Source organism: Mustelus asterias, chromosome 10 (assembly GCF_964213995.1).
Source record: "Mustelus asterias chromosome 10, sMusAst1.hap1.1, whole genome shotgun sequence".
Taxonomy (NCBI): Eukaryota; Metazoa; Chordata; class Chondrichthyes; order Carcharhiniformes; family Triakidae; genus Mustelus; species Mustelus asterias.
This window is the reverse complement of record NC_135810.1, coordinates 82,189,664-82,437,174: the sequence shown is the minus strand read 5'-3', so window position 1 is coordinate 82,437,174 and position 247,511 is coordinate 82,189,664. Positions and strand designations below refer to the sequence as shown.

Genomic DNA, 247,511 nt, shown 5'->3' with positions numbered 1-247,511 from the left:
TCGCGACACAATGCAGTGAGGGGAAACGTGCTTGATCCGCGCTGGCCCGGCCCCGCCCCGCCTCACGTCACAATGTGGGAAGGAAGCGCGAGTTCAGCCCTGGTCCCACCCCTCTTTCCCGCGCGCCCCCCCGCGTCACAAAGCAGTGAGGATGCGCGAGCTGAGCGGTGGCTTTGAGCATATGTCAGTGGGTGAAAGTAGTGGCACTGAGCAGCAGACTGCTGGTAACATTACCACAGAGCATCCTGATCAGAGAGGAACATAATTGTAACAGCTAATAGCAAATGACTGCGGAATCTGAAACTAAAACAGAAAGTGCTGGAAAATCTCAGCAGGTCTGACAGCATCTGTGGAGAGAAAACAGTTGGTTTCGAGTCAAACTAGAATTTGAACTGCATTGTTTTTTCCATTTAAAAAGGCAATTATGATTTAAGGGTTTAATCCCTTTAAGGATTAGAGTCATAAAGTTTTACAGCACTAAAAGAGGCCCTTCAGCCCATCGTGCCTGCACCAGCCATCAAACACCTATCTATTTTAATCTAATCTTCCAGCACTTGGTCTGTAGTTTTGTATACTATGGCATTTCAAGTGCTCATCTAAATGTTTCTTAAAAGGGCAACACAGTGGCATAGTGGTTGCCACTGCTCCGTCACAGTGCTAGGGACCCGGGTTCGATTTTGGGCTTGGGTGACCGTGTGGAGTTTGCACGTTCACCCTATGTCTGCGCGGGTTAGCTCAGTTGGCTGGATGGCTGGTTTGTGATGCATAGATGACACCAACAGCATGGGTTCAAATCCTGTATTGCTTGAAATTATTCATGAAGGTCTCACTTCTCAACCTTGCCCATTGCCGGAGATGTGGTAATTTTCAGAGTAAAATCACCACCAGTCAGCTGTCCTCAAAGGAAAAAGAAACCGATGGTCAACTGGGACTATGGCTACTTTATGTTTATAGTGTGGTGACCAGAACTGCACACAGTACTCTAGCTGAAGACTAATAAGATAATAGCTTCGTCATAAACTCTCTGCTTTTATTTTCTATGCCTTGGCTAATAAAGGGAAGTATCCCATATGCCTTCTTAAACACCTTATTACCTGTCCTGCTGCCTTCAGGGATCTTTGGACGTGCACCCTCAGGTCCCTCTGGTCCTCTGTACTTCCTGGTGTCCTACCATTCATCATGTATTTCCTTGCCTTGTAAGTCCTCCCAAATGTATCACCTCACACTTTCAGGGTTAAATTCCATTTGCTGCCCATCTGATCAGTCTGCCCATATCATCCTGTCATCTAAGAATTTCCTCCTTGCTATTTACCACACCACCATTTTTCGTGTCATCTGTGAACTTACTGATCATACCCCCCACATTCAAGTCTAGATCATTAATGTACACTACAAACAGCAAGGGACCCAACACTGATCCATGCGATAGACCACTAGACACAGGCTTCCAGTCACAAAAACAATATTCGACCATCACCCTCTGCCTCTGGCTACTAAGCCAATTTTGGATCCAATTTGCCAAATTGCTCTGGATTCCATGGGCTCGTACCTTCTTGATCAGTCTCCCAAGTGGGACCTCATCAAAAGCTTTATTGAAGTCCATTTGGTTGACATCAACTGCACTGCCCTCATCTAGACACCTCTTCTAAAAATTCAATCAAATTTGTTAGACATGATCTCCCTCTGACAGAGCCATGCTGACTATTCCTGAAAAATCCAAGTAAAGATTAATTCTGTCCCTCAGAATTGTTTTCAATAATTTCCCTACCGCTGATGTTAGATTCACTAGCCTGTAATTACCTGTTTTTCCTGTTAGATTTGTATTGGTAAACATTAGAAATAAGGTATAGTTTTAAGTGTGTTTAATGGTCCAGAAGCAGGAAATTGCTGGCAAACTGGCACACCGGCTGGTATCAGGAAATTGTGGGTTCATCCGCCTCCAATTCTACCTTTCCAGAGGTCAAAAAGTCAATCCTCAGAGTCAACTCTCACATGTATCCAGAAGACACTCTGCTCTACCTCATTGCTGTCTCTCCTAACTCCTCTGCTGACTCTGTACTGTCGAACTATTTGTTTGACATTTGGATGAGCCTCAATTTTTTTCTCCTGTTGGTCTTCATCCTCCATAAACTCAATCTCAGCCAGAACCCTGTTACCTTTATCCTATCCTGCACCAAGCACTGCTTGTCCATCACTCTAATCCTCCATTGGATCATTCTTCAATGTAACTGAAATTTGTGTTTGTAACACTCCAAACCTGACCTGGACAATATCCAGGCTTGGGCTGACAAGTGGAAAGTAACATTCGTGCCACACAAGTGTCAAGCATTTACCATCTCCAACAAGATATTTACAGCAGGATATAGATAGGCTGGAAAATTGGGTGGAGAAATGGCAGATGGAATTTAATCTGGATAAATGCGAAGTGATGTATTTTGGAAGAACTAATGTAGGGGGGAGTTATACAATAAATGGCAGAGCCATCAAGAGTATGGAAACACAGAGGGACCTAGGTCTGCAAGTCCACAAATCCTTGAAGTGGCAGCACAGGTGGAGAAGGTGGTGAAGAAGGCATATGGTATGCTTGCCTTTATAGGACGGGGTATAGAGTATAAAAGCTGGAGTCTGATGTTGCAGCTGTATAGAACGCTGGTTAGGCCACATTTGGAGTACTGCATCCAGTTCTGGTCGCCGCACTACCAGAAGGACGTGGAGGCGTTAGAGAGAGTGCAGAGAAGGTTAACCAGGATGTTGCCTGGTATGGAGGGTCTTAGCTATGAGGAGAGATTGGGTAAACTGGGCTTGTTCTCCCTGGAAAGACGGAGAATGAGGGGAGACCTAATAGAGGTGTACAAAATTATGAAGGGTATAGATAGGGTGAACAGTGGGAAGCTTTTTCCCAGGTCGGAGGTGACGATCACGAGGGGTCACGGGCTCAAGGTGAGAGGGGCGAGGTATAACTCAGATATCAGAGGGACGTTTTTTACACAGAGAGTGGTGGGGGCCTGGAATGCGCTGCCAAGTAGGGTGGTGGAGGCAGACACGCTGGCATTGTTTAAGACTTACCTGGATAGTCACATGAGCAGTCTGGGAATGGAGGGATACAAACGAATGGTCTAGTTGGACCAATGAGCGGCACAGGCTTGGAGGGCCGAAGGGCCTGTTTCCTGTGCTGTACTGTACTGTTCTTTGTTCTTAAGAGAAAATTTAACCATTGCTCTTTGACATCCAATGGCATTATCATTGCAGAATCCTCCACTATCAACATTCTGGGGGTTACTATTCATCAGAAATTGAGCTGGACTAGCCATTTACATTCAGTGGCTACAAGATCAGGTCAGAGGCCAGGAATCCTGCGGCAAGTAATTCACTTCCTGATTCCCCAAAGCCAGTCCACCATCTACAAGGCGTAAGTCAGGAGTGTGATGGAATACTTCCCACTTGCCTGGATGAGTGCAGCTCCAACAATACTCAAGAACTTGACACCATCCAAGACAAATCAGCCCACTTGATTGGCCCCACAAACATTCACTCCTTCCATGACCGATGCACAGTGGTAGCAGTGTGTACCATGTAAGAACCATGCAAGAACTCACCAAGGCACCTCAGGCAGCACCTTCCAAATCCATGACAGCTACCAACTAGAAGGACTAGGGCAGCAGACACATGGGAATGCTACCACCTAGAAGATCTCCTTCAGGTCACTCACCACCCTGGCTTGAAACTATTTTGCCATTCCTTCAGTGTCGCTGGATTAAAATCCTGGAACTCCCTCCCTAACAGCACTGTGGGTGTACCTGCACCAGATGGATTGCAGCAGTTCAAGAAGGCAGCTCACAACCACCTCAAGGGCAATTAGGGATGGCAATAAATGCTGGCTTAGCCAGCATCCCGTAAATATATTTTAATAAACCTGTCACCTGCAGACCTGTGTAAAAGTTATTTTAATGTTAATTCAACATTTTTTTAAATTTACGTCCTACTACACCTCATAGAATTCCTACAGTGCAGAAGAAGGCCATTCAGCCCATTGAGCCTGCACCAGCATCAATCCCACCCAGGCCTTATCCCTGTAATCCCACATTTACCCTGCTTATCCCTCTGACACCATGAGGCAATTTAGCACGGCCAGTCAACTGAACCCACACATCTTTGGAGTGTGGGAGGAAACCGGAGCACCTAGAGGAAACCCATGCAGACATGGAGAGAATGTGCAAATACCACACAGACAATGACCTAATGCCAGAATTGAACTTGGGTCTCTAGCACTGTGAGGCTGCAGTGCTAATCACTGTGCCACTGTGCCGCTTACGTGCTTTGGTCCTCAAGCTCCTAACCTCCTCCTTCATTCCCAGAACTGATCCTGCTCCAGACTGTATCCTTGCCTTCTCCCCATATTTTAAAACTACCTGCAACAATCTACCTCTCAGCTTCCATTCCCAACCACTCAGCCTCCCTTTCTTCTTTGAGCTTCAATCCAGTGAATTTTGCCAGTTCTCCTTCACTGTGATATATATTCATTAATTTACATCATTCACCATTTCCCTCTCCCATTTCACTTAACTGCACCAAATTCTGCTCCCCATTTTCATTTTCTTTCAAACTTCACAATGGCAGCTTTTCAAGAACATGTCTAAATCAAATGAACTGATGCTGAAATCCCAGCCTCGAAAACACTTACTTAAAACAATCACCAAACCATACTGCAGACTGTTGAATGGCCTCATTTTATTACTAAGACCAGAGCTGCAGCACGAACAAGCAAGTGACCTTTACAACCATTTGTATGGCTACAAACATTTATATTTTAATGACTTTCACAAGGCAAACCTGCTACATGAAGATACATATTTAAAACATCCCTACATTTCTGCTAAGCACGACACCTCCACAATCAAACGCTGTAAGAGCAATGGGTTCTGGTACCCTAACAAATATTTATGGGGGAACTAAATAAATTCTAAATCCCTTCACCTCATCTTCTCACTAAGGAACTATATGGACTTTACCTCCCAGTCTATGCCTGTGGTGAACTATGCCGAGGTCTGGTTTACTGAATTGCCTTATATCATGCAGTGTGGATTGAATTAACATTTTAATGTACCAACGCCCAATTAAAGATACCCATGAGCTACTGAGTGAATGAATTAACCTTTTCTTGACAAATCCAAGAAGAAGTTTTGCACTAACAATTGTTCATTAATTTCAAAATCATGAGTAGCAATATTTAAATGTCAGATTTGTAAACAGCTGAGATAGAAATAGTGGTAGGTAGGGTTAACTAACAAAATGTATGCGAGGGGGGATTATCAAATTACCATTAAGGTCAGCATATGATTGTCAGTGTACTTTGGTGAGATTAATGTAGATTTCAGCTCTCCAGATTGCTGACAACTTAAGAGGGTAGGTATCCAGTCTGTTGGACAGGTTATAGAGTTTATGGCCTGGATTTTACCGGCAGGAGGCAAGTCACAACATCGTGACCAAATGTGGGTCCTACGCCAGCAGCAATAACCCTGGCTTCTTACTTGGATGCCACTTGGCCAGCTATCCAGCTAAGGACAACAGGCTGATTCTCCTCCATTTTGAGGTGTCCCCAGGAGGAGAGTTGGAAATTTCTCTTCTTTTCGTCATGCTATACCTTTAGCCCTGCAAGATTATTTCCCTCAAGTGCCCATCCATTTCCTTTTGAAATTATTGATTGTCTCCGTTTCCACCACCCTCAAAGGCAGCAACTTCCAAGTCATTACTATTCATTGTGTTAAAATGTGTTTCCTCAGATCCCCTGTTTGACCACATTGTGAAGAAACCTTCCTTGGCCATGGAGTGACACTGGAACCCAGATCTTCTGGTCCAGAGGCAGGGACAATATTCAGTGTGCCACATGACCTCCACTTTCTTTGTCTATCTTAGACAAATCTGTCATCTTGTACACCTCAGTCAAATCTCCCCTTAATCTTCTTTGCTCCAAAGAGAACAATCCCAGCTTCTCCAGCTTAATCTTGCAGCAAAATCCCTGGAACCATTCTGGCAAAGTTCCTCTGCACCGTTTCAAGAACCCTCACATCCTCCCCAAAGTGTGATAAGCAGAACTGGACTCTCAGGGGCGAATTTTACCGTCCCGCCCGCCATGGGAATTGGAGCGGGCAAGGGGCGGACCATGGAAAGGTCCATTGACCTCGGGTGAGATTTTCCAGTTTGGGGCAAACGAGGCTGGAAAGAGACTTGAATTGTGAATGACCACAGCTTTTATAAAGGTTCAACATAACTTCCCTGCTTTTGGACTCAATACATCTATTTATGAAGCCCTATATTCCATATGCTTTGCTAACTACTCTTTTCAATATGACCTGTCACCTTCAAAAATATATGCATATGGACCCTGATGTATCCCTGCATACTCTTTAGAACAATAAGTCTGTATTGCCTCTCCCTATCCCTTCTACTAAAATGCATTACCTCACACTTATCTATATTAAATTCCATGCGCCACTTGTCCGCCCATTCTGCTAGCACATCTCTATCCTGTCACAATTGATTTATATCACCCTCACTGTTCATCATACCTACAATTTTGGTATAATCGATAAATTTTGAAATTGTACTCTGTATTCGAATATCCAAGTTCATTATATATAAAAAAAGTGATCCAAGCGCTAAACCTTGGGAACACTGGTGTCTACCATCTTCCATATTGAAAACAACCATTTACCACGCATTCCTGTTTTCTGCCGTTAACCCAACTCTTATCCAAACAGAAAATGCTGAAAATGCTCAGTAGGTCTGAGCATCTGTGGAGAGAGAATAGAACCAATGTCTTGAGTCTGGATGACCCTTCATTAGAGCTGAAGACGAGATTTATACTGTAAGGGTGAGGGTTTGTCTAATTGACTAAGGTGCCATAGACAGAAAGACAAAGGGAATGTAAATGGTGGTGATAAAGGCTCAGAAAGATGCTGATAGAGTCCATTAAGAGATTGGAATGTGTAAATGGCAGAACCAAAGTGAAGAGTGTCAAAGGTCAACCTGAGCCATGTGGCAGATGACCCTAGTGGAGTGGGGGGACGGTTGGGGGGGGCGGTGGGGTGGGAGGGGGGGGATCAGGGATGGAGGTGGGGTGGGGAACAAGATGGAAAGTGAGATTTAGAAGTGGGCAAATGAAACAAAGAAAGAAATTAAAATTAAAAATGTTAATAACAATGACTTTTTATTCCTCTTCCTTTCTCCCTTGTTGGAATGTACCTAGTTGCACCTGAAGCACTGCCTCCTTTAGATCACCCATTGTTCCATTATCATTTTCCTCTCAATCTTTGGTTCCATTTTACCCTGACTTATCCCATTGAAGTAGCCCTCTTCCAATTTATAAACTACTTTGGATTGTCCTTTGCTTCTTGTCCATTACTAACCTAAACATTATTATGTGATGATCACTTTTACCCAAGTGTTCTTCCACATGCACTTTTCATTTCATAGAACCAGATCAGCAATGCTTCTTAGTTGGCCTTGGGAAATCCTGGTCAAGGAATGTCTCCTGAACACAATAGAGAAATCTCTCCTCTTCCTTACCCTTTATTTTAACATGATCCCAATCGATACTTAATGTTTTAAAGTTTATTTTTAGTGACACTAATAGGCTTAGATTAACACTGTAATGAAGTTACTGTGAAAATCCCCTAGTCACTACAGTCCGGCACCTCTTCAGGTACACTGAGGGAGAATTTAGCATGGCCAATTAATCTAACCAGCACATCTTTCGGACTGTGGGAGGAAACCGGAGCACCCGGAGGAAACATATGCAGACACGGGGAGAACGTGCAGACTCCGCACAGACAGTGACCCAGCCGGCAATCAAACATAGGTCCCTGGCACTGAGGCAGCAGTGCTAACCACCGTGCCACCCTGCTCAAAAATTATCATTCCATAATTCTTACACATCTCTGATTTCCCTACAGATTTGCTCCTCCTATCTCTATCCTCATTTTTAGAGAACTGCAAAATACCTCCAGTAGCATATCATTCCCTTTTTCCTTCTCAACTCTAGCCCAATGACTTCTGACATTATAGTGTTCTCTTTCCAACACTACAATGTCTGTGCTAATCATTACTACCACCCACCTCCCTTTTTTCCTTCCCTAACTTTTCTGAATAGTTTGTAACCTGAAAACTAAACACCCTAGCCTCACAAACTTATGTCACATTTCCTAAAGACACTTCCTTCACACATTGTCCACCTAGATATAAGAAGGCACAGGTATTGCAAGGAATAGATTTCAGCTGCGCATCCATTAGTGTGCCCCAAGGCCTGTTGTGTGCTTCACCTACTGTTGTACTTACCCCAATTAATATTTCTATTTTCCCAGCTCCTAGTTTAATCAAGGCCCATAGTTTAGGCAGAGAAAAATTAGTCTTGCGAGATTTAGTGGCAATAATGGGATTTGCACCCATGGCGAACAGGGCCCGGGGAGTCTATTGGACTGAACATAAATGAGGCAATGACCAACAATTTGAGGGGGAATTTACGGCCACACTCGTTCTGAAACTGTAAAATCCCACCTAAGGTCAACAGACATTTCCATGGTCCGTCCTCGACTAATCCCATTCCCGTAATGGGCGGGCCAGTAAAATTCCGGTCTATGGCTCTAAATGGCAATGGAAAAGTCAAGATTGAAAGCTCCGGGATAATTTCAAGTTTCCTGGCTTGATGATAAACACCAAAATGACTTTGAAGAATGAAATCTAGGTTAGATTAGCTACATCAAGATGCATGACCAATAATTTAATGTCATACATTCACTAGTGTGGAGTGTTAACTCTATAGATGCAGGACTTGGACTCTGGAGAAAAAGGATGAGAGGATAAAAGCTTCTTAAATGTGAGTATGGCGGAGGATGCACAGAATCAGCTAGATGGACAGAAAGTCAAATGAATGGGTTGAATCAAGAGATGAAGTTCAGGAATAACAAGGATTGCTGTGTACAGTTAGAGAGAGGAAAATGGTGGAGCATAGACATGAAGACCCGACTGCCTTGTCCTCCTTGAAGGAGAAATTGAGGGTAAGGAGAAAAATTGGATGGGTGGATAACATTGGGCTTGTAAGGGGAAAATACAAGGAAAGCACACTTTAAAATGGCTGCCTGGCACATAAAGAGTTAACTGGGAAAGGAGCCAAAAAAGCAGACACCGGCTCCCACTTATCAGAAATCACTTTAAATCAAAACCTAACAGACAAGCCATTTCTAAATCACAAACAGTGACTCAGAGTAAACAAACACCTCAGGAAGCCAAGCCGAGGGTCAAGACATCTTTTAAGATAAGGAAAACCCGAAACAAAGGGAATAGATTAGCCATAGGAAGGGCGAGAAATTATGAATGCGAGGAAACCAATTAACACCTGAATGAGCTGAAACCAACCATTGATAGATACAGACATAAGGAAATGTACCCATTCATAAGAACAATACTATGTTAAATGTCTATATCTGTTTGTACCTGCCTAAACGATGTGATAATGTTCAAATCACCGGTCCATCCATTGTGTAAAAAGTATAAAGATGGACCGCTCCCGACATTTTACCGAGAGAAGGTCTACTACAGACATGTGCCTTGTCTCCACGGAGCTCCGTTAAATAAATCGTTTTTTCTGAATCTCGAAGTCTGACTACTAGTGGATTTTTCCCACAACAAATTGGCGTAGTCGGCAGGATCCTATTACTGGTGAGATCGATTGGCCACGATTGCAACCGGGGTAGAGATCGCGGAATCTGTGAGAGTCAGACTGGATCAGAAAATACAGTTTACAAGGGGGAAATATTTGTACTGTGTATTTGTTATAGTGATAAGTACTAACTGCTGATAGTAATAAGTAACTGTGATTTGTGCTGATCGACAAAAGGACAAGGTAGTGCCTTGTCTCAAAACCTCTGCCTTACACTGGCTATTAAGAGCAGAAATCTGCCACGTGAAGGTCAGGAATTGAAGTGAGTGAGAGACACCAAGGGCACTAAAGGATTGTGAAGCACAAAGGGGCAGAAGTCGGTTTAACATCAAACTCTGTAGTGGCGAACAGACGCAGAGTTGCCATCTGATTGCATGAAAGTTTGAAAAGTTGGGAACTGTACTGTCAATGTTGTGAAAAGCGGGGCGGAACAGGAGTTTGATCAACTCTGACCTAAACCGGACTCCGGTGGAGAAGCACATTGCCGAAGTGGTAATCGTGGAAGCCGTGAGTATAACTTGAAACCCTGTAAAGGCAGTGAAACACGGTGTGAGAATAGCAATAGTGGCCAGGGGTAGTGAAGTCCCTACAGTAGAGAGCACACTTTGCTTAGAATAGCAATAGTGGCTGGGGGTAGTGAAGTCCCTACGGTAGAGAGCACAGTTTACTAAAGAATAATCGTGGCCGGGGTTAGTGAAATCTGCGAAATGGCAGATAGTGGAGTTAAAAGGGGATCTGCAGGTTCCCTGATTGAAATGTACATGACAGACAGGAAGGAGTTAATAAAGAGAATGCAAAAAGATGGCTGGGATACTTCTCAAACCTTAGAGCAGCAGAGAGAGTGGATAGATAAAGAAAAAAACAAACAAAACAAAGAAAATAGGAGTAATGTTAACACATCAGTTAGCAGGTCTAATTGAACAAGTAGTTGCCTCTACTAAGAAATAGAGGGAAGATAAAGAAAGAATTAGAGAATTAGAATCCCGAGTGAGGGAACTGGAAAAGCAAAATCAGGTTTTAGAAAGGCAGTGGGGAGGGGAAACTGATCCTCTACCTTCTTATGAGTCTACCCAGCAAGGACCAACCGCTCCCTCAGAGGAATGGGAACAGCTGGAACACAACTTAGCGCCCATAACCCAAGGGGGAACAGCAGCGCGACCAAAAGCAAATTATAAACCCTTTACCCCAGGTGAGAGACAGCAGATAATGGCTTCCCTGGGCAAATTACAAACTAGAAGCGCGAACACTAAATTCTGGGAAGAATTAGACACGATCTGGGTTGGACACCAATTACACCTAAGAGACGTACACCAGCTGGTCAGGGCAGCCTGTCCAGCGGATAAGTGGAGGCAGGTAGTAGGTGGACCCGCTGCCCCTATAGCACAGGATTATAATGGGGGACGGTGGACACATGTAATCCCCCTAACAGCAGAGATAGATGCCCAACAGGCACCCTTCTTACAGTTTAAAGAAGAAATTCAGAGGGTCTTAGGGAATGCTCCCACTAACTGGAGCAGAATTACCACCACAAAGCAGCTAAAGGGAGAAGGAGCCTCTGAGTACGGGGAACGACTGTTCCGGATATACCAAGAGTGCTCAGGACAAGGGAATCCAGGGCGAGGAGATCGAGCGTTCATCCATGCTTTTAAGGACGGACTCTCTAGTTCTCACCAGGTCATCCTAAAAATGGGAGTGATTATGTCCCAAGATTACGATGAATTGGTAGAATGGGCTAGTGGCATACCTGGAGGTGGATAGGAGAGATCTTAGTTTTTGTATTTCAGTGTGTTTGTGAGATCTGGAAGCTTGTCGAATGTAGGTTGTTGTTGTATTAGATTGAGAGCAAGGAGCTGGAGAAGCCTGTTTGTTCCTGTGGAATGTTTGTTGCAGGCAGTGGGTGCAGTGCATTGCACCTTGGTTTAGCCTCAGGGGGGCTGGGGGAGTGTTAAAACTGTTAAAGATTAAAGTGATAAGATTTCTTGAATTTACTTCTGTTTTGAGTTAATTACAGTTTGGAAGAAAGGAGAATAAAAGCGATTGTCTTAACCAACGTTCTGTATTCTCTTTAAATGTTTTACTCTCATCCCAGTTTGAAATGTTAAGTTTGAATGAAAAAGGATGTGCTGTAGAATGACTTTTGGAAGCTTCCATGTGTGTCTGTGTGTGTTTAAACAAAGTGGTTGCGTGGATGTTTTGTTGTTGTTTGCTTTAATGTTTTAATGTTAAGAAAGGATTTGAACCTTGGAAGGAACCATGTGCTCTTTCCTTTGTCTTGAAGTAGAAATTATAAGAGTTAGTTGAGAAGTTAAGAGAAGAAAATAAGTAATTTTGTGGAAAGGTAGAAAAGCAGGAACAAAAGACTGAGGTAAATATATTGTCTATGAGTCAGTTTAAAGTATATCAAGTCAGTGAAATACAGTATTAATTGCAGAATATCGCGATTTACGAACGTCGGATAGTTTAGTATTCTGAACTGGTTAAAATTATGTACTGCTGTCGGAATTTCATGTGCCATCTATTGTTCAAGGTTTGCCAAATATAAAAACACTGCAAAGCTTAAAATCTAGCCAGTTAAGAAACCAAAATGTTCCTAATCAAATAACTGGTATGTATTGTACCTACTTTGATTTTGATTCGGCGCCTGTTATTTTTCCAAGAGTGCGGGGGTTTTGATCTGGAGCTCAGTTTAAAAATGGAAACGGCTTGAATTAAAAGGGTTTGGATATCACGGTTACGATGTGTAAAGTGGTATGATACAACTGCCGCTTGATTATTTTTATTATACAGTATAGCACTGCCATATAGACACAAGAATAACATCAAGGCTGGAAAGCCTTAACCAACTTTGTATGATATATTCATATACTATATATTGTGTATTGATAAAAACATAATTATTTTGTGAAGTACTGTGGTGCGGCGCTTGCACGCAAACAAATGATCAAATTAGAGATAATGTAAGAGTACATCATATAAAGATCGGAACTGTATGGCATGTGATTTTAATGGGAAAGTGATGTCTTTTGATAAGATTACATACAAATGAATGGATGTCCAACTGCAGCCAAAAAAGGCCAGTACAAAGTGCTATTTAATTCACACTAAGCTTTCTATGGAAGGGGGATATATAGTTAAAATGTATAATGCACTAGCTAAAGCCATGCAGACATCAGGGAAAAGGTGGACAGAGGTATTGCCCACTATACCAATGAAATTAAGAGCTACCACGAACCGGACAACCGGATTAACCCCTTATGAGCTAATGACAGGACGGGCGATGCAATTACCAGAAAGCATCATAACAGGTGGGACCGATGTCGGTCCACTAAAAGATAAAATCAAGAGATACGTTCTGGACCTGAGCACCCAGCTAAAAGGGATGTGCAAATTGGTAAAAGACAATCAGGAAATAAAAGATGCAGAGAGAGAGCTTGAAATGCTCCCTGACATCCCAACAGCGGGAAGTCGCGTCCTAGTGAAAACATTACCCGACAAACCAGGGTTTGCACCAAAGTGGAATGGGCCATATGAAGTTATAATTAGTGGGGACACCTGTGCCTGTATAGACATAAGAGGGAAAGGTGTCTGGAAGCACTGGACGCAGCTGAAATTATACAAAGGAGATAAATTGATGAACTAACAGAACTGCTTTCCTCAACACAGGTAAAGACTGCAAGCAAGAGCGGCCGGCGTGCGCGGGTTAATAAATAAAGTAACTTGTAAAGATTGAATTATAGTGTTAAGTTTGATATATGACTGTTGCGGATATGTATGTAATCGTGTATGTAACTGTATTATTTTGTGTTGTGGCAACTGTAAATTTAACTGGGCTGGAAGGTAACTTGTTTTACAAAGCTCACATACACTTACACGGGAATCGAACTGTATGTTACCCGTTAACACAATCTGTAGAAGCCCTATTTGTAGCCACCCCTGGGTGGACCCCTCAGGACTTATATACTGTAGATACATCAGATACACCCTGCATGGGACAAATTGGCAAATATAAAAAAGGTATACAGGGGAGATGTGTGGGACTTATAAACCCCACAGATCCTGCATGCGGGGGGTCCCAACAGGTGGGAGGAAAAGCTTGTTCAGATACTGCAAGCTATCCGCTTTGTTTCACGGGGCAGGGATGGGGATGTGCCTATGCCTTAGTCCCTAAGAATGATTCGTGTGTACAGACACAGTGTGTCCATCAACATTGTCGGATTAACAAGGGACAGATTACTTGTATTTGCGATGAACGGAAATGTTTAAATATAATCGTGGGAAGACAGCTTATTTGTGGGCAATGTAATGGAACTCACATAAGCTTAGCCAAATGGACATACCCCTTTGATACTTACCAGGTGGTGGAATCAAACGGGAAGCCAAATAAACTGAACAATTGGCAGTATGAGCAAACTCATAATCGGGACACTAAGTGTTACCGGGCTAAAAAGGGATATGTGTTCCTCTTCAATGGTACCTACATGACAGAAACACCAAACCTCCCAAACCGTTTTGCGGTAGGAACAATCGGACCACTGACTGTCCCATGTCATCAGAAGGGGTACATTTGGAGGAGAATAGTAACTCGGGCTATTAGCAGGGAATTCTGCGCTGACTGGGAAGCCCCGGGTACACTGGGATCCTCACTGGGGTATGGGTTCCTCGGAGCTTTATCTCTGGCGGGGGGGAGGGGGGGGGGGCGGTCAGCCGGGGTAATTGGAGCAAAGAATAGAAACCATATTGTTTGTGGACTAACAATCCTGGGAAACAGCACTTCAAAAGCACTGGAGGCTGTTAACCAAGAAATGGCTGAACTGAGATTGTATGCACAGCAGACACGATACGCAGTGGACTACCAGTTAGCACAACAAGGGGGAGTATGTGCAATCATAGGCAACAAATGCATAACCCATGTCACAGATGAGTCTTACATTACACAGGTCATCAATGACATCAGGAAACAACTTGATAACTTTAGACAGGGACCCAAGAGAGGAAGTAGTTAGCTGGCATGGCTGGTGGGGGAGTCCTGGGAGTCGTACCTGTTACATGGATTGGTCATACTCATTGTCATTATAATTGTCTGTTGTCTGACTGTTGGATGCCTTAAAGTCTGTTTTAAAATAATGTTGACAAGAATTGTGCCAGGAGCCAGTGTGAACATCGAAGAAGAGCCCCTAATGAAGATCCTTGAAGACATCAGAAGAAATGAAGATACTGGAAGGAATGAAGACATCGAAAGAAGCGAAGAAGGAGAGAAGAACGAAAATTTGTATATGTGAATGTATAATTGTTGGTCTGGGGATTGTGGAAGCTATAATCCGACCAAAAGGGGGGACTGTAAGGGGGAAATACAAGGAAAGCACACTTTAAAATGGCTGCCTGGCACATAAAGAGTTAACTGGGAAAGGAGCCAAAAAAGCAGACACCGGCTCCCACTTATCAGAAATCACTTTAAATCAAAACCTAACAGACAAGCCATTTCTAAATCACAGACAGTGACTCAGAGTAAACAAACACCTCAGGAAGCCAAGCCGAGGGTCAAGACATCTTTTAAGATAAGGAAAACCCGAAACAAAGGGAATAGATTAGCCATAGGAAGGGCGGGAAAATATGAATGTGAGGAAACCAATTAACACCTGAATGAGCCGAAACCAACCATTGATAGATACAGACATAAGGAAATGTACCCATTCATAAGAACAATACTATGTTAAATGTCTATATCTGTTTGTACCTGCCTAAACGATGTGATAATGTTCAAATCACCGGTCCATCCATTGTGTAAAAAGTATAAAGATGGACCGCTCCCGACATTTTACCGAGAGAAGGTCTACTACAGACATGTGCCTTGTCTCTACGGAGTTCCGTTAAATAAATCGTGTTTTCTGAATCTCGAAGTCTGACTACTAGTGGATTTTTCCCACAACAGGCTGAAGGAGAATTGAATACAGCCGAAGAAGAAGCAAAATGATGCCTAAGGTGAAAATGAACGAATGATGACCAACCTCTAGGTTACCTTCTATTTCTGGTATGTAACTTGTGTCTTCTACTGTGAAGGCAGAAACTAAATATTTATTCAATATCTCTGCTATTTTCTCATTCCCCATGATAATTTCTCTTGTCTCTGCTTCTAGGGAACAAACATTTAATTTAGCTAATCTCTTCCTTTTTGTATACATGTAAAAGCTCTTACAAGCTATTTTTACATTCTTGGTTTGTTCTCATATTCTATTTTTATCAATTTTGGCTGAGATGCAGTTACATTTTAATGGGTGCTCTGAGGTCATCATTGCTGTTGAACAGCCTCATGGCTCCTGAGAAACTATTTTATTGTGAAATGGCAAATTTCTCCATAACGATAAAACAAAATCACATCTTAAAGTAAAATACTATTAAGGAATTTTATTTGTGATTTTCAGCTGCTAAACAATCCCATGTGCATGTCCCAATCATTTGTTTCACTCTCTTTAAATTTGAATTAAAAGTGAACAACTTAGTGCCTTTTGCTGGCTGGTTTGAAGTATCTGAGAAGCCTTCAGTGCAATTGGCTGTTTTTCATGCTTGATAATGTTACTGATGCAGGACACCTGGATCCTCTTGACTTGACACCAGATTCAAACTGACATCAGGAAAACGGAAATGCACAATTCAGACATCACTGACCTTTGTGGCAGCTTTCTTCAGGTCATGGTTTGTGCCATTATTTCACTACTGACCCCAAAATTTGGCCATCAGGTAGGAAAAGAGTTATGGGGCAGGATTTTATGGCCTCGCTTGTGCGGGGAGACTGGAAAATCCCATCCAAGGACAACGAACATTTCCATAGACTGCCCCTCATCTGCTCTGTTTCTGTGGCAGCACAGAAACATGCCCTTTGGTCCACCATGTCTCTGCCGACCATCAAATACCAATCTATACTAATCCCATTCACCAGCATGTGGTCCATTGTCTACTATGCCTTGGTGATTTAAGTGCTCGTCCAGATGCTTCTTAAATGTTATGAGAGTACCTGGCTCCACCACCCTCTCAGGCAGCGCATTCTATATTTCCATCACTTCTCCAGCTGGTTGACTGCAACCACCCGCTCATTAGACTGCAGCTACCTCCTCTGTTTTATATAACACACACCAACACTGAAATTGACTAATTATATGGTAAATTCAGGACGTGGGTCGCATGTTTCATTGAAAACTCGAGAATTGTTGTAGTACCTGTTTCTCTTGGATGATGCTATGTAAGTAACTAAAATTTTAAAATTGACAATTGAAGATAATCATTAAATAATGCAGCAATTTCACCTTTGCATTCATTTTATTGTTCAAAGGTCTAACTTCCTCCAATATCCTTCATGTATAGCATCCAACAAGGAATGGGGAGTGAGCGATGGAGCAAAGGTAGACAAGAACATGGCTTGTGACTGAGGAGTTAGCTGAGTCCAGAGAAAGGCTTCATCTTGAGGGAAGTAGAATCTTGAAATAGTGACATTTTTCAGGGGCCTTTGTTGAGCACATAGTGTTGTCAAGAAAGAGGCAGCAATTTCAAGTAGAATTGTAGGGCAGACTTCTGAGATTTTTGAAGAATTTGCGGAGAATTTGCTGTGCAACTGGAATGAAAACATCAATTATTAAAATTCGGAAGTAAACTTCTTAAAACTTACTCGGGATTTCTTAAAATTCCTCTTTTCCTTTTGCATCTGTCGTACCTGTCTGCAATACTTTAAATTAGAGTGAAGCATTGTGTATCTTTAAAATTCCACTGAGACACATGAATTTAAGAGACCAAACCTGAGTAGCCAATCAAAAAGATTAATGCTTCAAAGGGATCCTTTACAATGTCATTCAATTAGATAGGTTTAAGTCCAAATTATGATTTCTAAATGCCAATACTTAAGCAATAACTTGATTCTTCACTTGTTACTAGGGTTAGTTCTTGAGGTGGAATATTTAGCCTTTGGTGCAGACATTTGAAATCATTGCAACTGCTTAGTCTTTCTGATCTAACACCCATTGAACGTTACTTGGGTCACTATTCATTACACTGAGGTGTCTTGTTCAAACCTGGGCAAACTCTGGGATGTATAAGTATTTTATTTGACATTCAGTTTTGTGGAATTCAAGTTATGTTTTTCAAAATGTCTGTGGCATGTTTTTAAATGGCCAACTATCCTACAACGTTGTCTAAAAAATTCTTGGAGAAAAATCCCATTTGATTTGGAAACAGAAGAACACAGGGGTATGCAAGAAACTATATCATAGAATCACCCAATTGTTAGAGTAGAAATGGGCCATTTGGCCCATCATGTATGCCACAGCCAACTGAACAATTTCACCAAATGCCATCCCTCTGCGTAGTCCCCGTAACATAGGATACTGTATGCTTTATTAACCATGTTCTCAACCTGTCCTACATCTTCAATGACTTCTGTACATTGACACCCAGGGCCCTCTGCTCCTGCACCCCCTGTACAGTTGTATGCTTTATTTTATGTTGTTTCTCCATGTTCTTCCTACCAAATGAATCAGTTTACATTTCTCTGTGTTGAACATTGTCTGCCACTTGTTAGTCCAATCACTAGCTTGTCTACATCCTTTTGAAGTTCTACAGTATCTTCCTAGCAGTTCATAATGCTTCCAAGTTTTGTATCTGCAATTTTTACAGGGAATCATTCTCCCTTCAGTTATTCTGAAAGAAGGAAAAGCAGGAAGTGTTCTTGAATGTCAGCTGAACAGCTAATCGCTGATTCGGGAGCGTTTGTTTGAGTTTTAAAGTGGTTGAATCCTACTTCCAGCACCATCAGGAAACAGACTGATTTTCCCGCTGGCAGCAGCACTTAGAATTCATTTGAAAGAATCGTGGTCAAAGTATTCATTCAATGCATCAGCGCTGCCCCCTACCTCCATTTGTAAAACCCCTATTTTCTCCCTGTACTATTTAAATGCCTATTGAAGACTTTGGGATTCCTTTTTATCATAGAACAGAATCATAGAATCCCTACAGTGCAGAAGGAGGCCATTCGGCCCATTGAGCCTGCACTGACAACAATCCCACCAAGCCCCTATCCCCATAGCCCCACATATTTACATAGTGCTACCCTGTATTGTTCTTTGTCCTTTTCCATAACCAACTTAAGGTTTATGATACAATGATCACTATCATTTAAATGTTCTCCTACAGACACCTGATCCACTTGGCCCATCTCATTTCCAAGCACCAGGTTGAGCAGCGTCTCCTTTCTCATTGGATTAGACACATACTGCCATAGAAAATTTCCTGAATACATGCTAAAATCTCTTGCTCCTCTCTGCCCTTTATAGTGCTACTATCCCAGTCTAGATTCACATAATTAAAGTCCCCCATTATAACTACTCAGCATGGCTTTGTCAAAGGCAGATCGTGCCTTACGAGCCTGGTGGAGTTCTTCGAAAATGTGACTAAACACATTGACGAAGGGAAAGCGGTAGATGTGGTTTATATGGATTTTAGCAAGGTGTTCGATAAGGTCCCCCATGCAAGGCTTCTAGAAAAAGTGAGAGGGCATGGGATCCAAGGGGCTGCTGCCCTGTGGATCCAGAACTGGCTTGCCCAAAGGAGGCAGAGAGTGGGTATAGATGGGTCTTTTTCTAAATGGAGGTCGGTCACCAGTGGTGTGCCCCAGGGATCTGTTCTGGGACCCTTGCTGTTTGTCATTTTCATAAATGATCTGGATGAGGAAGTGGGGGGATGGGTTGGTAAGTTTGCCGACGACACGAAGGTTGGTGGGGTTGTGGACAGTCTGGAGGGAGGTCAGAAGTTACAGAGGGACATAGATAGGATGCAAGACTGGGCGGAGAAGTGGCAGATGGACTTCAACCCAGATAAATGCATAGTGGTCCATTTTGGTAGGACAAATGGGATGAAGGAGTACAATGTAAAGGGAAAGACTCTTAGCACTGTAGAGGATCAGAAGGACCTTGGGGTCTGGGTCCACAGGACTCTAAACTCTGCCCCGCAGGTAGAGGAGATGGTTAAGAAGGCGTATGGTGTGCTGGCCTTTATCAATCGAGGGATTGAGTTTAGGAGTTTAGCAGCTATATAAGACCCTCGTCAGACCCCACTTGGAGTACTGTGCTCAGTTCTGGTCGCCTCATTACAGGAATGATGTGGAAAAGATTGAAAAGGTGCAGAGATTTACAAGGATGTTGCCTGGATTGAGTGGCATGCCTTATGAGGATAGGCTGAGGGAGCTCGGTCTTTTCTCCTTGGAGAGACGTAGGATGAGAGGAGACCTAATAGAGGTATATAAGATGTTGAGAGGCATAGATCGGGTGGACTCTCAGAGGCTTTTTCCCAGGGTGGAAATGGCTGCTATGAGAGGACACAGGTTTAAGGTGCTGGGGTGTAGGTACAGAGGAAATGTTAGGGGGAAGTTTTTCACACAGAGGGTGGAGGGCGAGTGGAATCGGCTTCCGTCAGTAGTGGTGGAAGCAAACTCAATAGGGTCTTTTAAGAGACTCTTGGATGAGTACATGGGACTTAATAGGATGGGGGGTTCTCGGTGGGCGTAAAAGGTAGGGATATGTTCGGCACAACTTGTGGGGCCAAAGGGCCTGTTTTGTGCTGTAGTTTTTCTATGTTTCTATTCTTGCACCTCTCTGTAATTTCCTTGCAGATTTGTTCCTCTACATCCTTCCCACTAGTTGGTGGCCTACAGACTACAGAGCATTGTAATTGCACTTTTTTTGGTCCCTCAGCTGCAGATTCTGGGAGGAATTTTCCCAAACTGCCTGCGATGGGTTTTTGATTTGATTTGATTTGATTTATTATTGTCGCATGTAGTAACATACAATGAAAGGTATTGTTTCTTGCGCGCTATACAGACAATGAATACTGTTCATAGAGAAGGAAACGAGAGAGTGCAGAATGTAGTGTTACAGTCATAGCTAGGGTTTGGTGGCAGGTGGGCGAGGAAAATCTGGCAAGAGCCAAAAAATCAGAAACCCACTGGTGTTAAATCATGTTGATTCTCCCAATGGCTGGTTAATGGTGGGCTGGTCTTCCCGCTGGCAAGTGGTGCAAACAGCATTTGAATTCAACAGCTGCCCACCAGAATCCCATTGGGCCTTCCAAGTTATGTTGGTATTAAACCTGATTGCTGAAGAATGGCATGCATAAGACGGTCCTCTGTTCGCCACAGACTTTGAGGAGAGTGCAACGTGCAAAGCCTACCTGCAATAGTGCTGTACTGCTCCTGATGTGCTGTACTCGTGCACACCATTTCCTGCCTTCCATCTTCACGCTGAGCTGGGCATAATGGGCAGCATGTTGCTGGAGCTAGGGACCTCCTGCGTCACCTAGTCAGATCAGTACAGTATCTAGGGTTGGGGAGTATAGGGATCCCCTTTCCTCCAGTGCCACACACCAGTGTCTATCAGGGCAGCACTGTGCTGTGGGACTCATGCAACCATTGCAGCAAAAGTCCAAAGTTCAACTGGAGGTGGGTTGAGAGGTGAGGGCAGAAGTTGGGTGTCGGCAGACAAAGACAAGGGGGCAATGTGGAAAGAGGACTCTGCGAGGAATGGTGTGAGGAAAGGGCAAAGACACAGGGCGGAATTTTATGAGAATGATTCTAAGTGCCCAGCGAGTGTGAAAATGGGAGAGTTCCTGATCCGTCTTTTGGGTGAGTTTTCATGCCCAATCTTACATACTTGGTCATTGAAAAAATGGTGTAGACTGTTTCTAGCTGCTGCAGACAGTGGGCTGGGCATAATTCGCAAGCCAGCCTGTCGAGAGAGCTACTGTGCATGTGCAGGCCTCTGAAGCTGCACATGCGCAATTTCAGCAGCAGGGGTCTGACAGACAAAGGGAGAGCTGTCAGGCCCCCCTGCTGCTGAAGCCAACCTGAACCAACCACCCCCCACCACAATTGCGGGGGCCTGTGGCCAATCGTGAGCCACACAACGCATGGACATCCAGCCCCCGCCCACCCTCCCTCCCCAACTGCCCAGATCGATTGCGATTCCCTTCCTCCGATATGATCCCATTGTAGAGTGTCAGTGGGCCCCCTCCCCCTGATCCAATCCCATTGCAGAGTGGCAGTGAGCCCCATCTCCCCTGATTGGGCTGCCCCCTTCAGGCCCTCCCCCTTCAGGCCCTGCTCCCATAGGCCTCGGCCCCTTCAGGTCCTGCCCTGCATATGCCCCACCCCCTGACACTGCCCAGTGGGCATTGCGTAGGTGCTAGGCTGTCAGTGCCATGGTGCAAGTTGGCACTGCCAGGCTGGCACTGTCCAAGGGGCAGCACCCTTGCCCTTGGCCTCCCTATGGGGTCTCAATGGCCTGCGGTTCTACCGATAGAAAGGCATCTGCATGCACAACTCCAGCAGGAGGCACAGTGTGTAAGACAGGACCAGTGCCTCAGAGAAGTCTAAATTGATCTCAGAAAGAGGATATCTGATCCATGGTTAAAATTTTAAAATTGCTGGTTCAGCTTCAAGAGGTTTTTGAAAATCCAAGATGACGCTGCCATATGCTTCTTCCCAAAAGGTTTTATCGAGCTTGCCAGTTTTGATGGGCTCTCACAGTAATGATGATGATGATGTCAGCATTTAATTTTTTCAATAATGGCTGCCTGGATCGACTGATCAGGCTTCCTCACTTTAGTGCAATCTTCTCAGGTCTTGGAAGGTTTGACATTTTAAGGCAGAGTTTTTAAAGCTGTCTATTCAGTCATGATTTTTTTTTCTTTGTTTGAGCGAGTTCAGCTGCCTCACCTCAGGCATAAACACTGGAATCAAGTTTCTTGAACTAAGATTTAAATAGTAATTTCTGCCCATTGCATAATTTAACTACTTTTAGGTCTTGGTCTTGTCCAGGAATTTAAATTTTTTAGCTGACCCCTGCTAGGTCTGCCAACTCTGCACACTCTGGGTTTTGAAGCTGGACTTTCATAGAATTCAATGGAATATTTTGCTGCACTGAGGAATTTTATTTCTGCTTTCAACTTCCAAGCCTTTCTTTGGAGCTTTTCTCTGGTGGTTCCCTTCTGCGCCTTTGCTTCTTGACCTTTTCTTTAGGTCAGATGCTTCTTGATTTTTTTCCTTCTGTTTTCTAGGATTTTAATTTTCTTCTGCAGTCTTTCTCAGCTTTTGAGTTGTTCCATTCACTGCCACTATGCAGTACAGTGTTGGATGTTGTTCGGTAGGTCTTATTTTTTTCTATTCATTTGTGGGACATGGGCATCGCTGGCTGGTCAACATTTGTTGCCCATCCCTAGTTGCCCTTGAGAAGGTGGTGATGAGCTGCCTTCTTGAATGGCTGCAGTCCACGTGCTGTGGGTTGACCCAAAATGCCGTGAGGGAGGGAATTCCAGGATTTTGACCCAGTGACTGGGAAGGAATGGCAATTTATTTCCAAGTCAGGGCGGTGAGTGGCTTGGAGGGGAACTTGCAGGTGGTGGTGTTCCCATGTATCTGCTGCCCTTGTCCTTCTAGATGGGAGTGGTCGTGGGTTTGGAAGGTGCTGTCTAAGGATCTTTGGTGAGTATCAAAGATAATCATAGTCATAGCTAGCTGAACAGTAAGTATTTATTAACTACTGGAAACTATATCCATAGGTACAGTAAAGCTCCAAACTAGACGCTTCCATGCTTGCTCCCACACACGCTTCTGTCCAATACTACACTGATCCCTCGGAGTAGGTCATGTATTCTCTTATATCACTTTGTCAGTGGTACGGTACTTGGTCCCACATTAACTCTTTATGTGCCTTATACTACACCATTTCCCCCAGTGCTGGTCCCAATATCCCAGGAATCTAAAGCCCTCCCTCCTGCACAATATTTTTAGCCACGCGTTCAAGTACTTTATCCTCCTATTTCTGTATTAACTTGCACCTGGTACTACTTTTGAGGTCCTGCATGCTAATTTCCTACCTAGCTCCCTATATTCTGACTATATGATCCATTCTTCTTTCTACCTATGTTCATATCAACATTGACCATGACTGCTGGCTGTTCACCTTCCCGCACTCAGGGTACTCTGCAGCCTTGTAGTTTCTACAGGTTAATATGGAAAGTAGGTTTATAGTACATAAAATGGTATATAATTCTACAGAACCATTTTAAATCCAGCCAGGAGTGATATTAAGATCCCAGCTGATGTTGCTACTGGTCAAGTCAGATCCCAGAGTGTCAAGTCAGATTGTAGAGTGGAACCCAATTTGATAGACTTTCATTTTTTTGCATAGAAATATGGAGAGCAGCAACTGAACAAAGCCACAGAGGTTGCTGGTATATTTTGAGCAAAAGAATAAAATATTTATTAAAGAAGAAAAGATTAACTATATTACACTTCTTCACTCCAGCTATACCTTTACAGATGTACAGATTTGTAAGGATAACACAAGTTATAAAATCTATCTTATATTCTAATGTTCAGAGTAAGCACACAGCCCATGGAAACAGTAGAACTGTGGTCAGATAGAGCACACTCTAAAACCACGTAGCAGACACCACCCAAAACAAATGCTATGGATTTCTCAGCGATTCTCCACAGATGCTTGTCACATTGTGAGCCAACTGGTCTCACTGGAACTCTGTCTACCACATGAGGGTTTCCAATCTCCGCACTCGAAGAACACGGCTTGGAATTTTCTCGCAAACAGCAGTTTCTCTCGGATATATACACCAGGGATCTAACTTTAGGGTTTCAATCTCTCCTTCTGATGTTCCTCTGCCCCGGATCACCACATGCAATCAAGCTTCGCCATCTACACAATCTTTCAGATACCCAGCCATGCCAACAGTACACCACTGCTTCAGAGGCCCACAGTAAGAGCCTTGGGACTCCTTGGATCTCTGACTTTCTCCCAAACAAACGTTATTTCAGGTCTGCACCTTGCAGCCCGATCTTTTAACTTGAAGTCTCTGCTCCTCACTCTTAACCTCACTTAACAGGGCATTTTTTTCAGATTCCTGATTTGACTAAAAGGTCTTCTTGGAACTTACTTTTGAACCTCTCCCTGATGTTGAGAGTTTTCTGTTCTTTAGTTTGGTACCTTCTCTCTGCAATTCCTTCTCCCAGTAGACTGTTAACACTTGGTATCTCTCTTGAGATCCAGAACTCACTTAACATGCACGGTTACTTTAACTCAAGATCGACTCATCTAAGATTCTTAGACTTACTTTGTTCAGCAATCTGCTAGCACATCCAACTAGAGAGAATTAAACTGCTCATTTCACCTTAGAGCATGATCACCAGCTGAACCTCAAACTTCTTTCAATTCCCAGGTGGCCTCTCTGCTGCTAGGCAACAATGTTGTAAAATCTCATTAACATGCAGGCATCTTCTAAAGTGAAACTAAAACTCCAGTTTCCTTAACACACAGCTAAAGAAATATAAATTAAGCTTAAACTTAAAGCTATAGCTTATTCTCAACAAATACAAATATAAGTTACTTAAACCTATCCCTGTTTCATAACAGTGATAGATATGAAACACACTGCACTGCAGGATTTGATAGTTAATACCTTTTATTCTGCTGATTATTGAATGCAAGATTTTCATAGGTTTTCAAGTTAAAAAATCAAATGTTGTTAAGGATTATTATATTGGAATTTATGGTAGCATTAAATTGAAGTACAGTGTGTGATTTTTAATTTTAGAAAACTGAGGTAGATTTGGGATGAAACAGGAAAACAGATGCAGAGACAGAAGGTCTTGGCTTACACTGACATGTTGCTCACCAGCCAGGAAGGCTAGTCAATCTCACAGTATCATTTCTCCTTGCTAAAGCTCCTCAAATAATTAAGCAGTTTGTCATGAGTAAACCTGGTATGCAGTATTGGATTTGGATTTCTGGCACACCAAGATGGCTGACAGATTGCAAGCTGCCTTGCATTGGTCTTTCCACCATACTGAAGGCAGCTATTAATCATTTTAATATTTTATACCATGTATTTTATACACTGTTGTTTAACCACTCATCTCTATGTGGTCAAATGTGGAACTTGGACCCACGACCCATGACCTTTTGACTTAAAGACAAGTATGTTACCACTGAGCTAAGGTTGGCAGCTTGCCAAATGTCAAAACACTGATCAAATGGTACCTCAGAAAATATACAGATCGCTAAATATATCCCGTATATTCAAAGCCAAAAATGTGTCACTGAACACTATTCCTTGCACTTTAGAAATTGCACATGGCTGAAAGTAGAGTTTGAAAAAAATAATGTACTGGAGCAGTAAGTAAGTATGATCAGGGTATTCAGTGGAAAACTGTCACTGTCTCTTTAACTGCATTAAAGTATTCTGGAGACTGGAATGGGACAGCATGCAGCTGCCAATATGGCTTAATGGACAGAAAATACAGCAGATTGAGTTAGAAAACAGTGAATTGAGTTGGAAAACAAGTGTTGACATTGCTTTATTAATGGTCCTAATAAATGGGATCAGGGAAGCATATTCTCTTCCACCTTCTTCCGTCGGGAAAAAGATACAAAAGCCTGAGCTCATGTAAAGTTTATTTATTAGTGTCACAAGTAAGGGTTACATTAACACTGAAATGAAGTTACTGTGAAAATCCCCTGGTCGCCACACTCCGGCGCCTGTTCGGGTACACTGAAGGAGAATTTAGCACGGCCAATGCACCTAACCCACACATCTTTGGACTGTGGGAGGAAACCGGAGCACCCGGAGGAATTCCATGCAGACACAGAGAGAACATGCAAAGTCCACACAGACAGTGACCCAACCCGGGAATCGAACCCCGGTCCCTGGCACTGGGAGACAGCAGTGCTAACCACGTACCAACCGACTCAAGAACAGCTTCTTCGCTGCTGCCATCAGACTTTTGAATGGACCTTCCTCGCACTAAGTTGATCTTTCTCTTCACCCCAGCTATGACTGTAATACTACATTCTGCACTCTATGCTTTCTTTCTCTATGAATGGTATGCTTTGTCTGTATAGAGCACAAGAAACAATACTTTTCACTGCATACTAATACACATTACAATAATAAATCAAATCAAAATCCAAAATGGTGTCAATGTTATACTATTTAGATATTAAATGGTCAGCACCAAAAATCCAAACCTCGTGGAATGTCCTTTTTCCACCTGACACTCTGTGTTGGGAAGTGCCTGATTATCTCTGTATTTTCTTTGTTTTGTCACTGATCCCTAATTACCTGTTAAGACTCGCATTCCAACCATTATCTTGTAATTGAGTCTGTGTCTGTATATGCCCTGTTTGTGAACCCAACTCTCCGCTCACCTGATGAAGGAGCGGCGTTCTGAAAGCTCCTGCTACCAAATAAGCATGTTGGACTTTAACCTGGTGTTGTGAGACTTCTTACTGATCTCTAATGGCTTGGTGTCCTCTTGTTAATTCCGATTTTCTTTTTACAGGGAAAGTTGGATCCTTTTGATCAAGTGGGTTTCCTGGGATTTGCAATTCTAATCCTAAATTCAAAATCAACAGCGAACCACGTAATGCAGTGTAGTTTTAATATTGACACTTTCCTTTAATCCAAATTGAAAGAGCTACCCAAATATAAACCGAAGCGTTATCGTTGTGTGCGCATTTGTAACCTTGAAGTATAACGCTGGTAATTACTATTTATCTGCCTTGCTGCACATACTCTCTTTTTTAAACGTCCCGATGCTGAGTAATGGCATCAGTTCCGATAGAAAATGCGATGTGACACGCCGCGGGGTAGCAATTTGTCTCCTGATGTGCGCCATTAATGTCAAGTGCAATTTACCAGTTTGCGTTGACGTGAGATTGCGCACAGTCCCGTGGCTTGTGCAGCCTCCAGAGGGAAAAAAAACTTTATTCCGCTTTTAAATATGCAGGAGCGCTATTACTTCATTGGTTAGTTGGATGTGCTTACTTTCAGCAGGCGGGATTTTTACACTCATTCGTTTCTGCCCCCAGGGCTGTGAATGTGCCTCACATCCATGGGTGCCTTGTTTGTAATATTGACCAATGTAAAAGGCATCTTTACTCGTGTATATCCACTTTTGACCACACTGGCCTTTTGGATCATTTCATCATCTTAACAAACTGGTCAAAAATGACTGAACTGTCATCTATGTTACTGATCCCTCGCTCGCCCTCGCTTCTTAAAAAAAGAACCTTATCACTTTGACCAAGCTGTTGTTCAAACTCTCTCCTAATATTTCCTTTTGGGGTTCGGTTTTGAATACTCTCCAGTGAAGCGCCCTGGAGGCGCTATATAATTGCAAATTGTAACTTGTTTCATTTTATGGATACGTTCTTTAACCCGATCCCCAAAGGACACTGGTGCAGTCCTCAGGTTAAGGGCTGCGACAAATTAAATGTAAGCAATTTATTTGGCAATTGGTTACGTAGCACAGATTGCAATTATAAAATATATAAATAACGAGGAATTAATCCTATTAATTTTCCGTTGCATGGTGGCATGGTGAGTTGTACTGTGATCCAGTTCTACAGAAAATTACAGTGCATACACCCAGCATCTCCCTCCTTTGAGGATTCATCCTGTCTCTTTAGATTAATTATTATTTTTCTTTACAAGTTATATGATATTGTTCTTTACAAGTAAGCTAAAATTTACCGGGCCATTTCCAATCACCATCATCCCACATGTGCTTTTTCAAACTCAGTGCATTGGACAAGGTACATTCATTCCTGTTGGATGTAGTAAGGTCCATGCAGGCTTTATATTTGGTCTTTCAGAACTAGCGTATTTTTGAAAAGAAAGGTGCGTATTTTGTGTTACAGCTCAGTCAGAAGAAAATTTAAGTAAGCATTGAAAAGCCATTTCGACAATTTTATGTTAATGCTTTCTCTCTCAATGTGGTAGAGAATAGCTGTAAATGGCAAATTCGTATAGGACGAGAAAGATTTTTAGTTTTCATTGAAATCTTAGAACATTATTCATTCTGACACGAGTTCCAAAAACTCTCCAATAATGCAGGAAAATATCGGGCCGAAATTTCCCCCAAAATAGCTAAACGTCATAACGGCGAGAACACTGGAGTGATCAGTACCTTTCTGTCAGGCACGGACCGGTTTGCAATCGCCCCACACTCAGTCATTTTTTAGGAGAGCGGTGAATTGTGCACCTGTTCTGGGTGGGAGAGGTATAGGGCGTAAACACGCTAGTGAGCCCGACTGCAAAGCACTCGGGTGCCGTTTTGGAAGGGCTCCCAAATCTCACAGCGCACTAGGAGACATCTCCTTCCCCCTATGGACATCGAGACCCCCGCTCCGCACCTCCCTGGTGGCATGTTTCCCCATCCCCTTCCCAACATAGATTACTGGCATTGGAGCTCTCCCAATGGGTCCTCCTTCATGACCCCCAGCTTGTCCTTCCTTCATAACCCCCGACATGTTCCCCCTTCATGCTCCACCCCTGCACGAACCCCCCCCCCCCCCGCCCCTGCACAGCCCTCCATCATTGCCCCCACTCAGGCGCTGCCCCAAATCAGGCCCCATCCCCACTCAGACCCCATCCCTTGGCCTTGACCTGCTGACACACTGACAGTCTCCAAATGGCACTGCCAAGGTGCTCAGTGACACTGCAATGGTGCCCTGAGGGCAATGTCAGTGTGCCGATTGGACCAATTGGACACTGTCCAACCATGTCCCCGACCATCCAGAGGCTTTAATGGGCTCCGAGCCACTTGGTGTGGCCATCGCGCCTGGTCTCTGCTCGTTGTCTGCCTGAAGGACAGAACGTCCTGGGAGCTGGGACAATCCGGTGTGGAACGGGCTCTGCATATTTAAATGCTACTTTAAATATGCAAATCGGCCTCACTCCTTTTATGGGCACGATCCAGTTTGTGCTATCAGAAAGGGAACAGGACAATTGCAAACTGTTTGGCACTGGGCACAAAGCCAATTTTTAGGTCCACAAACTTTTCTGGGATTGGTCATGATTTGCACCAGGCGTGGCACAGTCGGAAAATCATCCCCATTATGTTAATTATTATTATTGGGTACATTGAGCACCGTGTATATGTAATGAAAGAAAAGCAAAATACTATGGCTGCTGGAGCCACTAGCTCCAGTTGGGACTCGCAATGGCTCGTTGAATTGGACGAGAAGGTCAAATCAGATTCCTGCTGGATGTCAATTCCATTCCCAGTCTCCAAGCCTGCTGCGCCCACAAAAATCAGGTTCACAGCCAGAGTGGGAAAAAGCTGATGTCAGCTGTTTAACATAAACTTGAAGGTAGTTTGCAGACTGGAGGCCTGATTCAACCCCCTCCTGTTATGCTCCCAACCCCCTGCCAGAGGTCCCTCAGGTGCCAAACAGTCCAGGTCCTGACAAGTCTGGATCTGGTACCTTGGACTCCAATGTGCCCCTCTGCTGCTGCCAGGCTGCAGAGGGAGTGTCCCCCAAAGGACCTGGGGGTTGTGTAGACTTGGGCTGTGGGGGAAGGGGTTGACGTCTAGACTCTCCCCTGGCATGGGTGTCTCATGGCTGGACTTCCCCTTCTTGTTCTGGGAAACATGGAGATCACTGTCAGCATTGAGATTTCAGGTAACTTTCTCTTAAAAACCTTGTCTGTGTTGTGTAAAACCTTTGAAGTGGCCTGGTCACATTAATATCCATGCCCCTTGAACATCTGGAAGCCATTAAAATTACAGCAGCACTCCATTCTACAGGAGTGATTGCAGAAGCCTGGGGTGTGACCAGACCCTTCTGAAGTACTTTGATGACAAGAGATGTCAGTTTCACTAGGGGGATTTGCTTGTTTTTTCTTAGAAGACCTAGGCATGACCAAATTTCTTTGAAGTACTCTGATTGGCAGAAGGAAGATCAGATGGCGCCAGAGCGAGACGACTTCTTACAAGCTGTGCCCAGCATACCTTCTAAATCTTTTACTGTCGTTTTATGCTACTAAAACTTCATTCTAACTCTTTTAAACTCTCTAACAATGCTTAACACTACATTCTGCACTCTCTTGCTTTCTTCTCTGTGAACAGTATGTTTTGTCTGTAGAGCCTGCAAGAAACAATACTTTTCACTGTATGTTAATACATATAATAAATCAAATCAAATCAAAAATCAAAATCAATTGTTGATACAATCATACCTCATTAACCCTAACCTACTTCCTCTTTTCACCACATCTGTTGAGTATGGCCCCATTTTTGTAACTGTAGTTTCTTCCCAAGTCTCTGGCCATGCTGAGAAGCCAAAAAATGCTTTGTTTACATTCAATTTCATGCTCCAGTATCTTTAAGTAGCGTCCTGATTGATAGGTCCAGGCTGTTTCACAGCAGGCAGTAGGTTTGTTTTTGTTTTCTTTCACAGTTAATTAAATCTGAAGTGCTTCCTCTTTTCTAACCTGATTTTTTTTAAAAACAGGCTTTTGGTTTGACCTCAAGCGCATATTCCTGTCAGCAGCTGTGGTTCTAACCGCAGTTTTTAAAAACAGGCTTGTTCTTTGTTCTGAAGACCTTAGCTGATTTTCTTTTCACAGTGGGTCTTCTTCAACCTCTCATGCTGGAATAGCATGCCTGAACTGGGGTAGCTTTTCAGACATTGAAGAGGCTTCCCATGCCACTCTGGCAATGTCCTCCGTCACCCTGGCACTGACACCCTGGTACTGACACTACAATATCAGGGTCTGGTCACCTTAAGGGTCTGAAATCAGTGCCAGGATGGTAGTGTTAGGATGGCAGGGGCAATGCCAGGTTGGGGCCTGACAGATTGGGTCTGAAGGGGGGCCTGAGAGGGTGGATCCTCCCTAAGTGGCGGCACTTAGTTATTTTAATGGAGAATCACAGCCAAAACGAGAAAATGCTGGGAACATTCAGCAGACCTGATAGTATAGAATTATAGAATCCTGATACTGCAGAAGGAGGCCATTCAACCCATTGAGTCTGCACTGACTTTCCAACAGAGCATCTTACTCAGATCCACCCCCCACCCTATCCCTGTAACCCTGCAAATTTACCCCACTAATCCCCAAACCAACTCATCTTTGGACATAAAGGGGCAATTTAGCATGGCCAATCCACCTAACCTGTGCAAGTTTGGGGGCAAACTCCACACAGTCACCCTTGGCCGGAATTGAACCTGGGTCCCTGGTGCTGTGAGGCAGTTGAGCTAACCACTGTGCCACCCTTTCGCCCATCTGTGGGAGAGAAACATAGTTATTGTTTCCAGTCTGATGTAACTCTTGTGTCAATTGTGAAATCTCATCCTATTTCCAGTTGTCTTTAACTCTGCTGAAGAGTCATTCAGGCTCGAAACGTTAGCTCTATTCTCTCTCCATAGATGCTGTCAGACATGTTGAGATCTTCCAGCGTGTTCTGTTTGTTTTACCAATGTGACTCTTTTTTGGGAACATATGTCATGAATTCCATCTTAGTTTGCTAAATGCCTAGGTATGAGATAACCAAGATTATCCTGGTGGACAATAGGACCCTCAATTTGTCCCTGTGTCTGTAACATCACACTTCATGGATAACAGCCACTGAGTCACTATTATTCGCTGATATAAAACAATACCGGCAGAGTATATTGGCACTGACTACTCCACAACTCATTCAATGAAAATACAGTGACGTACATTACTATACGTACAGGAAGTAGATAAATATTGTTATTGGCTTCTTTCATATAAACGTAGTAACACAGAAATCTCTCTGTCTGTAGCTTCTTGATCGTTTGGGCTGTGCTGAGTCCTGTCTTAGTAAACCCATGGGTACATCTTTGTTCAAGTTAATAATCACAACACATCATATATGTGTTATGTTAGAATCTATAGTTCATGTCTCGTAGCTAACATTTTAAAAGTAAATCTTAAATTTCAACTCTCCAAAGAACTGCAGTGAGGTTTGTAAAAACACATTAACCTATGGTTTCGATGTTGACAGAGTTAATAGCCCAGTGGCCTCCAGATGATCGGGAGATAGGACTTACTGCTGAAGATGCGAATTGGGAACCTGTGGAAGTCTTGATGCGCTGAACTACGTGGAAATATTCCAGAAAGTTTTGACTTTTGATGGGAAATCCCTTTGTTCCCTGGGACCCTCCGCAAATGCGTCCGATTCTGAGTAGGAGATTTCGGCGAGCTGTGTGCTACTTACCTAGGCAGTCCCCCAGGAAATGTTAACATTAATATCTAGCTGAACTCTTGGGTAACTAATGAACTGACTCCTCAATCACTCACACTGGCTGCCCCCCTGACCCAACCGCAAGTATCCCCCAACCAGACCCACCCATCCGACTACCCACTGACCAGACCCAACCCGACACCCTGCGCCCCTCCCCGCAATCCAACCACACCCAACTACTCTCTAACCACCAGGCTACCGCCTTGACCTGGCTACTGATTCCTTATGTACCCCTAACCTGACCCAACTACACCCTCCAATCACCCAACTACCCTCACACCTGATCAACCGCTCACAGACCTGTTACCTACCCAACTACCCCTCACCAACCTGCCATACTACCCACGTACCCCCCACCCACCTGCCACCTAACCCCTCACTGACCTGCCAGCTACCCAACTACCCCTCACCGATCTGCCATTCTACCCACCTCCCCTCTCCCCCACTAGCTTTTTGCTAGTGCTGTGTTATTTAGTCTCACACCTGGCTTGTTCCCCATAACTCTGCAAATCAGTCCTCTTCAAATATGTGTTTATCTGAAATCTGATTCAACCACACTTAGAGGTGGTGCGTTTTTGATCTCAACAATATTTTGTGCGATGGAATTTAACTGCAATGCACCTCTAGTTCTTTTGCCAATTATTTTAAACCTATGCCATTTGGTGACCAATCCACTTGCTAGAGAAAATCGTTACTCCCTTCTTGCTCTATTACAACCCTTCAATTTTGAGCACCATTTTAAAATCTCCCATTAACTTTCTCTGATCTAAGGAGAACAACTGCATCCTCTTATAGCTTGTATAGTCTGAGCAAACCTTCACTGTACCCTCTAGAGGGCCTTAACACTCATCTTAAAGTGTGATGTCCAGTATTATCCACATACTCCAGCTGAAACTCAACCAGTGATTTGTAAAGCTTTAGAATGACTTCCATGTTTTTGCGTTCACAAAATTAAGTATCCCAAACATTTTCATAACTGGCTTAAAAACTTTTCCCATCACCTTTAAGGATCCATTGATATGCATTCCAGGTTCCTCTGCTCCTGCACTGCCCTCGAAATAGTACAATTCAGATTACATTGCTGCTCCATGTTGTCTCTTCCAAAGTGCATCATTTCACACATATTAAATTGCATCCGCCATGTATCTGTCCTCTTCAATAGTTTGTCTATACTTCTCAAGTTTAATCCTATCCTTCTCACTATTTACTATATTGCCAACTTTTGTATGATTTCCAAACTTGAAAACTATATTCCCAAATACCAAATCCACATTATATAGAACCAGAAATGTAATGGGCCTAATACTGGCTCTCAAAGGACTACATCTCTATAGTCAGAAAAACAGCAGTTCACCATTAACCTCTGCCTCCTATCCCTTAGCCAATTGGGCACACAAGCTACCACCACCCCTTTAAGGCTTTGTGCTTCTATCTTACAAATACATCTGTAACATGGTACTTTTATCAAATGCCTTTTCAAAGTCCATAGATCCATACATTTCATCAACCTTCCCTGTTGCTTTAAATAATTCAATCAGGTTAGTCAGATACAAATTATCTTTAACAAATCTGTGCTGAATGTTCTTTATTAACCCATGCTTCTACAAGCGAGAATTAATCTTGTCCTTGACAATGGTGTCCAGTAGTTTTGCTGTCACTGATGTGTCAATACCAGGGTTATCTCTCTCTTTCAGTCCAAAGATGTGCGGGTTAGGTTGACTGGCCATGATAAATTGCCCCTTATTGTCAGGGGGATGAGCAGGGTAAATATGTAAGGCTATGAGGATTGAGGTTGGGTGGGATTGTGGTCAGTGCAGACTCGATGGGCTGAATGGCCTACTTCTGCACTGTAGGGATTCTATTCTATGGATTCTATTCTATTCCCCTGTTTTGAAAAAAGGTGTCACATTTGCAATCCTCCAGTCCTCTGGCACACGTTATCATAAATAGAGGATTGAAAGATTGTCATCAGAGCTTCTTCTATCTCTACCTTAGCTTCCCTTGGCAACTTAAGATGCCTTCCTTTGAGGACACATTCCATTCTGTCAATTGACCTGTTTCCTTTGTCATCCGGGGGCTGCATACTTCCTTCTATGGATATATACTTGGTTTGTACCCAAAGTATCTCCACCTTGCTCATTTACTGTTTACCTGGTCACACTTTGTTCTTGTCCACCTTTGCTCACAAGTCCACCTTTTCTCAAGTCACTAAAATTGGTTTTCTTCCAATTGGGTATTTTCACTTTTTATCACATTCAATAACTACTTCAAATCTAATTTGATTATGATCACAATTACCCCCAAGGTATTATCCCACTGTGGCATTCCACTTGGCCTGTCTTCTTTACCAAAACTGGAACCAGCACGGCTTTCTCTCTCCCTGTTTAAGGAAGATTTTTAAAAACTAATCCTTCTCCCTGTTTATCTTATTCTGTTTTCTCTGTATTTGAATTTTAATAAATGTTTCAGGCTCAACAATGTGATCATTCTGCTTAGAATAATTTACATTAGGGGGAAAGAAACTCATAAAATCAGCATTGCTCCAAGCGAGGAATGAGACAAGTGAGACATAACTCATTTAGTGTTAGTAAGTCCGATTAACAGAGAGTTTAAAATTTCCCTCGGAGCTACACTACAGCAGAAGTGACTACACGCCAGAAATACGTCTTAAACTCATTGATATGAGGTCTCTTTAACAGTCTGTGTCCACTTCAACAAATAACATCTCACCAAGATAAAAAAGGTCAGTTTTTAAAGGGATTTGCAATGATTTATTGCTACCATCGCTTATTAATCTACCTGCTATCTGGACTTATGAATCTGAGGCAAGCCACATGGACTCCCACCGACTATGGCAAGACATAAGAGGCTACAAGATGAAGGCAGGTTTAATCGCTGGCTTCAAAGCACGCCTCCCCGATGAGCTCAACACATTCTTTGCCTGTTTTGAGCAGCAAGAGCGCACCCTCCATCCTGGAAGCCTCGGATGAACCTGTATCCGAGGTCACCATTGCTGACATCAGGGCAGCCTTCTCAAAAGTCAACCACAGAAAGCAATTGGCCCAGATGGGGTACCCAGATGAGCACTCAGGTCCTGTGAGGACCAGCTGGCGGGGCTATTCGCAGACATCTTCAGCCTCTCTTTACACCAATCTGAGGTACCTACTTGCTTCAAGAAGATGACCATCATCGTTTCGATCGCCTCAGGGGGTCGGAGAGGAATTTCCCAGATTTTTTTTTCCCCATATTGGCCCTGGGGTTTTTCACTCTGGGTTTTCGCCTCTCCCTGGAGATCACATGGTCTAAAAGGGAGGGGGTGGGGGTGAGTTAATAGGTTGTAATGAACAAAGCATCGTAGCTGTGGGGGACAGCTCGGTGGATAGGATATTGGTATGTAGATAGGCTGGAAAATTGGGCGGGGATCCTGGATTCAGGATTCAATCCTGGACCGGGGAGCGGCGCGGGCTTGGAGGGCCAAAGGGCCTGTTCCTGTGCTGTATTGTTCTTTGTTCTTTGGTACCAAAGAAAAACAAAACAGCTTGCCTCAATGACTATCGTCCGTTGGTTCTGACATCCATCATTATGAAGTGCTTTAAAAGGTTAGTCATGACACAAATCAATTCCTGCCTCCCTTATTGTCTGGATCCACTACAGTTCGCTTATGGTAGCAAATAGGTCCACAGCAGAACAAAGAACAATACAGCACAGGAACAGGCCCTTCGGCCCTCCAAGCCTGCGCCGCTCATGTGACCAACTAGACCATTTAGCCACGCGTTCAGCTGTACAATCTCCCTGTTCCTAACCTCACTAGCACGTGGCACTGGGAGTAGTCCAGAGATCGCTACCCTAGAGGCCCTGATTTTTAGCCTACTACCCAACTCCCTGAATTGCTCTCGCAGGACCTCCCTGCTCTTTCTTTCAGACACCATCTCCCTGGCCCTACACTCAACCCTGGAACACCTAGATAAAAAGACACCTATGTCAGACTCCTATTCATAGACTACAGCTCAGCCTTCGACACCATTTTTCCTACGAGACTCATCTCCAAACTTCGTGGCCTGGGGCTCGGCTCCTTCCTCTGCAACTGGACCCTAGACTTCCTAACCCACAGACCACAGTCAGTAAGGATTGGCAACAATATGTCCTCCACAATCATCCTCAACACCGGTGCCCCACAAGGCTGTGTCCTTAGCCCCTTACTAAACTCCCTATACACCTATGACTGTGTGGCCAAATTCCCCTCCGATTTTCAAGTTTGCTGATGACACCACCCTAGTGGGTCGGATCTCAAATGATGATGAGACACAGAACAGGAATGAGATAGAGAATCTGGTGAACTGGTGCGGCAACAATAACCTCTCCCTCAATGTCAACAAAACAAAGGAGATAGTCATTGATTTCAGGAAGCGTAGTGGAGGGCATGTCCTGTCTACATCAATTGGGACTATGTCGAATGGTCGAGAGCTTCAAGTTTTTAGGTGTCCAGATCATCAACAATCTGTCCTGGTCCCCCCATGCTGACACTATAGTTAGGAAAGCCCACCAACACCTCTACTTTCTCAGGAGAATAAGGAAATCTGGCATGTTAGCTATGACTCTCACCTACCTCTACAGGTGCACCATAGAAAGCATTCTTTCTGGTTGTATCACAGCTTGGTGTGGCTCCTGCTCTGTCCAAGACCGCAAGAAACTACAAAGGGTAGTGAATGAAGCCCAGTGCATCACTCAAACCAGCCTCCCATCCCATCCCATCTGTCTACACTTCCCCCTGCCTCGGAAAAGCAGCCAGCATAATCAAGGACCCCACACACCCCAGAGATTCTCCGTTGCTCCTTCTTCAGTCGGGGAAAAATATACAAAAGTCTGAGATCATGTACCCATTGACTCAATAACAGCTTCTTCCCTGCTGCCGTCAGACTTTTGAATGGACCTACCTCGCATTAAGTTGATCTCTCCCTACACTCTAGCTATGACTGTAACACTACATTCTGCACTCTCTCCTTTCCTTCTCTATGTACGACATGCTTTGTCTGAATAGCACGCATGAAACAACACTTTTCACTGTATACATGTTACAATAAAAAATCAAATCGAATGAGTTGCCATTGTATCTTTTGCTCTGCCTGTGTGAGATTTTATATCTAGTGCCCCCTCTCGTTCATAGTTATATGCGCGCTGCTCTTAAAGTGATCAGGCTGTGAAACTAAATTGCCTGTTTCCTCAAACTTACTGTGAAACATAATTCCTGCTCTGTATGAAGAGGTGCTGCTTTTACAGTGGAGTTGTCATTAGTGGTTTTGTGTGTGTTGGGGGAAAGCAGGGCTGTGGAAGGGGGAGGTGGTGGTGGGGAGTCCCTGTCAGGGGGGAATGTGTGTATGGAAATATTTCACACAGACCGCTTTAAGGACAATTTCGGGCGACATGAAAGACGTCTGGAAGCACGTGATCGCAAGGAGCTTGAGGTTTTGGAAACAGTTTGTTGTGGGGGGAGAAGCAGAGGGAGGGTTGTTGGGATTGGAGAGGGGTGAGCGCTGAAGTGAAGGGAAGGAGCGTTGCCGATGACTAATTTCCTGCGGCGGTCGCGGTTATAAAGCTCGGGGATGCGCTGGGCTGAGGGACACACCAGCACTTGGGGCTGCGGCGCCAGCTCGCACTAAATGTGCCAGCACTGAGTCAACAATGTCCGGCAGGAAGATCTCATCCGAATCCTTCAGCTCCGCCGGCTCGGATTACCCGGAGAGTCCCGAGGAGGGCGGGTGTCCCTTCTCCCGGGTGCTGAATGGGAAGAGCTCGGTCTCCGGAGCCGGCGGCAGTGGCAGCAGCAGGAAGGCTGCTCGCAGGCGGGTTAACCTGGACTGTCTGGGGGAGAGCATCCGGAAACTTGTCTTTCCAACGGTAAAGAGAAGCAGAACGGCACACTCACACTCACTCACTTCCACACTCCTCTCCCATCCCAGCCGCTTCACTCTCCCTGCTTTCCCCACCGCATCTCCATTCTCTCCACATTCACACACTTCCCCTGTGTGTGTCCAACCATCCCACTCAGCGCTCTGCTTGCTGCCTCACTGTACCGCTGTCTGTCTCCTGTCCCTGTTCAATTCCGCTTCATCGCAGTAATATGCTGGTGGAAAGTTTTAGGAAATGTTATTAATGATGATTGGGACAGCCCCGTATGCTGACTTTGTTATAGATCCAAGCTCTGCTCCCTCTGGCATTGATCAAAGTTCCCTGTTGGCAGTTTTTTGTGTTCTTTCTTTTCACAAATAGCAGGGATCCTTAAACTTCTCCTGCTAATGGAATGAATTGACGATTAATGACACACACAACACACCTACAATTCGGCGCAATCCTTGTATTGATCAGGCGGATGTTTAAGTTCATTCTGTCATGTTCTTTCAAAGTTGTGAGGGTGTCGATGTGAGGGGACATTCTAACTTTAAGCAGCGCCGCAGCTCGGCAAATGTTACCTGGCGTGTTTGGGTGCTCACTTATGGCGATTGGACTGATTTGACCCGATTGATTAAAACTAAACCCTGATGGTTGCCGTTTTTGCATTCATCTCACTGGCACACTGCTGTTACTGGAGGAAATCAGCAGAAGGAAGGGAAAAACAGTGCTTAAAATGATCATAGATATACCCTGAATAACATTGCTTACCTGACCATCTTTAAACCTCTTAGCTGCCGCCCAACTGGTGTACAGATTTTGTTTTAATTTATATTTCATTATTAGTGCATTTTGCTGCTGTGAAATGGATCGTGTTAAAAATGCAATAGATATAACTCTGTGTCGGTAAATATAACTTTGGGTGTATTATTAATAGCGAAACATATCTTTATACATCATTGTGTTCTGCCTTTTTGATTGTCTTCCACAGGCAATTTAATATCATTTGTTCCAAAGAATGCTTTATGAAGTACTTTGAAATGAACTATATTACTGTTACATTTTAGTTTATTCTTAATGATGCTTTGGTTACAAGTGTGAATGATTCTGCAGCTCCAATGCTTCCTTTTATAGTTTGGAAAGTTGTAGATATTGGAAATTGAAACCTGACGTTGCTGAGGAAAATTACTGTGAATACTGGGAATAAAAACAGAAAAATGCTGAAAATACTCGACAAGTCAGACATTTGTGGAGATAAAACAGTTAAGGGCTAGATTTTATGGGGCACTGTATTCTCCACCCAGCTCCTCAACTGACAAGCCAGTCGTCAGCCTGCCCACCTAAAGCCCCGCAGCAATTATTATTCAGTTGGGAGCAGCTTTAATTGTTCCAGAATGGCACTTTTGCTTTGGGTTCTGCTTTCTGTGTTGGGTCTGTGCTCAGTGCTGTCTGGTCTCCTCCTCTGTGTCTCAGTTTGCTCCCTCCCATGTTCTAGTCTTAATTTTTTTCTTTTGTCCTTCCTTCCAGGATCTCTTTTCTTGCCAGCCCTGCATCTTCTGTTTAAAGGTTCACTGGTTCTTTTACCCGCTGCCACCATGTTTTGTTGTGTAGTTGGGGTATTGACAAGTGTTTTGGGAATGGTCTATTCTCCCAAAGTTGGCTGCTCAACTCTGTAGTCTCTAAAAATCATTACTCTTTACTTACAGCAAGTATTGACACATTTGAACCTCCGACACAAGGTTGGAATTTCTCCTCCTTTCTGATCACTCTTACTTCTCAGTCATATGATCTGACATCATTACTACATTAGTATCGTGTGCCCTTCTGATGTTAACACTTCACTCTACTGAAGGGATTTCATAGAATCATAGAATCTCTATAGCGCAGAAAGAGGCCATTTGGCCTATCGAGTCTGCACTGACCACCATCCCACCCAAGCCCTATCCCCATTACCCCACGCATTTAGCCTAGCTCGTCCCCCTGACACTAAGGGGCAATTTAGCATGGTCAATCCACCTAACCTGCACATCTTTGGACTGTGGAAGGAAACCAAAGCACCCAGTTCAGTGCCTCACTGTCCAGATAGTGTGTAAGCAGAGACCGAGAGTCATACAGATCAATGACTGGTATCTTGGCACAGTTATGATGCCCTCATTCTAGGCAGTCGGCTGAGCTAATTGCATTTGAAGCACCATGACAAACCGAAGGGTGGTAACTGGGTAACAAGAGCATTTTGCTGACCAAATGACTGATGACCCTAATGCATATATGTACAGCATGTAATGAGAACAATGAAACGCCATGTTGTTACACAATTATGTTAGAAAGGGTTATTGGTGAGCTGAAACTGGATTATTGATGTGCTGAAACAATGTTTCTACCACCTGGATCACTCTGGGCGAGTCCTGCAGTACTTGGATATCAACATTTTTGAAGGTCTGCTGAATGCAAAGGAGGTGATGGCCTGGTGGTATTATTGCTAGATTATTAACCCAGAAACTCAGTTAATGTTCTGGGGACTTGGGTTCGAATCTCGTCACGGCAGATGGTGAAATTTGAATTCAATAAAAAATATCTGGAATTAACAATTTACTGATGACCATGAAACAATTTGTCGATTGTCGGAAAAACCCACCTGGTTCATTGATATCCTTTAGGGAAGGAAATCTGCCGTCCTTACCTGGTCTGGCCTACATGTGACTCCAGAGCCACAGCAATGTAGCTGACTCAACTGCCCTCGGGCAACTAGGGATGGGCAATAAATGCTGGCCAGCCAGTGATGCCCATGTCCCACAAATGAATAAAAGAAATGCTGCAGACACTTGCCTTCATGTGGGGACAGCCCTGGTCACTGATCATACAGCAAGCAGCTCAGAGAGAGGAACATGAGGCGGAAGAGAGGAGACAACGTAAACAACCACTTTCCATCTGGGCTGTCCAGAACAAACTCAGTTGAGTACGATATCAATAATTGCATTCACCACAGCTTAACTTCTCTCACTTACTGACCGTCACAGCATCCATCAGGCCACAATGCAAAAATATCAGCCACCACACCATAACAAGCTGAACTAAACTGATCAATGAAACTATTCTATATTCTCTTTGTAAAGCTGTAGCATAGCTTCTACCTCCTTCTATTGCAGTCTTCTCGATGCCAACAATCTGTTGCCTTTTTCATTATTTTCTGAACATGTTCATGCAATTTTAATGAGTTATGTACTTTGATCCCCAAGTTTTCATGGATCATCACCATTTCTAGCTTTTCACTATTCAGAAAGCACCCTGTTTTACCCTTTTTAGGTCCAAAGTGGATGAGCTCTACATTTATCTACATTGAATTCCATTTGTCATAGTTTGGTCCATTGATTTAATCTACTAACATCTGTTTGTAATTTTACCCATCTAAACCACTTACAGACCTGCCCATCTTTGTGTCATTGGAAAACGTGCAGATGTGGCTTTCTATCCCATCATCTAAGCTATGAATAAATAAGGTGAACATTGAGACCCCAATACAGATCCTTACGACACTCTGTTGTGGAACTGCTGGTCGTCAGCTGCTTACAGACTTTGTTCCCTTCAAGTGACCAGGTGAAGAATTTTGGTGTTTTAAAATCAGCCTTTTATTTATGAGCTAGAGCAAGAGCTCCAGCATGCCAGCTTGTGGTGTAGTCCAAAATACTGGTTGCAGAGTTAGACAAACAGATATACTTCCAAATTCGATTACAAATAATTAGCATATACCAATCAGAGGTCTAAGTTATCCATATCCACACACAATTAACAATTGGGATTACATGATGTATAACATAAGGGTATAGTTGTCCAATTACAACTTGTGCATGTCTACCTAATTATAATATCACCAAGCATGTATTTCTTTCTTTAATATCATCCACCCTCTGGACACATGTTTGATAGCTATCTGTCTGACCAATGGTATATCAACCTTCCATGTCCTCCCATGTCCATTGTTCCTTTTATAACTGATACTGACAAGCTGCAGCTACACATGATTCAATGGAAGTCTTATATGTGTATTGTCTGACTGAAGGCTTCTTTGTAATTGGGAGTTTTATGGTAATTGACTCTTATCTGGGTCTGCTTTAATCAAGACCTGTGGTTTTCTCATAATTTTCCTGTGTGACTGAGTCTAGCAGCTTGAAGCTTGTGTGATTTTAAAACCTGTGTGATTACTAACCCTTTCAGACACCATTCATCTCATCCTGCCATTAGAGCATTTTCCCAATATCCCTACTTTGTGCCTTAGCCATTGCCAAGTCAATAATTTGCCTTCAATTTCAGTCGCTTCAAATCTAACAAATAGTCTCTTATGAGGAGCTTTGTCAAATACCTTCTGGAGATCGACATAAATAACATCCATATACAAAAGATACAAAAAGACACAAAAGTCTGAGGACATGTACCAACTCAAGGACATCTGCTTCCCTGCTGCCATCAGACTTTTGAATGGACTTACCTCGCATTAATTTGATCTTTCTCTATAGCCTGGCTATGACTGTAACACTGCATTCTGCACTCTCTCTTTTCCTTCTCTATGAACAGTGTGCTTTGTCTGTATAGTACGCAAGAAACAATGCTTTTCATTGTACATATGTGACAATAAATCAAATCACATTACCCTGCCCAATACGTTAGTCACCTGTTCAAAAATTCTATTAGGTTTGTCAGGCTCATGATCTCCCTTTAAAAAGCCATGCTGGCTCTCTCGACAGTTTAAAATATTCAAGGTGTTCAGTCACTCTATCCTTAATTACAGACTCCAGTAATTTCCTGACAATCAGCTTTAGGCTAACTGGCCTATCATTCCTCGTTTTGCACTCTCTCCAATTTAAAATAACAGAGTGACATGCACAATTTTCAAATCTAAAGGAACACTTCCCCAATCCGGAGAATGTTAGAGAATTATACTTGATGTTGACGGTATATTAGTTAATACAGATGGTGGGCATTAACTGGGAATTCATTTGTGTTCCTATAACTAGGAACAGACTGAAATTGCAGTAGCTAGGTTAGTAGGTGTACATTTATAAATCTATTTTTGCTGAGATACACATTTCAAAAGGGTGTAAAAAAAAATTGACTCCCTCTCTACCTTTCATCACTCGCTTTCTGGAAAAGACCAGTGAAGGCATGTTCTCACTTCCTTCCTTTGAAACCTTGGAATGGAAACAATCTTGTCCTGGAGATTTACAGGGTGGGATTTTCTGGCCGTATTTGCCCCACCCAAGATCAACAGACCTTTGCATGGTCCGTGTCCTGCCCGCTACAATTCCCATGGCAGGTGGGACAGGAAAATTCTACCTACAGTGCTTTGTACGATTGGGTGGAACTTCCCACTCCCACCAGCAGTGGAAATCATGGCCGGCGGGGGGGAATTAAATTTCTGGGAAGCAAAACATGTTTCGTTATGGTGGGAAAAACTGTTGGAATTTTGTTCTTCTGACTTCCAAGGTGGGTCGAGCTTCCTGACAAGCAATGTCGGAAAACTCATTTGCATGTATTAGCATCTAACTCATGCTAATTAAAAGGCCATCTCATCAAAATTATTCACCCTCCAAATTAAGTTCCTCGCCAGCAAGAATTTATCATGTTCAGTTTATAATTGCCTCTATTTGGCATGCACCTTGCAAGCCTCATCTCTTCCACAACTTGCATAAATATTGCTTTCTCCTTCTTGGGACCTCACCTAACGTCACTCGCATGCCATTAACAAATTCTGCACCAAGACTGGACAAAGGAGGAAGCCAAAGCCTGGAGGGAGGGAGTGGGGGTGGGTGGGTGTTGGGAGTGGTTGGAAGGTTGGTGCGAAAGCTGAACATGGGGAGGCAGCCTTAGAGGGAAGTGGGGGTGGGGAGAGTGTCAGCGAGCCTGGTGGCAATGTCCGGTGGCGAGGGTGTCCGAGAAATGTGAGTTTGGGGTGGGGAATGTCTTAGAGGAGTCAATGATGTGGGGATCAGGGGGAGAACTCATGGTATTGGTGATAGGAGGGAACAGTCACAGATAGAGGGGGGAGCGGGATGCAGTAAGGTGGGCAGGTGCAGTTTGAGTGTCTGGTAGGTGAAGGTCTCATTGGAGGGGAGGTCATGGACTGGGACAAGACAGGTGGCTTGGATCATAGAATCATAGAATCCTACAGTGCAGGAAGAGGCCATTTGGCCCATTGAGTCTGCACTGACCACAATTCCACCAGCCCCTATTCCCATAACCCCTCTTATTTACCCTGCTAATCCCCCTGACACTAGGGTCAATTTAGCATGGCCAATCAACCTAACCTGCACATCTTTGGACTGTGGGAGGAAACCGGAGGAAACCCACGCAGACACGGGGAGAACATGCAAACTCCGCACAGACAGTGACCCAAGCCGGGAATTGAACCCGGGTCCCTGGTGCTGTGAGGCAGAAGTGCTAACCACTGTGCCACCGTGCTGCCCATAATGGATAACGGGAGGAGGCAGGGTCAGGGTGGGCATGGGATGGTAACGGGTGCTGGCTCTGAGGGGAGGGAAAGCATGTGGAGGTAGATGGTAATAGGGTCCAGGATAATGGGGGGAGGTTCAAAGGTGACAGACAGGAAATGATGATATTGGATGGGTCTATGGTGATGGGGAAAGTCATGGGTGACTGCAGGAGGGTATAATGTGGTGGAACAAGTTTAAAAGGTGAGGCATACCATTCTTCCAAACTGACCATGACCATGCAGTTTTAAGTTTAGTCAGTCAGTGAGGGCCACATTGCAGCAGCTTTGTTCCTGACTCAGGGTTCCATTACATAGAGGAAGGTGTGGAGCTGCTCTTCATTCTGTGTGATTTGCCATCTGCTACAGCCAGAGGAGGGAAGGAGATGGGTGCCTCCAAGGGGCATGGCTGATAGAGAGCAGCCAACCTGCGATTCCAAACTCTATCTTCCTGGGTGAACAGTCATGGCTAATAAAGGATCATGCAGTTAGTCATTCTCTGTTCCCAAGGCAATGGTCTCCCTATAGAGTCTCAAGGGTAGTGGAGACAAGCAGGAAAGAGTCCATGTGAGGCTTTGTGTATGTGGCTCCCATTCTTTTGGCCAAAGAGCAATTTATCCACATGCCTTCTTGTATGAACAGGAGGAACACCCATCTTTGGTCCTCCAGGATGCCCTTTGCCTGGATGGGATGGATGGGGAAGCCATGTTTAAATGGAGGCCAGATGAAGGGCTGCTGGCATTGAGACGGAGGGAAGCCTGTAAAGGACATACTCATTTAATGGATCATTTCAATTCATCACATGCTTACTGACGTGTCGATGAGGCAGGCCTGCTTTAGCAATGGCTCTCATCCAGAGGAGAAGGGGGGCATCACCGGGATGTGATTGCTCACCCCTGCGAACTTCTCCAGTATGAGCAGTGGCTGCAAGCACCCTGAAGGGGCAATGTTGAGCTTCTGGCCTGCAATGAGTGAAGGTGAGTCCTGGTGCCCTTTTGATCAATTCCCATGGGGTAACGATGGACTGGGTGACTTCCAGCCTGCTTCAGCACGAGGTTTGTTGAATTCCTCACTGATGCATTATTAATGAGCTGAAAATGTAAGATTGCGTGTGTTCCCCCGCTCTGCTGCCCAATGGAAATTATGCTAATTTTCCTGTCTGCCAACTGACTTAATCTCCAGAATGGATTTTCAGTCAGGCCTGTTGCCCCTGGAATGAGTGTGGAAGCTGTCAGGTGCAGAGGTGGGGTGGATTAACATGGAGGGGCTGGATGCGGGGGTTGATGGGTGAGGAGGCGAGCTGGGAGGAAGACTCTGTGCTCTGGCATTTTGTTGCATTAAATAACAAACATTTCTAAATAAAGCAGGCTGGAAGTCACTCAGTTCATCGTTACCCCATGGGAATTGATCAAAAGTGCACCAGGATACACTCCACTCATTGCAGGCCAGAAGCTCATCATTGCAGATGACACCAAGATTGGTGGCATAGTGGACAGTGAAGAAAGTATCTCCAATTGCAGCGGGATCTTGATCAATTGGGCCAGTGGGCTGACGAATGGCAGATGGAGTTTAATTTAGACAAATGCGAGGTGATGAATTTTGGTAGATTGAACCAGGGCAGGATTTACTCAGTTAATGGTAGGGCGTTGGGGAGAATTATAGAACAAAGAGATCTGGGGGTACAGGTTCATAGCTCCTTGAAAGTGGAGTCACAGGTGGACAGAGTGGTGAAGAAGGCATTCGGCATTCGGTCAGAACATTGAATACAGGAGTTGGGACGTCTTGTTGAAGTTGTACAAGACATTGGTAAGGCCACACTTGGAATACTGTGTGCAGTTCTGGTCACCCTATCATAGAAAGGATATCATTAAACTAGAAAGAGTGCAGAAAAGATTTACTAGGATGCTACCGGGACTTGATGGTTTGGGTTATAAGGAGAGGCTGGATAGACTAGGACTTTTTTGTCTGGAGCGTAGGAGGCTGAGGGGTGACCTTATAGAGGTCTATAAAATAATGAGGGGCACAGATCAGCTAGATAGTCAATATCTTTTCCCAAAGGTAGGGGAGTCTAAAACTAGAGGGCATAGGTTTAAGGTGAGAGGGGAGAGATACAATAGTATCCAGAGGGGCAATTGTTTCACACACAGGGTGGTGAGTGTCTGGAATAAGCTGCCAGAGATTGTAGTAGAGGCGGGTACAATGTTGTCTTTTAAAAAGCATTTAGACAGTTACATGGGTAAAATGAGTATAGAGGGATATGGGCCAAGTGCGGGCAATTGGGATTAGCTTAGGAGTTTAAAAAAAAAGGCTGGCATGGACAAGTTGATAAGAGTTTTAACAACACCAGGTTAAAGTCCAACGTTGGACTTTAACCTGGTGTTGTTAAAACTCTTACTGTGTTTACCCCAGTCCAACGCCGGCATCTCCACATCATGACTACCATCGACACTGCAAACCACCGGTTCCAAATGGAGAGGATCTCCAAGAAGATCGCGCATATCGACACATAAACCTGTTGGACTTTAACCTGGTGTTGTTAAAACTCTTACTGTGTTTACCCCAGTCCAACGCCGGCATCTCCACATCATAGACAAGTAGGGCCAAAGGGCCTGTTTCCACGCTGTAAACCTCCATGACTCTATTGCTCCTTTAGGGTCCTTGCAGTCGCTGCTCCGATAGAGAAAAATGTTGAGGGTGGAACTATGTTCCATAAGGAGAGTGCTGGGTTTTTTTCATGAAAAAATAAGTGTAAGAGAAGCTGACGTGGGGGCTGCAACTATCTAGTCCATTGTGTTTAACCAGAAAACTCAGTTTTGTAAGTTTAGAGAAGAAAAAAGGAAGTTCTAGAGAGTTGCACAGGACTAAGCAGCTATGTAAAGAGAGAAGTCCAGCTATGGAATTGACACCAAGGAAGTGTCTACTTGTGTCATGTAGGTAATGGCATGTGATGCCGATACTTGGGCCAAGAGATCTTATTGGTAAGAATACCATAATACCAGAACTGAGCTGTGACCTGTGCAGCAAGATCCAGTATAAAAGGAACTGCCTCTCAACATATGAACATGTTTAAAAGCTTATTGGAGTGAAAAGGGAGAGCAGCTTATGGTGATTTAAGACTGTGGTGACTTTACCTTTAATCTTCATCTATACTCGCATATATGTCCTCATGGGAAATATTGATGCTTGCATTACCTTTCATTCTGTATTTTGTTTTAGAACTTGTGTTAAGAAGGCAGAATGGGTGGTTAATATTTTGTATAGGAAATTCCCTGCTTCATCTTTGGATTATGGGAGGAAACCAGAGCACCCAGAGGAAACCCACACAGACACGGAGAGGACGTGCAAACTCCACACAAACAGTCACCCAAAGCCGGAACTGAACCCAGGTCCCTGGTGCTGTGAAGCAGCAGTGTTGCCGCTGTGCCACCATGCCACCCATGTCACCTTGTGAAAGTGACTGCATATCTGACCATCTCTTGAACCAGCAACCCACACGGTGGCACAATGGTTAGCACTGCTGCCTCACAGCGCCGGGGACCCGGGTTCAATTCTGGCCTTGGGTGACTGTGTGGAGTTTGCATATTCTCCCCATGTCTGTGTGGGTTTTCTCTGGGTGCTCCGCTTTCCTCCCATACTCCAAAGATGTGCGGATTAGGTTGATTGGCCATGCTAAATTGCCCCTTAGTTTCCGGGAGATTAGCACAGGGGTTGTGTGGGGTTGTGGGGATAGGGCCTAGGTGGTATTGTAGTCAATGTGGCCTCGATGAGCCAATTGGTCTCTTTCAGCACAGTAGGGATTCTATGATTCCCATCATGATCAGGGATGGTGAGCAGTGTGCTCTCTATTCATGATGTGAGTAACAGAATCAGGCAATGTCAGCTGGGCAACATTCTACAGAAAATGTCTGCTTACAAGTTGTCTCCAACCAATGTTGCTATAGTATAAAGCGTTGCTTTGAATAATTTTTTTCACAACTATTCCGAGAGTAGAGTTCCTTTTTCAATGACAAGAAGAGAGTTTTATTTAAAAAAAACAAGAGATTTTCCTGATGCCAGAAGCTAATAAACAACAGGTCTCATCACCATAACCGTTCCATCTCCAGAGTGAACCATTCAATATTAGATCTGTATGAAAATTCTGAGCAGCTGAAAATGTAAATTGAAGGCACCTGAGTAATATATTTCATATGCCTGATTTGTTGACCTACGTAAAGTGTTCGAAAGAAAGGTATTAAGATAGAAAAAAAACTTAAAGGCTTTGAGACAATGTGGTCTCCTGACATCTGGTTGCTGCTTCCTTGATCCTTAGCAGATTTACTTCCATATTGCTGTTTCTATCTGTGAGGTTTGTTGTAAATTCACACTGGGGAAGTTCATTATCAGGTGTATGAAATAAGCTGAACATTAATATTTTTCCTAGTGTTCCGTCGGTCCAGGGAGTCATCCTCTCATCAATATTTGTTTCCTTCTGAAGATGGCTTAGTTCAGGAGATCAAGATGTAGAATCAATTTGGTAGAAATAAGAAACAACAGAGGAAAGAAATCATTTGTGGAGTAATTTATAGGCCAGTAGGTTATACAGTAGCTACAGTGTAGTGTAGAGTATATGAAAAAGAAAAAAAAAAATAGGTGTGCAAGAAATGTATTGCAGTAATCGTGGGTGATTTTAATCTTCTTATAGATTGGATGATTCAGATAGGCAAAGATAGCCTGGAAGGTGAGTTCACAGAGTATATATAGAGCAGTATATTCTACTGCAAACCAGGAGCCAACTATTCTCAGACTTGGTAACGTACAGGAATAATTAATGGCCTCCTAGTATAGGAACCTCTAAGCAACAATGATCATAACATGTTGAATTTCATGTTTAGTTGTGGGTCTAAGGCTAAAATAAAAAACAATTGCAAGGGTATGAAGACACCGTTGGCTAAAGTAAACTGGGAAAACAGGTAAAAATAGGACAGTATAGAAGCAGTGACAAATATTTGACAAGATCTGACTTGTCATAGAAACATAGGAAATAGGAGTAGGCCATTTGGCACTTTGTGCCTGCTCCACCAATCATTATGATCATGGCTGCTCAGCCAACTCAATAACCATTCCCCCCCCCCCCCATATCCTTTGATCCTCTTGGCTCCAAGATCTATATCTAACTCCTCTTGAAATCATGCAATGTTTTGACCTCAACTGCTTTCAGTGGCAGTGAATTCCATAGACTCACCACTCTCTGGTTGAAGAAACTTCTCATCTCTGTCCTAAAATGTTTACCGTGTATCCTCAGACTCTGACCCCTAGTTTTGGACTCCCTCATCATCCAGAACACCCTTCCTGCATCAACACTGTTTGTTTAGTCCTGTTAGAATTTTATAAGTTTCTATGAGATCTCCCCTCATTCTCATGAACTTCAGCAAATATAATCCTAACCGATTCAATTTCTCCTCTTACGATAGTCCCGCCATCTCAGGAATCAGTCTAGTCAACCTTTGCTGCACCCCACGTCATAGCAAGAACACATCCTTTCTCAGATAAGGAGACCAAAACTGCACACAATATTCCAGGTGTGGCCTCACAAGGCCCTGAATAATTGTAGCAAGACATTCCTGCTGCTGTACTCGAATCCTCTTGCCATGAAGGCCAACATGCCATTTGTCTTCTTTACTGCCTGCTGCACCTCCATGCTTACCTTCAGCAACTGGAATACAAGGACACCCAGGTTTGGTTGCACATTCCCCTCTCTCAATTTATAGCCATTCAAATAATAACCTGCCTTCCTGTTTTTGCTAGCAAAGTGGATAACCTCACATCTATCCACATTATACTACATTGCCATGCACTTGCCCCCTCCCTCAACTTGTCCAGATCACACTGAAGCATCTCTGCATCCCTCCTCACAGCGCACCATCCCACCCAGCTTTGTGTCATCTGCAAATTTTAGAAATTATATTTAGTTCCCTCATTTAAATCATTAATATATATTGTGAATAACTAAGGTCCTAGCACTGATCCCGGCAGTACCCCACTAGTCACTGCCTGCCATTCGGAAAACGATCCCTTTATTCCCAGTCTTTGTTTCCTGTCTGCCAATCAGTTTTCTATCCATCTCAATACTCTGCCCCCAATCTCATGCACTTGAATTTTACACGCTAATCTCTTATGTGGGACTAAGTCAAAAGCTTTCTGAAAGTCCGAATAAACCGTATCCACTGGCTCCCCCTTGTTAACTCTACTAGTCCAGTAGTAACATCAGCTGAAATGGTAACAAAAGGACTCCATGTGAAGGATGCATCTTCTGCGGCAAATTAAGGACAGCATCAAACATCTCCGTTGATGTAGACAGGGGCATGTTCTCCACTGCGATTCCTGAAGTCGACTGATCACAAGATTGAAGAAATGATGAAGACAGAAAGCAGGATACTATAGGCAGTTTGGCCTAATAACTATCATTGGGAAAGTTTTAGAATCCATTATTAAGTTGGTAGTAGCAGTGGTAGCAGGATGAGGCCCTTAAGTGGGCATTGATTGTGGTAGGGCAAGAGGGCAGTTCATGAGTATTTCCATCACAGACTTAATAAGGGTAGAGGCTGGAGGGTGACGAGGTCCCTACCGGATTAAATGCCCACCTTGCCACCAAACATGCCATGGGGAAAGGCGTAAGATCCACCCAATGCATTGTCAAAATAATTTGATCTGGGGAATTGCTAGCATTGCCTTGATTCTCTGATGGTTAATTATCTTGTGGAGATGCTGGCGTTGGACTGGGGTAAACACAGTAAGAAGTTTGACAACACCAGGTTAAAGTCCAACAAGTTTATTTGGTAGCAAATGCCACTAGCTTTCGGAGCGCTGCCCCTTCGTCAGGTGGAGTGGAGAAATGCTCACAAACAGGGCATACAGAGACACAAACTCTGGAGGGAGTTTGTGTCTCCGGACAAAGGGGCAGCGCTCTGAAAGCTAGTGGCATTTGCTACCAAATAAACCTGTTGGACTTTAACCTGGTGATGTTAAACTTCTTACTGGGTTAATTATCTGTCAGTGTTAACCGCTCCTGTCGCTTCTTCAGAATATTCTTTTATCAATTTTATTTTTGAGTCAGGAAATTTTGTCAGAAGCTGTAGGTGTTTTGAGTGGGAGTTTGAATTGTGTTAGAGAGCTACACACTTTGATAACCTGTGTAGGTTTGTGTGAAAAGGTACAATCATTATTTATTATTAATCCGTCTGAAATGTTATCTGAAAAACTGTGTCACATATTAAAGCTATTTGCAAATTCAGATGTTTAATATGAGTGCTGGAGAACAAGTCACTTTGCATGAAATAGCGCAGAATGTGGGAGTATGAGTCTATGTAAGAGCACAGTTGGCACTGCATGGAACGTTTCACACATTTGTAGATCCCTGTGCACTGGCACAGTTCAATAATAATTATTGCTAAATGTCAACAGGTGTTATGGGACTTGACTTGACACTTCAATGCAGTGCTGAGGGAGTCCTGCACGAAATATTAAACTGAGAGTCCATTTGTAATCCCAGGTAGTCTCATGCCTAGTAAAGATATCATGTTCCTAACTCTCAAGACATGGGGTGGGCCTTTCCAGTCATGCCCGCACTGGGACCAAAAATGCCTGCCCAAGGTCAATGGACCTGTTTCCTGTTTCAAATTATCCGTCGTGCACGCGGTGATTTCCATGGCAGGCGGGACTGGAAGATTTGGGCCTTGAGCTTTATTCAAGGTGGACTTTTTGAAATTAACTTTAAAAAATGGACACTGTGCAGCAAAGTTGACCACCAAGGATCAGGTGACTTTTGTGACTTCTGCACTGACAGAGAATTAACTCCGGTCGCTGCAAAGTTCTTAAAATGTAAGTGAGTGGAATGCACTTCTTTGAAAATACATTCAAAATATAAAACCACTTTGAATTTACACCCCTACTGATTCAAAATCAATAGCCCCCCTACTCAGTGTCTGCGAGCTCGACACTTCGTAAAGAGAAGTAGAAGAATGAGTTCATCACAAGTAGGTGTGAACATTCACCTCCTCCCCAATGTATAACAATGGCTTCTAACTCCAAATCCTTTGCGCAGACAATAGAAATTGATCATATGATCACAAGATCAAAACTGATGTCAGTTAACAAATCTTATTTCTCTAGAGGTAAGGTGGGAGTGACTGTCCTTGGCATCAGGACAGCATTTGATTAAATATGGCATGAAGAGCCCTAACAAAACTGGAGTCAACGGGAATCAAGGGAAAGTTCTCTGCTGGCTGGAATCATATCTAGCACATAGGAAGATGGTTGTGATTTTTGAAGGTCAATCATCTCAGTTCCAGGACATCTCTGCAGGAGTTTTCAGGATAGTGTCCTAGCCCCAATCATATTCAGCTGCTTCATCAATGACCTTCCAGGGTAAGGTCAGAAATGGGGATGTTCGCTGATGATTGCACAATGTTCAGCACTAATCACAACTCCTCAGATACTGAAGCAGTCCATGTGCAAATGTAGCAAGACCTGAACAATATCTAGGCTCGTGCTGACAAGTGGCAAGTATCATTTGTGCCACACAAGTGTCAGGCAATGACCATCTCCAACAAGAGAGGATCTAACCATCGCCACCTGACATTCAAGGGCATTACAATCACTGAATCCTCCACTATCAACCACCTGGGGGGGGTTACCAATGACCAACAACTGAACTGGACTAGTCGTATCAATACTGTGGCTACAAGAGCAGGTCAGAGGCTGAAGATCTGTGGTGAGTAATTCACCTCCCGACTCCCCAAAGCCTGTCCACTATCTATGAGGCACAAGTCAGGAATGTGATGGAATACTCCACTTGCTAGGATGGGTATAGCTTCATTATAGCTCAAGAAGCTTGACACCATCCAGGACAAAACAGCGCACTTTGGATTAGGCGCATTGGCCATGCTAAATTCTCCCTCATTGTACCCGAACAGCTGCCGGGGTGTGGCGACTAGGGGATTTTCACAGTAACTTCATTGCAGTGTCAATGTAAGCCTAATTGTGACAATAATAAATAAACTTTAAAAATTACTTAGCATTGCATTCACAAACATTTACTCCCTCCATCAACAACAGAAAGTGGCAGTAGTGTGTACCATCAAAAGATACGCTGCGGGCAGTCACCAAGGCTCCTAATTCAGCACCATAAAAACCCACAGCTGCTACCACCTAGAAGGACAAGGGCAGCAGACGCATGGGAACACCACCACCTGAAAGTTCTCCCCCAAGCCACTCATCATGCTGACTTGGAAATATATTGCCATTCCTGAGTTGCTAGATCAAAATCCTGGAATTTTCCCCCCCTAACAGTGGGTGTACCTACACCAGATGGAGTGCAGCAGTTCAAGATGGCAGCCTCTGCACGGGAAATTAGGGATAGGCAACAAATGCTGGCCTAGCCCACATCCCGATTTAAATGTACTCAAAAATCTTCATGTTTATTACTAAAAGCCACAACACTAAAAGCGTTTTAAAACACTCCATCTAAAATATATATATTATTGTGGACAAAAGAGAGGTGGTGAGCAAGGGGAAAAGTTATCCCATCATCAATGGACCATGCAAAGATCCATTGACCTCGGGCTGGATTTTCCATCCTTGGGGCGAGCGTGGCCGGAAAATCCCACCCACAATATCCCACGGCACTATTTTGCAGAAGAGCGCAAGCGTTCTTCCTGATTCTTGGCCAATAATCCATCAATTCATGTCACTGAAACAGATTACCTGGTCATTTGTTTCATTGCTGTCTGTGGAACCTTGCTGTGCACAAATTGGTTCCAACATTTTGTACTTTGCAACAGTGACTATACTTCAAAAGCACCTCACTGGCTATAAAACACTTTGGGTCTTCCTAAGGTTATATAAAGGCGACATAAATACAAGTCTTTCTTTCTATCTCATTCTGGTTTCAGGAGTGGAATTATCCAACAGATGTGGATGCCCCATTGCTGAATACATGTGAGGCTGGGATCGACAGATGTTATGGATATGGGAGAAATGGGATAGGATGGTTCCCCCTTTCTTCCACCTCCCAACTAACTGCAACAACCTGGAGGTGATTCTCCCAGGCCACTGCGCTGCTTTTGTAGCACAGCGAGCTGGGAGACTCTAGCAGAGGCCATTTTGCAGGTTCCCTGTTGGGTGTCATGGCCTCCGCGTGTCTCTGGCAAGTGGATTTCTGGGCTGTCAACTCCGCACTAGAAATTGGCCTGGAATGGAATAAATTATTTAAAAGAGCATTTTAATATATTTGAAGACTCTGGGCCCGCTACCCTCCACCCCCCTCCTGCCCCCTCCCTCCTTCGCCCCTCCATCACGCGTGTTTAATTCCAGCAGGGTTTACAGTAGCTCTGCACTTGTGGGGAGCTGGTGGCCCGACCTCACTGGAGTGAAGGGGGGGCAATCGAGACCTCCCCAGAGGGTCGGGCGCTGGAGGGGTGTGCCCCCTGGGCATTGCCACCATGGCAGTGCCAGGCTAGGCCCCCTGGCACTGCCCAAGGGACAAAGTGCCAATGCCCAGGGGGTACCTTGGCACTGTCTAACAGGCATTGGTCAGTGCCAAGGGAGCGGGGCCTCATGGGGTCAGGGTCAGATGTGGTGGCAGAGCCTCTTGGGGGCGATCTGTCAGGGTGGCCATTCCCACTGCCATGCTGCACTTTGGACTGAGGGAGGGAGGCCAGCGATCGGGGTTGGCCATCGCTGCTGGGGGTGGGGGTGTGGTGGGGTGCAGCGAGGCTGGCCTGGACATGATTGCGGGGCCAGCGATCGGGCTGTGGGGGGAGGGGTCGTAAATCCAGCGATGTGGTTTGTGGGGCTGGCCAGCGATCGGGAGGCTGGCAGGCAAGGGCCGCTGTGCATGTGCTGATCTCGGCACTGATAGACCGGTGTGTGCGCGGTGGCCTGTTCAGCGCTATGCTGTCAGCCTCTCCAGCGGGAATAGGCCCCGCCCCTGGCTTTTTGGATTGATTCACGCTAGTGCACTCTGCAGTGCACAGAGTGTGGGAGATTCATTTTGAAAATCCCACTGAAAAAAAACAGCGGAAGTTTCTCCATTTTTTACGCGAATTCGACACTTGGAATTTTTTTTTAGGAGAATCCGCCCGCCCCCCCCCCCCCGCTCCGTGTGTTTTAGAGAAGAGATGCTCTTAACCTTGAGTGCTGCAACTCTCAAAAATAGACACCGGACAGGTTTTCTCCTTCATTTTTTCTGAGAAAAAGAAAGAATAAATGTTTATTTCTCAACACGCGAATGTGATCACGCACGACACGCACTCAAGAAAAAGTGAGGGTAAAAAAAGATAGCATACGCAATTTTACCAAAATTTGTCAGAGTGCCAGGTTCTGACTGAAAACCGATGTGTATCGCTCCAAGCGTACAGCCAATTTTTCAGACCAGATTTTCCGGTACTCTGTGCACAGGAAATCTGAGGGCATGATTTGTCTCTTCACCGTGGCAGGGCCCGATAGAGATGGCAAGGCCGCCGGCTCCATGGAATTCGGTGCCATCTTTTAAAGGGCGTCCCAATCTGAATGAAAAATAAACTCCTCCCCACCCACCACACAAGTATCAGTGGGGACACCTCCCCTCCCCCTCCCTCTGCCACAGAAGTACCGGGGAAACTCTTTACCTCCCCTACCCTCACCATGCTGGTGCACAGTGCCCACAAATGCCAGGCATCATTGCCATCTGATCTGGTAGACAGTCTCCTCACATCATCCCCATTTGTCTCCCTGCAGGATCAGCTCACTGACAATCACCACAAGTGAGCAAAGACTGGCGGTGGCATGGCGGAGTTGCAGTTCCTGACTCCTTTTGAGGAGAGTGCCCTGGGAGGAGTGGGAGCGGGCCGAGCAAGGTGGGCATGAGAGGGAAAAGTGAGGACCCTCAGAGCTTGCATCTAGCTGTCCCGACTCACATGCGTTCTGTGTCCCAGACCTTTGCCCTCGCCATGTATTGATACCAAGTCCCTCCTCTTGCAGGAAAATCACCCAAGCAGCCTGACCTGCCCACCAGCGGGGATCCTGTGCCAAGCCTCAACATCAGTTCAGAGGAGATGTCAGAGTTGGACACTGATGTGTCACAGCTGTCACCCGCATCCCCAGCGCAAAGACACACATATCGGTGGGCAATCGTAGCTGACAGGCGTCTGGGTCACTATCTGGAGAGCACCTAACTGCTGCTGATCCACATCAGGCAGAGGCAGCAATGTCCCAGGGATTGGACAGTCAGAGATCTGCTGGATTCCAGGACACGGCTGTGCTCCAACCAGGTGTTGTGCCTCTGGACACGTTCATCCCTCAGATGCTTGAGATACAAAGGCAGAGCCGGAATACCAGGAGGGGATGTCAGCAACTCTTGGAGGAGTCCCAAAGTGTTCCATTGCAGGAGATGGTGCTGGCAATGTGAGGCACCCAGGCCAATGCTGCAAGGACGGCGGCCACAGTGAGAGCCTTGGGCTTGACATCAGATCTATGGTGGGAGATGTCCAAAGCATGGCTCAGGGCATGAACTCCATGGCTAAGTCTATGAACTCAGTGGTGCAGGGCATCAACTGCATGGTGCAGACACTGGGCATTGATCAGTGCCAGAGGATGGTGAGGCTTCTGGATCTCACTCCAGTTGCCCCTCAATGCCATGTAGTGATCCAGGGGCCAACGAGTTCCCAAAAGGAGAATGATCCACTGGGCCTTTAACCCAGGAGACCCTCGGAGTGTCCAGTCCATCTGACTGCCTCCTTCCAGAGACTGGCACAGCTGATGCACAGCAGACAGAAGAGCGAGTAGGCCAGGGCCCTCCAGGTCCAAGCCCTCCAGAGGATGCCAGCCAAGGGCATCTCTGGCATCAGGGCGCGGTAGATAGCAGGCAGCCTTCTCCTCAGATGTGGATCCTGGGGGCACACCAAGACATAACAGGAATTTCTTAAAGTTAAGAAATTGTAGGTGCACAGTGTGGGCACAGGTAATGTTGGGCACAGGTAATGTTAGACACTTGTAGCTCTTGAACACTGATATTAGTCTCATTATGATCTATTGCTGTAATAAATCTTACTGATGCTCACCACTTTTAGACTGTGTAAGCTTAACTGAGTTTTAATGGAATGCTTTTCACCATCTTGATGCATTTGGTCTCGCAGTGGCTCAATGACCTCATCTCAATGCAACTGTTTCATTCGCAGTGACAGGACTCAGTTATGATGCAGGGAGTCCTCAACCCTCCCCAATCCCCCTGATACAGCATAAGGACAGATGAATGTCAGCGCCCACCATCACTCTGACATAAGCACAGGGAGTCTGCGAACTACCATTAGACAGAAAGGGGTCAGACATTAGCAGTATCTTTGAGGAACATCACAGATCTTTCCTCACTGCGATTGATCATCACCCTTCTGCATTGACTGCCAACTGGGACACGTGAACTCCCCATCCCAGCTCCCTGGTGTGCAGTGATGAGGGTGTCTCTAGTTCTCCTGCCTATGTACACTCTCACTCCTCCTTCCACCTTCTCTGCAGGCTCCTCATTGGCGCCCTCCTGCATTTCCTCTTCATCCAAGGACACATGCGACTCCTCTAGATCCTCGTCTGCAGTTCCTCACCCCGTTGCAGAGTTGTGGAGAATGCAGCAAACCATCACGGTGTGGGAAACCCTCTGGGGGCTTCAATGTAGGTCTCCAATGGATCTGCCAAGGCAGCAGAAGCGCACCTTCAGAAACGCTCTGCTCGATCACTGTGCGAGTCGCAGTGCGTTCCTCAGTGTAGCGAGTCTTCGCCACAGTTTGTGGTCGCTGCACTGGCGTCATCAGTCACGACCTAAGGTGATTTTGTTGTCTCCAAGGAACCATTCCTGTAGCCAGGGGTGTTCCAGGAATGATTCAAGGTCCTGGAACTGGCCACAGATGAAGCTGTCATGTATGCCTCCCGGAAAATGGACCCACACCTGTATTATGCACATCTTGTGGTCACAATGAAGCTGCACACTGAGGGAGTGGGATGCCATCCTGTTGATGAAGGAGACTCCCTGCTGCCAAGGGGCATGGAGAGCACATGGGTAAAGTCAATTGCTCTCTGCATCTGTGGAAAACCAGCTACCTGACTGAATCCCCGCTCACCATATTGACGCTCCAGCCTCAGTGCAGCCGCACATTGATGCTGGAGTCTCTCCTCCTCCACTGGCTCCATCTCATAATTGCCCATGACCCTGCGAGGGCATTGGCGAGAGGGAAAGATTAGTGTTCCATGCCCTGACCCATTGGCCATATTGATCTGGGAGCAACCAGTCCAGGAACATGACCCGCAATGCTTGCACACTAACTTAGATCAAGTCCCCTCCCATTTCCAGAACAGGGGGCCCCTTGAGTTTGCCCTCAACCACCCTGACTGGCAACGGGCCAGCAGTCTATGGCTCCCTTTTCTTGCACTTGAGATGCGTTTAATCATCGCACCTGGCTGTGGACATCTATACGGTGAGGTGTGTGTTGGTTAAGCGAGGTGGGGAGGGGGGGAGAAAAGGAACGGTACAGGCAGGTGATGAGGACCCTGGGGAGATGCGAACCCCTTGGCTCTTGTTCCTGAGGCACCAGTTGACAGCCCTGACACCTAAAGCTGAGTCTTAGCCTTCGACTTGAAACTGTGGGGAGCTGATGTTGCTAAGGGTTAACTTCTGAGGGCCAATTAGTGTAATGAACATGAACCTCAGGATACAAACTGAGCACAGTTGGTTCCTCCTTCAGATAGAAACAGTGCTAATAGGCACCCTGCTGATTCAAGTTTGAGACTTTAGGGAGCTCATTGCTGTCATCCCTTCATCCTTTACCTACTGGATAGTTAATCCTCAGGTGCAGCCAACCACCACCATTTTAAAAGAGCAGTAATAATTCGCACCAACATGACATCATGGCAGACGAGGTCAGAAGAATCGAGGTCTGGCCCAACAAGTACATGATAATGCATTCAAATCCATGCAAATTAGGTCCGAATCCTTCCTGGGAGTGAACCAGATCACGTCATCGGGCTGGGGAGGATCACATTGTGAGATTTTGCTGGTGAAAATCGCGTTTTAAGCCTCTTGTGAGATTCAGCAGCCATTACGGGATTTGCGCCCATGGCTAACATGGTGGCTGAATTGAGCCCTAGGTTTCTGGCTTTGCTCCAGTCAAAGTTGTAGTCGAGCTCCTGTAGTGAAGATACGACTTGGTTCTGCAGGTAAAAGTATTGCTCCGTTTCTCAGTCTGTTTGTGATTTTCTGGGTAGGTTCTCTCCCCTCTCTGGTCCCTTTGTCTCCGAGACTGACTGCCTTCAGGCTGCTGCTCTAGATGTAAACTAATAAATGTTTCTTATTATAAGCTGGCTTCTGTCAGGTGACCACAGTATCAGTGTTCACATTGTCTACACTGGTGGTCCCTGATGACATTAGCATTAACACACAATGGGGTTTGGATCTCCTTGTGATTCACACCCATTTTGTGTAGTTTCATTCTGCAGCCACTTATTTTGTTACTATGCAGATTCTCCTTCCACCATGTTGTTTTAGAAAACAATTAAGTCTTCATTTTTCCATACATTTGTGGGTGTGACACAAATTTCTGGTCTTTCAAGAAATCACAGGGCATCGGGGGCAAGTCGGAGAACAGAGCTGAGGTCTGATACCAACCATGATGATAATGAATAGCAGAGCAGGCCTTTGCTTCTATTTCTTGTGTTCATGTGTACTGTTTTTTTGTGGGTCCTTGCGAAGTACAAATTTGCTGTTGCATTTCATAGTTCACAACAGTAACTATACTTCAAAAGCACTTCATTAGCTTTAAAGTGTTTGAGGGTGTTCTGAGGTTGTGAAGGGTACTGTATGTTTTTCTTCATTTTAATGATAATTATCATACCAGTTTGAAAACTGTTCTTGTGTATGCAGTATGCCCATCCATTGTCTTTTTTATATGCCTGAAGGGCCCCAATGGTCACTATCCCCTTTGAAATGGGTGAGCTGCCAAAAATCCGAAGTAGCAAAAGTTAGGTTTTTAAGAAAGGCAAAAATAAAAAACATTTGGAAAGAATTATAAATGTAAACCAAATAAAATTATTAGGAGGAGAACTGTAACAGTAGAAATCCTAAACATACCAATGATCATAGAATCCCTACAGTGCAGAAGGAGGCTATTTGGCACATTGAGCCTGCACTGACAACAATCCCACCCAAACCCCATCCTGGTAATCCCAAGTATTTACCCTGCCGTTCCCCTAATATTAAGGGGTAATTTAGCATGGCCAATCAACATAACCCGCACACCTTTGGACTGTGGGAGGAAACCGGAGCACCCGGAGGATACCCACACAGACACGGGGAGAATGTGCAAACTCCACACGGACAGTGACCCAAGGTCAGAATTGATCCCGGTCCCTGGTGCTGCGAGGCAGTAGTGTTAACCATTGGGTCATTGCGCTACCCATCGTTATTCACTTGGATAATTTAAAACATGATTGAAGATCAATATTCAGATCATAGTACATCAAATTTGACATTTTCTAAAAGCTTTGACATGCATCTAAATAGGTTTTGAATTGAAGCCAATATATGTATTGTTGGATAACCTCAGAAATGTTTATCATTCATGAAAAGTGTTCCTGATGGGCCTATGCTAAGTGAAATCTCCACAGTGGCTCATTGACATCCGATAGTGTAGAAAGCCATTGGTCAAACTCACCATATCATTTATGAATGCATTGCACATGAAGGCAAGTAATGGACCATGTGCTCTAACGCCTTCTATTTGAAAATGAGCCCAAAGATCTGCAAATTCATATTAAGCAGGGGACATTCAGCATGTTTCAACCTGTGCCAGTTATCCCATCACCTTGCTCATTAACACCACCACATTCATTTCTGTATTATGCCCATCTCTGTGGCTGCTAACCTCTGCTGCAATCTCCATCCAACTTCCATTGGTCAGGTGGGAGGGCCTCCTGATGTAGTTGGTGAGGAAGGGCATCTCCCACTGTTCTGGGACAGGAGGACCTCTAGGGGAGGAATCGCTGAACTGAGGGGCCATAAATTGTCTGGTCTTTAACAGTTGAGTGTGGAGGTCAAGGTGATGTTCCTGGGGTCAGTAGTAAAGAGGAAGGCTGCGGTTGAGGTGATGCTCTTGGGGTCCTATCAGCCACTGTCACGCCAATTCTGCGGTAGGCACTGAGTGCATGTCCAGGTGCCGCCTAAAAATAGTGTTTGGACCTATAACTCCATCAACAACTTTCTGACCACTCCTGCTGCATCATTGGTTTTGCCCCACGTGTGGTTGGCTGCTGCATTATTGTGTTCAGTCAGCTGTTCCTGCTGCAAGTGGAAGTTCAGCCCATTTTCAGATTTGCCGTTGGGACCTGCACCAAGAGAACTAAATACCCCCCTCATCTCTCTCTATCTCTCTCTGTATGGGAAGGTGAGCTGTGTGGAGGATGCAGAGATGCTTCAATGTGATTTGGATAGGCTGAATGTGTGGGCATATGCATGGCAGACACAGTATAATGTGGATAAATGTGAGGTTATCCACTTTGGTAGCAATAATAGGAAGACAGATTATTACTTGAATGCATGTAAATTGAGAAAGGTGGATACTCAGCAAGACCTTGGTGTCCTTGTGCATCAGTCGCTGAAAGTAAGTGTCCAGGTACAGCAGGCAGTAAAGAAGGCAAATGGTATGTTGGCCTTCATAGCGAGAGGATTTGTGTATACGAATAGGGATGTTTTGCTGCAATTGTATAGGGTGTTGGTGAGGCCACACCTGGAGTATTGTGTGCAATTTTGGTCCTTATCTGAGGAAGGGTGTCCTTGCTATAGAGGGAGTGCAGCAAAGGAAGGCTGATTCCTGGGATGGCGGGCCTGTCATATTAGCAGAGACTAAGTCGGTTAGGATTATATTCACTGGAGTTTAGAAAAGTGAGAGGGGATCTCATAGAAATATATAAAATTCTAACAGGGTTAGACAGGATAGATTCAGAAAGAATATTCCCAATGGTGGGGGACTCCAGAACTGGGGGTCATAGTTTAAGGATAAGGGGTAAATCTTTTAGAACTGATGTGAGGAGAAATTTTTTCACCCAGAGGGTGGGTGAATGTGTGGAATTCACTACCACAGAAAGTAGTTGAGGCCAAAATGTTGTGCGAGTCAAAAAGAAATTAGATATAGCTTTTGGGGTTAAAGGGATAAGGGGGGGATCAGGATATTGATTTCGATGATCAGCCATGATCAAAATGAATGGCAGAGCAGGGTTGAAGGGCCGAATGGCCTCCTCCTATTTCTAGTTTCTATGTTTCTATCTCTCTATCTCCATCTCGCTCAAAACTGGAACCTTTCTGATCCCCTTGGTCTCGGATTGTGGAGCTACCTACTGGAACAGCTGCATTAATATTTTAAGGCATGCCGGGATGTCACATTAATTAGTGAATATTTGATACGTGTTTTGTATCTCAGCTGAATATGTTAACTAAACTATGAAAGTTGGGTCCAGCACAAACCTTAACCGTAATCACGCAAATCTTCATTCCCAAAGCAAGCCATTACTTGTTCTGCTTTGCAAATTGGTGCTGAAGCCAGTCATCTTCTTCTCTTTAATTAGCGAATAATTTTCTCTAGATGAAATTAGTCTTGGGTGTTAGTGTGAAGCAGGTAATAGCAAATTAGCTGTCCATTTTAAACTCGGAAGTGGCAAATTGCAGTGTAATGCACCAATTATGCTGTGTTACAAACAAAAATCATCTGAGAAGTGAAATATGTTATTTTGTTGAAATATACTCCAGAATCTCATTGATAAATACAAACGTAACCATTGCTTATCAGTGTTTCTGTTTTCTTGATGATGATAGCAATGTATAGTAGATCACAGTGATCAAATCATGTCATTTACCATAAAGTTCTTTAGTGGATTCAAATATGGGATATTAACAAAACTTTATTCGGAGGTAGTTCTGTTTTTTTTACAGTTTATAATTATTCTCCAGCCAGGCATATTGTCTGCATAATCAGTCTGTTGTAATTCCCTCTCTGATTGCGTGCCTTCAGTATATACCCCAGGCCCTTGTGATACACATAACTGACTTATAATCCTACAATTTACATGGTGCTCTGAGGAGCTTTTCACTGCAGGTTACTGAGGACTGCCGTTGGTGACGTATGAGGGAGTAGCACATTTGAAGCAATATTGTGAAGAGTAAAACAATTTACCTTCATCACATTTAAACCTGAGACCTATCACCTATTTGGAATAAACTGCAGTCTGACTGCTAATTATTTTGAGTTTGATTGCCAATGATGGGCAGATGGCAATATCAATCTACATGATTTGACAAGTAATAATATTTGGATTTATTTCACTAACTAATAAAGGAGAATCTTACAGTGTGCCATTTTATTCTAGATTGTCCATATTTCATGTCCAATTCACTTCAGCTTGTACAGCTATCTTAAGCGTGCTTAGTATTCATTCGTGGTGCTAAGATCAATTCACTTTTAGTAGTCAATTATTTCTGCGAAATGAGCCTATAATTTTATGTGAGCTACATGATGTAGATTGACAACGTACTGGGGTATATATCAAAAGGGACAAGTAAAGTTGTTGGCACCTGGAACTGGCCATAAGCTATTTATAGTTTTCATTATCTTGCCCTTTAAGATTCCTTGTGAAAATAAAGGTATTAGTAACTAAATTATTAGTTGTCTGCTAATATATCAATGGTTAAGATGTAGTATTTTGTAAAAACTTGTTTGGATTTCACATGGATCCAGTAGATTCTACATATTCAATATGACATTGACAGGATTGTTATGTATGTTTGTACAATGCTTCAGGAATGGGACAGTTAAAGCAATCGCCCCCAATGACAGGTATACAGGGCTATTCCACCTTTCCCTGGGGATCTTTTTGGATTGGTTAGTTTTGCTGTACAAATGGATGATAATGGTGATGTGCTCCCATTTTACAAACATGCAATGTCCCCAGACTTTTTTGTTCTGATTGAAAAGTATTTTCTTCTGACTGAATGATGTTTAGATAAGCACACCATTGGGTTTTCCTATTTAAGTAAGTTTATTTATTAGTTACAAATAGGCTTATATTGACACCGCGATGAAGTTAGTGTGAAAATCCCCTAGTCACCACACTCTGGCGCCTGTTCGGGTACACTGAGGGAGAATTTAGCATGACCAATGCACCTAACCAGCATGTCTTTCAGACTATGGGAGGAAACCAGAGCACTCAGAGGAAATCCACGCAGACACAGGGAGAATGTGCAAGCTCCACACAGACATTGATCCAAACCAGGAACTGCTGTGAGGCAGCAGAGTGGCATCACTGTGCCACTGTACTGGGAGCAAATTGTATTTAACAAAGTGAAAGTGTATTTTGCTGTCATACTAAATCATTGCACACACCCAGAGTGATATTTGGTTGTGGCTTTTGCATAGTATTGAGTATTAAGAAAAAAAAAGATAGTCTTGCATTTATATAACACCTTTCAGGCCTGCTGAATGTCTCAAAGCATCTTACAACCAATTTCTTTGAAGTCATGTCAGCGTAATTTAAATTTTTTTTTCATGGAATGTGAGCATCACTGGCAAGAACAGCATTTGTTTCCCATTTCTAAATGTGCTTGACAGAGTGGTGGTGAACTGCTGTCATCATTCGCTGCAGTCCATCTTGTGTAGGTACACCCATCGTGCTGTTAGGAAGAGACTTCCCAGATTCAGAGCCAGTTACATCCAAAGGTATGGCGATTATAATTCCATGTCAGGATGGTATGTGTCAACTACCCTTGTCCTTCTAGCTGGTAAGGATCACCAAAGGTGTTGCCAAAGGAGGTTTGGTGCGTTGCTACAGCTTATCTTGTAGATGATACATACTGCTGCCATTGTGCTTTGGTAATAGAGGGAGTGACTGATTATGGTGGTGAATGTAGTGTTGATCAAATGGGCTTCTTTTTCCTGGATGGTGTCAAGTGTTATTAGAGCTGCACTCATTTAGGCAAGTGGAGAGTGTTTCATCACACTCCTGACCTGTGCCTTGTAGATGGCTTTGAGGAGTCAAGAGGTGAGTTATTCAGCATAGAATATCCAGCCTCTAATCTGCTCTTTTAGTCACAGTATTGTCGGACAATACAGCAGGATATAGATAGGCTGGAAAATTGGGCAGAGAAATGGCAGATGAAATTTAATCCAGATAAATGCGAAGTGATGCATTTTGGAAGAACTAATGTAGGGGGGAGTTATACAATAAATGGCAGAGCCATCAAGAGTATAGAAACACAGAGGGACCTAGGTGTGCAAGTCCACAAATCCTTGAAGGTGGCAGCACAGGTGGAGAAGGTGGTGAAGAAGGCATATGGTATGCTTGCCTTTATCGGACGGGGTATAGAGTATAAAAGCTGGAGTCTGATGATGCAGCTGTATAGAATGCTGGTTTGGCCACATTTAGAGTACTGCATCCAGTTCTGGTCGCCGCACTACCAGAAGGACGTGGAGGCTTTAGAGAGAGTGCAGAGAAGGTTTACCAGGATGTTGCCTGGTATGGAGGGTCTTAGCTATGAGGAGAGATTGGGTAAACTGGGCTTGTTCTCCCTGGAAAGAGGGAGAATGAGGGGAGACCTAATAGAGGTGTACAAAATTATGAAGGGTATAGATAGGGTGAACAGTGGAAAGCTTTTTCCCAGGTCGGAGGTGATGATCACGAGGGGTCACAGGCTCACGGTGAGAGGGGCGAGGTATAACTCAGATATCAGAGGGACGTTTTTTACAGAGAGTGTGGTGGGGGCCTGGAATGCGCTGCCAAGTAGGGTGGTGGAGGCAGACACGCTGGCATCGTTTAAGACTTACCTGGATAGTCACATGAGCATTCTGGGAATGGAGGGATACAAACGAATGGTCCAGTTGGACTAATGAGCGGCACAGGCTTGGAGGGACGAAGGGCCTGTTTCCTGTGCTGTACTGTTCTTTGTTCTTTGTTCAGTATTTATATTTGTATCCCACTCCTGACACTTCCATTTTAGGGGTGGCACAGTGGTTAGCACTGCTGCCTCACAACGCCAGGAACCCGGGTTCGATTCCTGGCTTGGGTCACTGTGTGGAGTTTACACCTTCTCCCTATGTCTGCATGGGTTTCCCCTGGGTGCACCGGTTTCCTCCCACAGTCCGAAAGATGTGCTGATTAGGTGCATTGGCCATGCTAAATTCTCCTTCAGTGTACCCGCACAGGCGCAGGAGTGTGGCGACTAGAGGATTTTCACAGTAACTTCATTGCAGTGTTAATGTTAGTCTATTTGTGATACTAATAAATTAACTTTATGGCTGGCCCAGTTAACTTTCTGAATAGTAACCTCCTAGGATGTTGATGGTGGGTGATTCAGTGATGGTAATGCCAAGGGGAGATGGTCAGATTCTCTCTTGTTGGAGATGGTCATTGCCTGGCACTTGTGTGGCACAAATGTTTCTTGCCAGTTATCAGCCCAAGCCAAAATGTTGCCCAGTCTTGTTGCATATGGGCATGGACTCCTTCGGGATTTGAGTTTAAGTTTATTTATTCATGTCACAAGTAGGCTTACATTAACACTGCAATAAAGTTTCCATGAAAAGCCTCTAGTTGCCACACTTGATGCCTGTTCGGGTACACTGAGGGAGAATTTAGTATGGGCAATGCACCTAACCAGCATGTCTTTCGGACTATGGAAGGAAACCGGAGCACCCGGAGGGAACCCACACAGATACAGGGAGAACGTGCAGACTCTGCACAGACAGTGACCCAAGCCAGGAATCAAATCCAGGCCCCTGGCGCTGTGAGGCAGCAGTGCTAACCACTGTGCTAGTTGTGAATGATACTGAACACTGTTCAAACATCAGTGAACTTCCTCACTTCTTCTGACCTTATGCTGGAAGGAAGGTCGCTGATGAAGTGGCTGAAGATGGTTAGGCATAAGACACTAACCATAGGTGATGGTAATGCCATCTCCTGCAGCGATGTCCCAGGATTGGCCTTCAATAGCCACATGATCCTAATTTGTGCTCGGCATCACTCCAACCGGTGGGGAATTTTCCCTCTGATCCCCACTGTCCTCAATTTTCCTCTGACTTCTTCATGCCACACTTGTTCAAATGTTGCCTTGATGTCGAGGGTAGTCACTCTCACCTGATCTCTTTTGTCCAGTTTTGGACCAAGTTTGTAATGAGGTCAGGACTCTGCTAGAACCCAAACTGAGCATTGGAGAGCAGTTATTTCTCTGTAAGTTCAAGTTGTTGGAATTGTGGTGACAGATTCCATCTCTTTGCTGATGATCAAGAATAGGTTGATGGGGCAATAATTGGCCAGGTTAGATTTGTCTTGCTTTTTGTGGAGAGGATATATCTGGTAATTTTCCATACAGCCTAGTAGATACCAGTGTTGTAACTGCACTGGAATGGCTTGGTCATGGGCAAGGTGAGTTCTGGAGCACAGGTCTTCAGTACTATTGTCAGGATGTTGTCAGGGGCAGTCTTTGTTCTATTTAATGCTTTGAACTTTTTCTTGATATCATTTGGAGTAGATTGAATTGGCTGAAGACTGGCATCTGTGATACTAAGGACTTCAGCAGAAGGCTGAGGTGAATTTGGCACTTCTAGCTCAAGATGGTTTTGCATTGATGTGTTGAGTTCCCCCATCATTGTGGATGGGGATGTTTGTGGAGCTTTCTCCTCCGGCTAGCTGTTTAATTGTTGCACTGGATCTGGCAGGACTGCAGACCTTTGATCTGATTTGTTGTTTCTGGGATCACAGCTGTTTATCTCATACAGCTGTTACTCTTTAGTGTGCGTGAAACTCATTGTTGTAGCTTCTCGATTTTAAGTTAGCATCTCGAATTTAGGTATGTTGGGTGCTGCTCTTGGCATGCTCTCTTGCACGCCTCATTGAACATGGATTGAACCTCTGTCTTGATGGTAATGATAGAGTGGGGGAAATGCTGGGTCATGAGGTTGTCCACAATTCTGATGCTGCTATTGGCTCATGGTGCTTCATGGATGTCCAGTTTTGAGCTATTATATCGATTCTCAATCTATCCCATTTTAGTACAATTGTAGTGCTGCACAAAACAATGGAAGGTCTCCTCAGTGTAAAGATAGGACTTCATCTCCACAAGGCAGCCTGGATGTTCATCCTCCATATGGTGCCAGTGACAGATGCATCTGAGATAGGAAAAATGAGAAACACTGCAAGCTCCCATAAATAGCAGTGTGATATTGACCAGATAACCTGGTTTTGCAATGTTGATTGAGGGATACGTGTTGACCAGGAATAATTCCCCCTGCTCTTCTTGAAATGCGTCATAGGATCTTTTGCATCCAGCTCAAAGGCAAACAGGCCTGATGTCTCATCTGAAGGACAGCAATTGCCTCAGTACAGCACTGGTTTAATTTTTGTCCTTGAGTCCTGGAGTGGTTTGTGAATCCACAATCTTCTGAGCCCAAGGTAAGAGTGCCACCAACTGAGCCATGGCTGTCAAAGAAGACTTGTGTGAGGAGTCTGGCCAACAAAAGATGGTTGGGGAAAATAGAGGAATGTTTGACAATCCAACTCTCTTCCATGAAGCAGAAGTCAAACCTATAAAGTGCCAGCAGCTTGTACTCAACACAATATTTTTAAAATAGGTATTTTTAGAAGTCAATTAAAAAGAAAATCCTTGTCATTTTTTTCTCTTTCTCTCTTTGTCCAATCTTACTCTTCTCCTCCCCACCCTCCCCCCAACACCCCCATCTAATTTTGTCTCAAATTTACTGTACTTCCTTCTCCAGCATTCCTGTTTCTTTCTCTGTCCTTAATTCTGATTGGTTAAAAGATAGACTGTCCCATTGTTCACCAAATTCCTGGTGCACCATCCCCCTCACCGTGTTGCCATCAACCTGCACTTCCAGCAATTTACAGTGTAAAAGAGTTCGGAGCTGAGGGGTGAGGTGAACAGTGAAACTTGTGCAGTGAAAGGCCCCACTCAGGCAAATCCTTGGCCAAAAGAATCTCCATCTAGTGGCATTAGACAGGAGGGGGGAATTTGCCCTGGTGAGTGGTCTTTCCACATACATGAAGACAATAATCACATAGAACTGTGCAGAGAGCTAATACGACAGAGTGATTGTTGTTGAACTTTTCTGCTCCCTCTGTCAATGCATTTCATCACAGAAAATAGCACTATATTGTTTTTTAATTCAAAAACTGGAAAATCTCAGCAGGTCTGACAGCATCTGTGGAGAGAGAATAGAGGGAACGTTTTGAGTCAATATGACCCTTCATCAAAGCTGTTTTTTAATTGCCCATTCTTTTTCAAAACAATGAAGTATCTAAAATCTGTTTGTATTGGTTAAGTAGTTTATGCTGTAGATATTTGATGCTGATGACCTTTTATGCCATCTTGTTACTGCAGCCACAGACGTTACAGTGGGCACTGCAGAGGACGTTACAATACTTTGAGCAACAAGTGATTGGGTGAGTGTGATTAGCTTGGTAGCACCAGTGATCTTTGCAAGTAGATTCTGCAATAATGCTTTCTGTGCATCTTGGCAAAAATACACATCTTGCAAGTAGTACTGTGAACAGCACTATGGTTGTACATGACACTTAATGAAGGATCATAATTTATATTCAGAGGTATTTTATGCAAATATGCTAACTTAATTTAGACATACTGCTGTTGAATGTTCCAAAGTTGGCTTTGTCAAGATGATTTCCACGCAACTAACTTAAAAGCTCAAATGTCTGGTACCGTACATATTATTGCCACTTCTGGTGTTTAATTTCAATAGCAAATACTGAAATTTTAGAAGACTTCCAAATGACAATGAATGTTGTTTACGTTGAATCCATTGAATATGGGATTTTCTTTTCCCTCTTTTTTGTTGTATTTTTGCCTCCATGCTTTTCCCACCACTGGTCTCCTCCCCCAGTTGGATGAATTGGGCATTGTGAGGTCCTTACATTTTGCTTTGATGATGTGCCCTATCTTGTGTCTACTAAAAACAAATAAAGCTTATCCGACCAGCAGCAGGTTCATTTCAAGGACCAGCAATAAGGCCAGTGGATGTAAAGCTAATGTGGGTGTGGCTGATTCTGCCAATAGTGGCAACCGGCATTTTAGATCTGTTCGTGAGTTGGATCTTTTTGTTAAGTTTGTAAAGTTCCTATTGCAGCCAATTGCATTACAATATTGCCAAAGGATTGTGGGAGCCTTAGGAATGGGATAAAATGAGTAAAAATCTCATAGAAATGATAGAAAACCATACAATTCATCCTTGTTTCTGAATCATAGAATCCCTATAGTACAGAAGAGGCCATTCGGCCCATTGAGTCTGCACTGACTCTCTGACAGAGTATCTTACCCAGGCCCTAACCCTGTAGCCTCACACATTTACCATGCTTAATCCATCTAACCTACACATTTTTAGACACTAAGGGAGACCGGAGCACCCTGAGGAAATCCAAGCGGGCACGGGTAGAATGTGCAAACTCCGCACAGTCACCCAAGGCTGGAATTGAACTGAGGTCCCAGGAGCTGTGAGGCAGCAGTGCTAAATACTGTGCCATCGTGCCACCATTGAATCCTTAACGTTTGTTATTCTCTACTCATTAGATCTTATTCCTTCCTAGGTGCCAAAATAATTGGATGGTACTTGCTTCCCTTGTGGCGAGTTTGGTGACGGAAAGGGCATTTAATCAGATGGGTGGGGCTGTTGATTGACTCCGTGGTGGAAAGGCCCCTGGATGGCCTTCCTGCGCTGCCAACAATTGAGGTCCTTAAGTGGACATTTAAGGGCCACTTAAGGGCCTCATCCTACCCCTACTGGTATTAAACCTGCAGCAGGGGCGGGCTTGCCTCCACACAAGGAACACAACAAGCAAGCCTCTGCATGTTCCTTTGGTTTCCTGGGTGGGGTGGCCCTCTTTCAAAGGCACTCAACCCCTGATTGAGGGACCCAGCATCAGGAAGAGGCGGGGGCATCTGCTGAGAGCTACCCCCTGCTCTTGCTGCTGACCCCGTTACAGCCCCTTCTCCTGCAAAACTCTTCTCACCACTACCTCTGGCCTGGGTCGCTCTACGATTTTGGGCCTCTGGTGGGTGTATTTCCCGCAGCAGCCGGTGGTGCTGCTGAGGAAGAGTTGCCGGCCTCTGATCAGCTAACGGCGTGCAGGACCTTACACCCTCGGGTCTGACCGCCTGGAATGCTCACCCACAGCCTGTTAATTGCCCGCTAGGTTTGTTATTTGGCAGACGTTAACATGGCTATCTCATTGCTTCTCCAGCTGGTGGCTGTGACACCTGATGCCAAATTCCCCTCCATGTCACTCTGCTACAAATTGAGTTAAGAATTTATGAAGCTCCTTTTTGAAATGGCACTGTTACCATTCACACTGTGCATTACATAGCCGACTGCCATCAGATACCGCACCTGGGGAATAGCAACCACACAATGATCAGTTAGACATTGGAGTGAAATTTGCACTTAGAAATTGGGACAGCTGCCATGAAATCTGGTGTTATGACATCGGCTCACTAACCTAACATCATCGTGCCAGCCTCCAATAGTACAGAAGTTGGACATGCACCACAATCAGCTTGCCATTTTAAAAATAATTAATGACCTATTAAGCTTGTTAATGAAGCAATAGACGTGAATTTTACATTGCCCACAGTATGTTTTGGTGGGTGCATCCATATGAAAGACGTTCAGAGAGAGTCATGCTAGGCATCAGGATCTATTGCAAAGGCAGATTGGGTGCGATGTTACCTGCAGTTCTTGCCACGCTCCCGCTGCAACGAGGTTGGAGAATTTCGCAGCCAGCCAAATCTCCATTCACTGGGGCAGGATGGGAAAATCCCGCCGGCGTGAACAGTGGTAATATTTTGGCCACATGTGGGACGGTGGCTGTATTTAGCGAAATGTGGAGAGTTTCATCGTAATGTCATTATAATTTATCTAGTGCGAAGTCTGCATTGGGATGTTTTCCCAGAGAAAGGGGGCATACAGAAATTGCTACAATCAAGTTTGAGCACTCCAGTATTGGGCCTTTAGATCACTATTGCCGATGGGAATTGTTCATTCCGTAGGAGATTCCTCTTCCAGTGAGGAGGAGAGGAGGTGAAGGAAGAGGACAGCTGACCAGGGACAGGTGCATCATGTGATCCAGCAAGGTATGCAACCTGATGGTGTTCAAGGGCTGTGAAGGGAAGGCAGAGACAGAAAAAGGCATGACCCAGGGAAGTGGGTTGGTGGCAGCTGATGCCTCTGCTGTTAAAGGTGACTGGCCTTGAGGATCTTTGCCTTTGGCATCATGTGGAGACCGTAGTGGAATCTCGCAGCCTGCGGCCCATCATGCCATGTTCAGATGTGCTCATGAGTACATCGCATTTACCACTGACAACGCCAGTCAGGCACACAGAGGCAGAGCCTTGCTGCCACGGCTGGATTTCCGAAGGTGCAGAGGGTCACCGATTGCTCACATGTTGCGATAAAAGCACCATCTGATCAGGGACAGGTGCATCATGTGATCCAGCAAGGTATGCAACCTTTTTCAATAGAGAATGATATCACTTCATCTATATCCAGATTGTTATCATAGACATAGGATAATGCAGATATATGCATTAGGATCCAGGTAGCAGTCACAATGCTTTTATATTTCGGCTCTCCCAGGAACATTTGGATGTCGAGCTTCCAGGAGAAGTTGCTAATGGCCTCAATGAGAAATTCTTATACAGGGCTTGAGAGGAGGCATAATGATAGTCAGGATTCCACCAGGGCTACAACTGAGCAGACCATAATGCACTTTAGCTGTTTAGACTGACGAGAAGAAGCTCTGCAATTTGCTTTTATTAGAGTCTCACTCATGGTTGTGCTCTGCTGTGCCTTGCACAACCTGGATTCCTAGAGAGGAGAAACCTTGGCAGAGGAAGATCTGATGGAGACACATCCCCCTGAGATATAGGGTGGGATTTTTCGACTGCACTCGCCCCAAAACCGGAAAATCCCACCCTAGGCCGACAGACCTTTGCATGGTCCGTGTGCCTTGCCCGCTACCAATCCCATGGCAGGCAGGATGGGAAAATTCCCCTTCCATAATCATCTAAGGCACTGTCGTTCGGACATATGGAGGTTGGTCATCCTCACCCTGGCAGGGTCGTGCCTCTGTCTTCCTGATGTTGCTTCCTCTCCTCCACAGCCCTTGAACAGCAGCAGGTTGCACACCTTGCCGGACCACAGCACGTCCCTGGCCAGCTACTTTCTCTCCGCTCCTCCTCACTGGAGGAGAAATCTGTTACAGAATGAACCATTCCCATGGACGACAGCGACCTAAAGGCTGGAGTGCTCAAAATTGATTGTAGTACAGTCTGCTGAGGCGTGTAACATTCACACTATGCTATGGAATTCTGAAATACAGAAGATCAAAGGCAGGAGTATAAGTTTAAAAGGACTGACTTCAAAAAAGTGAGATATCAGTTTAAGCAAATTAACTGGTGGGATTTATTTAGTAATGGTTTAGCAGAGGACAGGTGAAACAGGATAAATCCTGTGCAGGATGAAAGTGCACCTCAGAGCAGGAAGCATGGGAGAGTGTTTCGCCTCTCAAGCTTATTTTGCCATTCAGTGATATCATAGCAGCCAGACCCTCTATATATCTGCCTTTGTCCCATATCCCTTAATATGTTAGTTAACAAAAATCTACCAATCATAGATTTAAAATCAGCATTGATGTGGCATTAATTGTCATTTGCGTTTTAACTTTCTACCACCCTCTGTGTGTAGAAGTCTTTTATAATTTCACTCCCAGAAAGTCTGATGCCCCAAAGGCAGCGGTGTGTACAATATACAACTGCAACAGCTCACGGAGGCTCCTTCAGATAGCGGCCTTCTAAACCCGCAACCTCTATCACCTAGAAGGACAAAGCCAGTAGCATAACAAACACCACCAATTGTGAGTTCCCCCCAAGCCAAACACCATCCTGACTTGGAACTTTATCATCATTTTTTTCATTGGCATTGGATCAAAATTGGTGACATAGTGGTATTGCCACTGGACTAGTAAGCCAGAGACCCAACGTAATGCTCTGCCCTCGCAGGTTCAAATCCCACCAAATCCCAAATGGTGAAATTTGAATTCAATAAAAATCTGGAATTTAAAAAGTCTCATGATGACCATGAAACCATTGTCGTTAAAACACATCTGGTTCACTAACGTGCTTTATGGAAGGAAATCTGCTGTCCTTACCTAGTCGGGCCTGCATGTGACACCGGATCCAAAGCAATGTGGTTGACTCTTAAATGCCCCTCAAGGGCAATTAGGGATGCTCAACAAATGCTGGCCCAGCCAGCAACGCCCACATCCCATGAACGAATAAAAACGTTTCCTGGAACTCCTTTCCTAACAGTTAGAACCATAGAAAATTACAGCTCAGAAACAGGCCTTTTGACCCTTCTTGTCTGTGCCGAACCATTTTATGCCTAGTCCCACTGACCTGCACTTGGACCATATCCCTCCACACCCCTCTCATCCATGAACCCGTCCAAGTTTTTCTTAAATGTTAAAAGTGACCCCGCATTTACCACTTTATCCGGCAGCTCATTCCACACTCCCACCACTCTCTGCGTGAAGAAGCCCCCCCTAATATTCCCTTTAAACTTTTCTCCTTTCACCCTTAACCCATGCCCTCTGGTTTTTTTCTCCCCTAGCCTCAGCGGAAAAAGCCTGCTTGCATTCACTCTATCTATACCCATCAAAATCTTATACACCTCTGGGGTGAACTTGTCCCAGCTGTACTGTAGCAGTTCAAGAAGCCAGCTGACTGCCACCTTCTTGAGGGCAATTAGGAATGAGTAACAAATTGCCTTGACAGGGACTCCCACATCCACAGAAATAATTAAAAAAAAACATCCCTTAACCCTAATAATTCCAGGGAATATAATCCTAGTTTGTGCAATCTCTCCTTGTAACCTAATCTTTGGAGTCCAGGTATAATTCTGGTAAATCTATGCTGTACTCCCTCTAAAGCCAATATATCTTTCAGCAAAAAGTACAGATACTGCTGATTATGAAAGTAGGAAATTAAAAAGAAAATACTCGATATACTCTGGGGTGAATTTTCCCATTGTGCGTTTTGGGGAGAACATCGCTGGAAAATCCCACCCAGCAAGTCTGTCAGCATCTGCGGAGAGAGGCAAAGAGTTAACAGACAGAAATTTCCCAAGCTGCTGGAGGCAGGTGCAGGGGTGAGCGGGGTGGGAAATTGACATTGGTTTGGGATCTCAACATGATTGTGCCCACTAGTTTTTTTACCCCGAGAAGGTATTGAAGGTGAATGCTCCTGGGATCTGGGGTAACTGATTAAGAAGTCGTTAAGAAGCCACTTATGAATTGCTTTAGCCTTGAACCCTGGATTTCTCAGCCTGTTTTCTGACCTGTCAACAACTCACCTAGGTCACCCGGGTAAGTGCTTCGCAGGGAAAAGGCTTCTTCAGTGAAACTGACAAACTAAAAGCTTTGATTTGTTACACTGAGGAGCTGCAGCAATGACCTTTAAGAGGCTGCTGTTCAAAGCATTTCTTCTCTCCGAGAGTGCTCTTGTTGCTTAGCAGGTGATTGCCAACTTCTTGGAAGCCACTTCTCTGATCTAACACTTCACTTAGCATCAGCTGCACTTCCCCGCTTGCAGCTTTCATGACATGGGAGCAGCATATGGCACTTTACCTTCACCTTTGCTGAGAGTCAAGAGCAGAGTCTACGTCGAACAACACTGACAGCGGCAGCCATACCACCAACAGCATCAGATACCTCCTCCCCAGCCACAGAACTTCAAGAGAGTCAGGGGGCAGCGGTAAATGTAGTGGCCATCACTAAAGAGAAGGTGCTAGAGAAGCTGAAAGGCCTGAAGGTGGATAAATCATCTGGACTGGATGGACTACACGCCAGGGTTCTGAAGGAGATAGCCGAGGAAATTGTGGAGGCATTGCTGGTGATCTTTCAAGAGTCACTGGAGTCAGGGAAGATCCCAGAAGTCTGGAAAAAGGCTAATGTAACACCCCTGTTTAAGAAGGGAGGGAGGCAGAAGATGGGAAGCTATAGGCCAGTTAGCCTGACCTCGGTTGGGTGGGTAAGATCTTGGAGTTCATTATTAAGGATGAAATTGCGGAGTACTTGGAAATGCATGGTAAAATAGGACTTCGTCAAAGGGAGGTCATGTCTGACAAATCTGTTCGAATTCTTTGAGGAGGTAATGAAGAAATTAGACAAAGGAGATCCAGTGGGCGTGATTTATTTGGATTTCCTTTGAGAAGATGTTTTACAGGAGGCTGCTAATAAGCTAAGAGCTAATGGTGTTAGGCAAGATATTGGCATGGATAGAAGATTGGCTGACAGACAGAAGGCAGAGAGTGGGGATAAGGGCGTCCTTTTTCAGGATGACAACTGGTGACAAGTGGTGTTCCACAGGGGTCAGTGTTGGACCACAACTTTTCACTATATACATGAATGATCTGGAAGATGGAACTGAGGGCATAGTTGCTAAATTTGTGGGTCCTACAAAGATATGTAGAGGGACAGGTAGTGTTGAGGAAGTGGGGAGGCTGCAGAATGACTTGGACAGGCTAGAAGAGTGGGCAAAGAAACGGCAGATGGAATACAATGTGGGAATGTGTGAGGTTATGCACTTTGGTAGGAAGAATAGAGGCGCAGATTATTTTCTAAATGGGGACAGAATTCATAAATCAGAAGTGCAAAGGGACTTGGGAGTCCTGCTTCAGGACTCTCTTAAGATTAACATGCAGGTTCAGTTGGCAGTTAGGAAGGCAAATTCAATGTTAGCATTTATTTCGAGAGGGCGAGAATACAAGAGCAGGGACGTGCTGCTGAGGCTGTATAAGGCTCTGGTCAGACCCCATTTAGAATATTGTGAGCAGTTTTGGGCCCCATACTTAAGGAAGGATGTACTGGCCTTGGAGGGGGTCCAGAGGAGGTTCACAAGAATGATCCCAGGAATGAAGGGTTTGTCATTTGAGGAGTCTGGGCCTGTACTCAATAGAGTTTAGAAGGATGAGGGGGGATCTAATTGAAATTTACAGAATACTAAGAGGCCTGAATAGAGTGGACATGGAGAGGATATTTCCACGAGTGGGAGAGACAAGAACTTGAGGACACAACCTCAGAGTGAAGGGATGTTCCTTTAAAACTGAGATGAGGAGAAATTTCTTCAGCCAGAGGGTGAAGAATCTGTGGAACTCATTGCCACAGAGGACTGTGGAGGCCAGGTCATTAAGTGTCTTTAAGACAGAGATAGATAGATTCTTGATCAATAAGGGGATCAATGGTTACGGGGAGAAGGTAGGAGAATGAGGATGAGAATCATATATCAGCCATGATTGAATGGTGGAGCAGACTCAATGGGCCGAATGGCCTAATTCTGCTCCTAATATCTTATGGTCCAAGTCCTTACACAGGTAAGATAAGATGGATCTAGATGCATGCAACACAGGGTCTACAGGCCTATCTGAGCACTAGTGCCTCAGGAGGCTCAGGACATCACAGCAGATCACTCCTGACACCTGCAGCCTCCTGGAACAAGACCTCATAGAATCATACAATCACTACAGTGCAGAAGGAGGCCATTTGGCCCATTGCACCTGCATCGACAATAATCCCATCCAGCCCCATCCCTGTAACCCCACGTAGTCACCCTGTTAGTCCCCGACACTAAGGGGCAATTCAGCATGGCCAATCAACCTAACCCGCACGTCTTTGGAGTGTGGGAGGAAATCAGAGCATGCAGAGGAAACCCACGCAGACACGGGGGGAATGTGCAAACTCCACACAGACAGTCACCCGAGGCCAGAATTGAACCAGGGTCCCTGGCGCTGTGAGGCAGCAGTGCTAACCATTGTGCCGGCCAACTTTTCCAGCAGAACAGGTGAGCTCAAATGGCAATGCCTAACAAAGTGTTAGTCATCTGAAGGGCTGACAGTCCCTTCATCCCTTGGCCCAGGGCTTCTGCTTTTCGCCTACATGGAGAGAAAGCAGAGAGGTGTCACAGTCTAAAATGGCTTGTCTGGAGTGGAGGGAAGGACACCATTTGTGGATGGTGACTTTGAGGCATGGGTGCAACAGGGCAATATGCAGAGGATGAGTGTGTAAAGTTTGCTGCGCAGATGGGTATGTGAGATGCCTGGAGAGATGGTGTTAAGGGTAAGATCCTGGCATGGATAGAGGATTGGCTGACTGGGAGAAAACAGAGAGTGAGGATAAAGGGGTCTTTTTCAGGATGGCAGCCAGTGACTAGTGGTGTGCTTCAGGGGTCAATGCTGGGCCCACAACTTTTCACAATATACATTAACGATTTGGAGGAAGGAACTGAAGGCACTGTTGCTAAGTTTGCAAATGATACAAAGATATGTAGACGGACAGGTAGTATTGAGGAAGCAGGGGGGCTGCAGAAGGACTTGGACAGGTTAGGAGAGTGGCAAAGAAGTGGTAGATGGAATACAATGTGGAAAAGTGTGATATGCATTTTGGAAGGAGTAATGGAGACATAGACTATTTTCGAAATGGGAAAATGCTTAGGAAATCAGAAATACAAAGGAACTTGTGAGTCATTGTTCAAGATTCTCTTAAGGTTAGCATGCAGGTTCAGTTGGCAGTTAGGAAGGCAAATGCAATGTTAGCATTCATGTCGAGAGGGCTAGAATACAAGAGCAGGGATGTACTTCTGAGGCTGTATAAGGCTCTGGTCAGACCCCATTCGGAGTATTGTGAGCAGTTTTGGGCCCCGTATCTAAGGAAGGATGCGCTGGCCTTGAAAAGGGTCCAGAGGAGGTTCACAAGAATGATCCCTGGAATGAAGGGCTTGTCGTATGAGGAGTGGTTGAGGACTCTGGGTTTGTACTCGTTGGAGTTTAGAAGGATGAGAGGAGATCTTATTCAAACTTACAGGATACTGCGAGGCCTGGATAGAGTGGATGTGGAGAGGATGTTTCCACTAGTAGGAAAAACTAGAACCAGAGGGCACAACCTCAGGCTAAAGGGACGATCCTTTAAAATGGAGATGAGGAGGAATTTCTTCAGCCAGTGGTGAATCTGTGGAACTCTTTACCGCAGAAGGCCGTGAAGGCCAGGTCATTGAGTGTCTTTAAGACAGAAATAGATAGATTCTTGATTAATAAGGGGATCAGGGGTTATGGGGAAAAGGCAGGAGAATGGGGATGAGAAAAATATCAGCCATGATTGAATGGTGGAGCAGACTCGATGGGCCGAGTGGCCTAATCCTGCTCCTCCGTCTTATGGTCTTATAGAGAGAGGGGAATAAGTTCAGTTGTATAGTGCATTGACCGGATGATTTCTCTGCAGCTGAATGCCGGACAAGTCAGAGTCTGGGGCTTTATGGTATTCTGCTTCTTATCTGTCATGCCCTCCTAAGGCCTTGAATCCTTGCTGTATTATCTCCTGCTGTTGACGTCCTTGGTCTCTCATTCACACCTGCTTGATTGAAGAGCCTTACTGCCCTTGGGAGATTTCACCTCACTGCTGCCCATCAGATCCCACAGCAGAACCTGTGGTCAGGAGTGAGAAATCTGGGGAGCAACCTGTCTATTTCTGTGCTTGCTGGAGCCTGAACATTCCAAGCGCTGCTCAGCTTCTCTTATCCATGCCACTGTCCGTTTAATTAGAAATACTTCCTTTGACAGAATGGGCAGATCGTTCTGTCATGCTCCCTAATTGGTAGAGGAGCTACGAGGCTCTGGTGAAGAGGCATTTGGAATCATGAGCCGTTCAGACAAGAGTAGATAGGGATAAACTATTCACATTGGTAAAAGGGCTGAGAATAACAAAAGGACCGAGGTGAGGTGAGGAGAATCTTTTTTACTCGGTGGGTGAACAGGATCTAGAATACATTGCCTGAGAATGCAGTGGATGCAGAGTCAATCATGGTTTTCAAAAGGGAAGAGAAAACCTGAAGAGAAAAATATTGCAGGGCTATGCAGTAAAGGTAGAGAGTAGGACTAGTTTAGTTCCTCTTTCAGAGAGGCGGCATCAACATGACGGGCCGAATACAGTCTGTATACTGTAACCATTCTATAATTCAATCGATAGCGTGTCATTTCGTTCTTCCATCTGCACTACTCACAATGTTGTCTATCTCTGTGTCGTCGGTAAATTTGGATAGATAGCTTTCTGTCCCATAATTCAAGTCGGTAATAAATATGGCGGAGGTCCCAGCAGAGGCCAGTGGGAGATACCACTGTCCAAGTCCTGTCAATTAGAGTCTTGTTCATCTTCGTCACAAGGAAGGCCGAGGTTGCGGCTGGAAGGACATGCATTATAGTCCCAGGATTGTGGGCCGACCCAGGTCACAGGTAAATGGTTAGGGGGGAGGAGGTGGTTTTTTGAGTGGGGGGGTCCATAGGGAGAGAAATATAGGGGGTCAGCAACAAGGACAGTGGAGTGGGCTCTCAGCAGACACACCCACTTTTCAAAGCCCAGTCCCTCAATCAGGCACTGAGTGCCTTTGATCAAGATCCCCCTCTCATGCCTACCAGGAAATGACAAACTGCCCGCGTGGTTTTAGCTGCCATGCATGCTGCATGGCAACAGGCCTGCCTACAGCTGGGTTTAAATCAATGGTGGTGGGGTGAGGCCTTTAAGTGGTTTGGGCCTTCCTGCCCAGGTTAATCCTGGCGGAGGTGGGAAGGTGGGGTGTAGAGGGGGTTCAGGAATGCCACCATCCCATCTAATTAAATACTCTTCCCACCTCCACGTTCGCCACCAGACAGAGCAGGATATTCTGCCCAACATTTCAGACATGTGACCTGCAGAGTGTCACCAGCCTCTTATGAGGAACTTTACCAACTGCTTTCTGGGAGTCCTTATAAATAACATCCATAGACATTCTCCTGCCAGCTACTTCGGGGAGCTCTTTAAAAATTCAATCAAATTCATCAGGCCTGACTGCCCCTTTGCAAATTTAAGCCATAGACTAATTAAGTGTTGTCTTAGGTAGATGAAGAAAACAGCAGAAGCCAAACAAGGAGGAAGAAGAACTTTATAATTCCTGTGGGTAGGAAGGTGCAGGATTTCAATTGGAATGAATATAGGAACTTGCAGAATTATTTAAAAATAGTGGTCTAAATGATTACTTCCTCCAAATATGAACATGATGTATGAGCAACATGTCTCCTTAAGTGTGATAAACTAATCAGGATTGATGACTTCAATATAAGTAAGAAACAAGTCCCAGAAAAGCAAAGGGGGGCTCAAAATGAGCGACGAATAAGGTAAACAAATTGGTCTTGAATGTATAATGCTGATTTAAACAAGGGAGAAGAATTGTGAAGCGTTGACAGTGATTGTGAGCAATGTTCCTGTTATGCTGCATGGCCGCACAGCAACCTGACAAGTACCCAGAGGACTTGTTCTGGGATAAATAGGGACTGCATACTTAAAACAAAAAGGTTGAAAGGTTGTACACAGCAACTGGATTTTAAAGGGAATAGTAATGATGAGAATCGTTAAATATAGGGGAAGGTACCAGAAGACTGAAAACAAGTTACTCAGAAAGGGGATAAAGCAGATAACTTACAAACCCATTAGTCCCCGAGGATTATCTGTACAATAATAACCTAGTAAACAGTGGTCAACATGGATTCAGAAGAGGATAATGCTATATAGAAACATAGAAGACAGGAGCAGGAGTAGGCCATTCGGCCCTTCAAGCCTGCTCCGTCATTCAATATGATCATGGTTGATCATCTATTTCAACTGCACACTCCCATGCTCTCTCCACACTCCTTGACGCCTTTAAAGTCTAGAAATCTATTTCCTCCTTAAATATATCCGTCCTCTGCTATTTCCTAGGGCTGCATGGTGGCACAGTGGTTAGCACTGCTGCCTCACAGCGCCAGGGACCCGGGTTCAATTCCTGGCTTGGGTCACTGTTTGTGCGGAGCTTGCACGTTCTCCCCATGTCTGCGTGGGTTTCGTCCGGGTGCTCTGGTTTCCTCCCACAGTCCAAAGATGTGCGGGTTAGGTGGATTGGCCATGCTAAATTGCCTCTTAGTACCAAGGGGACTAGCTAGGTGTAAATGCATGGATTATGGGAATAGGGCCTGGGTGGGATTGTGGTTGATGCAGACCCGATGGGCTGAATGGCTTCCTTCTGCACTGTAGGATTCTATGATTCTATGATACACAATAGCTTAGCCTCCTGTGCCTTCTGTGGTAAAACATTCCACAGGTTCATCACCCTCTGAGTGAAGACATTTCTCCTCATTTCAGTCCTAAGTGGCGTACCTGGTATGCTGAGAAAGTGACCTCTTATTAAAGATTTATATTTTGTAGACCTCAGAAAACTCTCTGTTGCATGACTTGCGACTCCCAAAAAAGCATTGAGCAAAGTTCCACGCTAGTTAAGCTTAATGCTGTGGACATTCAGGGTGAATCTGAGAAATAAAAAAAAAAAGACTTGAATTTGGGTTGTGTTTTTCATGGCCACCGGATGTCTCGAAGCACCTTACCACCAAAGAAGCACTTTTACAAGTGTAGTCATAGTTGCAATACTGTTTAGGAAATGGATAAGAAGTTGGTTGAAAGATAAAAAACAGTGTGTGCACTTATTAAAGGAGTTGTGTCAAAGTGCATGGAAGAATGATATATGGGTGCTCAGGGATTTGTATTAGAACCACATGTTTCTCATTTCTACCAACAACTTAGATTCAGAAAAAGATTAGTTAAACTTGCAGATAATATTAATTGATGGCTGTGCGGAGCTTGCACGTTCTCCCCATGTCTGCGTGGGTTTCGTCCGGGTGCTCTGGTTTCCTCCCACAGTCCAAAGATGTGCGGATTAGGTGGACAGACAAAGCACACCGTACATAGGGAAGGAAAGTCACTCCTGCTCCTGTCTTCTATGTTTCTATATAGCATTATCCTCTTCTGAATCCATGTTGACCACTGTTTACTAGGTTATTATTGTACCTTGTTCTCTCCTCCTACTCCATTGGTACTTCTCAACTTTGGAGCATCTCACTTGTCCTATAAAATCTCATCATCAACTGGCCCCCAAAATCCTCAGTGTCTTGCTGAGATATCCTCTCTCCTTTTCTCCCTCAGTATCTGCATTCAACTCATCCCCCTCATTTAAGTCTCCATCTTAACATACCATGCCCTCAGCTGTACGGTTGGTCAGTTGACTGCTAAAATCTGTGGCAAGTGGCGATTGGTCAGAATGAAATGCCACCCAGTAGGAGGCTGACTGTTGGCCTTGAAGCAATGGTCCCTGGCACTCGGGAAAGTCACGGAGATGGAGTTTCAGGAGTCTCTCATGATCCAGAATAAAGAAGCTTGAGGCATGGAGTCTAAACATTCCTGCTGGGGTTTGGAGCGTCACTACTGCTCCCCACAAAAAAGTTTCAAAAAACATACACCTTGGGATCGCATTTGGCCCTCTTCTCACTATTATCAGTTGGCAGGAAAGTCACAGTGGCTTCCCCGCTTCTGCTGCTAGTTTAAATGTGGAAGAGTAGATTGAAATTGCTAACTGTGGTAAAGTGAGAGGGAGAGCAATAGGTTTCTCACCCATCCCATTGTCATTGCCTGCTCACTCAGATTTGATTTGAGTTATTATTGTCACATGTATTGGGATACAGTGAAAAGTATTGTTTCTTGTGCGCTACACAGACAAAGCACACCGTACATAGGGAAGGAAAGGAGAGAGTGCAGAATGTTTCCACAATGCAGGATTAGTTGTACTTCCCCTATGCGCTTTGCTTTATATTGTAACACTGCTCAGACACTGGCATTTCTAGTTATCAAACTTTGCTAAAATAATTCATTATTGTTGGATTACTTTGACAAATGAGGGCAATGCAGGTCTCTGTCTGATTATGAAAAGTTCCTTTTCAAGCTATAAAATCGAGTGCCCCACCAGAATGATTGAATTACATAATACATCCTGTTCTGTTTACCATGCTGGTGTGAGAAATCTAGAGAGAGGCAACATTAGCCATCAGGAATAAGGAATTCCTGTCCAGTAAAATCACTCAAATTATTAAAGCGCAGATCATTAATTCACTCTCTTTTTCAAATTGGTTTGAGATGTCAGCTGGGATTCTTCCAAAAAAATTCTAAGTGTCGAATTTGCGTGAAAACTGGAGTTAATCATGCTGGTTTTTTTCAGCGGGAGCTCAGAGAGGAATCTCCCACGCTCTGTGCACTGCAGTGTGCACGAGCGAAAATCATGTTAAAAAATTACGGGGCCTATTCCCGCTGGAGATGCCGGCAGCATAGCCCTGAATAGGCCACTGCGCACGCGCCGATCTATCAATGCCAAGATTGGCACATACGCAGTGGCCCCTGTCTGCCTGCCTTCCAATTGCTGGCCTGCTCTGTCGCTAACCCCCCTTCCCAGCCTGCCCCGATCTCCGCACCGACCCCCTCACCACCCTGATCGCTGGCCTTCCTCCCTCCCCCACCGATCCCAACTGCAGGGTGGCAGCGGGACTCCCATCTCAACCAATCACCCCCACTAGGCCTTGCCCCCTTGGCACTGCCCCATGCCTGATGGGCAGTGCCCAAGATACCTCCTGGGTATTGGCACTTTTCCCCTTGGGCAGTGGCAAGGGGCCCAGGCTGGTGCTGCCTAGGTGCCAATGCCCAGGGGGCACTGCTCCCAGTGCCTGACCCTCTGGGGGTGCCCGATTGCCGCTCCTTCACTCTAGCAGGGTTCAGCCGCCAGCTCCCCGCAAGTGGGGAGCTACTGTAAACCCCGTTGGAGTGAAACACTCCTGGCGGGGGGAGAGGCTAATGGGCTCGGAGAGATAAGTCCCAGGCCCGTTAACTACATTCAAAATAGATTAAAATGATGTCCTGCATATGTAATGCAGCTCCACGCCTGTTTCCAGCCCGGAGCTGACGGCGCTGGAAATCCAGCACTGGGACACGCACTCAGGGCCAGACCAGCACAGATCGTGCTAATCCGGCCCCGCTGAAATCTCCCGGCCCACTGAAAAATCAGTGCAGCAGGACGGGAGAATCGCCCCCGTCATCTTTATTGAATTCACTATAACACATGTATAAGGGCCTATAATTCCCAGTGTTATATAATAGTGTACTCTCGAATTCACCCAGCACGGTGGTACAGTGGTTAGCACTGCTATCTCACAGCCCCAGGGATCCGGATTCGATTCCCGGCTTGGGTCACTGTCTGTGTGAAGTCTACACATTCTCCCCGTGTCTGCGTGGGTTTCCTCCGGATGTTTCCTCCCACAGTCTGAAAGACGTGTTGGTTAGGTGCATTGGCCATGCTAAATTCTCCCTCAGTGTAACCGAACAGGTGCCGGAGTGTGGCGACTAGGGGATTTTCACAGTAACTTCATTGCAGTGTTAATGTAAGCCTACTTGTGACACTATTAAATAAACTTAAAAAGGCTGTCCTTTGGCATAGATTGATTTCAATGCTGTGACTCCGAGGGACTGATATTGTTGTTTGGAAATGTGACCATGTAAATATGTGAATGTAAGGGGACTAACAGCATTTATATTATGACAAAATACATTCCATTATAATGATGTGTATAGATCGCTGTCTGTTGTTCCAGATACTTTATGTGCTCCTGTGTCAAAATAACAGCTAATTTCCACAATGTACTTAGAACTGTCATTTTGAACTGAAGGCCAGAACTTTCTCCTTATTCCCTGTCTCAACAATGGGATCATTCATTGGTTGAGAACCCATTGACCAATTAGGGAGGGCAGGTTGGATGATGTGCTGGATCTGTCAAATGAAAGGTTTCTAATAAAGGCACCCCACCCTGGGCTGGAATGGATCACCTGGACATGGATTGATGAGGCTGCAACAACCACAGGGTTGGAGGGGAGACCTGGGAAGGCCACTCTGCGGCTTTTTCATTCTTACCTGGAGATCCTGCTGCTGTACCTGAGGGGTTGCAGTGAAGTAAGCTCTCTCAGGGACAGAAGGGAGAGGACAAACTCTCCAACCAAGCAGAAGCGTCCAAGCAAGTTAGCAGCAGAGTATGCCAAATGATCAGGGCCTCGGGAGGATGGGAAAGGAGAGCAGTCTAACAATATCAGGTATTGTTCACTTTCCAACATTCTCCTGCACAGCACTCCTCAGAACAACACACCCTTACAGCTCCACCATGCATTTCTCCCTCCTCAGACACCTCCCATCCCATAGGAGCAGCCGATGCTCACACCCACCCTCATCCTTCCCCTTCTCACGTCCATGCCCTACAGTCATCCCAGTTCAGTGACAATACCACTACCGCCTCCTTATAGTGATTCGTGAAATGAGAGGGTTGACCGATGATGAGAGGCTGAATAAATTGGGATGATACACTGTAAGCGTCCGAGGTGATCTCATTAAAACATAGGAGTCTCTGAAGGGACTTGACAGAGTGCACACCAAGGGGATGTTTCACCTGGCTGAGCAATCTGGAACAGGGGAATACTGAATTAGAGTGAGGAATTGATCATTTAGGACTGAGATGAGATATTTCTTCACTTCACTAACACAGAATGTAGTTGAGGCCAAAACATCTGATTTCAAGAAGAAATAAGATATCGCTTTTGGGGCTCAAGGGATATGGGGGGATCAGGATATTGAATTTGATGATCAGCCATGATCAAAATGAATGGCGGAGCAGGTTCGAAGGGCCGAATGGCCTCCTCCTGCTTCTATTTTCTATGTTTTAAGAGGGCTGTAAATCTTTGGAACTCTGTACCTCAGAGGTCCGTGGCTGCATCAACATTGAATATATTTAAGGCTGAAACAGACCAAGTTTTGATCTCTCAGGAATCAATAGATGTAGGGAACGTGAAGTAGTGATAGAAATCAGCTGTGATCAGACGAAATGGCAGAGCTTGCTTGAGGGGCCATTTCGTCTACTCCTGCTCCTATTACTTACTTTCTCATCTGGCCATGGCTGCTGCTGCTCAGCTTCATCGGCGAAAGATTTCTCAGCCTGTTGGTTTCATTTGAAGCAGCGTCCCTGACTGTGTACCCACATCGCTAATCCTGGCAAGTTTCACACAGCTTGGGGAAAAGGTCTGCTGCCAGCTTAGTGCAGAATCCTTGGTTAGAAAATAAGCCATTTGTATTTGTAGATAGCTTATTGTACAGCTGCACAGGGGCTCCTGCCTGGATGGAAACCAAAAAAAAGGCTGGAATGATGTCAGGTTCCTGACTTTTAGCGGATTTAATTCCCGCACATGCCCAGACCCACATCTCCTTGCCTGGGCAAATTTCCTCAAGTTAGCGAATGATGCATTGGAGAAACATAAATTGTATGCTATTTAGTTACAGATCAGTGAAAAGAACAAGAATGTTGGTCAGGATTCTCCCAAAACAAAACTAAGTGCCCAACGGGCAGGAAAGTGGGAGTGTGCCCCACCTATTCTTTGGGCATACTTACCAGATTGAATCCCCGACACTCTGAGCATTGCAGAGTGCCGGTTAAGTAGGGGCCTACTCCTGCCCGAGAGGCCGGCAGCATAGTGCTGAGCGGGCCACTGCGCATACACTGATTTGTCAGAGCGAAGATCGGCACATGCGCAGTGGCCCCCATTGCCGGCCTCCCGATCGCTGACCTTCCCAATCGCTGGCCGTCCCCGCAACCCCCCTTGCCTCCGACCTCCCGGTGGGAGCTTCAAAGGCCTCTGTCCCCAGCAGTGGGGTGAGGATGCCTGTTCCCGTTGGTGGGGAACAGTTGTAAACCCCGTTGGATTTGCCCTGCTTTTTGTGAATGGGACATACCTGGGCAACCTTCCACATTGCCAGGTAAATGGTAGTGTTGTAGCTGTACTGGAACAGCTTAGCTAGTTAACTTTGCAAGACAATAAATTTCAGTACTTTAGTAGAACTCCTGGGATGGAATTTTCCCATCCCCCCCCACTACGGGAATTGTAGCGGGCGGGGATGGACCATGCAAAGGTCTTTTGACCTCGGGTGGGAATTTCCGGCCTTGGGGTGAGCCCGGCCGGAAAATCTCACCCCTGGTATGCAATGTATGATCTACTGGGAGCACCATAAAGGGCTACTGGCTGACTGAAGCAGCATTATATCTCCATTGAAGAGTAGGTTAGTGGTGCCATACAAGGGCAACCCTATATAGAGAGAGACATTTGGTTATATTGAATATTACCTAGGTAGCTGCAGTTGCATTGCCTAGCACATATTTTCTGATGTTTAAGTGAACCTTGGGTAGATCTGTATTCAGGATGCCAATACTCCAGTCACTGACCACTGCTTCGGTGCATTTTATTCCTTAATGGGATGTGGGCATGGTTGGCAATGCCAGCATTTGTCGCCCATGCCTGATTACCCTTGAACTGAGTGCTTGCTAGGCCATTTCAGAAGGAAGCTAAAAGACAACCACATTGCCGTGGGTCTGGAATCACAAGTAGGCCAGACCAGTTAAGGATGGCAGATTTCAAACAAAGAACAAAGAAAATTACAGCACTGGAACATGCCCTTCAGCCCTCCAAGCCTGCACCGACCATGCTGCCCCTCTGAACTAAAGCCCTCTACCCTTCTGGGGACTACATCCCTCTATTCCAATCCCATTCATGTATTTGTCAAGATGCCCCTTAAAAGTCACTATCATACCTGCTTCCACTACCACCTCCGGCAGCGAGTTCCAGGCACCCACCACCCTCTGTAAAAAAAAAAACTTGCATCGTACATCTCCTTTAAACCTTGCCCCTCATACCTTAAACCTATATCCCCTAGTAATTGACTCTTCCACCCTGGGAAAAAGCTTCTGACTATCCACTCTGTCCATGCTTCTCATAATCTTGTAGACTTCTATCTATTCCTTCCCTAAAGGACATTAGTGAATCAGATGGGTTTTTACAGCAATCAATGACAATTTCACTGTCACCATTATCACAACTAGCTTTCAATTCCAGAATTTATTAATTGAATTTAAACTCCACCAGCTATCGTGTTCAGATTTGAATCCATGTCCTCAGAGCATTAGCCCTGGGTTTCTGGATTACTCGCCCATTGACATTACCACAATGCCACCATCAGTTGTGAAGTTAGCCTCATCTTTGCAGTTGATAATAGGAGGAGCTAACACGTGGCGCGTCTGATAAATAGACAAGGCTGATGTTGCCAGGAACAGAAGGCTTTTATTCACTAAAAAGGAACGATGTGGAACAGACAATAAACAGAACAATACTGGGCATGAGGATCTCCTGACTGAGGCCGGAGGGGGAGGGCTGCAGCCTTTATACCCTGAGGGCGGAGCCTCCAGTTAAAGGTGCAGCCGAATTAAAGGTGTCAGGGAGTGTCTCATATACGAACAGTAGTGGCAACAATATATACAGCTCAACCGTGCCGAAGGCACGACAGTGGTTTACCACATAACACTTTCTGTATTTCAGCACAAGTCGCCTCAATAGGAAACATAATGTAAGATCAAGCGTGCAGAATCCAGATACCCAATTAACCTTTAACCTCTCACACTTGTGATAGGTCAATCATGGTGATGTTCAGGGTATTTTGCTGTAAATTTCTGGCTTTGACTTTGTTCATTAATGTATGTGTGTGGTATGTTTAAAAACTATAAATTCATATTTTGTTTCAGTTGCAGAGAATTAAAAAGAGACCCACGAGTGTCCAACAGATGCCCCTACGCAGATCACTCTGTCAGTGAGGAGATGGAAGATGTCTCAGGAATATTGCAATACTCAGCAAATGTTCTCGGTAGAGCTGTTTTGTTACACTATTTGTCACTTTAAGGGACTGTTTTAGCTTACTGTAAAATCCTTTAAGTCAGAAACTGCATGGGTGCCATTTTGGTTCTATTAAACAAGGTGACTGAAGCTTATGTTTGGTTTCTAGTAGTAACTATAGTTACGACCCCAGATCAGACTCCCAAATCGTGTTACAGTCCCAGAAACCCCCTCCCCAAATTTGTTACAATCTAGTTAGGGACCAGTAACTTTAAAAAAAAGATGAAATTGAAATCCCAGTTACTTACTAAGAGAATAAAACCACACGATTCCATGGTTTTAAACAAACAGAAGAACACTTACTGTACAAAACCAGCAAAGCAAACAGTCTACACAATCTATCCTATATGCTGCCATCCAGAATTAACATGAGGTAAACATGAATTAATAGGAATACACCACGACCTGAACATTAAATGGCAGGTACAACCAAGACATGTCCCCTAAATTTTCTCAGGAACCCAGACAGATGTCAGTGAATCACAAACATTTTTTAAAAACTCTGCCTCTTTCAGAGATACCCTCCGAGTTCCCTTAAAAGCCACTCCAGCTCAGACTGTCCTCACAACTAAGAAAAAGGTAAAATACTGCGGCTGATGCTGGAATCTGAAACATAAGCAGAAAAAAGCTGGAGAAACTCTACAGGGGCTGCCAGCATCTGTGGAGAGAGAATAGAGCCAATGTTTCGAATCAGGCTGACCCTTCGTCAGAGCTGACTCGAAATGTTGAATCTATTCTCTCTCTACAGATGTTGTCAAAGCTGCTAAGATTCTCCAGCTTTTGTTGTTTCTAGCCTTACCCACCCCCCCCTCACACACACACACACACACACAGGCTTTCCTTTGCCCCAACTTCTAGGTTCATGGAGCTAACTGCTGCTCTTCACTTCAGCTTCACTGCGTCAATAACTGTCCTGGCTTCATTTAACCCCTGTCTTCTCAGCGGCACAAAGCTAGCAACCTTCTGCTGCCTCTTCCAAATGCTCATCTGAGTGAGTATTGCTCACCATGGACAGCTGTTCACTCAGCAGCACGGGGCTAATGGCGGTATTTCAGCTGTATGGAGCTGACCCGTCCTCTTTGTCTGCTCCTTACATTGCTGTTTAATCTGCCCCCTATTCATATCTCCAAACAGGGTCCCACCTTTACTCTAAGGCAAGATCTGGTGTATCTATGTTAGGTATATTCTGTACCTTAAAATGTTACACCATCCAACAAAAGGGCGTATGGTGGCACAGTGGTTAGCACTGCTGCCTCACAAAGCCAGGGACCTGGGTTCGATTCATGGCCTGGGTCACTGTCTGGGTGCAGTTTTCACATTCTCCCCGTGTCTGCGTGGGTTTCCTCCCATCATCCGAAGATGTGTGGGTTAGGTTGATTGGCCATGCTAAATTGATCCTAGTTTCGTGGGGATTAACAGGGTAAATATGAGGGGTTACAGGGATAGGGTGAGATTGTTGTTGATGCAGCTCGATGGGTTGAATGACCTTCTTCTGTACTGTAGGGATTCTATTCTATGATTCCATGAATTCCACAGGACAAAATTACTTTTGCCTCACACCAAAAACACACACGCACAAAAATATAAATTTCCTCACACTCCTCTGATTGGAGAATTTTGAATGCAGCATTATAGAATAAGGACTTGGTTACTCTAATTTACTTCCCTATTAAAATCCTTTTGAAATAGCTCCTAATTCACAATGCCAATTTCTGTCTTAGTTATTCTCCATACACTTAAGCTCCTTTGAAAAGATTACCTGCTTTATATAATTCATTTTGTTTTCTTCATTCTTTCATGGGATGTGGGTGTTGCTGGCAAGACCAGCATTTGTTGCCCATCCCTAATTGTCCTTGAACTGAGTGGCTTGCAAGGCCATTGCAGAGGGCATATAAGAGTCAACCATATTGCTGTGCGCCTGGAATCACGTGTAGGTCAGACCAGGTAAGGATGACAGATTTCTTTCCTTAAAGGGCATTAATGAACCAGATGGCTTTTTGCAATAATCAATGACAGTTTCATGGTCGCCATCACTGAGACCATTTTAAATTCCAGATTTATTATTTAAATTTCACCAATTGCTGTGGTAGGATTTGAAACAGTGACCCTGGAGCATTAGCCTAGGTCTCTGGGTTATTAGTCCAGTGACATTGCCACTATGCCAGCATGAAGTGTAAGTTCCCTGTTTAGGCAGACTCGCAAACACAGGGAAAACCTCTTATGATCGCAGTCAACTTGTGGACCAACTAAGGTATCCTTAACTGAGAGAGGAGCAAAAAGGAAATTAAACTGAGGAAACTCAAGCAAACCTGTCTTTACTAAAAATGGTTGAGTAAAGAATTGACCAAGCTAATGCTAGGCTTGGTTTAACATCTCATTCGACCATTTCTGACGACGTGGCAATCTCTCAGTACTGCACTGGACTGTCAGCTGGGATCATGTGTGCAAGTTTCTGGAATGAGACTGGAACCTCTTGACTCAGAGGTGGGAGTGCTACCACTGAGCAATGGCTTACACTTCATTTACTGTGCAACAAGTGGAAAGGTGATGGCCTAGTGGTATTATCACTTGATTATTAATCCAGAAACTTACCTCATGTTCTGGGGACCCGGATTTGAATCCCACCATGGCAGATGGTGGAATTTGAATTCAATAAAAAATATCTGGAATTAAGAATCTACTGATGACCATGAAACCATTGTCAATAATTGGGAAAACCCATCTAGTTCACTAATATCCTTTGGGGAATGAAAACTGCCGTTCTTACTTGGCCTACATGTGATTCCAGAACCACAGCAATGTGGTTGACTCTCAACTGCCCTCCGGCAACTAGGAATGGGTAATAAATGCTGGCCAGCCAGTGACGCCCATGTCCCATGAATGAATAAATGAAAAGAAGCCATTCTGTTCATGTCTAGTGAGGCATTGTGCCAGAGGATTTCCAATGTTGTCTCAAAACTTCTAACAGTCCTCTCCGCAAAGAAAAATTTAATACTCTTCCTAACTCTCTTCTTGTCAACTTCATATTGATGGTTCTGCATTACTGGCTCCCCAAATAGAATGAAGAGGAAAAAACAATTTCCTCTCGCAATATATTTAAAATTTTAGAAACATCTACAGAATCTTAACATTCTCAGATTCTGAGAAGATAAAGCTAATGCCTCAAATCTTCTACATCTAATTATAATTTCTCATTTTTAGGCTAACCAGGATGATGCTGTGTGTTGTCAGCTATTTATGGCTTTATTGTTCTTTCAATAACAAGGAGCTCAAACTTGCACTCGATACTCTAAATGACATTTAGTTATTGTCTTAAATAAATCTCTCATTACTTCTTTACTCTTTTACTGTGCACTGGTTATAAAAACAAAATGATGGTTATTTCAATGGCTTAACCTACCAATGGATAAATACTTGAAAATAATAAAAAACAAAAGGTTATGAATAAGTGGCAGAGGAATGGGACTAAGTGGATAGCTTTTTTGACAGCCAACACAGGTACAATGGATGGAAGGATTTCCTTTTGTGTGAGGGTTCGCTAATTTTAATTGGACTTCCAAGGAACGATGGACAACATTTCCTCTTTACCATCTTGGTGCTATTAGCTGGTGGGTAGGATTGCGTGTGAAGGAACGGAACTGGCCCAGTTTTCATTCTATTCATTTAATGTTAGAAGAATTAAGCGAACTGTTTGGTCGTGTGATCTTTTTGTCCAATTTCCCTCTCTTGTTTGCTGCCCAGCCAATAAAGGCGTTCAGACTCTTACATTTCTGAGGGTGAAGCCCATTTGCAGATCAATGTGTATTGGTTGATAAGATAAATATTTGAAGAAAGTGTAGCATTAACTTACCTGGTGTAGTTTTATGTGAAACTGGATTTACAGGGTTTATGGGGTGGTTAATTTCGGTATTGACTGAATCAATCCCTAATCCAAGCTCCTAATCAAAGACTTGAAGTTGCTTAGATGACCCCCACAGTGCTAATTTTCTGGAGCATGCCTGAATTTACAGCACAGATTCACCGGAACGATACTGAGATTTTGAGAGTCAAATTATGAAGACATGTTGCAGAAACTTGGCCTTTCATATGAAAAATCGAGAGGTGATCTGATTGAGGTGTTTGAAATCTTCGAAGGCTTTGATAGGACATAAATGGAGAAAGTGTTATTTCTTGTGTGAAAATCAAGAAATAAGTATCTGAAACCTGCCTCTGAAATGTCCCCAGTGCTTGAACCTCTAATCTGAGTGTACACCGCTGTGTATCAGTGATCTGAAAACAATGTAGTACTCAAGGTGTGGTCACACTAAGAGTACTATATGGTTTGGGTATGACTTCCTTGGATTTGTACTCCATTGTTTTTGGTTATACAGTGAAATATTCTGTGTACTTTGTTGATTGCTATTTTGCAGTGATTAGACTTGCTAAGCACGGAATCTAATTAACCCACGGCCTGGAATTTTGCTCCCAAGACAGATGTGCAGAGTCAGGAAATTTCCCGACTCGTTGAAGTTGCCTCTGGAGAAACTGCCTCGAATGGCCGGACTTTTGCTCAGTGGTGGGGAGGGGCGGGGGCGGTGGGGCGACCCCTGAAGCAGTAGAGATGCATTGGGAACACATCTTGGGTGTGGTGTAAAAGATGAATCTGTCAGGAGTTCCTGCTGTGAGGCAGGAAATGAAAGGAAGTACAACTGGCCTTGGGAGGAGATGTCAATCAAGAGTCAGGTGAGCACTAACTTCAACTGTTTGTTGACACTGGAAGTGATGGCCCGTCATGGGCCATCCATAGTAAAATGTTAAGATTACTAAGATTACTACTGCTTATTCATTTTGAAATGGAGGGGCACAGTGTACCAAAATTAAGGCTGGGAAAGATTCACAAGACGCAGTGGTACCCAAGGTTACAGATATGGAGATGGCAGCATTTGGGCACCAGCACCCGCTCACAATATTCTGTATTGAATCAGAATACTATGATGCCTCAGGGAATGACTTTGACATGCACACCTCATTGGCCACCAACCTTTGCCCTTCCACCTACCCTCTCTCCACCCATTTCTCAGAACAGCACGGTGGCACAGTGGTTAGCACTGCAACCTCACAGCACCAGGGACCTGGGTTCGATTCCTGACTTGGGTGACTGTCATAGAAGGATAGGATAGAATAGAATGTGGAGTTTGCATGTTCTCCCTGTGTCTGCTTGGGTTTCCTCCAGGTGCTCTGGTATCCTTCCACAGTCCAAAAATGTGTGGGTTAGGTGCATTGGCCATGCTAAATTGCCCCTTAGTGTCCCCGGATGCTTGGTTAGAGGGATTAGCGGGGTAAATATGTGGGGTTACGGGGATAGAGCCTAGGTGGGATTGTTGTCAGTGCAGACTCAATGGGCTGAATGGCCTCCTTCTGCACTGTAGAGTTTCTATGATTCTATAATTCCATGATTGAACCTTACTCAGAACCCTCACAGCTGCACACTGCCATGGCACAACTGTGTATCTCCTGGGGATCAGACCATCAGGGTAGTTTGTGTTTGGGAGCACAACACATAATTGATGAGTGCCAGGAACAGATGCCAGGCCACTCTACATTCATGCAGCCCAATTTCCCACCCCCCCACTGACATCGACCTCCCCCCACCCCCTGAAACGTCTGGCATTGCTGAGCTCGAGAACATGGCTCATGTATGTAAGCAGACATGTGCTCAGTGTGAGAGCAATTAAAGCTGGAACCCTTACATTCCCAGGTTTCCTTTCATTGTCATCCCAGAATATCTCAAAGGAGGCCAAGTGGGAAAGGAGTGGGAGGAGTCACACCCAGCTTCAGTGGCAAGATCCTGGTCGGGCAGGTTCAGGGATGTCGAGAAACATTGTACCCAAGTGGCCAGCAGAACCCACCCACAGTCATCACAAGGGCAAAGCAGGAGACAGCCTCTGAGGTGAGTGCAGCAGGAGACCATTGGATACAATAAGAGGTTCCATGTCCTGCTGTGCTCCAGCAAAGTGCATTGTTGATCAGAAACATACAGGAGTCCAAGTGATGGCTCACATCTGAACAATACACTAGTGATGGGAGATTTGGCACATACCCCTCCTACAGCATGGAGGCCTGTATGCCCAAACCTCTCCTGTAGGCGCACACAGTGTTGCATAGAAATATGAATGGCCACTGTGAAGCCATGTTCAAGAGCTTTGTCCCTGGCAGCACTAAATAATAATCTAACATCACTCTGTATGTTGATTTTTGGACAAGGGGGTCCACAATGGCAGGGAGATGGCCTGGACTGGGGGTGGACATGTAATTACAAACATTGAGGAGCCAGCATGGAGGTAGCCAGGGTACCACCCCCCTCTCCCCCAGGATACACCTCCCCCATCCCCCAGATCATTGTCAGGGATGGAGAATTGTCTGAAACAGGTGCTTAAGGCAGTGGTGGAGGCACTTTGGAACATGGTAATAATGGTGGAAGTGACCCTGTTCATCAAAAAGGGATATTGTTATGAGAGGGAGTGGGAAGGTTGGGTTGCATGATAAGGGTAGTGCAATTATGGTTAAAGACAATGGTGTTTATCTGAGTGTGCTTCGCAATGTAAAGGGCTAAACCTCATTACCTCCTTTTGTGTTTCACACAGATCCCAGTGATTCTTGCTCACACCCCTGGCCTACCTCAGCTCTTGGGCATCAGAAAGAGGAAGTGATATCCAAGGAGCCAGTGTCACATCTGACTAGCCCACATTCTGCTAACACAGATACTAGCACATAGGAAGGATGTAGCATGAACTGTGCAGGAGGAGGTGTTTGTGTCAGAGACATCTTTGCACGGTGTCCCTCGGAGGAGGGAGGACAGTCTTGGTGATGCTGCAGTAGGCATGGAGGCAGGGCCTCAGGAGTCACCTTATGGGGCACAACATTTGGAACATGGCAGCAGATGGGTGGATATCTGGTTGAGTTCCCAGAGGCGATGTGAGCTCATGCACTGCGAGTAGAGAAGTCCACCGTGATGATGAGCTCTACCTTGTCTTGCGGGCTTGGTTGCATGAGCTCCAACCATGAGAGAATGGTCAATCTCATGGCGATGCACATGCAGCATCACTCGGAGTAGAGGCAACAGCAGCGTAACTCCCTGCAAAAGGGTACAAGACTCAGTCAGTAACCTGGAATAGTCTGCTCAGAGTATAAGCACCGACATTCATGGAATACATGAGGAGCTGCGTGCCCTTAACAGGATGTTTGCGCTGGTGGCACAATGCTTGTTGGAATGGATGACTAGTGCGTCCCAGCAGCCAGCACCTGAAAGACCACCTCGGGCTGTGGATGTTGGTGAGGAGGGTGAAGGTTCTGAGGGCATTGCAGCACCCTCATCTTCTAACTCCCAGCCCCTGTGCCAGAGCCCTCAGCAGTGCTACTTGCCCCACTACCCCTGCAGAAGTGAAGAGGCTGAAGGAGGTCGCCACTGGGTCCCTGCACAATGGGGCTGGCCACCATACCCCTCAATAGCATATAGCATGAGAAAGTGAGCAGCCTGCCTCCCTCTCCTCTGAGGTTACACGGAGGGGGCACTACGTAGGATTTGTGAATGCAGGGCACCAATTACTGATAAGTTCACTGTGGTTTTATTTCACATCACTGTTAATATCACAGTTAAGCATTATGTAAATACACATCACGGTTGTCAAAAATGTTGTGGTCTGTTTTTCTACACCTCAGTGAAAATATTTACAGAACGAATGAAGCTCTCACCTTTGGCACTGAAGGTGGCAAGTTAAGATCCATCTCTCACTGATGCCATCCGGACCAGAAGCACATGATAAAAATGTCAGGCCCGCATCCTCACATCATCATGTGCTCGCGCAATATTTTGGTGGCTGGGTGTGCGTGAGAGTTAGAATTGTGTCCACCAGCAATCCAGCAGACAACTTAGCCCATCAAAGAGCCAATTGACTTTAATTTATGTGGCCCGTATGCTTTTATAGTTAGCGGACAGGCCGATTGGTCAGGCGGCCTTTACATTCTAGCTGTAACCTCGATCCAGGGCGGGATGAAATGTCAGCGCTGAAATAACATTTCAAAAGGTGTCTGGGGACTGAGGCTTGTGTTTGAACGTGCTGCTTGGACACTTTCATTGCAAAGTTTTTCCATTGCAATTTACTTTAAACATGTCTGCAGCTTCCTGAGACATCTCTGCAGTGGCTGAACCCCTAAGGGAGCACATTAGAAGTGCCAGCCCACACATTCCCCTTTCTTGGCACCCACCCTCTCCCCAATCTCTTCCAACCCTTCCTGGCAGTGCTGAGCCTATCCCAGCATGCATTTCACACTGGCTGCCCACTAATTGGCCAGCTGGTGTGAAATCATGTTCCGGAGCCGCTTGTGGTTGGAGGCGCATTTCACACCCGCCAAATGCGTGTGCCCGATGGGTGAGAAATTCAGGCCCATAACTACAGCGCTGGTTTCCAAGCCCCCTGCTTGTAAACCCCTGTTCTGTGCCATTGCGATCCTCCAGAATGGTCAAGGCACCTAATGTGCGTCTTAAAGTTGCCTATAGGCTGCTCAATTGTGTCGCGGGTCAGAACATGGCTGTTGCTGTAGTGCCTTTTAAGCTCGGTTTGCAGCTGTTTAAACAAGGTCATCAGCCACCTCCTTGTCCCTCAAGCTTCAACTGCAGACCTATGTTGGGGTCTGAGGCAGCAATGAATTACTCAGTATAAAACAATCATGGCAACTTCCAGGATAACCTGCACATATACAGGAACACCTTGGTGTGATCACATACCACTGGCATGTTCAAGGATTAGAAGGATTTCCTGTTAATGAAGGTTGATTACTTGGTGCCATTATGCTAACGTGGGTGCAATTTATAGCTAGTAAAGTAGTAAAATAAAAGTAAAGTTTATTAGTCACAAGTAAGACATACATTAACACTGCAATGAAGTTACTGTGAAATTCCCCTAGTCGCCACAGTCTGGTGCCTGTTCGGGTCAATGCACCTAACCAGCACACCTTTCAGAATGTGGGAGGAAACCGGAGCACCCGGAGGAAACCCACGCAGACATGGGGAGAACGTGCAGACTCCATACAGACAGTGACCCAAGCCGGGAATCGAACCCGGGTCCCTGGCACTGTGAAGCAGCAGTGCTAACCACTGTGCTACTGTGCCGCCCCTGTGCTATTATAGCTCACTATATTTGAGAGAAGTTAGCTATTTCAGTGAAGCCCCTGGCCCTCTGCGTCTGTGCCGGCATATCCATTGGATAGTTTATGTGCTCTCCAGTAAAGAGGGCATCTGTAAATGCCTTGATGCACCGGTGTGCAACTGATTGTGAAATACCGCAGTGGTGAGGCTGACCTTTGGCAAGGCAAGGGGGGTCTGCAGACTGTGGTATCATATCTTCTTGTACCATGTATAACTATTCCTCAGGTTAATCTGAGCTGCCTTCTGCACTGGTTTTCTGTCATTGCCCAGATATTTTCTTCAGAGCCAGTATAACCTTGTCTCAGGGTAAAGCCATGTGGTTGGTGTTACTCCTCCTGCTGTGCTGTCCCCAACTCCTGGCCTTGTCCCCTTCCTCTCGTTACAAGGTGCTCCAGTCCTCATGTCTCTATGAAGTAAATATGCGATGGTGCCACCTGTATTCTGCAGCTTCTTTGGCACGCACCTTATCTTCTTATTTGGCACACTGTCCTTCCTCCCACCCAGAGCCAAAGAGGGAGCCAAAGAGATATGCTGTTGGGCGGCACGGTAGCACAGTGGTACCATTGCTTCACAGCGCCAGGGGCTCGGGTTTGATCCCTGGCTTGGGTCACTGTCTGTGTGGAGTTTGCACATTCTCCCTGTGTCTGCGTGGGTTTCCTCCGGGTGCTCCGGTTTCCTCCCACAGTCCAAAGATGTGCGTGTTAGGTTGATTGGCTATGCTAAATTGCACCTTAGATGCGTAGCTTAGAGGGATTAGCGGGTAAATATGTAGGGATATGGAGATAGGGCCTGGGTGGGATTGTGGTCGGTGTAGACTCGATGGGCTGAATGGCCTCTTTCTGCACTGTAGGGTTTCTATGATTCTAAGGTCACAGGTTCCATCCTCCAACTCCCTCGTGTGTCAGCCACACCCATTTGTGGCATTTCTTTAAACTTGTACTCTCCCTAGAGGTTCCTTTTGTTTATTTGTTCAGGGGATGTGGGCATTACTGGCAGAGCCAGCATGTATTGTCCATTCCTAATTGCCCTTGAACTGAGCAGTTTGCTAGGGTCTTGAGTCACATCTAGGCCAGACCAGGCAAGGGTGGCAGATTTCCTTCCCTAAAGGGCAGAAGGAAGAAAGGTTGAACAAACTTGAATTGTTTTCATTGGAGCATCGGGGGATGACGGGGACCTGATAGAGGTTTACAAGATTATGACAGGCTTGGATAGAGTGGATAGTCAGAGTCTTTTTTCAGAGTCAAAGGGTCAATTACTCAGGGGCGTAGGTTGAAAGCGAGAGGGGAAAAGTTTAAAAGAGATGTAAGGAGCAATTTTTTCACACAGAGGGTGGTGAATACCTGGGATGCGCTGCCGGAGGAGGTGGTGGAAGCAGATTATATAACAATGTCCAAGAGACATCTGGATAGATACATGAATAGGCAGCGAATAGAGGGAAATGGACCATGTAAAGGCAAGAAAATATTAGATTAGAGAGACATCTGTGTTGGCACAGACTTGGTGGGCCGAAGGACCTGTTCCTGTACTGTTCTTTAACATAAGTAAATCAGAATGGTTTCATGGTCATCATTAGACTTGTAATTCCAGATTTTTCTTGAATTCAAATTTCAACATCTGCCATGGTGGGATTTGAACCCAGGTCCCCTGGATTACTAGCCCAGTGACAATACCACTACGCCAATATTTACTTGCAGTCAGTTGCAATTTTAAATTTGCTACCACTTCCGTGAAATGCGTATGTGTGAAATCCATCCCATGCTTGTACACCCACCCACCTCACCAAATGAAAATAAATCGTGCCAGATCTGGGGGCAGGATTTCTGAGGTGCTCAGTTCTTTTAGGACATTTCACATTCTCAAGTTGACTTTGAACCCAGTTCAGAACAATTTACACTTCTATGTGAAATGAATTTGGTCAGTACAAATTTGAGGATACATCTAGTTTAATATCAATCAGGGTATTAATGGAGTATTTATTGATAGGAAGTGGAAAGAATCACCCTGATGAAGTATAGGCTGTTTTAGAGATAGGGGTTAATTAAGTCACATTGTTGGGCCAATACCCACGTCAGGCACTATGAGGTAAAGTACAGCTGGAGGTCTAGTGATGTTGCAAGTATCACCCCTGCCTCTAAGCCACTAGCTCTGGGTTTGAGTCTCACCCCAACCTGTCCCACAAAATTCTAGCTATGGGAACAGACATGAGGACATTATTATGTGCTCTGCCTGCCTCATGTCCACATAGGCACAGAAAAACTGATAGATGGATGGATAGCTGAGTATACTATACGTGAACTGGGAGTACTTGATACAGATATTGTTTCATGTAAGTTAGAACACTGCACTCTCCATTGCTGACACTTGATAAAAAATGAGATCTCTCCTTAAAACATATAGACAAAAATATATTTCTGCTGTAAAGACTGAAAAAGTGTGGCACTAATTGTTATGCTCATCAGTTTATATATTTTTCTGATATGTTAACTACAAAAATTGTATTATTTTGTATTTCTTGTCGTTATCTAAGCTGTTTGTCCTTTCAGGTTTGAAGTTTGAAGAATTGCAAGAAAGATTTGGTGAGGAGTTGTTCTGCATTTGCTTTGAAGAAAACGAAAGGGTCCTGCGGGCAGTGGGCAGTACGTTACAGGATTTCTTTGGTGGGTTTGGTGCTTTGCTGGAACATTCTAGAACATCCAATAATAAACATGATTGGTATGAGCCCCCTTCTTTCCTATGCAAAGATTTAACTGATGGTACTTTGATGCTTCATTACTTTTATCCGCAAAAGATTGTGGGATTTGCAATGCCCGGACTGATCAAAGCTGCAGCGCAGAAGATCTATCGGATGGAGGTTTCTGTAGAGCAAGTGTTCAACGTCCCTGAAAAGTTGTCCTCAGATGCCACAGACCAGAGTAACTGCCTTACCTTCATTATCAAAGTATATGATGGCGCAGCTAATACGAAGATACTTCCTCGGGGATTAACCCATTCTCCGTCGGATCTGAGGATAAGCATCTCCACTTTCTGCAGAACTTTCCCGTTCCACTTCATGTTTGACCCGAGCATGTTGATCCTGCAGCTGGGAGAAGGTCTCAGGAAACAACTGAAATCGGAAGCTCGCGCGGTTCTGAAATTTCAGAACTGCTTTGAGATAGTTTCTCCAAAGATTTGCTGCAGTTTCCAAAGGATTCTGTCAAAGTTGGCCGCCCCATTTGTCATTCGAGCCAAGCCGGATGGAAGTGGGCTAGAAAGTCATGACAAAGTAAGTGCAAGCTATTGGATTTCAGCCAAGGCTGTCAAAAGAGGACAACATTTCTGAATTTGGGAGTGAAGGAAAAAGCTAACTACTTGGCAATTGTGAAAATATCAGATGCATAGGCTGTGGGTTGGGTACTGGTGGGGGAATGAACAAGTTGGGCTCTCAAGATCAATCTCTTGGCAATCTTACCTTTCTTGTGTGCATTTGTTTTGTTTCATGGTCGTGTTATCTAAGTTAAAGTTTATTTATTGGTGTCACAAGTAGGCTTACATTAACACTGCAGTGAAGTTACTGTGAAAATCCCCTAGTTGCCACATTCTGGCCCCTGTTCAGGTACACTGAGGGAGTGTGGGAGGAAACAGGAGCACCCGGAGGGAACCCATGCAGACAAGAGGAGAACGTACAGACTCGACACTGGCAGTGACCCAAGCTAGGATCGAGCCCAGGTCCCTGGCGCTGTGAGGCAGCAGTGCTAACCACTGTGCCACCATGCTTGCCCCAATTTTATTCTTCTATCAGCTCAGAGCTTGCAGAGGAACACCACCATTTCTCTGTTAGTCACCCTAATGTACAGAGTTTGCAATTGAAATTCTTTGTTGCTGAGCCCTGGTCTGTGCAAAAGGCAATGAGAACAGGTCAAATTAGTCAGGTCTTCAATTTATAAACTGCATATATTCCTGTGCTATAGTAGTTTTACAATTTTATGTGGAATCTTTCTCATAATTAAGTGCATAGTTATTAGAATAGAAAATAAACCTTTTATTGACAGTTATTTACAAATTCTTAGGGACAGAAGAAGGCCGTTAGGCCCAATATTTTTCTCTGCCTTGTATTGTAGTGCTAAGTCAGTGACTTTAGCTAAACAATTCCCATAATTGGTTGTAAATTGACATAACAATGAGCTCTCTTCCCCAGATACTTCAAGACTTGTTTATGAATATTATTATCACGTACTCCCTTGCTTAGTTTGAACTTGCACAGGGGTGAGATTAAAAGGTTGTTCTAGAAGGTGAAAAGCGTGCAATCCTTAACATTTGAAGGATTTGGCTATTTAATATTAAATGGAAGCATTGAAAAAACCATTGCAGTTTTTTTCAAAGGGACAAATGGATTTTTGAAAAACTTTCAACTTCTTGAAAGATTTTATGGGGGAAAATCACACAGCGAACGAAAGGGCGGGAAAAGTAAACACCATCAAGGCAAGAAATAATAGATCAGTGATAGAGTAGCACCGACTTGGCCCCTTGTTAGATGTCTGGCCAAGTAGATATGGTTAAGGTGAATGTGAGAAAGATTGCCTTGTTTCGAACCCCAGGACCTGACCAAAGGCTGCAGTGTACCAAACCTGTCAGGTGTCAGTGGCTATACTGAATCCTGTCTTCTGTACTATGTTAGCAGTTACTGGGGAAAGATGGTGCATAAAGTATTTTTTTACTAGTGTCACAAATAGGCTTACTGCAACAAATTTACTGTGAATATCCCCTAGTCGCCACAGTCCGGCACCTGTTCGGGTACACTGAGGGAAAATTTAACATGGCCAATGCACCTAACCAGCACATTTTTCGGACTGTGGGAGGAAACTGGAGCACCCAGAGGAAATCCACGCAGACATGGGGAGAACGTGCAGACTGCGCACAGACAGTGACCCAAGCCAGGATCGAACCCAGGTCCCTCGCACTGTGAGGCAGCAGTGCTAACCACTGTGCCACCGTGCCTACATAAGCATTGCAAGGTAAATCAACTCAACAATACCACATGCTGGAATATGGACCAAAACTGCACACTATAAAGTATTGCCTGGAAATCTGTTTCATCTTTACTGCTTTTTCATGTGAACCTCTGAGATTACTGGACAAATGTGGATGAGGAAAACCATTCAGTCCATTTTAATACATCCACAGAGATTTTAGTCACTCAAATGTAGATGCTGTTATGAAATTTGACTCACCTCAAAGTTGCAAGCAGAGGTCGGGCACAACAAGTCCCAGAGACATCGTAGCGTGCACCGACTCAGCATTTTGAGTTTATCGGACTGCGGATGGGCCTAGCAAACCTGTGCAGAAAGGAGAAAAAGGCACAAAAACCCATGTCAGGTAACTGGGAGTGGCACACCATTGAAGGCAAGTCACAGGCAGGGTACAGGGCAAGGGGGCAGGGAGAGGTCTTAGAAAAAGAGTTCAAGACAGGACACAGGGACTGGAAGAGGTCCCAGTTAAGTCATAAAGAGAGGAGCAAAGAAAGAGACTCCAGCAGGACAAGGGGTGTGGTTAGCAGACTTCCAAGTGAAGAGGGCTCAGGAGGAGGCCTGACAATCCAAGAGGGTAGCAGAGAGTTGATAACTCTGTGCTGTGGACCACTGGGGCAAAGATATCCCTTTGAAGCAGTAGTGTTCTGATGGCGCGTCTGAAAAGCAGAAATTGTGCATGTGTGCATAATCAGGAACCCAGGGAACAGAATCGCGGGAGATCAGATTGAAACCCTGTGAGGTGGGACATCGTTGCTGCCACCCAGGCTGAAGTGAATTGTGGGGAGAATTCCAAGGCAAGATCTTTGAAGGTGAAGACTGGAAACCCTCGTGACAGAGACCAAGTTCCAACTCGGTTGACTCATAGGGCGGGATTTAACATTTACTGCACAGTTTGGCTGAGCTGAGAAAACTGCCTGCACAGCTAGGTTTCATTGCCAGATAATCAGTCCAGAAAAAAGCTGCAGGGGTGGCCCATGCCATCATGGTGGAGGGGTGTGGTCGGAAAAAATCAACAATCAAAAAGGGCGCCCTGATTTCTGATAGCAAACACAGGAACTCCCCCACAAGCACAGGAGAATCCCCACCTCCTATGGACATGGGGAATCCCCGAAGGACATGGGTCTCACTCCGAAGGACATAAGACCATAAGACCATAAGACATAGGAGCGGAAGTAAGGCCATTCGGCCCATCGAGTCCACTCCACCATTCAATCATGGTTGATTTCAACTCCATTTACCCGCTCTCTCCCCATAGCCCTTAATTCCTCGAGAAATCAAGAATTTATCAATTTCTGTCTTGAAGACGCTCAACGTCTCGGCCTCCACAGCCCTCTGTGGCAATGAATTCCACAGACCCACCACTCTCTGGCTGAAGAAATTTCTCCTCATCTCTGTTCTAAAGTGACTCCCTTTTATTCTAAGGCTGTGCCCCCGCGTCCTAGTCTCCCCTGTTAATGGAAACAACTTCCCTACGTCCATCCTATCTAAGCCGTTCATTATCTTGTAAGTTTCTATCAGATCTCCCCTCAACCTCCTAAACTCCAATGAATATAATCCCACGATCCTCAGACGTTCATCGTATGTCAGGCCTACCATTCCTGGGATCATCCGTGTGAATCTCCGCTGGACCCGCTCCAGTGCCAGTATGTCCTTCCTGAGGTGTGGGGCCCAAAATTGCTCACAGTACTCCAAATGGGGCCTAACCAGTGCTTTATAAAGCCTCAGAAGTACATCCCTGCTTTTGTATTCCAAGCCTCTTGAGATAAATGACAACATTACATTTGCTTTCTTAATTACGGACTCAACCTGCAAGTTTACCTTTAGAGAATCCTGGACTAGGACTCCCAAGTCCCTTTGCACTTTAGCATTATGAATTTTGTCACCGTTTAGAAAATAGTCCATGCCTCTATTCTTTTTTCCAAAGTGTACGACCTCGCACTTGCCCACGTTGAATTTCATCAGCCACTTCTTGGACCACTCTCCTAAACTGTCTAAATCTTTCTGCAGCCTCCCCACCTCCTCAATACTACCTGCCCCTCCACCTATCTTTGTATCATCGGCAAACTTGGCCAGAATGCTCCCAGTCCCGTCATCTAGATCGTTAATATATAAAGAGAACAGCTGTGGCCCCAACACTGAACCCTGCGGGACACCACTTGTCACCGGTTGCCATTCTGAGAAAGAACCTTTTATCCCAACTCTCTGCCTTCTGTCTGACAGCCAATCGTCAATCCATGTTAGTACCTTGCCTCGAATACCATGGGCCCTTATTTTACTCAGCAGTCTCCCGTGAGGCACCTTGTCAAAGGCCTTTTGGAAGTCAAGATAGATAACATCCATTGGCTCTCCTTGGGACCCCCACCCCCCAACACACACACACACACACAAGGGGAATCTCCCAATGGAGATCCCCAGAGGGGAACCCCTTCACACTGTCCCCTGGGGCAATATCAGGATGCTAGGGCAGTGCCAAAGGTGAGTGCCAGGGTGACAGGACAGTGGTAGGGGCGGTGCCAGGATGCTGGGGCAGGGCCAGGGAACATGTCACAGTACTGCCCAGATATGTCCCTCCCCCCTCACCTCCAGGGGGGGGGGTTACACATACCTTGGCACCCTCGGTAGTTTCCCTTCCCACCTGGTTTCCATTTTTAAAAGACAGGTGTAAACCTCACTGACGTGATGGGAAATTTCTAATGTGGGGATATGATACATGTGGGGAAGCCCATTATATTTATTTAAATATATTGAAATGAGGTTCCCAAACTTCCTGTGAGAATCAGAAAACGAGATATTATCAATCAGTGAGCTTCTTGTTTTCCAGTCTCAAGATATTTTGCACCCACATTGCCATTTACGCTCATGGTGAATGCAGATGCAAAATCACACCAATAGTGTTTATTGATGTCTGGGTGGATTATTGATAAATCTGTGGTATCTGGCTTGGTTGCATTTGTCATTTATTGTGCAGTGTGGTATGTTCAGTCGCAGGTTGCCCCTTAATTCACACATCCCTCATATTGACCCTGAATGCGAATGTATAAGATAGATATTGTCAATGGTTTTATCTTTCTGACCTGGTACAGCAAAATTTAGTTTTGTTTGTTCAAAACTCATGGAATCTTGTGGTTTTATTCTTTTTGCAAGCATCTTGAAACTCAAACTTTGTCTACCTTATACAAAACATTATTGGTCCCTAACAGGCTCACAAAAGGTTCTAAATACCCACTCAATTAGTTTCTTCAGCAGCACGGAAGATAAAAATCTATTAAACGTAACACAGTCCTTAGATGGACACGTTTCTCCTGATTTCTTAACCTCTTGGCCTTGCTGTCTCACTGTTGAATGGAACTTGAAAACTGATGAGATTATTGTCTGCTGTTCCATTATTGAATTCTTGTTTTTGACAGATCCTTTGAATTTAAAATGAAAAGCTGCAGTAAAGGAACACTTTTTAACTTTTAAAAATTCTATTAATATGAGAAGGTCAGCTAACAAAGCAAAATTACAGAGGAGGTTGCTTTTGGGGCTAGTACCAGGGGCGGCATGGTGGCACAGTGGTTAGCACTGCTGCCTCACAGCGCCACGGATGTGGGTTCGATTCCCGGCTTGGGTCTTTGTCTGTGTGGAGTTTGCACGTTCTCACCGTGTCTGCGTGGGTTTCCTCCGGGTGCTTCAGTTTCCTCCCACACACCAAAGATGTACAGGCTAGGTTGATTGGCTGTGCTAAATTGACCCTGAGTGTCAGTGGGATTAGCAGGGTAAATGCGTGGGGTTACGGGGATAGGGGCTGGGTGGGATTGTTGTTGGTGCAGGCTCGATGGGCTGAATGGCCTCCTTCTGTACTGTAGGGATTCTATGGACTCTTGAAGGGGAGTATTCTAAGCAACACAGATTCTAGATAATAAAATGCAGGTCAGCCATCCATTTTACATGAAAGGCAAATGTTGCTTGTTGTTCCATTGGCCTTCGCAAGACCAAGCGGCATTGGGATCATTTGTACCTGTGAAAAGACAGCACTATTACACAAGAATATCCATTTATACTTACAAAATGTTGCTCAATGTACAAAAGTCTCAACTTTTTGTGAGTCTGATGCTGCACCTCTCTCTTTTATATATTTCTGACTGTGCCTCAGGCGTGTTGCTTCATTGATTTGCTGAATTTAATCTACGGAGTAACTTTTGTACAACCCCAGCCTATCACACTAACAGCCTGTCCACTGTGGAGGTGAAGGGGTTAATGGTAAAAATATCTAAATCACTCTGAGTTCTGATTCAAATGGAATAAGTGAGCTGAGGGCACCCACATAGTATCCCAATGCAGCTCTCCACATCCAGAGGCCAAGGAATAATGGGTGGGGGGTGGATTGGGCAAGCGGGAAGTGTGGGGACAATGTGACTGAGATTGCAGAGGGAGAGGAAGTCTGGGACATCAATGACCTGAATTGTTTTTGCAGGACCACTTCTTTAGTAGCTGAAGAGTAAGTTGTGCTTAGCTTCAATCTCCTTGAACCTCAGATCTGCCCTCGGAGCTTCATATTACTCTAGCTTTCCTTTTGGGGTAAATGGATTTGGTGCTCAGCGATGGCCTACAATTTATAGTGGGACCTGTGCTCATGGATATCAGAAGCTAGCAGCAACAAGATCAACCATGTTCCCTTGATGTTCAACGTCAGTATCACCCACCTCAATACCTTCAGGGTTACCATCAATCAGAAGCTTATCTGAACCAGTCATATAAATACTGTTGCTACAAGACCAGGCCAGAGGCTGGGAATTGTGCAGCAAGTAACTCATCTCCTGACTCTCCAAAGCCTGTCCGCCATCTACAAGATAGAAGTCAGGAGTACTCTGGAATACTCTGGATGATTGCAGCTACAACAACACTCAAGAAGTGTGACACTATCTAGGACAAAGTAGCCCGCCTGATCAGCACCCCATCCATCACCTTAAGCATTCACTTCCTCCGCCACTGGTGCAGTGTCTGCAATCTACAGTGTGTACCATCTACAAGATGCACTACAGCAACTTGCTAACTGCATCCTCCAAACATGTAGACCTCTACCACCAAGAAGGACAAGGGCAGTAGATGTCTGGGAGCACCATCATCTGCAATTTTTCTTTCAGGTCAAACACTCCTCATTTGGAACTATAACGACATTCCGTCATTGTCACTGGGTCAAGAACCTGGAATTCCTTCCCTAACTGCACTGTAGGTGTACCTACACCAGATGGACTGCAGCAGTTCAAGAGAGTGGCTCACCACCATCTTCTTAAAGGCAATTTTGGATGGGTAACAAATGCTGGCCTTGCCAATGACACTCACATTCCGTAAATTTATATTAATAAATTTGTATTCCATAAATTTATATTAATAAACCTCGACTGTGATGCAATTTCACCAGCAGACAAGGGCTCAATGCAGTTTTTTTCAGTAACGTATAGATTAAACATATGCAATTTTTTTTTGGCTTCTTCTATTTCACTTGGGGCTGCCAGAATGCTGGTTGATCACCCGCCTCCATTTAATTCTGTCAGTCACCCATTCCAATCCCGCTGAATTTAAGTTTCTCGGCACTGCAGCTTTCTATCTGGTTTTAAAGTTTCCCCTTCTCTCTCTTCCCGGCTCTCGTACTCACCTCCCCACACTTCCTCACTCTCTCTGCAACAGGTGACCATAGCATTTCAGTCTGTTCTGAGCTACCTTTTTTTTGATCCTCCCACAATCTTCACCGATCCTTGGATGTATTAATTGCTGATTTTTCCTTTTTCATTAATCCACACATTTATCTCAGCAGCCGTATCTCATTAGTTTCCAATCATTTTTCTTCCCTCTTAGTGTTGCCCAATATTTTGGACTTTATACAAGGCTGGTCTCACAATTGTCTTATAGATTCTTTCTTGAAGTCTCAATTGTACATTTCTCTCACCTAACACTCCACTGTACCTCTTCCAATTACCCAAACCAGAGCTAATCTGTTGATTCCTCTCCATTTCCGTTCTTTCACCTTCAGCTATCACTGACTCCTGGTAAGTAAAACTACTCATCTTCTCCAGATTTTCACCCATAATTTTTACATCTTCACCCAGATCCTCTTCCCTTGGCTCAAACTGACTGTTCACACATTGAGGCTGTGATACACTCATCTTCATACCCCTGTTTTTCGGTGCTTTTCTCCAGATACAAAGTTATGTTCTCATCATCCTCACCAATGCTCAATATCATCTTCAAAAATCATCGACCATGGCACTTTCTGTTTCACTCGCTCAGTTGCAACATTCATGACAAGCAAGAAGAGGAAGGAACCCATTGGTGCAATCCAATTTTGCCTTCAAAGCTCTGACTCTTCCCCCTATACTGCTTCTTATTCTTCCCTGGCACTCCTTGTACATGTCCAGTAACGGTCATCATCAAGCAGTCAAAGAAATGAAGGAATTATCAAAGAAGGCACGGTGGTTAGCACTGCTGCCTCACAGCTCCAGGGATCTGGGTTCGATTCCCGGCTTGGGTCACTGTCTGTGTGGAGTTTGCACATTCTCCCTGTGTCTGCGTGGGTTTCCTCCGGGTGCTCCGGTTTCCTCCCACAGTCCAAAGATGTGCGGGTTAGGTTGATTGGCCATGCTAAATTGCCCCTTAGTGTCCTGGGATGCGTAGGTTAGATGGATTAGTGGGGTAAATATGTGGGGTCAGGGGGGGATAGGGCCTGGGTGGGATTGTTGTTGGTGCAGACTCGATGGTCCAAATGGCTTCCTTCTGCACTGTAGGGTTTCTATGATTCTCTATTAAGTGGAATCAGTCAGGGTTAATCAAATGTAGAAATGAGTGCAAATGGGAATGCAAAGACTTGATTGCTAGGGACAGATACCTGGGCCGGAATTCTGCCAAAAAAATTCTAAGTGTCGAGTTTGTGTGAAAACTGGAGTAATTCTTGCTATTTTTTTCAGTGGGAATTCAGAGAAGAATCTCCCACGCTCTGTGCACTGCAGAGGCCACCAGCGTGCATTTCATTAAAAATCAGAGGCCTACTCCCACTGGAGAGGCCGACAGCCTAGCGCTGAGCAGGCCACTGCACGTGCGCCGATCTGTCAGCGCCGAGATCGACGAATGCACAGTAACCCTGCGCTGCCGGCCCCCCGATCACTGGCCAGCGCTATCGCTGCCATCCCCGTGACCCCTGCATTGTCAGCCACCGGTCGCCCCCACAGCCCGATCGCTGGCCTCTCGATCATTCCTGGGCCAGCCCCGAACACCGCCCCCCGCCCCAATACCCCATCCCCCAAGCAGGCTAACCACCCCCACCCCTCCTCAGCGGGACCCCCCACCTCCATCGATTGGCCCACCTGGCCCCGCCCTTTTTGCACTGCCCTACACCTGATGGGCAGTGCCAAGGTACTTGGTGCTTTGCCCCTTGGGCAGTGCCAGGGGGCCCAATCTGGCACTGCCAAGGTGCCAATGCTGGGGGCACAACACTCGCCGCCCAAACCTCTGGGGGACTCCAATTGCCCCCCCCCCCCCTTTCACTCCAACGGGGTTGGGCTGCTAGTTCCCCTTTCGTGGAGAGCTACTGTGATCGCCGCTGGAGTGAACCACTCTGGCGGGTGGGAGGGGTGGGGGAGGTGCTAGCGGGCCTGGAGACTTAAGTCTCGGGCCCGCTAATCACATTTAAATGATATGAAAATGACCATTTAAATGGTCTTGGCACCTCCCCGCCGATTTCCGTCACAGAGCTGGCGCTGCCGGAAATCCAGCGCTGGGAGAAGCTATCGGTGCGAACCCCACGAATTGGGCGATGCGAGAATCTTCCGGCTCGCTGTGCTAAGTAATTAATTAGTAAGTAATTAGTGCAGCGGGATGGGAGTATCGCTCCCTCTGGTTCTGGAAGAAATGTATGAAAATCTGGACACCAGAAAGCGACAAAATGATAACTTGGGAACAGCAGCTGCTAGAGATAGATTAATAAAAGATATGGGAAGTGTACATCGGATCAAGGATAGGGTGGTGTGACCATAGTGAAGGCAATGAAATCAAAATTGTTTAGGAATGCGGTAAACCCAGGAGGAAGAGGTAGCAGCAAATAAAGAATGACAGCTAGAATCAATCTGGAGGAGGTCAGAACAGCACTAAAAGGAATGAAAACAGCAAAGCAGTAGGGCTGGATGAGATCCCAATGGAACTATGGACGTGCCGAGGTGAAATTGGAGTCCAGGTTCCTGAACAAGCTGCTCAGTTTTGTTACGATAAGAGAAAAAGTCCCCGGGGCTTGTAGGTGAAGCATTTTGATACCAATATTCAAAGGAAAAAGGTGGACATTCAAGATTGCAAAATCTACCAAGGAATTAAAGTCCTCCATTCATGCTTCAAGATATGGGAGAGAGCCACGGACCAGAGACTGAGAAAAATAGTGGAAATCCATGGAGGTGTGTTTGGATTGATGCCCGGAAGCAGTACCACCAATGCCGTTTTTGTTTTAAGACAAGTGATGGGGAAATATTAGGAAGGCCAATGCAGCAAGATAATTATATTGATTGATCTAGACTGGGTGCTGAGAGAGAAAGTCTGAAGATGTGCTAAAATTCGTGGAGTCCCTGAAAAATACCTATGATTATGGATAAATGTATGCAAAGCAGGCAGAAATAACGCTGATCTGATTTTTAGTTTACAGCTATAATAGAGAAATTGCAAATCACTTTGGACCACTCGTCTGGTTATTTTTGAGGTCTGTCCCTCTCATTTAATATCTTCAACTCAAGTGAGGCTTGTGTGCATGTAACTGGATGCTGACGAAGTGGTGTTTTTGTTCTTGTTCTTGAATGAAGAGAGCTTGCAGAGATGGAAACTGAACAGGAATGAGTTCCACGCTGCTAGAAATCTATTTTCAAGCCCATTGCTGTGAAACATGTGTTTTACTCCTGCTGCTGAATCACATGGACCGATTTTCACAGTCGGAACAAATAAAACATTTCCTTTTCATACTTTGTATTTCCCATTAACCAGGCTGTCTTTACTTTCACTCATGCAAGGGATAGAAGCTTCAAAACATCTCAGCTATTCCTGCATGGAGTTGCTATGGCACTGTCACTTTCTGTCTGATTTGCCTAAAGGAATTGTATCATGCTGGGCTTTAGATCCACTGGTGATGACAATTGGACACTCTCTAATGTTGAGGTGGGAAGAGGATTTTATACTTGCACAAGGAACTCACTGTTCAGTAGTTGCAGGATCAAGAACTCCAACTGGTTACTCCAGTGATGCTGAGGCCGGCTGTGGAACTCCCATTGCTGCTCAAGTTATGATCAGCTAATTCAACAGTGACCTGAGATTGAACCCGAGGCCTTTTATCCGTATAGTTCAGCAACACTGAGCAGTTAGGTAGTTCAAATTTAACATTTTTGATTGTTAAAAATATTATCGAACAATTTGAAAACTGAGCCTGCTGCTGATAAATGCGAAGGGTAAATCTTTCAACCATTATCATAATTATAAAAACTAAAGTTGTGCTTTGCATATGACTGTATATTTCTTACAAGGTAAGAATTCATTGAGATGATAGCGTATCCACTTCCATTGACACCATGCGCCCCTCATTTTACTCACATCTCCGAATAGAATTGGATCTGTGAAAATTCCTTCATGCTCTCTTCAAGAATTCTATTCGTTCATTTGTGGGACATGGGCGTCGCTGGTCGGCCAGCATTTATTGCCCATCCCTAGTTGCCCTTGTTCAGAGGGCCACTGAGAGCCAATCACATTGCTCTGGAGTCACATGTAGACCAGACCAGGTAAGAACGGCAGATTTCCCTTCCTAAAGGATATTGGTGAATCAGAACTCATGGTGGAGATTGATTTTATTTCCTAGGCACTTAGTGATATTTATGTAACGTGGAGTGAAACATGTGGAACTGAGTTGAAGAATTGTCCAAAGATTTTCCCTTTTCCATGCAGACACCTTGGAAAGCATGCCAACATTTCAATAAATGTGGAAATAATATTTATTTCATTGCTATTCTACCTCGGAGTCATAATAGAATGTTGCAGAAATGTTTTCTTAAAATTGGATAAAATTTACAGAATCCTGTTTGTTAGTATTGTGATTACATCATAGAATCCCGATAGTACAGAAGGAGGCCATTCGGCCCATCGAGCCTGCACTGACCACAATCCCACCCAGGCCCTATTCCTGTAACCCCCACACATTTACCATGCTAATCCCCCTGACACTAGGGTCAATTTAGCATGGCCAATCAACCTAACCCGCACATCTTTGGACTGTGGGAGGAAACTGGAGCACCCGGAGGAAACCCACGCAGACATGGGGAGAAAGTGCAAACTACGCACAGACAGTGACCCGAGATCGGAATTGAACCTGGGTCCCTGGCACTGTGAGGCAACAGTGCTAATCACTGTGCCACCGTGCCGCTCCTCGGGAAAGTTGCTATAGTCCCAGATGATCATAGGCTGTGACTGGGATGACTTAATCTGAGGATCACCACACCGCAGGCGAGGGGCAAGGTTGGGAAGGTGGGCCCTTCATGAATAACCTCAGACGCTACGGGAATTGATCCCACGCTGTTGGTCTCGCTCTGCATCACTAACCAGCCGTCCAGCTAACTGAGCTAAACCCACCACAGCACAGCATAATTACATAGCAAGAGGGTCAATGTAATAGAATTGAAAAGCTTAGCATTGATAGGGAGGAGGTATTAGTGTTTTTAGTGGGCTTAAAAGTGGATAAATCCCCAGGTGCCTGGTCCCTGGCTGTTTGCAGTGTACATTAATGATCGAGATGGGTAAGTGTGCAGATGGCACGAAAATTGGTGGAGTGGTAAATAATGAGGAGGAAAGACTTTGATTACAGGACACTATAGATGGACTGGTCAGATGGGCAGAACTGTGGCAGATGGAATTTAACCCTGAAAAGTGTGAGGTGATGCATTTTGGGAGGACTACAATGGCAAGGAAATGCACAATGATGCTGTCAGGCTCTGTAAATCATCCCCAGTTGTGACCTTAAGTACTTAAATCACCTGTCCATCTTCGTACAGCAGGCAGCTGAATCAGGTCACTGTCCACCAATTGTGCCGGAGGGTGAGTGGGGTGATGGGGGTGTTGTTGTTTTTGGTGGTTGTCACCTTGACAAAGCTCCCCATTTTATTGCCAGCTGCCCCAGCACTGGGATAATTCAGCCCACTGGGTCGAGTGGGGAACTCACATTTAACAAATCTCTTTGAAATAAGCAGTAATTAAGAATAAGAAAGGAAATTGGATTTAATGGAAGGCAACAGCATTAGGAAGGCTTCATGGTCAGATATAAACAAACCACCCACCGCATCCTGTAAATACTCAGGTTTATTTTAGATCCAACGCAAGTGCAGATAATGATTATGTCCAATAAGTTTCCATAGCACCAAGAGAAAGAACCTGTGAGATTTTTACAAGCTTATCTCAGCTGTATTTTTTTTTTCCTAATGATCTAATAAAAGGTTTAACCGTTAAATCTTAGGCGCGTGAATTTTGAGAATGGCATTAGATTTTTAATTTTAATTGTGAAAAATTATGGGCTGAATCACAACAAAAGTACTTCAAAATAGTAAGGGCTCGATCTCACCGACCGTTCACGCCACACTCCCGCTGCAGCGAGGTTGGAGAATTTGGCACCCAGCCAAATCTCCATTCACTGCAACGGGATGGGGAAATCCTGCCGGTGTGAATGGCTATAACGTTCCGGCCTACAGCTTTTGGAATGTGTGACTGTGAGGAATCCCAGCCTTGAGGTTAATTGGTTTCTACTCCATTCAGGGAAAGCACTGAAACAGGAATTATGATACATAGAACCATAGAGACATTACAGCACAGAAGGAGGCCATTCAGCCCATTTTGTCTGTGCCAGCCCGAGGACACCCAGGTGCCCTTTCTAATCCCACCTTCCGGCACCCGGCCCATTAGCCCTGTAGCTTACAGCACTTAAGGTTCAGATCCAGGTGCTTTTTAAAAGAGTTTAGGGTCTCTGCCTCCACCACCAACTCGAGCAGCAAATTCCAGACACCCACCACCCTCTGCGTAAAAATGTTCTTCCTCATGTGCCCTGCCACTTATTTTAAATCTATATCCCCTGGTTCTAGAATTCTCCACCAAGTGAAACAATTTTATCCTGTCCACTCTATCTCTTCTCCTCATCATCTTGTGCACCTCTATCAAGCCACCCTTCAGCCTTCTTTGTCCTCTAGGTAGCAACTTTTAAAAATTTTTTCACTCGACAGTGTAGTTGAAAAATATTGCCACAGTGGAAGCTAGAGAACCCAAGAATAGGGGGGGCAATTTTTTAGCGCAGCGGGCTGGCAGAATCCCGCGGCAGGTGATGCGCGGGATTTGCGCATACGTTCCTGCCGCGATAGCTTTTCCCAGTGCCGGATTTCCGGAAGCATCTTCTCCACGCCAGAAATTGGTGGGGAGCTGCATAATACATGCGCATAGTAATTTAAATATATTTAAATGACAATTAGCAGGCCTGGGACTGAAGTCTCCGGGCCCACTAGCCTCCCCCCCACCCCCCCAGGAGTATTTCACTCCAGCGGGGATTACAGTAGCTCCCCACTTTCATTGAGCTGGCAGCCACTCTGCACAGGGATTGGTGGGGGAAGCAGGGAGGCCAGCGATCGGGACAGGCTGGAGGGGGAGTGGGGTCAGCGTGCTGGGGGGGGTCGGCATTGTGGGGGGGGGGGCGGGGTTGGTCGGAACTGCGGGGGGGCTAATGTGGGGGGGTTGGAGATCAGGGCAGGCCATCGAGGGGGGGGGGGGGTCGGGCTGGGCCCGGGAATGGTCGGGGGGCCAGTGATCGGGCCATGGGGGCGGTGGGGGGGGGGGGGGGGCAGTGGGGGGGGCGGGGAGCCTGCGTTACGGGTGTCGCAGGACTGGCCAGCGATCGAGCTGGTCAGCAATCAGAGGGCCATCAGTGCGGGGTCACTGCGCATGCCCCGATCTCGGCACTGACAGATCTGCGCATGCGCAGTGGCCCCCTCAGTGCGCTGATTTCAGCCTCTCCAGCGGGGACAGGCCCCGCCCCCCTAGTTCTTAATGATATTCACACTGGAGGCCTCAGCGGGGCACAGAGTGTGGAAGATTCTTCTCCGAACTCCCACTGAAAAAAAAACAGCGTGAATTACTCCAGTCTTCACGCAAATTCGACATTTAGAATTTTTTTGGGAGAATTCCGGCCAAAGGTTCTACCTATTTTGCATCTTCACTATCAATAAATAGCAGAGGTGCCAACCTTTCCCTGTGCTAGCAGTCTACAGACTTGAGCATAAACCTGAGGTTGATGGAAGGTTCCAGTGTCGAGACAGTGCTGCACTATCGGAAGTGCATCTTTCGGATGAGATGTTAAATCCAGGCCTTGCTTGCCCCCTCAAGTGGATGTAAAGGATCCCATAATATTTATTTTTGAGGAAGAGCAGGAATCTTCTTCTGGTTTTCTTGCCAGTATTTATCTGTTTACCAACAATCCCTCTGTCGTGTTTACCGTATTACAATAGTAACTACACTTCAAACTTACTTCATTGGATGCAGGGCACCTTGTGAGATCCTATTGGTGAGAAAAGTGCTGTACATGAAGCCTATCTCTCTCTTCTTTCAGAATAATGAGCATCACCCTAAACCAAAGATGCAGGGTGGGATTCTTTGGGCAGGATTTTCCCACTCTTCCCACTGGCATGATCTTTCGGTCTCATCAACTGCTCACCCGCTCCGTGGGTTTCCCGATGGTGGAGAGTGGATTCAATGGGAAATCCCATTTAGAGTGGCTGGACCAGAAGATCCTGCCACTGACTAACAGCATGCCATCTCCTGCCACCAAGAAACATGCTGTGCCAGGGCGGGGAGGGGGGAGGTCAGAGAATCCTGCCGTCTGCTTTTGAGACAAAGAGTGCGGTTGTGGGCAGGCCTGATGGCATCTTCTCCGCTGGCCAGATCCCGCAGGATCCCACTCCAGATTCTGCACTTGGAACCTCATTAATTATGCGCAGGTGAGTTCCCCCTGACCGTCCAGGTAGGCCAGCAGTTGATTTGTTCCTCTGCTCTCAGCTGACGGGTTCAAAGTTCCCAGTGCCAGATTTAAACCCCAGTCCAGTACACTCACATCACTCCCTGCAACCCACCCATCCCCACCAGGCTGGCCTGGGTATCAGCAACCCAGAGGAAATAAGCTAGCAACCTCAAAAAGAAGTCTGTTCCTCAATTCAACCACCGTCCCCCCTGAGGTCAGCACCTGTGAGGCACCCATATCCCACTTGGACTGCTACCATTGCATCTGGAATCCTTGTGTATCCTTCCAGTAAACAATATGATATCCCTTTCACCCTCTTGTTCGTGAACTTTTCATGCAGCCTTGTCAGGTTCCCTCTCCTCGGTTTTCCCTCCACCTTCCACTGTTTGTCATCTTCATCCCCCTCCTTGTCCCACTGCCATTGTGAGTCCTCACCTTAACCCCCATCCTTGCACAGCCCTGCTTCCGCATTTTCTCCTTGTCTTCGTCAGATCCGCCCCCCCCAACCCCACCTCCTCCCCAACACCCCGCCCCCCCCCCCCCACCCCCGGCCTCACCTCACACTCCAACCCCGCGCCATGGGGAAGGAGACTCCTGTATTCTCCAATCCAAGGTACAATGCTGATCCAACGCAGTGACACAGGAGGGTCCATGGGTCCAGCAGCACGGTGCTGTTCATGAAGACTAGCTTGGGGTATAGATGGAGGGCTGGAACCTTTCTACCCTGGCAGAGCTGAAAACAGTGCATCAGGAGCGGCGCAGCACTATGACAGAACATTGTTGCCCTCACCTCGAAGTTTCTTGTGAACCTTGTGAATGCCACTCTTTATCAATCAGGTTTCAAACTGATGTAATTTCCTGCCGCGTGATGCAAGAGTGAAAAGCTTGATGGGATACTTGGAGAGTGGCAAATGTTGTGCCTTTGTTTAAAAAGGGCTGCAGGGAAAAGCCTGGGAACTACAGACCAGTGAGCCTCACATCTGTGGTGGGTAAATTGTTGGAAGGTATTTTGAGAGACATGATCTACAGGCAGTTCGAGATGCAAGGACTGATCAGGTCTCACAAATTTAATTGAATTTTTTGAAGGGGTAACCAAGAAGGTAGATGAGGGCAGTGCAGTTGATGTTGTCTACATGGACTTTAGCAAGGCCTTTGACAAGGTACCGCATGGTAGGTTGTTGCATAAAGTTAAATCTCACGGGATCCAGGGTGAGGTATCTAAATGGATACAAAATTGGCTTCTTGACAGAAGCCAGAGGGTGGTTGTAGAGAGTTGTTTTTCAAACTGGAGGCCTGTGACCAGCGGTGTGCCTCAGGGATCAGTGCTAGGCCCACTGTTATTTGTCATTTATATTGATGATTTGGATGAGAATATAGGGGGCATGGTTTGTAAGTTTGCAGATGACACCAAGATTGGTGGCATAGCGGACAGTGAATAAAGTTATCTCCAATTGCAACGGGATCTTGATCAATTGGGCCAGTGGGCTGACGAATGGCAGATGGAGTTTAATTTAGACAAATGCAAGGTGATGCATTTTGGCAGATTGAACCAGGGCAGGACTTACTCAGTTAATGGTAGGACGTTGGGGAAAGTTACAGAACAAAGAGATCTAGGGGTACATGTTCATAGCTCCTTGAAAGTGGAGTCACAGGTGGACAGAGTGGTGAAGAAGGCATTCAGCATTCTTGGTTTGATCGGTCAGAACATTGAATACAGGAGTTGGGACGTTTTGTTGAAGTTGTACAAGACATTGGTAAGGCCACACTTGGAATACTGTGTGCAATTCTGGTCACCCTATTATAGAAAGGATATTATTAAACTAGAAAGAGTGCAGAAAAGATTTACTAGGATGCTACCGGGACTTGATGGATTGAGTTATAAGGAAAGGCTGAATAGACTGGGACTTTTTTCTCTGGAGTGTAGGAGGCTGAGGGGTGACCTTATAGAGGTCTATAAAATAATGAGGGGCATAGACAAGGTAGATAGTCAATATCTTTTCCCAAAGGTAGGGGAGTCTAAAACTAGAGGGCATAGGTTTAAGGTGAGAGGGGAGAGATACAAATGGGCCAAATACGGGCAATTGGGATTAGCTTAGGGGTTTTTTTAAAAAAAGGGCAGCATGGACAAGTTGGGCCGAAGGGCCTGTTTCCATGCTGTAAACCTCTATGACTGTATGACTGTACTGGCGACCAGCTGTTTTAATGATCATTCATGAGATGCAAATGATGTTCATGCCACCAGTCAGCGGCAGGACCGACCCATCATTAATTTGCCATTTGGAGAATTTTAAAGGGTGTCCCAATCTCCGCCTTCAGAGAGAGGTCCCCTCTCACCCATCAAGGAAATGGTGACAGCCCCCCCTCCCTGACAAGGGGAGAAGCACCAATCCCTCAGGAAAGAGGGACATCCTCACCGCAACAATAGAATAATGGGTCTCCCCCTCACCTCTCCTGCCGCCACATCACACAGGCATGAAGCCCTACCAATCACCACCTCACCCGACACCCCCACCCTGCCCTTGTGCCCTCCCTCAGCTGGTGTCACAGTAGCAGGCAACTTCAAAAGCAGCTAAGGGCTTTCAGTTCCTCTGTGTAAACATTGCAATGAAGAACAATGGGAAGGGGGCACTTGAGATGCATTCAACCGTGAATCATAGACTCATGGGGCCCGATTCTCCCAAAAAAATTCTAAGTACTGAATTGGCGGGAAAATGGTATAAATCACGATTGTTTTTTCAGCGGGAGTTCAGACTCGAATCTTCCACACTCTATGCAATGCATAGGTCACAATCATCAACATCATTAAAAGCTTGGGGGGCAGGGTCTATTCATGCCGGGGAGGCAGACTCCCCCCTCGCATACCACCCCCACCCCCCACCAGCCTGCCCTGATCACTGGCCTCCCTCCAGCTCTGATCAAATCCCCATGCAGAGTGACAGTGGGACTCCCCACCCCCACCGATCACCCCTAAACCCTGCCCACAATAGGCCCCGCCCCCTTTGCACTGCCCCATGCCCAGTGGGCAGTGTCAAGATGCCCCCTGGGCATCGGCACTTTGCCCCTTGGGCAATGCTGGGGACACAGGCTGGCACTGCCAGGCTGTCCATGCCCAGGGGCACCACCCCCCGCCGCCTGACCTGCGGGGGGCTCCGATTGCCCCCTTCACTCCAGTAGGGTCTCCCGCTAGTTCCCCGAATGTGGGGAGCTACCCTAAACCCCGCTGGAGTGAAATACTCCTGGCTTGGTGGGAGATGCTATCGGACCCGGAGAATTCAGTCCCGGGCCCAATAATGACATTTAAATAACATAATAAATAGATTAAAATCATTTCCCTGTTCTTCCTGCCGGTTTGCAGCATCGTCTTGACCGTGCCTGCTCTCCGGCTGTGGGAGACACTCATGCGTTGGGAACGCATGCGCAAATCCCGCGAAATGGCCGACACACACATCTCCCAACCTGACGCACCAAAAAACTAGTGCGTCGTGATGGGAGAATCGGGCCCTTTGAATCCCTGCAGTGCAGAAGGAGGCCATTTTTCACATCAAATCTGCAACAGAGCATCTTTCCCAGGCCCAACCCACATCTCTGAAATCCCACGCATTTATCCCACTAATCTCCCTATCCTACACATTTGGGACACGAAGAGGCAAATTTAGCATGGCCAATCCACCTAACCTGCACATCTTTGAACTGTGGAAGGAAACCAGAGCACCCGGAGGAAACCCAGGCAGACACAGGTAGAATGTGCAAACTCCACACAGATAGCTACTCAAGGCTGGAATTGAACCCAGGTCCCTGGCACCATGAGGCACCAGTGCTAACCACTGTGCTACTGTGTTGTGTGAAGGGAAAGATAAGCAAACAAAAATGACTGCATGTTGTCCAAAAAACATTAAGCTGTCAATCAAAGGAGAGTTAAAAGGACTGGACTGAAATCCAATGGAAACATAGGTTTTCAAAGGATTTGAAGGAATTTCAAAGGCTTTGAGCTTTCTAAGGAGGCTTAGAAACTTGAAATAAATGCTGTATTAAAAGAATTGGGTTGAGTGAACAACTGTGGAGAAGGGAATCCCCCCTAGTGAAAGTGACTGACCTATATCAGTTACAGGACTTGAAAGGAGCCTTCTCACAACTGCTGTTTCTTAGAGAGAAAGAGAGAGGAATCCCTTCTGCTGAGTGGCATGCTGCTGAGATTTGGAAGCCTGCCAGGTGTCCAGGGGGCATAAAGATTAAAGTGACCAGGCCACCGCAAAATTCCTGTTTATCAACTTTGAAAATTAAAATTTTGATCAGTGAGATGCCTGAAATCACAATGCCAGGAGTGAAGTTCATGTTTCCCAGGGCTAAAAGAGGAAGTAAGAGTTTTAACAACACCAGGTTAAAGTCCAACAGGTTTATTTGGTAGCAAATACCGTTAGCTTTCGGAGCGCTGCTCCTTCGTCAGATGGAGTGGAAATGTGCTCTCAAACAAAGCACATTTCCACTCCATCTGACGAAGGAGCAGCGCTCCGAAAGCTAATGGTATTTGCTACCAAATAAACCTGCTGGACTTTAACCTGGTGTTGTTAAAACTCTTACTGTGTTCACCCTAGTCCAACGCTGGCATCTCCACATCATAAAAGAGGCAGTCCAGTCCACCATCCCAGGAGAGAGTTCAACACCTTGACCCCAGCCCTAGAAAACCCAACCCCCACAACCACTGGGGGACCCACCCTCTGCAGTGGCAGAGGGCACATGGGCATTGCATTTACCTCCTTGTCCACCTCCCTCCCCCTTTTATGCCTTTTGCATAATTATTGGGTGGGAATCTGATCGGAGCCGCGTGGCAGGCTGGGAGGTTTGTCACCTGGTGTAAAACCCCTTTTCTTGCCAATGCTCGATTCTCCGGGCCAAAGCAATTCCTGCCAGAGACTAACAAGCACAGAGTATCCCCCCTAAATTTAATTCCGAAAAATGTGAAGTGATTCATTATAGTAGGAAGAATGAATGAGAGACAATGGCCGGGATTTTCCAGCCTCTCCCACTGTTTGTTTTCCGATGGCAAAGGTGGCTTGCTGTTGGCTAAAGGTGGGATCTTCTTGTCCTACTGAAGTCAATGGCCATTTGCATTGCTTGCTGGTCTGGCCGCTGGGGTACTGTCCTGGGCACATTGTGTATAAGCCACAAGTTACAGTGAAACTATATAAAACACTGATTTGGCCTCCATTGGAATATTTGTGTCCATTTCTGGGCATCACACTTTACAAAGGATGTGTTATACAGTTGGAAAGAGCAGAGAGTGGAAGACAGGAAGAGCAATGAATTGTGGATTAGCTATGGTAAATTGCCACTGGTTCACCAGACTCTTTCATGGGTTTGAAGGAGGGAGAGTCTCTGGGAATTCTGTGCCAACAGGACTGGCAGGCCGCTAGCTCCCAACAAGTGGGGAGCTATACTAAATCCCGCTGGAGTGAACCACTCCTGGTGGGGGTGCGGCATGGGGGTTGGGGGTGGGGGGTGTCGCGGGGAGGCTAGCGGGCCTGGAGATTTCAGTCCTGGGCCTGCTAATGGGATTTAAATAGTATTAAAATTAGTGTTATCATAAATTATTCAGCTCCGCGCTGATATCTGTCATGGAACTGATGGCACCGGAAATCCGGCACTCGGAGACTCCTGGAGGCCGTGGCGCCCAGCGGGGAGCCTGCGAAACAGCCTCTGCTTGAGTCTCCCGGCCCGTTGTGCTACAAAAGCAGCGCAGTGGGCTGGGAGAATCGCTCCCCATAATCTTTCCTTAAATAGGGGATGAAAACTGCTCACAGTACTTCAGATGTGATCTTACCAGTATCTTGTGCAGTTGCAGCAAGACTTTCCTATTCTTATACTCCAACGCCCTTGAAATAAGGGCCAACATTCCATTTGTCTTCCTGTTTACCTGCGGCATCTGTGTGCTAGCTTTCTGTGTTTTGTGCACAAGTACTCCCAAGTCCCTTTGTGTTGCAGCTTTCTGCAGTTTTTCTCTATTTAAATAATAGTCTGTCCTTTTGTTCTCCCTTCCAAAATGAACCACTTCACATTTTCCCACATTATACTCCATTTACCAATTTTTTGCCCAGTTAATCTATCAATATCTCTTTGTAAACTGTTTGTATCTCGCTTGCAAGTTGCCTTTCCATCTATTTTTGTGTTTGCACATTTTCTACAGTACATTCACTTCCTCCCTCCAAATCATTAACGTATATTGTAAACAGTTGCGGTCCCAGCACTGATCCCTCTGGAACCCCACTGATTATAGGTCGCCAGCCTGAAAAAGAACCCCTTATCCCCATTTGCTGTTTCCTGCCCATTAACTAATTCTCTATCCGTGCCAATATACTACCTCCAACTCCATGGGCTCTTATGACTTAACCTTTTGTGAGGTATCTTGTCGAACACCCTCTGAAAGTCCAAACACAACACATCCACTGGTTTCCCTCAATCCACTCTGGTTGAGACTTCCTCAAAAAGCTCTAATGAATTGATCAGACATAATTTCCCATTCATGAAGCCATGCTGACTCTGCTTGATTAGATTATTATTTTCCAAATGTGTCGCTATTACTTTGTTAATAATTGATTCCAACATTTTTCTAACAATAGATGTTAGGCTAATCGGCCTAACATGACCGTGGGTGGCACGGTGGCACAGCGAGTTGCACTGCTGCCTCACAGCGCCAGGGACCCAGGTTCGATTTTGACATTGGGTGACTGTCTGTGTGGAGTTTGCATGTTCTCCCTGTGTCTGTGTGGGTTTCCTCCGGGTGCTCCAGTTTCCTCCCACACTCAAATGATTTGCGGGTTAGGTTGATTGGCCATGCTAAATTGCCCCTTAGTGTCAGGGTGTTTAGCAGGGTAAATGCATGGGATTATGGGGATAGGGTCTGGGTGGGATTGTTGTCAGTGCAGGCTCAATGAGCCGAATGGCCTCCTTCTACATTGTAGAGATTCTATGATTTGCCACCCTCCGTTTTTGAATAGAGGTGCCACATTGGCAGTTTTCCAATCTTCTGATACTTCTCCAGAATTCATGGAATTTTGGGAGATTACAACCAATACATTTGTTATCTCTGCAGTTACTTTTTTTAGGATCCTGGGATGTAAGCTTTCAGGGTCAGGGGCTTTATCTGCCCTTAGCCCCATTAGTTTGTCTAATACCACTTCTCTGGTGATGGTACTTAATTCCTCCCCTGTATTCTTTAGTATTCATGGGATGTTTGAAATATCTTCCATTGTAAAGACTGATGCAAAATATCTGTTTAACTCCTCTGCCATTTCCTTGTTCAGTAAGAAGCCTCACAACACCAGGCCAAAGTCCAATAGGTTTATTTGGCACTAGCTTTCGGAGTCTCAGGCTCCTTCATCAGGTGAGTGAGGACTTGTGTTCACAATCAGGTCATATACGGACACAAACTCAATTTACAAGATAATGATTGGAATGCGAGTCTTTACAGGTAATCAAGTCTTAAAGGTACAGACAATGTGAGTGGAGAGAACGTTAAGCACAGGTTAAAGAGATGTGTATTGTCTCCAGCCAGGACAGTTAGTGAGATTTTGCAAGCCCAGTCAAGTTGTGGGGGGTTACAGATAGTGTGACATGAACCCAAGATCCCGGTTGAGGCCGACCTCATGTGTGCGGAACTTGACTATCAATTTCTGCTCAGCGATTCTGCGTTGTCGTGTGTCGTGAAGGCCATCTTGGAGAACGCTTACCCGATGATCAGAGGCTGAATGCCCTTGATTGCTGAAGTGTTCCCCGACTGAAAGGGAGCACTCCTGCCTGGTGATTGTCGAGCGACGTTCATTCATCCGTTGTCGTAGTGTCTGTATGGTCTCCCCAATGTACCATCCCTTGCGACATCCTTTCCTGCAGCGTATCAGGTAGACAATGTTGGCCGAGTTGCAAGAGTATATACCGTGTACCTGGTGGATGCTGTTCTCACGTGAGATGATGGCATCCGTGTCGATGATCCGGCACGTCTTGCAGAGGTTGCTGTGGTAGGGTTGTGTGGTGTCGTGTCACTGTTCTCCTGAAGGCTGGGTAGTTTGCTGCGGACAATGGTCTGTTTGAGGTTGTGCGGTTGTTTGAAGGCAAGAAGTGGGGGTGTGGGGATAGCCTTGGCGAGATGTTTGGCTTCATCAATGACATGTTGAAGGCCCCGGAGAAGGTGTCATAGCTTCTCTGTTCCAGGGAAGTACTGGACGACGAAGGGTACTCTGTCCGCCATGTCCGGTGTTTGTCTTCTGAGGAGGTCGGTGCGGTCTTTCGCTGTGGCGCGTCGGAACTGTCGATCGATGAGTCGAGCGCCATATCCTGTTCTTATGAGGGCGTCTTTCAGCGTCTGGAGGTGCCTGTTGCGATCCTCCTCATCCGAGCAGATCCTGTGTATACGGAGGGCTTGTCCATAGGGGATGGCTTCTTTAACGTGTTTAGGGTGGAAGCTGGAGAAGTGGAGCATCGTGAGGTTACCCGTGGGCTTGCGGGAGGGTGAAGTGCTGAGGTGACCATCCTTGATGGAGATGCGCGTGTCTAAGAATGCAACCGATTCCGGAGAGTAGTCCATGGTGTGTCTGATGGTGGGATGGAACTTGTTGATGTCATCATATAGTTGTTTCAATGATTGTTCGCCATGAGTCCAAAGGAAGAAAATGTCATCGATGTATCTAGTGTATAGCATCGGTTGAAAGTACTGTGCGGTGAAAAGGTCTTGTTCGAACCTGTGCATGAAGATGTTGGCATATTGAGGTGCGAATTTGGTCCCCATGGCTGTTCCATGTGTCTGGATGAAGAACTGGTTATTGAAGGTGAAGATGCTGTGGTCCAGGATGAAGTGGATGAGTTGTAAAATTGCATCTGGAGATTGGCAGTTGTCGGCATTGAGTACAGAGGCAGCTGCAGCAATGCCGTTGTCGTGGGGATGCTGGTGTAGAGTGCCGAGACATCCATTGTGACGAGGAGTGCTCCTGGTTCAACTGCTCCATGTGTGTTGAGTTTCTGTAGGAAGTCTGTAGTGTCACAGCAGAAGCTGGGGGTTCTTTGTACAATGGGTTTCAGGATGCCCTCGACGTAGCCGGAGAGGTTCTCACACAGGGTCCCATTGCCCGATACGATGGGATGGCCGGGTGTGTTGGCCTTGTATATCTTCGGGAGGCAGTAGAGATCTCCAACACGGGGAGTATGTGGGATGAGAGCATGGAGGGCGCTCTGAAGGTCTGGATCAAAGATCTTGATCAGTCTGTTGAGTTGACGGTGTGTTCTTTGGTCGGATCTGCGGGTAACTGTCTGTAGTGTTCCTCGTTGTTTAGTTGTCGGTACACTTCTTTTCAGTAATCCGTTCTGTCCAGTATGTCGGTGGCCCCTCTTTTGTCTGCTGATTTGATGACAATGTTGCGGTTGGTCTTGAGAGCACGGATAGCGTTGCGTTGTGCTCGGGTGATGTTCGGGGCAGTCTTGTGAGTGCGGCTGATGAATCTGGCATTGACACACCTCCTGACTGCTTTGGCACACATGTCGAGTCGAGGGCAGCGGCCTTCCGGAGGAGTCCAATTCGACGCTTCCCTCTTCGGTTGCTGCACCGCGGACCTCTCTGTCGGCTGTTCCGGTTCATTGGCTGTCTCATTGTGTTTGCTGTTGGCCTCTTAGGGTTTGTGGAAGAACTCCCACAGCTTCATTCGCCTGATCAATTCCTCTGTGTCTGCTGCGAGACTGATGGGGTCTATTTTGGTGGTGGGGCAGAAATTGAGCCCTCAGCTGAGAACTTCGATTTCATCTGGTTGAAGTGTGTAGTCCGACAAGTTGACAATGGACTTCCCTGCAGTGGTACGGTTTTCTACTGTGGTACCGGGGAAGGCTTGGTTGCTGCTGGTGGTGATGCCGAGTTTCTCAAGTTTCCTGTTCTTGGTGTGCATGTAGATGGTGTAGTTCCTTTGTCTTGTCTGCTTGGCAATATTTCGCAGCTGGTCTGCGTCCTGAGCGCAAGTTGAGAATATGGATTCTACCTTGGTTTTCAGGATGCAGCGTTTGCTGTAGAGCTGGTGTATGAGGCGGTTGAGGAGTGTGAGAGAGGTGCGACGGCAAAGTCTCTCAGCGTAGTCTGTGTTATGTGTAGACTAATGGGACTGAAGGTGGACAAGTCCCCGGGTCCGGATGGAATGCATCCCAGGGTATTGAAAGAAATGTCAGAGGTAATAGTGGATGCGTTAGTGATTATTTATCAAAACTCGTTGCATTCTGGGGTAGTGCCGGTTGATTGGAAAACGGCTAATGTTACGCCGCTGTTTAAAAAAGGAAGGAGACAAAAGGCGGGTAACTATAGGCCGGTCAGCTTAACGTCTGTAGTAGGGAAAATGCTGGAATCCATTATTAAAGAGGAGATAGCAGGGCATCTGGATAGAAATGGTTCGATCAATCAGACGCAGCATGGATTCATGAGGGGAAAGTCGTGCTTGACGAACATGTTGGATTTTTATGAAGATGTGACTAGGGCGGTTGATGGAGGAGAACCGGTGGATGCGGTGTTTTTGGATTTCCAAAAGGCGTTTGATAAGGTGCCCCATAAAAGGCTGCTGAAGAAGATTAGGGCACACGGAGTTGGGGGTAGTGTGTTAAAGTGGATTGGGGACTGGCTATCCGACAGGAAGCAAAGAGTCGGAATAAATGGGTGTTTTTCCGGTTGGAGGAAGGTAACTAGTGGCGTGCCGCAGGGATCGGTACTCGGGCCGCAACTGTTTACCATTTATATAGATGATCTGGAGGAGGGGACGGAGTGTAGGGTAACGAAGTTTGCAGACGACACAAAGATAAGTGGAAAAGTGAATCGTGTGGAGGACGGAGAAGATCTGCAGGGAGATTTGGACAGGCTGAGTGAGTGGGCGAGGATATGGCAAATGGAGTATAACGTTGAGAAATGCGAGGTTATACACTTTGGAGGAAATAATAACAAATGGGATTACTATCTCAATGGAAACAAACTAAAACATGCTACCGTGCAAAGGGACCTGGGGGTCCTTGTGCATGAGACGCAAAAGCCCAGTCTGCAGGTACAACAGGTGATCAAGAAGGCAAATGGGATGTTGGCCTATATCGCGAGGGGGATAGAATATAAAAGCAGGGATGTCTTGATGCACCTGTACAGGGCATTGGTGAGGCCGCAGCTGGAATACTGTGTGCAGTATTGGTCCCCTTATATGAGGAAGGATATATTGGCATTGGAGGGAGTGCAGAGAAGGTTCACCAGGTTGATACCGGAGATGAGGGGTTTGGATTATGAGGAGAGGCTGAGGAGATTGGGTTTGTACTCGTTGGAGTTTAGAAGGATGAGGGGGGATCTTATGGAGACTTATAAGATAATGCGGGGGCTGGATAGGGTGGAGGCGGAGAGATTCTTTCCACTTAGTAAGGAAGTTAAAACTAGAGGACACAGCCTCAAAATAAAGGGGGGTCGGTTTAAGACAGAGTTGAGGAGGAACTTCTTCTCCCAGAGGGTGGTGAATCTCTGGAATTCTCTGCCCACTGAGGTGGTGGAGGCTACCTCGCTGAATATGTTTAAAGCGCGGATGGATGGATTCCTGATCGGTAAGGGAATTAAGGGTTATGGGGATCAGGCGGGTAAGTGGTACTGATCCACGTCAGATCAGCCATGATCTTATTGAATGGCGGGGCAGGCTCGAGGGGCTAGATGGCCTACTCCTGCTCCTATTTCTTATGTTCTTATGTTATAGGTTGACCTGAGTGGGTTCGTGATCTGTAGTCCTTTCGGTATCTTGTCTGCTTTCTTGCATCTTTGTAGAAACTTGATGTCTGTGTCGATATGCGCGATCTTCTTGGATCTATTGCGATCCAGATGAGGAGGATTGCAACAGACACCTACAGACGCTGAAAGATGCCCTCATAAGAACAGGATATGGCGCTTGACTCATCGATCGACAGTTCCGACGTGCCACAGCGAAAAACCGCACCGACCTCCTCAGAAGACAAACACGGGACATGGCGGACAGAGTACCCTTCGTCGTCCAGTACTTCCCTGGAGCAGAGAAGCTACGACATCTTCTCTGGAGCCTTCAACATGTCATCGATGAAGACGGACATCTTGCCAAGGCCATCCCCACACCCCCACTTCTTGCCTTCAAACAACCGCACAACCTCAAACAGACCATTGTCCGCAGTAAACTACCCAGCCTTCAGGAGAACAGTGACCATGACACCACACAACCCTGCCACAGCAACCTCTGCAAGACGTGCCAGATCATCGACACGGATGCCATCATCTCACGTGAGAACACCATCCACCAGGTACACGGTACATACTCTTGCGACTTGACCAACATTGTCTACCTGATACGCTGCAGGAAAGGATGTCCTGAGGCATGGTACATTGGGGAGACCATGCAGACAACGAATGAATGAACATCGCTCGACAATCACCAGGCAGGAGTGTTCCCTTCCAGTCGGGGAACACTTCAGCAGTCAAGGGCATTCAGCCTCTGATCTTCGGGTAAGTGTTCTCCAAGGCGGCCTTCACGACACACGACAACGCAGAATCGCTGAGCAGAAACTGACAGCCAAGTTCCGCACACATGAGGACGGCCTCAACCGGGATCTTAGAAACATAGACACATAGAAAAACTACAGCACTAAACAGGCCCTTCGGCCCCACAAGTTGTGCCGAACATATCCTTACCTTTTAGGACTACCTATAACCCTCCATCCTATTAAGTCCCATGTACTCATCCAGGAGTCTCTTAAAAGACCCTATTGAGTTTGCCTCCACCACCACAGATGGCAGCCGATTCCACTCGCCCACCACCCTCTGTGTGAAAAACTTCCCCCCCAACATTTCCCCTGTACCTACCTCCCAGCACCTTAAACCTGTGTCCTCTCGTAGCAGCCATTTCCACCCTGGGAAAAAGCCTCTGAGAGTCCACCCGATCTATGCCTCTCAATATCTTGTATACCTCTATTAGGTCTCCTCTCATCCTACGTCTCTCCAAGGAGAACAGACCGAGCTCCCTCAGCCTATCCTCATAAGGCATGCCACTCAATCCAGGCAACATCCTTGTAAATCTCCTCTGCACCCTTTCAATCTTTTCCACATCCTTCCTGTAATGATGCGACCAGAACTGAGCACAGTACTCCAAGTGGGGTCTGACGAAGGTCTTATATAGCTGCATCATTATTCCCGGTCTCCTAAACTCAATCCCTCGATTAATAAAGGCCAGCACACCATACGCCTTCTTAACCACCTCCTCCACCTGCGGGGCCGATTTTAGAGTCCTATGGACCCGGACCCCAAGGTCCTTCTGATCCTCTACAGTACTAAGAGTCTTTCCCTTTATATTGTACTCCTTCATCCCATTTGACCTGCCAAAATGGACCACTATGCATTTATCTGGGTTGAAGTCCATCTGCCACTTCTCCGCCCAGCCTTGCATCCTATCTATGTCCCTCTGTAACTTCTGACATCCCTCCAGACTATCCACAACCCCACCAACCTTCGCGTCGTCGGCAAACTTACCAACCCATCCCTCCACTTCCTCATCCAGGTCATTTATGAAAATGACAAACAGCAAGGGTCCCAGAACAGATCCCTGGGGCACACCACTGGTGACCGACCTCCATTTAGAAAAAGACCCATCTATACCCACTCTCTGCCTCCTTTGGGCAAGCCAGTTCTGGATCCACAGGGCAGCAGCCCCTTGGATCCCATGCCCTCTCACTTTTTCTAGAAGCCTCGCATGGGGGACCTTATCGAACGCCTTGCTAAAATCCATATAAACCACATCTACTGCTTTCCCTTCGTCAATGTGTTTAGTCACATTTTTGAAGAACTCCACCAGGCTCGTAAGGCACGATCTGCCTTTGGACAAAGCCATGCTGAGTATTCTTGAGCATACTAAACCTCGCTAAATGCTCATAAATCCTGTCTCTCAGGATCTTCTCCATCAGCTTACCAACCACTGAGGTTAGACTCACCGGTCGGTAATTTCCTGGGCTATCCCTATTCCCCTTCTTGAAAATAGGAACCACATCCGCAATCCTCCAATCCTCCGGCACCTCCCCCGTCTCCATCGACAATGCAAAGATCACCGTCAGAGGCTCTGCAATCTCTTCCCTCGTCTCCCACAGTAACCTGGGGTACATCCCATCCGGACCCGGCGACTTATCTATCTTGATGCCATTCAAAGATTCCAGCACAACCTCTTTGTTAAATTCCACATACTCAATCTTTTCAGTCCACCGCAAGCCCGCAGTACATCCACCCAGGTCCTTCTCCTCTGTGAAAACCGAGGCAAAATACTCATTAAGCACCTCTGCCATTTCTACTGGTTCCGTACAGATTTTCCCGCCTTTACGTCTCATCCTTTTACTCTTCACATATTTATAGAACGCCTTAGGGTTTTCCTTAATCCTACCTGCCAAGGCCTTCTCGTGACCCCTTCTGGCTCTCCTAATTTCCTTCTTTAGTCCCTTCCTACAAGCTTAATACTCATCTAGACCCCTATCTTTGCCAAGCTCTCTGAACCTTTTGTACGCTTTTCTTTTCTTCTCGACTATGTCCTGCACAGCTTTCGTGCACCACAGTTCCTTTAACTGACCAACTCCTCCCTGTCTGCTCGGAACGTTATCCTGTAGAACTCTAGACAGACATTCCTTGAAAAACTGCCACCTCTCTTCAGTACATTTCCCCAAGAATACCTCCTTCCAATTCACTCCTCTAATTTGCTGCCTTATGTCTTCATATTTCCCCTTACTCCATATAAACGCTTTCCTAGCTTGCCTGATCCTCTCTTTTTCCAGTGCAAGCATAAAGGAGATAGAGTTATGATCGCTATCCCCAAGATGCTCTCCCACTGAGAGATCTGACACCTGTCCAGGTTCATTGGTCAGTATCAGATCAAGTACAGCCTCTCCTCTTGTAGGCTTGTCCACATGCTGTGTCAGGAAACCCTCCTGAACACACCTAACGAACTCCCCCCCATCCAATCCCCTTACCCTAGGGATATTCCAATCTATGTTTGGGAAATTAAAGTCTCCCATCACAACAACTCTGCTATTACTGCAACTCTCCAGGATCTGTTTCCCTTTCTGCTCCTCCACCTCCCTGTTACTATTGGGCGGCCAATAGAAAACTCCCAGCAAAGTGATCGACCCCTTCCCACTCCGAACTTCCACCCACAGAGACTCTGTAGACAATCCCTCCACAGCATACACCTTCTCTACAGTTGAGACACTATCCCTGATCAGCAGTGCCACTTCACCCCCTCTCTTGCCTCCCTCCCTGTCCTTCCTGAAAGTATCCAGTCCTGTCCCTGAGACATCCAAGTCTCCGTAATGGCCACCACATCACACTTCCAGGCATCGATCCACGCTCTGAGCTCATCCCCTTTATTCACTATACTCCTGGCATTAAAGTAAACACATCTCAATCCTTTGGTCTGAGCTCTCCCCTTCTCTATCCCCCGTCCATCCTCCCTCTTGCACTGTCTATAACCCTTCTCTGTTTGCGAGCTAATTTCCTCACTCCCAGTCTACTCGTCTCGATCCCCTCTCCCCAACCTATCTAGTTTAAACTCTCCCCAGTAGCCTTAGCCAACCTTCCCGCCAGGATATTGGTCTCCCTGGGATTCAAGTGCCACCCGTTTTTTGTGTACAGGTCACACCTGCCCCTAAAGAGGTCCCAATGGTCCAGGAACCTGAATCCCTGCCCCCTGCACCAGTCCCTCAGCCACACATTCATCCTCCACCTCACTCCATTCCTGCCCTCACCCTCCCGTGGCACAGGCAGCAATCCCGAGATTACTACCTTTGCTTTCCTCCTTCTCAGCTGTCTCCCTAATTCCCTATACTCTCTTTTCATGACCCCCTTCCCCCTTCCTACCCACATCAGCGGTACCAATATGTACCGCTACCTTCGGCTCCTCTCCCTCCCCCCTCAGGATTTCTGGGACTCGATCAGCGACATCCTGGATCCCAGCCCCAGGGAGGCAGACCACCATTCGAGACTCCTGCCTGCCTCTGCAAAAACACCTGCCCGACCCCCTTACTGTCGAGTCCCCGATTAACACTGCCTTCCTCCTCTTTTCCTTAGCCTTTTGAGTTACAGGGCTGGACTCCACTCCGGAGACACGGCCACTGCTGCTTCCCCCAGGTGGGCTGTCCCCCCAGCAGTACTCAGTACTTGTTGTGTAGGGGCACATCCACCGGGGTGCTCTCAATCACCCGAGCTTTACCCTTCCTGGCCGTCACCCACTTGGCCTCCACCCGTGGCCCTGGTGTGACCACCTGATGATAGCTCTTGTCTATCACCTCCTCATTCTCCCTTAACAGCCTAAGATCCTCGTGCTGCAGTTCCAGCTCCTTAACACGGCCCCTCAGGAACCGCAGCTCGACACACCCCTCACAGATGTGGATGTCCGGGAGGCCAGGTGCCTCCAGGACCTCCCACATCCTACACTGGGAACAACACACTGGCTTCACACTCATATTTGACCCTTTATACCAAGGTACACAGAGAAAAGTAAATAAGAATTTAAAAAACTCACCCCTGCTCGCCTTGTCCCCCGAAGCCCTGTGAGCCAAAGCCCTTATAGCTCACACTCTGCTTCCCACTCACTCCTGTGAGCCAAAGCCCTTATAGCTCACACTCTGCTTCCCACTCACTCCTGTGAGCCAAAGCCCTTATAGCTCACACTCTGCTTCCCACTCACTCCACTGCCCGCTCCCGACGCTGCCCGCTGTATACTGCGGCCTCCCTTTTATACTTCACGTGCTTAAAAAACCCTTCCCAGACTCCTTAGCAGCCCACTTCCGGTTTTCAGTTTAAAATTAAGAAAGGAAAAATACTACTCGAAAAATAAAGGCAAAAAAACACACCAACTAAATAAATAAATCTTGGGTTCATGTCACACTATCTGTAACCCCCATGACTTGCCTGGGCTTGCAAAATCTCATTCACTGTCCTGGCTGGAGACAATACACACCTCTTTAACCTGTGCTTAACCCTCTCTCCACTCACATTGTCTGTACCTTTAAGACTTGATTACCTGTAAAGACTCGCATTCCAATCATTACCTTGTAAATTGAGTTTGTGTCTGTATATGCCCTGTTTGTGAACACAAGTCCTCACTCACCTGATGAAGGAGCTTGAGACTCCGAAAGCTAGTGCCAAATAAACCTGTTGGACTTTAACCTGGTATTGTGAGACTTCTTACTGTGCTTACCCCAGTCCAACGCCGGCATCTCCACATCATCATTTCCTTGTTCCCCATAACTATCTGCCCAGAGAGTTATGGGAAACAAGGGGCCTATATTCACTTTGATCTTTCTCTTCCTTATTATGTATTTAAACTCTCGGGCGGGGGGGCGGGGGGGGCGGGGGGGCGGGGGGGGGGCATCTTACCAGAATTTAGCAGAGTGTTGGTCCCAGCGAGAAAAGCGGTGAGTTTCTCTCTAGAGAAACAGTTCGGTTTCCTCTCCAGATTTTACCACACTGTCAAAAGAACCAGCTGGGCGAGTTTCACAAGGGTGCGGGGCCTAAACATGCCAGCAAAGCCCGGCTGCACTGAGATTGGCGAGACATGTTTAAAGAGTGCCCCCATTCAGAACATGAATGATCCACGCCCCCCTGCCCACCACGGAGGTCTCCGGGGTTTCTCCCCCACTGTTTGGAGTTGGCACTTCGCCCCCAAACCATCACCCCCCCCCCACAATAGTCAGGGCACCCCCCACTTCACCCTGAACATCAGACCCCTTCCCCACCCTCACAGTCACTGCTGACACCCAACTCTCCAGCCCCCCACCCCCTCAAATGACCATCACCGGTACTCCCATTAGGATCCACTCCGGAGCTTCTTCTTGGCACAGGTTGGCATGATGCCAATCTGTGCCGGGGGCAATGACAGTCAACTGCCTGACCCATGTCCCTCTTCCCCAGGGGCGTGGGAGGGGGGGCGGGGGGGGGGGCTATATTCACCTTTACGCCATCGGGGGCTCCCCATGACAGTCACATCCAGGTGAACCTGTTGTAAACGTCACATCGGCACGGTATGAATATATGGCGGGGGCTCACTATCTGGCAGGAGGGGAGGGCATGTTAATGATATTAAAATGTAGGCGCGAATCTGATTATGCCGCCGGTGAGGGGTGGCAAAATTTGGAAGTGGCGATCTCGCCAGTGAGATTCACGATTTCTGGGATTCCCCGCATCTTGAGCCCAGGCCAGGCAATCTCACGGATGGCGAGTGTGGGCTCAAGATCCCGCGCTCAGATACTGATTCTCACAGTCTATTTTGAAAGCTGCAGTGTAGCAATGTTCAGCAGTCGTCATTGACCTGAGCTGCTCTTCGTAGATTATTCATTAATGTGAGCTGCTCCTTTGCTCAAATTGATAGTCACAATGTATAATTAAGCAATTAATGCCACCGTGTGGATTTGCACCAGTTTGATTGTTGAACCGCCCAGAATGAATCAATAAATACCAAGCTTTGATGGACATGGGTAAAGGATTGTGGAGCTGGGTCATGAGTTCTATTGGAGGTTTGCAACTCATTCCATTCATTACAATGTGGTTGCTTTTGTATTTGTTTATTTGTTCCAGCTGCAGACTCATAAAGCTATGTTAAACTGGGTCAACAAGTTGGCTTCTGGGCATTGTCTTTCCCAGAATCTAAATTAAAACAAGAAAAATAGAAAAGCCTTATGTTTCAACCTTGCTGGTTTCCTACAGTATGGGGATAGGGCCTGGGCGGCACGGTAGCACAGTGGTTAGCACTGCTGCTTCACAGCTCCAGGGTCCCGGGTTCGATTCCCGGCTCGGGTCACTGTCTGTGTGGAGTTTGCACATTCTCCTCGTGTCTGCGTGGGTTTCCACCGGGAGCTCCGGTTTCCTCCCACAGTCCAAAGATGTGTGGGTTAGGTTGATTGGCCAGGTTAAAAATTGCCCCTTAGAGTCCTGGGATGTGTAGGTTAGAGGGATTAGTGGGTAAAATATGTGGGGGTAGGGCCTGGGTGGGATTGTGGTCGGAGCAGACTCGATGGGCCGAATGGCCTCCTTCTGCACTGTAGGGTTTCTATGATTCTATGAGTATGGGCAGCACAGTGGCACAGTGGTTAGCACTGCTGACTCACAGCGGCAGGTTCCTGGGTTCAAATCCCGGCTTGGGTCACTGTCTGTGTGGAGTTTGCACATTCTCCCTGTGTCTGTGTGGGTTTCCTCCGGGTGCACCAGTTTCCTCCCACAGTCCAAAGATGTGCGGGTTAGGTTGATTGGCCATGTTAAATTGCCCCTTAGTATCAGGGGGACGAGCTAGGGTAAATGCATGGGGTTATGGGGATAGGGCCTGGGTGGGATTGTGGTCGGTGCAGACTTGGTGGGCCGAATGAGGATTCTATGAGTATCGACCCAGGTTCTTTCCCAATTTGAAAAAGGAAGCTAAAGTATGGCTGGTGTTCGTACTATATTTTGATCGCTTTTCCTGTTCAATGACAGCTGAGCTATTAAAATTAGATTATAATGATCATTTTGTTGCTAACATGTGCCTCGTTTCAGCTGCTCCCCAGAAACAATGGAAATTCTAGAAAACAGAATGAACAAGTAATCTTGCGCAGAACTTGAAGTGCAAATTGACTGTTGACAAAAAGCAACATATTGTAGATGCTGGATCTGAAATATAATGCTGTAAACACTGTGAGCCAGCATTTGTCGAGACAATACAAATCCGCTCTGGATGTGGAACCTTTCCCCACAACTGAAAGATCAACATAGAAAACAGAATGGGAGCAGAGAAAGGGGGAAGAGTGGGGGTGGGAAGATAATGATCACACATGGGAAAATAAATAGAATGAGTGACCTTGGATGATGAACATAAGATATTGATCGATATTGCACAAAATAAAAGGGGCACACTGAGAGAAATCAAAGACACAGCAGACATTTAGAAGAGAAGGAATGCATGAATGCTGCAGAAGTGCTGGGTTCCCAAAGATTGGTGATGAAGGACTTAGAACAAATAATAGTTTATTCACTAGCTGGGCAGCTGTTACATATTTGTACTCTGCCCATGCTTTGTGGAGAACTCTCTCACTTCTGTCACGTGATCTCTTAAGTAACTGCATCATCACATGACCACTCGGTCTACACGCTCTCCATTTAAGTTGGGACAACTGGTGCACGCAAACATTAATTGTTTGCAAACCATTTTATAACATACAGACTGAACAGGCTAACAATACATAACTATTTACGTAAGGTGAAATATGGATTAAGCTATTAGAGCTGGTTTATAGTCCATCACGTCTCCTATCTCTCCCCCCACGCCCGGTCTGTTGTGTAAAGAGGAAGGACAAAGACCAGTTGTTGACTAGTTCGCTACATTACCCTGGAACTTTGTGTTTGGTTTGATCATACGCCCTGAGCATGTCATTGTGCCAGTTGATTGTGCTCTAGGTGTTTTCAGGCTGGTGTCCTCAGCACTGTGCTGACAAGGGCAGACCCTGCTGTGACATGTTTCACATGCTGAGGAGTACAGCATAGTAGTCTGTGTGATCTGGGCACACTTCCCTCGGAGATGCTTAGCTGAGCTTACTGCCCATTCCACCGGCCATTGGACTGTGGGTAAAGGGGACTGCTCTGAGTTTCACGTGTGTGCAAATTCAGTGGAGACTAATTGGCGAGTGTTCTGTCATGAGCCTCTGAGGGAAGCTGTGTGTGGCAAAGTGTCCCTTGGGCTTGATGCTGACTGTGTTACTCGTCATGTTTGATAGCTAGTCGAGTTCAAACCACCCAGAATATGAGTCAATTATTGTTTACCACTCGTTTAGAAATTGTCAGCTGCAGTGAATGGCCATGGCTGATCCAGGACTTCATGTAGATAGAACAGTTCTTTTGTTCCATGCGGTTTGAGTGCATTGCACTGTGCACTTCAGGAGACTTCCCTCTCCATTTTGACGTACATATCACAGAATCACACAATGCAGAAGGGACGCTTTGGCCCATTAAATCTGCACAGACAGTTGGGAAACACCTACCCTTCCTACATAATCCCATTTACCTGCACTGGCCCATAGCCTTGAATGTTATGACACGCCAAGTCATTATCCAGGTACTTTTTGAATGATGTGAGGCAACCCACCTCCACCAACCTCCCAGACAGTACATTCCAGATCGTCACCACCCTTTGGGTAAAAAGGTTTATCCTCACATCCCCCTAAACCTACTGCTCCTCACCTTGAACTTGTGTCCCCTCGTAACACCACGATCTACTTTTCTTATACACTCCCTTGCCTGGATGGATGGAGCTCCAAAAACACTTAAGAAGTTTGACACCATCCCAGAGAATGCAGCCCGCTTGATTGGCACCCCATCCACAAACATTCAGTCCCTTTACTACCAAAGCACAGTGGTAGCAGTGAACACCATTTACAAGATGAAACTCTCCTAGGATCCTTATACAGCACCTTCCAAACCCACGAGCACTACCATCTAAAAAGACAAGGACAGCAGTTACATGGGAACACCACAATCTGGAACTTCCCCTCCAAGACACTCACTATCCTGACTTGGAAATATATCACCGCTCCTTCACTGTCCCTGGGTGATAATCTTGGAACTCCCTCCCTAACAGGACTGTAGGTATACCTACACCTCATGGATGGCAGTGGTCCAAGGAGGCTGCTCACCACTACTTTCTCAAAGGCAATAAATGCTAGCCCAGCCAGTGAAGCCCATATCCTGTAAATGAATGAAAAGTCTAAAGACAACTGTTCACCCCTACTCTCTGTGTGCTGTCACTCAGCCGGTTCTGTATCCATGCTGCTGCTGCCTCTTTTATTCCACGGGCTTCAGCTTTGCTGGCAAGCCTATTATGTGGCTTGTTATCAAACACCTTTGGAAGTCGGTATATCATCAATCGCATTACTTTCATCAATCCACCTTGTAACCTCAACAAACAAAACTCAATCACAGTTTGATAACCTTTCATTAGAATATGATTTGCCTTTAATAAATCCATGCTGGCTTTCCTTGATTATTCTACTGCTGCTGTCTAAATAACTGTTCATTTTGTTCTGGATTATTGTTTCTACCAGGTTAAACTGACTGGTCTGTAATCACTGTATTTATTCTTGCACCCTTATTTGAACAAGGGTGTAACATTTGCAATTCTCCAGTCCACCACTAATCTAAGAGGGTTGAAAGATTATGGTCAGTACCTTCACAATTTCCACCTTTGTTTCCCTCAGCATGCTTGATGCACCTCACCCAGTCCTGGTGACTTGTGAACTTTAAGTACAGCGAGCCTTCCTAGTACCTCTTCTTTATCAATTTTAGACCATCTAGCATCTGAACGACCTAATTTCATTTTGACTTTGACAACATCTTTCTTGGTAAAGACAGATGCAAAATACTAATTTAACACCTCAACTATGGTCTTTGTCTGCATGTGTTTATTTCCTAATGGCATCCCATCTCATGCTACTGTTTTACTATTTATATGCCCATGGAACCCACTTTTGAATTAATTCCCTTTAATGTTAACTCACTGTCTCTTATACTCTCCATTTGCTCCATTTTCCTTTGTTGCTTCCCAGCTGATCATTTTATATTCAGCTTGGTTCTCATTTGTATTATCTAGCTGGCATACAGCAGATACACTCTTTTTCTGCCCTATCCTACTCTAGATCTCTTTTGCTGTCCAATCATGGGAATGCTATCCATCTGTACCCGAACCATCTCCTCTTTAAAAGGAGATAATTGTTCAATACAGTTTTGCCTGATTCAATCTACCTGGGACAGATATGTTCCAATTAAGTATTTTTACTCCAGATTGCACCTTGTTCTTTTCTGTAGCTAATTTGAGCCATATGATACTATGATCAGAAAGAGATAGAGAACACAGTGAAATGGTGCAATGACAATAACCTCTCTCTTAATGTCAGTAAAATGAAGGACATGGTAATTGACTTCAGGAAGTGTAGTGGTGGACATACCCCTGTCTACATCAACAGGATGAAGTGGAAATGGTCGAGCAGTTCAGGTTTTTAGGTGTCCAGATCACCAACAACTTGCCCTGGTCCCTCCATACTGACGCCATAGTTACAAAAGCCCACCAACGCGCCTACTTTGGCAGGAGGCTAAGGAAATTTGGCATGTCCACTACGACTCTCACCAATTTTTACAGATATACCATGGAAAGCATCCGACCAAGAATGCAAGAAACTACAAAAAGTTGTGAATGCAGCCCAGGCCATCACTAAAACCAGCCTCCCATCCATTGACTCTGTCTAAACTTCCTGTTGCCTCAGAAAAGTAGCCAGCATAATCAAGGACCCCACACACCCAAACATACTCTCTTCCATCTTCTTCCATCAGCAAAAAGATACAAAAGTCTGAGATCACATATCAATCAACTCAAGAACAGCTTCTTCCCTGCTGCCCCAGGCTTTTGAATGGACCAACTTGTATGAAGCTAATCTTTCTCTACATCCGAGCTACGACGGTAACACTGCATTCCGCACTCTCCCCTCTCCTTCTCCCCTATGTACTCTATGAATGGTATGCTTTGTCTGTATAGCACGCGCACGCAAGAAACAATACTTTTCACTGTATTCCAATACATGTGACAATAATAAATCAAATCAAATGATCACTGTTCCCTAAATATTCTCCTACTGACACTTGGTCCTATTTACCCACCTCATTCCCCAGGACCAGACCCAAAAATGCTTCCTTCCACTTGAGCGGGAAATATACTGATCAGGATAACTTTCCTGAACACACTTCAGAAGCTCTCTCCTCTCTCTACCCTTTACATGATTACTTTCCCAATCTATGTTAGGGTAAATTAAGCCCCCATTATGACTGCTCAATGGTTCTACACCTCTTTGTAATTTCCCTGCATAGATTCTTCTCTTTTATCATTCATGCAGCAGTGTTTCTATGTTGTTTCTTAACTCTAACCAAATAGGTCCTGCCCTTGACCTTCCCAGGCATTGTCTCTCTCCAGCACTGTAATATTTTCCTCGCACAATATTGTTACTCATTCTTCTTTCTTTCTATTCACATCTTTCCTCAACATCTTGTGTACAGAAATATTTATTTAGTACCCAGTCCTGTTCCTTTTTGAGCCAGGTCTTCGTTATCACCACAGCATCATATGCCCATGTGATTGATACTTACCATGCTTCATGAGTTTACATACTTTCACTGTAAACCTAATTTAAACTTTCTTGTATTTGCTCTTAGTTTGACCTCAGGAACTACCTTACTATTTCTTACTCAAGTTCCATCCATCTCTCCTAATTCTTTGTGTACCGTATTTTTCTTTTCCAATACAACATATTGGTTCCCATTCCATGCACAATCGGTTTAAACCTTTTCCGACAATATTAGCAAAACACTTTGCAAAGGCATTGGTCCTGGCTTGCGTTGAGGAGCAACTCATCCAGCCTGTACAGCTCCCCTAGTCCTGAGAATCCAGGCGAAAGCCATGTGGTGGTGAGCCAGCCAGTTTCAGTTCAGCAATTATTCATATAGGCACGTTTTTACAAGTTTAAAAGCACTAAAACAGTGATCAATTTGTGTATTTTGTGGCTTGCGCCTTTGCGTTCTTTGAGATTGAGGGTAGGCAGGGTTGGGAGTGGCATCACGTCACGGGGAGGGGAGCCGAAATGTAGGTAAGCATGGAGCCCCACAAAGTCTAAAGCCGTCTCTGGCTGGAATAGCTCTGACAGGCTGAATGGCCTCTGTGCTGTCTGATTCTGTGAGATTTTTAAGGCTGTGGGTGGATAAGAAGGAAGGAGGTGCTCGACCTTAGGGAGCACCCCCTGCAGAGCAAACCATCCCGCCCCCTCACCCCCCTTCCAACTCTTTAAAGAACTTGGGCTGCCCACACCAAACATTTTATTTCTGGGTAAACCAATTATACTAAATGAACAAATTAAGGGACAAATTAAAAAGACAGCCCCTTAAAGGGACATTGCAACAAAAGAAACAGAATTGTAAAGGAAATTTGAAACATCAAACCAAAATGTGATCAAAAGGGTCACTGAGGAACCCCATTCCCTGCGATGCCCACCGGGTACAGAATGTTTCGAGTAAACTGGCGGACGCCGCATGCTTCCTCTCTGGGGACACCCGCCCGCGAACATAGCTGCGAAAGATGGGCAGATAGTGAGGCTGGACTACCCCCGCGTTCACCTCCTGCCTGGACCTGTTCATGGTGAGATTGGTCAGGACCAGGAGCAGGTTCCCGAGGGAGGTCCTCTTCCCTCCCCACCCCTCTCTGTCCCAGTGGCCCCAAACATTTTAACTGGTGAGCAGGGTATTATCAGGGTCAGTTGGCTGAATAACAAACCCAATTGTCCCTTGATTATTTATTTGAATGTGATGGATGGGCTTCTGACATAGAGATATTTCTATACAGTTCTTTTAGAGTAAATGGAATATTTTATTATGGAATAATATTCATTTTTGCAACAAGTTTAAATTGAAATGTTAATTCTAGTTGTAGATCAAAGAATTATTTATATTTAAAGATGCTTTGAACATTCTGTCTAGTTAATAGCAAGGTCCACAGTCTCAGTTATGTATTATCCCTTTTCACCTGGTATTTAATTTTAGAGGACTCTGGTTGCCTCATCAGCTTACCTCTTTGTTCTTTTTCGAGGTATTATTTATTTAAGGTGATTTTTGACATGCCTATGAGTCTTAGCCATTCTGGGATACCGATTCAGCTACTGTCACTACTATCTTGTATTCCAGTCACCCCAGACTAGCTGAATTGCAACAATCTTTTGCAATCGTAGTTCTGATGCACACAATTTACTGTCAATTGGTGTGCCTCCTGCAGTCTGTATTAGCTATGCCGTTGTCACCTGCCTTATCTTAACAGTGGCTGTGATAACATCCATGATCTGAATCATGTTTTTTCCTAAATGAAAATGAATGTGTGGAGGCAGGTAGCAGAACGGGGGACACTCATTGTTGAAAAAAATCAGTGTTCAAACGTGTATTGTCTGTGTGCGCTTAGTTCTGGGGGCGGGGGGAGTGCAGCAGTAACGGCATTTTAAATTGTGTATTAATATGTATTTGTGTTAATTTTTATTTGAACTACAGTATAAGTGTGACAACGAATAAAAACCTTGTCCTATTTAAAGTGAGTAACATTGGAAATGTGATCTACTATTGTTTACATTTCTGCTACTTACTGATAAGACAACTTAATAATTAAATACTTAGCTTGCACAGGAGTAACATAAACCATTACAGAAAACACTGCTGGCTAACTAATAAATAATGACTGAGTTGGATTGTGTGAAGATTCTCTTTGTAATGTTATTCAGAGTGACAGGAGTATTTTGTTGACTGTAATTAGAGGTGATTTCCATTACAGTTTAGGGACCATATTAATATTCATAGTGGACGCTGTTCTACAGTCGTATATGTTTTATCAAGGTAACAAACATTTCAATCTTATTGATCATGTCTTGTCAGTCACCTAGGGTGTTAAGCTAGCTTACATAAATGGAATTTTAAAAGTAGCAAGCAATAAGCTTCTGGGATTTTAAATTTGTGTACAAAGTGTTAGTGTTAAACTGAAGACTCTTAAGGCATTAAACTAACATAAATACTGTTGATTTCTGACAGTGCTGCTAAGAGGAACACAAGTTGCACAAGAGCTTCACAACTCAAGGGAGCAACTTATTGATATGGGCATCCAGCTACAATAAGCACTTGTTACCATTGTTGATGGGCGATGTGAGGTTGTCTATCTCACTGTTAGGAATTTTGGAGTATATAACGCTCAAAAGTAAATGAGGAAAGTGTATGAAGGTCAGCCTTTGTCCAAATGCTTCTTTACCAGGTTAATACTTAAAATGTCACGGTGGCACAGTGGTTAGCAGTGCTGCCTCACAGCGCCAGGGACCTGGGTCGATTCCTGGCTTGGGTCACTGTCTGTGTGCAGTTTGCACATTCTCCCCATGTCCCTGTGTCGGTGTGGGTTTCCTCCGGGTGCTCCAGTTTCCTCCCACAGTCCAAAGAGGTGCGGGTTAGGTGGATTGGCCATGCTAAATTGCCTCTTGGTGTCAGGGGGACTAGCTAGGGCAAATGCATGGGGTTATGGGGATAGGGCCCGGGTGGGATTGTGGTTGGTGCAGACTCGATGGGCTGAATGGCTTCCTTCTGCACTGTAGGATTCTATGACTCCATGACTCTGTGTCTCTTAATATGTATAATCATTAATCATTAATTGCAAAAATTAACTGCGACACAGTGGTTAGCACTGTTGCCTCATAGCGCCAAAGACCCAGGTTCGATTCCGGCCTTGGGTGATTTGTCTGTGTAGTGTTTGCACATTCTCCCCGTGTCTGCTTGGGTTTCATCCGGGTGTTCTGGTTTCCTCCCACGCTCCAAAGATGTGGAAGTTAAGTGGATTGGCCATGCTAAAATTGCTTAATGTCAAGGGGATAAGCATATGTGGGGTTCTGAAATAGGGACTGGGTGGGATTGTTGTCGGTGCAGGCTCGATGGGCTGAATGGCCTCCTTCTGTACTGTAGGGATTCTATGATTCTATGAAAATAGCTTTCATTATCAAATGGATGATAGTACTTAACAGTATGTTGAACAAAGGTGTGGAAATTCTGATCTTCCACTGTAACTGGTAGAAGATTGACAGAGGAATCCCTGGAGAAAGGGGACTAGTGGCTGAAAAGGGCTATTTGGGGCTTTCACCAATCTCCCGCTAGAGTTATGGCAGCAAAGTTAGCAACCTGGAAGCATTTCAAGGCTAATTAACAGCTTGTTGAACAAAAGTGTGGAAATTCTGATCTTCCACTGTAACTGGTAAAAATGTTCCAAACTGCATTACGGAGGGACTGTTGCACCAGAGTACAGATAAAAGAAAACAGTTGGTGGAGATAACTGAGGACAAAGTCAAAAGGGATTTTCGAAGGGACTGATGAGAGGGCATGGCAAGGTGAGGTGTCATGGCAAAGGATTTCAGAAAATGAATCCAAAGAGCAAATGTGCATGAAGAGGATAATCCAGTGGTTTACTGGGCAGTCAAATGTATCAAAGTCAGAGCTTATGCACTGGGCAAGAGATTTGGAGAAAATTACAGAGGTCAGGGTGGAGTGAGTTTGTGGAAATGTTTCTAATGAGAATTTTGAATTCAAGGTGGGGATCAAGAAGGGAGAGCTTTGGGCAAATTGGAATTCATGTAGCATTGAATTCGAGAGGTAGATGTTATAGGGAAAGCTTTGAAAACTGGAAGGAGTTGGCAGTTTAAGGTTGGATGTGCCCTTTCAGTTTGAATTCAATTTCAGGTAAAGCTGTTTGTCGTTAATTGTGGCACCACATAGCATCCAAAGCCGATCAAACTCTGCTGCTTTCATTTTGGTATGTAACAATAATGCCTAATTTTGTGTAACATAAATAAAAAATAAAAATGCAGAATACATCAAAACATTTCAAAAATAGTTGATAGCCCAAACCTTAACAATTTTTCTCTTGTGCTGACAGATCTGGGTAGAAATTATTCTTGTTTCAGATTTACATCATTTATTTTTATAACATGCGTGTTTCTATCAAATCAAAAATAAAACAGTCTGGAATGATACGTTGTAGATGTTATTCCATTTTGAAATTTTTTCGATGTTGGTTATTACAACAGCAAATTGGTGAACTTTTAGATATTTTTTTGAATACAGTTATACTTTGTTTAGCATTTCTAATGGGTTCCTAACAAAACACGTGCTGAAGTAGAATGTGCTTAATGAAAATCACATTCCTGTTAGACAGCATGTAATGAGGTGCCTTATATTCCTGACCTCTTTTTTTTTAAGTTTAAAGTTTATTTAATAGTCACAATTAAGGCTTACATTAACACTGCAATGAAGTTACTGTAAAAATCCCCTAGTTGCCACACTCCAGCGCCTGTTTGGGTACACTGAGGGAGAATTTAGCATGGCCAATGCACCTAACCAGCATGTCTTTCTGACTGTGGGAGGAAACCAGAGCACCTGGAGGAAACACACGCAGACACAGGGAGAACGTGCAAACCTCACGTAGACAGTGACCCAAGCAGTTAAAAACTTAATGGCTGCCTTTGAACCTAATGGCCCAAAATTCCTCTTTGTACCTCTTTTTTAAATATATTCATTTGTGGGACATGGGCATCACTGGCTGGCCAGCATTTGCTGCCCATCCCTAGTTGCCTGAGGGCAGTTGAGAGTCAACTACATTGCTGGGGCTCTGGAGTCACATGTAGGCCAGACCAGGTAAGGATGGCAGATTTCCTCCCTTGGAGGACATTAGTGAATCAGATGGGCTTTTACGACAATTGGCAATAGTTTTATCGTTGTTAGTAAATTGTTAATTCCAGATATATTTATGGAATTCAAACTCCATCAGCTGCTGTGGTGGGATTTGAACCCAGGTCACCAGAACATGAGCTAAGATTCTGGATTAATAGTCTAGAAGATAATACCACTAGGCCATCGCCTCCCCAATTTAATAAATTACTAACTCTTAACGACTTGCAGTGCAACTCTTTCACCTTCCCTTTGATCACCACTTCTCTCCTCCAACTGGTCGCTTCTTTTCTGTAACCCTTCTCCAGTTATCCGTTATCCTGCTAGAAGTATATCATTCTTGCCCTTTAATGTTACCCAGCCCGTGGACCCAGCTTTTAGCATATAAGCGGCAATTCCCTTAACTCTCCACTTTGAAGTCGCCTATTCAACATACCATTGTTTTTCCCTTCGTCACACAGGTAAACATTTGTTTTTCCCGCTGGTATGTTAATTCACATATCAACGCACCCCTTCAGATAGCTGCACTTATCAGTCCCCTTGTATCGCCTTTCTTTATTTTATCCCAGATTCATTTTTAAAACTTACTTTTACTTACTTCTTACAGTGAGCATTAAGGTCAGAGAGTGAAGCAGCGAGAAAGGAGTGGGATGGTCAGGAAGGGAAACTGTGAGTCAGGAGTGTCGGTGAGTCGGAGGGTTGGAGGGGTGGAGGTCGGGAGGGTCTGGGGGGGGTTGAAGGTCAGGAAGGTTAAGGTGGAAGGTGAAGGGTGAGGGGGTTGAGGGGTGAAGGTTGGGAGGGTGAAATCTTGGGCAGGATTTCACGGCCTTGCTCGTCCTGAAACCGTAAAATCCCACCTGAGGTCAATGGAGCTTTCCATGGTCCACCCCTCGCCCGCTCCGATTCCCGTGGCGGGTGGGACGGTAAAACTCCGGCCCTTGAATTTTTAAAAAATGTCTGAGAAGGCTCAGTAACTGCGCTAAAATGAAGATGGCAGCAGCGTTATTGAGGAAGGTCCTTAATTTACGAACTGCATGAAAATGGATACTTGTTATGGAACGTTCAAAGACTATTTCCTCGGGTGAATGGAGCTATTACAAGGGGGCATAACTGTAGGGTTCATGGTGGGAGATATAGGAAGGATATCAGAGGTAGGTTCTTTACGCAGAGAGTGGTTGGGGTGTGGAATGGACTGCCTGCAGTCTTAGTGGAGTCAGACACTTTAGGAACATTTAAGCGGTTATTGGATAGGCACATGGAGCACACCAGGAAGATAGGGAGTGGGATAGCTTGATCTTGGTTTCAGATAAAGCTCGGCACAACATCGTGGGCCGAAGGGCCTGTTCTGTGCTGTACTGTTCTATGTTATTAGTACACAGTTTAAATGGGGACAACTGTATTGAATAATCCAGTCTCTGGCTGTAGCTTGACTATTAGTATCATAATCTCAAAAACCTGATGTCCTAATTTTATATTGTACTAAGCATTATGGTTCCTGATCTAGATTTCTGTTAATGTCCGGACCATTTGGCAGAAATACATATAAAACTGAAAAGACAGATTCCCCCAGTCCGCGGCGCTGCTTCTGTAGATTTCCAGCGCCGTCAGCTCCGTGCCAGAGATCGGCGCGGAGACGCATAAATTATTTAAATGCACATTTCAGTGTACTTTACGTCTTATTAGCAGGCCTGCGACTGAAGGCTCCGGGCCTGCTAGCCTCGCCTCCCCCCCCCTCCGACTTTGCCAGGAGTGTTTCACTACAGAGGGTCTCCAAAAGCTGATGGCCCAACCCCGTTGGAGTGAAGGAGGCAATCGAGGCCCTCCCCAAGGGTTTGGGGGTAAGGGGAATGCCCCCTGGGCATTGCAAGCTTGGCAGTGCCAGCCTGGTCCCCTGGCACTGCCCAAGGGGCAAAGTGCCAATGCCTAAGGGGGCACTGGGGCATTGGGCAGTGCCAATGGGGAGGGGCCTAATGGGGGAAGGGCCTTTGCAGATGATCAGTGAAGGTGGGGGGGTCCCGCTGCCACTCTGCATTGGGATTGCGGGCAGAGGGAGGGAGGCCAGCGATTGGGCTATGAGGGTTGGGGGGGGGGGTGTCGCACAGCCAGCAGTGAGGGGTCGAGGTGCTGGCCAGTGATCAAGGAGGATCAGGAGGCCGGCAGTACGGAGCTACTGCGCATGCGCTGATCTTGATGCTGACAGATCAGCACACCCGCAATGGCCTGCTCAGCGCTATGCTGCCGGCCCTCTCCAGCGGGAATAGGCCTCGCCCACTGATTTTTCATGTGATTCACACTAGTGCACTCTGCAGTGCACAGAGTGTGGGAGATTCATTTTGAAAATCCCGCTGAAAGAACCAGCGGGAGTTGCTCCAGCTTTTACGCAAATTCAACACTCAGAATGTTTTTGGGAGAATCGCTGTCAGAGATTTTACCAGCCCAGCCCAATGTGTTTGTGCTGTCAGGGGACACTCCCAGCGGTGGGAATGGGACTGGCTCGGCCAGAAGCAGCTGACCAATTTTCATACTCAGAAGGCCAATTGATGGACATTTTTAGCAGCTGCCTGCATTTTACTGGTAGCTGCATGGCAGTGGCCACCCGATGGCTTCTGGGAGGCAGTGGGGGCTGGGCGGGTGGCCGGCAACCCCGACACTACTACTGGAGGGAACACCTCTCGATATCTGGGGCCTGTCTGCCTGGCCTTAGCACAACAGAACAATTCCTTGGCTCTCCTTTGAGGTCACCTCAATATGGAGGTATAATTTCTCTCTCTTTGCAACCTCAGCAATGGCTGCCTCTATCACTGCCAAAGGCTGTAGAGCTCCCAACCCTCTGATTGGGGTGACAGCTCAGAGAGGCAGCCTACCATTCTCAGTTGGAACAGCAGTCCTGTCAGCGATCTCATAACTGGCTGTCACCAGAAGATTGCTTCAGTCCTCTTGTGCAGGCTGGAGACCCACATTGGGCTCCTTATTGCTGCTCCTTCGTCAGATGGAGTGGAAATGTGAGTGGTAATGGATTTCCACTCCATTTCCACTCCATCTGACGAAGGAGCAGCGCTCCAAAAGCTTATGGTATTTGCTACCAAATAAACCTGTTGGACTTTAACCTGGTGTTGTGAGACTTCTTACTCTATTCTCTCTCCACAGATGCTGTCAGACCTGCTGAGATTTTCCAGCATTTTCCTGTTTTTGCCTTTGAACAAATGTTTGGCCAGCCGATCTTCTTTGAGTGTCAATTGTTGTCTGATCAAGCCTCCCGTGTGGAACACCTTGGTGTGATCTAGTAAAAGTGCAAATGCAACTTATTGCTGAGTCCTACTTTTAAGAGGTGCCACAGAGCCTGAGGAGGTACTGCAGACCTGAGGTCAATGCGCTTGGGTTGGTTTCTAACATATCCCGCCCTTTCAACCCATGGAAAACCTGTGGATCCAGGCACAGCTTGAACGTCTGGCTCCTAACCTCCAAAGCATCACTGGCCCATGCATAATTGTCTTTGATACAAATTATATTTTGCTATCTGCGCACAGCAGCAAAGATATTAGTTTATTTTGTGAAGTGTTCTCCATGTTTGTGGATCTGTATAAGGAATCTGGCAAACTGCTGGATTCTGCATGACAAAATGCCAAGTGTTATCAGACATATTCTTCTGCCTCTTTAGATAACATTTGCACATTGATGATTTTGTTTTTGTCTGAAAAACAGTTTGAAGTTTGCTCAGCTATCAGCAGCACCTTTCCAGGCAGGTGCACAGTACAGCTATGACCAAGACGATGTTTTGCTCTTTAATTGCCACCCATCAGTCTGCAGATCTGTCTCTTGATTTTTAAGTTATACATAACGTGGGGTCTGGAATTAAGAATTATCTTTAATGTTGTGCATCTTTAGCCAGTGGTGCAGGAAATCCTTTCAGTGTCTTGTGCCATTAAAAAAGAGAAAGTAGATGATCTGTGAATTTTTAATGCATTGGAACTTCAAAGTCTTGAGACACAAATCCAGCTAATGGATCTACCAATTAATTTTGCAGCTGTAAAGCGCACAACACCTGCTGTGTGTTATTTCAACTTGAAAAGGTCGTTATCCACTTTACGCTGGAGTTTAGTTTTACTCTGCTCCCTTTGATAAAGTACTGATTGACATTTGGGAAAATGATGGTTTTTTTTGAAACAACTTTAAGTGGTTTGCAGGTCAGGCAGCATGTGTGGGGAGAGAAACAGGATGAAAATCTCAGGTTGGTGGCCTTTTATCGAATCTGAGGAAAGGTCGTTGAGCTGAAACCTTGGGTGGAATTTTCCAGTCCCTGGCAACCTGCACGTCACTCATGACTTGGAGCTACATTTGCCTATCTTCCTACACACCGCGCCTGTGGCTACTCCAACACCATGCCAGGCTGTGCAGTCAGGACTAGCGGGAGCTGAGGGGGGTTCAGAGGCAAGGCTCTCCATACTAGACCAACAGTGGGGAGAAGAGGGCGGAAAGGCTTGACTGGGGTAGGGGGTTGAAACAAGACAGAAGCAAGGGGCTGGAGGACAAAGGATTCACTGCTGGGGAATGTCTGGGAAGAGTGTGCACAGACACATAACTGGGGAGAAGATTGGGGAAGGGTGAACTCAGACACATAACTGGGGTGGGGGGAGACTGGGGACGGGTGTACACCAATACATAACTGGGCAGGGAGAGACTAGGGAAGGGTGCACACAGACACATGACTGGGGGAGACTGGGGAAGGGTGTACACAGACACATAACTGGGCGGTGGGAGACTAGGGAAGGGTGTACACAGATACATAACTGAGCGGGGGAGACTAGGGACGAGTGCACACAGACACATGACTGGTGGGAAACTAGGGAAGGGTGCATACAGACACATGACTTGTGGGGGGGGGGGAAAGGGTGTTATTTGGGATGGAAAACACAAACAGTCCTGGGCAAGAGCACAAGAGTGTCACAAGTAGACTTACATTCACACTGCAATGAAGTTACTGTGAAAATCGCCACACTCTGGCGCCTGTTCGGGTAAACTGAGGGAGAATTTAGCATGGCCGATGCACCTAACCAGCATGTCTTTCGGACTGTGGAAGGAAACTGGAGCATCTGGAGGAAACCCTCACAAACACAGGGAAAACATGCAGACTCCACACAAACAGTGACCCAAGCTGGGAATCGAACCCAGGTCCCTGGCGCTGTGAGGCAGCAGTGCTACTGTGCCACCGGTCTAGAATATACAGAGAGCCCTGTGGCTCAGTGCTGCAATTGACAGGACTATGCTTAGAATGACTGTCCTTGTCCCAGTACAGGGAGGGGTGGCACTGTCCATCCTGTGACAGTCGTGTCCAGCCTGGTGTGCGTAAGGCCTGGTCAGTCCCTCACAAATGGGGTTTCATATTGGGCCACAGATAGCACAGTCACAGTCAGGGGAGGTATTTACAGCCAGTAGATAGGAAAGAGGTAATGTAGGGATGGACACTTGATAGTTTCATTGTTGGCATGAGGGTGGGCGGGGGGGTATTCTGTAGGTCATAGTGCAATAGGCCTCAAGATGGGGAGGAGTCAGAGCTACATGGGGCATTGGTACATTTTGTATGGTCCTACCACATATTAAGCTGTTCTTTCTCTTCACCCTCTCTGTAACTGCAACATTTTATGCTCTGCACCCTTTCCTTTCCTTCTCCCCTGTGTACTCTGTGACTGATATGTTTGGCCTGTAACAGTTCGCAAGAAACAATGCTTTTCACTGTATTCCAGTACATGTGACAATGATAAATCAATTCTATTCAACATCAAATGGTTCGGGGGGAGGACAGGGATATCCACACCTGTAACGATTAGATCGAGGATTAGATGGGAGGAAGCAGAGTGATTGGAGGGAGGGAAATTTGAACATGATATTCCTCCAGCACAATGGAAGGAGTCTCCATGTCCCTGAGGGAGGGTTGAATTTGCCTACTTCTGCTCCTAATCCCTATGTCCCTATGTTCCCTGTGCCTGTAAATTCAAAACATCTGTTCCGCGGTCTTTTAACAAGCTCATCAAACAACTCCACAAGCATTTAACTGGAGATGAGTGGATTTGAGATTCCTTGCCCCTGTAAATTACATTGCGCTTGAGAGGCAGCAGGATCCAAGACAGACCTCCAGAGACACAGTTTTCAAACCATGCTCGCACTCATTCCCATACACATTGGCATTTGAAAATCCAGCCCAAATGTCCCCATATAAATCGTACACTGTGTATATGTGAAAAATCTAACAAGGGTTGCTGTTTCGACAGATAAAACACAACCTAAAATAACGTCTGGGGTAGAAAATTACACAATATAAATGTTAAAAGCTGCAGTGTAGTCAGGGATTTACAATCCTCCACTTGCTTGGATGAGTGCAGCTCCAACAACACTGAAAAAGCTCGACACCAACCAGGACAAAGCAGCCCACTAGATTGGTAACCCTTCCACCAACATTACTTCCCCACTTAGTCCCTGTTCAGCACTATTCCAATCTTCAGGATCACCTGAAGTGTCCCCACCTCCCAATCCCACCCCACCGACCCCTGATTCAATGACTGATTCAATGATACAGGGGCTTGAACTTGAGTTCTGCCAGACACTAGATGCCTTGGGCAGGGCACTCTCAGGGCACTGTATCCGTTAGTTTACACAGCAGCCAAATATGCAGTGGTAGAATGAGAGTTTGTGAGGGCGGGTTGGGTTCTCATAGCAGAACCACCAGCTTAAATGTCTTCTGGGCACTAGTGTCTGCATTTCAGCCTGGACCTCTTTTCTATCGGTTTCTTCTAATACTCTGGATTTCCTACGAGTTGAATAAAGGGTCGTTGCAAAGTAGTTGTACAATGGGCCAAATCGGAATTATGAATATGAATGTGCTATAGAATCATAGAATCCTTACTGTACAGAAGGAGGCCATTTGGCCCATCGAGTCTGTACCGACCACAATCCCACCCAGGTCCTATTCCCATAATTCTCATTTACCCTGCTAATCCCCCTGACACTAGGGTCAATTTAGCATGGCCAATCAACCTAACCCACACACCTTTGAACTGTGGGGGGAAACTGGAGCGTCCGGAGGAAACCCACACAGAAATGGGGAGAATATGCAAACTCCACATAGACAGTGACCCGAGGCCGGAATTGAACCTGGGTCCCTGGTGCTGTGGGGCAGCAGTGCTAACCACTGTGCCACCGTGCCGCCCTGGTGGCACAGTTAAGGTGTCAAATTTCCTAAATTTCCATTTGACTGCCCCTAGCAAGTCTCAGCTATACCTTCCTCTCCATCAGGGAAATCAGAATTTCACAGTTGGTGGGTTACATGTCATCAGGAAGGTCACAGATGCCCTATTCCGGATATGGCAAGGGGGAAAAAGAGGATGAAGAGGAGAATGAAGGTGTTGCTGCAGAGGAGTCGAGTGCACATGCATTGCAAGAAGACCGTCAAGGCTGTCCTAGACCTCATAATGATCGGCACACTGGCCTGGCCGCAAGGGCCATGCTAATTCAGCAACGTTTCAACATTGAGCACCTCTCAGGCCCATGGCAGATCATTCTGCAACTCACCTTCTATCAGAGAGAGAGGTTCTCCTGCGAACACAGACGTCTGCCAGCGATAGTCTGATCAGCACCCTCCTCTGACAAGTCCTCAACAAACGGCAAGCCCAGTCCTCAATGCTGTTTCAAAGGGTTCTCCAGATCTTGGTTCCGCCACCTCCACCTAGTGCCGCTGATTGGGCATCAGACGTGCCCCAGGGACAACTAGGTGTTTAACATTTGAAAATAATGTTGCTACACTGATGCTGATGCAACATGTTATCCAGGCATCAGATTCCTGAGCCCAAATGGAAAACCCAGCTCAAATTGTCACAGGGACTGGGCGCATGTTTTACTGCACATTGCATTCTATAATGCATGACTCCAGGAGGCCAAGGCCATACTCCAGGCATGTGAATTCATGAGAGGGCAGCAAATATAAGTGAAATAACACTAACTTTCTTTGATGTTTTGCCTGCACTTACTGCTCAGAACCTCCATTTATAGGCCTCTTCATCAGTGCTCGATCTAAGGTGCGCAGCTGTGCAACAATTGGGTGTGCGCCGTGCATGGAACACACTGGCCCTGCACAAGCAACGTTCCTTTAAGCTGCATGGCTGTGTGGCCGTACTGCTATTTTTAAAGGGTTGCGCAGGAGCTGCACGCCAAGCAGAAACTAGAGGGAACATTGTTGTCCACAGGTACCTGGAGGTACTTACACAGAAACCATGGCCCTGATCCAGATCTTGTCTGGTGCATCATTAAATAGCAGCTGGCTTAACTTGGAGACAGCTGCTCTGGCAAAGCAGAGGATCAAAGGCAGGCCTCCTGTGACATGTTGAGGTAGATCTAGTGGAACCTATAAATGCAGGTCATGGGTAGTGATGGATGTGGCCAAAACATCTCTGGTAATGTTGCACTTCATTGGTGGGACCTTCATGAACTCCTCTCCCATAGCTCAGTGATACAAAGTGTTGAGAAGTCACCAAAGATACCCAGCATTGACTCTTATTATAACGTGATTTAAACGTCAACAGCAACCAAGAATAACAAAACTACAAGTTGAAAAAGTACAAATTGAGGCCTTCCCGGCAAAATCAAATGAAGATATTGAGCAAAATGCAGCAAACATCCTATTCTGGGAAGAGTCAGCCCCAACCCAGACGTTGCCATTTTGATCAGAGCCAAGCAGCTGACTTTGTGCTGTGAGGGGAATAAACCTGCATCACAAACAGTGCCATGACCCTGGAGTTTGATGGAAGAAGCGATAGTGTTGTCAAGCAGGAAAATATAATTATGGGCTTCTATCTTTAGATGGATAGACGACCTTTTCTGCAGCAGTCATGACTCCTTCTGCCTTCCAGCTATCAGGGTAAAATCCCTAACAGAACAGAGAGGCACATCTTGGAAAACAGTGTAGTTCAAAGAAGGACGTTGCAAATGTTAAGATTCTGAAGCGGAGCAACAGGAGGATCCAGTGAATCCAATCCATTAATCTTCCCTGATGAGAGGAGAGCTAGAAAATGGGATTATGTATGGTTGAACATAAAAGCAAAACTGCAATTTTGAATTTGTATAAGTATCCATTCACAGATGGAGTATTATGTACAATCCGGAAGCATTAAGAGCCATTGAAAAGATATGGCAAATATACAATGGAATGATACCAGCTCGGAGAGGTTACATCCATGAAAAAGGCAAGAAAATTGGAGCTCTTTCGTTGGAACATAAACATTTAGTGGGACTGGAATAGAGATTTCCAAAGTTTTGGAAGACTTTGAGAGGATAAATAGTAAAAGATTGTTTTCACTCCTTGGTGATATGCAGACTCTGGATTATCTCTCGGAGAATGAAAGAAGTTAGAAGAATTAATTTTCCCCACACACAGGGATATTAAAATATGAAACGCTTTAACCACAAGTGGTTATTGAGGCAAAGACTAAAAACACCTTCAAAGAGTGAATGAGATAAATGTTTGAAAAATAAACTAAAAATTTAAAAGAAAACAAATTGCGCATTTGAGGAACTAGTACAAGCATGGTGGGCTGAATGGCCTTCAACTGTGCTGTTTTTCTATGATTCTCTCAGGATTTCATCCAGACCATCCAATATATAATAAAAACTGAAATGCTACAAAACTCAGTCTAATTAAATGCCGAATACTTTTGAATTGCCTTCCACTCTGAGCAAACTATGAATTGCTAATCACCTCTTATGCTCCAATATAACAGTGGTTTTGATCTCTTGCTCAGGAATAAAGCATCTCTCCACTAACACTTGTGCATTCTCATCTATCTCACCCTGTATCCTCATTATATTCTATTCAGAACTGATGTCTTTTGGTAAGGGCATTTAATTACACAGAGAGCAGGTTATGGATCAATATCTCAGCTTTTAAATTCAGAGTTAAAGCCCTTCCAAGTTGATAAAATTCACAGTTATCACATCTGAGCTGTGAGCTGTGCTCTTCACAATTTCAGTGATTGTGACAGGTCTGGCCATGGCTTAGCTGGAGAAGATGGGCCTGGTTGCTGAGGAACTAGAAGCCAGTAATTGGGAATAAACGGGCAAGGGACAGGCATTGTTCATTGCTGCGTATCAATCTTAAAAGAATTACGCAGTGCAACAAGATGGAAGTTGGAGACAACATTGGTCATGATCCAGGAACAGATAGGAAAGGGAGTCAGAGCACTAGTGTTCTTCATCGGTGGGTGCGGGGGAGGGTTGGTTCTTCATCAGTGGGACTGGAAGAACCCAACAGAGATGAGGATCAGAAAATCCCATCCAATGTTAAGGTTGGATCTGAGGGAATGGATGGCTGCAAATTCAGAGGGAGGTAACTCAGTGAGTGAGGGGCACAGGGAATTTGAAAGGGTTGAGGTGACACTGGCCGTTCCCAATGAAAATATCTAGAGATGGTCAGAAGACAATGGGAAGGGTCCAGATAGAAGGAAAATTCTGAAGGACAAAGGGCTCATTGTGCCAGGGGAGGATTCCTGGACATAGAGTGGGCACGGGGATGAGGGTAACAGAAGAATTGTGCTAAACTGGAACTCCATTGGGGTGGGGGCAGAAGGGGCTGAGCTGAGACTTTCGGTGCAAATTCAAACTCAGCAATGTATAATCTGCTCCTGGAATTCTGTCAGCTTTCCTCTGGGAGATGCTTGTCTGTAACAGAAGCAAAAATGATGATGTGAATGTTTGGACCATTTTGCTGCTCGAATGTCAGGAAAGGAAAATACAGAACAGCCTAAGTCCCAAGTGAATAATAATGTGAAGTCTGTTGCACTGGAGCAAGTGGCTTTCAGCTTAATTAGAAGTATTTCAAGTGGACCCTCATCAACAGCTCTTTGAAAGTGGAAGCTAATTATATTTTACACAATTTCACCATTTATAATATCCTCAAAGAAGTCAGGTAAGTAGGATCTTCCTTTTCTGAAACCTTATAGACTATTTTACACAAGTTATTACTACAAGATGCTCCTCTAACTTGACCTTTAGAACTGCTTCATTACTTAGCCTTACCTGGATTTGTCTCTCTTAAATACAGATACGTCCGAGGTGGTGCATTTTGGTTGAAAGATTAAGGAGGTGTCGCGGATACATAAAATCATAGAATCCTTGCAGTGCAGAAGGTGGCCATTCAGCCCATCGAGTTCGCACTGACAACAATCCCACCCATCCCCGTAACCCCACATATTTACCCTGTTAATCCCTCTGATACTAAGGGGCAATTTAGCATGGCCAATCCACCTAACCCGCATATCTTTGGACTGTGGGAGGAAACCGGAGCACCCGGAGGAAACCCACGCAGACACGGGGAGAATGTACAAACTCCACACAGTCACCCGAGGCTGGAATTGAACCTGGGTCTCTGGCACTGTGAGGCAGAAGTGCTAACCACTGTGCCACCGTGCCACCCTGGAGTAGTGAAACAAAGGAATCTGGGATAGTGATATGCAATTCGCTGTGCAAGTTAATATGGCAATAAGTAAGGTAAACCAAACACTGAGATTCATTTCTAGAGGGATAGAATTGAAAAGTGGAGAGTTGGTGCTGTATGTGCAGTGAGCCTGAATGGATTTGGCACTTGCACAAAATTCTGGTCTCCATAATATAAACTTATGTAACGGCACTGGAGAAGATGCAAAAGAGATTCACAAGGACGATACCAGAACCAGGGGGATATAATTATCAGGAAAGGTAGACCTGGCTGGGGCTCTTTTCTCAAAAAAAGAGATAACTGAGGGGTGACCTAATAGAGGTCTTTAAAATTCTGAAGGGGTTTGATAAAGTAGATTAAGATTTTTACACTTGCTAAGGAGGTCAAAACCAGAGGACATACATATTGTAGTCACTAAAAAAAAACCCAATAGGGAATTCAAGAAATCCCTCCTTACCCAATGTTGTATATTGTTGTATTACCTATAAATAGCTGTAATTAGCTAGGAACTGATTAGCTAGGAACTAATTGTTATGTGTAAATGTTCCAGGGGCCACTTTTCATGGCTGTACTGGAGACTCATGTGATGCGCAACAGAACCAGTTCATATCAGCCCTTTTTTTGTACAAGGCAGCATGGCAAATATTAAATATAAAGATCAAAGTTTCATTTTTCCAGGCTTAAAGTGTGATTATTTCAAACATCTGAGAAACAAGAAACAAGGATACATAGCACCCAAACAATGATAGGAATATGGTACTGCTGAAATTTATATAATGTGGGGAAAGATATGAAGACTAGTGAAGGATGTCCCAGACTCTTTTGTGATGATTTTAAATAAAATAAAAGTTTTTTACACAGTAAAACACACAACCAGAATTTCAATTCAAAATGCAGTTAACTACATTAATGGCTAGTTAAATTTGCCCAGTTCCGAATGTTCCATTTTCCTAAACTCAGAGCTAAACCTCCCCAAACAACATCCCATAGGTTTTAAACCAAAAGCAAAATCCAGCAATAGCTACCATACTAGGCACCCAGATTTGCTGGGGTTGCTTCCAATTTGGAAAAGAGACAACAGGTTTCTTAAATCAGGCTTTCTCCAAACAGAGCTTGTTGGTTCTGAGTGAACACAGCTTACTGCTGTGTGGGCTGTGATCTCAAGATCAGCATGTGGTGAATTTGTCTTTGATATACTGTCTTTCTTTTCAATCTTCCCTTATCTGAATTAACCTTCTCAGAAGTCAGAGTGGCATAATGCTCACTAGCCCAGTGCAAATAAGATGCTCTCACCTTGACCCTATGAACTCCAATGTGGAGTCAAGCTGGAGGATTGTGTTGCCAGGATTTTGAAAAATGTGCATGCCCAGAGAAAGTATGAACTGAGAGGGAGCTTTCTATTATTCAAGGTAATAAAAAAAAAGGAGAGGTGAAAAATATCTTGGGGGCGTTCTTACTGGATCATCATGGTGGCTAATCGGTGTTGGTGAGCTGGTAAGATCGCGAGAGAGGTGAAAAACCAGGTTTGGGCCTGGTTTCCCACCTCTCGTGATCATACCAGCACTGGATGGGCTGACTTAAATATTTAAATTCGAATTTTAATATGTTTAGTGAGCCCGGGATGCAATCATCCAGGCTCACTTGCCTTAATGGCCTCCCCGGTGGAGATCCTCACTGTATGGATCAGATATGGTTCCCAGCAACAGGGCTCAGATGTGATCATAGAATCATAGAAACCCTACAGTGCAGAAGGAGGCCATTCGGCCCATCGAGTCTGCACCGACCACAATCCCACCCAGGCCCTACCCCCACATATTTTTACCCACTAATCCCTCTAACCTACGCATCTCAGGACTCTAAGGGGCAATTTTTTTAACCTGGCCAATCAACCTAACCCGCACATCTTTGGACTGTGGGAAGAAACCGGAGCACCCGGAGGAAACCCACGCAGACACGAGGAAAATGTGCAAACTCCACACAGACAGTGACCCGAGCCGGGAATCGAACCCAGGACCCTGGAGCTGTGAAGCTGCAGTGCTAACCACTGTGCTACCGTGCCACCCGTGATGGTCTCACTCGTGGGACCGGAGGCTATTGAGGCCCTGCGGGTGGCCGGTGGCAGGTGTGGCAGTGCTCCCTGGGCAGTGGCAGCCTGGCACTGCCAGCCTAGGACCTTGGCAGTGGCAGCTTAGCATTGCCAGCCTAGGACCTTGGCAGTGCTAGCCTGGCACTCTGGTACTGCCCACTGGGCACCCTGACACTGCCCACCAGGTACTGGGCAGTGCCAAGTGGTGGGGCATAAGGGGAGGGGTGAGGCCTGAAGGGGAGGCTGCGTGTGGAGAGCTGTGCACTCTGCAATTGGGAATTGCTGGGGTGGCAATCAACTGGGGGGGTGTTAATGGGGGTCACAATTGGCCGTGGGGGTTGAATGGAGGCCGCAATTGGCCGGGCGTTAAAATGGGGGCCACAGTCAGCCAGGGGCTGGGGACCTGATCGGTCAGGGGGGAAATCGGGGGTGGACGGCGATCAGCCGGGGGGAGGCGTGATCAGGTTGGGGTAGGGGTGCGATCAAGGTGTGGGGGGAGTGTCAGATTCCCAGTGCACTAACTGTGTACACTTTACACATTGCACTGGGAGATCATGCGCCTGATCAATGGCATCCTCTAGCAGCCATCATCAGATTTCCCAGTGTAAATAGATTCCGTCCACTCCTCCTACTGGCATGAATCACACTTTGCACCAATGTTTTCTCTAAATGGCATAATATTTGAGTTTGTCTGAATTTCTACTGAAAATATTGGCACGATTCTCTCCCGTTTTCACGCTCGTTCAGCACTTAGAATGTTTTGGTAAGATCTCCTCAACAGGGTTCCTCTGGTTCATAGAATCATAGAAACCCTACAGTGCAGAAGGAGGCCATTCAGCCCATCGGGTCTGCACCAACAACAATCCCACCCATCCCTATCCCCGTAACCCCACATTGTTATCCCACTAACCTACGCATCCTGGGACACTAAGGGGCAGTTTAGCATGGCCAATGCGCGTAACCCACATATCCTTGGACTGTGGGAGGAAACCGGAGCACCCGGAGGAAAACCCATGTAGACACGGAGAGAATGTGCAAACTCCACACAGGCAGTAACCCAAGCTGGAATCGAACCACTGTGCTCCTGTGCTTCCTCCAGATTCTGCCTTTGATGTTTGTTCAGCAAATATGTGGAAGTTCATTTTATGCATGAATCCAGGGAAGATCTAAAACACTCCTGACTTTTTACCTTGGAAATAATAATCACCACCACATTGTGGAAGAAGAAACATGGAAGTACTTACGCATTTATATCTGAAGCTATAGTTGAAAGGGTGAACATGCGATTAGGAGAGGAAATTAAAACAGTTGTTCTAAACTCGAAAGCTAATTGGTAAAGGATAAAACTCAGCTAATCTTTACACACTTTTATAAACATGTTTTTGCAGAGTTAAACATTAGAACCAACAGCCACCATTTCAGTATGTGTTGGGTTATGGGAGCTGGAGTGAATCTCCAGTTAAGGCTTCACACAGTTAACCACAGTTAATAGATAATGACCAGTAACATTGAGATTGATGTACAACAGATGTTATAAAGGTGAAATTTCATGCAGAAGGAAATTTGGAGGCAAAATTGAAGAATATGGAACTTGTGCTAATAATGCCAAATTAGATCTTGCCAATCGGATCACACCCACTTTAAAGAAGCACTTAGTTTAAAAAAATAATTTTCCAAGGTTTTGTTTCCAATATGAAGCCTGTCTAGCTAGAAGTACAGATCAGAAATAGGATAATAATATACAAGGGGTTATTGTACAACCTGCTATTTGTCCTGTAATGCTTCAGATTAGGAGCAGAGTCTCATAAAATTCCCCAACCATTTCATTGTTCCCGACTGTAATTTTAATTCCACCCATTTAACATAAACAGTTGTGAAGCTACAGTTGTCTTTGTCTTTTTTCCCTTCATAGCAGCCTGTAGACCTTTTTCAGTATTTCCTACGGCACCTACCAATGTCATACTGACACCATTTAGGCAGTGATTAAAGCATTGGAGCTTTTCAATACACCGTCTGAGTATAAATACAGGTTTGCTTTCAGTTTAAAAAAAACAACTTACATAGTATGGAACAAATATTCCTTTAAAATTTCTTAATGTGTATGCGCTCTGAAAATTGAGAGGAAAAGGATATCACAATTGGATGCAGTGGCAAGATGTGTCCATCTAGAACCTCTGCTGCGGCTGCTATTGAATTACCTGAGGCTCGGAATGAAAAACACCCTGTTTTCTGGTGACAGTTGTGAACAACTGTGTCATTGTCCTTGTGTATATTTAAGGCTGAGATAAATAGATTTTTGATCAGTAAGGGAATCAAGGGATACGGGGAAAGGGCAGGAATGTGGATGTGAGGAATGTCGAGCAGCCATGATGGCCTACTCCTGCTCCTATTTCTTATGGTCTTATTAAGGGTGCATTTACAGCACTCATTCATCAAGCAGAGTGGGAAACCTCAGTAAGACTGATCTGTCAGTGCGGTTCATGGTTTCCCCAGAAACATCCAGAACCTGCCCACAGCAGCCCTTTTGTGAAAGGGTTGCAGGCTATAAAAAAAATTCTAAGCCTCCTTCAGGAATTAGTTTCAAGGTCATGAAAAGTACACAGTAAATGTATTTTAACTGCTACTTATATTTTTTTCTTTTGATTTGATTTTTGTTGGGGCTATGTAGCCTAGCTGTTCCGGCGTGGCTCCAACACTGACAGTTAGCTGGCAATGTGGAAACTTGCCCAGGTATGTTCTGTACACAAGAAACAGGACAAATCCAACGCGGCCAATTACCGCCCCATCAGTCTACTTTTAATCATCAGCAAAGTGATGAAAGGGTCATCAAGCGGCACTCATTCAGCAATAACCTGCTAAATGACATTCAGTTTGGGTTCCACCAGGGTCACTAGGTCCTGACCTCATTAGAGCCTTGCTTTAAACATGGACAAAAGAGCTGAATGCCAGAGGTGAGGTGAGATTGACTGCCTTTGACATCAAGACAGTATTTGACTCAAGTATGGTATCAAGGAGCCCTAACAAAACTGGAGTCAATGGGAATCAGGGGATAATCCTGCACTGGTTGATGTCTTACCTGGCACATAGGAAGATGGATCTGGTGATTGGAAGTCAATCATCTCAGCTCCGGAACATCTCTGCAGGAGTTCTTCAGGGTAGTGTTCTAGGCTCAACTATCTTCAGCTGCTTCATCAATGACCTTCCTTCCAACATAAGATCAGAAGTGGGGATGTTTCCTGATGATTGCACAATGTTCAGTATCACCTGTGACTCCTCAGATGCTGAAGCAGTCTATATACAAATGCAGCAAGACCTGGACAATATCCAGGCTTGGGCTGACAAGTGGCAACTAACATTCGCGCCAGACAAGTGCCAGGCAATGACGATCTCTAACAAGAGAGGATCTAACCATTGCCCCTTGACATTCAATGGCATTACCATTACTGAATCCCTCACTATCAACATCCTCGGGGTTACCATTGATCAGAAATTGAACTGGACTAGCCCCATAAATACTGTGGCTACCAGAGGAGGTTGAAAGTTAGGAATCCTGCGGCGAGTTATTTATTCGCCTCCTGACTCCCCAAAGCCAGTTCACCATCTATAAGGCACAAATCAGGTGTGTAATGGATACTCTCCACTTGCCTGAATAAGTGCAGCTTCAACAACACTCAAAAAACTTGACACCATCCAGAACAAAGCAACCCGCCTGATTACTACCCCCTCCACAAACATTCAATCCCTCCACCACCGATGAACAGTAGCAGCCTTGTGTGCCACCTACAAGATGCACTGCAGGAACTCACTAAGGTTCCTTATGCAGCATCTTCCAAACCCATGACCACTACCATCTAGAAGGACAAGAGCAGCAGATATCTGGAAATATTCCACCTGGAGATTCTCCTCCAAGTCACTCACCATCCTGACTTGTAAATGTGTAGCTGTTCCTTCACTGTCGCTGGGTCAAAATCCCTCCACAACATTGTGGATATACCTACACCTCAGGGACTGCAGCAGTTCAAGAAGGCAGCTCACCATCAACTTCTTAAGGGCAACTAGGGATGGGCAATAAATGCTGGCCTTGTCAGTGACACCCACATTCATAAATGAATAAAGAAAAAGTTTCTAAGTTTCTCCAAAAATTGTTCTTTATGCCAATAATATAATGGTTTAGTTTTATCCTCAGTAGCGCCACTGGAAGCAATAGATTTCCAAAACAGATTCCCCCTGTTTGACTTGTTTGGAAGATAATGATGGTCTACAGTAAGATACCAGGAAAATTAGGTTGCATGAAGAATGCTCTGTACCATCCGTCAGTTTGGTCTGCAATTGCAGACAGAGGTAAAAATACCAAACTTTGGCATTATGATGCTGATGGAGCCTGTTTACCCAAAAGAAGCTGGAGGGCAAACTAAACAATATCACTAAGATGGGTGAACACCTGACTATTATTGGACAGTCACCATATGACATGTTTTGTGTAATTGCATGCAAAAAGGCATGTCAGGATTATAAAGGGTATATCTTCGATCCAACAAATTACCACAAACCATTTCTATAAGCCCTGACACACCTTAGTGCCTCTTTTGTGGTCTAGATTGGTTGAAGTTACCACTGGGCTGGTACAGGGTAGAGCTCTCCAATAATAGCTCTTTTTTCCCAGTTGATGTTGATAGTTACTTGGCTCCACTTGCTTGCAAGTATTTTGCAATGCTGTCTATTTAGATGGTACATGGCATGGTACAAGGGATCGTGCATCTCACAAATACCTCATGTAGCATCATGTCAGCTTCAGCCATCAAGGAGGGGTGCTGGATTGGCCCTTTCTTGCCTGTAGATTCATGCCAACAGTTTAAGTTTCCTTTCCCTTCATTTTCCTGGTCAGCCTTGGCAAAGGCCAATGCCAAGTGTTTTCAGTATATTTGTCCTCCTATTGTGACAGTCTACTTTTGTGTTATCCATCCCTTTAAATTTGGTCTACATGCAGATTTTCCATTCCACTACTAGTCTGTTCTTTAGCTTTGTCTGGACATACATCTGTACTTATACGAATGAGCTAACCTATAAACATCAGGTGCGTTTGAATCTTTTGAACAATTTGCATCTTCTAAAATCCCCAAATGCCTGTTCTGGCAATCATGTTGATCTCCAACCGAAGGTAGTTGTGGAGCTGTTTACTTGTCTCATCTTTATTTGTTACTATTTCTTCTATTTAGCACCTTCTGGGTCACTTAAATTTCTGGATTTGGGAAAAAAGGAGCTTAGGGAGCGGAAGGTGATCTGACATTGCCTGTTTGCATTTGCTTGGGCTCTGTTTCTGACTTACTGTTGGGTAGTGAGTGTTATTGTTGCTGTTTGTGGATAAGTCTCAGGCCAAAGCATCCTACTTTTTCAGGGTGAATGACCCAGAGGGTGAAAAGTGGAAGAAAAAAAAAGGAAATGAAAACTGGGAAAACTCAATCAGTGTGGGCTTAGGTGTCAATAAATACATAATATTTATCAGGTATGTAGCTTATTTCAATCATGAAGCTTATGAAATTGTGAACACAGAATGGTGATGCATATTCAAAAACTATGATGCAGATAATTTTACTGGTGTCACAATTTTCTAAAGGACTCGATGCTTAGAAAATTAAAAAATATATTCCCTTTGTTGATCAAAATCGAGCTATTCCATTGTGTTTTCTCAATCTAACACTAGAACTCGTTTGATGCATTTTGGAGCTTATTGGTTTTTTTATGGGCTGTAGGCTTTGAATAGAGTGATAAATTGAGTTACTGATTGGGATAAGTTGGTGCACAGAGCAAAGATAAGCGATAGAGTATTGCTGCAGAATTAATTACTGTAATTTGTGCAGTGTCCTAACAGGAAATTAAAAACCTGATGTGAACTGGTTACTAAAGAGTCCTCTTCTAATATAGGCCTCCATTCTCCTGCAGAAGCAATTCTTTTGTATGTTGCAAGTCAAGGCTGGGTTGATTAATACCTTTACAAGAGAGTAGAATGAATATGTGGTTCAGAATGGAATCGAGGGTTAAAAAGATAAATAAAATAAAGATAATCAAATGCTTTGTACAATGAAATAGTTCTCAAGCTATTGTTTGATGACTGGTTAAAGATGAATAACATACGATGGAAGACAGGATATACATTTTGAAAGAAATCATATTGGACTCTAAACACTAACTCTGTTTTTCTCTCCACAGACTCTGCCAGACCTGCTGAGTCTTTCTAGTATTTTTCTGTTCTTATTTCAGATTTCCAGCGCCTGCAGTATTTTGCTTTTGTGATATGTTTTTGGAGTATTTTTCTTGATATAACTTTGGCATTGGGTTAAGATTGCCCTGAAACTGGGAAATCCCACCCGAGGTCAGCGGACCTTTCCTTGGTCCGTCCTTCGCCCGCTTCGATTCCCGTGGCGGGCGGAACGGGAAAATCCATCCCAGGATCTTTCCTTGGGATGAAATTCAGTGGATTGTGGGAAGCCAGAATAAAGAGATTGTACATATCACATGAAAGGAGTAGGAGTGGGCTTACTGGACTAAATAAAAGTATCGCCAAGCACTCATTGTTCTTAAATGGACTATCGGTACAGCTTCCAGCTGAGGCAGCTTTGAAACTGAACCTGAAGAATCTGGCTCCACACCCGTCACTGTGGGGTCAGGAAAATGAAGCCCTAAGATCCCCGGTGTTAACCTGGTGTTGTGAGACTTCTTACTATCCCCCTTAGTGCAGGGCGTTGCTCTAATTGATGCTTCCTCAGCAGGGTGTCTGCCATTTTTTGGATCGCTATGGGTATGAGCATCAGTCCGCAAGAGTTGAATAACTTAATTTCCAGGATTTAGGATGAGATCATCAGGATGACAAAGCCATTGAAGTCCAGTTCCATGGCATTCATAAGATATAGGAGCAGAATTCGGCCCATCAAGTCCGCCCTGCCATTCGATCATGGCTTATATGCACCTCATCCCCATTTTCCTATAAGTTCATAAGATATTCCTAACCCCTCAGAAAGATCTGCAGAAATCTAGCCTAAAAATATTCTAGCTCTTTCAGGCGTTCCACAGCGAAGGCAGTGCAAAGTACCTGGTTTCATTCTCTCTTTGTGTTATCATAGCTGATCCTAGTTGGGGCTGGAAAGTCAGCATGGCTTCCTGCTGCAACTGGGAAGCGCAGATGTTTGGATGTGTGGCAAGTGGGATGGTCAGGTTCAGCTGTGATATTTTCACACTTGCTTGGCCACCCAAAACATTGGCTCATAACTGAAGACCGGCCACTAAGAGGTAACAGAGGGCGACTAACATGAACGGAGCCAAAACACTTCATTAGAGGAGGAAATGGGTGGAAACACCACACCAATCTCCAAACCGAAAATTTATAATTCGAAGGAGAACTAAAGTTTATATTTTTAATGTGATCCTTCAGCAGGCTGTTGTGTTTTAGAATTTGGAAGGGCAGCTACTTATTATGTAGCCCCTGATGTCCACAGTGCCAGGATTTGTAAACTCATTAAGGTGTTTGGAGAGTTAGCTTTATGTTAAATTTGTTTGATAATTTTTCATTGTAATATTTAGCTTCTAGATGATATTTACTTCATTGTTATGCATGCAATACATCCCTAAAAGTATTCCCTTTCTGGGTGTTTTTGTTGTCTTTGCATTTCCAATTAGCATAGGATTTTTATTTTATCACCAAGTGTTTAAAATCTGTTTTCATAAAATGCATGGTCAATTTTATTGCCTTTTACTCTCATTAAGGGGTGGAAATTGCACAGTACTAAGTGGAAGAAACAATCCCCACACCTGAACAGGTAGATCAGAATTGGGCATCAGACCTCACTTAATTAGACCAATAAGCTGTAGATGCTTCTTGCATGACCCAGTCAGCCTGCCAAAAAGGCAGACTCCAATTTTGGGCTACCAGGATCGCCATGTTCTTCAGGTGGTTTCAGAAGAGGTGACTGCAAGAGTAGTGAGCCAGGGTTAGCAACAAGTTCCTGTACTTGATAATCCTACGTGTTATTATTATTAGTGATTAACTACTTTCTATGATCTATCATGACAATGGAGGGCTATAAATTCACTGTTTGATTGGCAGCTCAAAGAGGTTATTAAAAGGTGATCTCTCTTTAATTTGGGATGATGAACACAAATGTTTTTTTTTAAGTAAGGGATTAAGTACTTGAAAGGATTTAAATGTATTGAATGAATTTTAATGCATGAGATTTTTTTATGTAGTGAAATCTATAATAGACATTTAGAACATAATTTTATTTAATCTCACTATGGCCCCTGAGGTCTTTCCCTGGTGGATACTGAGTAAGACACTGTCTTAGGCTCTTCAGTTTAGAACACTTATTTAACTTGACCATATTATTGTAAGTTTTTAAAATCACATAACCTGTAAAGGTCAAGAATAGGTGGGGACGTGAGTTGCTATGAAATGGTACTAAATTGGATTAGGGCTAGAAGGAGCCATGAGATCACAAGTTGCCAAGTATAGGCATGGGGAGTGGGTGGGGTTGAAGGACTATGAGGGTGACAACTAGAGAGCCTAGTGTTTAAGAAAACAGTTTGGATGAAGCCCCAGAGGACCAAGGTAGGTCTTTTAAACGAGAGTGGGGAGTGCTGCGGGTGGAGGCAGAAAGCTTCTCAAATTATCCATCACAAGTACCGTGACCAACAGGGCTACTGCCAAGGGCTGAAAAATCAATCCCTTTCAGTCAGTAGACATCTGATGAGCTGAATGGCCACCTCCTATGCTACTATTTTCTATAAATTATAGCCAATCTCCTGACTTCATCCAATAAGAAACTCAGAGGGACAATTCATATTAGCTAAATAAGACATCAAAATAATTTTGCCATTGACATAAGGATGCAGAATCTTATTTGGTATTACACTAGATCTTCGAAGTGGCTACCTTGGATTTGAAATTGACCTGAGAGTTATGACAATACCACACTTCACAAACATTCCAGATCCTATATGTGAAAACTGTTAATTACAGCACCAGACGTTTCTATATAATTTTGCTTTCTCCTCATCAATGTTCACCTTCTTAAGAACTGTTAATAAAATTTTTGTGTAATTCATTGGCTCTCTGGGACATCATGAGGATGATAAGGTGCTATATAAGAATGCAACTCCTTTTCAGATGTTTTTTCCATCATTTTCAGCATCTATTAGTGAGATGAGGGGCAGCTGGTCACTAGCAGGTATGCAAGGGCTGGTATTGGGGTAACCCTCCCTCCCTGTGTGGGGAATGTTTGCCTTATAACATTAGATGAGATTGGAAACTCATGAGACATAGTGGGCGGGATTCTTTGGCTTCCCCGCCACATGTTTCTCATGGTGGGAGGCGGCGCGCTGCTCGCCGGTGGTGGGACCTCTGGTCTTGCTGCTGATTCCATACAGCAGATGTGGATGATTCAAGCTAGAAAAGGGAATCTCCCTAGTGAAACTGACAGGTCCTGTCCACCAAAGGAGTTCAAAGAGGCTTCAAAGCAGCTGGGGCTTATGAGAGAAAGCAAGGGGATCTCTATAGTGAAATTGAATGCTCCTGTCAATCAAAGCACTTCAAAGAGATCTAGTAACACATGGGGCTTCAGAAGTTAATTAAGAGCAATCATGATTGCAGAATGTAGTGCTGCTGTGACCTTGAAGGTTTCCAGATTTTCGGGGGCCATGGATTTTAATGTGACCAGGCTATTTGAACGTTTTTTTTTTAACAGAACACAGACAATAATAAAGGATATTATCAGAAAGGTGCTTGAAATTACCATCCTAAGAGTGATTTCCACATTTTTCAGGGCAACAACGAGAAGTCCAGCCCCGAGAGTCCCAGGTCCCTTGAAGGTCCCACCGCCACTGCAGCCTGGCAGTGACAGAGGAGCCCATGGCCACAGTTGGAGGCAGTACTCACCTCCTTGCCTCCCTTCAGAATCCACAGCGCCTGGTCCTTGCTTGTCAGGGCCAGTAGAGATTGGCACCTGCTGGACTTCCAGCAGAGGGGGCAAGAGCACATTAGGAGGCTGGTGCATCCGGCCTCAATCCCGGTTTAAATGCATTTAAATGAGCTCTGATAAGTTTCTCACCCTCTCTGAGTGAGAAGCTGATCTCTTCAGGCACAGCAGCCTGGGAGACCCACAATGGGCTTGATGCTCAGTGAGAATCCTGATTTAGCCCTCTCGCCCGATTCAATGGGCTAAATTGGGAATCACGACTGGGGCTATTGGCCCTGGAGAATCACCCCCAGTGTACTTAACCTATTCCTTCTAAATATTGCGAATTCATATTCACTTTCTTCTACTTTAACTCTTTGTTACGTAGGAATACTTGCCTTCTCATTCTCCACGGAAGCTTTGAAGTATGGAGTTGTTATGCTCCTTTTAAGGGAATTTGAAAATCAAAATCGAGAAGATAATACTCCTAGCAATAAGTAGGTAGATTGCTAAATAGTTGAAATTGTGATGAGTGCGGGCCAACTATGCAGTCTTGAAACTGGCTTAATTTCTTAGGCAGTTGAAAGGAATTCCCCAGAGTGTTTTCCAGAATTTGGTGTATGTTTTCTCTTTTACTTCCTGCAGGATACAGTGATGTTTGATGGATGGTGGGCAAAGGTGCACCCTCAATTGAACAGAGAAGACAGGTGGCCTTTTTAAAAAAATGTGTTTCCATTGAGTTATTTTGTTTCGACCACACAAAGCTCTTCAATTATCTATAAGAGCATTTTGTTCTATTGTTTAGACATTACACACTGAAGTTAATTATGCTGCTTGTTAATTACTTGACTAATTATCTCTACCTCCATTATCATAGAGATACTTCAAAGCTAAGAACCAGATCATACTCCGTGCCATATAATTCACTGGAACTGTGTGAGGAAATTGCTTTAGCAGTAAACTGCAAAGGTGCTGTAATCAAGTGTGAAGCATTTTCAGAGTAATCAGAAAATGTTGGAAACAATCAACAGATCATACAGCATCTCCGGAGAATTGGAGGTCGGGATGCTGCTTCAGATTGATGACTTTCCGTCAGGTTTTTGGCCAAAGCTCAGCATGAAACATCAACCTGACTTTTCATTTTCCAAAGGTCTGCCTGACTTACTGAAAGTTCCAGCATTTTCTGTTTTTATTCCAGTGCTCCAATTTTAACAGTTTGCTCAGTTGCAAACTCTATTAGAGAGAAAAAATCATGATGGCTGAAATAACTCCTCAGAGGCCAGTAGTGTCCCTTCACCAGATTCCCCCTTATTTACAAACTCTATTCCACTCCTAGAGTGCTTCAGGTACAAAGTGAGAATCCAGAGTGTCAGAAGACCTGACACTCCCATATTTATATACAGGTGAGGCTCCCTGATTGGGCAGGTAATTATGACCTCAGTCAGGGACCTCATACTCCAAGAGCCAACCTCATGGGTCTCGTTGAAGTCATTACAATGGTCAATATCCACAGGCCATGATCTTGGCAATTGCACTAATATTACACCTGCCATTGGGCGGCACGGTGGCACAGTGCTTAGCACTGCTGCCTCACAGCGTCAGGGACCCAGATTCGATTACGGCTTCAGGTCACTGTCTATGTAGAGTCTGCACATTCTCCTGTGTCTGCATGGGTTTCCTCAGGGTGCTCCGGTTTCCTCCCACAGTCCTAAAGATGTGCTGGTTAGGTGCATTGGCCATGCCAAATTCTCCCTCAGTGTACCCGAACGGGTGCCTGAGTGTGGCGAGTCAGGGATTTTCACGGTAACTTCATTGCAGTGTTAATGTAAGCCTACTTGTGACACTAATACGTGCATTAAATTAACCTGTAGTACTGCTGGAGTTTGTGAGGCCTGTGCCATATTGCTCGCAAATCTCCAGCCTGCCCACATCAGAATTATCTCTCTCTTCCCTCTCTCATCCTGAGACTTCAGTCATCTCCCCTTTGGATCCCTATGGAAGAGGGCTGATTTTATTCAAATGTTTGTTCTTTCGTCAGGAGTTCCATTCTGTCACTTTAACATCCCAGTAGGTCGCACTTTGAACTCATTTGAAGGCCAGTATATGTTATCCCGCTTGGAATAGTAGCAATATGCTTCACCCTAACCGGACTCACCACATATCATTAGCTTTGAAAGGGCCAAACAAATGTTTCACCACAAGGCCAACCAGAAAATCCTAGAATGGGTGGGGAACTGGTGAATTGGCTCCTTGCCATTTTTTAGTGGATTGTGTTTGCCAGACTCCTGCCAGAGTTACATCAGGAATCCAACGGAACCATAAAGGCATTGCATGATTGAACCGTATATGGGGAGATTAAATGGATTAGGGTGCATTGGCACACTGTGTGTATATTTCCAGTTCATATAGCATCATAATAAATCTCAGTATGTTCTTTATCGCGCTTTCAATATTCCCATTATAAAACAAGATTAAATTTGCATTTATATCAAACTTACTGAAAGTCAAAGTAATGTTAGATTTGATCATTTTGTTTTAAATTTGTTAATGAAAATTTGTGTAGAATATGATTCTGCTCAGATCAAAAAATACCATAGGCTGCGATTCTGATGTTTTCTCTATAGTTCAAAACATTGACAGAACTGTTTGAATCACAAAGAGGAGATTGAGTTATATTTAGGGAAACATACAAGGGGGGAGGCAATGGCCTAGTGGTATTTTCGCTAGACTATAAATACAGAAACTCAGCTAATGTTCTGGGGACCCGGGTTCAAATCCACGGCAGATGGTGGAATTTGAATTCAATTTTAAAAATCTGGAATTAAGAATCTACTGATGACCATGAAACCATTGTCGATCGTCAGAAAAAACCCATCTGACTCGCTAATGTCCTTTAGGGAAGGAAATCTGTCATCCATACCCGGTCTGGCCTACATGTGACTCCAGACCCACAACAATGTGGTTGGCTCTCAACTGCCCTCTGAACAAGGGCAACCAGGGATGGGCAATAAATGCTGGCCAGCCAGTGACACCCATGTCCCGCTAATGAATAAAAAATATATATAATCAAAATTAACCTTTACATGTGGTTGACTCTCAACTGCCTTCCAAGGGCAACTCGGGATGGGCAATAAATGCTGGCCGTGAGTGAATAAAAAAAGAAGCATTGATAGCTGTGAAATTCACTAATCTGTTCGATGTTTAATTGAGAAGCTGGATCCCTGATATTCAACTGTCTAAAGTTAAAGTGCCAATGTCTAATGATCCATTAGAAGTGAAACGCATGATTCCTTGATTTCTCGCAATTCAAAACAGGGCCCAAAATTCATGGGAAAATGACCCAGAAATAGGCCATTTGGCCCAACCAGACCATGCCAGCGAGCTCCACTCAAGCCTCCTCCCATTATTCCTCATCTAAATCTAACATTGTGAGCATCTGTTTTCTGCTTCCCCATACACTTGTGTAGCTTTCTGTGAAATGCATCTTTATTATTTGTTTTAACCATTCACGGTGATAATGCGGTTCACATTCTCACCACTCTTTGGATAAAGAGGTTTCCTCTGAATTCCCCCGTGGAATTCTTGTTGACTACTTTTATGAGTTTAAGTTTAAAGTTTATTTATTATAGTCACAGGTAGGCTTACACTAACACTGCAATGAAGTTACTGTGAAAATCCCCTATTGGCCACACTCTGGCACCTGCCAGGGACACTGATGGAGAACTTAATACGGCCAAAGAACCCAACCAGTACATCTTTCGGACTGTGGGAGGAAACCGGAACACCCGGAGAAAACCCATGCGGGCACAGGGAGAATGTGCTGACTCCACACAGACAGTGACCCAAGCCGGGAATCGAACCTGGGTTCCTAGCCCTGTGAGGCAGCAGTGCTAACCACTGTGCCACCGTGCTGCCCATTGAAGATCACTTCCCCATTTTTCAATTCTGCTTGTTTTATGGCCTTGCTTACTTGTGTTGCAACTTGTAGTGATTGAGGTATTTGTACTCAGCTCTAATCCAGCTGGAGTACCAGTATTAGGCACCACACTTTAGGGAGGAGGTCAAGGCCTTTGAGAGAGTGCAATGCATATTTGCTAGAATGGTAACCAGAGTGAATGGATTCAGTGTATAGAATAGAAAAAACTTGGATTTTCTCCAGAGGAGAGACAGTTAAGGAGAGATTTAATAGAGGTGTTGAAAACGTGGAAGGATTTTGAAAGCGTACATAAGGAGAAACTGTTTCCAGTGGAAGAATAGTTGGTAAGTAGAGTTCACTGATTTATGGTAATTTTCAAACGAATTAGGCGACATTTGGAAATCACTTTTAAAATTGCGAGTTATGCACTGCCTGAAAGGGTGGGGAAGCAGAAGGGAATTGAATAAATTCTTGGTGCATACATTGACAGGGTCCTGGGAACTGAAGATGAAAAAATAAATGATGCAAAGGCTTTGGGGCAGAGAAATACTGGATGAGATCATGTTTTACAGTCTTCTGTGTGGCTTGTTCCTCACCTCTTCATCATCGTCATTATCATTATAGTTGATCAGGTAGAATCCTTTTCCTTGCTGTTCTTCCTCTGTCCTTTTGAATTCAGCTGATATTTGAATGGATGAGCATAATTGCTTTGTGGTTAAGGAGAGAGCGAAAGGCGAGGATGCTAGTATTTGTATTCTTCTCCATAGAGTTGTCTTGTGACTGTCAAGCTGTCTACCAAGGAACCTGCAACCAGTACTATTTCACCTATTGTTTAATCAGGGAGGCTCTCTGTCAGAGTTATGGCCCGGGCTGCTAATTGTATATTAATTGAGTTCAACTGTATGTAGGTGGTAGATATTAACTGGGTTTTCACCTGTGCTCCTATAAATAGGAGCAAACTGTTGGGGTTTGAGATGCATATTTTTATCATGTAAGTAAAAGTTTAATAAACTTGCGTGCCGATTGGTTTCAGTTCCATATTTTATCACCAGGCTTTCTGGAATGTAACGTGGCAGCAGAAAATGTTTGCTTAAAGGTGAAGTTGGAAATTTAAGAAAATAAAAATCAAACATAAAACTAAAGTCCTCATGGCCATTGTGAAAAATGGAAGAAAGCAAATGTAAGTAGTTGGGATAAAATTATCCTCCAATGTTCTCAGAATCTGAACCACAAAACCAGTTGGAGAATGAAGTGAACATGTTGACATAGGTTATGACCCTATTAAAGAGAAAACAAGGTATTACCTTGACAATGTCGCTTCCTGCAAGATGTTCAATCAGAAATAAAGGAATTAGTGAGATGTTTACCCATCAGTTAGAAAACGATGAAAGTTTGGACATCTTGCTAGATCAAATCTGCAAGGAACATGATCTGTTAAGTGCCTCTAAGGCATGATCAGACTTTGATAACTTTTAGTAAACAACTGGTCATTCAGTAGTAGTATATATCATAGAGTTTTACAGACTGCATAAAAGATAGACAAAGTATAGTTTCTGGATCCCACAATTGGTATCATTGTATAAGTGACTGGATTGTGTCAAAGTCTTCCATATGGACAGGCTACTGATTCTAACTGGTGCTCAGTTTTCAGAGAAAAGGATTAGATGTCTGCTACCTTAAAAAATTCCTGGGGAAACAGTCATTTCTTTCAGAAGCCATGGAATAAAGGATATATCCCATGGTGCCACAGAGGTCAGAAAACTCAATAATTGTCAGATTTCAAAATGATCTAGGAACTAGATGGAGGTGTCAATAGAAGGATTAAAATAGGCAGGATGAAGATGAAAACGCCCTTAGTAGATCTGGCTGTTAAAACAGAAGACAATACAGGAACAATGATGATGGACAACTGAAACCCAGGAATGCCCAAGGAACATTTAAAAGCTGCTTCAGGTGTGCCTCAAAGTATCATTATGCAGTGAGCTGCCCAAAACAAAGAGACAAGGTCCTCAAGATGAACACATGCCAAAGAGAATTCTGAAGACGAGAATGAAGATAATAATAAATTTGGCCTAATCATACCGATCATAAGCAGTTTTAGTCCTGCAATGAATATGTTAGTTATGAACTCTTTAACTGTGCTGTACTAGAAGTTGCTTTTGTTTCAACAATATGTGTGACAGATTGGTTCAAATGTTACGTGGTTAATTGATGGAAGGTTAAGGAGTTGGGAAGCATTTTCTGATCAGGGCCAGTGTGATCTCCTGGACTCGTTTCGATCGCCTCAGGGGGTCGGAGAGGAATTTCCCAGATTTTTTTTCCCCATATTGGCCCTGGGGTTTTCACTCTGGGTTTTCGCCTCTCCCTGGAGATCACATGGTCTGGAATGGGGGGTGGGGGTGAGTTAATAGGTTGTGATGAACAAAGCATCGTAGCTGTGAGGGACAGCTCGGTGGATAGGATATTAGGATGTAGATAGGCTGGAAAATTGGGCGGGGATCCTGGATTCAGGATTCAATCCTGGACCGGGGAGCGGCGCGGGCTTGGAGGGCCGAAGGGCCTGTTCCTGTGCTGTATTGTTCTTTGTTCTTTGTTCTTTGAGTATAAAAGAATAGGGCTGCATGGTGGCACAATGGTTAGCACTGCTGTCTCACAGCGCCAGGGACCTGAGTTCAATTCTGGCCTTGGGTGACTGTCTGTGTGGAGTTTGTACATTCTCCCTGTGTCTGCATAGGTTTCCTCCGGGTGCTCTGGTTTCCTCCCACAGTCCAAACATACGAAGGTTAGCTGAATTGTCCTTGCTAAATTCTCCCTCAGTGTACAAGATGTGTTGGTTAGATGGATTATCCACGATAAATGCGTGGCGTTACTGGGATAAGGCAGGGAAGAGGGACTGGATAAGATACTGGGTCAGAGAGTTGGTGCGGATTCGATGAATATTTTATTCTTTTTTAAATTCATTTGTGGGACATGGGCATCACTAGCTGGCCAGCATTTATTGCCCATCCCTAGATGCCCAAGGGCAGTTGAAAGTCAACCACATTGCTGTGGCTCTGGCATTACACATAGGCCAGACCAGGTAAGGATGGCAGATTTCCTTCCCTAAAGAGTATTAGTGAACCAGAGGGGTTTTTACCACAATCACCAATGGTTTCATGGGTATCAGTAGGTTCATATTTCTGGATTTTTAAAATGAATTCAAATTCCACCATCTGCTGTGGCGGGATTTGAATCTAGGTCCCCAGAACATTAGCTAAGCTGCTGGATTAATAGTCTAGCGATAATACTGCTAGGCCATCGCCTCTCCTGTAATGGCCTCTTTTGCACTATAGAGATTCTATTCTAACTACTTGCTTTAGATTTGGTGATGGCAATACGTTGAGACCACGAAAAGGATTTGTTCTTCCATATAAAATAGCTGGAGTGAGCCATTTTATAAGCATTGATTTAGTCCCTGGTGTGCTACCTATGTTCAATGGGAAAGGCACAAATGAAACTTGACACTGAGCAAAATAAGCCAATTATTTTTGGAAAGTCAGTTGAGCTGCAGTTTACCCAGCCAGGATATTATTGTAGCCCTTTAACAAAACTTGATGTTTCTCATCAGAGTGTTGGACAAGTATTAATGGTATAAGATGATAAGAATCTGAAAACTGAGAAGTTACATAGGCAATTTGCTCACCCTGTTTCTCAAAGGTTAAACATCCTGCTAAAAGATATAGGTGTGAGTCGATGAAGAATATACAGAAGTAACAGAAGAGATTAGTGAGAAATGTGAAATCTGCAAAATGTATGGAAGGATGCTGCCAGATGCTATTGCAAACCTTTCATTGGCATGTGACTTGAACAAGGTAAGACTTCAATTCAGGAGACTTAGTATACTATAAAAGAGAGGATCGTGGGGAATGGAAAGATCCTGGTAAGGCAGTGAACTGTGTTGGTAATACAGTCCTTATCAGACGTGATAATCACACAGTTAAGATTCATTCCTCATGATTAATTAGAATGAATTACAAATTCTGAGCAGTTGTTAGAAATAAACAAGGCACCTTGTACCTCAAATGTTCATGTGCTTTGCGGTGAGGGTCTTGAGGAACAGAATGTGGTAGATTAAGAGTTTGATAGGGGTAATGGGAGTGATCACAAATGTCAGATCTGTCACATCCATAGGCCAATTGTCCAGAGTGGGTACTCGGGTGACACATATTACAGAGTCAGTGAAACCCTTAGCCATAGTTTAGGCCGAAGAATGACATGTACATTTTAGAGAGTGGGCTGTGTGTTGGTGCCCATGGTATGTAATGCGAGTCAGACTGGTCCAGCAGTTTATCAAGTGAGTGATTTTTTCTTTTCCTCTGGTACTCATCTGCAATTTTAGAGGGTGAAAAGTTGACACTCAATGCTCCTGACATCTTCCTCTAAAGACACGCAAGGTTTTTTCTGAGATTACCCACAGTCAACACCAAGCACCTGCCCTTTGGTGTTATTTCTCTACTCGTATCTGTAGATTGACTATATTAAAATGTTCTGCCCTTTTGCCAATTCCAAAGTTTTGCTTCCCTTGTTTGACTCCATTTGACTTCCATGCTTTACAAGCTCCATAAAATCTCAAATGATCCATCTATTGCAGCTACCTTGACTATCTATGTGGTCTTTCAAACCATATGAATATACGCTGCTGTGCAACTCCCCAGTCCCGTGCTGCATACCTTCAAACATTCTAAGCTTCCAAAAGCTGAATATGACAATTTCCAAATTCTCCTGTACCATAGTTCCATGTTACTTGGGTGTTGCATTTAGTTACATCAATGGATAGTTCAATGAATTGACCCTGGGGTAACTTTAGCCAAACCCACCTGACAAGTGGTGTCGGCACCAGAGGAGATTGGCAGGAAGTAGCAGTGGCTCAGCAATGCATTGCTGGGGCAAACGGCCCATATCGGGTTCATTAACTCTAATTTGATGCTATTGTAAACATATTTGACTTATGCAAATATGGAATGTAACAACTTGTATTTCTATAGAGACAAACTTGAAACAATCAAATTAATATTCGAATTTCTTGCTTTCACATAAAAGTGTTGGATATGTTAAAGTTTTTTATTTTAGTAGTGTCACAAGTAGGCTTACATTAACACTGTAATGAAGTTACTATGAATACCCTCTAGTCGCCACACTCCGGCACCTTTTCGGGTACACTAAGGGAGAATTTAGCATGGCCAGTGCACCTACCCAGCACGTCCTTTGGACTGTGGGAGGAAACTGGAGCACCCGGAGGAAATCCACACAGACACAGGGAGAATGTGCAGACTTCGCACAGACGGTGACCCAGGCTGGGAATCAAACCTGGGTTCCTGGCGCTGTGAGGCAGCAGTGCTGACCACTGGTGTCTTCAAGTTTGTTTTTTGATATTGGAGATCATCTCAGAAAGGAAATACAATGCAGCAATAGAAGCATTTAATTTTGAACATGATGGATGCTCCGAGGTACAACAGCAATCAGAGAGCATGCAAATCTGTCTGCATCATCCTGCATCAAGCCCCTTAAACCAAAATTAAATGACATTGTGCATTGTCTGCTTGTTTTATTGTTCCTTCGGTTGACTTTTGGTTTGAGGAGCTGTTTGAGGATTATTGTGCAAACTGTTAATAAAACCTTTTTCTTTCTTCTTAGGTGATGGAAATTAAGGGACAAATGATTCATGTAACTGAGTCAAACTCTATTCTGTTCCTGGGCTCACCGTGTGTTGACAAACTAGAGGAGTTAATGGGACGCGGTTTGCATCTTTCAGACATACCCATCCATGATGCGACTCGTGATGTTATTTTAGTGGGTGAACAGGCTAAGGCCCAGGATGGCCTAAAGAAACGCATGGACAAATTGAAAGCAACCCTTGAAAATGCACACCAAGCCTTGGAGGTAGAGAAGAAGAAGACAGTGGATTTACTTTATTCGATCTTCCCGGGTGACGTTGCCCAACAGCTTTGGCAGGGAAAATCAGTGCAGGCGAGGAAATTTGATGATGTTACCATGCTTTTCTCTGACATTGTTGGCTTCACGGCCATTTGTGCACAGTGCACCCCAATGCAAGTGATTAGCATGTTGAATGAACTGTATACCCGGTTTGACTACCAATGTGGAATCCTAGATGTATATAAGGTAATTGCACAACCCACTGATATTATGATAGTAATGGCTACTTGAAGATTGAATGACATAATAGGCCATTCATTTTTTAAAAAAGTCACTGTGGTATTAACTTAGTAATTGATTGGACTTGTAGTAAGGTTGTCAATCTTAATTCCAATGATCATATGTTGAGGAAAGAATGTGTCTGAAGCTTTGGGACAAATTTATTTCCAAGCCTGCAGAGTAAAAATACCGACTCTTCTAATTCCTCTTAATACCCAATATGAACACATTTTAATACTCTTTTAATGAAGCCCAGTACTTCCTCAATTGGACACTGCTTCTCTTAATTACCCAGGGGAGGTTCGCTGATGACTGCACAATGTTTAGCACCATTCGCGACACCTCAGATACTGAAGTAGTTCATGTCCAATGCAGCAAGATCTGGACAATATCCAGGTTTGGGCTAAGGAGTGGCAAATAACATTCACAGCACACAAGTACCAGGCAACGACCATCTCCAACAAGGGAGTTTTGAGCCATCGGCCTTTGACCTTCAACGGCATTAACATTGCTGATTCCCCCACCATCAACATCCTCGGGGGGTTTACCATTGACCAGAAACTGAACTGGACTAGCCATATAAATACTGTGGCTACCAGAGCAAGTTAAAAGCTAGGAATCCTGCAGAGTAACTCGCTCCCTGACTCCACAAAGCCTGTCTATCATCTACCTGGCACAAGTCAGGAGTGTGATGGAATACTCTCCAATTGCCTGGATGAGTGCAGCACCAACAACACTCAGGAAGCTTGACACCATCCAAGACAAATGGCATCCTTTCCACAAATGTTAATTCCCTCCACCGCCAATGCACAGTGGCAGCAGTGGATGCCATCTACAAGATGCACTGCAGGAGCTCACCAAGACCTGAGACCTTCCAAACCCACGGCCATGCACCTGGCATGCAGAGCTCCACATTGGGACTGCAAATTTTGAAAATCTACTCTCTTAAAGCTTACTGAAATATATTGTATGGACGAAATAATAAATTGTACCAAAATCTTCAAAATAGTATGTGGCATAGTTGAACTTATTTTGATGTGTTTAAAAGATCATTTGAATACAGCCCAGGAGGGAAATTGGCAAGTAATCAAATCTTTTTGTTCATTAAAATTTGGTTAGGCTCAGTTAGTCGCATGCAATCCTCGTCCGATTTTCCTTTACGTGTTGTGCCTAAGTGATCCTTTATCCCCAAAGGCAATGAGAGAAAAATCTGCCCTCATCTTTAAATGTTCAGAATGCATTTTGATGATCTCATCTAATGTGACTTACTCAAGAGTAACCTTGAAATTTTTGTTCATTTTCATTTTGTGTAGGATTTGGAAGATGTTACCAAAAGGGTTATTTGATGCTTCAGGGTGAATCCTTCAAATCCACACAAAATCACATTTTTAAATGCAGGAAATATTACTGGTCAGGTTACCTGCTGCATCCTGTGTGTGAAATTGTGTTTCATTTCAGAGCATCACCTCCTCTGTGGCAACTAAATGCTCGTTAAAGGCAGATTTCAGTCAAATCCTTCAAATTAAATGACAACATAATTGATGGAACAATCCTCTGGCTGCAGCTCAAAGTCAGTTACCTGACCATAATAATCTCCTTTCTACAATTTTGGGCTATTAAGGTTGTTAATGGTGTGGGCAATCTCAATTGTGAGATTGGATGGAATATATCACAGATTATTGCCTCAGCTCCTCCTCCCTTACATGTTGGATTTTGTTTTTGGAAAGTGGTAGCATAATGTCCCTGGGGCTCTGCTACTGAGGAAGGTAGACTGAAGCAACAGACCACAGAATCCCTAGAGTGCAGAAGGAGGCCATTCAGCCCATTGAGTTTGCACCAACTCTCCAAAAGAGCATCTTATCCAGGCCCCCCCCCCCCCACCCCTGCCCTATTCCCATAACTTTGCACATTTACCATGGCTAATCCACCTAACCTACACATTTTTGATAGGCAATTGATTTTGCGAAATGTTGTAGCTGCAATTACTCATTTCCTTTTTGTTATAATTTGTATTTTTTTTCTGAGCTGCCAGGGCTAGAAAAACATTGTATTAGCCACTGATTAAATGAGCTGTGCACTCAGCTTATCTACAGCCAGAAATGGCAGCTTGTCACTAGCTGATGAGTTCACACTCTTTGACAGTAGCGCTGGTGGTTCTTAGTCCCTGTCGAGACAGCAGTGTTGTCTCATTTACCATCCAGTGCTGTTACCTTTGTCCTAAACCAGTTTGGTTTAAGGCAGCAATTTAATTTACTTGCTGTCCTAAACCAATTGGTGCCAATGTCCTCACAGAAAGGTCAAGTAGAACACTGAGGGGAGATTTAGGATAGTAATGTAGTAAAACAGGCAAATATGAGAGAACTTAGGGAAACAACTGATAATGTGAAGGCGCAAGGCCATCTGAAGTATAGAATCCCTACAGTACAGAAGGAGGCCATTTGGCCTATCGAGTCTGCACTGACCACAATCCCACCCTGGCCCTATTCCCATAACCCTCATTTACCCTGTTAATCCCCCTGACATGGGTCAATTTGGCATGGCCAATCAACCTAACCTGCACATCTTTGGACTGTGGGAGGAAACTGGACAGAACCCATGCAGACATGGGGAGAAAGTGCAAACTCCACACAGACAGTGACTCAAGGCCAGAAATGAACTTGGGTCCCTGGCGCTGTGAGGCAGCAATGCTAACCACTGCGCCACCGTGCTGCCCTCTAAGTAGTAAGCTCAAAGAGTGGTTGGGCTACTGAGAGATGTATGGCAGATAGAAGAGAGGCTAAGGAGAAAGTGTGTAGGAAAAAAATGAAGGAAAATCGAAGAGAGAAGTGTACTGAGGCATATAAAGGGTTATAGTTGCAGTTATGCAAAGTATTAGAAATAACCTGACAGGACTAAGTCTGCAATTTAGAAAGGAAGGTGATGATTTTGTAGCTTTGACAGAAACTTGACTTTATTTGAAGTAATGCTAAGAATGGAATGTTCTTAGTTCTGAACATTTTCGGACAGAAAATAAGTCAAAGGGGAGGTGGCCAAAATTATTTAAGAACATGATTATAGTTGTGGAAAAGAAAGATTTTATTGATAGTGGTGCTTAATCAAAATCTGCTCAAAACAGCAAACAGTAAAGGATTCTGGAAATACATTATACGTGCGGCAAAAAGTAACATTTGTCAGCAATCTATGAGAGATTTGCAGAGGTAACAGGTGAAAGATGCTTTACAGCTTAGAAAATTGGTTTGCTGGTGCAATCTTGGTGCAAGGATTGATCCCTCATTGAACTGGTAGGTTTGAGTTTCTCCTGATAGTGGCCTTATTTACCTCAGATCAGTGAGTCACACATAGGTGTCCTCGGGTAACATGCCCTGAAGACAATTAGAATTTCAGTGCTGCCTTGTGGCAATGGCCCTGAGGTAGATGTCAATGAAGAACAGAGCAATGGAAGAGGAAGAACTAACTCTGAGAATGAGAAAAGTGACTAGGGACAGGGCTCAGCTGAGAGAGAAAGAAAAGACAAGGAGAGATCAAGGGTGTGATTATTGCTTTAATTCTTCCTTCCAATTGGAAGGGGGTATTGGAAGTAGCGATTAAAAGAGGGGGAAAGTGGTGTCAGCAGTGGCCTGTGGATTAATGTCGCACTGAGAGAAACAATCCCCATCTCTCGGCTCCACTTTCAACAATGTATTTTTTTTGCAAAATTGATCTTCTTGGTGGTGGCCTGGATCATCATATTTTCCTCTTGAATTTCTGCAGGTGGAAACAATAGGTGATGCGTACTGTGTTGCTGGTGGATTACACAGAAAGAGCAGCAATCACGCTAAACTCATAGCCCTAATGGCGCTGAAAATGATGGAACTATCTGAGGAGGTGCTGACACCCAATGAAAAACCCATTAAGGTGAGCAATAGCACTGGAAGCATAAATAATTCCAAAGCTTTTTGAGATAAACCGTTTTTCTTTTGAACTGATCGGCTTCTAACAATTTCATTTTGTGTATAAAGTATAGGATATCAATATTGGCTCTTCAGCTACTGCAAGACAGGATCATGCAAACTCATGTCTGCTCTAAGCTTAGACTAAAATTTCTCTTGCATTTTGTTAAAGTCGGTGACATTCTGTTTTGACATTCGAGCTAAGTGACACATTTGTTACGGTGGAGTTGAATGTTGAGAGTGGCATTGAGCTCTCTGAATAGAATTAAAATATATTGAAGGAAAAAAGATAATAAGAATATGCCACAGGAAACCACATAAGCAAAGTGGGGGGTGGGGTTGATGGCTGCTGTTATAGTTTTAGGAGATAAGTCAGATGAGTGCCAAGCTTTCAGTGGTAATACTGGAGGATGTCAATCTTCCTGATAATGGCTAGAATGCACAAGGAGCATATGCGCCAGAAGTTATTAACGTTGTGACGGTTTCATATAAAATGTCAAGGAGCTCACAAAGAGTAATGTAAAATTGGATTTAGCTCGAACAAAAGTGAGGAGGAAATAAGTAAGTGAGCATTTGGGATCCAGAAACCATAATGGTCAAACATTCCTTGTTAGTTCCCTAGTCACTTTTCTCTTTCTCAGAGTTAGTTCTTCCTCTTCCAATTGCTCTGTTCTCTGTTAAGATCTACCTGAGGGCCATTGTTGCAATGCAGCACTGAAATTCTAATTATTTTCAAGGCAAGTTACCTGAGGATACCTGTCTGTAACTCACTGATCTAAGATAAATAAAGCCATCATCAGGTGATAAACTCAAACCTACCAGTTCAATGAGGGATCGATCCTTGCACCAAGATTGCACCAGCAAACCATAGGGGGAGACGATGGCCTCGTGGTATTATTGCTGGACTATTAATCCAGAAACTCAGCTAATGTTCTGGGGATCCGGGTTCAAATCCCGCCATGGCAGATGGTGGAATTTGAATTCGATAAAAAGTATCTGGCCTACATGTGACTCCAGAGCCACAGCAGTGTGGTTGATTCTCAATTGCCCTCTGAAATGGCCTAGCAAGCCACTCAGTTGTATCAATTGCACGTGAACTGCTGCATTTCAAGTATTCAGCTCACCACCACCTTCTTAAGGGCAACTGGGGATGGGCAATAAATGCTGAATAAAAAGAAACAGGAGGGCAAAAATAAAACCAGCTGATGTTAAGGATATGAGAGAATGTGTAGGAATCGTAAAATAGGAAGAGATGTTGGAATGAAAAATTTTGAAGGGAAGCAAAATAATTTCAAAGGAGTTATTTCAAAGGGGTAACTAATCCCTGGAATTGATTAGATACAAAATAAAAAAGTACGACCAGTTTGCCTTAGTAACAAAACTGTGAAAGAGAAAGCATATAGACCTCTCTAATGTTTAGGAAGTGAAGAGGATGGAGAGAATCTATAGAGGCGGGCTGAGGAATGCCACAAAACTGATCAGTACTACAAAGAGAAAAAGCATAGTGAGGAACATGGGGAAGTGGTACCAACAGACAAACATGTTGAAGTATTTAACCATTATTTTTCACCAGTTCACAAAAGAAGAGGTGGAGAGCTGACTGAATTGGAGATTTAGTTTAAAGAGGTAAAAGGTTGCTATGGTTCAAAGTAGAAAATGTTCCAGTCTCAGAAAGCTTTCACCTCAGAGTTCTGACTCAAACAATTGCAAATCCTCTTATTGATATTTCTCAGGGCTCAGTGGACTGAAACCAAATTCCATAGAATTAAAAAAATAGCAAACGTGACTCTCATTTTCAAAAAAAAGGGGCAAGTACAGAGCCACCTTATTTCCACCATTGGGAAAGTGTTTGAAAATATCCTCTCAGATCCTAAAAGGGAGCATTTAATGGGGTTTTGAACCCTTGACCTTCTAACTCAGAGACAGGATTGCTACCACTGAGTGAAGGCTGACAACCAAAGGCACGTATTGTGATAGACAGGAGAGTGACAAACTGAACAGTTTTTACCTACTCTCCGTCTGTAAGCAGCGGTGTTTTGAAATATTTTTAAAGTAGGCTGAGGCGAGTTTCCCTCAAGCCTCTGTTTGTGCGACTCTTTTTATAATTAACTCAGAAGGGCAGTTTATTTCATATTGAAACTTGAGGGGGGAAGGGGAGACACACACGCGCGCACACACGCACACACATTAGGAAAGACATATACTTAGTTTTTGTGGGTATTAAGAGTGAGGTATATTTTTGAGTTTTAGCTTAATTTGTGTTAATGTACTTGTGTGTGAAGAAAGGGGGGAATCTTCAGTTTAGTTTCATTTTTAAAAGTTGCCTGCAAGTCTGTGGGCTTGTTTAAATGCCTGCACTTTTAATGAGGCTTTTATGACGCTAAAGCAAACACAGGGCATAAAAAAACTGACCGTTGCCTAGCAACCAGGGGCCCACAGAGATGATGAAAGCAGTTTGAGTTAATTTGGAACATGTTAACCCAGCGAAGGAGCTTTCTACAGAAACTGCCAGAAGGGGCATGGCAATACACAGAGATAGAAAGCAAGTCTCAGAAACTAAAGAAGAAAATCCGAGAAACCAGGTGGAGGGGCAGAAGAAAGGTCCAAGAAGAGCTTCCCGGTTAAAAGAAAAAAGAACAGGAATGTGGGAATAAGGTTCAATTCAGTGAAATGAAAAGTGAAGAGCAGAGAGAGACTCTAAAATGGCAAAGCCGTGGAAAGTAAATGGAAAGCCAAGTTGGCTTGTGAAAAGCCAGAGGACTAAGGAGACCCAAAGGTTGGAAACTCCTTACTATATGCCTGTGAAGCACTGATGTTCTGTTCGTATGGCTGGGTATCTGAGAGAGTGTGTCGAGGGCAAATCTTGAATGCATACCCTGATCCAGTCCAGAGGCACCAGAAGTGGAGGTTGAAATCCTGGAGGTGGATCCTTGGTGAAGCCATCTGAGAGAAAGCATTGTAAAATTCAGTCATATTGTGGTCTCTGCCACCTAGGAGTACCTTCGCTCTAAGTTCATTAATTAATCCTGTCACATTACACAATACCAAGTCTAATATAACCTTCAGTTGCTTCCAAAATGTGCTGCTGTAAAAAATATTTCAAAAGCCTTCTACAAACTTTTCTTCCAGGCTACTACTGCTAATCTGAGTTTTCCAGTTTATGTGGAGGTTAAAATCACCCATGATTACTACCACCACTTTATCACAAGCACCCAATATTTATTCTTGTACACTTTGACCTACATTAGGGGGCCTGTAGACCATTCCCACTAGTGAACTCTTTTCTCTATTCTCATCCCCACACAGACCAATTCTATATCCTAATCTCCAGAACCAAGATAATCTCTAACTATTGCACCAATGCCATCCTTGATTGGCACTGCTATCCACTGCTACCCCCCCCCCACCCCCCCCCCCCACCTTTACCTAGTTTCCTATTCTTCCTTAATGTCATATGTCCCTCAATATTCAGAACCTAACCTTAGTCGTCCTGTAGCCAAATCCCCGTAATGGATATCTGATCATATTTATTTACTTCAGTTTGCGCTACCAATTCATTTAATTTATGAATTTACCAGGACGTTGCCTGAATTAGAGGGTATGAGATCTAAAGAGAGGCTGGGCAAACTAGAGTTGTTTTCTCTGGAACACAGTAAGAAGTCTCACAATACCAGGTTAACGTCCAGCAGGTTTATTTGGAATCACGAGCTTTCAGAGTGCTGCTCTTCATCAGGAGTTTGTAGAATGCTTTTGACTCACCTGATGAAGGAGCAGTGCTCCAAAAGTTCATGATGCTAAGTAAACCTGTTGAACTTTAACCTGGTGTTGTGAGACTTCTCACTGTGCCCACCACAGTCCACATCACGGCTTCTGTGGAGCGGCAGAGACTGAGGGGAGACCTGATAGAAGTCTATAAAATTATGAGAGGCATAGATAGAGTTGACAGTCAGAATCTTTTCCTCAGAGTTGAAATGTCCAGTACTCGGGAACATGCACTTAAAGTGAGAGGGGGAAAGTTCAAAGGAGATTTGAGGAGCAAGTTTTTTACACAGAGTAGGAGTCTGGAAGGCGCTGCCAGGGGTGGTGGTGGAGGCAGGTATGATAGGGGTGTTTAAGGGGCTTTTAGATATGCACATGAATATGCAAGGATTAGAGGGCAGGAAGAAAGAATTAGTTTCATCTGGCATCATGTTCGGCACAACATTGTGGGCTGAAGGGCCTGTTCCTGTGCTGTACTGTTCAGCGTCCTATGAATGCTCTGTGCACTCAGATACAGAGCCTTTAATTTTGTCTTTCTGTTATCTTTGAACTAGATTGTTAGTGCATTGGGTTTATTTCTCTCTGTTCCTTCCTGCATTTTCTGAGCATCATTTCCTATATTAATATTTTCCTCTTTTACCTTGTCTCTACTCTTGGATACACCACATCTTTCCACATTTTATCCCTTTCCCCCATTATTTAGTTGAAAAACCTCTCTACTTCCCGAGTTAAACAGTTCACAAGAACACTGGTCCTAGCATGGTTCCAGTATAGACTGTCCCAACGGCACAGTCCTCACTTTCCCCAATACTGGCACCATTGCCTGACGAATGCACTTCTCCCACACCAGTCTTTGAGCCACATATTGATCTCCAATTTTATGTACCCTATGCCAATTTGCAAGTGGCTTGGGTATTAATCCAGAGATTATAATCTTTGAGGTTCTGCTTTTTAATTTAGTGCTCAGCTCTTCAAATTTTCTATGAAGAATCTCTTTCCTAGTTCCACCTATGTTGTCAGTACCTGTATAGACCGGGACAACTGGATCCTTCCCCTCCCACTGCAAATTCCTCTTTGGCCTTGAACAGAGGTCCCAAACCCTGTCACTGAACAGGCAATGATGTGGAGATGCCGGCGTTGGACTGGGGTAAACACAGTCCCATTGTTTTGTTTCTTAAAGACTGGATTAGTTGTAAGTATTCGCATTCCAACCATTATTCATGTAAATTGAGTCTGTGTCTTTATAAGTTCTGTTTGTGAACAGAATTCCCACTCACCTGAAGAAGGGGCTCAGAGCCTCGAAAGCTTGTGTGGCTTTTGCTACCAAATAAACCTGTTGGACTTTAACCTGGTGTTGTTAAACTTCTTACTGAACAGGCAACACAGCCAATAGGACTCTCACTCTTTACTGCTGAGAACAGTGTCAATCCCCCTTTCTATACTGTCACCTACTAGCATTACATTCATTTTTGCTCCCCCCTCTTGAATGGCTTCCTGTATCATTGTGCCATGGTCCCTTTGCTCACCTCATCCAAGCATGCTGCGAGAACCTCAAACCTATTGGACAATGCAGAGGTTGACACTCTTATCCTCTGTGTCTGCTAGCTGCTGCACTCTCAATCACATACCCCCCCCCCCCCCCCACACACCCCCCACCCACTGTCCTTGGTTACTGACCAAATCAGAGGACCTTATGCTAAATTGTGTGACTGCCTCCTGATGCAAAATATCTAGGTAACTTTCCCCTCCCTAATGTGTCATAGAGTCTGAAGCTCAGCCTCCGGCTCAGCTGATAGCTACCTGTCCCATGCAGCTGCCTTTGAGCCAAAATTACTTGAGTTGCAAACACCTGTTGCACATGTATTTGTTCTGGATCATTGTGATACCCAAGAACTCCCACATACTACAATCTTGACATATAACCTGTCCTGCCATCCCATCCTTAATGTATTTTAATTCATTACTTAATTATATTATTCACTTCCATATGTTGCTTTTTGTATATTTTATCAATTCATCCACTTACCTGGTGTCCGGGACTAGCTTTGGTATAAGAACTGATAATGTCCCAGTCATTAGATTTTGAAAGAGGTATCATCCATGTTGAGTGTCTTGTGTTGGGATACTCTTGTCTGGGCAGACCCACTGACTCTGCTAGAAGAGTAAGCTTATCAAGATGTCAATGATGTCCATTGTTCCCTCAATGGTCCTAATTTGAAATTGACCTGGACTGTTCCAAGCATGAGATGTGTCTGTTAAAGACTCTGCAATAGGCTTTGATCTGTGAGTCCCCTGGTTTCTTGATTATAATGTCCTTACAACTGGGTGTGAGATTCCATGATATGAGAAGGGGATTCTTTTGCTTTTGTAACTCCTGTTTGTACAAAGGGCTAATTCTGTTATCATGTGAGTTGTAGCAGCCATTGGATTCAGCAGCAAGCCTGTTTTAAAATAGCAAACCAAAGAAGTATTAAAGTCTGATGTACACCGTTCGGATTCCTTTCATGCCTTATTGACATCGCTGTCTGTTTGCATTTTTGATTTTAATAAATAATTGATTAACTATTTCAGGTATTCCTTATTCCTTGGTTTTTGAGCACTGAAAAGTGGAGAGTTCACAGCATTCTCTGGTGGAGGTGCAGTGATGACTTTCATTTTCTAACTGGATTTGCTGGATCAGTTGACAAATTTCTCAGTGATAGGACCAGAGGGGGTGATTCTCCTGGCCCACTGCGCTTCTCGAGTTTATTTTTGGGAGAATCACCCCCAAAATATTTTTTCTCCTTTTTACAATTGAGTTGAAGGTGTTCTGAAAGCTACCTTATTAATTCATGAGTTTGTGTTCGTTCCTCTTTATCCTTCCAGCAATCTATTACAATTCATAATCAATACTACAAATTCCTCTGTGTAATATTAATATTACATTGCACTGCAACAGTGACTACACTTCAAAGAAAGTACTTCAGTGAAGCACTGTAAAATGCTGTAAAGGAGGGAAAGGGGCTATTTAAAATTGATTCTTTCTCAAACAAAAATGGCTTGAAATGATTTAGAATTGCATTTGATGAACTTTGAAATGAATAAATACTAAATAAGCTAACCAAATGAACATGTCCCTTCCAAAACGTGGAAATGAGTTCTATTTCCTTTTTAATAGTACATATTTCTTCATGAATGTGCCTCTTAGGAGCAATAATCTGAACTTGATACTGAAGATCATGCTGTATCAGAGTCCTATCAAGGTGATATGCTACACAGGAGATTTTTCGTACCATCAATCGCAGTTTAGCAGCCACATAAAGATAAGAAACATGGAGATAATTTTTCACATGCACAGGCTGCAGATTTCCCAATAGAAAGCTTCAAAACAAATCATTTACCAGGCATCTTTTAGAAAACATGTCAGTCACTTAGTCATTGACCTTACTGTAACCATAACATTTTGATTGTGCTGCCAGCTTCAAAGAAACGGTGAACTTTGATTGATAGAATAAGAACATTGTAAATTACATATGCATTGAAGTTACGTGTAAAAGAGTGACAATTGGACTAAAAAGGAATTAAGTTCTTTTGGAAAAGAATATGGGAAGAAACGAATGGATCACTTTGGAGATGGATAAATGATTCTTCATCTTCTCCCATCCTGACTTCAGCTGCATATTTGTACTGGAGACACGAACACCAGCCAGTCAGGAAGCAAATGGTTAGCAGGGCATTTTGTTTCAAATAAGTGAGTTGTAACAGGAATAATGCTGGCATCAGGGGAAGGGCAGAATGTATGTGCTTAAAGGGGCAGACGTACCACTGTTGGAGGCACACACAGACTAGAAATTTGAATAAAAAACAGAGTCAATTCTTTGTGGAATGTTGCTTTTTAGAAAGTGTAAATCATTGAAATTTGAACAGGCCTTTGATTTGATTTGATTTATTACTGTCACATGTATTAGTATAGTGAAAAGTATTGTTTCTTGCACTATCCAGCCAAAGCATACTGTACATAGAGAAGGAAAGGAGAGGGTGCAGAATGTAGTGTACAGTCATAGCTAAGGTGTAGAGAAAGATCAACTTAATACGAGGTAGGTCCATTCAAAAGTCGGATGGCAGCAGGGAAGAAGCGGTTTTTGAGTCGGTTGGTATGTGACCTCAGACTTTTGTATCTTTTTCCCAATGGAAGAAGGTGGAAGAGGGAATGTTGGGGATGCGTGGGGTCCTTGATTATGCTGGCTGCTTTTACGAGGCACTGGGAAGTGTAGACAGAGTCAATGGATAGGAGGCTGGTTTGTGTGATGGACTGGGCTTCATTCATGACTCTTTGTAGTTTCTTGCAGTCTTGGGCAGAGCAGGAGCCATACCAGACTGTGGTACAACCAGAAAGAATGCTTTCTATGGTGCATCTATAGAAGTTGGTGTGTTGTAGTAGACATGCCAAATTTCCTTAGTCTCCTGAGAAAGTAGAGTTGTTAGTGGGCTTTCCTAACTATAGCATCGGCATGAGGGACCAGGACAGGCTGTTAGTGATCTGGACACCTAGAAACTTGAATCTCTTGACCATTTCTACTTCGTCTCCATTGATAAAGGCAAGAGCATGCCCTCCACTACGCTTCCTGAAGTCGATGACAATCTCCTTCATTTTGTTGACTTTGAGGGAGAGATTATTGTTGTCGCATCAGTTCACCAGATTCCCTATCTCTTTCCTGCACTGTGTCTTGTCATTGTTTGAGATCCGACCTACGGAGATGGTGTCATCAGCAAACTTGAAAATCGAGTTGGAGGTGAATTTGGCCACACAGTTAAAGGTGCATAAGGAGTACAGTAAGGGGCTGAGGACGCAGCCTGTGGGGCACTGGTGTTGAGGATAATCATGGAGGAGTTTTTGTTGCCTATCCTTACAGACTGCAGTCTGTGGGTAGGAAGTCTAGGATCCAGTTGCAGAGAGAGGAGCCAAGCCCTCGGCCATGAGGTTTGGAGATGAGTCTCATAGGAATAATGGTGTTAAAGGCTGAGCTGTAGTTTATGAATAGGAGTCTGACATAGGTGTCTTTATTGTCTAGGTCTTCCAGCGTTGAGTGTAGGGCCAGGGGGATGGCATCTGCTGTGGACCTGTTGCGGGGATAGGCGAACTGTAGTGGATCCAGGCAGTCTGGCAGGCAGGAATTGATTCATGCCATGACTAACCTTTCGAAGCACTTCATAACGATGGATGTCATAGCTACCGGATGATAGTTGTTAAGGCACGCTGCCTGGCTTTGCTTTGGTACTGAGATGATGGTCATCTTTTTGAAGCAGATAAGGACCTCAGTTTGGTGTAAAGAGAGGTTGAAGATGTCTGCAAATACCCCCGCCAGCTGGTCCGCACAGGACCTGAGTGCTCGTTCGGGTACTCCATCTGGGCCAGTTGCTTTCCGTGGTTGACTTTTGAGAAGCCTGCTCTGAAGTCGGCAATGGTGATCTCGGATACAGGTTCATCCGAGGCTTCCGGGATGGAGGGCGTGCTCTTGCTGACCTCTTGCTCAAAACGGGCATAGAATGAATTGAGCCCATCGGGGAGGGGTGCATTTGAGCCAGCGATTTTACCTGTCTTCATCTTGAGGACTTTCGGGATGTATTTCTGGTTGAAGAATTTAAAACTCGTATCCTTTTGGGAATAAGATCCCACCTAGGTGAATGTAAAGTTTGTGAAATAAAGGTTGCTATAGCAATGGCAGATGATTATGAACTGACTCACAAACATATTAGTAACAGGTCTAGTTTAGAAACTATGAAAGAAACTGGAGAGATCGGCATTTGTTAGTGAGAGGAAATTTGTTGTGAGAAAGGCAGCTAGGGTGAAAAGACTGAAGCTCCTCAGGTTCGTAAAGTATCCAAGGGATATGTTCAATTTGAGGAGGCCAACTTGTTATTTTTGTTATAAAAGATGACATGTAAATGTGGAACACTGGAAGAGGAAATGCAAAGCTGTAGCATTGAAGTGGTTGCACAGTATCCTTCCAGAGAATACCGTCATGGTGGATAAAGGTTTTGGCAAGCCTATCGGTTTTCCTGTGTTTTACTGATGGGGTAAATCAGGGTACAGGAAATTATAAAAGCTTTCTGCTAAGGGTGAGACAGACAAATCAATTGTCATTCTTAGAGATACAGGAGCAACACAGTCACTGATGGTTACGAAGTTCTGCAAAAAGCTTGCTGAAGATCAAGGTATCGATATCCGGTATTGATAGAAATCATTTACCTCTTTACTTTGTATTCTAAAATGTGACCACTTTAATGATCTGTTTGCTGTAGGGGGTCATTCCTAATTTATCTATGGATGGAGTGAATTTCTTGTGCTATGATCCCAGTTGCTGTTCATACTGGACAAGTCAGATCTCAGAGTGAAAGCTGGCTTGATAGATCCTAACTTTTGTTTTCTTTAAAAAACTGTTGAGGAAAGTACTGAGCAAATCCACAGGAGTCTGCTGATGAAATTTTAATACAGAGGATAAAATATTTCTTAAAACAAGAAAAGTGAACTAGATTACACCAGAGAGTGTAAAGATCTCGATACAAATGCGAAGAAAGTATTCAAATGCCCCCTGTTCCTTCATATCTTTGCAGACATATAAATTAGTGAAAAGTTAGCACTGTGACAACCCATGTGCTTTGGGAAGCATGTAATTTCTTTATGTGCAATGTGCCTTTGTTACAAAATGTGCTGCAGAGTATTTTAGCAGAAGATTAATTGGTTTCCTGATTATCACATCATTGGGTTCCCAGAAATGGTCTTGTGACCTCGGATTGCCTGGGGAATGAAGCTATGAAGTAAAGGATAAGAAAGCCAATTGCAATGGGAGCGATTAGCCTGTTTACTGATTGGCGGTTCAAAAGACAGGAAATTCATGTAAAGAGCTCACAAGCAAAATTCTCTCTGAATGGAACAGTTTTGTGTTTGGCAGTCTTTAACCAGGTCCTGGTGTTGAAGCAGGGCTCTGAGAATAGAGCTGAAATTGTGTGTTATCAAGACACTGAAGGCAGGGAGAACAAGAGATTGTGGATTGGATAATACCCATTGTTGTGACTGAAGTGGTACCAGATACCACCAGACTATTTAAACGGGTCGGAGAAGGGAATCTCTGGGGCTTTTGTGCCACCAGGAGCGTTGTGACCCGATTGAGAGAGGATTTGTAGAAGCGTGCCTTCTCAGTGGCAACTGTCCATTGACTTTGGATGGAATACGGTACTGGTCAATGCGACTCAAGGGCTGAATTGTTGGATGGGAGTGAAAGATCCAACAAAACAAAGGCCAAGTTGGAAAAACTGAGAGATTGCATGTAGTTCCACATTTGCTTGGGAACAATGAGCATGTTTGGAACTAAGTTTGGAACTATCTTTGTTGTTTGAATATTTAAAGCAAAATTTACCTTTTATTTGAAATATTCTTTACATGTTAACTAATGTTTGAGTTATGTTGATTTTAGTAAAAAATTTTTTTAAGTGTGATCTTGTCCAGCATTTTTCTTTCCATTGACATGTGGAGATTCCTTTTTGTTTACATTTTATCTGTCTCTAGAAGGATTGTAACACAAGGATATCTGTTAGATCAAATAAATGATTGGAAAACTTTAGGAATTCTGATCTGGATTTTTCCCTGATGGCAATGCAAATCAGGAGGGTCAGACTGGGGTTAAGGACTAACGTACCATGACTTTGCATTGCACCTAATATCCTACCAATGCTCCATGTGTGCTACTAACTTATTTCAAGCCAATACAACTTACATTTGTTTGAAAAGCCAGTGCATTTGATGGCAACTTATGGATTGGACATACATAATTTCCCAATATGTTTTCTTGACAGTTGAAGCTTTCTATCAGCTCTGCACATGGAGGACATTTACCCTTATGCTGCCTTTATTGAGCTGACATTGACCATGTCTGAAAATTCTTATTTTCTGAGATTTTTTCACTTTGATTGATGAATTTATTTTCCCTTGCTGTTGCTTTATTCTATGTCTTAATGGAGACCGTAATTACTATTTTTGTTAATGATTTGTTTAATTGTTCACTCTTATGTCAGACATTGTTTGGAATAATTGGAATCCAATTTAAACAGTGCAACACTCAGAATACTCCAGTCTTCTAACACAGCTAGTACCCTTGAGAGCAGGGAATCCAGTTTGACACCATAGTACTTGAAAGTGGTATTGACCTTGTTATTTTCCCTAATTTTACTGATGGAACTGTCATGCAAGTGGACCATTTATTACAATTGGCATCTTTTATAGTGCCTTTTGAGATGCTTGTGTGAAAGACTTACAAGCCTTCAACAAAAGAGGCTTAATAATTATTAATTTTGTTCTTGAACAGAAATTGCATTGTAAAATTGAATCTTTTAAAACTTATGATTAGACTATCTGCTGGCAAGAAGTGTCAAGCTGAAGGACTAGACTATTAAAGCTGAAATTGTGTGTCATTTTTATATTTAATTTGTTCTTCATTTGTGATTCACAGTGCAGTACAAATTGATTAATAATGCTCTACAGTGGGACTTTTCACTTCCCATATTCAGTAAAAATATTCAAGGTTAAAACAGTGATGAAATGCATTGAAAATGCTTGGGAGATGCAGTATCTTGTGTCATGATTACTCCAGTTGTAAAATGCTGAAGTTGATATTCCTTGGTTGACAATTCCGACGGCACGGTGGCACAATGGTTAGCACTGCTGCCTCACAGCGCCAGGGACCCGGGTTCAATTCCGGCATCAGGTGACTGTGTGGACTTTGCACTTTCGCCCCATGTCTGCGTGGGTTTCCTCCGGGTGCTCCGTTTTCCTCCCACAATCCAAAGATGTGTAAGTTAGGTTGATTGGTCCTGCTAAATGGACCCTTAGTGTCAGGGGATTAGCAGGGTAAATATGCGGTGTTCGGAGGATAGGGTCTGGGTGAATTGTTGTCGGTGCAGACTCGATGGGCCGAATGGCCTCCTTCTGCACTGCAGGGATTCTATGAATTCCCTTGGGATCAGTGGAAAAGAACAAATTATCATGGAGTGTGGGGGAGGGGGGGGCAAGCACTCAAAGCTGTACGGTGACCACCTCGCTGATACCTACCTGTCCCATGCAGCTGGAAGCTTTGTTGCCTGCCAATCATTGTTGTGGGGAAGAAGGTTACATGGGTTACATCCTGACCCTGGCTTTGACTTCTCCACCCCTCCAGTTTTAGGATGATCTGTAACTTTTATCAAAACTTTAGTGCATTTTCTGAGCCGACCCTATTTGTTGGGTCCACGTCTGCTTGTGTGAATGTCATTTTTTCTTAACTCGCTGGACACACCGGCTGCCACCCCTCCCCCCACCTCTTTTGGGAGACCAAATTAACAAGGGAGGAAAACAATTAGCAGATTACACTGCCAATGATCAGGCCAATTTTGCATCTTCAACTTCTCAAACTGTTGTAAAGTTGCAAATTGAATCAGATAGGCTAGGGGCCTCCTTCTTTGAATGGACACATCCAGACTGTATCACTCTGTGGATTTTGCACTTGTTATTGTCCATGGTATACTCCAAACACAATGGAGACACGCACATGTGCAATTGCAGCAGCAGAGGCCTTACACGTCTGAGAGAGATGCTGCTGCAGCCGGCCTCCACGAACCCCGCACTCCCCCCTCCACAGCCGACCGTGAGCCCCACAGAATCCGGAAATATCGCCCCCACCCCCCTGCCGCCCAGACCAATCGCACCCCCATTCCTCCCACCAAATTCCTGCAGAGTGGTAACGGGCCCCGTCCTTCCTCCACCGATCACAACTGCAAAGGGCACAGTGGGCCCCCCCTCCATACTGGACCGCTCAGGCCTGGCCCTGCCCAGGCCTGGCCCTGCCCAGGCCTGGCCCGGTCCAGACCTGGCCCTGTCCCTTCTGGTCCCACTCCCTTCAGGTCCCATCCCCATTCCAGCTCCACCCTTTATGGCTTGCCCCTTCCAACCCCACCCCCTCCAGGCCTCACCCCATTGGCAGTGCCCAATGGGCATTGCCAAGGTGTCTCATGGGCAGTGCCAAGGTGCCCGGTGGGCAGTGCCAATATGCCAGACTGGCACTTCCAGGCTGGCACTGCCCATGGGGTACCCTCCCTTGCCCCTGACCTCCCCAGGGGGCCTCAGTGGCCTCCAGTTCGGCCAGCGAGGGCAACAGGGGCTGTTCCCCGTTGCTGGAGACCAGGTGTCTTCCTCACCAAAGAGAACCACTCCGGCAAGACCATAAAGGCAACTGAGGCCGGATGATTGCATCCCAGGTTCGCTAATTACATGGAAATTAGAATTTAAATATATTTAAATAAATTATTCAGCCTCTTGCTGGAAATGGGTGAGAGGCTGAAAGGGCCTGGGTGGGATGCTCTTTCAGAGACTTGCTGGGCTGAATTGCCTCTTTCCACCCTGTAGGGATTTGATGATGTCATTGAACTTCCAAACCACTCTGCTTAGGCAACACCAGTATTGGGCAAGTGACTGAATTTTTTTTTTGTCCAGAGATCCAGCAAAAGCCTGGGCAGTCCGCAGAAGACCCTTACAAACCACAGTAACTGCGGAATGGCAGTGTCATCTTTGTCTTTTTAGAACCATGAGTCCGTAAAGTCTTTAAAAACCTCCCAGCCTGATTCCAAAACTTCAAGTTTATCAATAAAGTAATTTGAGCTCCTGATAGAAAAACCACGAATACCCAGCTTTATGATCTTCTGAAATAGAAACTGATGAAATAATCGTGTATATAATCATCGAGGTGCACAGCACACCTCCCACTTTCCTCATGCGTACCTTCCCCTTCTGTGTTTGTACTTTCAGATTGTCAATAATTGCTGCTGCGCAGCCTCTGCAGAAGAACTGGGGGAAGTAGAGGGTTCTCACAAAGAAGCACCACCACTTGACCTAACACTTGTGAACACCAGCTCACATACTAACTGTTCCAGGCTAGTTTAGAGTCAGAATCTCACATTTGGTGAGTCACTAGGCATGAGTGGGCTGCAAAAAGGACTTAGGATTTGGGTAGCATATGTGTGAAATCTCTGGATGTGAGGTTGAGAATCGGCTTTGCTGCTGGGGCTTAAATGAGGACACTACTGGGGCTGGCTATAGGAAATGCATCACAGTGGCACAGTGGTTAGCACTGCTGCCTCACAGCACCAAGGACCCGGGTTCGATTCCCGGCTTGGGTCACTGTCTGTGCGGAGGCTGCGATTCTCCCCGTGCGTGCGTGGGTTCCCTCCGGGTGCTCTGGTTTCCTCCCACAGTCTGAAAGATGTCTGGGTTTGATTGGTTGGCCATGCTACATTGACCCTGAGTGTCAGGGGGATCAGCAGGATAAATATGTGGGGTTACGGGGATAGGGCCAGGGTGGGATTGTGGTCAGTATAGACTCGATGGGCCGAGTGGCCTCTTTCTCCAATGTAGGGATTCTATGATTCTATGCTGATGAACATACATACCAAGATGCTTGTAGGTATGTTGGCAGGAGTACCAGGTGGTATGCAGCCAGTTGGCAAAGAGAATGGAGGAGTCTGTCTCCACAGGACAAAGTGCATCACAGTTTGCAAACCCCAGTTCCAAAATAGGAGTGGGGAGAACCTCAATGGCAGCTCTGCTAGACCCAGCCAGGATGCAATGTCTGTCAACCCTTGCAGTGCAACAGGGGTGTCCTGATGTAGGTGCTGCAGTGGGAGCTCAGACAGAAGTCACCAGGTCACAGAGAGCTGCTGTTCTGATCTGGATGCGAGTCTCATTGCTGTTTGAAACATGCAGGACCCCGCAGCAGTCCAACAACATGTGCTCCACCTTTGCTAAGCTGCCACCCATGGGAATGGCCATGGCACAATAAGCACAAAGCCATTGTCCCTTTTCGGGATGATAGGAGTCATACTTCAACAACTACCATTCTGCCAGTGGCTTTGCTGCCTCTCATCCAGCTAGCCCAGACTGCTGCCACCCTTACAGGGGTGATGCACTCTAAATAGGGGCCAACAAGTGCTACAGCTGCTCAAGGGCATTCTGTAAGGCCGTCTGCAATCTCTACCACTGTAAGTCAGCAGCCTTCCACCAGCCATGCTGCAGCCACAGGGATAGGAGCACTAGGTCAGGCGCTAGGGGGCTGCTAAAGGATGAATGTTTCTTGATTCCATGCATTATTGAGATATAAAATTATTGTGGGATAATTTTTACTATTTGCCTTTGTTGAGTGTTGGTGACCAAGGGGACATTGTCATGTTTGAACTGGATAAACTTCTCTGTGGGTTGATGTTGGAGTTGGGGAGGTTCCTTTCAATGAAAGCGAAGGCTCTCTATGAGGTTATTCTTGCACCATCCACTTGTACATGGTGCACACGGTCTCATCCCTTCCTTCTCCCCCTCCTCACCTTCCTGGGATCTGAGGATCCCAGAAGGTAGTCAGTCATTGGGTTCTCATAATTGCTAGGTTCTGGAGGTCACAGCACTGCCACAGTCATGGAGACTCCAATCTCACTGAAATCCTGTCTGTCTCACCAGGGTTTTCAATCTTCACCTTTGAAGATCTCGTCTCAGAATTCTCTCCAAAAGTCGCCCCAACTTGGATGGCTTTATCAACGGTCCACCTCATGGGATTTCAATCTCGCCTTCCGAGATTTCATTTCCCTGGATTGCTGAATATAACTCAAACATTAACTTACCAGCATGTACAGGATGTCTGCCCAGCAACAAGGGCTACCTCTTCCACACATGTCTCATGATTCCCTTCCACTACTTCACCATGCAAGCTCAGAGATATTCAATGAAAGGCATTGAGCCATCCACAACATTGGAGCAAACCATAAGGCTCCTAAAGCACAAAGTGGTTGACTCATGTTGTGACTAACGTCTGGCTCAGTTAATGAGAAATCAATGCAATCTGTTTAGGTCGCATTTGGCATTTACTGTGTAGTGTTATGTGTTCATTCTCACTGGGCTTGTTAATTCACACGCAGCTCATTCTTAACCTGAATGTTAGAATATAAGATAAATATTGCAAATTGTTTTACCTTTTTGACCTTTTTTAGTAATATTTAGTAATAATTATATCAGGCTCCTATTGATTGACTACAGCTCAGCCTTCAACACTATTATTCCAACAAAACTCATCTCCAAACTCCGTGGCCTAGGGCGTGCCTCCTCCCTCTGTGACTGGATCCTAGACTTCCTAACCCACAGACCCCAATCAGTAAGGATAGGCAACAACACCTCCTCCATGATTATCCTCAACACCAGTGCCCCACAAGGCTGTGTCCTCAGCCCCTTACTATACTCCTTATACACCTATGATTGTGTGGCCAAATCTCCCTCCAACTCGATTTTCAAGTTTGCTGATGACACTACTGTAGTGGATCAGATCTCAAACAATGATGAGATGGAGTACAGGAAAGAAATAGATGGGGGAATTTTCCCGTTCTGCCCGCCACGGGAATCATAGCAGGCGGGGGGGCCGGTGGGTGGGGGCTGGGAGGGCGGGGCGGTGGGTGGGGAGGGGGGTTGGGGGGGGCGGACCATGCAAAGTCCGTTGACCACTGGTGTGATTTTCCAGTTTTGGGGCGAGCGCGGCTGGAAAACCTCGCCCAAAGAATCTGGTGAATTGGTGCAATGACAATAATCTCTCCCTCAATGTCAGTAAAACGAAGGAGATAGTCATCGACTTCAGGAAGTGTAGTGGAGGACATGCCCCTGTCTACATCAACGGGGATGAAGCGGAAATGGCCGAGAGCTTCAAGTTTCTAGGTATCTAGATTACCAACAGCTTATCCTGGCCCCCCCTCGCCGATGCAATAGTTAAGAAAGCCCACCAACACTTTTCCTCTCCCAGGAGGCTAAGGAAATTTGGCATGTCCATTATGACTCTAACAAAAATTTACAGTTGCATCATAGAAAGCATCCTTTCTGGATGTATCACAGCTTGCTCTTACCAAGAAAGTACAAAGAGTCGTGAATGAAGCCCAGTCCATCACGCAAACCAGCCTCCCATCCATTGACTCTGTCTACACTTCCCACTGACTCGTAAAAGCAGCCAGCATAATTAAGGACCCGACGCACCCCGGACATTCTCTCTTCCACCTTCTTCCATTGCGAAAAAGATACAAAAGTCTGAGATCACGTACCAACCGATTCAAGAACAGCTTCTTCCCTGCCATCAGACTTTTGAGTGGACTTATCTTATATTAAGTTGATCTTTGTCTACACCCTAGCTGTAACTGTAACATTACTTTCAAAGAACAAAGAACAAAAAAATGTACAGCACAGGAGCAGGCCCTTCAGCCCTCCAAGCCTGCGCCGATCATGATGCCTGCCTAAACTAAAACCGTATGCACTTACGGAGTCCATATCCTTCCAATCCCATCCTATTCATGTATTCGTCTAGTTGCCCCTTAAATCCGCTATCGTACCTGCTCCCGCCACCTCTCCGGGCAGTGCGTTCCAGACCACCCTCTGTGTAAAAAACCTGCCTTGCACACCTCCTCTAAACTTTTCCCCATGCAGTATTATTAAATTATGATAAATTGGGAAACGTCAATGTACAAAGGGACCTGAGTGTCCTAGTACACCAGTCATTAAATGCAAGAATGCAGTTACAGCAAGTAATTAGGAATGGTACATTGGCCTTCATTGCAAGCGAACTTGAGTGCAGGAGCAAAGATGTCTTTCTGCAGCTGCGCAGGGCCTTGGTGAGACCATACCTGTAGCATTGTGCGCAGTTTTTGTCTCTTTATTTAAGAAAGGATATATTTGCCATAGACAGAGTGCAGTGGTCGATTCCTGCGATGGCGGGATTGTTGTACGAGGAGAGGTTGGGTTAACTGGGCCTGTATCCACCGTTCAACCAATAAAACATTTAAAAAATGCACTCTGACCTCTCCAGCCCAGAATGCTTGTGACCAAGTCATTTCTGGATTTCATAATTATCTGGATTATAAATGATGTTAGTATGACGAACCACAAGTGTATGAAACAGAAAACCCCATAGATATTTATCTGAAACATAAAACAGTGATAAAAATTGTTTTACTTGTCCAAATACTATGGGTGGGAATTTCTAGCCCTTCATGGCATGTTTTTGGCAGTGGAGGCAACTCACTATTGGCTGCCGGCAGGATCTTTGGTCTCACCAATTCTATGGTGTTTTGTGTGGCTCGCCTGTCCCACTACTGGGGAAATGGCCAAGGGGACTTGCCTTCAGCGGGACCAGGAAATCCTGCTGGCTTGAAGGGCTGGAAAATCCTGCCCTATATCTTCATGGTTCTGCTCCCAAGATACTGTGCTAAAGTAATGTCCAATGACATCAACAGAATACTTGAGTCTACTCAATAAAGTTCGAGGCACGTTTTCTCCGAACAATAAATTTCTGGACTGGAGAGGTTACAGTGAATAATTATCTCATGGAATTTCGTGATAAAATGCCACAAATTGAGCACAATATTGAAATATCAGACTCACAGCCAAATGAGTTAGAGAGAAATTCCGTTTCCACAACTGCTACAAAAATTATGTGCAGGAGGGCATTTGAAAAGCCAAAGTCCTTAGGTTCTGTGCTACAGATGAGAGTAATTTTATAATGGGACATGACAGATAGCCGCGCTGTTATTTCACCTTTGAACAATGGAATGAAAGCCTTTCTCTCTACTGACTGCAAAGGTTGAGCTGTCAGGTTAGAGCGGCAGAGTGCCTGATCAGCCATGTGCCCGGGGAAATGAGGGAACTGTGAGCTAGAGACAGCGAGGGCTAAATTCAGTAACTGGCAAACAGATCCAGGGATCGGGATGCATAGTTAAACTGCACCTGTTGATTATGATCCTGGCAACACAATACTTCATGCTGTCAGCTTATTTCAGTGTCTAATCGCCACCAACTAACCTGTTGATTGGCTGGGATCAATTGGTAGGAAAGCTATATCATAGATAGCTAAGATCACATAAAGCTAATCTGCACTGTTTAAAACTAACCTGATCCCTCAAAGGGTGGTGCATTGTGGCCAGAGCAGTTGTGCGGGAAGTGAATCTGACCTGGAAAAGAGTTTGGAATGGCACGACATGATGGAGGGTCGGCTGCATAGGTTTTGGATGCTGCACTGGAGGACTAGCTGGAGGAGGTCGGCAGGAGGAGAGGAGTTCTGTATTCACGAGGAACCACAAGACCCCCCAGATACACTTTCAGGAGTGAGTAGGAGCAGACAACTATGGAGGTGAATGCCAGGTGTCAAGACCCCCGGACCTGGATGCAGTGCAACAAGAAGTTGAATGACCTCACACACATGGTCAAGGTCAATGAATGCACCTTCAAATGCCTACTAACTGCAGTTTTAGCCTCTCGCTGCTCAAATATATTGTCTATCACAAGCTTCACCACTCCAGGACTGTAATCATCAAAGATGATGGTATCCTCAAACTTCATCCTCTTTCTCACATAGGAACTGGAGCAGGCCGTTTGGCCCTTCAAGCTGACTCCACCATTCAGTTAGATCATGGCTGCTCATCTACCTCAATGCCACTTTCCACACTATCTCCATGTGCCTTGATGTCATTAGTCTCCAGAAATGTATCAATTTCTGTCTTGAACGTGCTCAATGACTGAACTTCCACAGCCCTCAGAAGTAGAGAATTCCAAAAATTCACCGCCCTCAGTGAAAAAATTCCTCCTCTGCTCAGGCTTAAATAATCTACCCTTATCCAAAGATGTGCCCCTTAGTGTCCTGAGATGCGTAGGTTAGAGGGATTAGTGGGTAAATATGTAGGGATATGGGGGTAGGGCCTAGGTGGGATTGTGGTCGGTGCAGACTCGATGGGCCAAATGGCCTCTTTCTGCACTGTAGGGTTTCTATGATTCTGTGATCCTGAGATTACGTCCCCTGGTTTTAGACCCTGGGGAAACATCTGCAACCACTTTGTCACACACTGTAAGAATTTTGTAAGTTTCAATGAGGTCACCCCTCATTCTTCGAAATTCCAATCGCAGCTCCTCCTCATTCCACAATCTCTTCCGATTTACAAGCTGGAGATGATGTAAGCATACACCACTTGCTTTTCCCCTGACTTCTTGCACCACAACTTTATACTAGTAGCTTGCTCCATTCAGATATCCAAGAAGTGTAACTTGTTCAGGCAGTGGGGGAAGCAGCAAGAACATAGTGATGATAGCCTGTCATTTAACTTCCCAATCCCAGCCATCAAGTCAGATACTGTCCATCATTTAGAGGTTAACATGGAGGCAGGATCTGTACATAGTGAGGCGCCTGGTACAAGTGGTCTACATCTCGGCAAGGGGTAAGGATATCGCAGGTGCCAGTTCACTGGAGGGCAGGGTCACACTCGAGTTCTGCGGCAGTGGAGGACTTTGATGGGGCAATCTAATGAAAATGGCTGAACTGTATGCACAATGGAATGCTTGGTGCATTGGGAGTCTGTCAAAAAGCCTCGATGTCAATGTTCATGGAGAAACCTGGTGCCAATTTGTCACAGTCTTTGCACTGAGCTGGGAGCCCATTAATTCCAGCACCGGAATGAATAGTGACCCAAATATATCCATTTGCACACTTGTGGACCCAGTCATAATGTAATGGCTGATGGCCGATGTCTTATCTTCTATTATGGCACAAGCAACAGCCACCTGTAAGACTTCCTGGGGTTCAGGGACCACAAATACCTACATAAACCATCGATTAGTCATCAATAATTTTAAGCTGGTTCATTAAGAAACAGCAGTTTATATATGATGCAGCAACTAATTTGGCAGAAAAAGGTTTTGATCCGTAACAGTGGAAATCCCAGACGGTGGGCGGACAAATTCTTGACACAGTGTGGGTTGATCTCATCTTCCACCTCCTCCTCTTCCAACTGTGCGACGAGCACTGTCACCAGCCCCCCCCTCCACCCCCCCCCCCCCCCCCCCCCCCAGACCTCAGCAGCAGTCTATCACCCCCTGTACGTGAGCATTTGTTGATGTGCCCTTTCTCTGGGAGCTGGTATCTTATCCAGCATCAACTGCCTATTGAAACTATTCTGACCAATGCGCACCAGACAGGTACTCAAAACATCAGAATGGTTATCATCTCCCCTGTGTGTCACCCTGCTCGAGGTCAGAATTTTATTCTACATCATATTGAGGGTCATAACCTGGCTGTTTCTGAACACTTCCATAGATAAAGGGGCACAAAATGACATCCTAATAGCTTAGGAATGTCAACATGGCAGTCTGAACTATAGAAAAACCTATAAAGCATTCCAAATTATTGCAGAAAATACCTGTTTATTCAAGACCCCAATTTCTTAACCACCCAACATCTGAGTGCTGCAGTGCAAGCTCTGACTGCCACCAACATGGCAATGGATTACAGTGTGCCAAGGGTGTCACGCCATGCGAACAATTTAGCCTCCATCAGATTGCCAGGATTGTGGTGGTGCCACCCCAGGGGAATGTGTGTGGCTCCATGGAGTCTGAACCTGCTGTGCTATCGCAGGAAGACAGCACAAGTCCCCCAACCCTTGCTGCTCCACCAGGCACCTTGCTATTGCCTGTCAGCCAATCAAAGAAAACTGTCGCTGCCCATGCTGAGATGATGCAGGCTCCAGCCGGGGAGTCCAGACAGAGAACTGCTCAAGGTCATCCTCCAAGGTCAGTCTGCCATGTTCCCAGTCATAATGTAATGGCTGATGGCCGATGTCTTATCTTCTATTATGGCACAAGCAACAGCCACCTGTAAGACTTCCTGGGGTTCAGGGACCACAAATACCTACATAAACCGTCGATTAGTCATCAGTAATTTTAAGATGGTTCATTAAGAAACAGCAGTTTATATATGATGCAGCAACTAATTTGGCAGAAAAAGGTTTTGATCCGTAACAGTGGAAATCCCAGACGGTGGGCGGACAAGTTCTTGACACAGTGAATATTAGCACCCTGTCACCAGGCATTCTGCAGCCTCTGGTCTAGCACTGTGCAGGAACGTTGGGTCAGGCACAATCTAAGAGAGTGCACTGGGGTGATTATTGACTTTTGTATGCAGTATGGCATGGTTTCATTTACAAATTTGGTGTGGGAGTTTTGTTTGAGGAGCGCTCTGGACACCTCAGTTATAGTGAGAAGGTAAGGTTTAGGTCTAAGGTTGCAGTTACTGCTACCACATTCAGATGAGTCCCTATGGATAGCCTGATCAGAAAGGGGATTTATTAAATATTTATTAGTGTCACAAGTAGGTTTACATTAACACTGCAATGAAGTTACTGTGAAAATCCCTTAGTTGCCACACTCCGGCACCAGTTCCGGTACACTGAGGAAGAATTTAACATGGCCAATGCACCTAACCAACATGCCTTTGGACTGTGGGAGGAAACTGGAGCACCCAGAGAAAACCCAAAGAGATACAGGGAGAATGTGCGAACTCCATACAGGGGCCCGAGGCTGGAATCGAATCCAGATCCCTGGTGCTGTGAGGCAGCAGTGCTAACCACTGTGCCACTGTGCCACCCCTGATGTCTCAGTCGCCTCCTTCCTTCCTCTTCTTCCTCCTCCAGCTCATGCTCCTGCCAGCTGCTTGTCGTAAATCGGGTGGGAAGGGCTGTCCCTCATGATGGCAAGACTGTGGTGAGGTTTGACACTGCTCTGCTAAGAAGCATTACTGCAGCACACCTGTCCTGTTAGATATCACGTTGCAAGATGCCTCAAAAGCGGTATAGGAGTAACCACAAATGTTGGCCTTGCCACAAAATAAAAAAGATGACTACTTGGCAACAAAGGCTATTTGCTGATCAAATGGCTGATGACTCTGATGTGAAGCCCACAAGAATGTGTGCACCATGCATATAATGAAAGAGTGGATGGAACTGTGGCAAATGTCACATTTCATAATGTACTTTTTATAGTCTTTTACTGAATAATCTTTTCTAACATGTTTCTCCACAGTGCTACACCAGAGGTTGCAGCATGACTGGTGATTTCTAAATGATGTAAGGTATCAAACATACTTAAAGTGAGACTGATGCTGTTGGATGTGGCTGTGAGACATTGACTCAGACAGTGTATGCTGAAGCCAGACCTGTGAACACTAGTTTGCCATCACCCTTAAGAGAGGAGAAGCTTTGTGAAATTTCCCTTTGAACAACAGGGCATTGTCTGGTAATGTTACCAGATGTTTTATGGATTAGAAAATCTAAGACTGTTGACTTAAAAGGGGGTTTTAGCTCTGAGTTTATTTCAGATAATGTCTTATAGGAAATCATGGTAGAAGAACTATTAAGGTGGTTCTTGTGTCTTTAACTGTTACTTCGTTTTTACTTTATTTTAATAAGTGTTTAAATTTATTATTTAAAATCATCACAAGTAGTCCAAGGGCTACTTATCTTGACTTCAGATACCTCCTCATAAGATATAAATTGAAAACTGTTGTGGCAGCTTGTTTCGAGTTTCCTTTTGCAATTTGGGCAGCCGGGCACTTACCATCTGCTGTGTGACAATACCAGACAGGGTAACCATTACAAGGTCTTGGTGTACCAGCAGATTACCTCGATCCTTTAGTATCATAGAGATTCATCAGTTCTACACATATATGTAGTGGTAACTAGACAGGAACATGTATTGCAAATAGTTATTCTTCTTTGGGGGTGGAGCATCTTTTAAAAGAAAGTGGGTTGTTGTAATATGCCTTTAAGGGATGGCAGTATGATATCGTTAGAAAAGAAATGTCACGTGATCCTCAGTTTCACCTTCAGCCTGTGAGCAGAACGTATAGAGTCCTGCTGCTGATGTCTTCAAGTTTCCTATCCATGTATATATGGTCTTGAATACCTAGTTTAAATAAATGAACCCACAATGTTTTTACCTAATCCCTAATGTGTGACCGGTGCCTTCATATCACTGCAAAAAAACATTGATTGTTATTTTTAAATAGCGTTTGATGGGGTAAGGAGTCCTTCCTACTGCTGAATACGTGTTCAGCTGTAGGAGTTAAAAGAGGGTATAATTCCAAAATGGCACTCCCATCCTCAAATTAGCATCCTGACTGATGTCATTATTTGCCTGGTCTGCATACTTATGGGAACCACAATGCACCCACCAATGTGACCTCTGGCTTGATTCACTACAAAAGTGTACACTCATTGTGGTGCCGTTTTGGAGCTCTAATGACTCTCATAATACCCAAAAAACAGGTCAAACCCAATCCCAATTTCTCACCCAAAGTCTGGTGCTGTTGAAATCGGCTGATTTTCAATCAGTACGTAAGCTTTTCAATTCACAGCAAGCGATAAAATCTTCAACACAATGTTTTACCTGCCCAATAACAATTACTGGCATTCAGAGATGGCAAATTGCTACAGAGGAAGCCTGAGATTTTACAGGGAGGTTATAAAATTATAGCGTTGGACAAAGAGAACACAGACAGATGGGCAGATTGATGGATTTTGAATTTGAGACACATCTGATCCGAGAATAGAAAATAAAATGACTAATGACCAATAATTGGGTGAAAATATTTAAAACATAAAATTTTAAAACATAAAATAAAAGGGTTAATGTAAAAGAATCGAGGTTATTTGCACTTATTACTAACTGTTATTATTAATTTGTGCCCGTCGTGCGGTAAATGCCAATAACTATCTGGAGGGGGAGAAAGGAAAACAGACATTTCGCTAAATCTCTCAAAAATGATTGCACTTTATTTAGCTTTTAGCTGGAACAGCATTATGAAAATGTGCTCATTAGAGAAGACAAGGTAAGCGGTTCAGTTTTATTGAACTGGTAATTAAAGTCCAGCAAATGTGTTTACCAGCTTCGGAATGCATAAGATTGTCAAGTGTAGCAGCTGTATTGAAATGAACACACAATTATCTGCTTTCTATTTCTTTCAAAATAAATGTGAAGAGTTCATTAATTTTAATAACCTCACAATGAGCTGAACAAATGGAATGTAATGTTCAGCAGGTGTGTGTTAAAATATTTTCCCCAAACATGACTGCAGTGAATTAGATCAGTTATACATCGCCCTTATATATTCATGTTCAAATATCATTGCTGACATTGACTTTCACGGTGTGTGGTAGTTTTTGTTTAAGCAACAGCACTAATGATACAACTTAAAGTAAAAGGCAAGAAAATGCGAATTACAGAGCCCTCTCCTCGACATTTTCAAGTCATGCAACTTAGTACCAAAAATATATCTGACACTGGCTTTGAACCTGAGAAAACTTGGCCTTGTTGCCCCACTGTGTCATGTTCATCTCCTGTGCTTTTGGCCCTGGTGACGTATACAGGAGTTTGCTAAATAAGAACCAATACATGAGCAGTTTTACACTGCACGCATGTTCAATGGGAGTGCCAATTCACTCAGTGAAACTCATTTATCTAGCAGAAATGAAAGGTATTAACCCTATCTCATTCCTGGATTCAAGCTTATGGCGCAGTGATCAAATTTATAATCTTACATTAATTTTCTAATTCATAATACTTTTTGAAATGAATGAAACTACTGTCAGTGAAGCTATTAATCTGCTTATCATTGATTTACAGCTTTATTGTCTGTTATTCAAGTAACACCTTCCAAGAGTTTTTTCCACTTGGAATCAATGAGGTCTGGCCACAAGTCTGTTATATAATCTTGTTTTTCTTTCTGAATCTGCTGTACACTTAAAACATTTTCCATTTGTATTTTAGATTTCCAGCATTCTCTCTTGATCCTCTTAAAAAAAATCTGAGGTTGAGCAAAATGTGGTCAAGATAAAAAGTTTTACATCGTGTGATAAAGTGGACTAAATTTTCATACAGCATTGTCATTCATTTTTGGACATCTGTCCAATTAATTACAAATGAACACTGGCAAATATTTCAATAGTTTGCTTCTTACACTGTGTTTTGAGGTGAAATTTTATTTAGTTTGTACATATGTCAATTAGTCATGGTCCATGAAGAACCAAAGGTATCTCTATATCTGTGGGGGACAGACAAAAGGTTATATAGCTTGAGGGTCGCCACCTTGCATCAAGCATGGGGCAAGGCAAGGAAGTCGGCCTCCATGAGCTACCGCCATGGGTTTAAACTCATGCTATTGATATCATTCCGCACCACACTCCAGCCATTTCAGCCATCTGACCCCCACTATAAGTATGTATGTATGTATGGTTCATTTCCTTGCCTTCTGCCCTCTGAATATTATCTACGTTTTAGTTGACAGAAGCAGTTTTGCTGCCTCTAACAGAAAGAGCAGAGTGCTTCTCTCCATAAAGGATATGTGGAGAGTAGGCATGAAATTTCTATTTCAGTTTTTCTGACTAATCTTAGAAATGCTACCATGGTAACAGTGGTGCTTTGGCAGAACTGCATTATGGAGTTCAATATTTCTTTAAGGGAGATAGTCTTGTTTAGATGGCTCATCATTGGCAGATTAGGTGTATGGGGGGGAGGGGGGGCGGGGGTAGAAATTTGTTTTAGGCAGCAATGCAAAATGGAAGTTAGTATGGGTTGTCCATTATATTCACAGCCCCGTATTTGCTTCCATTGGTATCCGTGCAACTTATTATCGGGCTGCTATTATTGCTGTGCCAAGGGTTTTGCGCAGATGCCCAAGACAAATTTCCACCCCGAAATAAAAGAGGCCTGTTGGACCCCGATCAGGCCCAAAGCACTTGCAAGTGCTTTATTTTCACAGAAGAAATTTGAATATTACCATTTTAAATGCCTTTTTTTTCCCCCAGTGAAAACCCATCGATCTTAAACAAGTTTCTGAAGGCAGAGAAAGGTGGTCATTACTTTTAGGAACATGTCTTTAATTTATTCACTAGAATACAAAATTCAAGTTTATAAAAACAGCTTTATAGCTTGCCGTCTTATTCTTGTTCTAATGATGATTCTGAAAATGACTGGAGATTTGTCTCCCAATTCCCATTGAAAACTTAAATCCCACAAAGGGGGATATTAGAATATAAGAATCATCTACAATTAACAGATGTCAAAATGTTTATTCAGTAACATTCAAATTAAAGTTGGCTGTGAAGTTCTATATACGAGGGGGTTCTCCTTCATAGAAACCAATATGATGGGTGGTGCTCTTCCTGTCCACTATATTGGGAGCAGATGTAAGCCAAATACCAGGCAAATAAAAAGGTGCTACACGTTCAAGGGCAGAGTTTTACAGCCCCCTTTCAGGTGAGGATGTTCACAGAATGTCCTACCCTGCCACCTACCTGCCTGCACCCGATCCGAGTCCCAGGTAGGTGCCAGTCGAGGTGACAAACGCAGCTCTGCGTCAATGAAGCACTTAGGTAACTATTATCAGGACCTGCATGAATCCCTCACGGCCCCAGGGTGCCCGATAGGCACTGCCCAGCCATATCCCCAATCACCCGGGGGCTTCAATGCTCCGAGCTCCCCAGTGGCCATCACACCATCCACTAGCAGAGACCAATAGTGATTCTTGTCAGTCTCGCCTGAAGGTTGGAAGATCCCAAGGAGCTGGGAGAATCCGGCATCGAATGGACTATGCATATTTAAATACTACTTTAAATATGCTAATGGACCTCATGTCCTTTGTAGGCACCATTCAGTTTGCACCATTAGCAAGAGACATGGACGATTGCAAACCGTTTGGCACAGGGCGTGAAACTGATTTTTAGGCCCGCACGCTATTTTCTGGATTCAGCGTGATTCGCACCAGGCGCGGCGAGATTGGAAAATCACCCCCAGTATCTATACAACACAGATGCATGATGTTTGGCTGCTTTTACGTTCTTACTATTAATATGATGTAGAGGAAAACATTGCAAAGATGATTCCAGATAGGAGCGAAAGTAACAGGGTAGTTGTACTGGGGGACTTTAACTTTAAAAATATTGACTGGAAAAGCTATAGTTCGAGTACTTTAGAGGGGTCGGTTTTTGTCCAATGTGTGCAGGAAGGCTTCCTGACGCAGTATGTAAATAGACCAACAAGAGGCGAGGCCACATTGGATTTGGTACTGGGTAATGAACCAGGCCAGGTGTTAGATTTGGAGGTAAGTGAGCACTTTGGCGACAGTGACCACAATTCGATTACGTTTACCTTAGCAATGGAAAAGGATAGGTATATACCAAAGGGCAAGAGTTATAGCTGGGGGAGAGGAAATTATGATGCGATGAGGCGAGATTTAGCTGGCATAGGTTGGGGAAGGAAACTGCAGGGGATGGGCACAATTGTAATGTGGAACTTGTTCAAGGAACAGCTACTACACGTCCTTGATAAATATGTACCTGTCAGGCAGGAAGGAAGCAGACGTGTGGGGGAACCGTGGTTTACTAAGGAGGTTGAATCTCTTGTGAAGAGGAAGAAGGAGACTTATGTTAAGATGAGATGTGAAGGCTCAGTTAGGGCGCTTGAGAGTTACAAGTTAGCCAGGAAGGACCTAAAGAAAGAGTTAAGAAGCGCCAGGAGGGAACATGAGAAGTCTTTGGCAGGTAGGATCAAGGAAAACCCTAAAGCTTTCTATAGGTATGTCAGGAGTAAAAGAATGACTAGGGTAAGATTAGGGCCAGTCAAGGACAGTAGGGGGAAGTTGTGCGTGGAGTCTGAAGAGATAGGAGAGGCACTAAATGAATACTTTTCGTCGGTATTCACACTGGAGAGGGACAGTGTTGTCGAGGGGAGTACTTAGATGCAGGCTGTTGGACTGGATGGGATTGATGTTCATAAGGAGGAGATGTTAGCAATTCTGGAAAGGGTAAAAAATAGATAAGTCCCCTGGGCCGGATGGGATTTATCCTAGGATTCTCTGGGAGGCTAGAGAGGAGATTGCAGAGCCTTTGGCTTTGATCTTTGTGTCGTCATTGTCTACAGGAACAGTGCTAGAAGACTGGAGGATAGCAAATGTTGTCCCCTTGTTCAAGAAGGGGAGTAGGGACAACCCTGGTAATTATAGACCGGTGAGCCTTACTTCTGTTGTGGGCAAAGTATTGGAAAGGATTATAAGAGATAGGATTTATAATCACCTAGAAAGGAATAATTTGATTAGGGATAGTCAACACAGTTTTGTGAAGGGTAGGTCGTGCCTCACAAACCTTATTGAGTTCTTTGAGAAGGTGACCAAAGAGGTGGATGAGGGTAAAGTGGTTGATGTGGTGTATATGGATTTCAGCAAAGCGTTTGATAAGGTTCCCCATGGTAAGCTTTTGCAGAAAATACGGACACATGGGTTTGAGGGTGATTTAGTGGTTTGGATCAGGAATTGGTTAGCTGTAAGAAAACAGAGGGTCGTGGTTGATGGGAAATATTCATCCTGGAGTTCAGTTACTAGTGGTGTACCGCAAGGATCTGTTTTGGGGCCACTGCTGTTGGCATTTTTATTAATGACCTGGATGAGGGCGTGGAAGGATGGATTAGTAAATTTGCGGATGATACTAAAGTCGGTGGAGTTGTAGACAGTGCGGAGGGAAGTGGCAGGTTACAGAGGGACATAGATAAGCTGCAGAGCTGGGCTGAGAGGTGGCAAATGGAGTTTAATGCAGAAAAGTGAGGTGATTCACTTTGGAAGGAGTAACAGGAATACAGAGTACTGGGCTAATGGTAAGATACTTGGTAGTGTGGATGAACAGAGGGATCTGGGTGTCCATGTGCATAGACCCCTGAAAGTTGGCACCCAGGTTGATAGGGTTGTTAAGAAGGCGTACGGTGTGTTAGCTTTTATTGGTAGAGGGATTGAGTTTCGGAGCCAGGAGGCCATGCTGCAACTGTACAAAACTCTGGTGCGGTCGCATTTGGAGTATTGCGTACAGTTCTGGTCGCCGTATTATAGGAAAGATGTGGAAGTGTTGGAAAGGGTGCAGAGGAGATTTACCAGGATGTTGCCTGGTATGGTGGGAAAATCGTATGAGGAAAGGCTGAGGGGCTTGAGGTTGTTTTCGTTAGAGAGAAGAAGGTTAAGAGGTGACTTAATAGAGGCATACAAGATGATCAGAGGATTAGATCGGGTGGATAGTGAGAGCCTTTTTCCTCGGATGGTGATGGCTAGCACGAGGGGACATAGCTTTAAATTGAGGGGTGAGAGATATAGGACAGATGTTAGAGGTAGGTTCTTTACTCAGAGAGTAGTAAGGGGGTGGAATGCCCTGCCTGCAGCAGTAGTGGACTCGTCAACATTAAGAGCATTCAAATGGTTATTGGATAAACATATGGATGATATTGGAATAGTGTAGATTAGAGGGGCTTTAGATTGGTTCCACTGGTCGGCGCAACATCGAGGGCCGAAGGGCCTGTACTGCGCTGTAATGTTCTATGTTCTATGTTCTATGATTTGATTAAAAATCAAATTGTCTAAATGGACATTATGTCCCTGCTGCTACTCTACCCATGGCAGAAGGAGGCCCACGCCAGGTGGGTAGCATGACAGCTTTTACTGGGTAAGCTAATGTCTAGCAGGAAGTGGGAACCTCCCTTTGGGTGGGGCATCTCTGATGTGCCCATCAGAGACACCTCACCCTCCCCCCAATGTCATTCCCTCCCTTTAATCCTCAACCCCAGCCTCTCTACCTGAACGATTAGAGGGGTGAGCCCAGCTATATGGTTGTGAAGTACGTGCATTTATATTTTTATTTGAATGTCACTCACACAGGATATCGAGGAGAATTAGATGTTGCAAAAATGATACTAGCAGTATGTGATTCTGATAAAACTGTTTCATTGTATGAACTTATGTTATGGAAGTTATCTTTCTGATGGTCTTTCAATAAGAATATAAGGAGCCTGGCATCGATGTGTTAAATATCAGTGTTATTGCTGTTAAGTCCATGTTCTGTAGCTAGGTGACAGGTCTGTCAATCTCAGATTTGTACACAATACAGCCACCAGGCTACAGAAAAAAGATCGAACATTCCCAATTCTAGGAGCTTGTTTTAACAATACTGAGTTCTTGGAATCCAAATGAAAAGACCAACATTAACGCATCTTAATTCAACTATTATTGCCACCTTACTTTTTTTAAATGGAGAAATCAGCACATCATTAATTCTCGTTGAGGCGAGTGTTTCTCCAGATCTAATTGAAGGCTGCAAGCATAATCTTGCTTTTTAATTATTATCCATTTTAGAAGGGGTCATTGTTCTTAAATCAGTTCAGCACGAATAGTGATGCACATTTCTCACATCTTGCACGTGCTGGACATTTTAATATATGATGCTTCTGCTCAATTTTCTACAAACATTACAACAATGTGTATTTATTATCATTAATTTTGCTCAATTAAAGTGATTGCTTTGGACATTGTTCTTCATTGAGACGCCTATTACTGTTATTACAAAAGAGGCAGACTTTTAAAGGCTTCATTCACAGAATGCCCTGAAGTTTGAGATGATCTTTATTTAAGGAATATCATTCAGGTAGTTGAAATTTCACACCTCTGGAGTAGGGTTAAGGTTCAGTGATGGAATGTTTTGCCAAAACCATGGTTTCCAGGCTGTTGTCCATGGAATGTGAGCTGCTTTTGTTCAGTAGACTTGTGACAAATGTAAGGTTTCTAATGCAATAGAGAACTAAGCTAAATACAGAAGGTGCAGAGGGAGAGAAGGAGAGTTTCTTCCTGCCCCATAGCTTTACCACTAGCTCCTGCCAGCTCCCAAGACCGGCGATGCACGCATCCAAATATATTCTATCCAGCTACATGGGTGTGCTGTTTCTGGAGGCACCATAGACACTGCCAGACCGCCTTGATTATTACAATGAAGCCTGATGTCAGCATCTAAAGCAACATGGACAGAGGTGGACCCAGAGACCATAGAAGAGTGAGAGGAGAGTTGGGATAGCAGCATCTAAACCAGCTATGCAGTGTGTCACTCCAGAGCAGACCAAGTGCCTTCTGGGTAAAATCAAAGCATGACGTCAAAGGGAAATAGGTAATTGATGGGTTGGTGAGTATTTTTATTTTATTTTTAAAAACCTAGTTCATTTATTAGTAATTGTAAGATGTTAGTATTAGTAGTAATGTTTACCGGCAGTAATTAAGCATAGTAGGAGTAGCAGGGGTTATCAATTAAAATGAATAAAGGCAATAAATTAATTAACATAAAGGTGGTAGTACAGGTGATGTATTGCAGTTACAGTATGAGGGGGTGATGGACATCAGTGTGATCCAAGGCAAACATGTACGCCGTAACTGTTTGCGACTCGAGGAGCTTCAACTCAGTGAGCTGGAGGCTGAGCTGCAGACACTGTGATGCAGCAGGGATGGGAAACACTACCTGGAACAGGCTCAAAGGGTTAATTGGCCTATTTCTGCTCCTATATTTATATGTTTGTATAAATGTTTATATGTTCATCTAACATTCCAGTGGGCAGTCACACCCCTTAGGCTAGGGTTGTATGATTTAGTCAGTAGTCAGCAACGGGAGGGTATAGAATCATAGAATCCCTATAGTGCAGAAGGAGGCCATTCGGTCCATCGAGCCTGCACCAACAACAATCCCACCCAGGCCCTATCTCCTTAGACCCATGTATTTATCCTACTATTCCCCCTGACATTAAGGGGCAATTTAGCATGGCCAATCAACCTACCCTGCACATCTTTGGACTGTGGGAATAAACTGGAGCATCCGGGGGAAACCCTCACAGACACAGGGAGAATGTGCAAAGACAGTCACCAGAGGCTGGAATTGAACCTGGGTCCCTGGCGCTGTGATGCAGCAGTTCTGACCACTGTGCCACCGTCCCACCTTTGTATGATTGCAAGTGGGGCAAATAAGGGGACTGAGAAGGTAGAAGTGGAGGAACCTCAGCTCTTCCAAACGTCCAACATGTTCAGGGTTCTTGCAGTTTGTGTGGATGACAGCAGGGCTGCAAGAAGGATGAGTGAACTGACCATGGCGCCATGGTATAGGGAGGAATGGAGATAGGGGGAGTAAATGGGATGGTTGTAATAGTAGGCGGCAGTATAGTTAGACGAATAGGCACAATTCTTTACAGCCAAGAACATGAGTCCGGAAGCTTGTGTTGTCTGTATGAAACTAAGATAGAGGTTCTGCTGAGGGCACATGAGCATCTAGAATCTAAATTAAAAAGTAGAACTTCAAAGATAATAATCTCTGGATTATTACCTGAGCCATGTGAAAAATAGTGTTGGGTCAATAAGATTAGAGAGATGAATGCATGGCTCACATAATGTGTGGGAGAAATGGGTTTCAATTCATGGGGCATTGGCACCAGTATGGGGGAAAGTAGGGGCTGTACCATTGAGGTGGGCTTGACCTGAACCATGCTGGATCCAGTGTTCTGGTGAGTCATATAACTAGGGTGGTAGAGGGGGGTTTAAACTAAATAATGGGGGCAAGTGATCATGTGAGAGGTGAAGCAGTAAATCAAAGGGAAACAACGAGATAATAGAGCAGAGTGGTGATTTGGGTAATGCTAACCGGAATGTGACATGAAGGAAGAGAGAGAGGATAAATGAAGAATGTACCGACAGATAAGGTCAGAGATTTCAAAAATGGTAAAAAGACGAAATTAAAGTATCCAAATGGCTGCAGCAATTGTAACAAAATGGATGAATTGTTAGCTCAGATGGAAATAATATGTATGATCTGATAGCCATCAGACAGACATGGTTGCAGAATGGCTAAGGCTTGGACCTGAATATTGAAGGGTATTTGACATTTTGAAAAGATAGGAAGCGAGGAAAAGGTAGTGGAGTAGCTCTGTTAATTAAGAATGTCATGAATACAGTAGTGAGAGATGACCTTAGCTTGAAAGAGCAAGATGTAGAATCAGTTCGGGTAGAGATAATAAATAAGAAAAGTGAGAGGTCACATGTGGGACTAGTTTATCAGCTCCCCAACAGTAGTTATACTGTAGGACAGGATATACAGGAAGAAATAAATGAGACATGTAAGAAAGGTGCCATAATAATCTTGGATGACTTTAATCTACACATAGGTTGGGCGAATCAGATTGACAAAGGTAGCCTAAGAGTTCACAGAGTGCATTAAGGACAATTTCCATGGACTCTATGTTCCAGAGCCAACCAGAGAGCAGGCGATTCTAGACCTGGTAATAAGCAATGAGACAGGATTAATCAATAACCTCATGGTAAAGGAGCCTCCAGGAGATAGCGGTCATAACATGATTGCATTTCACATTCAGTTTGAACCTCTTTTTTTAATCTCATTTACTTCTCCTTTTAGCTGTTTAATCCAACCCTTGTGCTGCCAGAACAACACTTGGCAAGGCACTTAGATATTCTAATTCTAGTGTTGCTGCTGGAAGAGGAATTGACGTAGTGACAGTTTGATGACCTGCAGTAATGTTTTAACGACTTACCAGGACAAAATCTACTGATGAAGGTGCTCGGATGCTAATTACTAAATGGCAAAACTGAAAATCAGTCGAATATTAATGCCATAACAGAGCTCATGCTAAATGAGAATACTCTATAATTACAGGACCAGTGAACCGTGTAAGAATCATAGAATCCCTACAGTAAAGAAGGAGGCCATTTGGCCCATCAAGTGTCTACCGACCACAATCCCACCCGGCACTATTCCTGTAACCCCACATATTTACCCTGCTAATCACCCTGACAGTAGGGTCAATTTAGCATGGTCAATCAACCTAACCCGCACATCTTTGGACTGTGGGAGGAAACCGGAGCACCCGGAGGAAACCCATGCAGCCACGGGGAGAAAGTTCAAACTCCGCACAGACAGTGACCCGAGGCCAGAATTGAACCTGAGTCCCTGGCGCTGTGAGGCAGAAGTGCTAACCACTGTGCCACTGTGCTGCCCCAAGAAGACACAAGGAAGCTGAATCTTGTCTGATTGGCATGTGGAAATGTATGGTTTCTGGCTAGAATGCGAAGAGAAAATGCCAGAGGCCCAACTCCCTGAGCTTTTTGCATTGCTGAGGGCGATGGGATTTACCTGTGGCAGGGCAGAATAAGCATTCTAATACACTTAAATGAGGAAGATTGGCCTTAATTCAGTCTCTGGCCTCATTTTCTGTTCAGAACACTAATCAATCCAAGATGATCTTCTGAGATGCCTTCTGGCTGTGATTGTTGGACACAAGTAAGAAGGTCCCACAGTGGGCGCTCATTACTGCTGCTGCAAGTTGATAATACTGTCAACAATAGACAGATTTCTGTGCCTCAGTTTTTGTCACAGCCCCTGGCAGGGACATGCTAGTGACCTGAAGCTAGAAATAGAGGTGGGTTCAAGTCCTGATAAGTGAACCACAGTCCTCCAGGTGACAGGTCCCCATTTGGAAGGGAGTGGATATTGTGGGTGTGTGGATCATAGTGAGGTGATTCAAAGGTATGCCTTGTGTGAGGTGGAGCTATCCTGAGGTTCACCTGCCCTTTAATGTCACAAAGTCTAATTTTGGATGTTACAATGCTTTCGGTTGATCAACAATGAACTGATGGATCGTGAGGGAAATATGCAGGTTGGAAGATGATTTTATTCCTATTCAACACCGTGGGTGGAATTTTCCCGTCCCACCCGCCATGGGAATTGTAACGGGCGGGGGCGGACCATGCAAAGGTCTGTTGGCTTCGGGTGGGAATTTTCAATCTTGGGGCGAGCGTGGCTGGAAAATCCCACCCTGTCTGTTGTTTTACTCAGTAAGAAGTTTAACAACACCAGGTTAAAGTCCAACAGGTTTATTTGGTAGCAAAAGCCACACAAGCTTTCGGAGCTCTAAGCCCCTTCTTCAGGTGAGTGGGAATTCTGTTCACAAACAGAGCTTATAAAGACACAGACTCAATTTACATGAATAATGGTTGGAATGCGAATACTTACAACTAATCAAGTCTTTAAGAAACAAAACAATGTGAGTGGAGAGAGCATCAAGACAGGCTAAAAAGATGTGTATTGTCTCCAGACAAGACAGCCAGTGAAACTCTGCAGGTCCACGCAACTGTGGGAGTTACAAATAGTGTAACATGAACCCAATATCCCGGTTGAGGCCGTCCTCGTGTGTGCGGAACTTGGCTATCAGTTTCTGCTCAGCGACTCTGCGCTGTCGTGTGTCGCGAAGGCCGCCTTGGAGAACGCTTACCCGAATATCAGAGGCCGAATGCCCGTGACCGCTGAAGTGCTCCCCAACAGGAAGAGAACAGTCTTGCCTGGTGATTGTCGAGCGGTGTTCATTCATCCGTTGTCGCAGCGTCTGCATAGTTTCCCCAATGTACCATGCCTCGGGACATCCTTTCTTGCAGCGTATCAGGTAGACAACGTTGGCCGAATTGCAAGAGTATGTACCGTGTACCTGGTGGATGGTGTTCTCACGTGAGATGATGGCATCTGTGTCGATGATCCGGCACGTCTTGCAGAGGTTGCTGTGGCAGGGTTGTGTGGTGTCATGGTCACTGTTCTCCTGAAGGCTGGGTAGTTTGCTGCGGACAATGGTCTGTTTGAGGTTGTGCGGTTGTTTGAAGGCAAGAAGTGGGGGTGTGGGGATGGCCTTGGCGAGATGTTCGTCTTCATCAATGACATGTTGAAGGCTCCGGAGGAGATGCCATAGCTTCTCCGCTGCGGGGAAGTACTGGACAATGAAGGGTACTCTGTCCACTGTGTCCCGTGTTTGTCTTCTGAGGAGGTTGGTGCGGTTTTTCGCCCGTGGCCATCAGGCTCACCATAGACTACTCTCCGGAATCGGTTGCATTCTTGGACACACGCATCTCCATTAAGGACGGTCACCTCAGCACCTCACTGTACCGCAAGCCCACGGATAACCTCACGATGCTCCACTTCTCCAGCTTCCACCCTAAACATGTTAAAGAAGCCATCCCCTACGGACAAGCCCTCCGTATACACAGGATCTGCTCGGATGAGGAGGATCGCAACAGACACCTCCAGACGCTGAAAGATGCCCTCATAAGAACAGGATATGGCGCTCGACTCATTGATCAACAGTTCCAACGCGCCACAGCGAAAAACCGCACCGACCTCCTCAGAAGACAAACACGGGACACAGTGGACAGAGTACCCTTCGTCGTCCAGTACTTCCCCGCAGCGGAGAAGCTACGGCATCTCCTCCAGAGCCTTCAACATGTCATTGATGAAGACGAACATCTCGCCAAGGCCATCCCCACACCCCCACTTCTTGCCTTCGAACAACCGCACAACCTCAAACAGACCATTGTCCGCAGCAAACTACCCAGCCTTCAGGAGAACAGTGACCATGACACCACATAACCCTGCCACAGCAACCTCTGCAAGACATGCCGGATCATCGACACAGATGCCATCATCTCACGTGAGAACACCATCCACCAGGTACACGGTACATACTCTTGCAATTCGGCCAACGTTGTCTACCTGATACGCTGCAAGAAAGGATGTCCCGAGGCATGGTACATTGGGGAAACTATGCAGATGCTGCGACAACAGATGAATGAACACCGCTCGACAATCACCAGGCAAGACTGTTCTCTTCAGCGGTCACGGGCATTCGGCCTCTGATATTCGGGTAAGCGTTCTCCAAGGCGGCCTTCGCGACACACGACAGCGCAGAGTCGCTGAGCAGAAACTGATAGCCAAGTTCCGCACACACGAGGACGGCCTCAACCGGGATATTGGGTTCATGTTACACTATTTGTAACTCCCACAGTTGCGTGGACCTGCAGAGTTTCACTGGCTGTCTTGTCTGGAGACAATACACATCTTTTTAGCCTGTCTTGATGCTCTCTCCACTCACATTGTTTTGTTTCTTAAAGACTTGATTAGTTGTAAGTATTCGCATTCCAACCATTATTCATGTAAATTGAGTCTGTGTCTTTATAAGCTCTGTTTGTGAACAGAATTCCCACTCACCTGAAGAAGGGGCTTAGAGCTCCGAAAGCTTGTGTGGCTTTTGCTACCAAATAAACCTGTTGGACTTTAACCTGGTGTTGTTAAACTTCTTACTGTGTTTACCCCAGTCCAACGCCGGCATCTCCACATCATGTTGTTTTACTTGCCAGGGAAGCAGAGGTAGTTTTAGATGAGCCATATCTGTATTGTTAACTATTAGATTTAAGTGGATTTAATTTAGTGCTCCTATGTAAGAGTAATACTCCAGTGAGATCATGCAAAGTTGTTAGTATGTGTGAGGACTGGGTCAGTCCAGGCTGTGCCTCTGTCGTGCTTAGAGAGGATCACAGCGTGATAAGTAAACAAGCTGGGAAAAATAAAAAGTCATTGCTTCGTAACCGTAGAACCATGGAATCCCAACTCTGCAGAAGAAGGCCATTCAGCCCATTGAGACTGCACTGACTCTCTGAAAGAGGAAGCGTTCCTGTGACAATCACCTGGTGGGAATCTGAGGAGAAATACATAAAAGATTGATTGAATGGCACCTGCCATTTGGTTTCAAAGTGAGGTGTTATCCTTGAAATCTGTGTACATTTGTGTAGCTAAAGGGGAAATAAAGCAGTGTTGTATCATAATCAAACTTTTTGTGTTTAATAATTTTTTTCTTGTTGTTAACAACTAATTAGCAATCCTGTGATTCTGTTCCTCCCTGCTTTCTAAAAAAACTAAAAGTTACACTCGTTTGAGCTAGGATTCCATTCTGAGATCTTCTTGTCCAGATATAGCATGAACTGGGATTGTCACGGAGTGAACTAATTTCTGTGAGATTGATTGTTGTATTAAACATTGAGGTAATATGAATGTCTCTGGTATTTAACAAGATACCTTTTTTTTTAAAGTTACGGATTGGGATCCATTCCGGTTCTGTACTGGCGGGAGTTGTTGGTGTGAAAATGCCTCGTTATTGCTTGTTTGGCAACAACGTGACTCTGGCCAGCAGGTTTGAGTCAGGAAGTCAACCACGGCGCATAAACATCAGTCCCACAACATACCAGTAAGTACAAAACATGGACTCATACCCAATAGTACCGATTATGGCAGTCTCTTTGATAAAGTCTTCCATGCCAAGAGCCCAGGACCTCAGACTGGATCTAGGAGTGTACAGAAAACAATCGTATTTAATGACCACCAGCTAACAGATTTGCTTTACTGCATCATGAATTCACAATACATGGAGTAAAATTACACTGACATTTCAGAGGTGAAACTTCCTCTTGCCTTTCCTGGCTCTACACTAAAACAAGTCTCAGGAGAGTTTTTAATTTATTTTTAATTTTCTCCCTCTTGTCTTGATGGTACTGCACCTTAAGGGCTGTAAGCTCCAGAGCTAATGGGCCGGGTGCAGGAAGGTGGGATTAGAAAGGACACCTGGGTGATTTCCACTCCATCTGACGAAGGAGCAGCGCTCTGAAAGCTTATGGTATTTGCTACCAAATAAATCTGTTGGACTTTAACCTGGTGTTGTGAGACTTCTTACTGTGTCCTCGGACACAGTATGGACAAGTTGGGCTGAATGGCTTCCTTCTCTGCTGTAACTTTTCTATGGTTTTGTAGTATTAGACAGGATTTTTCTCTTTGCTATGTTTGGGGAATGTTACATCAAATCTTTATCCCCACTGTACTATACCAGGACTTCCTATGACTTCCCTGAAGTATATAGATTCATAGAGGTTTACAGCATGCAAACAGGCGCTTCGGCCCAACTTGTCCATGCTGCCCAGTTTTTACCATTAAGCTAGTCTTAATTGCCCACATTTGGCCCATGTACCTCTATGCCCATCTTACTCTGTAACTGGCTAAATGCTTTTTAAAAGACAAAATTGTACCTGCATCTACTACTACTACCTCTGGCATTCCAGACACTCACCATCCTCTAAGAATAAAAAACAAAGAACAGTACAGCACAGGAACAGGTCCTTCGGCCCACCAAGTCTGTGCCGACACAAATGCCTCTCTAATCTAATATTTTCTTGCCTCTACATGGTCCATTTCCCTCTATTCGCTGCCTATTCATGTATCTATCCAGATGTCTCTTGGACATTGTTATAGAATCTGCTTCCACCACCTCCTCGGGCAGCGCGTTCCAGGCATTCACCGCCCTCTTTGTGAAAAACCTGCCCCTTACATCTCTTTTAAACTTTCCCCCTCTCATTTTCAACCTATGCCCCAGAGTAATTGACCCTTTCACCCTGGGAAAAAGACTGACTATCCACTTTATCTAAGCCTGTCATAATCTTGTAAACCTCTATCAGGTCCCCCCTCGTCCTCCGACACTCCAATGAAAACAATCCAAGTTTGTTCAACCTTTATTCATAGTCCATATCCTCCAAACTAGCAACATCCTGGCAAATCTCTTCTGCACCCTTTCCAATGCATCAACATCTTTTCAGTAGTGTGGCGATCAGAATCGTACACAATACTCCAAATGTGGCCTAACCAAAGTCTTATACAACATGCAACATGATTTTCCAATGCCTATACTTAACGTCCCCGACCGATGCCACACTTGGACTACCGCATGCCATACACCTTCTTGCCCACCTTGTCCACCTGAGTTGCCACCTTCAGGGAACTGTGGATCTGCACATCTAGATCCCTCTGTATGCTAATATTTCTAAGGGCTCTACCATTTATTTACCTTGTGGAACACTGCTTGTCACAGACCTCCAGTTAGAAAAGTACCCTTCCGCTGCTATTCTCTGCCCAAACCAGTTTTGTATCCATCTTACCAGTTCACCTCGGATCTCATATGACTTCACGTTCTGTATCAGCCTGCCATGAGCCTTATAAAAGGCTTTACTAAAGTCCATATATACAACATCCACTGCCCTGCCCTGGTCAATTTTTCTTATCACTTCCTCAAAGAACTCAATCAAGTTTGTGAGACATGACCTCCCCTTCACAAAACCATGCTGCCTGTCGCTAATAAGTCTATTCTCTTCCAGATGTGAGTACATCCTGTCCCTCAGAATCTTCTCCAATAATTTCCTCTTGTCTGAAAAACTTGCCCCTCCTGACCCTTTTGTATCTCTCCTCTCTCACCTTAAACCTATGCCCACTAGTTTTAGACTGCCCTACCTTTGGGAAAAGATGTTGACTATCTATCTTATCTATGCCCCTCATTATTTTGTAGACCTCTATAAGATCACCCCTAAACCTCCTATGCTCCAGGGAAAAAAGTCCCAGTCTATCCAGCCTCTCCTTATAACTCAAACCATGAAGTCCCGGAAGCATCCTAGTAAATCTTTTCTGCACACTTTCTAGTTTAATAATATCCTTTCTATAATAGGATGACTAGAACTCTATTCCAAGTGTGGCCTTACCAATGTCTTGTACAACCTCAACAGGACATCCCAACTCATGTTCTGACCAATGAAACCAAGCATGCCGAATGCCTTCTTCACCACCCTGCCCACCTGTGACTCCACTTTCAATGAGCTATGAACTTGTATCCCTAGATCTCTTTGTTCTATAACTCTCCCCAATGCCCTACCATTAACTGAGTAATTCCTGCCCTGGTTCGATCTACCAAAATGCATCACCTCGCATTTATCTAAATTAAACTCCATCTGCCATTCGTCAGCACATTGACTCAATTGATCAAGATTCCGTTGCAATCCTAGATAACCTTCACTGTCCACTATGCCACCAATCTTGGTGTCATCTGCAAACTTACTTAAATTCTCATCCAAAGAATAAGAGGAGATCTTATAGAAACATATAAGATTATGAAGGGTATAGATAAGATAGAAGCAGGGAAGTTGTTTCCACTGGCGGGTGAAACTAGAACTCGGGGACATGGCCTCAAAATAAGGGGGAGCAGATTTAGGACTGAGCTGAGGAGGAACTTCTTCACACAAAGGGTTGTGAGTCTGTGGAATTCTCTGCCCAGTGAAGCAGTTGAGGCTACCTCGTTGAATGTTTATAAGGCAAGGATAGATACATTTTTGAATTAAAGGTTATGGTGAGCAGGAGGGTAAGTGGAGCTGAGTCCACAAAAAGATCAGCCATGATCTTATTGAATGACGGAGCAGGCTTGACGGGCCAGACGGCCTACTCCTGCTCTTAGTTCTTATGTTCTTATTTGTCATTTATACTAATGTTTAATAAGAACATATCAGTGAACCCAGCACTGATCCCTGAGGCACACTGCTGGTCACAGGCCTCCAGTTTGAAAAACAACCGTCTACAACCACCATCTGTCTTCTGTCATTAAGCCAATTTTGTATCCAATTGGCTACCTAGAATCATAGAATCCCTACAGTGCAGGAGGAGGCCATCCTGCCCATTGAGTCTGCACTGACAACAAACCCACCCGGGCCCTATTCTCGTAAGCCCACATATTTACCCTGCTAATCTCCCTGACACTAGGGTCAATTTTGCACGGCCAATCAACCTAATGTGCAGGTTTGGACTGTGGGAGGAAACCAGAGCACCTGGGGAAACCCATGCAGATACAGGAAGAATGTACAAACTCCACGCAGACAGTGACCTGAGGCTGAAATTGAACCCGGGTCCCTGGCGCTGTGAGGCAGCAGTGCTAACCACTGTGCCACCATGCTGCCCCCTCACCCTAGATCCCGTGAGATTTAGCCTTATGCAACAAACTACCATGCAGTGCCTTGTCAAAGGCCTTGCTAAAGTCCATGTAGACAACATCAACTGCACTGCCCTCATCTATCTCCTTGGTTACCCCTTCAAAAAACTCAATCAAATTTGTGAGACATGATTTTCCACTCACAAAGCCATGCTGCTTGTCTCTAATCAGTCCTTGCCTCTCTAAATGCTTGTAGATGCTGTCTCTCAGAATACCTTCTAACAACTTACCCACTACAAATGTTAGGCTCACCGGCCTCTAGTTCCCAGGCTCATCCCTGCAGCCCTTCTTAAACAAAGGCACAACATTTGCCACCTTCCAATCTTCAGGCACCTCATCTGTGGCTGTCGATGATTCAAATATCTCTGCTAAAGGACCTACAATTTCTTCCCTAGCCTCCCACAATGTCCTGGGATAGACTTCATCAGGTCCCGGGGATTAATCTACCTTGATTCACTTTAAGACTTCCAGCAAGTACTTCTCTGTATTTTGTACATGTCTCAGGACATCACTATTTATTTTCCCAAGTTCCCTAACATCCATGCCTTTCTCAACAGTAAATACTGATGAAAAATATTCATTTAGGATCTTACCCATCTTTTGATATCACATCATATCAAGAGGCCTGTCCTGTAGTGGCAGAAGGAATAACCAGTGGCAATTCCAATGGTGTTGAGAGGGGAGTAGGCCTCACTGCCAGTGTTTTGTCTAAACCCACAGGGGCACAGTCATGCAGCAATCCAGAACATATATCACAACTTACATTCCCATTAAGATGCATTATCTGCAACAGTCTTAAGAGGATCGCATAAACAAGCTGCACACAAATTATAAATTAGAGGGAACATGCTCACCACCCAAAAGTTTCTTAATTTTCAACATAATTTTATCCGTTTACAGCAGGGTTATGGAGGGCAATTCCCCCCCCACCTCGTATTTCCTCATGATCGCTAGTAATTTAATGGTTGTAGTTAATAATAGAGAAGCATCTGGACAATATTTCAGACAGGAAACTTCTGAAGGATTATACAGACAAATCTACGTTATACCACTGGGAGGCAATGGCCTAGTGGTATTATCGCTAGATTATTAATCCAGAAACTCAGCTAATGTTCTAGGGACCGGGGTTCAAATCCCACAACGGCAGATGGTGGAATTTGAATTCAATAAAAAATATCTGGAATTAAGAATCTACTGATGACAATTGTCGGAAAAATCCCATCTGGTTCACTAATGTCCTTTAGGGAAGGAAATCTGCCGTCCTTACCTTGTCTGACCTACATGTGACTCCAGAACCACAGCAATATGGTTGACTCGCAACTGTCCTCTGAACAAAACTAAAAGATGTGCGGGTTAGGTTGATTGGCCATGCTAAAATTGCCCCTTAGTGTCCTGAGATGCGTAGGTTACAGGGATTAGCGGGTAAAATATGTAGGGATATGGGGGTAGGGCCTGGGTGGGATTGTGGTCAGTGCCGACTCGATGGGCCGAACGGCCTCTTTCTGTACTGTAGGGTTTCTATGAACAAGGGCAACTAGGGATGGGCAATAAATGCTGGCCATCCAGCAACGCCCATGATGAATAAAAAAATGCTGTGGCATACATTTATACAGAAATCAACAACTGTTCTGTCACCATTATCACAACTAATTTTATTAAACTTTACTTCTGGTAATAAACTTGGAAAGGTGTTTCTGCTAAAGTAGTTATTTCACTTTGATTTTTGGCAATGATGTTGGGCTGTAGAGAGCTCCGAGGTACCAAATACCCTCACCAGATACCAGACAAGGTCTCTTAAACCTCAGCACAAAGCACAACAATGCGTTGGTTCCCTTGTTACTGTGCATTCAGCAACAACACTAAGCAACCCAAGCTCATTTGCACTGAGTGCTATTAAATGCTAGCCTCCATGATCGAGTCTGGTACAAATCCAGCTCACTGCACCTTGTAAAGTGTGCTGTTCAGCAGTATTCTAATTGCAACCTCCAGCCAGTGAGCATGTGTTTGACAGAAGGACCTGCTGCAGGCTAGCAGATGCTGATTTCAGTCAACATCATTAATATGAGACTGTAAAAATCAAATAAGTGCTCTTATTAATGCATTTGAATATTTTCCAAAACACTCCTAACAATAAGTTTCATCACCATTACAGAATTAATTGGTTCTTGCAAACATCTACCTCTCCGAGAATGGGTAAAGGCAGCACGTTTAATTATTTTGACATTTGCAAGCCAATTTTCAGCAGGCAACAATTTTCAATCTCCCTTAGGATTGGGTTATTTTAATCATTGCTACCTAATTTGGTATTTTATTATATCACTTAATTAATTTCATACAGCTTAATTAAAAATAGGATTGTGCTGCACTCATTTGGAAGGTGTGAAACTGACACCTAGGATCCAATATGATGAGTTACACGTGCTCCCATCCTGAGCCAGAACTGAACCTCCTGCCATATTGGATTGGGTGCATCCATTGGCATTCAGAAGTAACTTGTAACAATATATTGGTTGTAGGAATTTTTTTTGAATACAACAGTCACACAACCCTTATAACTGCCATCCTTATAAGCAGCATAAGCATCAGGGTGGCACTGTGGCACAGCTGTTAGCACTGCTGCCTCACAGCGCCAGGGACCCAGGTTCAATCCTGGCCTCGGGTCGCTGTCTGTGTGGAGTTTGCACTTTCTCCTGTGTCTGCGTGAGTTTCCTCCGGGTGCCCCGGTTTCCTGCCACAGTCCAAAGATGTGCAGGTTAGATTGATTGGCCATGATAAATTGCCCCATAGTGTCAGGGGGATTAGCAGGATAAATGTGTGGGGTTACAGGAATAGGGCCTGGGTGGGATTGTGGTCAGTACAGACTTGATGGGCCAAATGGCCCCCTGCTGTACTGTAGGGATTCTATGATTCTGTTATTCTAGATACTTTTCCTTATCAACGCCAGACTCGTATGTTGGCCTCATTTGATTCCAAATATTAATACCAAAGCTTACTCCAAAAAAAATTTTACAAGAATTCATTTAATAATTGGATATCAATCTAGTATAGAACCACCCTTGTACTTTGTCTGCTAATTTAATTATCCGATTGCTCCTACAAAGTGGATCTCAAAGGCTTCATCTTCTTCCACAGTACCCCACAAACCCACCATTTCTACCATTTTGAAGTACAAGGGCAGTAGGCACATTGGAACATCATCTCTTCCAAGTTCCCTCCATGTCATACATCATCCTGACTTGGCTATATCTTGTCATCCCTTCTTTGTCATAAGGTGAAATTCCTGGAACATCCTAACCAACAGCATTATGTGAGATCCTTCACCACATGGACTGCAGTGGTTTTAGAAGGTTGTTCTCTACCACTTTCTCAAATGCAACTAGGGAGGGTAATAAATTCTGGCCTTGCCAGTGATGCCAAGAATGAATATTTTTCAAAAGTTGGAAGGCTGCTAGGTTCCCTAGGTTCCCTGTAGTGAAGACACTACAGATGGCTTCCAGACACTGGGCATCCTTGAGCAGTTCTAGTCCCCACATGCCTGGCTGCATTCTTAGATGATGCCCTTTATAGATGGGTTGGACTGTTTGTTGAGCACATTGGGCCTTTTGCTTACCACATCTAAAGTCTACACTCCTGCTCACATGACAGGATAGTCCATAATAAAATCAGGAGTGGGCCATTCGGCCCATTGAGTCTTCTCTGCCATTCAATAAGATCATGGGTGACCTGATTGTGGCCTTAGCTCCACTTTCCTGTCTCTCCTCCATGACCATGTGTCACCCATCCATCAATAGTACAAAGGACCAGAACCAGAAAAGGACTCAAATTGAGCGAATTTGAGCGAACATCCTGAGCATTCTTATATAAAACAGCACTGACGAAGTAGGGAGAATCTGAAGTTGCGGATCTCTCCCCCAAGCCAATGAGATGCTGAGGAGAAGAGTGGGGGTCACCCTGATGCCTGTGTAGTGTGATGGGGTGACATGAATATTTAGTGGTGGGGTGGCTGCTCCTCTGTAGTCAAGTATTGAGGGTGTTCAACTTGTCTGAGATGGATCGCAATGTCTTGGAGGGAGGGGGACCTGTCACTTTGACATCAGAGCACCCTTTATAAAGATTGTCCCAATCTCTGAGGAGCTGCTCTTTGCCAGCGTCTTTAGGTCCTGCACATAAATTTCTCCAACCTCCAAAAACGGTTGAGTGGATTTGGGATCCTGCTGATCCATCCATTGGCATTCCAGCCAAAACTCCATTCATTGCTGTGGCACCAGAGAATCCCAGCCGTGAATGAGGTTGGAGGTTTTGGCCGCGTTTCTCGTCGGAGACCACACAAGATTTATTGGGAGAATTACACCCAGTGGGTGGGATTTTCCAGCCCTGTCTTGCCAGCAGGATCATCCGGTCCCGCAAAAGTCATTGGACTTTTAGCTGGGCCGCTAACTAATCTGTGGCAGGGCCCGAATGATTGGGCCAGAAAATCCCAGCCATTCACTTTTGGGTTTTTTTCCACCTTTTTAAATCCCCATTTGATCCATTTGAAACCCATTGGATTTGAAATGTCATCAACCTGAAACGTTAACTGTTTTCCTCTCCACAGATACTGCCTGACAGGCTGTTTCTTACATTTTCATAGAATCCCACAATCGCACCCAGGCCCTATCCCCAAGCTGGGAATCGAACCCGGGTCTCTGGCGCCGTGAGACGGCAGTGCTAACAACTGTGTGTGGTAAACCACTGTTAAGCTTATTGCCTGTGTGTGTGTGACATGCCTGGGCATGCCCTTGCCGGTCCTGCCTGAGATTCCTCCCTCCTTGGTCCAGGTATAAAGGTGACTGCTCCCCACCCCCTGCCTCAGTCTCTGGACCAGTTCATCAGCATGGGAGTGCTCCAAGTCTTTTGCGAATAAAAGCCTATTTGTTCTTGCATACAAACTAGTCTTTGCTTGATTGATAGTGCATCACTGTGCCACTGTGCCGCCCTGTTTTCTGTTTTTATTTCAGATTTCCAGCATCTGCAGTATTTTACTTCTGTCCATGTACACTCTCTGTAGCTTTAATGTCCTTTCTATAATGAGCATTCTGAAACGGCACACAGTCCCCTAACTATGGCCTGAACATTGTTCGTGCAAATTTATCATGACCTCATACACTCTTCTCCATTTATAAGACCCAAGTTATCAATGGCAATTTTTATGGTTTTATCTACTTACATTGTCATTGCTCAGATAATTATTTGAACTCCTGTGCCTCTCTGTTCATCCACAATTTTCAGCATCTTTCCATTAAGTGTACACTCTGTTTTGCTCTAAAATTGCATCACTTCTCAGTTGTACACTGTTAAATTGCATCTGCCATATATCTGCTAATTCCACTCACCAGTCTATTCATTTCCATTGTCCTTTTGCTACATTATCTGTGATCAAGTCAACTCAGCACCCAATCGCTGGAATTTTACTGGCCCGCTCGCCACGGGAAACGTAACGGGCGAGGGGCGGACCATTGGAAAAATCCATTGACCTCGGGTGGGATTTTACGGTTTCGGGACGAGCGAGCCGTAAAATCCTGCCCAATGTCTTTTCTTTGTCTGTGTGATGGCTAGGGGAAATCTCTGATTCAAACTGGGCCCTTTTAAATCCCTTTTAAACACCGGAACCAAGAAAAAAAGCTTGTTTTTACTTAAACTTTCTGACCTTTCTAATTGCAAGCAGTATTGAGTGTTGATTATTCAATGCTTTTCTATTGCCTACAGCCTAGTAAATAAAAAACTGTTATGATCTGGGTACACTACCTTTGTGTTGTTTCATTTGATTCTTTAATCCTTTCTTTCATTTTAAATGTAGGCTATTAAAGGGAGATGAGAGTTTTAAGTTCATACCACGCTCCCGAAGTGACCTTCCAGAAAACTTCCCAAAGGAAATTCATGGAATATGTTATTTTCTGGAGGCCAATACTTCCCTGAATTCATCAAGGATGATAAGCATGCCTGCCTGCACGAGGAAAAAATCATACAATATTGGGACTATGTTCCTACGGGAGACCAGTTTATGAATTGAAACGTGTTCTCGAGATGGGTTTGGGAGCACATCGTGCACACATGGTGAGAAGGAAGGCATCGCGCGCAGGCTTCCTAATAGCTGAACACTTGCCTGAACGCTGTATCTGGAAGATTCAATTTAAAGAGGTGATGGATGTGTTCCGTGTTCATTGAAAGCATATCCCCATTTCTGTTAAGGTGGGAAGAAACAAAGTTAGTAATATTCTGCTTTATATAATTTATGTACAACAAAATTAGTGGCAAGCATATACAGGTGTAGAAATGCCATGTTGAAAGATTTTTATTGAGCATCATGTAATGAAGAAAGAACATGATTTAAAACTAATATACGCAGTTGTGTTCTCTATTAACCTTTTAATGGGGCACCCATCACCGCTCTGCTTTCTGACCCACATTGACTCCTGGTTAGGCAATGCCTCGACTTTGAAATACAAAAAAAATAGAACAAAGGAAATGACAACAACAGGAACAGGCCCTTTGGCGCTTCAAGCCTGCACCAACAAATTTTACTATCTTTATTTTTAAATTTGCTCATGGCCTCACCCCTCCCTATCTCTGTAATATGCTGCAGTTCAACAACCCTTTGAGATATCTATGCTCCCCTAATTCTGGCCTCTTGAGCATTTCCTAATTTTAATTACTCCACCATCACAGGCTATATCTTCAGCTGTCAAAGCTTGAAGCTCCTAATCTCCCCAACATCTCTATGCTTCTTTTTTCCCCTCTTTAAAAATGGTCCTTAAAACCTACCCTCTTTAACCAAGCTTTTGGCCTTTTAGCCTCTGTCACATATTGCTCCATGTTAAATTTAGTCTAGCAAAGTTCCTGTGAATCACCTTGGGGCAGTTTGCAACATGAAAGATGCTACACAAATAGAATTGATATTGTCATTGCTGTATTATTGCTCCTTTGCTGAAAGAATAGTAGAGATATGATAAGCCAAATGCCCCCCTTCAGTCCTGTAAACCTCAATGATTCTATATTCCGCACTTTCTGATTGAGTCTGTTATCGTTTGTAAAAACAATCTTCAAAACACAAAAACAGAGGAAGAACAATATTTTTAATCTGAGAACTTGAGGGGAAAAGGGAAACCAGTAATGCGGAAGATTGGCAAGTTTAAAAGTAGGGGAAATAACTAAAGTAGCATTTAATTGATGACAAATGTTAGGTTTAAAACCCTGTAGATTGTAGGAGGAAGGAAAGGAAGAGGTTCCACAGCTTTGATGGGTGCAGAAGAACCAGTTTATGTAGGAGACCGTGTGGTACGTCTGGATTGTGACATGAAGAAGTTACATCAATAGAAAGTAAATAGAGTGAGGTGTGCTTGGAGTTTAACACGGGAAAGAATTGCAGGTTGAAAGATTACACCAGTGTTAATTCAACAGTAAAAGAAAGCAGAAAATGATTAATGTGGCGGGAAAGTGAAGAGAATGCAGGTGACAAAGGGATTGGGTGCTTATCAAAAGAGATGTTCCATATGCATCATGTTCAAGAGAGTGAGGAACGTGTTAGAAGGGCTTCCTCAGATGTGGGAGCAATGATCAGACCTTAGATGAGCTTCGACTTGATAGAGAGTTTAAACCACAAATTTATGTTTATTCAGAATAGAATACAACCCCTAAAGTACAGAAGGAGGCCATTCGGCCCATCGAGTCTGCACTGACCACAATCCCAGCCAGGCCCTATTCCCATAACCCCACATATTTACCCTGCTAATCCTCCTGACACTACGATCATTTTAGCATGGCCAATCCACCCAACCTGTACAACTTTGGAGTGTGGGAGAAAACTGGGGCACCCAGAGGAAACCCACGCAGACACAGGGAGAACATGCAAACTCCACATAGACAGTGACCCGAGGCCGGAATTGAACCCAGGTCCTTGACGCTATGAGGCAGCAGTGCTAACCACTGTGCCGCCTTTTATTGTACTTTAACATACATAGAACCAGTTAATACTTAAGACAAAAACATGTTTGTATCCATGTCAAAAGCATTTGCAATTTTATGAATTGTAAAAATACATAATTAGTTGACAAGGAACTTCAAAATCCCTGTTTCCCAATTCAGTGTGTTTCATCTGCTAATTGTTGTGAACAGCCATTTGTGTTTCTTCAGCTAAATTGCTGGTATCAAATTCTGCCAGAACTTTGCAGTGAGTTTAGAATATCCTTATTAACATTTACTTGGTAATGTAGGATATGGGTGGTTGCTGGAGACTTCCTTGCAATCTCCTTTCCCAAATCCTGATATAGCCTTTAAGCACACTGGGTGGGTTTTTATGGCCTCACTCATCCTGGAATTGTAAAATCCTGCCCGAGGTAAACGGACCTTTCCATGGTCCGCCCCTCGCCCGCTCCGATTCCCATGGCGGGCAGGACGATAAAATTTCGGCCACAATCTATTGAGTAAGTTACAGTGTAGATGGTAACAGGAGTAGACCAGTGAAATATTTGATTGACATTTCAGTTATACTTACTTATCTTTGCTCCATATCTTTCAAAATCCTTACCTAATGGAAACCTGTCAGTCTTGAAAAAAGTGGACCCAACATCACAGCCATTTGGGGGAATAAAATTCCAGACTTCCTAGAGAAGGCCTTCATTATTTCCCTATTAAATAACAAAAGTCTATGTTTAAGAATATGCATCTCTGTTCTGGATTCTTCCACCAGAGGAATTTCATGGATCCCACCGTTAGACCGAGCATGATCATTGGGGGGGTGGGGGCGGGGGGGCAGCACCCCTTTCCCATTTTTGGGTGTCAGATTTTTTTTTCAACTCAACCAACAAACTCACCTACTTTTTTTATTTAAACAATGTACAAATACAAAATACAGTACACTTTCAAATTACAAACCTAGAATACAATACAATCTCACAGTGATAAATTACAAAAGTAACACCCGGTATAACACAATATCAACAATAAACATGCCATTTTTAATACAACAGCACAAACCAACATAGCACAATAACAGACAGCTCGTGCGCATCGCGAGTGATCCACAACCGGCCTTCCAAGGTTGCAAACAATTGACAATGACTGTAAACCAGCAAGCTATAATATAAACACAGTACTGACAGCTAACATGCCGTCCTTTAACCAATAACAAATAACTTTGGGTGTCAGATTTAATGAGGGGAATGGGACAGCCCTGAAGCTGGAATCAATTAGGTAGTATGTCAATTAGACTCAATAACAAACCACTCGAAGCCCATGATCACTGAGCCTTTTGGGATTTAATGGTAGCTCAGGGATTTAATGGGACTCATTTATTTAATGTCTCCTGAAGACCTCCCGGTAAATCTTGTTGGATTTGCCAGTGGCCCACCCTGTTAGGGTTGTTGAGAGACACTCATTGCCTGATCGGGCACTGACCCAGCATCTGGAAGTAGGAAGGCCACTGAAAGCCACCCCCACCTTGCATCTGACTCCTCTACCCCTCCCCACCCTGGTGAAATCCTCCCCACGACAACCATCCTCCCTGACATGATGGTTCCTGGTGAAGGCTTCGGAGCATTACCGTTAGCAGCGCTAATGACAATGAAGAGCTGTTGACCTCTGATTGGCTGGCAGCTCTCAGTGGTGGGATTTCTGCCCAAGTGGGGCTTTGATCATGTGGGATACCCTATGCTAGCCAGTTAGATGCCTGATTGCACTCAAATCGCATCAGGCCTCCCGGACAGAAGTGGCACGGGGCTTCCACTACTTCGCCAACCGTTGAGGGGACACCCATCACAGGAACTAAGCGTAGCTCAATTTCTCTATATCTACCATATCAAATCTCTTCTTCATTTTAAAGACCTCAATTAGGTCATCCTTCAAACTTCTATGCTCTGTGGGATATACACTACATTCATATATGTAACATAGCCTCATAATTTAACCCTTTAAGCCCTAATATCAACCTGGTGAATTGACACTGTACCCTCTTTAGGGCTTTCCTAATGATCAGTGTCTAAAACTGAAATGTAATGCTCCAAATGGAATCTGGCCAAGGCTCTATACAACTGAAGCATCACTTGAACACATTTGACTTCCAATCCACTTGAGATAAAGGTCAACATTCCATTGGCCTTTCTGTTTTTTTTGCCTGTGGACTATCATTTAACAATTTGTCAACATGAGCATCTAAATCCTTCGCTTTCCAACAACTGTTAATCTCTCAATATTAAGAAAATATTCCTATTTATTTTTCTTAGATGCAAAGTGGATGACCACACTCTTTACCCATATTGAGCTCCATCCGCTATAATTTTGCTCACTTGCTTAGTTTATCTATGCCCCTCCTTCTTCCATCTATTTAATTTACTGCGCTTCCTAATCTAGGGGCATCTATCAATTTAAATATTCAACCCTATTCCTTCATCTTTCTAAGTCATTGATATAGACCATTTGCCTCCTGCCTCACAACTAATTACCAAACTATATCAAAAGGTTCCTTAGTCTTTCATCTTTGCTAGTCATTTCTTGTGTAAACCCTATCAAATGCCTTTCACAAGTCCATGTCGACATTATCAATAGACAATGCGCATCCATCATGCTAATAGCCACCTCAAAAAATTCAATCAATCACGCATGACATACCATCACAAATCCAAACTGATACTCTTTGATCGATTAATGCTTATCCAAGTACTTAGTCACTGGGCTGAATGTTAACATCTCAAAACAGGTGGGTTGGTACTGAGTTAGAGTTAAAATTCAAAATAAATTAAGCAGGAATTCAACACATCTCAAATCTGCCCAATTCCAGTTTTAACTGAGGTGATAAGAAGCAGCAAATCCATTTATCAAATGTGGGTTAGTCATTTAAATATTATATTGAGGCTGCTTTCCTTCATTTTAACAGTCATTCAATTTTTAAGTCATGTTGCCTGGGTATTCTAAGCCTTAGGAAATATGATGAATGATTGAGACAAGAAGTGTTGAATGCATAAGGTTGTGGGCCAGTAGAAGCAGGAAAATCCAAAATTCCACCCAGTAAATACTAACACCCTGTGATCTGTCTGTTACACGACCCTCCACTATAGGCTCCCTCAGCACCATCTGCCTTCTCGGCCATCATTAGACTGTGTGACTGTGCTCCCTCTCATCTGCCACCCAGTCATCTGCCTCCCGAGTACCATCTGCGCTCCAGATCACCACGGTATCTGCCCCGCAATAAAAACGCCCTGCTGCAATCAGAATCCCAGTAGCAATCAGGATCCTCAACAATTAAGGCCCTCTGTGACCAGAGCCACACTCCTTCCCCAAGATTGGACCCCCTGCATTCAATCCCCCAGGATCAGGATCTCCTGTTGTGAAGCCATCTCCCCGGAATGGAAACCTCCTGCCTGTGGTGGGCAAGCACCTCCCTTGACGCAGAACACTTCTGTGATTGGAGCCTTCCCTCTCGTGAATTTGCTCCTCCTCTGTGCCCCCTCTAAAAAAAAGACCACCCATTTCCCCCCATGATTGGAATGCCCCTACAAAGCTATTGGCTTTCCACGGCTGCAGCCTTGTGCTGCGGATTTTCCATCTGATCAGGCCCCTATCCTGTCCATCAGGCAGGAAACAAATGGAAGAGATTTTAAAGAAGCCCTGCATTGAAATATTTGTCCTTCCAGGTTTCCTGACCTCAGGGCAGTAACCCCTGACCTTATGGGTGGGATTCTCCGGCCATACTTGCCCCAAAACCAGAGAATCCCGCCCGAGGTCAATGGACCTTTGAATGATCTGCCTCCCCCCACCCCCACCCCCCGCCCCCCCTGCTACGATTCCTGTGGCAGGCAGGATGGGAGAATTCCACCCCCCACGCCCCCCCCCCCCACCCCCCACCCCCCGCCCCCCTGAATCTGCAAGGTACTTTCCTCTGAGCTAACCTCCAGGCTTCTTAATCTGACTTGTCTGCCTTTACCTGGTTTCTCTCCCCTCATAATATAGAGTGGCATTTGCAATTTTCAGCTATTTCCATAAATTAAATTTGCATGTGTTTAAACCAGGTTTTAACAACATTTTGGCTCAATTTTCATTCCATGCAATCACTCGGTTTTTCAATGGATGCAATGCATCTATTTTTTCTAATTTTTATATGTGAAAGATCTTATATGGTGAGTTTTATACAGGCAAGTTGCTTTTATCAACATAAAAATGTTTTAGTTCTTCAAACATTTGAGTCATCTATTCTATGGCTTGCATCTCACCTTGGGATCTGTCTGTGTTTCTGCAAAACCTACCTTTCTACAATATTCTAGGAATAACAAATAAAGGTTTAAGAATTATTTGTAGTAAAAATAACAGACTAACAACACTCACTGCCATTTATCAGAATATTTGACAGCAATTTACAGCAGCTACACATAAGTTCATAAGATATAGGAGCAGAATTAGGCCATTTGGCCCATCGAGTCCGCTCGGCCATTCGATCATGGCCGATATGCTCCTCATCCCCATTTTCCTGCCTTCTCCCCATAACCTGTCAACCCATTACCAAGTAAAAATCTGTCTAACTCCTCCTTAAATTTACTCACTGCCCCAGCAGCCAGCGCACTTTGGGGTAGCGAATTCCACGGATTCACAACCCTTTGGGAGAAGTAGTTTCTCCTCAACTCTGTTTTAAATTTGCCACCCCTTATCCTAAGACTATGATCTCTCGTCCTAGAATGCCCCACAAGAGGAAGTATCTGCTCCAGGTTTACTTTATCCATATCTTTTATCATCTTGTATACCTCAAATTGATCTCCCCTCATTCTTCTAAATTCCAGAGAGTATAGGCCTAAACTGTCCCATCTTTCTTCATACGACAAACCCCTCGTCTCTGGAATGGACAATTAAACCCAGAGATCAGGAGGTGGATGCTCTACTTCTCTTGAAGCTGCACAATGACATTAATAGTCCATAACCTCTGGCTCCCCAGTATTGGATTTGGGGGATACCCCAATGAAACGCTGGGGAATCCCTCTGGGAATTCTCAGTTAAGCGTTATTTTGCAATTGTCCAGAAGGGCTAACTTCTGCAGGACAATTGTGCTGGGAACCATCTGAAAGAGTGATTTAAAATTAAATCTGAAAAAGTTGGGCAAAATAAAAACATTTCCAAATTCAGCGTAACTGACCGAGCCTCGCACCGGTCGCTCCCACGCTCCGGAACACGCCTCCCCCCCCAGGATATTCCCAAATCTCTCGATTCCTCCCCCCTCCGTGGGAATCCCTCCTGACCCTCAGCTACACAGGACTCCCCCCCCCACCCCCAGCCTGCAGGGCCAACTCCAAGTAGCCCTGCCCCCCTGACACGATGACCCCTGACCCAATGAACCCCGCCCAGCCAAATCCCATCTACTTATCTGGACATTTACCTTCCCATGGCCTGTCAATTTCACTGGGCCTTTTAAATCTAACTGCTTTCCAGTAGCCAGTGCAGTAAAAGAAAAGGGGGGCCTGATCTCCCTGAGCTTTCTGCTGTTGCACTGCACTGGGGTCTTCAGGGGTGGGGGGGAGGGGGGAGGGGGGGTTCTTTCCCTGCAGCTCCCAAACAGCTTCAGCCAGTGGTGGTTTCAATGTAGTTTTCCAGAGCTGGCAGAATTCTTGTCATTCCAGTTGGCCAGGACTTTACACTGTTGGTTGGCGATTATGGCCCATTATCCTGCAGAGAAACACACCATCGAAATCCATTGAGTGACACGTATTTCCTGCACTTGCCTCGAAGATTTGGACTAAAGTAAGCAGAAAAGTGTTAGGATTTTGCTCATTCCAGTCTAAGTACCATTTCAAAGGTGTGAGAAGTCTTAATTACTGCCAAACAACCTCTTTGGCACAGAACAGTAATGTTTGCAAGCATGAAGTCTGAATCAGATCTAAATTATTGTTGGAGTTTCAAAACAGGTTAAATTTTAGAAAATGTCTTTAACTTTTTCTTTCTGTCTCTTTTAATTCTCTCAATCCAATATGTTTTCCTTCATTTTATTTCAGTTTTTGTATCTGATTTTACATTGAATTCAATATTCTAACTGACCTAGTTAAGACTCTGCAATGCTCAGTAATGATTACTTAATCTGATTAGTTGAGGAGATACAAAACTGCTTGCCCTGTTCACACAGGTCCTAAATTCCCTATGGACGGTGCTGGACTTTCAGTTGGCTTATAGGGACATACAATGCAAAATCCATAGAAGATCTATAGGAAAGTGCAAGTGTAACCTTTTGACACAGTTTATGGCCTCACACGAGCGAGACCGGAAATTCTCGCCCAAGGTCAAAGGACATTTCCGTTGTCCGCCCCTCGCCCGCTCCGATTCTGTGGCGGGCAAGCCGGTAGAATTCCGGTGTGTTTGTTCAATGCGGATGGCAAATTCTGGCCTGATATATTGCAGGTTATTACACGGGAAGACTGAATAACCACAATGTCTTTAGATTCAACTGAGTTTAAGTGGGCTTTCTCACAAGTAGGGTAATATTCCAGTTTTACAGTAAGCTATTCTACAGATATTCTGGCTGTTTGAATACGTATAAGGCAAAACTGGGGGTGAAGGAAGCTGGGAGGCAGGTGTTAAAATGATTGTTGCAGTTAAGCATTTTGAAGAATTAGAAGACATATCAGCAAAGTATTGCTTTCTAAATAATAATAGCAATATCTAATGGAGAATACTCCAGTAATAAATGGATAAAACATTCACATGACGTTACATATACGGAAAGTATATGTAATATTCACAAAGTGTAATGCATGTTTTTATAACTCACCAAATGGAAAAATGCTTTCCGTCCAATGTGTGTACAAAGTTTTCATAATTCCTTATATGCTTCTGTATACTGTCTATAAATATATATTTCCTCCAGTAAGCCTATGTTTGGAAACGTTTTCTGACCTGGTTTTCAAGCCAATATGATGTGAAGAATCGTGGATAATTAAATTGGGTTGGGGGCGAGAAATGTTAGAGGCATGTTGTAGCAATGGGTAGGGGCAGAGAATCACCTCCCAGTGCTTGCATTCAACTTGGCACATTGCATTAATTCCATCACTGGGACTAGCTCGACGATCGTGACACTGGATGCCATGTGTGGAATTAGAATGACATTACTTGCCACTTAGATGGATGAAGGAAAGTAGGTATAATTGAAGAGGACAAGTTACTAATCACAGGCTCTGAGGGAGAACGTGCTCTTAGTTAGAGCTTGACCTGGAGACCGAATACTAGAATAGGAAATTTCTGCAGGCAATATAATCCCCACCACTCCTTGGTGTATGGAACTTTTGTTTAAGACTTGTAATGCCACTTTAGTACCAAAGATACTGATGGTGTATAAAACTGCAAGAGAATATTATTGGTATGAATAACTATATGTAATAAGTGTAACTGAGCACTTGTATTTATAATGTATAATAAAACAATTTCAAAAAACACCATTTTTGTCATCATAGAGATGAATTCAGAGCTTATTTGTATGGTATTGCTCTAATGTCCATAGTTTACAACTCTGTGACATCTGAAAGATTTTGTAACCATTTGAAGTTCTTGTAAAATATAAGCTTATGTTTATTTGGACATGCGTAGTTACGTGATGTGAAATAAAAGGCTGCATTGATCAGCACTGTGTTTGAAAAACTGCCTGCAGTTAATGCATTTTTAAAAATACATTTCTACTTGCTTTTCATGGTGGATACACTTGGCAGGGATGTGGGCATCACTGACTAGGCCAGCATTAGTTATCCAGCACTATTTGCTCTTGAGAGGGTCGTAGTGAGCTGCCTTCTTCAACTGCTGCAGACCACACGGGCTGTAACCTCTGAGCTCCGGGGCAGTGTTTCTGAGGGAATACTCCAAAGATGTGCTGGGGAATACTCCCGGAAGTCCCTAGGTAAGGAATGCATGGCAATTACCTGTAAGTTCAAACTTCCTTTGGGCCATTTTCCTGCACTGAAAATATAAAACTTTAGTTGCGTCCCACTATCTTACAGCAGTAGTTACCCAGAAAAAGTTGGAAGATTTAAAACCATTTCTAGCCTCTGAGTATCTACGGTACAGACCTTCCCCAACCACACCTCCACCCCCACCCTGCCCCCCCACGCCCTTTGAGACACTCCCCACCCTCCCATTTTCCCCAGACCTCCCATGGGACTCTTTTTCCACACCTCTACTAGCCCTACACAAGGGCCACTCACTCCCTGACTATCCCCCACCTCCTCTCCCCATGGGAGTTCTTCTCCCACATTCCCTGCCCCCAAATCTCCATAGGACTTTCCCCATCTTCCTCATGCCCCACCGGGACTAACCCAAAACCAAGCATCCCCCACCACCCGTAATAAAGGGTTCTTGCCTCCAAGCTGCCATCCTGGACAGAAGACCATGGGAACCCACTGTGATACACAGAGTTCACCTGGCCTGAGTTGGAGGGTTAGGTGAGGGAAGAGTGGCTGCATGGTTACTTACTATGAATGAAGAGGCAATCTCTTAATTGCCACTCCAATAGAAGTTAGTGGCCCGGGTGGTGTAGGTTCTGTCATATGATTCACTGATTATATCTCTGACGTGTTTTCCAACGTGGCAATCGGTAATCATAATCAAAGAGGTGACTGCACTCGGAACTGACATTCTTTCTCTCAGATAGAGAAATAACAAGTTTTGTCCCGTTCCAATTTAATATATGTTGTCCTAATTTGATACAGTACAGTTTAGAGGAAAAGCAAAGAGTGCGTGTGCGCACTTAATGGAAAGATACTGAACAGAGAGACTTCAGAGTTTGAATAATAATTCCCTGGCAGTCTGAGTTATAAAACTGCAAAATGTCGTGCTCCAAGTTGAGTAGGAAATAGCCATGTTGTGCCAAAAAGTATACCACATCCCTGTCTGCTCTGGACAACAGTACCTCAGAGAAGAGTAGATGCTGGCACAGTTGCTGCAAGCGTCAATACAAATAATGGATGGAAGCAGAATTCTGGAATAGAAAAGCAGCATTCTGTTTGCATCTACCCAACATCTGACCTGGAACAGTCTGACATGAACACTGGATGCAAAATTTGTTTGTCTTGTATTTCCCGGTGTTGAAATTCTTCACAAAAAATTATCGAAAGAACAATTAAATCCATTAAGAATGCAGCATTCTTGGAGTAGCAAAGCAACATGTTGTAAGATTGTATATTACCTCATGGCATATTATACATGTATATTTATACAGGATACGGTCCTGATTAGATGCTATCTTTTTGCTGTGTTCCACCTGAATCCTACTACACTATATTACTCCCATGTGGCTCTCTGCATCATAATGTGGGCAGTACTATTTCCCCAGTCCCATATTAACCCTTACAGTCCCAAACAGCCTAATACTACCCAACAAAGTATATTGGCCCGCAAATAGTGTTCCGTGCAGTGTTAGGACAAAAGACTAAGGGCAGGATTTTCCAGCCACTCTTGCCCCAAAACCAGAAAATGCCATCCGAGGTCAACGGACCTTTGCATGGTCCATCCCCCACCCGCCACCTGCTACGATTCCCGTGGCAGGCGGGACAGGGGTAATCCCCCCATGGGTGGGATTTTCCAGCCCTGTCCATCGCTGGGCTCATCCAGCCCTTCCAGAAAGCACTTTCGGCTGGCCTACCACATTCTCCCCCCCCACCTCGGTGGTCCCACCATGGCAATGCCAGAAAATGCCACCCTATATTTGCAATCATTGGACTTGACAAAGTCGACAGTAGATTTATGGCAATTGGGGAGAATATATTAAGTATAAAAAGCATAAAACCTAGCAAGCCAGACGGTGGTTTACAGGTCGTTACAGATTTTACTTCCTGTGTGAACCTTGGATGCAAAGCGCCCTCAACCTGGACCTTAATATCTCTTCCGTTTGTGTTGCTCTGACATCTCTATGTGGTGATGAAGCAGCTCACTGTGATGTTCCTCTTCTCCAATATGAAGTCTGGTTTTTGAGTTGTGCTCCTTTATCCTGCTTTAGGAGTGAGGGCTCCCTTGTATGTGATCTATTCCAACTAATGATTAGCTGAAGCTGAATAATAGTTCTGTGGTTGGTCCAGGTTGTCTTCGCTATCTCTATGTGACTAACACTCGTATTCCATTATCTTACAAGACACCTTGGGCATGTCCACATACACTGGCCTTATATGGTCCTTAGCTTAATATAAGCTGTTCTCCTGTTTCTGGATATCCAAAGATTATATTTCAAGCAAAGGCCATGTAGCTTCTTCACATTCCAATTAAGATGATGAGTTAATGAGTTTTGTATTCATACTTT

General features: G+C 44.7%; 1 protein-coding gene across 1 annotated transcript; it reads left to right on the top strand.

Annotated features, from left to right (window-relative positions):
* Positions 1–38,485: 38,485 nt before the first annotated feature.
* gucy1a2 (guanylate cyclase 1, soluble, alpha 2) lies at positions 38,486–235,778 on the top strand. Its single transcript, XM_078222830.1, has 8 exons — positions 38,486–38,711; positions 70,613–70,674; positions 90,831–90,949; positions 102,706–103,424; positions 181,622–182,107; positions 185,891–186,034; positions 225,474–225,628; positions 235,068–235,778. Exons 1-8 carry the CDS (start codon positions 38,496–38,498, stop codon positions 235,273–235,275), a joined length of 2,109 nt encoding a protein of 702 aa, XP_078078956.1. The 5' UTR covers positions 38,486–38,495; the 3' UTR covers positions 235,276–235,778.
* Positions 235,779–247,511: the final 11,733 nt, after the last annotated feature.

Bases quoted from the DNA above. Each gene is read 5' to 3' on its own strand.
- gucy1a2 (XM_078222830.1), top strand. From the start codon at position 38,496: ATGTCCGGCAGGAAGATCTCATCCGAATCCTTCAGCTCCGCCGGCTCG. The intron at 70,675-90,830 runs GTGAGTGTGATT...ATTTTGTTTCAG, and splicing joins TTTGAGCAACAAGTGATTGG to TTGCAGAGAATTAAAAAGAG. The intron at 103,425-181,621 runs GTAAGTGCAAGC...CTTTCTTCTTAG, and splicing joins GGCTAGAAAGTCATGACAAA to GTGATGGAAATTAAGGGACA.